This window comes from Lepisma saccharinum, chromosome 2 (genome assembly GCF_977018435.1).
Source record: "Lepisma saccharinum chromosome 2, izLepSacc3.1, whole genome shotgun sequence".
NCBI classification, from domain to species: domain Eukaryota; kingdom Metazoa; phylum Arthropoda; class Insecta; order Zygentoma; family Lepismatidae; genus Lepisma; species Lepisma saccharinum.
The window spans coordinates 5,839,661-6,069,147 of NC_139230.1; the positions used below are offsets into that span (position 1 = coordinate 5,839,661).

At 37.9% G+C, this 229,487-nt stretch overlaps 1 protein-coding gene across 7 annotated transcripts; it reads left to right on the forward strand.

Annotated features, from left to right (window-relative positions):
* Positions 1–45,669: 45,669 nt before the first annotated feature.
* Positions 45,670–204,979, forward strand: LOC145983893 (uncharacterized). Of its 7 annotated transcripts, none has more exons than XR_014441271.1 (20): positions 45,670–45,867; positions 61,798–62,375; positions 131,366–131,503; positions 134,084–134,231; positions 137,982–138,048; positions 141,297–141,372; positions 142,129–142,296; positions 142,781–142,923; positions 144,011–144,146; positions 144,464–144,716; positions 147,086–147,250; positions 153,188–153,351; positions 159,813–159,918; positions 163,898–164,034; positions 169,946–170,144; positions 171,053–171,275; positions 175,263–175,419; positions 176,005–176,139; positions 189,223–189,447; positions 202,212–204,979. XR_014441271.1 is itself a non-coding variant. In XM_083116993.1 (20 exons), the coding sequence occupies exons 2-19, from the start codon at positions 62,226–62,228 to the stop codon at positions 192,812–192,814; spliced, it is 2,658 nt and encodes an 885-aa protein (XP_082973119.1). In that variant the 5' UTR covers positions 45,670–45,867; positions 61,798–62,225; the 3' UTR covers positions 192,815–192,823; positions 202,212–202,297. The 7 variants fall into 7 exon arrangements, 5 of the variants coding, with proteins under 5 accessions (XP_082973119.1, XP_082973117.1, XP_082973120.1 ...); XR_014441272.1 differs by having other exon boundaries at positions 189,223–189,438; XM_083116993.1 differs by lacking the exon at positions 189,223–189,447 and adding an exon at positions 192,707–192,823 and having other exon boundaries at positions 163,898–164,040; positions 169,967–170,144; positions 202,212–202,297.
* Positions 204,980–229,487: the final 24,508 nt, after the last annotated feature.

The window sequence follows — 229,487 nt, forward strand, 5'->3', positions numbered from 1 at the left end:
AAAATGTTGGCAAAAATCAGACAGAGAAATAGACTGCATAGGCCTATTTTGAAGATAACTGTTTCTTGAGTACATAATCCAGGAAAATGATGAAAAAGCTGCCGATATTTACCAATTTTAGTACCATTTTATATTTTTCTGTGCTTTTTGTCTGCCTATTTTGAGAGTTTCTCACACTGCTTGCTTGATTGATTTTTGATTATTTTACTTCTCATTTCTGCCACTTTTGGCTAATCGTGAAGATTATATGATGAAATCGATGAAGGGGGCACACAAATAATGCCCAGGCTGAGATTCAATCCTCATCCTGGTCAGTAACTGTAATCGGGTTCCAAAACTGAGGGGCGGGTAGGACAGTTTATTTTCTTTTAGCATTAAAAGGGCCATACTGCAGGGGCAAAAGTGGGAGGCAATTGCCCCCCAATGACGATGTCACCACTGTTAGTGTGAATAAAATAGGATGCTGAGAAGTATTGGGGATGCAACAAATTAATATAAATGTTTTGATAAGTCAGTAATTAATTTGCGAGAAATCTTTACATGTATAATGATGAAATATTTTGTTTCTTTAAACGTGGGAACTTTATTAGTAAATTAAATATTTAAACAAGGCAAATTATATTTGGTCCCATGCAGCACAGAAATGTCCAAAATACATCCATTGGATATCTCTTTGGATATTCAGGTCGAGAGTTCTGGATATCCATTGGATGTCCCCTGGATATCAATTTGTCCGCTTATGTGATATCCAGGGGATATCCAGAAATGGATATGTTTTGAACATTTCCGGATCAATTGGACATTTTCTGGACATTGCATGCTTTGATTTAGACAGTGTTTGTATGTACTTTGGATATCGTATGGATATGAAAAGTACATTATTTTGACTTCATTTGGATATTATATGGATATAACAGGGAAGTTTATTATTATTATTATTTTATAACTTTATTAGGGCACCATTTACACATCAAATAGATGTCTCCTGGACTGAATTACATATAAATCCTTAAGAAATCGCATGTATACGAGAAAATACTCAGTCATTAGTAAAAAAACTTTTGTGAAGCCAAGGGGATTTCATAGATTTGTACACACATTTGTAACATGCACACACACACACACACCACTTGCAGACTCAGACAAACAAACTCTCCCAAATGCATGGATGCACAAAAAAACACACACACACATTTCCATGATGAGCAGAGTATAGAGAGCTTGTTCTTCACTGCCACATAACGCAACTTCTTGAATTCAAACTGGTGTCAACCAGCGAGAGACAATGCACTTTCACCTGCACTTGTGCCCGCATGCGTGACTCGCTGTGACAGAGACAATGGCCACATCGAGTTTCCTCTGAATATGCAGCTGTTATGGACATAAAATGGACATCGCTAATATACATGGCTCTTATATCCTATTAATATTCCTTTGAGAATTGTGATGCTACAAGCGAGCATTGACCCAATTTGTGTCTAACTAACTAACTAACTCTCTAGCCTTCTTAAACCCGAAGGCTCATGGCTGCAGCAACACAGGCCTTCCATCTTTCCCTATCTTGAGCAAGTTCTATATACTCTTTTCCATCCCTACCGATTTCCCTTAGGTCCATCTCAACGTTGTCCCTCCATCTTCGTCTTGGCCTTCCTACAGGTCTCTTACCATCAGGTTTCCCAACAAGAATCCTGTGAACTCCTCTTTCCTCTCCCATTCGTGCCACATGGCCTGCCCACCTAAGTCGTCTTGATTTAATTATTCTAATAATATCTGGACATGAATATAAATTATGTAACCTTCTCCACTCACCTGTCTCCTCATCCCTTTTAGGTCCAAATATTTTTCTAAGGATCTTATTTTCAAATACTCTCAATTTATGTTCCTCTTTCAATGTAAGGGACCAAGTTTCACATCCATATAATACTACAGGCAAAATTACTGTTTTGTATATTTTAACTTTTAGTTTCTTAGATATTAAACGAGAAGATAAAAGTTTATGAACAGAGAAGTAACATGCATTTCCTGAATTAAGCCTACTTTTTATTTCCTCTTTAATATCATTCTCATTTGTTAATATTACTCCTAAGTATTTGAATTTGGAAACTGGTTCAAACGAGTTGTTATCAATAATTAGATTTTGATTATTACCTAATATTTGGTTTCGGCCTGTAAGCATATATTTAGTTTTCTCTTTGTTAACTTCCAAACCTATCTCTTTAGCAGCTTTGAAAAATATTTTAGCATTATTCTTAATTGTATTCACATCATCCCCCAGTAAGTCTACATCATCTGCATATGCTAACAACTGAGTCACACCATTTAATTTTAGTCCTTCTTTAGTTTCTTTTACCTTCCTAACAGCATATTCTAAGGCAAAATTAAAGAGCAATGGAGATAATGCATCTCCTTGTTTTAACCCATCATGAATTATAAATTTGTCAGATATATTAATACCCACACGAATTTTACTTTCTGTTTCACTGGTGCATATTTTTATCATACTAACAAGCTTCTTAGGTATTCCAAACTCTACTAATATATTATATAATTTATCTCTTTTTACCGAATCATATGCTTTTTTGAAATCAATGAATAGCTGATGGACATTTTGATTATATTCCCACTTTTTTTCAAGTGTCTGTCTGATGTGAAAAATTTGATCTGTAGTTGATCTGTTACGTTTAAATCCACATTGATAATCACCTATAATTTCATTAGCATATGGGGTTAGTCTTGTTAAAATAATGTTAGATAATATTTTATATGTTGTTGAGAGTAGAGAAATTCCACGGTAATTATTGCAGTTCATTTTATCACCTTTTTTAAACACAGGAACAATTATGGATTCTTTCCACTGTTGAGGGATTTCTTCTTTATTCCATATTAAACAAATTAATTTATGAATTTGACATATTAATGAATTCCACCATATTTAATTAACTCAGCTGGTATTAAATCAATGCTAGGTGCTTTGTTATTCTTTAGCCTTTTAATAGCATCTTTAACTTCAGTCAAGTTAGGTTCTGGAACTAAAGGTTCTGCTGTGTGTACTTCATTCACTTCTGATTTATCTCCTACATGGACATTTAAAAGGTCATTAAAGTAGTTCTTCCATCTATTTAGAATATCACTTGGGTCAGCTAGAAAATCACCGTCTTTATCTTTTATCAAGTTTAATTTAGGTTGCCACCCCTTTCTAAACTCATTTACGCCTTTATATAAATCTCTGATATTTTTATTTTTGCTGTTTGTTTCAATTTCGTTAATTTTGCTTTTCAAGTAATCTCTTTGGTTAACTTCTCGCTTTATTCTATTATAATTGTTTAGATTTGTATCATCAGAATTATTTAACCACCTAAGTCTAGCCTGATTTCTTATTTCTATTAGATTATGACATTCATTATCAAACCATGGCTTACTTTTTCTCGGTTTATGGTATCCTATACTTTCTTTAGCTGCTGATTCTATTGCATTACGTATTTGCTCCCAATTCTTATTTACGTCTGTTTCATTTATATTTTCATCATCATTTAAATCCTGAAAAATATCAAATCTATTTGACAGTTTAATTTGGTAATCTTTCTTAATTCTTTCATCAGTAAACTTTCCTGTATCAAATTTTAGAACTTTTAGATTTTGTTGCTTATGATTTAACACTGAGAGTCTTTCTCTTAATTTAGCAATTACTAAATAATGATCACTGGCACAGTCAGCACCTCTATGTGTACGAACGTCAATTATACTAGTATGCCTTCTCTTATCAATGAGAATATGATGTATCTGATTATGAGTTTTACCATCTGGAGAAGACCAGGTATATTTATGGATATCTTTATGTTTAAAAGTGGTACTTTTCACAATTAAATTCTTTGAGGTTGCAAAAGTAATCAATCTTATACCATTATCATTACTTAATTCATGAAGACTTTCTTTACCAATCGTGGGTTTAAATGTCTCTTCTTTGCCAATCTGTGCATTACAGTCACCTAACAGAATTTTCATATCATACTGAGAAAATTTATCAAAGACCTGTTCTAACTCTGTATAAAAATCATCTTTAGTATTATCATCTTTATCTTCCGTTGGTGCATGTATGTTTATTAAAATAATTTTACACCACCTACCCTGTAAAACTGCATATGATATCCTATCATTAATAAATTCTACTGTTTTAAGAGCCGAGATAATTCTATTATTTATAAAAAAGCCTGTTCCAAAATTATGATTTTCAGTACCACCATAGAAAAAAGTATAATTTTTAGTTTTACAATTCCCTTCTCCTGGCCACCTAACTTCCTGGACAGCTACTACATCTAATTTATACTTAACTATCTCATTAACTGTACACTGAAATGCCCCAGGCCGGTAAAGGCTTGGAACATTCCAGGTGCCTAATTTAATATCCTTATTCCTAATGTAGATCTTATTCTTAGTCCAGGGACCTCCCAAAGTAGTCCCCACCCGGAGATCCGAACGGGGGACTATTTTACCTTGGGTACATCCATGGCCTTATATTGCTGATTCTTGACATGGCTTTTTACAGTGCAGAGTTGTCAGCTCTATGCCTAACCCCCAATATGAATGGAGGAACTACTACACAAGACAAACATAAACACAATTTGTGTCTGCATTGTATTATAGCGTTTCTGATTCTAAAATTTTAAGAAGTTATAATCGCTAATAATAGTAAATAACAAGACGCTCACTAACAGGGAAAACCGTCACAAGCTTCTGATTCACTCAGGTGTAAAAGACTCAAACTGAAAATGATGTGCATAGCTACTGTCTATGCTAAATATAAGGAACAGGTTTTCTTGCTTGATCTAAGCAGGATTGACTCGATTGTATTGTAGCGTTGACTAAGGCTAAATCGAAATTTTCTGATTCAAAGAAGAAAAAAATCACTAAATAACAGGTAAATAAGTTTATGAAAGCTAATGCTTCAATGCAATTATTGTTTCAATTCCACTATAAAAAAGAACACATTTATAGGTACGTGCTACATGATTTTGCAGTGTACTTATGCAGCTTTAACTTCAAATAATTATTCTAGCACTATGGTGATGTATCTAATCAGACTCCATTACATGCCTCGCAACTTTTTTTTTTTTTTAAAAAAAAAAACCTCTTCCACTTGGAACGTGAGGAGAAATTCATACTCTCCTATACTGTATGACATCCCCACGTATTTTGCCTCTATATAGGAAGCAAATTATGTGCGAACATCGTAGGATGCAGAGTTAGACTGCCCCCCCCCCCCCCCCCAATTTCCTAAAGCCATACAACTACTAGTGAGGATTAGACATATCAAATAATTGTAAATTACAAGCAACGGTATCTTTTCAATTTCATGTTTATTACAACCAAAGTATTGACAAGTAAATAGTAATTACTAATGACAAGAATTCTAATATTTAGATAAACAACCAATAAATAACCTCGACGTCTTGGCACCTAAATTGAGTGTTCACCCCCTGTATGCTAAATACTTAACTGCAGTATAACTTTCCCCCAGTGTGTGTGTGTGTGTGTGTGTAGCTTCGCTACCCGAGACCCTATGTACTTTGCCAGAGACCAAGTGGGCGAGCGATTCTGGCTCGTACACGAGGCCTCGATATTACGTACCGTGATGTCGGAACATGTAATATAGCATTGCCAAGTCTATCGTACAGCTATGAAATGACTTATTTTTAATTTTACTTCTATGCCAAATGCATCCAGTCTCGTCTCCTACACCTGAAACCAGGGCCGCTGTTAGGGGGGTGTGACGTGTGCCACCACACGGGGCCTAAATAAGTAATTCATCCATTTCTTGTGCAGGCGAGAGATTGCATTCGAGTAGAGGGAAGAAAAGTAAGAAAAACATGTGAAACTAAAAATTCCACCATAACAAAGTTGACAACTGTGTGTCCATTCCTGTCAAGCCATCTGTCAGAATTCGCCGACAAGGAACAGCGACGTATTTGTGAATCCAACTTTTCTTGATTTCCTGTCATATATTATTGCTCGACAGAGGACTGCACCATAAAATGGTTATTTGTCTACTCTTCAAGCTGAGGGACAACACATTTGAGGGTATGCCGCTCCACGCTCTTGGAATATACGGTCTAGCCAAATTGAGAAAAGATAAAGAGAGTCGGCATGAAGGTCCGCTGGGCTCTTTTCAAGCCCTCGTGTTTACAACCGCAGCAGGGTTTCTCTGACGGTATTATGAAACTGTCTTCAGAGTGTTTGGTACTCCAGTAGTGCAAAGCATGTAACGCTTTTGTTTTACAAAGTAATCAGTACGGGTGGGGATTTGTAGGCACTAAAAGCTCTCAAAACAAGTAAGCAAATGGGCACCACAATGATAGAAAGATGCACTTTTCTGTTCTTTTGGGCTGATCGTGACGATGATGGTAGATGAAATTAGAAGATAAAAGTTACTTTAGATTTAAAAAAAAATAATCACAATACCTATTACTGTAAAGAGGGCTCCCACGTAGCATAGTGGTTAGCGCTCTAGCTTTGGAGCAATCTGTTCCGGTCCCTGTAGGAACCCCCAAAATTTCGTGTTGACCCATCATCATGAGGACAATTGCAGAACTACTTGAAAAGATGATGTGCTGCTCTCCGGTCTCCGAAGTCTGAGAACAGCGGCGATGGGACTCTATGCGCAAACAACGGATCATCCAAAGAAAAGTTGCTTTGCACGCCCTGACCCTCAGAGGGCTGGAGTTGTTTCTGACTTCGAAATTATGGAAACGTTATGTGCTTTTGCATCATTAATATTCAAATATTGAGTTCTCAAAAAATTCTATGGCTTCTTTTTCTTCTTTCTGAGCAATCTGTCATCTGCATAACATTTATCCTTTAGAATTTAAGCAAACCGCAAATTACGTTTGCTCTATTACATAGTATTTCTCTGCGAAACTTTGTGAATGTAGTTTAACAACTTGTCGTAATTTGTAATAGTCGAGTAGAGGAAGAGAAAAGTCAATCTTCAGGATAAATTTGTTATTGGTTATAAATCCTACATGATTCTCTCTTTTTTAAAAAATGAAAATTCTCCTAGTTCAAATCCTGACCTGAGCTTCAGTGTTCTATTTCATTTCATTGTGAGTATCCATAAATTTCATATAATGGTGGGCATGGGTGTTTCTCTGTGAGTGTTCCTTCGTCAAATCCATGTCATCATTTGTGCTCATCGTTACGATTTGCAGAAAGTGACGCGAAATAAAAAAAATAAAAAGCATGAGTAAACACACGTTTGAGAACAGTCCTATTGCTGGCACAATCAATCATTTGCCTATTACTGTGTGACTACAGCACTTAATTTGCAAGGTTGTTTTCTTTGGGATGAACAATTCGCAACACAGGATTGGCGTTCATCTTTATTTCGCCCCCATAGGATGATATTCCAAGCACTTTAGATTTTAAATAGCACTCGTAGCAATCTCGTGAAAAAATAAAGGACTGGTTTACAATTTCCTACCTCAAATTTATCTTTTCAGTAACTTTCCACTACTTCTTGTCGCAAGGAAACATGGAAAAGAAATGTCAGGTTTTTGAAATTACATTTTAGTAGTTTCAACATAGGCCTATACTTGTGGACTGATTTATTTTTCAGAAGAAACAAACGAATATGATAAAAAATTACACAAGGATATTTCACTTTAGGCCCGTAGCCAGAATTGACCTCCGTGGGGTGGGGGTGTCACGGGTTATCAGCGGGAACTTTATAAATCAAGTCCATTTTAACAGTATTAGCCCCTATCACACGGAACTGGATTTCTAGTAGGAATGCCCTAGTTGGCGCTGAACTAACTTTTTATGTAGAAATCATGGACGTCGTTAGGGGGGGGGGGTCACTAGCCCCGGCAAACTGTTCTGTATTTGCTGGAAATTTTACTTTTATGACAAATATTGCAAAATAATTCTTCAGTAAATTTTGTTTGCAGTTTGAAACACTTCTTCAATTTTCAGTAGCACGAACCCAAGCAAGGCATTTCTTTCTTATTTTCCTCTTTCTTGCTTGTTGAACACAAACAGATGTATTGGCAGAGGATGCAGTTAATGGTTTTGTGGTCCGCCCCGGTCAGGGAAGTCTGAGACCTATTCGCGATTAACATTACCACCTGAGCGCTAGTGTCGCTTCCAATATGGCCGCTCTACGAAGGATAGATCTTTGTTTACATTCAATAGTAGTACGCATAGACATACTACTGGTAGTACGTGATAGCAGCGTGTTGTCATTGCTGGTATGGAAGAAACGTTTAAATTACGCGTTATATTTAAATATTGCGAATGCGATGTGAATTCCAGGAACTATAATGAAGGTGAAGCTGTGCTGAGAGCGAAGCATTTAATTATGATAATAAAAATAAGACTGGAAACGCACACGAATCTAATGTATACGCACTGGTTTTTCAAAGCAGTGCTGTTTCATCTGCACTGCACCTCGGTTGTAACTGCCTAACTGCGGCTCTCGGAAATGATTTGAAAATAAAGCAATTCACCTCTATTGCAAAGCATGGGAGGAAATAAATGAAAACATGCTGTTGCAGTTTTTTTTCCCCAAAGAGGTAGGCTGGTTTAATAACAACACCGGATAATGATAATAATAACAATAACAACAATTTCATTGAGGCTATTTTCAGTTTTCACTGAAAATTGACATACTGAATGAAAAAGCAACATTAGCATGTCAATTATATTTTTCTGACTTACCTTTATGATTACGGACATTAATTAATTCTCAAACTATTTTCATCTTTGCACTTAATCGACTTGCACCTGTTCCAAATTACATACATAATACATTGTTTTTAAAAAAATGTTATATTCATAAAGAACAGTTTAAAACTTACTTTCGTGGCAATAAAATGATCTTTTCGAAAGATTATTTCGGAAAATAGAGTCTACAGACTCGTACATTCTTCGTAATTTCCTTGCCGCATTTCAGTTATGCCAATCTTGTCAATCAGTTCTGTTTTCCCTGATTTATTTAAACATTTCATTTTGTTTATTCCACGGGGTGGAAAACAAATGTAAGCTTTCCACTTGTCCTGAACCACAAAACGATTTAGAGCAAAAACCTGAACAGTAAACGCTACTTTTTCGCATGTTCCCCATGCTTTGAATGGCTTCAACACGGCGAAGTGCAGCGAGGTGTCCTACGTGGAGTGGTTCCTGAAAATCTCACTAGATGGCATATCGGATAATTTTAATCGCGAATTGAAAATGCACTTTTCCTCCCTGCTGCACACCAGATCCAGGATACCCCCAAAACCCGCACTTTCTCTTCATCTGGCCCTGCACTGGCACCATGGGCGCCGAAAGGACGACACAAACAGGAAGATTTAGCTACGGGTGGCTAGAACTTTCTGGGTTAATTATTTTATGGTTCAGAAAAGATATCCTCATGCGTTTCAAATTCCAAGAACAGAATTCTATTGCTTGTCTCTTTTTCGGCGCGGGAATGAATGACATGGCGGTTTTTCTCACATGCACTCAACCCTCCTGCTAATGACTTGCCCTGTAAGGAGGGAAAGGCCATTTTCTGAAAATTCGGAGAAACATCGAAGCGGTCGTTTCATCTGTTGATTTGGTGGACAATTGATATCTGTCAGATAGTTTGAAGTAGGATTTGTGGTCCGAGCGGTGGTAAACTTCTGTAAACGCGAGAAGATAGCATCACGAAGTGTTTATGATCTCGTTTTCCTACATCGCGAGTAAAATGTCGAATGAGAAGCTGCCAGATTGTCTTCCTCTGGAAACAATGGATCAGGATCGACTGATCGACCAAATAAATATCCAACATATTGGCATTCTAAAAGAGAGTCTGACTACCACACAAGATCCTGGGTTCAATTCCCAGGGTGGTTGATCTCATGTATAATGAAGAATAAACCACGTTTCAATTAAGGATGAAACTAGGTATGTAGCAATTGTTTTCACAGCCGTTTGCATGCTCTAAAAGTATTATGTTACAAAATGTGTTTATGTTTCTGACTTTCTGTGATTTTTCTTCATTTAGCCTCCACCTGCAAATGCGGAAGCTGCTGCTGCTTAGGTGGCTAGGTTGGCTAGACATACAAATATAATTAATCCCTAGTCATACAGCGAATAATACTTATAATATGATCATGAGTTATGGAGAAGCAAATAACTTATCAAGCATTTTCTGTTTATATTTGTTGTGCAGTGGTTAACACAGTGCATTACGATGCCAGGGGTCCTGGGTTCGAATCCCGGACTGGGCGTTTGTGTTCTTTATGATGATCCTCTCATCAATTTCACATCACTCATTTTCATCTTCATCTTCACGATTAGCCAAAAAGTGTCAGAAAAGCGAAGTAAAATAAACTAAATCAATCATTTATATATTTCTATATTACGCCGCTTTTCTACCTCTTGGGTTAAATGCGACAATGAGGATGAATGATGAGCCGAAGGAATGGCAATGGGACAGACATGATACAACCATACCTGTCCAATGTCCGAACCTTGGACTTCTGGTTTCGTAGCGTGTTATACTCAGTGGAATTCTTAGGAAGAAAAACTGTAAAAGTAGGGTGAAAAGAAGCAAAGTTGTATGATGCATAAAAAGCTATGTTTAGTTCATCTAAAACCTTCCAATTATCGAGTTCGTGTTTTAAGTCCACTTTATGCACAGTAAGGCTAATCGGGGATCCAAACCACTATGTGCCTCCACCAGGTATCGAACCCTTGATTACAAGGCGGCGATGCTACCACTGCGTCATCGAGGAGGCCGAGAAAAACTTACAATTAGTCAGTAAAATTAATATTGAGGGACAAGGCCTGCGAAAAGTTCTTTCATTCGGTTGCGCTTAATCATCACATCGAGTACCATATAGTTTCGAGAGCAGAATTTGCTTCCATATCGCTTTCAAGTACTTCCCAAATTGTCCTCAAGATGTTGGAACAGCATATAAAATTTGGAACTAATACAAGCAGGCACATACCCAGGGAAGGGGCTGGAGGCTGCAGTCCTTTCCCGATATCCTACAAATATTTGATTTTAATTATGTGTAGTAGTAATTAAATTTACTTCATTAACAGGATTAAACATCTTGTATATGGTAAGTTGCAATATACCATATAGAAATTCATCTTCAGCGCATTTACTCCTCTCCCCAACCTTTTCGTCTTTAGATGGCGGCTGCCGATAAGGGAAAACCCCCTTCCGAAATCAAATTCTGGCTACTGGCCTGACCACCAGGGATCGAACCTTGAACCTTTCGATTGATTGATTAATTGAACTGGTGTTTTAAGTCCACTTTATGCACAGTAAGGCTAATCGGTACTGGACCTACAGTTTAAAGTGAGATCCGAACAACTATGTGCCTCCATCGGGAATCGAACCCGGCAGGTTGTTGAACCTGCCGAACCAAAGACGAGCGTGTGGGAACTTTGTTTTATCCAGTGCCATCATATATTCAATTTTCCACACACAAATAAGATTAATTTTAAGAAATTAGACGTGTGCATATAATTTCTTACAGCGGCGGCTCTAAGGGGAGAGCCGCCGTGCCATGGCTCTACCCTCAGAAAAAGAAATAGCACTTTCTTTGCCAAAATATAGTTAAATTAATACATTTACGAACGAGGAGATTCGAATCTCGTAAGCGTTCCAGCTTACGGCTACCTCAATTCCTTCGCCGTATCCCCCAGCTGTTCTCTCACTTGCTCTGGGCCAGCATAGTCTGGCCTGCGTGCAGAGGCATGAAAAAGTCTCGGCAGTCAACGAGCGAGGAGGTGGGGTGGTAGCCCAGTGGCAGCCATGAGACCATCAACCGAGCCAGGTCGCGAGCCAGCTTTCGCATTGTGTTGACATAGTTGCAAACTTCACAGAGAAGTGACTAATCCTGACCGATTTGTAATACTCGTTGGAGAAGTAATTCGCGAGAAAGATACTTTCCTGCATACTTGGCAAGAACGAACGTAATATCTTCCCCAAATATATATAACCATTTAGATAGATGCGTCTAAAGAGCCATCCAGACTTTTTTGATATCGATTTCTTCCTTAAGAAAAGATATATCCTTTGCTCTCACGCACACAGACACTCATGTGTTGCAACTGACGTTGACAACATTGAAGACATGTACTGTAAGTACAAAAGAATTGCAAAAAATCACACGGAAAATCTATCAGTATAAGAATTTTACTTGGAGATATAATTCAATTTCTTGCATTGAATTCTAAAAATTGTAGATCTACAGTTCATTTAGCAGATAATCATATTTCAGTTGTTAGTAACACCGATCGTTGATGTACCGTCTGCCGTGCTGGGGTTGCAAATTATAAACAAAGCAAGGCGAGAATACCGATCGACTCGGTGTCTCTAATTTTCCAGTGTTTTTCTCTTTAGTGAAGTGAAAGTGTCCGATGGTGTGTGAAAGGAAGGGTAGTTAGTAAAGATGAGTCAGATTAGAGCACTATTACATACACCGTTTTCCAAGGAACTATAAGATATTAAATTAAAAGTTAAACAACTTGGCTGTCCCACGCCAGATTTAAACATCAATTCTATTTAAAAATACCAAAAAAATGGTAAAGGTGACAGGCGTCGAAATTTTAATAGTCGCATTTATTGCTTAGAAACTCTGGGCGACCTCCGCACAGCATGCTTCGACGCCAGGGATTGCGGGTTCGAATCTCGGCCTGGGCATCGCTGTTCTATGTGAGTGTTCACTCATCCTTATCTTCGCGATTAGCCAAAAGTAGTACAAATGCGAAGTAAAATAAACCAATCTTAGGAACTCTGAATTTTTGTCTGCAATTTTAGTAAACAAAGTTCCATTAAAATTACCTCTTTCATTAGATTTCTATAACATATGCTAGCGAAAATTTTTCGATTTCTTGATCACGTTGGCACTACCCATCATACTAGCTGCCAGCCGCCACTGATTTCTTATCATCATTTCCCAAGTGAACAATCAGATGCAGGGACGTCGTTAGGGGGGGGCCTGGGGGGGCTTTGGCCCCGGCAGTTGTAACTCTGGCCCCCGCAAACAAAATTTTGATCGATTAAAAATTATGCTAAATTAATACTACATATTATTTTCTGGTAAATTTGTAGCAGAGTTGGAAACACTGTTCCGAAGAAAATCTTCGGAAGCAAATGTAGGACAGCAAAATTCCACCCTTTCGTTGCTTACCAGTTTATAACCAAAGGCATAAAATGCTTTGAGGTTATTACCCTTGCCCTACCCTAAGTTTGTGAAAACCTTTTGCCTTTTGTTGCAAATGACCCTTCCGTTACAGATGGAATCAAAGACTCCGCCGAGGCCGAGCGGTCAACAGTAGGGGGTCGAGCGACATATGGAGAGAGTTCTCCAGTACTGACATTGTTCTGAGATTTAATATTGCTCCTTGCTTCAGCTTCAGAGCCACAGATTAGCTTTGTGTTCTTGCTTGCGAGGAAGGTCTGCTATCGGGTTGCTACGGTCACTGTGTTTTTATTCGTGTGTGGGAAGAGTTCTAGCGTTGTTGTGCATTTCCATTTTGAATGGATACATTTATCAAAACTGGATATTTTAAAACTATCTCAAAACATGTGGAACATGACGACAATGAAGATGATGTTGATCCAAGTTCTGACGTTCCAAAGTTAGACAAAACAAGTGAATGTACTAATGTGAAAATAATTACTGATCTTGAGGTAGATAATCCTAGGCAACCACTTTTGCAAAACTATCCAAATACTACGTTCGGAAAGCGAAAGCGATTATTTCAAAAATACTGGTTTGCATCTGCGCCGTGGCTAGAATATAGTGTGGAACTTGACGCATGCTTTTGTTTTCCATGCCGTAAATTTGGCACAGATTCAGGATATGCAGAATCAAGTTTCAGGAAAATAGGGATTCGCAACTGGAAGAAACCATGTGAAAAAATTAAGGAAAACGGAGGAACGTCCTATCATCTAAAATGCATGGAACTGTGGGCGAATTACAAAGTGAGTACCAATCAGTTTTGTAAAACAATTATATGTGTGTGTGTGTGTGTGTGTGTTCTTAGTTTAACTTAAATAATGAAATATGTATATGTCTGTATATCGAGTGTTCAAATTGAAAAAATGCTGAGGAGAAAAGTCATATCAGCTTCCCTTTTCAAATTTTGAGATTTGTACCTAAAACATACGGACTGATGGTTCAAAGTAAATAACACAAATTTTCCAATTAATGTACAAGAGTTCAGTAATCGCTGATCTCGTCTCAGTGGACTTTTATTTCATATCAGAATTATTTTTCTTAGAGGAAGGCAAATTAATCAGGAAATATTTTCTCATCAAATACATATTGTAATTTGCAAACCAACAACAGTATTAATTTTAATGTAAAATTCAGTACAGAAACTGACAATTTATATGCTGATATTAATGTAATATTTACTTGAAGTTGAAATAAATGATTACGTCAAATTCTTAGCAATAGCAAAATATGATCGAGAATATTTAAGAGGAAAATTCTTTACCTGGTCAGGAGTTAAATTAAAAATTTCAATTTGAACACTGGATGTACTTTGATTTTCGTTTCCTGATTTTACGTTACTTTACTGACACTTCTGGCTAATGTCAAAGATATGCAACGGTGATACAAGAAATTAATGCATGGACAGTAACAAAAAAAGCGCCTGCCTCTCCAGGCGAGGACATTGCGTAGCGGTAATGTCGTCACCATATAATTAAGAGGTCCTGGCCTGGGTTCGATATCTAGTAGACGCACATAGTGGTTTGAATCCAACTTTAAACTGTACGTCCAGTCCCGATTGGCCTATCTGTGCATGAAGAGGACTTAATACAAAAACTCACGGACTCGAACTTAGATCAATTTGGGACAAAATCGTAATTCGATAGCTAACGTGTTCAGCCACTGAGGCGGCTAGAATTCAATAGGTTTTCATTTTGGCTATTTTACCTTTTTTCCTACCTCGTAGGTTAATTTTTACAAGTCGATGTGGATGGATGAATGATGGACGGATGGAAAGGTGATGAGTCACCAATGGCTAGTGGAGGTTTGAACATGGGATCTCTGATTCCGTAGCCCTTTACGCTTACCACTCCGCCACGAACACTGGAATAAATTAAATAAGTAATGCCATTGTTTAGAATGGATGTCGGGGAGAGTGGAAACCTATCTAATAACAATGTACACTAATGCATTGTTGGCATTGCCAGCAGATGTTAACGGTCTACAGATACCTCACACAACGGAGAAATAATCTTTACCTATATTTGCATTGTTTTAAAAAATATATATAGCAATGACGAACGAAGGAACAAAGCTAATCTCTATGGTCTAGAGCAGGAATTTCCAAACTTTTTCGTTTCGCCGCGCCATTAGTGTTTCAAGATTTTTCCACGGCGTCCATGTCAGAATGTAGGCATATCTAATACTTGCTTTGATTGATTGATTGATTGAATTGATGTTTTAAGTCCATTTCATGCACAATAAGGCTAATCGGAACTGGACCTACAGTTTAAAGTGGGATCCGAACCACTATGTGCCTGCACCGGGTAACGAACCCGTGACCCCTTTATTACAAGGTGGCAACTCTAACACTACGCCACCGGGGAGGCCCTATCTAACACTTGTAACGCTCTGTTAGTGTGTATAGGTTGCTTTCCTTAAGTTAAAAAATAAACATATATTTCAAATTCAGAAACATTTTTTATGTAAAATGTTCTAAATAAGAACATGTATTTGGAACAATCATATCAATGACTGAATTTTAGTGAAAATATTGGAACATCTCGCGGCGGCCCCGTATGCCTACCAGGGCGCCGCGACGCACACTTTGGGAACCACTGGTCTAGAGATTACAATTTCTGTAAAACTGAGTCCGAGGTTTGAAACCTGAAGGAGATATTATTTTCTTTCACTATTACAATAACTGATCCCATTGTCGTCGTAATCAAAAATAGTTTAAAGTCCATTTTATGCTCAAATATATTAATTGGAACTGGATTTATAATTTAAATTTGACTCCGACCCATTGTGCAATGTGTCTCCATCGGGACTTGAACCTGGCACTCTTTGGTTACAAGGCAACCTGGTAAACCACACCGAGGTTATAAAATATGCAATATAAAGCAAAAACATGAATTTATTCTTGAGAATGTTAAAAAACAACAACAACAAGAAACAGAACATTTGAGTCGCCAATAATATTCTGCATATTACATATCATAATTGTGATGGCGATTTGTGAGTTTTCCTTCATTAATTGCCATTCATGATCGTCAACATTGCGATTAACTAAAAGTAACAGAAAATCGGCACAACATTTAAAAAAATATAATATACGTAGAATAAAAAAATAGGTGTGAAACTGAAAAAGAAAGGTAATAACAAGTTGATATTTACTACCTATTTTTTGTGCTTTTTGAAGTTGTCAAATTTTGTCATTTTTGGCGCCAATTTACCTGTCTATTTAGCATGCTTTGTGGCTATTATAAACCCGCTCCCTACTGATAACAAGAACTCAAGACAGAAATAAACAAAGTGTGAAAACACCTACTTCAGTGTCTTTGTGCATGATACTTGCACAAACCATCAACGTCGTTTTGCGATAATGCAGGGTGCAAGTTAAGAGGTGCACAATTTTCGAAATTGCCGCAAAAATAGTGGCACTCATCTATTTTTCCTACTGCATCTCGAGGCACTGGTGTACACAAGGGGGAGCTGATGCGGCTATAACTCTCCCGAAATTTCTGTCTTTGAACAACTTTCAAAAGGAAGCTTAAAAGTGGTTAATTATGAAATATGTTATACTGTCTCTCCCCCTTCCCTCTGAAAAAAAACCTGCACACGTTAGTGTCTAGAGGAGAGTTACAAATCAATCGCATAATTTAAAGTGCTGTTTGTGCTGGAATACTACTAAATGTGCTAGAATTTAAATTTGACAATAATTTCAATGTTAAAAGCGTCATTATTATTATTATTATTGTTTTTATAACGTCCTATTATTGGTTATAATTACGTCCCTGCCTAAATTCACAGCCAGAAATAAGATTGATTGAGTTGTTTTAAGTCCACTTTGTGCACAGTAAGGTTAATCGGGACTGGACCTACAGTTTCAAGTGGGATCCGAACCACTATGTGCCTCCACCAGGTATCGAACCCGGGACCCCTTAATTACAAGGGAACGACGGTACCACTGCGCCATCGGGAAGGCCCAGAAATTAGAATAAAACGCGATCTTCTTTCTTCAGGAAAGCAACATCTTGACAGGCGGCCCTTAGACCAGCACAAAGCTTGAATGGAGACAATACAACAAGCTTGTTCAATAAATGTTGGCGAGATGGTTGCGGACAACCAAAGGCGGCACTGCGTCCCAAATACTCTGAACTGCCCGTCATAAAATGTTCCTGCGAGACCTATTTCTAATCTGTGGTCGTCACTGTATGACTAGACCCCTTTGTGTCGAACCTGACAATGCAGGGAGCGGTCTTTCTTGCTTTAAGGGATTAAGGGAAGGAAATGGCATTCAAATGGCAGGGAAGACTTATCCCTGGGTTGAGTTATTGTACCCCTGCTGTTTCAGTGCACCGTTTCTGTAAGGCAATACGCAAATACGGTTAAATTTTCTCTTCCCCAGTAAACCTTTGTTTTCGATTCATTCTGCTAGATTTTGCTTCTATCCAGGGTGCCAAGTACCAGAACAGTCCAATGACCTCGCTGCCTTCGAGCAAGCAATAACTTTAGTGAGGAGGTAGGAGGGCTTGGGGGGGGGGGAGGAGGGGCAGATGCAAGAGGACGAAGAAAATGTAGCAGTTTACTTACATGATGACTCGTGAAAGTATTTGTTATTGCCTGCTTGAAAGAATGAAAGGTATGAAATTAGTAATATTTTTCTTGTTCGCTTCGCTTTCAATATAAGCGTTTCTCATAAGTAACAAGTTATAATTGTCACCCCCAAAAAACTGTGTATATGTGTGCGTGTGTGTAATATGATTTGTTAATGATGAGGTACTGGATACCAAATAATGCAAAAAGTAAAGTAATGTGCTCCCCTGTGCTTTTCGCTATGCCATGAAAGAATATAGGGGTGTGTAGTTAGGGCTCCACACTTTCTTGATCATGGCCGAAGGTGGAGGTGATGTGATCAATCAGCACCACGTCCCTGGCCTCGTTTACCTGCCAGAGTTTCCTCCATGTACCCACTTTATACTACGTACGACGCTGGGTGGGCACCGGAGCCGCTCGAACAGGTGAAAAAAAAATCCCGGTATCCTCCAGAATGAATAGGAAAGATCCTACACAGAATAATTTATCAGTTTAGCACTTCCACAGAGGATATAGTTTCGATAAAAAAGAAGAGGTTGTCATTGAGACAAGCAGAAAGTAAAATACATTAAGGAAAACTGTAAAGTAATAGTTTAATAGTAATTACATAAATTGATTTGCTTCCTGAAAATTGTTGAACTCTAATTTTTAATTGACCTCCAGTGTTCACATATACGTATATTATATACACTTCTTAGTAGTTTAATATACCAATGCACTATATATGTAGCAATATTATAATGTAATATAATATATATATATATATATATATATATATATATATATGTATGTGTGTGTGTGTGTGTATGTGTGTGTGTGTGTACATTACACACACAGAGTTATTTACCTTTACTGTCTGGAAATATTTACATAGGAACAAATTTCAGATTTGGCCCCCCCGAACTGATCAACCTAGCTACGTCCCTGATCAGATGCCATAGAAGACTCGGGCCCGCCCTTTAGAATAGTGCTTAACGCGGTCGCTTTGAACTAAGAGATGCCGGATTCGATTCCGGTATGAACTGCATACATGAGATGCCTAATCGGGACTGGTTCTGCAGTGTAAAGTGGGATCCGAACCACTATGAGCATCCACCGGGTATCGAACCCGGAACCCCTTGATTAAAAGGCGACGATGCGCCACCGAGGAGGCCCTTGCTCCTTTTCTTTCCAAGACTATATATATATATATATATACACACACAGTGGCGTAGCAAGGGGTGGGCGACCGCCCGGGCCCTCGCGCCTAAAGGGCCCTTGCGTTCCAAACGGTTGATACGAATAAATATAGACCTAATAGCCTAAATGGAAGTGAGAAAAAGTATGGAAAAGGCTAATTTTTGTGCGTAATAAAATTAAAATATTCTGCTTTTCTCTGGTTATAAATTCTAGTTAAACGTTATAATTTGAATGAATATGTCAAATCATGGGCGTAACATGAATGGACTGTCCCGACTAAATGGGCATGTCTTTTAGCCTTGCATCAATGGTTATAAAACAAAAATTACGAAATGTTGCAGACTGCAAACCCTCTCTCCTCAGACAACCCATTCCTATATGCAAGGAAGAAATCGAAATTCTTGCACAATCTGAAAAATCGTCAATGTTATTTTCGTACGTTTTTATATCTCCACATTATAATATTTCATAGTTTGAGGGGGGTCATGGCCCCCATGACGCTTCCGTTGAGTACGGGCATGCCCTACAGCTTCAGATTTCATCTTCCTCAAATACACTTTCCGGGTGAGTGAAATTATTCAATATAATTTTCGTCAGCAATTTATTATTATTATTTAAATATGATAAATTGCTGACGTATCCATGAACATGTAGGTACTCATTGAGATTTCAAATTTAAATAACAGATGGGGCCTCGCGATCTGTTGCTACGCCACTGTATGTATGTGTCTATATATATATATATATATATATATATATATATATATATATACATAATGTATGTATACAGTATAGGCCTATATGGTGTATAAATAGTTTGTTAATTTATAATAGTTTGATAGAAAAAAATGAATGAATTCTGCGAATCTCATGTATGAATATTGATATGCTACCCGAGTTTTTTTCGAGCCAATCTCTAGTCCATACTTTTCTTTTTTAATTATTGATAAAAGCACAACATTCTTCAAATTGATCGTCCATCTTTAATGGCCGTGTGCACGAACGAAGATCAAATTTTAAACTCGGATCGGGAAAGGATCACTGGAAAATTCCATTGCACGAAGACGGTTCAACACTTGATCGCGATCTAGGAACATCAAAACGAGTTTATCTTCTGAACGGCCATTCGAGACCGTTTTAGTGGCCGATCCTGGTTCACGATACTGACGCTTCGACTGCAGGCAGTTGTTTTTGAATATAAACAAAGCGGAAAGTGATATCGAGGGCGTGCAAACGCTAGAGATGTTGGATGTACAATGCTGATAATTCGAGAGTTGTGTAAAGTAAACTAAAAACTGCCAAAATAATAATAATAATTTGTGGTTCTGTGGTGCAAAGTCGAAATTTTTCTAAATACTGTACTTTCTATCCCAGAACACAAAACATGTGCAAGTGCAAGGTAAATTAGAACAGAGCAATGTTACGATATTGCTACATGGTGTTGCTACACGACATGACAATATAAATATATAAGAATTAAGAAATGAAAAATTCAAATACTTACCACACTACAGTAATAATAATAATAAAATATCTTTATTGAGCGGGCGAGTTTCAGCGTACGCTGTTCTCTCGCGAATGCATTTCGTAAGGCATTGAAGTCCCGTAGAAGAAGGTTCCATGCTTTCTCCTTATTCTTTTGTCTTATACCGTCAGTTCTTTTTTAAGATTATTATTTCTTTACACCCTACTACATCCTTGTACTCGTCGACAAGGTTGATCAGTACATTTCTCAAATTCAGATAAGTTTGCAGCCCGAATTACTTTCTTCTCCTACACGTTGATACTTTAACACATCACACTATTCGGTGGGGTTTTTGATTGTCATTTGTTTTAGCCAACCAATCAGGTATAGCCTTACAAATTAATCTCGGATCATTTGAACGGAATCACTTGAACGTCGTTTTTCGTTGGTGCAATGCAAATCTTTAAACCAAGTTCATTTAGAGTGGATCAAAATTGATCCCGCTCATCTGAACTTCGAAATAATCGGCGTTGGTGCACTCGGCCATAAGTCGTCTTTAGACGAAAGCATTTCCTTTTAACATTTTTGCTATCATAAATGCTATGAATTACACCATCTATGCTGAGTGGACGGTATTTTCGTATTTGTTTACAATTGAAACAACTAAAATATTGTTCCATACGTGTACAGTAACCGTTATAAAGTATGTATTTTAGCAGTGCGATTATTTTATACCTAATAAAATAACGTTTTATACGAGACGTTATTCCTCTTAGTTCAATAGTTATCGGCTTTTAAAAATGTGAAGTGATACATTGTTTACATCTCACGCGGCCGCCATTACAATTTCACTCGTGTATCGACAAGTACGATAACAAGTATCGTGTGAGGCGAAAACTAGCAAATGGGTAGCTAGTCCAGCGCCAACTAGGGCATTCCTACTGGAAATCCAGTTCCGTGTGATTCAGGCTTTATGTGAAGGTAAATTATTTGTGTGTGTGTGGGGGGGGGGGTTCATTGTTCATGAAGTTACTATAGGACACAGAAAATGTAGAAGTAGTTCAAATACACACAGATTATTTTCAAAATCTTGCACACACCTCTTCTTCCCACTCGTAGCCGAAGCCGAGAGAATATTCTAATTACTTCCCGCTACTTTGACTTCGGCTCATAAATCAGTTGAACGAATGTGATATTTGTTCTTTTTATTCTGTAAATTTTACCTTTATCAAGTTCTGAGCAAAATAATATCTGCTGTCTACATTTTCACTCACCACTGCAAGCAAATGTTATAAAGTAGTTTTGACAAATTTCAGAGGGGTTAAGCCCTCCTGCCTGGCTACGGCCCTGTTTCACTTTCTAAACAGGCATTTTCTATGTTTTCTGCGGCGACCTTTTATCCCTCTGACGTCAAACTTTACAGCTCTCTCCATTTCCAAAAAGGGGATTTATAAACAGACCGACCAGGGACGGCGACAGGGGTGGGCACGGGTGGGCAAGGCCCCACCCAAAAATTCTTGTGCCCATCCGCTTGCCCACCCAATCAAATTCACTAAGTATTTACATATACTTGGGAAATGTGAATGTTTCAATAAATAAGTGTATTCTGGTATTCATTACATGTATATTTTACTCATGAATATTATCTATACTAGAAATGTTCACATATCATCATCTCATAAAAAGCTGTCTTAACTTTGTCATTAAAAAGCAAAAGGAATTACTAGAGATTTTGAAACAGAAAAGCTGTGATCAATTGAATACTCTATGATTAGAAGCAGCTACTAGGCTTAGGAGGTGCAAAATTATGCAGGGTATGATCAAAATGAGATCAGGATTTAGGGTGACTTTGAGGGCTGCAGCTCTGGGCCTTCACTGGGGAAAAACTGCTTTGAAAAGTACCACATAAAGAAAAAAAAATGAGGTACTTCGGATGTGATGAAAAAATGTAGAAATACGTATAACTAACCACCTTATGTAGCTTGGAGAAAAGTTATAACTGAAACTGTGGAGGGGATTGGGGTGAGGTCTTGGTGTTGTAAGGTCCGGGTCTTCACATATATAAATCCCGGCCTGGGTATGATTTAAAAAATCTCTAAATAAACAAATAAAAAAACATCTTAGCGTCATGTCATCTTCAAATATCTACATGGTTTACAAAATAACAACTTTGTATTCGTTCTACTAATAAATACTAATAAGAAGCAATCACAATAACCACTACAATACCGAGGTGTATAAATTTTGATGTAACAGTTATCTGGGTTTTCGATGCAGAATTATTGAATTAATAACGGTTGGCTACTTCTATTTAAAAATCTTCGTTCCTCGCATAAATTTAGCCTATCAGTTACGTAATCATGCGATTTTTCTTGTGATTAACTTACGTAGAATTGAAAGAAGAAGGAGTTGGTAGGAAAGCTTTGTTTTGAGGGCGTCAGAGAACTAACCAATCACGATGATAATTGTTTAAACTTTAGAAGCATCAGAGGTTCAGCCGAAAAGGTCAACAGAATCTGTAGATGCAGATGAAGTAAAACAAGAAAGTATTATCACGAAGTATGCAAAATAATTTTTGTGTTTGTTTGTTTTCAAATCGAGTTTTATGCTCAGATAGGCTAATCGGGACTGAACCTACAGTTTAAAGTGGAGTCCGATCCACCAGGGGAGGGGGCAGTAGAACTCAGAACCTCTTTGAATTGAATTTTATTTTCTTCCGTTGACCCTTGATTAAAAGATCATTATAAGGCGACAACATTATGCCATTGGAGAAAAAAGTATACAGAAAGAACGTGTCATCTTATCACCACAGAAGATGCGTTCATTTAAGAGAGTGTATTGCCAGAGGGAAGCATTTAAGACTTTCGGAAAACAACGTTATTGTACACGGAGTTAGCTGCCTTGATCCAACAATATAACACTGTGAAATTAAAACTACCACCTCAACTTTGGAAGGGGTATGAACTAATGCAACTCCACTTTTGGAAGAGTAAATAAATTGTTGCTGATTCGACTGATTTGTTCTATGTGAAGTAACTTTTCTGCTAATTTTGGCTAATGGCGAAGATGAGGTTCAATGGTGATTAGACGAAGGGTGTAAACAAATACACGCAGACATTGAAAATTCAACCCCCCCCCCCACAAATTATTATTTTGACTGTGGTTCCAGGCGCCAGAGACTAGTTCGCCTGCAAGATTAAAGTTTCCAGGATATACTGGGTAGGATAGAGCTGGTTGACATTTGAGTGTGTTCGATAGTCGTCTGTGAAAAAGAGATGAATTACCGGGTATGGTGATCAATTTCGATGAATTCCTTGTGTCCAAAATCACATTCTACAAAATGTAACTATTTGTTACCAGTGGCGAAGCGTGACATTTTTAGGTAGTCATCGCAAGATTTGCCAAACGTCATGGTCGATCTTTCAACGGAGGGGGGGGGGGGGTACAATATATCTGTGCGATAAACGCCAAGGTCATTGCCAATTCAATGTAAAACTCATACTACAGACCTTACGATTACAAATGACACATAATTCTATCCCATACGATGAGAATTATTAAATATGATGAAAACTGAAATGAAAACACCTCAATTGTCACGTTTAAAGGTCTTTAATGGTCCGCCGTCAATTGTTGTTTTGATAATGAAAAGCAGATTTCATATCGTTCAATGTGTGCTTTTCCTCTTAACAAGTGGAAATAGCAGACATTCGTATTGGTGTGCCCAGGATTTTCGAAGGGGGGAGGGGTTACATGTACTTTTTTGTAGTCATTCATGAATTCCTCATTTTGCCACCTTTTCCTGTCTGGACGTTCTTTTTTTTTTTTTTGTAAGATTATTGAGCCTAAGCAGGGATTATGACCCTCACCAACCCCTCCTTGAGCAATCCACTGTACACTCGGAAGAATCTTGATGACTCCAGAGAAACCTTGCCGCGGCTGTAAGCATGGGGATGCGGGCTGAAAAAAGGACCTGTTATGACCCAGACCTTCAAGAGTGGGAGTAGAGTTTGTTGGACCTTGTCGTAGGGTCTGCCTGTTCGGAAGCGTTCGGCTGTTCTCGGCACCGACAAAGACAACAGGGATTCGCACCACTTCTGCGATGAGCTGAGGCTACTAACACCATTGCCTTCAATGGAAAACTTGGCGGGAGGGTTCGGCGCGAGGGGTAGGACTGGGGCCTCATATCGATGCTCTAAGATTAGCAAATCTCTTGCGTATTTCCAGCAGTTTCATGCTGTCGCTTGGATTATTTCGCACAGTTATGCAAGTATGCTTACTTATTTTTTACTTCTTCTCTAAAATATTCAAAATGCAATATTTTCATTATTCTGCTTGGTCATCGCCGCATCTCCCGATGACCAGACGCCTCGCCTCTGACTTGTTACTTTAGTACATGCAGGTGTGCTCATCCCCCCAAAATTTGCGGAACAATATAATACAGACATATTTAAGCAATATATGTATACATTAGGTACTTTAGGCTTTCGTGTTTGCTAACATAAAGCCTGTCATTGTTAGTGTACTGAACCTTATTCTTAATAGTTTGTCTGCTTGACTAACCTTGTATTAATGCGAACAGCACGCCCCCTCCCATCCAAACCGATTCTAAAGGCATAAGAGCTGGTGTTTCATTTCAACCCTATCGCCACGATCACCCACAGGTAGGTAGAGAAACTGTACATAATAACCATAACTAGAAATCAATAACAAGTCAATCAAACGAAACGACCCCCCCTTTTTTTGGTTTGTGTGAAGATTTATAGAATTGATATAAAATCTTGTCCCCCCAAAATTTCCTATGACGCAGGTGCGTCAATTATCCCCCTCAGTGCATGTGTTCATCTAACCATACGTGCGTTACCTCTCCCGCATGAGTAACGAAGACTTACTTCAGAAAACGAATAGCAACTTAGGAAATGTATTCAATTCTTAACAGAGTTTTCAATGTTACTTGATTATTACTTTTGGGCGATAATTTTATCAAAATAGCCTTTCATGAGCCTATGGGTACTTTATGCAGAATGAACAAAGAATTGGTTTTTACATTTGTGTGTGTGTGTTTACATTCCCAATAAGATATTAATTTGAATCCAAATACTTAGTAGCGGCGATTAGAAGGAGCGAGGGGGAGTTTCCCCCGCCACATTTTGCAACTTGTTGCACCCGCACTATGACCTCTTAATGCTAAGACTCTTATACCAAAAATGTAGACTGTCCTTGCCCCCACGTTTTGACACCCGATCGCCGTTACTGCAAACATTCAGATACATTTGTCAGTTGCAATAACCTTGTAAGCCAAGAAAAGTGATCATTAACCCCCAACTTTCAGTCAAAACTCATAATTTTATGATGAAAAATCAGGAACATGTATTTATATATGACCTTACATTTATACCTACCTGCCCACCCTAATATATCAATATACAGCTTCTGCCCACCCGGTCGAAAATTTCTGGCGCCGCCCCTGAGACCGACCTATCGAGGCAGGCGGTAAGCAGATCACCGTCCCTTGGGTCCACATATTCCGCAGTAGATTAATAGAAATAAAGATATGGAGATAATTTATTTTTATTTCCTCACAAACCCTCACAGAGAAGCGTTTACAGATTTTGCCAGACTACAACTATGCCAAAATGCCAACACGTTTCAAGACAATGAATTCATTCTCTACCTTGTCATTCTTGTTTGAGACAGTAGTGTCTGCGTGTGTTTAGAATCGCGATTATGGGAAGCAATGAAATGTATAGGGAACAGGGACAAATTTCGTAAATTTTAATCAGTATTCCAAAAGGCTATAAAAAAGGAAAGAAGGGGACACGTTTTTAAAAAATCAGAAGGGTGCCTTCGAAAGATTGTTACTATATGGACGGGTTAAAGTTACAGTGGTGTAAGTCAATTTCTTAAAAAGAAAAAACAGTCTGACTCACAGCACTTTGCTGATCAACACAACAGCTGTTTCCTTTATCACTAGAACTTCAACTACCATCTGTTGCCAGTTGAATGAATCTCCGATTTACTTCACGATTTCTGTTCGCAGACTGACTTGTATAGATCTGGTTTCTGTGTATAAGTCATTTTTTTAAAATTGACTTACACCACTGTAACTTTAACCCGTCCATATCTAAATGCCGTTTGCTTCAAATTCCGCCACGATCTATGGGGTTTAGTGTGAGTGTTGTTGGTGATATAGTCGAAGCTGTGAGTGCCAGTGGCGGTGCTCTTACAGTATGTAACATTGTTATTCGTACACAAAGAATTTCCGAGGAAAAAAATGTCATATCTACTAGTAAGTATAAGCATTTTCATATGTACCTGAAAATTAATGTTAATGAAGGTTTCACCAACAGATGTCAATAAAAATGTATGTTCAAAATGTATAAACAGAGCATATAACTAGTGTGAAAAGAGAAAAACACGCTGTTTCATGCAACATTGTTATTCGTACAGGCAAGAGTTTCAATCTTCCTCGCATATAGCGCCACCGCTATTTGGGCGATTTCGTGCAATTTGCAACAAGTTTCAACATGCAGGCGCGCTCCCCGTCAAGCGGAATGCTGGCGTAGGTATTGTTGTAGGCCTATCGCCTACCTATCAGCGTGTTCGAAATGGACAAGGTGAAGGAACTTAGTTCCGATCTGAAGGGTGTTATCATAAATTTGACCCTTAGAGGTTATTCGTTAAGAAAAATTGGACAAACAGTCAATAATCACACTCCACGGTTCAGTACTTAATAAACAAATTTAGAGAGGGAGGTTCAACACAGAATGTGCCGAGAAAATCAAAATAGAGACGATTGAATAAACGTGATGAACGCTTTATTTTAAAAAGAGTGCGAGAAAACCCCCGACTAAGTGTTCCTCAGTTACGACCGTTAGTAGAAAATGTTGCTGGCAAGATGTCCGATCAAACTGTCCGACGTGCTTTGTGGAAGCATGGATATCATGGCAGAATACCACGAAAGAGGCCATATGTGAAACGCAGGAATAGATTTTCATTTGCGAAAGAGCACATCCACAAGGAACAGGAATTTTGGGATAGTGCCATATGGTCAGACGAATCCAAGATTAATATATACGGGTCAGATGGGATAAATAGGGTCTGAAGAAAATCAAATAAAGACAATGATCACATTAACACAGTTCCAACAGTTAAACACGTGGTGGGTCATTAATGATTTGGGGCTGTATGTCGTCCAAAGGTGTTGGTACCATCTAGTTTATTGATGGTATCATGGATGCATATGTCTATTTGTACATACTGAAGAACAATGTAAAGCAGAGTGCCCAAAAAATGGACATGCCGCCTATCTACAGATTCCAACAAGACAATGACGGTAAGCATAAGGCGCGAGTTAACATGAATTGGCTAATATGGAATGTGCCCAAACTACTACAAACACCAGCTCAAAGCCCAGACTTATATCCCATTGAACATTTATGGGCAATTTTGAAGAGGCGAGTCCATAAAGCAGGCGTCAAGTCCAAACAAGAGTTGAAAACAGTTGTGCAAGCCGAGTGGAATAAAATAAGCTGTGAAACATGTCGGAAACTGGTTAATTCTATGAAGAACAGGTGTCAAGCAGTAATTAAAGCCAAAGGATACATATCAAAGTATTAGAACTGTCAGTCAATTTGCTCTGAATATACTTTTTTATTTTATATTATTAAGTGTACGAATAGAAAAGTTGTACAAAAAATGGCATGTTTCTCTTTCAGTTTCATTTAATTTATTATTGTCATTGGTTATACAGAATTTGGGTAAAGATTTTATGTTTCTAATGATATTAGTTATTGAATTGTAAAGAAACAATTTCAAAAGAGTATATTTCCTTTCAGATATTAAAGCATTTTCTTTGAAAATCCGTGTGTACGAATAAGAATGGTTCATACTGTATGTGAGCCAGGTGGCAATGTAGTAACAAATTGCGATGAAGAGTATATTTCATCTACTGCACCAGATAGGTTAGTTCTGCTTCTAGATACAGGTGAGTGAGTAACCGTCTGTTTTAAACAATAAATTTGCAGTACATGGCTGCAAAGAAAAAGGATATTTTTTCTAGGGTTTATAGCGCAGAAACATGATCTTAATCAGCAAAATATCTTCCTTTGGGCTAACACAAGTTGTAACAAAACCAACACGCATAACTGAAACTAGCGAAACGCTGTTAGATATTATAGTAATAGACGATGTTACCAGAATGCATGCAACCGACGTCACAGTGCCTATCGGTAAATCGGATCATTGTGTCACGTACATCGACTTAGTTTATGAGAAACCCCGTAAGGGGAGAAAATATTTGAATAGACAATTTTGCCGAAGACATAACAAACATTCAGTGGGAAACACTGCAATCACTTGATACCGTTGATGAAAAAGTAGACTTTTTTTAGCTCCAATATCGTACGTTTATTTGATTGCCTTGCACCTATGAAAACCGCCCGAGTTAAGAGAAAGCGCGCCCCGTGGATAACTCCTAATGTCAAATTATTAATGCGTATTCGAGACAACGCTCTGAGGAAATTCAAACGTACGAACAACGTTGCCGATTGGAACCACTACAAAGAACTCCGAAATTTTACGACTACCGTTACCCGACAGAAAAAGAAGTCATATTTCTCTTTTAAATTTGGCGCTATTCAATTAAATAAGAAGGAAACTTGGCGTGAACTAAAACAGTGGGGCGTGCTGGATAATAAAAATGTCAATGCGAACTTATCCTCACTTGTGAACGCAGCACACGAGCTCGATGCTCTTAATAATCATTTTGGGCAAAATAGCAATCTATCTAGTATTCCCACTCAACTAAAAACACAACAAATTCAGTATTTGGAAAGCCGTAGCTTTACCGATGAAAATAAATTGTTTTGTTTTAACACAGTAACCGAAATTGATGTGCACACAGCAGTGCATAACATTAAATCTGTTGGAGCAGACGGCATAAACACTAAGATGTTAAAGATTGCACTACCATATGTATTGATTCAATTAACTCATATAATCAATTATTCTTTGTCTAATGGCGTATTTCCAGAAACATGGAAAGAAGCGCGAGTCTTGCCTCTTCAAAAGAAAAAAAAATCAGTTCTTTCGATGACTTAAGGCCCATAAGCCTATTGCCAGTACTCTCTAAAGTACTAGAAAAAATTGTATTTTCGCAAACTAATATGCTATGTTGACGCGAACAACTTGTTACCTACAGTTCAGTCTGGGTTCCGTGCACGGCATAGCACAGCAACAGCTTTAACAAAAGTTACAGATGATATTCTTTGCGAAATTGACAACCGTTGTTCTACACTTCTCGTATTACTGGATTTTAGTAAAGCTTTCAACACAGTCCAACACGATTTGTTAATATCTAAACTCAAATACTATAAATTTGACTCTGCAGCCGTAAGGTGGTTTGAATCCTATTTACTTAATAGGAAACGGAGAAAATTCCTTCAAAATTCACCCTCGCAGATCTCCGAAGCTGTAGTTTTAAAAGCAGGGGTTCCACAGGGATCAATTTTAGGGCCTCTCCTTTTTACCCTCTACACCGCAGACTTAAATAAAGTTATAAAATTTTTCACACCACATTTATATGGAGATGATACACAACTGTATTTTTCGACTAGACTTACAGCGCTAGAAAGTAGTATTTCCTCACTCAACACTGATTTAAATAATATTTAGACATGGTGTACATCAAACGGACTGAAAAAACCCTGAAAAATCAATTTATATGCTAATTGGAACGAAACAATCGCAAAAAAAATTCTATTGTTGAGCCAATTGATCTTAAAATTAATAATGAAACCATTCCATGTAAAAATTCAGCAAAAAATCTTGGCTTGATTGTTAACGATACGTTGGACTGGACGGACCACATCAATGCACAATGTAAAAAAAACATATTTTATTCTGAGAAACCTCTACCGTTTCCAAGAACAACAACGAGGATGGCCGTCAGCTGTAGAAAGCTGTCGGATCGCGCTCCGCATAAAATTGGATTTTCTGTGTTCTCAGTTAATTTCTCTATTGTGGTACTTTGCACGGGTGTTAAGCTATTGCTATTGAACAGTGCCGACGGTAAAAACATTAACCCGAGTAAGTGGAAATGTAGTGAGAGGTGTTTTATTGTTCCAGCGGCAGGCGTCCTCCCGACGCTTTTCTCTGCTTCACCGAGGGAGACACGTGCAACGGACAGCGGCCAAGGTAAGCCCCCGCCTCACCGGCTCTTCAACTTTCTTTTCCTTGTGCTGCTGTGTGGAGACATTAAGCTAAACCCAGGCCCCTGACCAATGGAAAACAAATTCAGTGCTTACTACCATAATGCCCAGAGCATAAAAAATAAAGTTTCTGACTGCACTTCGGAATTGGGAGAATTTATGGACCAGGACTGTATTGCAATAACCGAAACGTGGCTCAATGACAATGTACTGGATTCCGAACTGCCTTTTTCAAAACATTTCAATATGTACAGGAAAGACCGAGGCTCAAGAGGCGGGGGAGTGATGCTTTGCATAAATAACAAATGGAATAGTGTGTTGCGAAGTGACTTGGATCGTGACTGTGAAATTCTGTGGGTTGAGGTGCTTCTCGGCAAGAAAAACAAACTTTTCATTGATTGTTTTTACAGGCCACACAAATAGAGGCCAGCATAGTCTGCCTTTTACCTACCCACTGCCCGCTTGCCGCGAGGACAGGTATACCTGCTAGCCTGCCCACGGCAACGAGTCGACTTGCGTCTTTACCCGGGTTCTTCGTCTTCCAGGCGCTCTGCGCTTACAAGGTAACTGGGCATTCAACAAGACCCGGGCGCCTGCAAAACCTGCTGGAAGGAAACAGCCCTCCGGCAGCGTGTCGCTCCAGGTGTTTCATCACCACGTGGACAGCTTCAGCCAGTGTTGCCTACTTACGTAGCTCGTAAATCCTACGAGGTCCTAGGAGGAGCTCTCTCCTCCAAGGAGAATTTATATACTTAGCGATTTCAGTTCAGCGTAAGCAGTTTTTATCTTATTGCCAGGAAATGCACGCAGTATTACAGCTTCATTTATTTAAATGAATGATCGAGCAAACAAAAATCTCCTCACTGAAAACTAATTGCTTTTCATTGCATGGTGCCTTAACCAGGCACGCAGTGGCGCAACCAGAGGGGGTAGGGTGCATTGCTCACAAGCTTGGACGGAAATTAAGTCTAGCGGAAGGGTCAGGGTGGGGGTCAAACATTAAAGTACAAGAAAAAACAGACTAGCAGAATTTAAGAGTAGCAGGGCTAAAGGGTACTCAAGATGGAATTAATTTTCGTATTTTTCTTGCATTTTCCTTCCAGACGGCCAAGGGCACCTGCAGAGGGGGAATGGAGGGGTAATTGCAACCCCTTGATTTCAAATTTTATGAAAGTAGAAATATATTATAAAATATTATCCAGTCTCATCAAGTTCAATGCCGTAGCAAAGGGGTAGCGGGAGTCGGCCCTGAGCGCCGAACGATCTAAGTGAGAAAAGTTTTAAAACAGAGAATGCTATGGCGGCCCGTGATATTATTTGCTATTAATGTTGGTTTGTTACGAGTTGGATGAATTGATTATGTAATACGTCGCTCCATGTGAAAAGAAAATATTGTAGATGAAAATTTTACATGCCATATGTCTGTACATTCGGAATGCATTTATCATGCACTTTCTTTCTTTCAAAAACAGTTTGTGTGCTTGTTTTCCATTATTAGCTAATGTGAAATTGACGTGTTGAAAAAAAAAAATTCTAATCCTCTGTTTCAACACAAATGCGCGTGAGAACCGACTTCTACCCCCTTTTTGCGTGATTTATGAGGATTATAATGCCTTTCATGCTACTTTATTACTATTATTGTGATTGTTCTTGTTGGCACGTTTATCCAAGTACTTGGCCCTACCCCCCAAACGAGGGTAACGGCAATGGCCCTGGCTGGCTACGGCCCTGGTGTTCGCAGTAGAACAGTGTGTTGTTCGACTCGCGACCTCAGCGTCGAACGTGACATGTTCCAGTCCTGTCCTATATCACTATATATACGTATATTGGTTGTTTACGACATATACTTATGGATCCTGTGCCACGGAAAACCTATTTCAATGTGTGTGTGGGGGGGGGGGGGGTAGCAACATTCGTAAATCTCATTTCATTGGTGATGTGGCTTACGAAGCTTCGAGTTCCCTTTTTTAAGTAGTGAAAATCTATTGCAGTTGGCAACACTGCAGAACGGTGTGGGCCAGGTGCAGTTTCTACTCGAAGCAACTACGTCATGCAGAGGGAGGGGTCTGCAGTTGATGGAAAGAACGAACTGAGACCTACTAGGTATCGTAAGACTGCGGGTACCCGGCGGGTCTACAATGCCTGCCAGGAACGATCTGTGCAGGTGGGCATACAAGCTGCTCAAGCGAGGGTGTTGCGCAGGTTGCATGGCATTTCAGGAGCGATGTCTCGCGAACGGGTCTGCTGCAGGTCTTGTGCAGGCCTTTACACACAAAACTTGCCCCGTAGCAGTTCTGGAGGCTTCTTACGATTCTGTGCTGTCGGCATCCTCTATGGGCGACGTAATTCTTTTCGGAGACTTCAATCTCTCAATTTCATGGACAGACTCCACGCATGGCTTTACAAAAGACAAGAACGACACGTACTTCATGGATCACTTCATACATGGCCTCAGACTTCAACAGCACAATATGTTCAATACACGAAAAGACAATAACCTGGACTACATTCTCTCGTAACTCCCTTCGGCGCACATCACCCCTTCGGACCACGAATCGCTGGACGCTGTGTTCTGGCTCCCGGACCACCTGAAGAGTCAACGACCTTCCACCCCTCGACGCCAATGCCTTGTTTGGAGCAAAGCACCCTGGGGTGACATCCGTTCGGCTCCAGTACTCTCCCCACTTGTTTATACGCGGAGAGTAGCTCGCTTGACCCTACTCGCTCCAGCTACTCTCCCTGTACCAACGCACACAAGAAGACTCAACGAACGTATTACATGATAATTTGTCATGCAAATGCTGCCAGATTAGGAGTACACCGAAATTCAGTGGCAACAGTTCAGTCACCTTGAAAATAGAGCATGCGGTAACTTTCTCGTCGCCGCGATTTAGAAGTTGCCAGTGCGGGCAACGCTTACGTTCTGTTCCCGTGATAAATGTTTCTCAACCAGGGGAACTTTTACTCGCTAATACGCGCTAGGTCTTACAAACGTAATTTAACGTACCTAAAGATACTTGAACAACCGCTCCCCTTGAAAATTTTCTGCGTGAAACCATGGAGGCGAAATTGTTCATCTACTTGTTCATTTTCTCTATTTTCCACAATGGTCGGTTATTGAATCGAAATAAAAATACCAACAAGGGGAAGACACAATCTCCTGCAGCATATTATAATTCTAAAGTATGATCCCAAACATGGGATGTATAAATAGAAAAAAAAAGAAGGAGAATTGCCAAGCGCCTCACTTAGTACTCCGGAACTTTGTTTCTATATCTTCCTGTAATACAGTGGCGCAGCGGAGTTTCCATGTGAAGTTGCACGGGTGCCTGTGGCTGAACAGTACGACCCTGCTCATCGCGGACATCCGTCTTATGATATGTTACTGGGAACCCACTCCCACACATTTTTTTTTAAAAAAAGTAATACAAGAATAGTGAAGTTACGTGTGGTGACCATTCACTCGTACAGGGTCAACGAAGTTAGTAATAAGTTGTGTTTTATACAGCGTATATTGATACACCTGTAGATTGAATTGTATCTTCTGCAAGTATGCTGTATAAAGGAAGAAAGTGCCGGAGTACTAATTGAGGCGAGTGTACAATACACCCAACTCTGTTGGTGTTGATACGTATTCTAAGTTCAAGAAAACAGAAAGAACGGGTCTTTGAATTTAGTGCTCACCTCCAAGGTCGCCCGCAGGATTTTTCTCAAGGGAAACAGCAGTGCTTAAAGTTGGGGAAACATGGAGTGATGCTTTCTCCCAGTTAAGAGAAATCTCACAAATCATCCCAGCACTAGGATAATTTGCATTATAAAAAGTAAACTTCTCCCCTTTGCTTTGCACCACGTCGTGAAGTCGTATAGAGGGTGTGGAGTTAGGGCCCCACACTTTCTTGATCACGGCCGAAGGTGAGGGTGATGTGATCAGCACCACGCCTCTGGCCGCCTTTATCCCCCACAGTTTCCTCCAGTTACACACTTTATACGACGCTGGGTGGGTACCGAAACCGCTTGAACAGGTGGAAAAATCCCCTCTGGGGATCGAACCTGTGTCTCTGGCATGGTAGTCAGGAGAACAGAGAGAGAATATTGCTCGGCCCCTATACCTGCCCCCCCCCCCCACCCTGCGACCGCTGAGCCACTGCTGTAATATAATTTGCATTCTTACCATAGGCGCCGATTTCTTAAGGTAATTGGGGGGACACAAAAGCTAAGCAATGCTTAGACCTATTTCTTTCCGTTTGTGTGTGTGTGGGGGGGGGGCAAGTTTTTTTAAAAAAAGTAATGAATAGTAGAGACCTAAGAGTACATACATTTGAGTTAACCTTTGAAAAATTGTAATTACTATTACTAGCTCTGACAACAAAAATACAAACATATCAAGGTACATGGAGCTGGACAAAAAATCATTATATTGTGATTATATAATTATGTAACATAATACGTGTTAATAATAATCGTACTTTACGTGTAACTTTTGATTGAGAATTTAATTATCATATTCTGTTTACATACTGTACTTTTTCGCACAATCCTTTATGGGAGTTTAATACCTGCACACATGCTCACACATATACACATAAAGGTTTTTTTTTAACGTTGGTTACGCATTGTATAAAAATGCAACACTAGCCACAGTAATGCAGTACGAAGTAGCACATATATGTTTACAAATATAAGTAAAAAAAATACCAATCCTGAATAAATAAAACAGTGGTAAGTACCAGAATAAACGTGCCAATATTATTATTATTAATAGTAGTAGCAGTAGTAGAAAACAATGAAATTGCGAGCGAAGAGAGTAAAAAATTCTTATATCCAAATTATTGCAATGCAAACTAAAAACAATATTGAATTAATAGGGCGCCATGGCATTCTCTCGGCCTCCCCGATGGCGCAGTGGTAGCGTGGTCGCCTTGTAACCAAGGGGTCCCGGGTTCGATTCCCGGTGGAGGCACATAGTGGTTCGGATCCCACTTTAAACTGTAGGTCCAGTCCCGATTAGCCTTACTGTGCATAAAGTGGACTTAAAGCAACAAATCAATCCAATGGCATTCTCTCTTTTACAACTTTTTTTATAAAGATTGTTCGGCGCTCAGAGCTTTTGCTACGGCTCTGAACTTGATGAGACTAAGAAAATAACAAGGAAAGTTGGAATTGCGGGCGAAGCGAGCAAGAAAATTTTATGAAATGCATTTTTATTTGTACAAAATTTGACATCAAGGATAGCAATTGCACCTCTGTGCAGGGGTGCCCACAGGGGGGATTCATGACGCGCCTGCGTCATGGGAATTTTTTTGGGGGGACAGAATGTTTTAGTTTAGCTACCAATTCTATATATCTTTACAAAAAAATGGAGGGATCGTTTCATTTTATTGACTTGTTATTGAGTTTTAGTTATGGTTATTAGTTTTTCTTCCTACCTGTGGGTGTTCGCGGTAATTTGGTTGAAATGACACATCACGTTTATGCCTTTAGAATCTGTTTGAAATGGGGGGCGTGCTGTTCGCATTAATACGAGGTTAGTCAAGCAGACAAACTACTAAGAATAAAGTTGATTCAATACACTAACAATGGCAGTGAGCCTGAGCAGTTTTGCACGTTTTATGTTAGCAAACATGAAAGTGAGCCGTGCTTTTTCTTTTTTAGTCTTTTAATTTCAACTGCAATGAAAGGATTCGAATTCATGCGCCTTTCAATTGTTGGCGTCCCGGCCAGTGGTAAACTGTTTGGTGTTTCCCCCCTCCCAAATCGTTCATCAAAATCCCCCCGAAAAGAATTGTTCATCATAACCCCCCTCCTCCCCCCCCCCCCCACACACACAATTGTTCCGAGTCGGCTCGGAACTTCCGACATGCGGACTTCAGCTTTAGTGTTGGATGGTTTCAAGCACGATTTGTTTCTTGTAAGTGTTCCTGTGCTCAGTGGCGCAGGAACGTTTTCCATTTGGGGGGGTGCAAAATTCAGCCTCCCATATGTCCAATCAAGTATCGCAATAATAATAATTAGGATAATTATATTTAATTAAATAAATATATATTAATTAATTAAATATGTACATTAATTAATATTGTATTGTTATTACATGAATAGGTAAAAGATAGTAAAAGAATAGAAATATAACAGCAAGTATTCATTATCTAGCGTACGTGTAGTTAAGATCGCCAAGATTTGCACAAAACAACTGCCCTAGCAAGGAATTTAATGTCAGATAGAAAAAGAAATGAATATTTATTGAATATCAAAAAAAAGGAGTTAGATCCAATTAACGAAAAGTAAAGTTCCTGATTAATATTTTATGGATATTATCATTAGTAGTGTGCATAAATCTTTGGAATCCTTCAAAGCCGTATGAGCCAAATTCCTTGCCTTCCAATAAGTTCAGCGGAGAAAACCATCGAGTATACAGGGTGCAGCAGAAATAACTCCCGGATTTCATTCGTGAATAACAAAGCAACGATCGATGTTATGCAAAATTTTATTTCACAGTTGGAAAGAACAAGGATTACCATTTTGTTTCCAATATGTACCGAGACAACTCCATGAACTCCGAGGACTTTTTTGAGGAACACGGCACGCAGTTAATGTAACATCTGACCGTTATGTATGGATGTTACGCAACTTCCTGTAGCCGCAATCGAACGATCGTGGCAAATTGGCTGTGTGGTTCCAACAGGATGGTGCCACAGCACGCGTATCGATGAACGTGCTACGTGAAATGTTTCCAGGGCGTCTGATCTCACCTTCCATGGCCAACTCGTTTCCCCGAGCTCGTACCCTGCGACTTCTTTCTGTGGGAGTACCTGAAGGCTAAAGTTTACCAAGGAAGGCCGAGGACAGACAATGATCTGAAAGATGGTATCAGACAGGAAAGAGCGGCAATACCGACCAGACATGACTAGGAGGGTAATGCAGAACTTCAGGGCGGCATTTGGACGATATCATTTTAAAACAAAGTCAACTATGTCACACAAAATGGTGACTTGTGGCAATTTTGTCAAAAAATAATTGGAACATTTTGTTCTTTGCAAATGTGTAATAAAATGGTAAACCTTGTTCTTTGCAACTGTGCAATAAAGTTTTGCATAACATCCATCGTTGCTTTGTTATTCACAAATGAAATCCGGGAGATATTTCTGCCGCACCCTAACTTTTAATTGTTACGCTGTTCAAGCATGGTATCGGCATTGATGGAAATTAAGTATAACAAATGCTAAACAATTATATTTTGATAAATTACTTTTACTACTTGGTAAGTCTTTCGGGGGGAAGGGGTCCGGACCCCCTGGACCCCCACAAAAACGTCCTTGATACCTAGGTATAATGTGAAGCCATGAGAAATATTCTCTTTTAGAACAGCACACACGAATGTCCTGTTATTTAATGCAAAATATGCATAAATATTTTTCATTGTTTTTGTTAGAATTTAAGTTTTCAAAAAAAAAACAAAAAAAAAAAAAACAGATTTTAAAATCAGATAACAATTCTGAAACATATAAGGCTAAGCTCTGGACCTCATTCTGGGCTTATTTGGATTTAACGGAACGGAAAATCAGGAGTGAGGGGGATCTTGAGCCACCCCAACCAGGAATAATCATCTCCCACCTACTGGATATAGAAACTACATTATATAGAATTCCACTTCAGTTCCGTTCATTCTAATTTTAAAAGTCCCATAGCTACGCATAAGAATATCTTTAAACAATTTATGGCAGATGTGTACTACATCCAATGCCTTTTAGAAGCCATGTATTTGGTATTTTCTCAGACATCTATAGGGTGTTGTATTAAAAAAAGAAAAAAAATGAGTTCAGATCGTTCCCAATCAACTCGTAAGAAGTCTAACTTTGAAATATTTGTGAAAAATTTGACAAATCATTTATTTGTAATATAATTAACTGTACCTAATGACGCTCTTCAAGTACTGAAAGTAATATCATTCGGTACATTTACAAAACCGAAATCCTTCAGCTCTCAGAAGTAGCAAGGAAAGCCATAGGCTCAAAAGTTTAATCTTTCTTTTCAATTTTTGGTGGACAATGTGAAGACCCGGCCAAGATTTATATTCGTATGTAGTGGTATTAAATGCAGATATATGCACGTGTTTTAGGGTGACATGTCAATTTCTCGTTTATGTGAAAAGGTAAACTTTAATGTAAGCAGAAGCATGTGCGCGTTACAGTTAAAGATTTTCGCATCTACAAAGAAAATCCAAAACACATTCCCACCTCGCCGGACTCCGTGGCGGAGGGGTTAGCATAGCGCGCTATGACGCCTGAGGTCCCAGGTTCGAATCCTGGCCTGCCCATGGGTGTTATTTTTGAGTGTCCATCAATTTCATCATATCATCATCACTCATCCTCATCTTCGCGATTAGCCAAAACTGGCAGAAATGCGAAGTAAAATAAACCAAATCAATCAATCAAATATTCCCATCTTACTCCTAGAGACCTTGTAAATCCAATCCAAAATCTACCAATAGAACCTGCAGTGAGTCTCATTTATCTCGTGGATTCATCTGACTAATGTAATTTTCTTACAGTTTGACTTAAGAGTTTAACATAAAATGGCGTTGTGTTTGTGTTGCATTCGATATCACAATTAGATTTTAAGCAATTAATGTCCAATTATAAGTATACCTAATACATAGGTAAAAAATAGTCCCCCCTCTGATAAAATCGCAAATTGCACCCTGTTTAAATGTCTAGGAAAGATTTCATTTCACCTAGGAATGATATCGCGATGCGATGATTCGAGAATTGTCACAGCCTCATTTCGTCTCCTGTGTGGTGAGCTCCTTCTCGTTCTTGTTTGTGCTTATTTTTCTTTCGGTTTCCACTCTGAAGTTATGAAAACTTATTTCAAATTCACCTCATTCTCAGATAGGCTAATCGGCACTCTATTTTTTAAAAAAAATATATTTATGTATCTTAATATATAGGTTTAAGTATAGTTTTCCCAACACCCTCTTACAAATTTATGAAAAATATGGGTGAGTTACAGGAGTGCATTGTAACCCCCCCAAGTTGGTCTGTCGTGTCTCGTCTCGTTCGTGAAATTGTTCCGTTTCGGAAAATTCCATTATAAATATTCAAAAGAAAATGGGCTCAGTCATACACTCTTCTGATGAAGATTTGTATCTTATCTTCGAATCGACGCGACCACTGCTTTAGAAATGTGTATCCCCCCTTACGCAAAGCAGCAATCATCTGCAGCGTAATTGTCTGAGAGTCAATCTGATTCCATCGTTCCGCACACATTTTAAACAATTTTCATCTCCTTAAAGAGGTTTCCAAGAACTTAGGTCAATGAACTAACTAGTAGCAAGCACAATGTAGTACAATAAGTTTACAATTAAATGTTTTGAATTTCTGTGGTAAGGACTATAATGCTTAAAATGTATAAACAATAGTACATTTTTTTATTGGGCGAATTGATAATAGGTAATTTTAACAGTAGCACCTTCCGTCTGCTGTCAAATTACCAAAGGGGTGTAAAGGGGGTACAACTCGATTTACGGATTTAGGGGGTACAGTACCCCCTTCAAAAATTTTCGGGGGTACAATGTTCCCGACAGAATTAGAAACCGTCTCTAAATCCATCGTTTAATACCATAGAACTACCAATCAGAATTGAGGAGCACACTGGCAGCTGTAGTAGGAAGTAGAAGAAGAAGAAAGGCAATAGACCGTAGCATTTTTCGTAGCCAGAGACCTGCACAAGACCCGGAAAAAAACAGTCTGCAAGGAGGCGCGCCTACAATAATATGCAACATGCACGTCAAGCCCAGGTGTTCGACATCTTCACGCACAGTTGTGCACAGGCATCGATGCCTGCCAGGTTTTTCTATTACCCGGGTCTTAAGAAGACCCGTGAGACTCGATGTAGTTCTTGCTGGTAGACGCGAGCACTACTGTCAGTGTTGCCAATGGCCATTATATTTCACTACGCATGGAAATATTTGAATTTCTGTTAGACGCAGGTGCCTTGAGGTTGTATAACCATTGGCGTAGCAAGGAGCGACCACCCTGGGCCTCGCGAATGTAGGGGCCTCGCGTCCCATGAGGTTAATACGAAAAACGTAATAATAGGAAGTGAGAAAGATAGAAAAGGCTATATTTTGTGGGCAATAAAATTAAAACCTTTTTTATCTGGCTTTGTATTCTAGTTTAACGTTATAATTTTAATGAATACGTCAAATCAGAGGTGGGCGGGAGCTCTAAGCCTAAGGGGCCCCGAAAAATTCAAAACAATTCTCATTTCTCATGTGAAACATTAACGCAAAAAGTTCTTGGACATTTTTATCCAATTATTATTTTCTTGAATAAAAAGCGGTTTGTCTTGGCTTTTCTTCTGTCTCGTGACCTTGCATAGCCTACCCGATTTTAATATGATAATGATAAAGCACCTCAAACTACCACGGAGCAAAGTATGGGGCATTTAAATGCTTCCGGTATTTTATACTGAAGAAGGGTATGGATAATATTAGCAGTTCTTCCTTCCTTCCTACAACTTCAGATGCAGCTATTGACCTCTGTAACCGGCACGAAGATGATTTATCTTCCAAATTTCCTGATCAAGTTCTACGTTTCAGGAATGTGCTTAAATCTGAAATCAAGTGCTTTGGCAAAGTTTCTTCTCCTTCATAGCTCTACACTAGCTTCCATTGTTCTGTGTATCCTGTACCACCTTCTGCTTGTTTCCTACTCTTCAAGTAACAACCACGAAAAAAGAACTATCTTTCTCAAAATTGAAACTTAGGAAAAACTTCTGGAAGGTAGTGTCGAATGGTATGATTCAGCCCAAATTAGCGGACTCAGTAATCTCACTCTTGAACGAGAAAGAGCAAGATCTAATGTAAAAGTGTCATTCGCTGCCCAGAAGTCAGTAAGAAAAGTTCTGTTAAGCAAGGTGGTTTGATTTAAATCAGGTTGATTTAAATCAAGATTTAAATTGGGGAATTCTATTTTTAAAAATCACTATTGAAGTCATTTTAAATTAAATTACAGAATAATGTACAAAAGAAATTTGTAGATATCAGAATCACTTTTTGTAAAAGTATATTCATCTTGTAATAATTTAATGGTGTTTATTATGCTCTAAGAAAAGAAATAAAGGAAACAAAACATATGTACTGATGGAGTGAAGCTCATACAAAAGTAAATGTAATATGTCATCTGAAAAAACACTTAAATTTTTCTTGATTTAAAATTAAATAATTTTTATAAGCAAAAATAGCACACTTTTTAAATAGAATAATATACACAATACTAATCATGTTAAACCGTAAATAGTGTCATTTTCATTAAACTGTAAATAAATATGGCAGCTGATATTTGGCTATCATTAAAAACACTAAAATTCGGCTACAAAGACAGTAAAAATTATTTTAAGTTAAAAATATAAAGTACTTCCAGAATTTATTATTTTCACTGTTAAGAAAAGTTACTGAAATTATAATAGTTTCATTAACACACTCAACAAACATTTTCATATTAGGTTCATTATGTTCATTTCCAGAAACTGAGAAATGCATATTTACATGTAATTTCTTATTTGCTTTAATCAAACTGTTCAAATATTTTACAGGGGCGTTTATCAGAAAAAGCCTTTCTATATAAAAAATATGTCTATGTGTACGGTGCCATAAAAAGATCGATTTAAATAAAAAATATCAAATATTATAAATAAAAATAATTATTTTTATCCACCCAGCTGTTAAGGGGGCGGGGGAGGGGATAAGTAAATATTTGTATTTCCTTCTTTTGAATACATAAATGTCAAAGAAAGATATGTTGTAATATGTGAAAATTCAGATGTAGAGCATCGATTTGTATAATTATTAATGTAAATGTAGCCACAACCAGCCATTCTAAGTAATTACATAAATTTCCTGGAAGAATCTGACTGTACTTGAGGGACCCAAATTTGTTTCTTGCGGACGCGTACTTTACGATTTTGTTAAACCACTGCGTCAAATATTTAATATTACAAGAACATTAAGACGTAACAACAAAATGAGATTCACAATTATTATTATCATCTAAGTCCTAAAATTCAAAGTTAACTGGTACAATTAATGTGCAACAAAGTCAAAATTGCTAATTAAAAAAAGGTCAAATTAGCTGTATCAATTGATTACACCAAAGATTTCACACTTATGGGGCAAATTACTATCGTTTTAAGATTTGTTGATGTTGAAACCGATTGTGTCGAAGAGCTTGTGGGTAGATATTTTGGGCCCCTAGACAGGATTGTGGTTTAGCGCACCCCCTCCCCCTGCTCTATCAAGCACCAACGTTTTATGTGCGTCCTTCAATATATACCACTGCGCCATCGGGGAGGCCCCCTTCTTATTTAAGAAGACTAGAGAGTTATTTTGTTAGTTATTTGATTTCCGATATGCCACTGGTGCGACGTTCATTATATTTAATTACAAAACTCGATGTGTTCGATAGCAAACTATTATTTTTTCTATGAAAGTGGAAATTTTTAATCCAAAAACATATTCTGTCATAATTCTCTTTTGTTTACTTTTCATTGAATTTTGGCGCTGTAGTGAATTTACATTTTCCATGCAAAATAATATTACTCCATGACTTAATTCTGTAATCAAACAATTATGAACTACTCTTGATTGAAATATTTGAGCACGATTTTTATTACGACTTTGTTTAGAATATGATTTCAATACATTTGAGTATTTTTAATTATGAAAAACATACAAGAAGTCAGGAAAACTCAGACTAATTAGTTGCTTGATTGGAAGCACCAGTGCCATGTAAACTCGTAATAAACCATTGTTTCTTATCTGGCGGCGCAGGCCTAGGGCGAATGCCGAGTAAGGCCGGCTCTGCTTCGGAACAACAGAAGAATTCGATTCCTTTAAACAACTTAGGATATAGAATAAATAATAATAAATCGTCTCTATTAGAGCGGGCCTGTTTCGGCCTCTAGGGTCGTTCTTCCAACATAACCTTGTCTTGGAGATTAATTATCCGATATGCCATGTGGTGGGATACGGTGTTGTGTTGATGTCTCAAAGCATGGGAAATGTGTTCGAAAGAGTAACGTCTACTGTTCAGTTTTTCGCTCCACGTCGTTTTGTGGGTCAGGACAAGTGAAAAGTTTCCACCCCATGCAATCAACAAAATGAGATTTGTAAATAAATCAGGGAAAACTGAATTGTTTGACAGAAGATTGGCATGGACTGATAACATTGAAATGCGGTAAGGAAATTTCGAAGAATGCAAGAGTCCGGTCACTTTATTTTCGAAAGATGATTATATTACCATACAAGTAAAGTTCTAAATTGTTCTTTATGAATAAAACATTTTTTTTTTCGAAAACATGTTTTTCCCAGACCTTGTCGGTGGTATTATCTATTATCACCGCTATTATGTATGAAATTTGGAACAGGTGCAAGTCAATTAAGTGCGAGGATAAAAATTGCTTGTGAATTAATTAATGTCTGTAATCATAAAGGTAACCAGAAAAAGAAAATCGACATGCTAATGTCGCTGTTTCATGTAAGTCCTTTTTCAGTGAAGATAGCCTCGATGAAATTGTGAATTTATTATTATTATTGTATTTTTAAACCAATCTGCCTCTTTGGGGGAAGAACTGCAAGTCTGCAACGGTATGTTTAAATTTTTCTCCCGCCCAAGCTTTGCAAATACAGGTGAATTGCTTTATTTTCAAATCATTTCCGAATGCCCCAGTTACAACCAGTGATGTGCCGTAGACTATAAGTTTACGTCTACATGCGTTGTCTACACGTAATATACGCGTAGATTACATTGGGTTGTAGTTTACATAGACTACGTACACAATCTAAAGTGCATTAAAATGAATTTTCAAGGGTTTCATGAGAAGAAAGTGACATTTTCAATTATAATGGTTCCTAACGAACTGAAAAGAATCCTATTTATAACAAATTTTTTTTTCGCTTCTATCATCAACTATGGAAGAAGATAAATACTATGCAAAAAACAACAACAGATGGCAGTCGTGAGGCAAGAGTGGTATTTTCCCCATAAAACACTAGAATATTTCCTATATTAGGTTTTTTCCTAGGTGAGAAATTGTTCGAATTTGGAAGAAAGAGTATGAAAAGTTCTCCTCACACATCAGCAACTGATACGCAGTATAATTTTGTTTTAATTCTACGGCGCCCTTTGATAAGTTATCACCTTTCGCCATGTTGTTTACATAGATTACGCCATCTACGTGTATAAAATTGTCTACGTGTAGAATGTAGACTATTGTTGTTTACTCGTAGACGCACATCACTGGTTACAACCTGAGATGCAGATAAATCAGCACAGCACCAATGCTTATACATTACTTCCGTCTGCGTTTTCGTGTTATTTTTTGCCTATCATTATTAAATGATTCGTTCTCAGCACAGCTTCACATTCGTTAAAGTTCCTGGAAATCGCATCGCATTCGTAATATTTAAAAATATCACAAACGTTTCTTCCATACCAGCCATGACAACACGCTGCTATTACCATTACCGCTACTACTGAACAATTTGCCTACCATTATCTTTGCCGTTGGCTGTACGTAAAACGAAGTTAGTAATGAGGTGTGTTTTATACAGCTGATATTGATACACTTGTGGTATCTTCTGCAAATATGCTGTATAAAGAAACAAACTGCCAGAGTACTAAGTGAGGTGAGTGTATGTACAAAGAGTGAAATATAAGTGTATCAATGAATACTGTATAAAACACACCGTATTACTAAATTCGTTCACCCTGTACAATCAACATTATTTATAGGACAACGTAATTTATACATCGTATCGTTACATTCCTTCACTTTTTTCATGTTTCATGCATTTCATTGTTGTTTTTACTTAAACAATAGTTCCATGACATTATGAAGTTATTTACGTAGTGTAAATCGATACATTTAAATATTCTAACACTATGTTAATTCGATCTCTGCAGCCAAGTTTTACTCCATGTCTAGTTGTATCCGTCTGATTTCGTGTTATTCTGTGGCGGCAATATGGCTGTTCACTGGTTCATAGGATAGTGAGCCTCGTTAATGCTGTAATAAATATTGTAAAGTTGTTCCCATGAGTGTTAGTGACAGTGTTTTTTTATTTATGATGTAGTTTTCAAGTGGGGAAGCTGGCAAGAGTTTTAATTCTGTGCGGAAGACAAACGAGATGTAGACGAATTGGAACTTTTTTTTACTACTTGTAAGTATGTGATTTTTAGGATTTACATCATTGCAAAATAACATCATTACAGGATGTTGTTTGGTATATTAGTACGAAAGAAATACGTTAAAGACGTGAGAATTTTTAATTCAGATGGAACAAATAATGCAAAGTTGCAAGTAGATTATCCCTATTTATAAATGTAACATTAATTTGTGTACAAAATATATTCGCAAAAGTACAAATTTGTGTAGCTGTCTTTTCTTAGATCTCAATACTGTTATATTTTTGGTTAACTGTATTTAATAAATGGTTCATGCTTTAAAAAGACAAGTAATATGCGTTTTCACCAATATCGATGAAATATCCAAGTGACAAGTATTTCGTCCCAATAATAGTGAGGGACAGTTTTTGAAACTTAAAAAAGTCATAGAAACATTTGTGACCAAATTGCTGGACAAAACTGGGTAAAACTTCGATAGCGTCCCAACACCTCTCACTCGTTTATTTCGTCATTTTTAACATTCCTACCTACCTATTCTGCATTGCGAAAAATTCTTGAAGGTGCTATTTTGCTTTTTTCACGAAAAAGAAGTTCAATTTTTGACATAAAGAGTAATTATTAAACCATTGACGTTAGCCCCAAAAATTCATGAACCATCAGGGGTACGAGGTTAGGTTCCATTAGCACTCCTTTCGTTCTATTTAGCATATACGGACAACATCGGTTTTTCTCGATGAAAGAAAATACCAACAAGAACTTCTAAATGCTACAGAAACTCATTTCGGTAAGTAGTTTCTTGTGTAAAAATGAAGAAATCCGTTGGGATGCTATCGAAGTTTTACCCAAAACTGTATATAGGGCCATCCAATACCAGCCCTTTTTACCCATTTTTTTTCGTGCGGATTAGAAGTTGTTAGTTCAAAGATTTAACAAGTGAGTGACAGTCTGAGATGAAATGAAAGCGAGTTTTGTTGATATGGTACATCTACACAATTTCAAATTTAGCCTAAAAGTTAATAAACTGCATTAGTGGGTGACTGGGAGAATTTCCTATTTGTGTACTCCTTAACCATGACTATAGTTATCACCTTCTTCTGGCCCAGGGCAATGTTAGAGCAATATATACATGAAATATAAATGTGGAATCAAAATAAGTGCAGTTGAAACTTCAACTGGCCCAGGTTCCAATTGTGTATTTCCAATATATTTATTTACACATATTTGATGCATGATTCATTTATTCATGTCTATAAGCACATACTGAAATCATTTTATGCATTACTTATTGCATCTTTCATGAAGAATTATTTTTTCTATCCCACAATCATGTTTCCTATCAGTCAGCTGTTTGTTTTCTATTGTCATGCATTCGGACTGCTGGTACAATCTATGAGGTATTTTCCTTCATTACAAGTACATTATCCTGCTTCTGAATTGTTTCATAAGTGGGTTAGGTTGGCCAGCTGTGAAGCTGTTACCATTACCATCACACCCCAGAATGGCTATGTTACACTAAACATTGTAATCATAATCGGCACTTCGGTATTCTTGTTTAGGATAGGTGTGTTTGGTTTAGGGCTCTTGCCATTACAGTCTATATTTTTGTTATTTAGTTTAGTATTGCTTTTCCTGCCACTTTTGGCTAATTATGAGGATAAGTGATGATATGATGAAATTGATGAAGGGACATTCACAAGTAACGGTTATGCCCAAGTTGGGTTTGGAACCCAGAAGATTACAATTATGCAAGTAAACACACAACATTATTCAAAGTAAATTTGCATTTGCTAGTAATTTATACTTTTTGAGTAGTTAGGCTTGATAGCATTGGTATTACCACATTTTCCATGCAAAAATAGCATTTCAGAAGGCCACACTTCATGAGCATATTCACTTGCACAACACACTTTTCATGACATAATTTCACACAAAAAGATACTTTCTGTGACATTAATATGCAGTAATTACTTTCTCCAAACTTGAAATGTACATTCATACTAATTTCTAATATTCTAAATGGATTCCTAATTGTTCTAAAAAAGAACTTGTGTAAATCATTACAGTATCAGAACTCAGACTCATTAATATAACATTGCTTTTTAATTAGGTACAACTGCCTTTTGAGAAGAAAATGCAAGTTTTTCTTTCATGGATGTTTGTAATGGAAAGAAATTACAATAGCAATTGTCATTGGAGGATAATTTTTAATTGTGAAAAAAAAAATTCTGTCAATTTTAAAATTTTGTGGTAATTAGAAAGCTACACAACAAAGGAAAGTGTAGTTTCCTAAATTATATTTTGTTATTTAGTGGTATAGTTGGTAGGGCATCTGACTGCCATGCAGGAGACCCTGGCTGGTTGATCTAAAGTTGGAATTTTTCCAGCCTTGTCCCTACATAAAGTGGATCTGGGACTCGCCCAGCCTCAAATGAATGGGTTCCTGGGGCAACCTTAGGGGGTAAAAGTGGCCAGAGAGTGGTGCTGATCACATCACCTCCAAAATGGCTGAGATTGAGAATGTGTGGCCCTACCTCTACATCCCCTAAATGTGTCTTTATGGCATGGTTCTATGTGCACGTGGAACTTTACTTATTTAATTTAAATAAGTGTACAATGTACTATTGAGCCCGTGTGGTAGGAATTTTTGCAAAGCTGCCTCCCCGATGGTGTAGTGGTAACATTACTGCCTTATAATCAAGAGGTTCTGTATTTGATACCTGGTGGAGGTATGTAGTGGTTTGGATCCCACTTTAAACTGTAGGTCCAGTCCCGATTTGCCTCTGTGCATAAAATGGACTTGAAAACTTGAACTCAAAACACACAAGCTCGGGAGTTTTGTAATAAAGGGGGGTGTATATTACTTCTATTTTTATTAGTCAGCAATAGTGAAATGCAATACCTTGCAATCTTATAATAATATCAGTCTATTGATATTTATAAAAAAATATATAGGCTATATAATAAAAAGATATATTCAAAAATAATATTGAATTTTTAAAATCTCAAAAAAATCAATGTATATCCCCAACCATTAAGTTCTGCTGATCAGAAAGAGGGAAAGAGCACGGACTGGTGTGATTATCGTGGTGGCTGATCTATTTATGGATTTTTTTCTGGATTTGTTCCTGCATGAAAGGGACGTGAGGTTTACACAGCATGTATTTGGAGGGGACCCAGAGGGAGGGAGGGGCTGAAGTGTGGTGCTGATTGCATTACCTTCACAAATGGCAGAGATCGTGAGTGTGTGGCACCTCTATATTCCCCTATATTCCTTCATGGCATGGTACAGTGTTCACAGTGAACTTCACCTACATTACTCTAAGAAATAAATTTTAGAATTTAGAAATTCTTCATTCATGGGCAAAGTTAAAGTGCACTTTGTCTGTGAAATGGCATTTGGCAAATGTATAGGTTTTGCCCAACTTAAATCGTCATTTGCATTAACATCTGGATGGAACTATTTGCATTTTGAAGTAGCCCCATCATTCTTCTACAGGAAAGTAATGGTTTAAAGGTTCAAGTAGGAATTTCAATTTTTGTCTTCATTTTCTGAATTTTGGTCCACTGTGGATTGTGGCGATTCTGACTGAAATCCCAAACCATGGCAGCCTGCCATCATTTCTGTGCATTTAGTATCTTTGTTTTGTGCTCCTCTCTGGTTTGCATGCCTAATAGACCAGGGAACCTGTTTTGAATTTATGGCAAAATCGAGCTTCAAAGTTTAAACATTTGGAACTGCTACTTGAGATCAACTGCTATATCATTTCTCAACCTATGAGGGTGCGACCCAGTGCTGGGTCCCTAGGGCAGTGGCGTGCCCCTAGAGGGGATTGGTGGGGTTTATAACCCCCCCCCTTTGACCCAGTATTTCTAAAAAAAGAATGTCAAAGGTAGAAAAGATGGCAAAATGAGAGCTGACTACCAGAAAAGGTGTACGTAACCCCTCCCTTTCAAAAATCCTGGGCACGCCACTGCCCAGGGGTGCATTTGGTGGGTCATGAAGTCAGGCTCAATTTTTTTTTTACTCTGTCTTAAAAACCTACAGAGCATTCCATGACATTCGCTACGAGACTCGGCGGCAAGTGGCCCAGCATCAGCGATTGTCTTTCCCGGTGAAGAGGGTCTGCAACAGTCTCACGCTACAGTCTGTTTTTTTTATCTCCCTACCTTTGGTCTCTTTCTGTTCTGTTGACATTGCAGACTGACGCCAGTATAATCCTCCCTCGGAAGTTGTGTTGTGTCGTGTCCGTGTGTTGAAGATTGTGGCTTAATATGGCACCACAAAAGTTTACATTACAACAAAGCATTTATCTTGTCAAGTGTTACTTCGGAAAGAGGAATTGTGGAGAAGTGCGACGACGTTTTGCAACGAAATTTCCTGGTGTTCCCATTCCACATAGGACCACTATATTAAACCTCGTAAAAAGGTTTAGAGTAACAGGGTCAGTTCTGAATAAAAGTGGAAAGAACAACCTACGTGTACTTGCTGAGGAAAAACTCTATGAGATAGGACTAAGGTTAGAACAGTCTCCTCGGAAATCTATCCGCCACTTCTCACAAGAAACAGGGGTTTCAAAACCACAGCATTTAGAGCTGCTAAAATTCTTAAATTTAAGCCCTAAAAAATAAAGTATACAAAGACAATCCGCACACCATCAGTGAGTTAAAAGACAGTATTGTATGAGAAATCGGGAGAATTACAGTAGACGAACTTGCACGTGTAAATGCCAATTTCTTTCGGAGATGCCAGAAATGTGTTGCAGCAGAGGGACATCATTTTCAACACCTTCTGTAGTCAAGGTTAGAACACAATATGAAAACTGTAATTTTAATAGCCAACTCTAGCGACTGTCGTGGACCCCGTTCACTGGGAAAGACAAGCACCACTGTCGGGCCACTTGCCGCTGAGTCTCGTAGCGAATGTCACGGAATGCTCTCTATAATATAATTAAATTACTAAGACATATTGTTTTAACAATTTAAAATTCAACCTGTGTTGTACATTGTCTATAATCTACATTTCTGTTATTTGGACTCAACCATAGCTTAAATTACATATTTACTTTTATAGAATGAAGTATGTGTGATTTGCTAATACCAATGTTAACTGCAATTACCCTGACTTGTCACACGACAATATTCCATTATGAAGGACCTAATTTTCTCAACATTTTCTGTATTCTGGCTTGTTGATAGCGTCCCAGAATGCTGAACACTCTACACCGATGTGTGGCCATTTTTGTAGCCGTTGTACCAGTCCTTTATTTTGGTAACTCCCATGGCATCATCGCCAAACACCCGCTGAAACTTGCGAATTGTTTCCGATTTCATCTCCCCAAGCTTCTGGCAAAACTTAATGCAGTATCTCTGCTCCATGCGTCCCATCATCCTAGCAAACAATTAAATGCGACATTACACAGAAACACTACCTCACTAGCCAGCTGCCTCTCATCGACGTAGGGGTCCAACATGACCAGCAACATGTGTGCATGTGCATGAAGGATCCCTTCACCTCTGTGCAGAGTGGAGCCAACCTACCATAGCTATTTTCCGCTGGAGAAGAAAAGTTCGGATGTTTCTTAGACAGGCGACATATGTTATGATGTGACTTTTGATTTTATCAGTGATGTTCATAATCCCTCCTCCCTGTTCCCAGCAATGATACTCAAGGAACCACCACCCCCTCCTTTCTAATTTTGAGCAACTTTGTGAGAAAACCTGACATTTTTCAAAGTATACTGTGATAAAATGAAATACCATGCATTCGTTTTGACTCCTGGTCGCAATATCATGTGACTGCAGAATGGCGAGGCACTGCTCGAATTCCAGCATTTTTGACCCGTGACGTCTCACTTATTTCTATGCACATATCTTTAGTATGTAGAAAATTGTATTTATATTGAATATTGAGTACTAACCTGTGTTATAAAAGTTATTCAAAGTGATAGCCAACTGCATTCACACATTCCTGGCATATTTTAATGAAAAATTTTGATTGACAGCAAAAGTTCCTCTTCCGTAACTTTTGTATGTCCTGTTTTCATATTGTTTTTCGGTTCATCTATAGTGTCAGGATTGTTTCTATTGACAATATTTAGGGGTCCCTGCAAATAAAAAATTGCCTACAAACATCTCTACATGATTTGGTTATCAATTAAGTGTCATACATAAAAATTCTTTGTTTTAATACAAACTTTTCAGCTGACATTTCAGCGGTCTCACAATCTTATTAAACATTCAAACACATACTGAAATTACACAGAAAAAACTAACACTGATGTGATGTATGAGACTGGACAAACACACAGACATGCACTTAAATTAAACAGATAAATTACACCTCCACCCTAAAACGAACAGAACTGTAGTTGTACTCATAAGCGAGCAACAATTTTGCCTGAACACGAGCTTCAAACAGCCTGTGCGCCATCCCAGTGCCTAAACACTACTTTTGCCTGCCAATCTGATGGCATTTTCTTTCACAATGGATTGATTGATTGATTGATTTGGTGTACCTTATGCATAGTAATGCTAATAGGGACTGGACCTACAGTTTAAAGTGGAATCCGAACCACTATGTGCCTCCACGAGGGGTATTGAACCTAGGACCCCTTGGTTATAAGGTGGCGATGCTACCACTGCACCATCGGGGAGGCTTTTCATAGAATGGAAAAGAATAACAACACTGTAACTGCGCTGACAGTGTTTTTAATCAGTAAGGACACCTGCATGGTTAAAACTTTCTTTCTCATTTTTTCTCAACTTTATCTTTGCTTAATGAAAAAATAGTTCGAAGTTAATAAAATTAGGTTAATCATTGAAGATTTTTTTATTTACATGCTTTGAAACAATTAAAATTTGGACTTAAGAAGCAATTTTCTTTCGGTTATTTTTTTACCCAGCACCGTTTGAACAATGGCAAGAAAACAACTTGCAAACAGAACAAATATGTCACTCAAAATTTGATCAAAATATTTCGGGAGTCTGTGAATGCAGTTTTCCATCACTTTGAATTTTCACACAATTTTCTGCATGCTAAAGATATTTGCGTAAAAGTAGAGGTCAAAGATACCAGGCATCCGGGCCATGCCTTGCTGTCATGTGGTATCTTGATCAGGAGCCACTGTATAATGTTTTTCCAACCTGCATTCAACACAGTTTTAGTAAATGTTAGTGAGCTTTTCATTATGTATTTTATTTTTGAAACAAATTATTTTGTGTGAATGCATTGTTGGGCCTGTTTTGAAATGAATTCTACTACAACTCAAAATACAATCTTTGACTCATTTATTTCATTTCATTATAAGCAATCATAGGCCATTAAATAACCAAAAATACCACACAGCACAAGATAGCTGACACCTACATCTGCTTCAGTGCAGTTTGTTGACAGTTTTTCGGAGAGAAGGAACTGCTATGAAATTTTCAGGTCAAAGGATCAAATTTTATGACAGTTATGGTGGTCAAAACATGGTGACCTCCTACCTGCCCAACCCTCCTCAACCTTGCAGTATGTTTCAATTTTTTTTATTGCCAAGCTATAGCTTAAATAATGCCCTACAATTGCTAAGAGTCAGTTTTCTTAATGTTGTTTACGCTGATATTCGAATGAATATGAAAAATATGAAGTATGAAAAATGATTTTCTCTGCTTTGAGTGATTTCACTCAAATGCAAAATCAACTCATTCACCAGATGTATCTAGTTGCTACGTAAATTTCAGATTAAACCCTTTAAATTTACTTCAGTTGTTGTGGCCACAAAATTGTGATAAGCCAACTTCCATTGCAGAGTGGTTAGCACATCATGCTGGGTTCAAATCCTGGGTTGGGCCTGGGTGTTCTTTGTGAGTGTGTCGTCATCAATTCGATCATATCATCCTCATCTTTGCGATTAGCCAAAAAGTACCAGCAAAGCAAAGTAAAATAAACCAAATCAATCAATCAATAAATAAAAGTTAGTTATATCTCCACTCTTGCCAAAACATGCACTGTATTAAAACTTTTTAAAAACTTTAAAGCTCAAGTGATGCCTTGTGTTTTTTAATGTACAAAAATGTAGCCTAATCAAATATGAGCATAATTTTTAACTTGCAAGATAGATAAAATCAGTCTTTTTTTTCTGCCATCTTTAAACGTGGTATCTGGGGCCTCCCCGATGGTGCAGTGGTAGCATCGTAGCCTTGTAATCAAGGGGTTCTTGGTTCGATATTCGGTGGAGGCACATAGTGGTTTTAATCCCACTTAAAACTGTAGGCCCAGTCCTGATTAGCCTTACTGTGCATAAAGTGGACTGAAAACACCAATTCAATTAATCAATCATTAAATGTGGTGTCTGATTTTTCTCAAATCCAATGTGATACTATAGTAATCCTCCAAGGATTACAACTAAAAATTTCTACATGAAAGCTGTGACAGTTATCATAATTACATTGTGCCACCTCCCCTCTCCCCCTTCTCTTAAACTATTGAATATAATTTGAAAAGTTTTATTGCAAAATTGTAGACAAATAAATTCTGTAAAGTGACGGAGTTTAGTTTCTTCCACTCCGAAAATGTATTCTAGACAGTTTTGAAAACATTGTACAGCACAGTATGGCGCATGCGACATGGGGGGAAATAAGTTTTTCATCCACCAACTTGAAATATGTCTCCTGATTTCGTACACGTGCAGTCCATCAAGTTTTCTAGCTGAAGAAAGAATTTCATTTGAATGATTCTAAATTTAAAGGAGTTGTCATAATTATTAAATACGTGACCTGTCTCTCTTTGTCCCCATCCATGCCTATCCTAAATTTTAATAATTTTATTGTTAGATTGTAGTGCAATAATGCTGTAATGCTCCTGTAATTTTTGTGCACTAATATCAAAATTGTAGCCCACACATAATTTTGAAAATTTAAAAAATGGTCAAAATGTAAAGATATATGTATACACCATACTGGGTATTAAATAACATGCATTTCAATCTTATATATTTTGAATGTAGGTATGTTACTGTGATTACGTAATGAAATTATTTGGATTAGGTAGTCTAATTGATTCTACTTTCACAATTTCAAACTAAGTATATAGAAAAGAAATTTGGAATTTCAATAAAATCCCTAGTGAAAACAGTGTTTCAAGATAAGTAGCTATGCGAAACTGATGGAATATTTTTAATGAATTCAAATTATTTATGTGTATTAACTTTTGCAGTCTATTTTTTTCTATCACTGCATTATGGGATATCTGGCAACATATTTGTATTTATCTGGAAAACATTATGGCATGGTTTTGCTTCATGGGTGCAAAGGATTTTTTTTAACCAATCTGAAAATGCAGCAATCATAAGTACCAAAAAAGGGTTTGCATATTTGTAAACTATACATACTACAGGTCATTTGTTAAAATTGTCATGCGATCTGTGAAGCTATTAAGTAGTGTTTGACGTAAATTGGTGCAGATCCATATTTTGTTTGTTTTATTTACTTTATATTTTTTATTTGACATATTTAATCAAATGGAAACTTATTGTTCAAGTCTTTATAGGTAACCTTCCTGGTATTAGAATAATATTATCTTTCCAATCCTTAAGTGTCACATTGTGTGTATTAATGTTTAAGCCATTTGCAGCTATAAAGTGAAATATACCGAAAAATATAAAAATTAACACTATTTAAATGGTGCATATTTTTTGTCAACCAACTTGCACACTAGAAATTGTTGCCACACAAGAACCATTCAAGATAATTTGGTGTTTGTTTTTATTGATTCATCAGAATATACAGGGTGTTTCCATGACCTTGATTCAAACTGGCAGGGTGAATGGAGACTGGCCCAAGTACCAATATGAGAGAAGGAACCCCCGTCCGGAAATGCATCTTTAAAAAGTTATAAACCAAAGTAGTTGGGGCAGCCTATGTAATAAGATAACCGAAAGATTTGGCTTGTAAATTCAATATGGATGTTACTACAGTGTATCGTAGCACTGTATGACAAAAACGTTACAGTAGTTGTTCAAAATGCCGGTCCCCATCATCGCAAAAAACTCTGTCTCATCTGCTCTAACATCCCTGGAGCCATTCTGCTGACGATATCACAGGCAACAAGTATTCTTGCCAGCATGTCCTCCCCATTTTCTACTGGTGTCCCGTAGACAACACTTTTGAAATGACTCTAGTTTCCGCACTTTCCCCTCAATGGTGGATTGGAGGAGGAGATCCTGTTCCTTGGCCAACTCGTTCGCCTGATCTGTCACACTTGATTTTTTCTTTTGGGCTCATGTCAAAAGTGTTGTCTACGAGACACTGGTAGAGAGTGAGGAGAGCCTGCTGGCAAGAATCCTTGCTGCCTGTGATATTATCAGAATGGCTCCAGAGATGTTAGAGTGGATGCGACAGAGCATCTTGCGACTCTGTTGTGCCTGCATCGATGCTGCAGGGACTGCCATTTTTGGCATGGTACAGTTCCTTGGTTCCACAGTAATTCATAAAATTATGGTTTATTAAAGGTAGTCAATAAAATGTTAATCTACCATGCTCAAGGTCCCGGGTTCGATCCCCGGCCGATTCAAATCAGGGAACTTTTCTAACGTTGGAAGCGGCTCCGGCACCCACCCAGCGTCGAATGACATGGGTACCTGAGGGAAACCCTTGGCGGTAAAGGAGGTCAGGGGCATGATGCTGATCACATCAACCCCACTCATAACCGGATCAAGAAAGTGTGGGGCGTTACACCCACACCCCCTATACGCCTTCATGGCGTTGTGCTAAGCACAGGGGAGGTGCTAAGCACAGGGGAGCACTTTACCTTTTTTTTTACCTTTATCATGAAGATTGCCAGTTTGCTTTGAAATGTATTGCTTCTATATATTTTATTTATATTTGCGGGTAATGAGTAGGAACTCCTACTTCAGGGAGTAGCCCAGCCCATGTGAGCAGCAGGTCCTCCTGGTAAGGGTTTCATCCTCAGGATTACGAGGGGGAAGGGGGGGGGAGAGCAGATTCCAGAGCTGTATTGAAGGCAGCCGCTCTAAGGGAGCTAGCTAACTCTATACAAACTCCGGTCCTCCAGACTGGGGTGTGGCATATATAATATATCCTGGCTAAAAATGCTCAACAAAGGAATGCTGAATTGATGCACTCGACAACTAAGGCGATTGATTTGGTGTTTTCAAGTCCACTTTATGCACAGTAAGGCTAATCGAGACTGGACCTACAGTTTAAAGTGGGATCCAAACCACTCGTGCCTTCACCCGGGTATCGAACCCGGGACCCCGACAACTAAGGCGATTCAAGAATAACAGAAGAGACATGATTAAAATAGGAACATCCTTGTTATGCGTATGAAAGAACTGTCAAAAAGATTTACAAATGGAGACAATTTGCAAAGAGGCCGACTGTCAGACCCAAATCTAGATGGGAAGATGATGGAATAAATTGGGAAAAGCAAACACAGTACAGAAATAAATGGAAGTCGTGTGGAGAGCATGTCGATACTCATAGAGAGTTGTTGTACCTACAAAGAAGAAGAAATATGAGGCTATAATTTAATGATGATAAATGCTCGTATTTTTTGTCAAACCGTGGCGAAATGAAAAGCCCATTTGCAATTTATGCACGAAACATGTTATGTAAGTTTTATTTTATAGAATAAATAAACTGTAAAGTAATTTATACTATAGCTGAGTTACTTTTGGACAAAGTAACTGTTACTCCGTTTCTTCTAAAGTAACTTTCCAAATACTGAATTGGAATCATAAACTGAGATATATCTTGGAAAGAAATATAATGATAATCATTTACTGTTTTTAAATTTTTTTATAGACATCTGGTATCATAGAATTTCTCTTTAATTTATCCTAATAGAGGTATCCTACAGTGGTAAGTTATCCCCGTTTTCGGAAAACGCACTATTTCGTTTATATGGCTTTTCTACCATTAGGTTAATCATGCCATTGATACATGATCGATACATGTTGGCCCAACATGAGAAATAAACGCATAGACACCATGCGTTATCCAGTGTTAGAACCCACGACTCTTGGTTTCGACTTGGATTATCGTCTGCATGCATTTTCATTCTGCAATATCAGATAATATATTTGGATATGTTATTGAGCTTAATCTATTTCTTTCTTTCTACTGCGGTTATTTTACGTCGCTCATCTACCTCTTGGGTTAATTGCGACAATGAGGAGGAAATGGATGATGAAACAAAACAATCACACATCTATGCATCATCCTGGATCCTCTGACTTCGTAGCGCATTATGCAGACCACTCTGCCGCGGAGGCCGGCAAGCTTCATCCAGTTGGTGATTGGATGTTAGGTTGTGTTTTCCACTTTTATTTGTTTCGTATACCCCTCATTCGTCCTCATCATCACGATTAACCTAAACAGATAGAAAGCAACATTAAATAACCAAACAGCACACAGAAAAAACTGTGTTCTGGGTTGAAAAGTTCAACTGATACCCGTCTGGAGTGTCATCAGTGTTTGCATTTTTATCAGAGTCCACCAATGAGGTAGAGGTCTCTATAGTAGCTGATGTGGTTTCCCAACTGTAGCAAATTGAATGCGGAGTCGTGCTTAACTATTAGTGTAGAAAGAATCTCCCATTTGCTGCGAAGGAACCACGTGATCTGCTTCCACAGTGCAGGTTGGATGTTACCTTTCTCATGGGAGGACACTTGCTGCCAGCAGAAATAAGTTAAGTACGATTTGCCTTCAGTTTGCCTCAACCAAAGACTATCGATATCGGCCTTTCCGCCGCTCTATCCCTATTGCATTTCGTATCACGACATGTCATCCCAAAGTTTTAGAGAGTGGAGAATAAAAATCTGCCGACTTGTTACTATTTTCAAACAAAATATTATGGTTAACTACTGATTAATTATTTACTGATTATTAGGGGGCGGGTTTTTGCATATTTGCATGTTTTTTCCCTTAAGGAAAATTCGTATGCTCTTAACGGATTTATCAATTTCACTTGATGTGGATTACTCTGTCAAAGTTTTATAATGCATATTTGGGACGTTAGTGCATATTTTAGCTTAATGTGCATATAATTTGCATATATTTGGAGTAATTTTCATTTAATTATTCGTTTCGTGTTTGTCTGTTTCATTTTCCCCGTCAGCATTTAAAAACAGCCTACTTCGTCTGGTCATGGGCACTAATTGGGTCAAGAACATTCCAAAACTCATACCATTGCAGGTGGTCTGGTTGCGAAGATAGGGAACCAACAACCTTTCAGAGATGTGAGTCACATTTCCAAATTCCAGCGACAACACTGGGGTCGCATTATTTGAGGATTATGTGTTAATGTGACATTTTGATAAATCTGTGAGTGTGTCGGTGTGCACTGCAGAAGTGACAATAAATGCCGAACGAGAGAAGTAACAGCTCTAAACATGTAATACATTTCAGCTATTTAGAGTAGTTTTTGGCAGCTTAAATGGAAAATTGCCGAAATGCAAATTTACCGTGCTCAAACAGAGCTATCATTTATGGCAACAGAAAACATTTGTTGCCTGCGTAGGCCTGAACACTGATGTTTATAAAGTTATGTTAATATTTTCGGACAATGCTGCTGTACAACCTAGTGTAGGATCATTCTGTTATTTAGTACAAAATAAGAAGATGGTAGAAAGTAAGGGAATGATGGTCAGATGAAGATATGCACTATGAGCGCATTTTATTCTTAAATTAGACATAATAAAAATACAATAACTTTTTGTCATTATTTATGTCTGTCGATGGATGGCAGCTAAATATTCAAACGACATACTGGTTCGGATTAGACATGAGTTTTGGGTGATTTTCTCCACGAAAGTAGTAGTGATTTGAAGGAAGTGCTAATTTTAGTATTAAAGTAATTGGAAGGCGAAAGATGGCAGTCATATAGAAACTGAGATAGCGTCCGTGGGATTTGTGTACTTATTGATATATTTAATGCCGTTTTTATGCGCGTATAGTACAGTCCCTGGTTTTGATAAGGAAAATGGTCGCAATTATATCTCGAATGTAACCTGCAACACAATTTATGTACTAAAATATGTTTTTATTATTCTTTGGTCTATCGTTGTGCATTATTTTCCATTAAATCTCGCTGGACAAATAGAGTTTGTTCGACTCCCATGTTACAGTAGGTGCGAACCACGGATTCATAGTGCAGATGGTTTGCTGCATGAGTTCAATACCTGCCTATAATATATTTATCTCTGCAAACTCGATCGCCACCAGAACCGCACGTTAAATGTAGCAATTCAGCATTGCTTCATTTGAATTGACGGTTAAGGTGATGCATTCACATTCGGAGTGTTGAATCACTGCATTAGGCCAGCCAGACCATTGTTGTATGTCTGTAGCTGTAAAAAAAAGGTAAAGTGCTCTCCTGTGCTTAGCACAACGCCATGAAGGCGTTGTGTGGGTAACGCCCCATACTTCCTTGATCCGGTCGTGAGTGGGGTCGATGTGATCAGCATCACGCCCCTGACCGCCTTTACCCCCCAGGGTTTCCCCCAGGTACCCACGTGATTCGATGCTGGGTGGGCGCCGGGGCCGCTTCCAACGTTAGAAAAGTTCGCGGATTTGAAACGGCCGGGGATCGAAACCAGGACCTTTAGCATGGCAGTCAGACGCGTTACCGACTGAGCCACCGCGTTGTACCATGTGCAATTTATGATTATGTTGTTAATTTGAATAAAAATGCAGTTAATCTGAATTTTAAATGAAGTATTAAAAATATGGTAAAATTTCGTTGATAGTTTTGAACAGACAAAGATTAGATTTTTTTCTTTCTTTGTCCATCCAATCTCTTTTTACATCAGGATATCTATCAACACAAGAAATGAAACGAACAAATACTATCCAGTGGCATCTTGTGAACATTTTCAAAATGCAAAGATTTATTTTCTGACAATCACAATAGTCTGCTACCTGAAAACATTGATAAATAACGTCTAGTGTATTGAAATGCTAATGTAAAAGAATAAGATATTGATTAATGCAACGAAAAGAGCATAGTGTTTCCAATAATTTTTAGAGCATGCCCCCAGACAAAGGAATAATAATCATTTTGTTACATGAAACTAAAAAAAAAGTAAATTAGTATTTTTTTGGTGATACTAAATAGCACAATTTATCACTTTCATTTCTATAATTGCGTTCAGTGATTTACTGATACATTTACTTCCCATGTAAGGCGTACAGAACCTTAAAATGGGTTGTTTTGAAAATTTGAAGTGCATGTTTTTGCTTTTTTCGTTCATATAAATCCGCCCCCTACTGATATTAGAACAAGAGAGATGATTGTGAGAAGTGTATTTACGGTTTATGCATATTAGATTTATAATGGAAACTCAAATTGGGTTGTAAGGGGTGGATGACCTTTTAAGAAAGCACCCAAAAGTCAACCGGGCCTCCCCGATGGCGCAGTGGCAGCGTCGTCGCCTTGTAATCAAGGGGTCCCGGGTTCGATATCCGGTGGAGGCACATAGTGGTTCGGATCCCACTTTAAACTGTAGGTCCATTCCCGATTAGCCTTACTGTGCATAAAGTGGACTTAAAACACCAAATCATTCAATCAATCAACTAACAGTCAACCTCACTTCCATGTAGTACATCCCAGTAACTACAGTCTTTGATGCCAACGAGGCTCTGGTGTCTGGTCTTACAAGTATAATCCTCTGTAGAGTTGTGTGTTGTCCCGTGTTTTATCCATTTATGTGTTGAGTTCCCCTTTTACAGCCTCAGCTGTAAGGAGACTTTAGTCCTTACATTTTTGTTACGGCTGAGCCACGTATAATATGATGGATGCAATAACCTAAAAATTGTGTTTCAATCAATCAAATTAAAGTAATGTGTCTTTCACGTTCTGGCAGCTTGTGTTAAGTAATACAGTTTTACTGCAGGAAGGGGAAAGACAAACGGGAAGTGGGAGAGCTTGTGATTGATCTGTCAATTTCTCTCGTTCTTTTCAGGTGAATGGGATAAGTCGTGCGAGAGGTGTAGCATCACTGCGTCACCGTGGACGAGGACATTTGCCCGTTTTATCCTTAACCTTTCCCCGCAAGTCCTTTTTTCTTGGAAATTTGCCCACAGCTGCGTGCGTTACTTCGACGTGGCTATCGAGTATACTCTTCCTGGCAGAGCTGGCCAGACGATAGAGTATTTTGAGATCGGGCAAGTTCTGGTCGTGCGTATGGAATGAAGGACATGTTGCGAAGCCTTTCTTCCCCTTCGCGGAAGAAACCACATTGTTTTGCTTGAAAATAAAGTTAAAAAATAAATAGAGTAAATGCTGATAGTTTGAATACTATCCGGCCCGCTGTTTGCAAGAGGGCATTGTAGCCCAGACGGAATTATTCATTTTGTTTTACCTATCCTTAAGACTCCTTGTCCTGCGTTCATGGTGGTGGTGAGTGCCCCGTGGTTGAAGAATGCCAGTCCGGTATCTTACTCCAACGAGTTGGTGAGCGAACATTGCCGAGAGAAGACGGAGCCCAAGATGACTGCGCGGGCAGTTCTCATCTGCCGGCCCAACTCTCATCCGTTCCAGGTAAGTTCCATGTTTGGAGAGAATATTATTTGCCGTTGCGTTGTCTCGAATATATGATGATGATATTTAATGTCTGTGTTGTAGTGAGGAAATGAAAATGAAATTTTCGAAAATTTACTTCCGAGAACCTGTACTTGAGTTTGCATTTCCCCCAAACCACTATTACACGCGTATTATGACAGAAACATATTTTTCGGCTAACGACTTCACAATGCTACGCCGACTTCAGTGGAGGACGCAGCGCGCTAGGCAGCGACGGGTCCCAGGTTCGAATCCCTGCTTGGGCAGGGGTGTTCTTTGAGAGAGTCCTTAAGTTTCATAATATCATCACTCATCCTCATCTTTGCTATTAGCCAAAATTGACAGAAAACCAAAGTAAAATAAATAAATCAATCAATTAACTTCACGATGAAAAATTATGTACACTCTTGTTCACATAAAGTGACACATTTTATAATTGATTGATGATACTTGTTACTTCGCTTTTCTGCCAAATTTGGCTAACTGCGAGAGTGATTATTTGAAGTTGATGAAGGAATACTCACAAAGAACACCCATGCCCAGGCCGGGAGTCGAACCCGGGACTCCTGGCGTCGTAGCACGTACATTTATTAAGGTTGGACAGTTGAAGTATGTGCCACTTTATCTGAACAGGAGTGTACATATCATTGCACAGTGTTATCGGTTTCAATGCGTGACATCTTAAATTGTTACACTGTAACATACTTTTCAGGCACCTATTGTGAGACAATGGACATTGAAATCGCAATTCGTTCAGAGCGTTAACATTTTGAAAAACGAGTTTACAAAGTAATTGGAGCTGCGTTTAGGGTGCGTAATCGCATTATCCTCTGTCGGCAGTTCACAGACGGACCAATCGAAACAATTTCTGCTGCACTAATCAAATGTTTTGTAGATGCAAGTTCATCAGATTTTATGCTTAGTAGTTCCTGAGTCAAGTGATATGAATTGACACATCACGATGTACTGCAAAATATGTTCTTGTTACTAGTTTAACGGGCACACCGGGTGCACGATACAATGAATAAGGGGAGAAAATAACTAGAATGGGCAGTATGTAAGTCTTAATAGGAGTTTGTGTATATTTGGGTACAAAAAAATTCCGTGCGAAAAAAAAAAAACAAACGTTAAACTCATTCCTTTGATCGATGCTAATAATTGTCTTGTGGGTGCTTGAGACACTTCCCATTTAGTTGCTGAGCCAAATTTGCAAACTTTTTCGTATTCATCGGTTACGTTATTGCATTGTTTGAAAAAAAATACTGAGAGAATAAACCTCCTCGGTGACCGACTTAGATCTCGCCATCGCAGGTTCGGATTCGACTCTTGAGACCTGTGCATTTATTTGTGACTGAGTATCCCCTTTATCAATTTCATCTAATCGTTATCCTTATCGTCGCGATTAACTTAAAAGAACAGAATATTCACGTAAAATAGAAAAATACAAAATATTAAAAAACTAAGAATCTAATATCAGTATTTTTACATTTTTTAGTATTTTTTCGTTGATTCTTCATAGCACATCTCCTGTGTGCGCTAGATCTTAATGCAGTACTTTTACATGATATTGAGGTGACTGGCCCTGTAACGTTGCTCGTCGTGTATACTGCACTTCTATAGTGCATAAAGTGTGGACAGACTCGCATCGAGAGAAGTCACAGGTTCGTATACCACTCCCGGTCGACCTGCTTTTCTTCGGTGACTCCAGACGAACACTGGGATAGCACCTTTGAGGAAAGCTACCGTCCCATCCTCTCACCCCCCTTTAATAATTAACCTAATGGTAGAAACAAGTGTCGTTAATAAAATCAACGAAAGATAATGTGTAGAATGTAGTAAATTTCCGTATAGAGCTAGGGGAAAAAAACACGTTAATACGTATTAAAAGCAATAGCGCAATTTGTTCGAATCCCACTTTAAACTGTAGGCCCAGTCCCGATTAGCTGCCTTGTGCATAAATTGGACTTAAAACCAAAACTCAACTCAACCCACGTAGCTTTGTGTCGGAATATTGTTTGCAATGTCAAAAACACTACGAGCTAACGGTTATGCATGTTTCGATATTCAACTTCAAAACTAAGTGTTTACACAAAACATTGTATTGTTACTCGACTTCCTATTTAAATATGGTTTTATGTATATTAGTGGGACATAAAACAATGTAACAAATAAGGAAGTGAAAAATTCATGGCGAGTAAACAAAAAGACTCCATACGACTTCTCAGTAGCGGAGAGCTGGACTAAATTTCATCTCGCACGAACTGTGTAATGCCTAATGCGAAAAAAAAGAGGGAAAAAAAAGCTTCTGTTGCGTGATGGGGAACATACTGCGTGTCTTGCGAGCTGTACTTTGCCTTCCCTCGCGGTCGTATGTCATCTCTGATGTGAATGATAACAACGCGTAAGGTATTTTTGATCGACCCCAGTCTTGAAGGTAACGCACGTTGGCGTTTTTCCATTCGGAATCTTCCCGCATGGAATGCGCTTTCTCCTTTCTTCAACAGTGATTGGCTTGCAGATTATTCGAAATTCGAAACAGGCATGTTTTTATTCATATCCAGCCATAGGCGTGCGCCGGCTAATTTATTTGGGGGTGCCGTAAGGCGAGTTTCAATTGCCTATCTGGACAATGTTAGCCTAACTAAAATAACTTCGTGTTCTTTTTCACAGGAACTTTTAGGTATACGAAGATGAAGTCTCTGGGTATTCGTTATCACTTTAGCACAGGTTTTCCTATGATTGTGACGATATTTATATATTTTTTAAAAGTAAACAATTGAAAATAAATATTGGTACAGAAAGACCAACTCGAGCAAGTACTATATAATACAGGTAATATCAGCTGAATTCCTCATGAAATAAATCTACAGGTTCAGTTTTTCCACATGTTCTAATGTATATTACATCATAAAATATAATATTGTATCTGGCCACTTCATAGTTAATACTTTGTGCGATTTATACAGTAAAAAACCTCTTCACCATGCGATTACTGGTTATTATAGTAAACCAGATTGTTTTGGAGAGAGAGAGAGAGAGAGGAAAGCATCTCAAATGAAACGAAGTAGTTTAATTATTTGAAACACTGATATTATTGTCATTATTTTAATGGTAGTTTCTACATTTTATAATTTTGAGGACATATTAGGGCATCCCATTTTTCTTTCTTTCTATTTTGTTTATCGTATGTCGCCTCCTCGTCGTATCCCTTGGGTTACAAAGACGAGGGCGAATCATGAAGTGATGAAATGGATGATGGAGTAGTGGTAGTAGGGCAGTTTGGTTTCAAGTTCACTTTATGCACGAGAAGGTTAACCGGGACTGGGCCCACAGTGTAAAGTGGGATCCGACCGGGACCCCTTGATTAAAAGGCGACGACGTTACCACTACCCTATCGGGGAGACCCGGATGATGGGACAAACTCGGTGAAACATTGATACATCCCCCCGCGTTCGAATCACGGCCTGTTCTTTGTTAGTTTTTCTTCTCAACTTCATCACATCATCACTTACGTTCCTCGTCGCAGTTAGCCTAAAGGGAAGAAAAGCGACGCCAAATAAAATAAAATCAAAACAATGATACATTCATGCCTTGCCCAGGGTTCGAATCTTGTACCTTTGGCTTTGTGTAGAATTAACATAATCACAGTAATTTTTGATAAGAGTTAAGCTGATTGGTAGTTTGTGAATGTGTAAATCGTGTGTCTTTATTTAAAGCTTACACAATACATGTTACCGAGAACAAGCTTGAGCAAATTTTGTTCTGTTTTGCATTATTGATCTTGTATTCTGTCTGGCGTCGAATTCCAATCTCGTTGTCAGATGGTTTCGAAAAAAAAATATGCAAATTTTTGTTGATAAATTTCGTTAGGAACTAACGCTGCGCGGTGGTCAGCTAACGCGTTACGAAGCCAGGGGCCCCAGGTTCGAACGTTACTTAAGGCGTGGATGTATCATATATTTGACCTATCGCCCATTTCATGATTTATCTTCATCGTCACGATTGACCAAAGAAGGCGAAGATCGGCGTAAAAGAACTGGAACTAGAAAGAACGAGCGAAAGCCGTGTCCGTGTAGCAAAATCTCTTATCGTCAGTTTTGTTATAGGCGAACATTTCTTGTGTAGCGGGGAACGTCATTCCTGCTGCACACAAGGAAAGAAGTGCTGGTAATTTACATTTTCTTCCTGACTATAGCAGGAACTACCGATTGCGTAGTTAAATTCTGCGTTAGAAATATTATGAATGTAAAATATCACCTGCAATTCGCACGGTGCCATGAAGGCACACCTACTCGATCTCGGTGATGGTAGGGGTGATATGATCAGCACCATTAAACCAGTTGATAGGAGGCTCGATGATCTCCAGAGCTACTTATGCAGGAACATGATGGAAAAATACCAGCCTGAGATCAGGCGCTCTGGATCGAACCCGATCTTTCGCTCAGCAGTGAGTTGGATATTTATGTATTCGTCATCCGGTTTACTTGAAAATCCATAATTCCATACTAAATAATTTGAAATTCGAATATCCAACTTGCGTATTTGTTGCTACTTCGCTCCTTTAATGTCGAACTGTTTGCGAATTAATTGTAACACTTATTTGGGACAACAATAATAGGAACTAGACGGTTTGGTTTTTAAATCATCATGCCTTATTTTGGAGTTGTACTTCAATCTAGCCTATAGATGTGTCCCTTCCATTTCCTCGGACCGACGTCTGTGGCGCAGTGGTTATCACAGCGCGCTACAACGCCCGAAGTTCCAGATTCGAATCCCGATCTGAGCATGGTGTTCTTTGTGAATGCCCATTCATCAATTTCATCATATCATCAATGATCCTCATCGTCGCTATTAGCTAAAAGTGGCAGAAAAGCGACGATAAATAACAACATTTAATGAAAAAAAAAAAGCATTTCCTAGGAATGCTTTTATTATCAGTTTTGTTCGACCTTCGACACGGTTAACTTAACTGTAGAAGTTCAGAAAACTATAACCCGCGAGGCTCTTAGGGGGTGAATGAGGTGATCTCAAGCCACTCATTTGCCATCGTTGGGTGCCTCGAAGCTTAAGTGATTTTGCCGGTTGTGTGCCATAAACGTCATCTTGGATGTATTCTCATAAAATACAGTTCAGTGTTGCTTGAAACGCGAGGAGTTTTTAGTGCTACCTCTTCACACAATGTATCTGGCCAGCAGATTTCCATCAAGATAGTCCCTCACATCATGTGGAAGTGTTCCACTTTGCAGGAAATAATACAACTTTTTTCCTTCCCAAAACGTCTTTCTGGAATGAATGATAAATAAGACGTGTGTTGCTGATCACATCATCCTAACTATGGCCGAGATCAAAAATACGTGTATGTGGAGCTCTACCTCCGCATCACCCCATGTGCCTTCATGGTATGTGTGCACATGCATAGGGATACCGTTACCTGTTAATGAGGGTAATGTTCACTTTCCTCACGAGGGAAGTGAGCAAATCTTAGGGACGTTGGGGTCACACACGAGATGTGAGCAGAGTACAGAAACTTCCCATTTGAGTATCGGTTTTTGCTTACAGCTTTTGGACAGTTCGTTCACTTGCAGTGAAAAGAGCAATCCCAGCAACCTTCATTGCAGGTGATCTTGGAGCGATGTTTCAAAACATTATTTTATCCGCAGGTTTTGCTGTGCGTTTGGTGGACTGAAGCCAACATTTTGAGTATTTTGAGTTTTTGCCAAGTGACCAGACGGTCAGCTAAGACAACGTGTGCACTGCGTTTAAAAGTCAACGCTTCGTGAGGAATTGTCTCAACAGTTTAATTGCGAGAGTTTTCGTTACGTTCCAGAATGACGCTACAGCTCTCTAATGGGTAATTATGTACGTTTCATCCATGGCCGCCCGCAGATTTTTTCCAGGGAGAACAAGTAAGGCAGTTTCAACCCCAAATAGTGCTTGCTTCTCCTCAAAATACAGTGCTGCAGTATGAAGTTATCGCGTTCCTGTGACAACCTTTACCAGTCTTAATTGTATCGTTGTGAGTCCTTTATAATAATTAACGCAGATTACTTTGACTGAAATAAAACTAAGTGTAAGATATACAGTATTAAGCTAATATTAATTTTCTAGGGATATCTTTAAATATAATAATCTCTTGCTCGCAAGTACGAGAATTGATCAATATATTTTGATAAGCATAGCAGTCTGAAATATACCTTTGAAGAGTACAGGGAGAAAACCTGATAACTCCAATTCTATCGATTTGCTGTTGTCGATGGCATTATGTAGCTCCGTCAGTGCAGTTTTGTACAAACGATAAGATCGGTGTGTCCTGAGAAATGTGAAAGTTTAAAAATGATATACAGGGAAAAAGTAGTGAGTCTTTAATCTTTGAATTTGTTCTCTTGTAAAAACAGGAAAATGTGACTTATCAGGTTTTTCCCATTGGACTCTTCACATGTGGGTGTGTGTGGAAGGGGTGTATTAATTTGTGCTGAAATAATGTTCCAATGAAAATGTGTGCAAGGGGCGAAAGAATCATTACTGTGAAAATTGCGTAAAACCTCTTACTAGTTTTTTGCTGTGCCAAGTTGCATTTTTGCCATTTCACATGACCTTTTTTTTGTCGAAATTGAATCACTACAATAAAAATTAATCGTGGAAATGAGACATACACGAAATCTGGCCATTCAATGGCACGCCACCCACCTACACTGTTTCCAATAAGCAACCATTTCAGCTTTCAATAATAATTCCGAAAAGGATATTAGAAAATAGTACTTAACGTAAATAACATTTTATTAGTTTTTAACACTGAAATACTTTCTTCGCCATTCAGAATAAAATGAAAACTTGTTTCCATGAAATTCACGAGGAAATTATTATTTCTAACTTCAAACTGTAAAAAAATAATGAAAGCAGTGACACAAGAGGGTTTGAACGAATTTTGCTGCGCATCGATCTTGCGCTCATCTGAGCGCTGCCTGTGACGTGTGCCCGGCTACATTTACTTACTGGGTGAACATAATAATTCCCTTAAGTCCACGCATTTGTACTTGGTTCACATTAAGAATCATCACAATCTCTCTCTATAACAGTGGCGGCACCAGAATTAATCATCTAGGGGTGCTGAGGGCAGGGGTTTATCCAGGATTTTTCTCTTGGGGGGGTGTTGGAAACTTTTGGGGGGGTGTAAGTTTGGGGATGTTAAGTAAATATTTTGGACCGTTTCTACTTCAATTTGTTCATAGATGTTTCCAGAGATCAACCCCCCTTTCCCTTCACGTATCATTTCAGTAGAAAAGATATAGTGAGTGCAAAAAGTGTTTGGACACTGCAGTAGTTACGTTAATAATGGATTATCTTGCCGTTCTGGATGATGCTAGGTAAGCGGGATAAAAGTGCAATGGTTCTACCTCAAATTCTTTTTTTCTTGGCAAAACAACGAAATAAAAATATCAAAACAAACAATCCTTGAACAATTATAACAAAAATGCCACAAATTATGGGCACAGGAAGTCTTTGGACACTTAGTAAAAAAACATTAAAAAGGACATCTGTGAAACACGATCAATAAACCTGGACTACCATATACATACCACTAACCCCTTCAACCTTTGGGCTCGCAGTTGCCAGTTCGCAAGTCTCAGTACCGGCAGTAGCTCTGCGTCATTGAACACGATAGTGCAACATGGGTTCCGGAAGGAGAGAGTTCAGTTTTTTAACGTCGGCAAGTTATCCGGCTTCACAATCAGTTAGTGATGGGTTCAAGCCGTTCATTTGTGCGAGTCGACTCATGAGCGCTCGCTCACTGAGAAGAGTCGTTCAAATGAGTCGTTCAAAAGAGTCGCCAAGCTTCTTTTTCTCGAAACACATGCCTGAAGAGGGGGAAGGGGGTAGGAGGTGTTGAAGCAGATGATTGTATTTAAGTAAACGAACACAACGTACGTCCTTCAAGATTAATAAATTGTATTGCATTTTTGTGTATATGTGTGTGCGTGTAGCCGACTAGATGGCCAAGATTCTGAAGTAATCGACATTTGATCTTGCCACAGAAGTTCCCGGGTTCTAGTCCCGGTCTGGTCAAGGATATTCTTTACGAGTGTCCCTTCATCTGTATCATCACGCATCATCCTCATCGTCGCGATTACTTAAAATTTGAAGAAAAGCGGCATAAAATAAGAAAAATACAAATACGATTCTGTATGTGTATGGATATACATATATGTGTAAACAGTAAACACACACACACACAAACAAAATTTATTGCACATACTTGTTTTCATTACTCTGCCTCATGAGTGAGATTTTCTATATTTGTATCTTGTTTCAGTTTACATTTCATGCTGCGGATAATGCAAATTATGCAGTACGATAGCATACACAGAAATGCTATATAATTATATCAACCTTTTATTAGTAATAACGTGCATTTACATATTCTTCCTTTTTTTCATTCGATCACTGGTTTTAATATCGCAACAAATGTGAGAAAGCGAGTCAACAAAATGCACTCCAGATCTGCGCTGCGACACATCATCGCTCGTTCACGACTCTTGAAACAGCACGAAGAGTCACAGCACAGTCCCACGACTCTTTCCCCATCATTCGTTCACGACTCTCGAGACGGCACGAAGAGTCATTAAGCACCTTAACGACTCGCTCGCCTTAGCGACTCTTCTGCTCACTCATCGTTCACGACTCTCGAGACGGCACGAAGAGTCGTGGATCACCTTAACGACTCGCTCGCCTTAGCGACTCTTCTGCTCACTCATCGTTCGCTCGCGAGTCGCGAGCTCTCTTACACAAGGCGCGGCGGCGGCAGTCTCGCCAGCAGACTGGATCTACAGTTTAAAGTAGGATCCACCCGCTCGCTCTCCGCGAATGGCTAACAGCTGTGTTTAAGAAATATATATATCGCTCTTGAACATTATCCATGTCCATCCCATATCCATAGCTTTTTGTTGTTCTACAGTCATTCAATATAAGTTTCTGCCAATATCATAATGTATGATCGAATTTCTATAAAGCGGGCCAAATTATACGTATGTATTTTTTTAAATGTTGCTTTCTACTAGTAAAACACCTTAACACGTAGGCTCACCGCAGATGGCCAACAGCTGTTTATATCACTCGTGAACATGACCCATGTCCATCTTACGTAGTTGTTCCTAATTCTGCAGTCATTCAATAAAAGCATTTTTGCAGTATCATGTACGATGAGATTTATGATTAAACTTCTATATTTATTCTTTAATGCTGTTTTCATTAGTAAAATATTTACACGTTAATGTTAATGAAATATTTCACGTCATATGAAAACGATTTTGTCAGACAATGTGTAAAGTCCACTTTTATGCTCCAATAGGCTAATCGGGTCTCCCCGATGGCGTAGTGATAACGTCGCCGGTAATCAAGGGGTACCGTGTTCAATACAAAGTGGAGGTTCGGATCCTCCTTTAAACTGTAGGTCCAGTCCCGACTATCCTATCTGCACATAAAGGCTAATCGGAATATTGTAATCAAGAGGTCTGTGCCTAACACCTTCTCAAAATTTTTACAAGACTCCCCTAATATTTTTTACTAACATTTAATTTCTTGTAATTTTAGCGCTAATGGTTTGGCCGAACTTGAAACTACAGGACAAATTTGTTGGCTGTTCTTCGCTGCCTGTCATGGGCTGAGGTTGCGCGCTCTCTCTCTGCAAACAACACTCGCGAGTCGACTCTTTCCTTCGTTCAAAGAGTCGCTAAGGTGTGCCACGACTCTTTGAACGAAGGAAAGAGTCGACTCGCGAGCATGCTCCTTCCCCTCTCATCGTACACGGCACGTTTCAGCCAGCTTTACGGGAAAAGGAACAGAGAGGACCCTCCCTCTCCTCTCCAGTCCCCATTTGCTGCCCGCAGAATCGACTTGCTTTCTTTCAAAAATTCCGGCCGCCAGGCGAGTATACACTTGCGCATGCGCCTTCCTCGCAAAATTCGTGGAAAGGAGAGGGAATAATGGAATAATAGTTGCTTGGCGGGCGGAGGAGTCGTGGCACACATACGACTCTTTGAACGTGTCGTTCAATTCTGGTGAACGAGTCGTTCACCGCTCACAAGAGAGAGTCGTTACTTTTGAACGACTCGTTCACGAACGACCCATCACTACAATCAGTGCAAATCAGTAAGGGAAATGTCACGCTTGTCTGGAATTCCTAAATCAACAGTGCACGTGATCATAGATCGCTTTGGCGAAAGAAAAACAGTAGAAAATAAGCTGAGGACTGGACGACCAAGAGTGTTTTCTGTGCAAGACGAACGGTTTATTTTGCGAACTATAAAAAAAGACCCCAAAGCTAGTGCTTCGACGTTGGCTGCAAGCTTTCAAGACCGAGCTGAGCAAGTTTCTTCCAGTACAGTTCGTAATATATGCCGACGAAATGCCTACCATAGACGAGTGGCAAGGAAGAAATTTTGGGTTAGTGCAAAAAATAGAAAGAAACGCCTCGAATTTGCCCTATACCACCGCAATTACGATGCAGACTTCTGGAACAAAGTCATTTTTTCGGGCGAAAGCAAATTCAACTTATTTGGGTCGGATGGTAGGCATATGGTATGGCGGCAAAGAAATATAGAGTTGGAGTCGCGAAACTTAATCCCAACTGTCAAACATGGTGGCAGTTCACTCTTATTATGGGGTTGTATGAGTGCTGCTGGGGTCGGCAAGTTTGCATTTCATAGAGGGGACGATGGATCAGTACATGTACATTGATATATTGAAGAATAATTTGAGCGCTAGTGCGGCTAAAATGAACTTGGGTAATGGTTACTTGTTTCAACAGGACAACGATCCTAAGCATACCGCCCTTAATACAAAATTGTGGCTGTTATATAACACCCCAAAACAACTTCACACACCCCCTCAATCCCCAGATCTGAACCCCATAGAAAATTTATGGAGTGTATTAGAGAAAGAGATAAGAAGAAGAAACATATCCAACAAATCCGACCTAAAATTAGTATTGCAGGAAGAAAGGAATGCCATTTCACCTCAGATTAATGCAGATCTGGTTAAATCTGTACCAGACAGGCTCCGGGCAGTGATTCGTGCCAAAGGAAATCCAACAAAATATTAAATGCTTTTGTTTTTGCAGAAAATATGGATAAGAATGGCAAGTGTCCAAAGACTTTTTGTGTTCAAAATATGTGATATTTTCGTTATTATTGTTTATAGATGGTTTATTTTTATATTTTGTATTTTCCTGTTGTATCAGATAAACAAGTATATGAGGTAGAAAAATGTGGTTTTCATTCCATTCGCCTACCTGCACCCACAACCCTGAGCGGATCCCTTGTTTACGTACCATCAATGTGTCCAAACACTTTTTACACTCACTGTATGTCAAATGCAGGAAAAGATGGAAAATAGATTTTTGTGATAATGTTAACATTTCAGTCTAACGTTTCGAGTATTGCTCTCCATTAAAGTTCACTTGATTTAATCAATCGTTAGACAAGGGATGACATTGCAAAAGACAAGAGATGACATTGAAAAACACAAAATTTAAACATATTATTACCAGAAACCATTTCATGCAATTCTTAAGCTATTTTTAAAGAAATTAGGAACACTTGCGCAATATTCTCTAACTTTATTTGTATATTTCTTGTCGTAGGTGTAAGACGGAGTTCATCTTAGGGGGTGCCCAATTCATCGATGAAATATCAGTGAAAATGCATTGCATGGGTGTGTGCGCGCTTTCATGCCTGAATACAAATATAATATGACTCTTTAATAAATCAACACACTGCGAGCGAAGCGAGCAAGAAAATTTTTAGAACTATTTCTTTGCAAACTGATAATGGATATTATTAATTAATCATAGCGACAATACTTTCATTTCACAGTATCCCACGATGTTTACTCTTTACAATCTTGCTTTGCTCGTTCGGCGCCCTCTTTAGCTCAGCACATGCCCCCTGGCCCCTCCTGTTTTAGCTTCAGTTAGAAAATATGCATATATATAATTTTAATAGTTCTATGTTGCGAGTGAGTTACAAATTCTGCTGTTGTTTTCAAATCTCTATTTAAACAATGGTTCACAAACTGAAATAAAGTAATGAAACTACGTATATATTTAGAGCATGGTTATGAAGACTTTAAAATATAGTGGGAAGTTGGGATGCTTTATTGATTGATTGATTGATTTAGTTTATTTTACTTCGCGTTTTGTGCCTCATGGCTAATTTGCGAAGATGGGAATGAGTGATGAAATGATGAAATTGATGAATGGACATTCACAAACAACCAAGCCCGACCGGGATTCGAACCCGGGTCCCTTGGCGTCGCGGAAGTTAGAATGCAAGTTCATATATGCTTGGTATTGCTTTTGAACGAAATCGGTCAAGGAATTTCATATTGAAGTCCTATACCCTTACAAAACTTTGGAAAAATACTCTTCACGCTGTTCAGAGTTTATCTTTCAAATACTGGACGAGAGACTCTAGGGAATTAGGAGTCATGTGTATCTCTGCCTTAAAAGAAAACTAAAAAACATATGCAAATAAACGTATGGCATGTTAGCTGCAAAGGGAAGGCAAGGAATTTTCACTTCTAAATTGAAGTAATGTTTTATTTTCAATTATTTAAAAATTGAATAGCATTTATTTCACTTTCCAGCACAAAGAGCACAATGAACCAAACAAAATTTTTATCTCTACGTTTTCCAGCAGGTAGTGAGTGGCAAGCACCGTCGTGCCCCCACTGGTGCGCCTGTGGTCAGATATAAATTTGGGACTTAATGTAAATTAAATTTATTTTTATGTTTAATTCCTTATACTTCATTTGCTTCCTCTTAAAAGTTGCAAAAAATTAAATATGTCATTATGTCAGGGAACCGACTAGCCTACATATAAAGAGGAAGACAATTTTTACTAAATATATATCTTTGCAAACTGACAATAACTTTAATTTAATAGTAGGATGCCAGTCAATTCACAGGTCACCACGACCTTAACGCTTTTCTATTTTTATCTGTTTTGCTTGTTCGACAGCCCATTTGTACTTAGCTCCCAGGCAACCACCCCGTGCGAACCCCCCCTTTTTTTACAACTCTCTTTCTAATATATAGTTTTTTTACAGAGCTAAGAACTCTTAGAGCTACAAAAATGGTCAATACATCAACTATAGACGTGAATGAATCACTTCGGTTCTTCATGAAATATTTGCCGTTTTATATCGAATACTCTGTCAGTAAATTTTATATTGGTAAAAAAAGGTAAAGTGCTCCCCTGTGCTTAGCACCACGCCATGAAGGCGTATAGGGGGTGTGGGGGTAACGCCCCACACTTCCTTGATCCGGTCGTGAGTGGGGGTGATGTGATCAGCATCACGCCCTGACCGCCTTTACCCCCCAGGGTTTCCACCAGGTACCCATGTTATTCGACGCTGGGTGGGCGCCGGGGCCACTTCCAACGTTAGAAAAGTTCACGGATTTGAAGCGGCCGGGGATCGAACCCGGGACTTTATGAATATCCATTGGGAGAAATTATACCTCCATATAGTGTCACTGCTTCTCTACTCACCCCTTTCGGTTTCTTTCTGTCTGATTTCATTCTCTTTGTCAAAATCCCGTATCTTCTTCAACCACTTTTGCAATAAAGTTTCAGACAGTTACACTAAGCAGAACGACAACACACGAACTGAGATGCTACACTGAGATTCTGACCTAAGGCCTAAGGCATTTGACCATTCTTTTCTCTACCACTCCAAAATCATCCATCTCGCCCAAGTTACAAGAAAAAAGTGTTGCTAACCATAGTAACACAATTCACTACAAGAAGTCAAACCTGTATCTTTGAATATCTTCCCTTACTTTTATCGTACATTTTTCACATGAACGAATCGAAAGGAAAATGCAACAAAATGTAAATTTCATTGACTCAGGGGTTTCATTTACAAATCTGTAACATATTTAAGAAATATTTATTTAGGTATTCAAACGCTGAACTGTCAACACTGTGTGCGGTATGTCTCCCTGGAAGGAGGGTGAGAGGTCAGTTTTATATTTTCCAGATGGTAGTGTTCCTTCCAAAGCCTTGCCAAGGAAGCTGGTGTTTCCAGGAAATGACCATGCTGAACATTCCACCCTCCAGGTCCATTGGACTACACTTCTGGTAGAGCTACAAATGGTTCCTTTATGTTGGAGTATTGTAATTCTATTACAATTCTATTGTTGATATAAAAATCCATACTTACACCCCCCTACAGGGGGGGTGTTCCACTTTTTTGCTTGGGGGTGTGTTCGTCAAAATTTGGGAGGGTGTTGGGGGGGTGTTAGGGGTGTGTGGATAATTCACTGGCTGAGGGGAATGCAGAATCAAATTAAGGGGCATACTATATTATGTTTACACTTCAAGAAAGTGGTTATAAAATGAAAACAGAAAACTACAAATGGGCTGACTGAATAAACACAAGGAGAAACCATTCTTAACAACAATGCTGGCGAAAAAGAGACAGCAGCCGCTGATCTTTGTAGGAACCGCCGCTACTACATCAAAGCAAATGTTAAAATCGTCGAGTTCAGTGTTTATGTGTTCCCTTTTGTACGTAAGTTTCTCTTTGTGACTCGAAGACGATGTTCACACCTTGAGCATCTGCCGAAGTTAAAGTACTGCTGAAACGTTGTACAGATTTTCAGAAATCCCACAAGTTTCCGCAGTCAGTTTTTGTACTTGTGCAAAGTTGATGTTCTTCCTTGCTTCTTCGTTATATGCAAGATTTCTGAAAAACTTGTAAACGTTTCCAATGATTACCTTAGTTTGTTTTTTAATGTTCGTTCGCTAGGCACGTACACCACCATCACTTCCACCTGCTATTGTACCGCACGTTGGACGCTGTTCCTCAGTGTCATTCATAACGAATGCAAAACCAAATGATCTGTACATAATACACCAGCGAAGACGCAATCGACCGCGTTCGTACGTACAGTGTCTCTCAAAAGTTTTAGGACAACAACATTTTAAAACTAGGCAACCCAATTTACACAAGGAGTTGGTGGGTTGCGTGTAGAGTTAGGATCAATTTCAGGGTTGCCACATGCACAATAGATATTCATGAAATACGCGAAAGAAATAAATCTAGGTATTATTGTATAAAACTAGAAAACGAAATCAGTATTACATTTGTTGCAAATGAGAAATACTTTCTGAAAGAAAGATAATCGATTTTCTAGTACTTATTGCTGATGAGTCTACATAAAGAAAAGAGGAGAGAGGAAACGGAAGGGGACAAAAGAGAGGAGAAGAGAGAAAGGGGAAGAGGAACAGTAAAGGAGGGAAGAAAATAGAGAACAGAAGTGGATAGGAGAAGTAATGAGGAGATAGGAAAAAATATGCGAGAAAAGATGAGGAAAATAGAGCAAGAGGAGATAGGAGGAGGAAAACGAGATGAGAGAAGAGGAGTTTGGAGAGGAGAGGAGGAGACGAGAAGAGGGGAGTAGAGAGTAGAGTAAAATAGAGAAAAGGAGAAGAACGAAGAGAAGAGGAGAAGAGTGCAGTGGAGTCGTAAATCGAAGACAGGAGAGGAGAAGAGTGGGATGGAGACAAGATGCGAGAAAAGTAGGGAAGGCGATATGAGATAAAAGCAGAGGAGAAGGAGGGGAGAGAAGGAGAAGGAGAGGAGAAGAACAGAAGGGACTGGAGACCAGAGGAGAGAAGAGGTAGTTGCAGAAAATATCGTCTCAGCGTCAAGAATTGATGCATTGATCAAATTATCGACATGAAACATTCAATAACATTTTGAAATGTATTGGAGAATGTATTACATCTGTGCGAAATGCCTTTTGGCTGAGTACAGAGCAAGATAAATCTTCCACGTAAGATCTTTGATCTTACCTGCGATTATATCACTAAAATCATGAATGTAATTTTAATATTTATAAGAATTATCCAATTTTTATCCACTTCTCAGTTCGTTGAAATGGAGATTTTGTAATTTAATAGTTCCCCTCCCCCCATCGTTAATTCCCAACTGAATCATTCCGTTTTACACGGCGTGGACAATGAATACAATGGGATATGTCTAAAACTTACGAAAATTTTCTGCCACGGGAGGGGTTTAACCCACGACCATCAGGTTGACAATCATTAACGGTAACCACTACCCTACAAGCTTTCGCTACTGAAAGCAGGTAGAAGCAGCCGACCAATGTGAAATGTAGATCAAACTCTCCTCCTACATGTAATGTGCAAAGAATACTTGTTTGTAACAAAGAAAACGAAGGTTGTTCGAATCGGCGAAAACATTTAATGGAGAATTGCACATGATGAAAACTTCAGTCGATATTTGCGGAGGTATCTTTGCATTGAACTCGAGTGGGAAAATGGGTAAAATTAGTATGTCCTGAATTGCCACAAATATAAATAGTTATTTCATTGATATTTGTCAATGTCTTTGAAGCAGTACACAATTATCGTTAGAGTATCAGAAGTCATGATCTTATACATGTAAATATCCCTTTAAGCGTTTCGCACCGATGTAATACATTCTCCAATACATTTCAAAATGTTATTGAATGTTTCATGTCGATAATTTGATCAATGCATCAATTCTTGACGCTGAGACGATATTTTCTGCAACCACCTCTTCTCTCCTCTGGTCTCCAGTCCCTTCTGTTCTTCTCCTCTCCTTCTCCTTCTTCTCTCCCCTCCTTCTCCTCTGCTTTTATCTCATATCGCCTTCCCTACTTTTCTCGCATCTTGTCTCCATCCCACTCTTCTCCTCTCCTGTCTTCGATTTACGACTCCACTGCACTCTTCTCCTCTTCTCTTCGTTCTTCTCCTTTTCTCTATTTTACTCTACTCTCTACTCCCCTCTCCCCGTCTCCTCCTCTCCTCTCCAAACTCCTCTTCTCTCATCTCGTTTTCCTCCTCCTATCTCCTCTTGCTCTATTTTCCTCATCTTTTCTCGCATATTTTTTCCTATCTCCTCATTACTTCTCCTATCCACTTCTGTTCTCTATTTTCTTCCCTCCTTTACTGTTCCTCTTCCCCTTTCTCTCTTCTCCTCTCTTTTGTCCCCTTCCGTTTCCTCTCTCCTCTTTTCTTTATGTAGACTCATCAGCAATAAGTACTAGAAAATCGATTATCTTTCTTTCAGAAAGTATTTCTCATTTGCAACAAATGTAATACTGATTTTTTTTTAGTTTTATACAATAATACTTAGATTTATTTCTTTCGCGTATTTCATGAATATCTATTGTGCATGTGGCAACCCTGAAATTGATCCTAACTCTACATGCAACCCACCAACTCCTTGTGTAAATTGGGTTGCCTAGTTTAAAATGTTGTTGTCCTAAAACTTTTGAGAGACACTGTACAAAGCGCGAAGTGTTGACTGAGCAGCTTAGAAGAAGTGTGGCAACCTTGGAGGGCCAGGGATGTGGAGGAGCCAAGGGGGAGCTCGGACCTTGACTGGGCATTTTTCGTGCCGGGGACTCTAGCCTGACCCAACCTAACCTAAACTAGCCAACTCATCCTAACCTAACCCAACTGAACCCGGCCTCACCTCATTTAACCAAACCCAACGTAATCTAGGTTAGTAAGTGAGGACGTAAGTGAGCGAGGACGTGAAGAAATCAGGAAGAGAGGAAGTAAGGTAAAATGAGTGGAGAAGTGAGAAAAGATTTACTCATGTGGATGAATAGTGAGTGACACTTACTTTTTTGAAGAAATAGTGTCAGTGAAACTCTTTTGGAGAAAGAAAAGTAATCCGAGTTAATCTATTAAAAAACCAACCTAACCTAACGCAACCCAACTGGACCCAACCTAACCTAACCTAGCCCATGTTAAAAAAAGGGTCGCCTTAAGACTGTCGACGGAAGCTCAAAATGCGAAAAGACACAGCTGCCCCCGACCCCCAAAAGTCAGAAGACACGGTTGCCAAAGGACAGCGTTTCCGAAAGAAAGGGTCGCCAAAAGAAGGCGTCACCAAAATTCTAGAGCGTTGCAAAAACACAGGATTCCCGAGAGAGCGTCGTCAAATGGCATCGTCGCACACAGGGTGGCAAAGGGACAGGTCGCAAAAGAGTGCTACATAAGGACAGTTCGCAAATGGTCACAAAGGGATATGTTGCAATATATTGTCGCCAAAAGACAATCCGAAATAAAGCGTCTTCAAAACACAGAATCACCGAAAGATAGCGTCGCCAAAAGACAGCGTCTCCGAAAGAAAGGACCACCAAAAGACATGTGCCCATGTCCTTTCTGACCCTTGTGTTTTATGTTTCGTGCTAAATTATCACTTGAAATATCTGAGTTCTTTGCTCTGCATTAAGACAACACTGTGTGAATGTGTGTGGAGAGGGGCATATGCGATGCCTTTAAAACATCCCCAAATGCGGAGGTCATCACACGTCACTGCAAATAGTTTCATTTCACCTGCTGAAAAAAACTTTGTTTACTGTTATGGTTGAACCAAAGTCACCTAGGCGCTCAGTATTTTTATGAAGGGGAGTCGCCCCCCCCCCTTTTGTTGAACGACTGGTGTGTATTGTTTTCTTATTTTGTCGTGGTTCTCTGTCGCTCTTGGTAATCGCGACGATAAGGATGGTGAATGATGATTACATGAAATTTATGAATCAGTACTCAAGGCACGCTCATGCTCAGGTCGGACCTGACCAACGTATGTAAGCATCGATCATTGATGTAGCTGTCTGTGTCTTGTATTGCAGATACATAGTCTTTATAACAATCGAAATGTGTGCAATATATTGACCAATAATAGGTGAAATTGTGCACAAGATGTCTGAGTAAAATAGACGTAAAACAGTGTCAAATTCTGGTCGGATATTTTTTGTTTGTTTTTGTACCGTAGAACACTCGACAGATGAGTTGATTCCGAGATAAAAGAAAAAGTATATTCAATAAAGACGAAGAACAATATGCATGCATTCCGTTCTCTGAATGTCTCAAAATGTCAACCCGCGTTTTTTTTATACATTCACGATATTCATACTATTCTCTCTTAAATTCCACCCAGGCCATTTGAAATTTATGGCTTTCTGTGCAAGCTTAGTGTGATGAAAGCATTGTTCCTCGTCCCACGTGGAGCACTGAAATTTCATGAGTAATCAGCCACATCATTTCTGCAGTCTAAAACTGGAATTTTGTGTTCCAACAGAGCCAGATTGAAAATGTCCATTTTTAAAATTTCACACAAGTTTTGTATTATTATTAGTTTTCCTCTGTGATAATTGTCTGTTCCTAATTCTTGCTAATACACAGACCTGTACCGAAATTTGCAGAGCAAATAATCTAACCACAATTCAACTCTACTAGGTAGAAACTATATTCGAATCCTTGGTAAACATTTATGTTTCTTTGTTCTTGTTTTCTCTGTTTAATCATCCAATCTAACGTTGTTGCCTTGTGATCAAGGAGTGCGGGTTCGATACCCGGTGGAGGCACACACTGCTTCGGATCCCACTTTAAACTGTATGTCCAGTCCCGATTAGCCTTCCTGTGCATAAACTGGACTTAAAACAATAACTTAACTCGACTTGTGACGTCACAAAAATTGCAGTGTATTAATGCTAAACCTAACAACGAAAGCTGACGTCAGAAGACGAAGTGCCGACTTGACAAAGAAAGGTAGTTGAGAAGCGTGCTGTTAGTTTTCCTCTGGAAGAAAAGTGCGTTTCAGTGGCCCCGTCCCCGCAATGCAGGGGGGGGGGCGGCAATATTATCTTTTGTATAATCCCAGAAAATTAACATGTAGTGTCGCTTCTTAAAGAAAAATCAATTTGGCAAACAGATGTGACTCAACAGTGATACAATTCGAACTGTAAATGCTTTGAGACGAACACTGGATACAACGATTAGCTCTTTTTTTCTCTTTTCCTTTTCTATCAGTGAACTTATATACGTATCAACACAGTTTAATGTACAAGTTACTGGTCACCACAAATAACTTCACGACTCAGTGTTCATTATTATTTTCTAATATGTGGGACGTGGTCGAGTGAGTTTCCAGTAACAAAATACATTGTCTTGTATAATAAGATGTACTGACTCAGCCAGAGGGGCCTCGGTAACTTGACATGTGGGTCCCCGTCGAAATGAGAATTATTTTTTAATTGTCAGCAGACGGTCATCGATTGGAAAAAAACCCTAATCTCGTATCTTTATACGCCAGTTGTCGAAAACTTCTAGCGTGTACAGTTATGAATCCAGTATTAAGATCCAGTTGCTCAGTCAGGCAGTTTCTATTGCCACACAATAAACAATCAAACTTGGTAATTCATGAGATGTAATGCTCATTTTACATGTGGTATTTAAAATATAACTTCCACAAAATATTTTCAAGAGCCACCAATATTTTTCATATTCAATAAGACCTAAGGAAAATTTTACATTTTCCTCATTTGTTATATGTTACATGCTATTCTTGCTTTTTAGCTGTAGCGTGACAACGTAGTTAATTTTTCTTTAGAAGTTAAACACTTCAAAGGGGCCCAAAAACTCAGTAGGAGGTGGGGCCCGGGGCAATATCTTCTTCTCTTCTTGCCAGCACCATCTCTTCTGTCGCACATGGTACAGTATACCTGTATAAGTTAAATGTCGCATTATTTTGGTGGATTTTATGAAGTGCAGTTTTCTTCCATGTTGAAATTTTATGGGCATTTCTGTTCAGCCAGTTCTTTTCCAGAATGTGTTGCTAGTTTATTATGATCTACAGTGCTCGAAGTGAAAATTTCCAGCTGGAAGTATGCTTGGTCGAGTTTTGGGATGCTTCTATGGATCAACATGGAGACAATGCATTAGTCTTATGCAAATTATCCTAACTGGGGAATGCTTTTCTCTTAACTGGAGAAATAGACTCTGAATGTGTACACCCCCCCAAAAAAACACATTTCGATCTCTATGATCTATAAAATATAGGTCTCATTTCATGAAAAAGTCTAAGAAATGTATGCAGAGGGCTGCGCAGCGGCCAGAATCGCTTACTAGGCCCGCCTGGCTGGTCGGGCGGGCGAGTAAAACTATATACCTGGGTTTTGACCCGTCAAGCATCGAAAGCCCACGGGTAACTGGAAGGCTTTGCAAGACGAAGCTCGCTTATCTTCAGCGAACGCTCATTCCGGTTTTGCACCGTCTCCAGATACATGAGTCACGCAGTCACCGTTGCCAACTTTTAGATTCTAAACTGTTCTAGGAGCACTTAAACTGTTCATCACTTTTATCAATTTGAAATTGCAGACATTTATTCCTTGGTAGAAAACATTTGTATCACTCACACCCACTGGCGGCGATTGGGTTCTCAAACTAAGGGGCCAAGGTGCAAAAGTGGGGTGGCAAGGACAGTTTAATTTCCCTTGATACATGAGGTTAGCGTGGTGCAAAAGTGTCAAAACGTCGGGGGGAGGGTCAACTGCACTTTCTCTGCCCCGCCCCTAATTACCGTCACTGCTGACACCTGTAAAGGAGTACGAACCAAGTTTCGCAAAAAGTGCCATCGTAAATATTTTGGAACTTTGTGTGACTGGTGGTTGTTCTACATTATACTTTGGGGGGGGGGGGTGCTCCCCTATGGCACAGTGGTAGTAGTGTTGTCCACGGGACGAGACGGGACAGGCTTTTAAAAATTCGATTTTCTCTCTGGTGTAATTTTGCCAATTCAATATCCGAATTAGTTGCTCAAGATCCCCCCCCCTGAACACTAAGGCACGATGGTCCATAAAATAGAACATGAAATCAGAATTTGCATTGTAAAAGGTTTTTGAATATTGTCATCTCTTGCAACAAATCGTCGTTCGCTCATGTTGTTGTAACACCACTTAGCCATGTTTCCATGATATGAAAAACTCAATATGGTGACCAACGCAGAAATTTATTTTATTTTAAAACATAAACTAAACGTAACGTTTCAACCTTCTAGCAAGGTTTTCTTCAGACTGTACCCAGTACAAAAAAAAAAAAAATGTTGTTGCTAGTTATCTAGTTCTACAGACCGCATTGATAGTAATACGATGCAAAATATAATTATTGTTAGCTTGTATCTTCATAGGTGCAAATAGCAGGCAATGCTATTTACACATTCCAACGAACGAACAACGTAAAAATGAAAACGAGAGGAGATTTACGATTTCAAGACCAGAAAGTGACATAAAATGAACAAGACACACGAACCAATTTGAAGACCTTCGAAACAAATTTGGAAAATGTGTAGTAGTTGGTTTGACACTAATTTGAGAAGTTACAAAAATCTTAGGTACAGTGGCGTAGCAACATATCGCGAGGCCCTGGGCGAGATTAGAATGCAAGGCTCCATCCGTTCTTTAAGTTTGAAATATCAATGTGAATGGATATACAGTCATCAAGGAAACGTCAGCAAATTATTATATTTATATAATAGCCTATAATAATAATAAATTTCTGACGAAAATTATATTTAATAGTACGCGACAGAGAAATTTACACTTGGCAGAGCTACATTAACACGCTGCTGGATTTTTCATTAACCAAGGCAGTAATAATAGTACGTTTTTTAAGATGTTCCCAAGGATCCCGGGTTCGAATCCCGGTCGGGCTTGGTTGTTTGTGAATGTCCATTCTTCAATTTCATCTTTTCATCACTCATCACCATCTTCGCAAATTAGCCTAGAGGCACAAAACGTGAAGTAAAATAAACTAAATCAATCAATCAATCAATTTTAAGATGTTCTTTAGACAGTAAGACAACTGAAATATCCTTAAATGAAAACCTTTAAATATAACCTATGTATTATTTAATGAGTCGTTCTTTATTTCCGCATTTCAAAATTTGTAGGATGTAAATGTCACAAACCGTGGCTTAAGTATAAAATATCGAATGACACGCATAAAATGTCTGTGCTTGATAGAGCGGGGGAAGGGGGTGCGCTAAACCACAATTCTGTCTAGGGGACCAAAGTATCTACCTTCAAGGTCTTCGACACAATCGGTTTCAACATCAACAAATCTTAAAACGATAGTCATTTGCACCATAAGTGTGAAATCTTTGGTGTAATCAATTAATACAGCTAATTTGACTCTTTTAATTAGCAATTTTGCCTTTGTTGCACATTAATTGTACCAGTTTACATTGAATTTTAGGGCTTAGATGATAATAATAATTGTGAATCTCATTTTGTTGATACGTCTTAATATTCTTGTAATATTAAATATTTGACCCAGTGGCGTAACAAAATCGTAAAGTACGCGTCCGCAAGAAACAAATTTGGGTCCCTCAAGTACAGTCAGATTCTTCCAGGAAATGTATGTAATTACTTAGAATGGCTGGTTGTGGCTACACTTACATTAATAATTATACAAATCGATGCTCTACCTCTGAATTTTCAAATATTACAACATATCTTTCATTGACATTTATGTATTCAAAAGAAGAAAATACAAATACTTACTTATCCCCTTCCCCGCCCCTCTTAACAGCTGGGTGGATAAAAATAATGTTTTTTTTATTATTTTTAATTTTTTTATTTAAATCGATCTTTTCTTTGGCATCGTACACATAGACATATTTTTTAAATAGAAAGGCTTTTTTTGATAAACGTCCCTGTAAAATATTTGAACAGTTTGATTAAAGCAAATAACAAATTAGATGAAAATATGCATTTCTCTGTTTCTGGAACTGAACATAATGAACCTAATATGAAAATGTTTGTTAAGTGTGTTAATGAAACTATTATAATTTCAGTAACGCTTCTTACAGTGCAAATATAAATTCTAGATGTACTTTATAATTTTAACTTAAAATAATATTTACAGTCTTTGTAGCCGAATTTTGAGGTTTTAATGATAATTATTGAATTTTAAATCAAGGGAAATTTAAGTGTTTTTTTCAGATGACATATTACATTTATTTTCGTATGAGCTTCACCCCATCAGGACATGTATTTTGTTTCCTTTATTTCCTTTCTTAGAGCATAATAAACACCATTAAATGAATACGAGATTAATATACTTTCGCAAAAAGTGATTCTGATATCTACAAATTTCTTGTGTACATTATTCTGTAATTTTATTTAAAGTGATTTCAATAAGTGATTTTTAAAATAGAATTCCCCAATTTAAATTTTGATTTAAATCAAACCACCTTGCTTAACAGAAAGCTGGCTTCTGTGCAGCGAATGACACTTTTACATTAGATCTTGCCCTTTCTCGTTCAAGAGTGAGATTACTGAGTCCGGTAAATTTTGGCTGAATCATACCATTCGACACTACCTTCCAGAAGTTTTTCCTAAGTTTCAATTTTGAGAAAGATAGTTCTTTCTTCGTGGTTGTTACTTGAAGAGGAGGAAACAAACAGAAGGCGGTACAGGATACAGAGAACACTGGAAGCTAGTGAAGAGCTATCAAGGAGTAGAAACTTTGCCAAAGCACTTGATTTCAGATTTAAGCACATTCCTGAAACGTAAAACTTTATCAGGATATTCTGAAGATGAATCATCTTCGTGCCCGTTACAGAGGGCAATAGCTGCATCTGAAGTTGTAGGAACGAAGGAAGAACTGCTAATATTATCCATACCCTTCAGTTTAAAACACCGGAAGCATTTAAATGCCCCATACTTTGCTCCGTGGCAGTTTGTGGTGATTTATCATTAACATATTAAAATCGTGTAGGCTATGCAAGGTCACGAGACAGAAGAAAAGCCAAGACAAAGCGCTTTCTATTCAAGAAAATAATAATTCGATAATATTGTCCAAGCAACTTTTGCGTTAATGTTTCACATGAGAAATGAAAATTATTTTGACTTTTTCGGGGCCCCTTAGGCTTAGAGCTCCCGCCCGCCTCTGATTTCACGTATTCATTCTAATTATAACGTTAAACTAGAATATAAAGCCAGATAAAAAATGTTTTAATTTTATTGCCCACAAAAATTAGCCTTTTCTATCTTTCTCACTTCCATTTATTACGTTTTTCGTATCAACCTCATGGGAGGCAAGGCCCCTACATGCGCGAGGCCCAGGGTGGTCGCCCACTTCACCCACCCCTTGCTACGCCAATGGTTATACAACCTCAAGGCACCTGCGCCTAGCAGAAATTAAAATATTTCCACGCTTAGTGAAATATAATGGCCGTTGGCAACACTGACAGGAGTGCGTGAAGCTCGCTTGTGCGATGTCGAACACCTGGGCTTGAAGTGCGTGTTGCATATTATTGTAGGCGCGCCTCCTCGGAGACGGGTTTTTTCCGGGTCTTGTGCAGGTCTCTAAATGTATGCTCTGTGGTAGGCCTACATCGAAAAGAAATGGCATCGTTACAATTATGATTAATAATATCGAGGTTCACTCTCATTAGAATTATACACAGTGTCTATGTGGCAACAACTTTCTGAGGGTCAAGTTTTTTGGATCGGCATTTCATTAATTGACACATTCAGAGGCGCTAACTTCATTGGTAGGGCAAGATTGACAATATGTTATTTTTATGTATAATGTATATACTTCTTGAGGATTTTTTTGGGGGGGGGCATAAAGTAACTTGCCCCTCAGGTGAGATTTGAATTTGGGGAATAAAAAGTAGTCAGCTAATGCCAATTCTGGCGAATTAAGCAATCACTTGTTTCCGTGCCAAAAACTGTTAGACTATAATCGCCGTGCTGCAGGAACCAAGCACCAGATTCAAACAGCTCTGGTTTCACTCGTCGTATTCTCTCTAGAAAGCGCTCCAAAATGGATCTACATACAGCTGCAATAATCAATCATCATCAGAAATGATCATCAGTGACTGTGCCCGGTTTTCATTCGGTTTTTGACTGTGCCCGGTTTTCATTCGGTTTTTGTTGAACTTTTTCGACATTACCGCCAGTTCAACTGGTGGAGGGACGACCTCAGTGGGATCATCCGCTACACCTTCTTGACCATTACGATGCCAAATGAAAACATTGGATTGACAAAAGGTGATATTGCCGTAAGCAGTTTTCAGCATTTGAACGGTTTCTGAAGGGGTTTTACTGAGTTTTACACAAAACTTAATCGTCACTCGTTGTTCTGTTTTCAAATGCATGACGAGGGTACAAAACACTGCACTAGTATAAAAGCTGTAACTCACTCAATATTGCACCGAATTAGACACCAATTTCACTACACACTTACTACATGTGACACTGCGAAATACATGTACCAAATGGCACATACCAGCATTTATCTTGTTACAATGTTGCCAGTCTTAAAACTTTGTAGACACACTGTGTAGAGTCCCATTGCCCCTCTATTACCTATATCCAGACGAGTCTGTTACGCTTTCTTTCTAGATTATTTCAGTTCCTTAAAACAGCATTTTTTCAATATCTTGTGTATATATGTGTAATGTAGTTGTTCTTTTAATTATCAAGCAAAAAATACAATATTTGCCCCCCCCCCCCTCCTCCAAGAAAGAATCCTGGCTGCGCTACTGCTTTGAAGTAAAGATAATATTTGAAATGTCTTCTTCCAATTATACGTTCATAAGTTATATCATCCTGATTTAGTTTCCAGCCGCTACTACAATGATATATTAGACGATAACAAAAATTAGAAAGCAGGATATTTGGGGTAAAAGTTATTTTCTCTTAGAACTGTAGGTGTGTGTGTGTGGGGGGGGGACTAGCTAATTATTATACGTCCATCCTACCCGCTGGCATCATCAATGATATATATATGTTACAGGACTATCGATTTATTTCACTAAGGGGGCCCCAAATATTTTACTTGCGGGGGGGGGGGGGACACAGAGAAATACGCTACACCACTGGCTGCAACCTCTAGTTGCTTTCTGCACACCATTCACGGTCTTTCGGTCTCTCCCTCCCCCTCTCTCTCGTCACTCACTCGCTCTCTTCCACCCTTCTGCAGGCAAGTGTCAAGAGTAGGGTTCCATCATCATGGGCGAAACGCATGTCCATTGAGTGAAGTGTAAATTTCCGCTCAGCACAAATTGGTTCCAGGTATCATACAGAAACAGGCATCATTAAACACAGCAGTTCTGTTTTCAATTGCGGAATATAATAATCTGTAAATTCGACTAACGATTGGAAATAAAAGTAACAATTAAGGCTTGTTCTGATTAGCATAAGCGTATGGTATTGACCATAATTACAACTCACGAGACATGAGGAGGGGACATTTCATTTATTTTAAGTTTCTTTTCTAAGCAGGGCTAAGCATTATAGGTCGTTTTGAAAACTTTTCCGTATACTTACGAAAAAGTCTCGTATTGTCGTAATATATTGAATTTATAATTTGAGAAACCAATGCTGTTTATTCAAGAATGTTTGTATGTCTGGGCGCTGTCCTGCTAAAGTGGATAAAGGAAAAAAGTTGCAACAGGTTGTCAGCAATACAGTGTCTACGCAAACTATTTAGCTGAAGCATCTTCAATGGTTACGAGTTATCCTGTTGGTCAGAAGCTTGCAAAATAGTGATATCATCAAGTCTGTGTTCTCGTGTGTGTGAATGTTGTTTTAGTTTTCGTTGACGCAACTGAACGCAAGCTGTGTGTAACAGTGCTGGCAGACGATGAGAAACTTTGAGTGAACAAATTCCCAGCTAAATATGAGGTGCCAGTTTTTTTAGTTTTATTTTTTAAATCCGTATGGACAACATCGGGTTTTGCATAGCCGAATGGTTAACGTTCTCTCCTTCGGAGCAAGTTCATTTCAAGCATTTCATCCATTTTGAAGAAATCTATTTTCTGCTATTGATTAGTGTAAACATTTTATACAAATCAAACCATAGCATTCCTTTGTCATATTTTAAGGTGTTATGTAACATTGTGGTCGAAATAAACTGCGAGAAAACTGTAAAAAAAAGCAAAACAAGAGATGTACGAATACTTTTTTCACTCACTGTACATATACAGAACTCCTTCCCTCCTTTGATCTATAGTAGTAACTTGTTTTCAGTATAAGTTAGAAGCGGTGAGGTGTTAAATGTGGAAGTTCGTTTAAGTCCACATTATGCGCAGGTAGACTGATCAGGAGTGGACCTACAGTTTTAATTGGAATCCGAACCGCTGTGCACAGTGCCTCCATCAGGAATTGAACCTGGGACCCCATGCCCATTGTTGGCAACGTAAGTGGTGTTTAGGTACAAATCCTGCATGACACTAGCTTCTTTTTTGACGGGGAAGGGATGAATACCCACCAGCCTCGTTTTGGCTTTGGTGAAAGTACTTTGCACTTGTTTTAAGGCAACGAATCGGATGACGAAAACCTGCAGATACTGCAAGTACTGTACACTATAAAATTCAATTCTACGTTTGATGTTTTCATACCTATGAACAAGAGTCAAAGGTGATACAACGTATTTCCAGTTTCTAAAGCTTGTCGCACACTGAGACGCCGGAAGCGCGCAACAGAACTCAACAGACCCGTTTCCGGCATCTCAGTGTGCGACAAGCTTTCGAAACTGACTCTTGTTCATAGATATGAAAAAACATCAAACGTAGGATTGAATTTTATAGTGTACAGTACTTGCAGTATCTTAAGATAACCTGCAGACTTCTGGCACGGAAATTCTGGCTTCCGTTCCGTGCTTTTCCCTATAGCGGGCGTTACACCACTTTAATTCAATAGAAGCCGACGACAGAAGTTCTGTTGCCGGATTTTTCCATGTTTCCCCGCGTCTCAGTGTGCGGGGTCCTTTAAGGTGATGGGATAACTTAAACAAAAGGGGAAATTTGCACCTGCCGAAAGGTTGTGTCGACACTGGCGTGGAAGGAAGTTGCCCCTTTTGCAAGGCCAGAGAAGCCACAGTAAACTGCTACGTTTGTGTTACGTTTTCCGGTTCAGAATGCTTGCCTTTCTTTTTTTCTTATTGTGATCTCACAAGCGTTGCTCTGGGCTGGAAATTTTATTGACGGTCGTAAAATATTCAAACGGGATACGGTAGCTAAAATTATACCCCATGATGTTACCAGAGGGCTGCATATCGGTCAGAATCGCTTACTCGGCCCGCCTGGCTGGTCGGGCGGGCGAGTAAAACTATAAACCTGGGTTTTGACACATCAAGCATCGAAAGCCCACGGGTAACTGGAAGGCCTTGCAAGACGAAGCTCGCTTATCTTCAGCGAACGCTCATTCCGGTTTTGCACCGTCTCCAGATACATGAGTCACGCAGTCACCGTTGCCAACTTTTAGATTCTAAACTGTTCTAGGAGCACTTAAAAATGTTCATCACTTTTATTCCTTGGCAGAAAACATTTGTATCACTCACACCCAGTGGCGGCGATTGGGTTCCAAAACTAAGGGGCCAAGGTGCAAAAGTGTGTGTCGAAGGGGGGCAAGGACAGTTTAATTTCCCTTGACACATGAGGTTATCGTGGTGCAAAAGTGTCAAAAAGTCGGGGCGGGGGGGGGGCGGGGGGAGGCAACTGCACTCTCTCGGCCCCGCCCCTAATTGCCGCCACTGCTGACACCTGTGAAGGAGTACGAACTATACCAAATAAATGAATGAATCAATCAAACAGATTTTCTCTCTGGTGTAATTTTGCCAATTCAATATCCGAATTAGTTGCTCAAGTTCCCCCCCCCCCCACTAAGGCACGATGGTCCATGAAATGGAACATGAAATCAGAATTTGCATTATAAAAGGTTTTTGAATATTGTCATCTCTTTCAACAACTCGTCGTTCGCTCATGTTGTTGTAACACCATTAAGCCTTGTTTCCATGATATGAAAAACTCAATATGCTGACCAACGCAGAAATTTATTTTATTTTAAAACATAAACTAAACGTAACATTTTCAACCTTCTAGCAAGGTTTTCTTTAGACTCTGTACCCAGTACCAAAAAAAAATGTTGTTGCAAGTTCTACAGACCGCATTGATAGTAATACGATGCAAAATATAATTATTGTTAGCTTGTATCTTCATACGGGTGCAAATAGCAGGCAATGCTATTTACACATTTCAACAAACGAACAACGTAAAAATGAAACCGAGAGGAGATTTACGATTTCAAGACCAGAAAAGTGACATAAAATGTACAAGACACACAAACCTATTTCAAGACCTTCGAAACAAATTTGGAAAATATGTGGTAGTTGGTTTGACATAATAATGAAACTAATTTGAGAAGTTACAAAAATCTTAGGTACATTGGCGTTCATATCGTGAGACCCTGGGCGAGATTAGAATGCAAAGCTCCATCCGTTCTTTAAGTTTGAAATATCAATGTGAATCGATTTACAGTCATCAAGGAAACGTCTGCAAATTATTATATTTATATAATAGCCTATTATAATAATTAATTTCTGACGAAAATTATATTTAATTAACGTTTAACGTTTTTTAAGATGTTCTTTAGACACTAAGACAACTGAAATATCCTTAAATAAGAACCTTTAAATATAACCTATATATTATTTAATGAGTCGTTCTTTGTTTCCTCATTTCAAAATTTGTAGGATGTAAATGTCACAAACCATGGCTTAAGTAGAAAATATCGAAGGACGCACATAAAATGTCTGTGCTTGATAGAGCGGGTGGAAGGGGCTGCGCTAAACCACAATCCTGTCTAGGAGCCCAAAGTATCTACCTTCAAGGTCTTCAACACAATCGGTTTCAACATCAACAAATCTTAAAACGATAGTCATTTGCACCATAAGTGTGAAATCTTTGGTGTAATCAATTGATACAGCTAATTTGACTTTTTAATTAGCAATTTTGACTTTGTTGCACATCAATTGTACCAGTTTACTTTGAATTTTAGGGCTTAGATGATAATAATAATTGTGAATCTCATTTTGTTGTTACGTCTTAATATTCTTGTAATATTAAATATTTGACGCAGTGGCGTAACAAAATCGTAAAGTACGCGTCCGCAAGAAACAAATTTGGGTCAAGTACAGACAGATTCTTCCAGGAAATGTATGTAATTACTTAGAATGGCTGGTTGTGGCTACACTTATATTAATAATTATACAAATCGATGCTCTACCTCTGAATTTTCACATATTACAACATATCTTTCTTTGACATTTATGTATTCAAAAGAAGAAAATACAAAATACTTACTTATCCCCTTCACCACCCCTCTTAACAGCTGGGTGGATAAAAATAATGTTTTTTTAAATAATTTTTTATATATATTTTTTTTAAATCGATCTTTTCTTTGGCATCGTACACATAGACATATTAATTAAGAAAGGCTTTTTTCTGATAAACGGCCGTGTAAAATATTTGAACAGTTTGATTAAAGCAAATAACAAATTACATGTAAATATGTTTCTGGGACTGAACATAATGAACCTAATATGAAAATGTTTGTTAAGTGTGTTAATGAAACTATTAAAATTTCAGTAACTTTTCTTACAGTGAAAATATAAATTCTGGATGTACTTTATAATTTTAACTTAAAATAATATTTACAGTCCTTGTAGCCGAATTTGAGAGGTTTTAATGATAGTTAGCCAAATATCAGCTACCATATTTATTTACAGTTTAATGAAAATGACACTATTTACGGTTTAACATGATTAGTATTTTGTATATTATTCTATTTAAAAAATGTGATATTTTTGCTTATAAAAATTATTGAATTTTAAATCAAAGGAAATGTAAGTGTTTTTTTTCAGATGACATATTAAATTTATTTTCGTATGAGCTTCACTCCATCAGGACATATATTTTGTTTCCTTTATTTCCTTTCTTAGAGCATAATAAACACCATTAAATGAATACGAGATTAATATACTTTCACAAAAAGTGATTCTGATATCTACAAATTTCTTGTGTACATTATTCTGTAATTTTATTTAAAGTGATTTCAATAAGTGATTTTTTAAAATAGAATTCCCCAATTTAAATCTTGATTTAAATCAAACCATCTTGCTTAACAGTAAGCTGGTTTCTGGGCAGCGAATGACACTTTTACATTAGATCTTGCTCTTTCTCGTTCGAAAGTGAGATTACTGAGTCCGGTAAATTTTGGCTGAATCATACCATTCGACACTACCTTCCAGAAGTTTCTCCTAAGTTTCAATTTTAAGAAATATAGTTTTCTTTTCGTGGTTGTTACTTGAAGAGTAGGAAACAAACAGAAGGCGGTACAGGATACAGAGAACACAGGAAGCTAGTGTAGAGCTATCAAGGAGAAGAAACTTTGTCAAAGCACTTGATTTCAGATTTAAGCACATTCTTGAAACGTAAAACTTTATCAGGATATTCTGAAGATAAATCATCTTTGTGCCCATTACAGAGGGCAATAGCTGCATCTGAAGTTGTAGGAACGAAGGAAGAACTGCTAATATTATCGACACCCTTCTTCAGTTTAAAACACCGGAAGCATTTAAATGCCCCATGCTTTGTTCCGTGGCAGTTTGAGGTGCTTTATCATTAACATAGTAAAATCGTGTAGGCTATGCAAGGTCACGAGACAGAAGAAAAGCCAAGACAAAGCGTTTTCTATTCAAGAAAATAATAATTGGATAAAATTGTCCAAGCAATTTTGCGTTAATGTTTCACATGAAAAATGAGAATTATTTTGACTTTTTGGGGCCCCTTAGGCTTAGAGCTCCCGCCCGCCTCTGATTTGACGTATTCATTCAAATTATAACGTTAAACTATAACATAAGGCCAGATAAAAAAGTTTTAATTTTATTGCCCACAAAAATTAGCCTTTTCTATCTTTCTCACTTCCATTTATTACGTTTTTCGTATCAACCTCATGGGACGGAGGCCCCTACATGCGCAAGGGCCAGGGTGGTCGCCCACTTCACCCACCCCTTGCTACGCCAATGGTTATACAACATCAAGGCACCTGCGCTGCGCCAAGCAGAAATTCAAATATTTCCATACGTAGTGAAATATAATGGCCGTTGGCAACACTGACAGCAGTGCTCGCGTCTACTTGCAAGAACTACATCGAGTCTCACGGGTCTTCTTAAGACCCGGGTAATAGAAAAGCCTGGCAGGCATCGATGCCTGTGCAGAACTGTGACGTGAAGCTCGCTTGCGCGATGTCGAACACCTGGGCTTGACGTGCGTGTTGCATACTATTGTAGGCGCGCCTCCTCGCAGACGGGTTTTTTCCGGGTCTTGTGCAGGACTCTAGATGTTACACCCCTTTAAGAACCAAGTCCTGGCGTTAAGTGACTTCCGGTCAGGATATGCGTCCGTTGACTCCTGTTGCCGTTTTTCATCCGTTTTGTAGACCGAGTATCATTACTTTTTCATATTCTCTTGGTCCCCCATTGCCCTTACTGGGTCGTCAACAACGACAACCAGATACCCCCAAAATAAAATCTGATAGTCAGGCAAGTATCTATAGAACCATATTTCGGGCGGCGTTCGAACCAAGTGTGTCACATGTAATAATAATTAGCGTTTACAATCATAGGTTAAAAAGATTAAAATAATAATTATTGTTATTATTGAACGAACATATAAAGAGAAGGATGTATTCATTATCTGACTTATGTTTAGTTAAGATCACTAACATTTGTATAAAAACAGCTGCCTTACCAAAGAAATTTATGTCCAAAAAAATTTAATGTAGTATTTATTGAATAACAAAAAGGTTGTTAGGTCCAGCTGATGAAAAGTAAAGCCCTTGATAATTTTTTTAAGTGTATTATTATTAGTAGTGGTACATATAAATTTTCACAAGCACTGTAACAAAAAGCGGTATATTCACAATTATTCTTAGCTCTGTGTAAGTTTTTGCAGAAATAAATCACAAGCATCAAGTATTTTGCTTATTTAATATTGGTCTAAATTAGTCTTTCGGCGGTCCGGACCTCGTGGACCCTCCCCCCCCCCCCATAAATACATCCCTGCTGACAATATGAAATTTTTGACAGGTAAGACATTTCATCTTGCCACATGAGAACCGTTGAACATTGCTATTATGATATCTTTTGTCAGCCCTCGATACTCAGGCATAGGGAATGCGCAAAATAAGAGAAATGAAGAGACGAGTTCATGAAATATGCGTGGGAAAGATTACGTATGCACTTCGGAAGAACCCGTATAGCGAATAGAATACAGAGCTTTTAAACGACATAGCATAAGGAAATGAATAGGAAGGTATGCGTAAGAAGCTTATCGATATAAAAATCATATTTTACAAAATGTTCTAAATGTTTCAGAGTAGCCGCAGTCGGTGTGACCTGTTAGTATAATATACCAATATCTTACATATGCATAATACATGTATGTGAACTATTTGTATGACGCGTCTCCCTCTTCCGTTAACAGTGGTTAGCTGACAAAGAGTCCCATTGGCACTACATATATTACAGGACACTCTTCTAAAATAACACTTTAAGAAGTATTATGAATTTTTTAAAGGTAATAATCAAGTTGCGTTCAGAAAGGCTGTTCAAAATAAGATAGCGTAAGTGTAGCGATATTACTTGTAGTGATAAAGTCATTTAAATTAAGGCAATTGTGTTTTTTGTATGAACAAACGTGTGCGTACAACCTTCATGTGCAGGCCAATTTTTTCTAGTTTCATGTGTCCCCATATACATTCTGTGTTAAAAGAAACATATTTGTTAAAGTTTGTTTCAAGTCCACTTTAATCAGGATTGAACGTAAATTTTAAGTTGGGATCCGAATCACTGTTAAATGTGCCTTCACCGAGGATCTAACCCGGCACCCCTTGATTTACGCCATCGGGGAAGCCCTGAGAAACATTTGTTTGAGCTCGTACCAATCGTGCGCCATTTTGTGCGTGAATGTTTTTCAGAAATATTGATTTTGTATGAGGCACTAGCTTGCTTGTTTGTTTAAAATTGTTGTTTTTAAGTCCACTTTATGCACAGAAAGACTAATCGGGACCGGTCCTACAGTTTAAAGTGGGATCCGAAGCACTGTGCATCTGCCTCCAGTAGGTATGAGGCACCAGTTAGTGTCTGCGAAAATTTTGTGCGCGCAAACATGCTTGCTCAAGTATCAAAACATCTCTCAACAGATTCCCGAAACAAATGTCATTGTGGCAATGCCACTTGCCTCGTACAAATCATAGTTTCCGCAAAAGAAAATCCAGGCACAAAAGGTTTGAGTTTAGACACTCAGAATACAGCTCTACATGTGCACGTAAATTTGCTAACGTTAATCCGAAAACAGCCTAGAGGCGGAAATAAGCGTTTAGTGAAGTGTAGCGGAACTATTGCTCTCTCCACGAACACAGTCCAGTCAAGGTCTCCTCCACACCTGGCCCTCTAGGATTGCCACATTTCTTCTAAGCTGCTCAGACGACACTTCGCGCGTTGTACAGTCACGGGCACTTCTGGGTTGTAACAACATCATTGACTATCAATTAAATCATTACAATCCAGAAATGTCCGTGACCGTACGTATGCGGTTGATTCCGTCGGTTCAAATTGTTGCTTATTGGCAACAATGTAGCTGAGCGGCGTGACCCTGACTGAACTGTTTTCATGGCTTTAGCTTTAGTTCATGTAAACCTAGCTCTAGCTGGTAGCTCACTGATCACTACACATTACTTCAGGAAGGCTACTCGTTGCTGCATTGGTTCGCTAACATTCCTGTTGCCGGATGGACCTCCGGCTTCCTTCCTCCGGATGATGTCGATGCAAGGTATTACACAATGCCTTACTTCCTGCCATTGCTCGGGTTAGAATATTAAGATAACGTGGCTGATATGATTCGTTACCATATGCTTGCTGACAAATACGGGTATCAGAATTACCTGATTGATTGATTTGCTTTATTTAACTTATCTTTTTGTGCCACTTTTGGCTAATATGCGAAGATGGGGATGAGTGATGACATGATGAAATTGATGAATGAACACTCACAAACATCCATGCCCAGGCCGGGATTCGAACCCGAGACCCCTGGTCTCGTAGCGAAATGTCCTAACCACTCCGCCACAGAATAACCTGAGAAAGAGATAAATGCTACTACAAACGTCAAACATGAAATACTTCAGCGTGATATGAACTGTTGCGGGAATTAATCTATGCACTTCAGGATGATATAACGGTTAATTCCATTGAGAAATAAATAGCGGTAAATATATTTTCCATGCTGTCTATCTGGCACACATGCAGGATAGAAAATGTCGTTTTTCGAGGGCTCGTAGCGTCGAAACGACGCCTCGACGAGCAAAATGTTACAAAGAGAAGTTGTTCGTCTTTGGCGGTGTTGTACGTATTCTTTGTTAACAATTTTTACATCGAAGCTGAAACGGCACCTTTTGAAGTTTTCACAAACTATAGTTTGTATGTACAGTCACGGACACTGCCGGCTTGTGTTTTCACAGTTCGTGTGGCATTAGTTCATAAGCCTCCAATTATATAAATCTTCTGATATCTCACATGGTTTTTATGTTCATAACAATCAAGGCTTGTGTTACACGATTTTTGATTCACTTGTTATGAGAATGGCCATGTAGAACGATGCATGCCGCCTTCCGTGGCAAAGTGGTCAGCGTAACGTACCACGAATTGATTTGGTATTTTAAGTGCACTTTATGCAGACTAAGGCTAATCGGGACTGGACCTAGAGTTTAAAGTGGGATCCAAACCACTGTGTTCTTCCACCGGGTATCGAACCTGGGACTCCTTGATTACAAGGTGACGACGCTAGCACTGCGCCATCGGGGAGGCCCTATAACGGACCACGAAATCATAGTTCCTAGGTTCGAACTCTAGGTAAGCCTTGAATGTATCGTACCATTGTGTTTGCCCAATCATCCATTTTATCAGTTCGGGGTGTAAAGGGCGACATTCTCTGGAGGCACTCAAAAGTCAACCTCTCATCCACGTAGGACATACACCCCGGTGACTGCAAGGGTGCAGGCTAACGGCACTCTGGCGCCTGGACTCTCATCCAGTATAATCCTCTTTGGGCTGTGTTCTGTGTTCCATACATGTTTGTGATTGTCCCTTCACCCATTTCATGTTATCACCATTCATCTTCATCGTCACGATTAGGCAAAAGAGGCAGAAATGCGGCGTTAAATAACAATTTCATCAGTTCATGATTCATCCTCATCGTCGCAATTAATCCAAGAGATAGAAGTGACTTAAAATAACCTAAATAAAAAAAATAGAGTAGAACCAAGCATGTATAAGTTGTAAAATGTACTTTTATCGTACTCTTAAAAGCAAATAACAATGTCATTTCGAAAGTAAAGTGAACGTTCACCGTCCAGCCTGTCTTGAAAGCGGAATCGATGAAATTTACTTCAGTGCAGTTTTTACTACGAGCCAGATTGTCTAGAATCGATCTGGGGCTGGATGTAGAGCATTTGTACGTGTCTGCCATTTTCTTTCTTCACTGACCCCTTTTCGCTTCGTTATAATTATCACCTCAATGAAAATACGGACAGTCGTGTATTTCTGAGGCTGGCTTGCCGCTGGTCGTCGATGGGAATGAATATATGACGAAGATGAAGATGTATATGAACGAATTGAATGCACTTGTACTAGAAAGGAAAGTTGAGAGAATTTGTTTTATACTGGGATGAATAAATTACTATTATATAAATTTTCGTAGCAACTTCTTGATGTATTCCAAGGCATAAGATTACATTTTCAACCGTGACAAATTTATACTGCGCGAAATGTCGCGAGGCACTTTTGCGGACTTTTGCGGACTGCGGACCCGGTGGAGGCACATAGTGGTTCGGGTCCCACTTTAAACTGTAAGTCCAGTCCCGATTAGCCTTACTGTGCATAAAGTGGACTTAAGACACCAACACCTTGAAACTCAACTCTACTGATAACCCAGGACCTCTAAAGGAGATTTCACACCGAAACGACACGCGACACGTCGCTTAGGAACGAGTCAATCAACTGCTACGTTTCCTACTGTAATGGTATAACAGGTCGTAAAAGCCTGCGTTAGATTAGTGAAATCCTCAAGCGACACGTGTCGCCTGTCGCTTCCATGTGAATTCTCCCTAAGTTGAACTGTGCGTAAATAAACAACAAAGGGCTTTCACATATGTAATTTATTTTATTACAAGTTGCATGTTTTACATATTGTTACCACTTTAGCAAAAGTGTTCTCGTCGGCTTATAATCAAGGGGTCCCGGGTTCGGTTCCCACTTTAAACTGTAGGTCCAGTCTTGATTAGCCCATCTGTACATAAAGTGGACTTAAAAACTCAAATAAACAAAAGCATGTAAAACTTTCGAAGTTTTTTGCATCTTTACTCGAATCCAATTTTCAAATTATAAAAGATATAGAGATACGCCACGGTGTATAGTGTATTGGAATCTTAGCTTTTGCGTGTGTAATCAGATTCAACATGTATGTATTATTAACTTTAGATGTTGATAAAAAAAACATGGTCGATGCATTAGCATGCTTTAACATAGTGATATCCCATCAAGCAACACAGGAGACGTTAATGAGAACCACGGCTCCCCTTTTAACATTTTAGCCCTGAAATTTGAGTCAGTGACGAAATTGTCATTTTAAACTTCGCCCGAAGGCTTGCCGGTTTTTCGTCGAGTTATAAAGCTGCCTATCCACTTTCGGTTTCGAAATTCCTGTAATGAACGAGTGCATGAAACTTCTGTGTATGTGCACAGTGGCGACGTGGAAGGGTTAAATCTTGATTTAGAAATGTTATAGTCTGGTTTCCGTGACAGAATTGGTCATCGTTACGCGCTGCGAAGCCAGAGCTCACAAGTGTCATTGTGCTTGTCTATCATCCAATTTATCCTCATCGTCGCAATTAATTCAAGAGGTAGAAAAGTGACATAAAATAACCAAAAATAGAAAGGAAGAAAGAGAAAGGAATGTTAAGTTGGTTCGATGTTAATGTTAAGTGTGCAGTTGTGACGCAGTTTGAAATTGAAGGAAAGTAAGGAAAGCCATTGTTATTTTTGTTCAGAATCTTTAATTTTTCATCGCGGGAAGAGACAACTGAATTTTTGTAGTTTTCGTTGTTTTGTTAGAACCCATTGTTCAACAATAAAACAAAGTTGGGTAAGTTGTTTATATATACAAGATATATATATATATATATATATATATATATATATATATATATATATATATATATATATATATATATATATACCATAACTTTCCTTCCAAAAGTAACAAGCTAGGGGATGTGTGGGTAGGGCCCCGATGTTAACATTCTCGATATCGGCCATTTTTTTTGAAGTGATGTGATCAGCACCACTCTCCGGCCGCCTTGAGCCCCGAGGTACCCATTGATTTAAGGCTGGGTGAGCCCCAGGTCAGCTTTATGCAGAAACAAGGCCGGAAAATTCCGACCTTAGATCACCCACCCCTGGCAATCGAACCTGGGTCTTACGCGTGGCAGTCAGACACCCTACCGACTGGACCACCGCGGCTCTGTACTTTGTAGTGCATATTTTCTCAGTGAAACTTTATATGCGGAAGTATGAAAAATACAACAGTGCATGTTTCGTCGTGGCAAATAAATCCTCTAGTTCTGAATTTGTAAAGTAAACTCAAGTAACGCAAAGGTACCGTTATAATTCCAGTGAGGCGTTACTAACACTGTAACAGTAACGCGTTAGTAACAGTTCGTTACTCTCCAACTCTGACACCCGGTGGAGGCACATAGTGGTTCGGATCTCACTTTAAAACTGTAGGTCCAGTCCCAATTAGCCTTACTGTGCACAAAGTGGACTTAAAACACCAACTCAATCAACCAATCAATCAATCCAACTCTGACAATAAATTACGTTAAAACTGGATACATTTGGATAAAGATTGATTGACTGGTTTGGTTTATTTCTTTCGGTTATCTGCCATTTTTGGATAATCGCGAAGATGAGGATGGTTGATGATATGATGAAGTTGAGAAGGGAGATTCACAAAGAGCACACATGTCCAGGCCGGGATTCGAGCCAGGGACCCCTGGCGTCGTAACGTGCTGTGCTAACCACTACGTCACAGAGGTCGGCCGTTTGGACAAAAGATGTAGAGATGAGAATAAAATGGCCTTGCTGAGCGGAGAGCTATTTTGATGTGCAGTGGGAAAGTGTCCAATATGAAGTCGGATTTTCTTCTCCTCTCTGTTTATGTAATGAGCGCGATAAGAGAAGGTTCGGCTAACACGAGAGAGGTTTCTTCAGCGAGGAATGAACGGCCTTGTGTTCTGAACGGCAAAAGGAGCAGTTCTGTGACGTCATACGGAATGAAGACGTTTAGGCATGGTGCAGTTGGCTACTAGCAAATGACGAAAGCCGTTAAAATTGAAACAGGATGCTTGTGGCATATGTAAAGAGTTATTAACGCTTGCTTAAACTTGGACAAAGAATGTTTTGGGGCTCATGCGGATTTTTTTTTGATAAAAAGAAAATAGAATCTCCATCAGTGGCGTGCTCAAGGGGTGTTTGTTGGTGTCGTAGCCCCCTCCCTTACGCCCAAAATTTCTAAAAAGAGAACATCAAAGGCAGGAAAGATGGCAAAATGAGGGCTAGGTATTAAAAGATAAAGTATACGTAACAACCCCCTTTCGATTGATTGATTGAGTTGGTTTAAGTTCACTTTATGCACAGTAAGGCTAATCGGGACTGGACCTACAGTTTAAAGTGCCTCCACCGGGTATCGAACCCGGGACCAAGGGTGATCCAAGATAGCCGACACTACATGTCAGTTGTTGTGGATGCATCGCGGTTTCTTACTATTCAGGGACTTAATTTTCGAGATGATGAGTCTGAGGCAAGCCTTAACAAAGGGAATTTGTTCGATACTCTTAAAGTTAATTTCAAAATGAAGGGACATTATTTGGAAATGCATTGAACTTGGACCTTAAAATGCAAATTACACTCAAAATTCGATTCAAAACAAATTAATCTGCGTATCACTTATTCTCAGCAAAATAAGCCAGGAAGTGGAAGAGGCTAAAGTATTCGCACTGATGTCAGATGAAACAAGATACATTGCGAGATAGGAACAGGACAGATATTTGTATCGCGGGCAGGTAAAATAACGCTTTTGAGGATTTGCTACTCTTCAATCATTAGAAACAGGTTCGCTCTTTCTCCGAGAAAGTGGCGAAGCGTCCTATGAGGCCAGGAGGCTGGGCCTACCCACATCATTGCTCTTTTAAAAGTGTCTTTACTTATTTCGTCCAAACATATGTATGTAATGCCATGGAAAGGTTTGGGATTTTCATTTATGATAATTACAAAAAAAATCTAACCCTGTCCAGTATATGAACTTTCTACGGAATGAGACACATCTCTTCACATTCTTTCGTACGGTCGAAAATGCGGGAACCCTAAGCTTACGAGTACTGTGTATGCTTATAATGTGCTCATGAGGCCGGTCTCACGGTGTTACCACTAGGACGAATAGAATATCAGCAACACTGTATTTCCGCCAGGGTTGGAAATTTGTGGTGTACCAGCATTTTATATAAACATTAGCCTGTTTTCATGCAGAGAGATTTCCATTTCATTGTAATTTCAGCATATTTTGTACGAAACTTAGGTTTCCCTTCCTTTCATCGACAAGAGTAAGTGAAATTGAAAATTACGGAGTACTGAAGTTCTGACTTCGTTTTCTGGTCGGAGTGCTGATAGTCTTGTCGATTCACCCAACACTGTAGCGTAAACAGAAAGTTTAAAATACTTATATTTGTAAAGTAAGTGTTCATACCAAATTATTTAAATTAAAATGCTAGTTACGCCTCATATTTGCAAAGTACTTTTACTTTCACTGGAAATAGAATAATTTATTTTTATCGTGAACGGGGATTCCCTGGTTTGTTCGCTGTTTGTGAAAACTTGCCTTGCCCATGACGCTGGTGGCTAGCGAGCGCAATGTTCGCAGTGGTAGATCTTTGTTTGTGATTCGTGTCGTGTGCAGCGATCAGATTTATCCAAGTGCCTGATTCTTTCATGTTTCTTTCTTATAACACTTTAAGGATGTGATATTTCATTTCTATAATATTTTCAACTCTATTATTAAAATCTTCCTTTGCAAGTAACAGTTGTAAGTGGCAGCAAATTTTTTTAAAAATTAATAAGTTGGTGAAACGTTATTTAATGCATTAACACGTCGTCAAGTTGACATTTTTTTATGCAACCGACATAAGCGCAGAGGTAGGCAGTTCCTTTTACCTTGAAGATATAAGAGGAGAGGGCTTTGAGAGTACAATGGAAGGGAAGACTTTTTGGGTTTAGGACAAGAGTGCTATGGGGTTATTCGCTCGGGCCATGTCCGGTTCATTTCTGGCGGAACAGGCCAGTGTTGTCACATTGGATTGGCAGAAAAGAGCTAAATCGTGCCTAAAAATTGGGATTCTAATTCTCTCAAGCAACTACATTTATTATAACCTGTTTATGTGTTAGATCAGTGACAATCGATCAGATGTTTCAAATATGAGAGAAATATTACATTTATGAGAAGCTAAGAGCGAGATAATCGTGTCGTTGTCGTCCCCACCCTGAATGTTGAGAAATGAGATGATGCCTCTTCAACCTCCTCTAAAACTAAGGGATCAGTCTTCCCAAACTAACATTAAACCATTCTTGAACACAAGAATAATTGACGATTTACCAGCCCCGGCCGGACACGACGTCTAAAACTAACAGTAAAGCTGTAATGTGAAACCAATCTCGTCTCTTTTTTGTCCTTTAACAAAGAGAATAAAAATTTGTAAACGAAATGTAAGGAGAGAATGATAACTAACCAGTCTCTTGCTTCTATATCAGTCGATTGACTTCAGTACAGTGATATTCCGACGTGACTTTGCTTTCGACATATATATACTTTCGGCAAATGATTTCTAAAAATGTAATTGCATAGTTCTATCCATTGACGTGGAGATGTAAACAATAGGGCTAGCCGAAAAGTTATATGATATTATATTTATATATAGTGTTTTCGGGCGTTTTAATGTGACCGTCCCCCAACAATATTTGTTGCCCCCCTTCCGCCCCCCTCCAGTCATTTTTCCCTGGCGCCGTCACTGCCCGGGACCCCTTCATCATGCCATCACTCATCCCCATCTTCGCAAATTAGCCAAAAGTGGCAGAAAAGCAAAGTAAAATAAACCTAATAATAATAAAGGATAACAAACTTGTAATCAAGGAACTGTTCAAGCCAGGGACTTATCCAGAATTTTCCGTCTGAGTAGTAGTATTGATACTATTATTAGCACAAAATCATACAAATGAAGAGCTCATATGCCCGATTTGGCTACACTTAAAACTATGCCAAGATGCCCATATGCCCCAATCGGCCAAGTTTGCACATATTTAAATCTAAAGAATTTTGAGCCCTAGTGTACAAATGAAGAATCATACAGTGTACAAATGAAGAGCTCATATGATTAAACAGCCCGATTTGGCTATACTTAAAACAATGTCAAGAGGGGCATATGCCCCAATCGGCCATGTGTATACATACAGTGTGTCCGTAAAGTCATGGTGCACTTTTGACCGGTCACAGGAAAGCAACAAAACAAAATAGAAATGTGAAATCTTCACCAAATAAAAGGAAAACTCTCCAAGTTTCCGTACTATGATGCGCAAGCGTGTGCGCACACAAGTGATGACGCAACACCACGAACTGCGCAGCAGCGGATCAGCCCTCGCCCACGCCAGTCGAGATGTGGACGGTACAGAGGCAAGTCCAGTGTGTTCTGTGGCTTGCGAAGTTCGAATCCGTGAGCAAAGTGCAACGTAAATATCGTCGCATGTACAACGAAGCGCTTCTGTACAGTCCACATCTTGACTGGCGTGGGCGAGGGCAGATCCGCTGCTGCGCAGTTCGTAGTGTTGCGTCATGACCTGTGTGCGCACACGCTTGCGCATCATAGTACGGAAACTTGGAGAGTTTTTCTTTTATTTGGTGAAGATTTCACATTTCTATCTTGTTTTGTTGCTTTCCTGTGACCGCTCAAAAGTGCACCATGACTTTACGGACACACTGTATTTAAATCTAAAGAATTTTGAGCCCTAGTGTACAAATGAAGAACCCCCCTCAGACAGATTTGGCCAAGTGTGCAAAGCCTGAATCTCTCAGTTTGTTGTCCATAAACTTGTCAAAAATATGCCCCTCTTGATATTATTATAGCTACACTTAAAACTAAGCCAAAAAATGCTCATATTCTTATGCTCTACAACTTACAGATCAATACAATACGGGTTTATCTTGGACAAAGGCAGGTTGCAAATTAAATTGTTACCTGCTTTCTTTCTAATCTTTGATCAGTTTCATTGCCCGGGGTAAGCAATTATTTAGCTCAGCAATATATTAATCTATCAAAAAGTTTTGATCGGGAAGACTAATGTTTTGCTTGCATGCCTGGGGGCTTTCATATGCTGGCACGCAAGAGATATAATCTATACAGCTAAAAGAGGGCATTAATAATATTTCTGTGTAATTCACTGAAAGGCCATAAAACTTCTATTAATATTTCTGAGTAACAGGGGGAAAATTCTTAGTAAAAAAACATTGCCCTCTTGCATGCTGTCATGCAAGCCTGAGTACAATTCTAAAAGGCTCTGTTCTGTTAATATAAACACAAGTGAGACTTACAGAATATTCATTGCACAGTTCAAAATCCAATTTTGACTGTATTTAGTTGATATAGACCTCATAGCTCCTGGGTTCTGAGATCCAGTAGAGTGTGGTGCATAGCCCCATGGCTTTTATTGGCTTGTAATCATGAGGCTTCTGGGTTTGAGGCCTCCCCTGATTGCAAAGTGTTAATATTGTTGCCTTGTAAACAAGAGCTCTTGGTTTGAGTCCTGGTAAAATGTGAGGCCTCCCCCGATGGCAAAGTGTTAATATTGTTGCCTTGTAAACAATAACTCTGGGTTTGAGTCCTGGTAAAATGTGTAAGATTGAAATACATGTGGCAAAATAATATCTCCACACGTGAGATTTTGAGAATATTCAGTGCTAGCTGATATACAGCTGAGGTTTGAAACCTGGTAAAGTGTGTTATACAACAGCATAATAGAGCAAAATTATTTTATATTGGGGATCACCAGAGCCTAGTTATTGCTGTTGTTTGGGTATAAAAGCACCAGCTCAGCCACTAACTGCTGTTATAATTGTTTTGGCATATTATCCATAGTTCTGTTTTTTGGACCAAGAAATTTTATATAAACAAACAACAAAAATGCCAAATCAAAAATATTGCAATCAATGCAATAAAAATATATCTAGTTCTAATTGGTTTAGGCACCGGCATATTTGTGACCCTAAGAAATGCAGAAAGGCCACAAAAATGTGTCCAAGATGCCATAAAATATTAAGCAAGGCATATTACAAAAGGCATAAGTGTACTTGTTATGTACAGTCATCAATATTGCCCTCACAACCATCTACATCTGGTCTGAAAAGGAAGCATGAAGCACCTGTTAATGCTAGAGCAGCAAAGCAGCCACGCTATGCACCACCTATCCATAGCAGTTTTGCTGGCCAATTAAGGGATCACTGTTTTAAATCAGAGCCAAGATGTGACATTAAGAATTTTTTGAACAGTATAAATCCTGATGTGCAGGCAATTCTAAATGCACAAAATAGCTCTTATAAGCTCTCCCTCAAATTGTTTACACAATATAAGAAGCCAAATGGCATAAAATTTACACAGCCCCACATAACAGAAACTGTAGCTGTATATTCAAATGCAAATTCAGACAAAATAATAAGCAGTTTGATAGATCAATTGAATATTAAACACTCTGAATTTGCTGGAAAAGAGTCAGGATGGAGCCTATGCGGATCTCCACACAAGTTATATATTAATATTTCTGAATTCAGCCCATTAGAAGGATCTACATATCTGCCATTACCTGCCAATATTAAAAACAAAAGAGCTGTGGTTAACATAGAAAATAATGATGAGAAATGCTTTCTGTGGTGTATTTTAGCTGCTTTGTATCCAGTTTTAAGGAATCCTCAGAGAATAACTTATTATAAACAATATGAACACAATTTTGATGATGCAATGGAGGGCTTAGAATATCCAATGTCTGTTCAGAATATTGATAAATTTGAAAAAAAAAAAGGCCAGGGATATCAATGGTAAACAATTATCTATTAATGTATTTATTTGTTCTACTGGCCGTGGCAATTGCTTGATAGCACCTCTCAGAATCAGTACACTTGATGATGATTCTGCTGTTCCGATTGATCTGCTCTTAATTGAAAGGGATGACACATATCATTACACTCTGATACACAGTCTTGAAGCTTTAGTCAGAAAACAACAAGGCAAATCCAATACAATATTCAAGTTGTGCCGAAGATGTTTAACTGTATTTGATGGTCAAAAAATGGTGAATGGGGTTCGTGAAAAAAATGCAGAAATTGCTAAAAACAAGTTAATTGAACATTTAAAATACTGTGGCAACCATAAACCTGTTCATATGCTTATGCCTAACCCAAGTGAAAATGCCAAATTCAAAAAATTTGAAGCCTTGTTGGAACACCCAGCATATATAGTCTGTGATTTTGAATCAAACCTCAAACCCCTTGCATTCTGCAGCCCAGATCCTGATGAATCTTCAATTACATCATACCAGTTACATGAACCTTCTAGTTTTTATTATGTTGTTGTACAGGATGGTGTGGTTAGTAAAGAATATTTATACATGGGAGCAGATGCCATCAAAGAATTTGCACATAGAATAGAAAATGAGTGCCATAACATAGCATCTAATATCTTATTAAAATCAAAACCCATGGTGCTTTTAACAGAGGATCAGATTGAAGATTTCAATAATGCAGAAAAATGCCCGGTATGTGATTCTGAATTTTCAGATACAAATATCAAGGTGAAACACCATTCTCATACAGATGGTAAATTCTTAATGGCCCTGTGTATACCTGCCGCAAAATTAGTTTGGTATTGAGAGCTGAAGGAACACGCGTCACGGTGTTGCCATATCATGCGGTACGGTACGCACTGCAGCCGTCTGACGCTGTCTCGAGGAAAACGTGTTATGAAAAGGAACAACAATGATGAAATGTGTTATTGTTTTTCGAGGAAAATGGAATAACAATGATGACAACAATGATGAATGTGTTATTGTTTTTTCTATTCATTTCCATCTCCCTTACAACATGAACGAATTAATGAAACGAGCATTGTTTACAAGTTACCTTTTCAATCCATTCTGTATATACACTTTCAATAATCATTTCTTTCCGAAGTCGTCGTTAAAGTCTGCCCGTCTTTCAATTATACCGCAACTGAAGTGCACAAAGTCCAGTTGGTGGGGCGTCTGACTTTCACGCGTGAGACACGCGGTGGTTTGTGGAACTTTTTCAAATATCCCGAGCGGCTCCGGGGTCGACTCAGCCCAAGTGAGTACCTGGGGCAAACCTGTGGTAAAGGCGGTTGGTGAACCACATCACCGCATCACATCCATAATATGGCCTAGGTCGAGGTCGAGAATGTGTGGAGCTCTACCTTCACATCTCCATATGCCTCCATACTTTATTTTGGGTCCATTATTTTTTTTTTTGTATGAGAATCCCAGATATTTTATGACTGTCCTTAAAGATGTTTCCCCACCTTGAAAAAATGCCGAATCTATCAACGAAACGCGCAGTTTCCCAACAGTGGGATGATCATTCCTCCTATAATAAGAGTAAATATGGCGAGAATAGCATCTTGCTGAAAAGTATCTAAATTTGTGACGCGTTTACTGATATTCCTCTTATTTCCTGGGGTTTCCAATTTTGAAGCCTCGCATTTATTTATTTATTTATTTCTACCACATTATATTTTTCTTTCCCTATGGTAACAATAGTGTTCTTAGACACGCCGAAAGCAGCAGCAGTCCTGTCCAGAACTTCGTTTACAGAAATGATACGACCCCCCATTGTTTTTCTCTTGCTCAAATTATTTGCGCTCAGAACAAACCATCTCCCGCGTTTGTTCTTTGAGAAGAATTCCTTTTTCTTTTAGTGCATGGCCTCTTTGGTACATTGTCATCTCGAGTATTGCCTCCTGTGCTTGACATTCTTCACACAAGCACACGACACACTCAAGCAGAACACACAAAATTATGTACAAAAATAACACACTAAAGCAACACGCTATACACAACAAAGAATACTCTAAATTCAATAAACACTAAACAAACGGACTGGTTAAAATATCACAGTAACGCAACGCAACAAACAAACAACACGTCCTCTCCCAACAACATGAAATCTGATAGCAGGAAGAATCGCGCAATAAGCGGCAACACCGAGAAAAACGTTTTCTGTTGCTAGGTAACCAGGGGCTGGGTGAAGCACTCGGAACATTTTGATTGGCTCGCATGCCAGCAACCCACTCTCCCGCAGTGACGTAGACCCGATTTCAACACGTGGTTCACAAGTGTCAATACCAAACTAATTTTGCGGCAGGTATAATAGCTGTAATATTAAGATCCAGAGACCAAAATTTGTCCCCATATTTTGCCATGGTGCATCCAATTATGATTTTCATCATCTGATCAGGTACGAGGGGTTTGACAAGCAGAATTTAAATATTTTAGCAGAAAATGATGAGAAATATATTGCTATTAGCAAGAAAATTGAAGTTAAAGGTGTTTCTATTCACTTAAGATTTCTTGATTCCTACAGAATTCTGTCTGCTAGCCTGGCTACACTGGCCACTCAATTATCTGATGATCAATTCAAAATCACATGTGCTTTGTTTCCAAATCAGGACCTGAAATTAATTAGGCGGAAGGGTGTATACCCATATGATTATGTTACAGGTTTTTCTAAATTTAATGAGTGTGCTCTGCCACCACAACAAGAGTTTTACAGCAAACTCAGAGGATCTGGAATCACTGATGAAGATTATCACCATGCCCAGTTGATGTGGAACAATTTAAAATGCCAGACATTTGGTGATTATCACAAGGCATATTTAAAACTTGATGTCACTCTCTTAGCCGATATACTGCAGGCATTCAGAAAATCTTCCATGGAAAATTATAAGCTGGATCCAATGTATTTTTACAGTGCACCAGGCCTAGCATGGTCTGCAATGTTTTTGAACACTAAAATGCAATTGGATCTGATCCAAGATCAGGACATGTATCTGTTTATGGAACAATTTATAAGAGGGGGCATGGTGCAATGCTCTCAGAGATATGCCAGAGCTAACAACAAATATATTCCTGATTATGATCCAGCACTGCCATCAAATTATATACTTTATGTGGATGCCAATAGCCTCTATGGTTATGCTATGATGGATAAACTGCCATATGCAGGGCTTGAGTGGGTTGAAGATTTCAATATTGAAGATCTTAAGGATTTTGATGACAGTAACTATGGCCTGTTCTTAGAAGTTGATCTGACAATTCCAGATAATTTACACAACACATTTTCTGATCTGCCCCGAATTCCTGAGGTTAAGTGTTCACCTGGCTCTAAACAGAAGAAATTGATGATGACTCTAGAGCCAAAACAGGATTATGTCATATATTACAAAAACCTCCAGTTCCTAATGAATCATGGTGTTCAAGTGACCAAAGTTGGCAAAGTTTTGAGGTTCAGGCACTCAAGATGGTTGAAGCCATATATTGATACAAACACAGTGCTTCGAACATCTGCAATGAGCCAATTTGATAAATCTTTGTTTAAATTGATGGTAAATTCTGTGTATGGCAAAACCATAGAAAATGTCAGAAAACATACTGATGTTAAAATAATTACTGACCCCAGCCTGAGCAAAAAATTGATAGCAAAACCTAATTTCAATTATAGAAGAATTTATGATGAAGATATGGCACTTTTCAACATGAAAAAAACAAAAATTAAGTTTGATAAGCCTATTTATGTAGGGGCTGTGATATTGGAATTGGCCAAATTACACATGTTAAAGCTCTGTTATGATGTGTTGAAGCCTATTTATGGTGATTGTGTAAAACTGATGTACATGGACACAGATAGTTTTATTCTTGATATTCAGACAGAAGATGTTTATCAAGATATTGCACAGCCTGAATTGCTTAAATATTTTGATACCAGTGAACATACAAAGATTCAAGCCCACAACAAAAAGGTGCCTGGCAAGTTAAAAGATGAGACACTTGGTGATGTTATTGTGGCATTTGCTGGGTTAAGGGCCAAGATGTACAGTTTTGAAACATGTAGTGGTGCTGTTGCCAAAAAGGCCAAGGGCATTGGCAGAGTAACTGTGGACAAAGAGCTTGAATTTAAAGATTATGAAGATTGTCTCAAATCACAGAGTTCAATCAGAACATCAGAATGCAGAATCCAGAGTGTGGATCACTTATTGACTACAAATATTATAAGAAAAGTGGCTCTGGACCCACATGATGATAAGAGATGCATTTTATCATGTGGCATACATACTTTACCATGGGGTCATTGTGATTTGAAAAGTGGTAAACAATGCCCAATTACAGAGCATGATTTGAAATAAATAAACATGCCTATGAACTTATTTGGGTTCAAAAAACAGGCTATTATGGACCTGCCAACACCACAACCCTCTTCTGATATAATATCTAAACTAAGTGCTTTGTTAATTATTCATCTGAACAGCATACTTACAGATGTTGATGATGAAACAGGTAAAACATTGTACATATTTAACAATAATTTAAATCATTACCAATTACCTGTAGGTGGTCAATTACAATTTATTACAACTCCCGAGGGTAATGTCAAGGTTTCAATAGGCAAAAATATTTACAGGATAAAGCACTCAAACATGATTTCTAGCACTGTATATACTGTTTCTGCTGGTGACTGCTTATATATTGAGGTCCCGGGATCCTATGACAAGCTTATACCTTTTTTTATAGAATTAAGAATTAGATATTCGATAATAAATAACCACTAAAACAAAAATGCCTAATGATATATTTGGCCATACAAGGCATGAAGATCACAGTGATGAGATTCTTATGCTTGATGTCAGAGTCAAAAAATTAAGAAGTGATTTACAAGCTTTACAAACCACACTCAATGCCAGTCTTCAACTAGAAATTACAAATTTACAATCACAATGCATGGACCCTCTTCTTAAAATTGATTCTGAACTCAAATTGCTGCTTCAGAAATATACTGACTTGGCCACATTAGATAATTTTCAAAGTTTAGAAGAGGCTGTAGCAGCTCTTCAAGCCAAATTTAAGACCCAGGCCACCAACTCTGAGCAATTGAAACAACAATTGGAAGAGCAGATAAATAATGTCCAGACACAGCTCCAAACAATTGTCAAAAGCATAAAATCATGAAGATGTTGATCTAGTGATTTCCACTCTAAAGGAACAGATTCAATCACTACAGATACCTAATCTGGACCCCTTGAACAATGCCATAGCTGAGGTTAAAGAAAAAATTGAGACACTTGAAAATTTTATGAACAACTTGCCATCTTCTGATGCTTTGAGTGCAATAACTCGTAGTGTTGCCAACATTAAGCTGCAACTTGAAACATATGAAGATTTTGGAAAAATTCAAAGTACCATAATCCATCTTGAGGGTACAATAGCAGCAGTGCAAAGTGATTTGATAAATGTACAAGAATCTCTAGAATCCCGCCTGCCTGGTATTGTAGATACCCTTGCCAGTGTCCAGCAACAGATCACAAAACTTGAAAACCTCAACACTGAATCTGAGCTATCTCATTTTCATCACTTGATTGATGATATCCAAACAAAACTTGAAATTTTACAACAATCAACACCTACTCAGGCAGACATAGCCCTGCTCTAAGATGCTATGCAAAGTGTGGCTGATGCTTCTGAATTAAACAATGTAAAATTGGCACTTGAATCTTTGCAGAATACTGTATCAAATCTGCCTACATCACAGGAACTTAAAAATATTAAGAGAGCTGTGAATCGCATATTGAAATCAGAAGATATCAAGAATATCCAAACAGAGATCAAACACCTTACTCAGACAGTGGCCACTCTACCAACTAATCAACATATTAATGAACTGCATGCTTTATTTGAGGATATCAGAAGACAAGTCCATGATCTTACTGCTCAAAATTCAAAATTGGCAGTTGTTGAAAATTTACAGCAAATTGTAGCTAATATCAAGCAACAGCTAGGGACCATGGAATCCAATCAAGCAAATGCTTTGTCTGTTTTTGCCACCCAGCTACAAGAGATTGTGCAACAATACAAGAAACTTGTTGTGGACATAAAGATCAAGCCAGGCCATGATGATGTTGTTAGGACTATCAATGAGCATCTTGAATCTGTAACAAGTAGATTGCTTACAGCAGAAAAAGAAATAACTGGCATAATCGAGAACCCTAAACATACAGTAATTCTTGAATTGTACAGTATCCCCAACAAAGAATATGATTCACCATTTACTCCAGGTGGCAAAATATATATGCTGTCCCCTGCACAATTTTATTACCAGTTTTTTGTTGGGGGCACACTTAGACCAATCAAGATCAAATATTGGCTACAACCACAGGCACACCACTACCCTACCTTATCAATAACAAATGCTGACAACAAAACAAAAATCACCAGTGTAGAGTTAGAGGATTTTACAGATCCCAATACATTAGAAACATCTTATGCTGAAGATGATGGTTCTCTGGAATTTTATATACAAATAGGAGACAAACTGTATTTAGAAAATCCTGTAGTATCAGCTGCTGAACACCCTATAGTTGCAATATTCTTGTTTACATATTATGTCTAGACAAATTATTGTTGATGAATTACACAGACAAGCCAGACATAATTATAAGAGACTGCCAGTGGTTACAAAAGGCATAGATGATTTATGGCAGTGCGACTTGGTGGAAATGGCAAGTGGACAGCTGAAAAACTTAGACAAAATCAACAAGGGCTACAAGTATCTACTCACTGTCATAGATACATTTTCAAAATTTGCCTGGGCTGTGCCACTCAAATCCAAGACTGGAGCATGTGTTACAGAAGCCTTCAGGACAATCATCAATCAGAGTGGAAGATCACCGCGCTATTTGCAAACAGATAATGGCAAAGAATTCTATAATTCTGTGTTCCAACAATTTATTAAAAGCCAGTCAATACAACATTACTCGAGTTACAGTGATCTCAAGGCCTCAATTGTAGAGATATTCAACAAAACCCTAAAAAATCATATGTATAAACAATTTACCCTCCAAGGTAATTATAAATGGCTTAATATTCTTCCAGAACTTCTACATAAATATAACAACTCGGTCCATTCCACAATCAACATGAAACCCTCTGAGGTAACTTCATCTGATGAGCAAAAATTGATCAGCACTGTTTATTATCCTAGATACCAGCCAACAACAAGAAAAGCCAAATACAAGGTTGGTGATCAAGTAAGAATCAGCAAATATAAGCACTTATTCAAAAGAGGCTTTACAAGAAACTGGAGCACTGAATTATTTACAGTGGCTCAAGTTAAACCTGGGACCCTTAACACATATATAATAAAAGATCACCGAGGAGAAATTCTCAAAGGCAGGTTTTATGAAGAAGAACTCAGCAAAACTAAGCAGCCTGACACATATCTCATAGAAAAAAATCATCCGCAGAAAAGGCAAAAAGATACTGGTGAAATGGCTAGGTCTCCCAGAACACAGCTGGATCGAGGCAGACAAAGTGATACTATGAACACCTGGGATGTTATAAAGAGACTGCCAGAGCCTGAACAGCAGATTAAGAGAAATGGCAAGCTGTTGCCTGATAATATTAGATGTCTTATTGTTGGGCCATCGGCTTGTGGTAAAACTACACTAATGATTGATAATTTTTTATTGGCACCCAACTGGTTAGATTGGAAAAACAGGCACTTGTATGTCTTCTCTAAGAGCTTGGAACAATTAAAATATCAGCAGCTGATGAAGCTATATGATGGATTGGATATAGCCACTTTTGAACCAGATGTTAAGCCACTCCATGAATGTCTTGATAACTCTGTTGTTGTGTTTGATGATATTATACTGGATAATCAAAACAAGGTTAGAAATTTCTTTACACAGGGCCGACACAAAAACATTGATTGCTTCTACCTGGCACAGACTTTTTCAAAAATACCGAAGCAGCTGATCCGAGACAACAGCAATTTTATGTGTGTGTTTCATCAAGATCATACCAACCTCAAACACATACATGATGAATATGTAGGTGGGGACTTGAGCTACAATGATTTTTCCAAGTTTTGCAGTAGGTGCTGGAACCAGGATAGTTATGGGTTTGTCACAATTGATATGACAAGGAAACCCAATAGTGGCAAATACAGAAATAAAATCAACAATTTTCTAGACATTGAAGCATATATAAATAACCATGAAAAGGCCAATTATTGATGATCTTAAATTAAGAGATTATCTTGTAAAAAGGTTTAAGGGATGGAAATCAGAGAACCGAGGAATCTATGAACAACACAAGCAAACAGAACAGCCTATTATCGATGCTATTAGTGAATTAGGTAAAAATATCAAAACTGTTACAGAGCAAAATCAAAATTTGATCACAGAGCTTGTACCTGTAGCTGCTAGGAACATATTAGATTATCCAATCACCCCACTTTCTAGTATTCATACACCTAGTCCTGTTGCTCCTCGAAGAATTGAAGCTACTCAGGATCCTATTGAATTGGGTCTTCTTGCTCAAAAATATTTAAGCACACCTAAAGACAACAAAGATGAGGTTTTTGGCTTATATGCTGACACAGAGCGTGATGGTAGCATCATACATAGAATTGGCAATTTCAGAGTAACATTTATGGGAGATGATCTGATTGTATATTCAGAATCTCATCTTTGAGAAAGAGGTGCTTTTGTTAAGTACCCTGGCACACCTGGATTGTGGGAACTGATGACTAGGAAGAGACCTGGCAGCTATACAGATCAAGATTATGAGCATTACAAAGAAATATTAATAAAATCAGATGCTCTATACCAGAACAATGATCCCACACAAAAAAGAGTCAAGTCTAGCAGTGGAGCAAAATACAACTTAATCAAGCCCATATGGTCACAGATCAAGACAGGTAGTGGGATCAAACAATACAACACCCTTCCTAAAGAATTTGTGTGGGTTGATGATGTCAGGAAACTTGTAGATAGGTTGCTGGTGATAGCTGGGGAGGAAAATGCTGGCAACCACAATTTTTACAATGAAAAGGTTGGAATTATGGACATGATAAGCACCAAATTGTCTAATTTTATAGTGAATGACACTAAGGGCATTGGATATCTTATAAAAATTATTAATACTCTACCACCTAAATTTTGGAATATCTCTGAGGGTCGGGGGCTGGTTAATGACATCATAAACAAGCTGCCATTTGAACTACACATTCCAGGCTATCAGTATTGTGGTCCCGGTACAAAATTGGACCATAGATTAAACAGAGGTGATCCTGGTGTTAATCCCCTAGATGCTGCTTGCAGAGACCATGACATAGCATACAACACACATTCTGATCTTGACAAGAGACATGTTGCAGACAAGAAATTAGAAGAGGCTGCATTTGGTAGATTTGTAAGCAAAGATGCTTCTTTGAGTGAGAGAATAGCAGCATTGGGGACCACCATAGCTATGAACACCAAACAAAAACTGGGGTGGGGGTTGTGAATATATATATAATAAACCTAGGATGAAGGCCAAGGGTGTTATGTATCAGATACCTTATGCAGGTCTTAAATCTCTTAAAACTATTGATAGCCTTTTAACCAAAAAGCAGCGCAAGAAAAAAAGCTCTTGTCTTGCCAAGGGCCATGGTATGAAATTATTACTTAGCACCCCCCAATTAAAAAAATTACAGCAATCTAGAAAGAAATTGCATACAGGTGGCTTTATATTTACTATCCCGGCCATCTTAGCAGCACTTGGGGCTGTGGGGAGCTTGGCTGGGGTATCAGCTGCCATAGCAAAAACAGTAATAGATGCCAAGAAGAGTAAGGCAGAATTAGATGAATTGAAGCGCCATAATCTGGCCATGGAGAAACAAGGCAAAGGTGTTAAGAGAGCCATGAATAAGTTTAAAAAAAAACAAGAGCCGCTTACAAACCAAGATATTGAAGCTTTAATCAAGCCACTGGGCATCAAAAATTTTAGAGGTGTGTACATGTCTGATTCTTTACCAGAACAACCACTCAACAAAGAGTGTGGCATAGTTAATTTGGATAAGTACAAAAATCAGGGCACTCACTGGATCTGTTATCTTAAATATTTAAAAGATGAGGCATTTGTGTTTGATTCATTTGGAGGTGTTCCACCTGAAAATTTAATAAAATATCTAAAATCAACTAATCTTTATTACAATAATGCCCGTGTTCAAAATTTCAAAGATGTTAATTGTGGACATCTGTGTTTATCTGTTCTTAGATATTCATTCATTCATTGTTTTCTGCCTAATTGGCAGGTTTTTCACTGCAATCTCCAGCTTTCCCTGTTCTCTGCCTTATGCTTCGTAATAGCATACGACCCAGTTAATTTAATATCATCCATAAGCTGATATCTCTTTCTTCCACGGACTTTTCTTCCTTCAACCATTCCCTCTAAGGCATCTCTTAGCAGGCAGTTTCTTCTTAGACAGTGCCCTAACCAGTTTCTTTTCCTCTTCTTGATGGTCTCCAGTATAGATCTTTTTTCACCAACTCTTTTCAGTACGGCTTCGTTTCTTACTTTGTCCGTCCATTTTACACGCTCCATTTTTCGCCATGTCCACATTTCAAAACCTTCGAGTCGTTTCTCTTCATTTCTTCTCAACGTCCAGGTTTCTGCACCATATAGTGCTACACTCCACACAAAACATTTCACTAATCTCTTCCTTAGACCTATGTCCATGGGTCCACAAAAAACATTTTTTCTTCTATTGAAAGCTTCTTTTGCTATTGCGATTCTCATTTTCACTTCTTGGTTGCAGCTCATGTCACTGCTTATAGTGCATCCGAGGTACTTGAAGCTATCCACTTGCTGGATTCTTTCACTGTTTGCTCTCACATTAATATTCCTTGGTTTCCGTCCTATAACCATTGCCTTTGTCTTCTTTACATTAATCTTCATCCCATACTGCTCACAGCTGCTGTTTAACTCTTCTAACATACTATTTATGGTTATTTCATCCTCAGCGAATAATGCCATGTCATCAGCAAATCTTATGCAGTTTATTCTTCTTCCTCCTAATTTGACACCTCCTGTGCCCTGGAAACAAGTTTTCACTATATCTTCTAAATAAATATTAAACAAAGTAGGCGATAGGCAGCATCCTTGTCGTACTCCTCTTCCAATTTCACAGCCTTCTGTCATTTCGTCTCCTGTTCTCACTTTAACTCGTTGATTCATGTATAAGTTGCTTAGAAGTCTTCTCTCTTTCCAATCTACACCAATTTTCTTCAGAATTTCTAAAAGTTTAACCCAATTCACTCTATCAAAGGCTTTCTCCAGGTCTACAAATACTACAAACACCTCCTTTCCTTTCTCTAAATATCTTTCCCCAATGGTCCTCAGTAAACCAATTGCATATATATGTCTCAAATAAATAAACCATCAATTGAAAATTTTCAAAAAGCCCTGTGGTATCTGAAACATCATGGGGGTATTCCATCTCACCAGCCAAAATTCAATATTGAAACTCAGATTACATGATGATATAGTGTATCCCAAAACAATAGCTCTCAGAGCATTTTATGGCATGTACTTGATCCCTAATATTACACACCACAACAACACAATTGCAGTTGGTGATCAAAAAATTGTCATCACTCCAGGGCAGTATAATCTGTCTACTCTAAATGCTCAGTTACCCAGAGGTATAGTATTAACTCAAAATTCTGTCACTCACAGAGTAGAGATTGTATCTGCTACAGAAACAGTGGATCTGGGTACTATAGGAGAGCTGTTAGGCTTTGAGAACAATACAAAACTTGAACCAGGCATCAAACACACTGCTATTAAAATACCTAAATTCTTAGCCATAGAGAGACTGAATATTCACTGTAATGTGGCCGAGGGTATGATCACCAAATCAAATGGCATAGGCACTCACAAACAAACTGGCATCATTGCAACATTCAAACCTAACTCTGAATTTATGGAGCCCATCATCTACACTCCATCCCCAACATTATATTTTCCTGTGTGCCATAATAGAATAGATTACATTGAGTTGATGGTCACTAATGAAAAAGAAGAATTAGTTGATTTTGCTGGAGCCACAACAACTGCTATCATAGAGATTAATATTTAAATAAAAATACATACAAAAAAAAAATGGAAAATATTGAGAGTTATGAGCTACAATCATTCCCCCCAAACAGGAGGACCTTTGCAAATTTAAATCAACCCAACACAGAGATTGAGGTTGATCTTGATGTAGGGGATGGCTTTATACACCCCCACAGAGCAGATCTATACATCAAATTTGATGTTGTAAAGCTGGATGGTACAGATTATCCGGCAAATTCAAATATAAGATTGGTAGACAATTTTGTGCCACATCTGTTCTCTGAAATTGAGATCAGAAAACATGGTGTTGTTATAAACAGAGTGGATTACCCCGGCATTACCTTTACAGCTTTGGCCACACTAAAATTATCCAAAACCAAGGCTTCTTACTACAAAATAGGTGGATTTGAGGCAAAAAAGGTAAAAAAAGGTAAAGTGTTCCCCTGTGCATAGCACCACGCCATGAAGGCGTATAGGGGGTGTGGGGGTAACGCCACACACTTTCTTGATCCGGTCGTGAGTGGGGTGATGTGATCAGCATCACGCCCCCTGACCGCCTTTACCCCCCAGGGTTTCCCCCAGGTACCCATGTTATTCGACGCTGGGTGGGCGCCGGGGCCGCTTCCACCGTTAGAAAAGTTCCCGGATTTGAACCGGCTGGGGATCGAACCCGGGACCTTGAGCATGGTAGTCAGACGCGTTACCGACTGAGCCACCGCGGCCACTTGAGGCTGGTGATAAAATTATATCTAAAAGCCACACAGTGCTGTTTCCGATGCGCCTGTTGCCAGGATTCTTCTCAGATTACAAAGATATTATGTGGAAGGGTGGTTTAAGAATTACATTTAGAAGAGCTGCCAATGATAATAATGCTTTGATGAGGTACAGTACATTAAACTCTACAGGGGAAGCTCTGCCTAACACCCTACCTGATGAGGGCAAATGTCTTATTCAGACTATGGAGCTAAGAATCCCGGTTGTTGAATATGAAGCCAGTTATGCTCTTAAATACAAAGCAGATATCCTAAAAAATCCACAGGTACCTTTACAATTTTATACATATCAATGTGTACAGAAGCCTGCCACTGGTACCTATTATGAGTTTGATGCTACAAATTCATTCTCCAGTATACAATATGACATGCCAGATTTTGTGGTGGTACTGTTTCAGACTGGAAGAAACAATAATCAGGAAAAAAATTTAAGTAAATTTGATAGCTGCAACATCAAGAACATACCAGGTGTATAAGCTTAAATCTGCTGTTTGCTCATAGATGGCGTTAGTGAGCGTATGAAGCTACCATGAGCACGCCATACCTGGTGTTTTTATGAGTTGGACATCTGCCAACACAAATCAGTGCACATCGTTAGCAGGTGCAGACAACAACAGACAGTGTTCCTGTGGTAAGCATGTCTAGTTCTGTGCCAGAAAAAGAGCATATGCGGGAAGCTCTGCTTTTCTGCTTCCATTTGAAGAAATCGGCTGTCGAATCGCATCGAATGCTTGTGGAGGCCTATGGTGACAGTGCTGTATCGGAAACAACGTGCAGGGATTGGTTTCGTCGGTTCAAAGACGGCAATTTTGACCTGAGCGACAAGAAGCGTGAAAATCGGCCCAGGAAGGTTGAGGACCATCAATTGCAGGCTCTTTTGGACGAGGACGATACCCAAACGCAAAAGATGCTTGCCGAGCAATTGGGTGTTACTCAAGCAGCCATTTCCATGCGTCTACGTGCCATGGGAAAGGTTCAAAAGATCGGAAAATGGGTGCCGCATGAATTGACCGATCGGCAGCTGGAGAGACGGCAAAACACATGCGAAATCTTGCTTGCCAGACAAAAAAGAAAGTCTTTCCTGCATCGGATTGTGACTGGTGATGAAAAGTGGATATATTTCGAGAATCCTAAACGCAAGAAATCGTGGGTTGATCCCGGCCAACCATCAACATCTTCCTCGAGACCAAATCGCTTCGGCCGGAAGACGATGCTGTGTGTTTGGTGGGATCAACAGGGCATCGTCTACTTTGAGCTGTTGAAACCTGGTGAAACTGTCACTGCCCACCGCTACCACCAACAACTGATCAAATTGCACCGTGCTCTGTGTGACAAAAGACCGGATTATCAAGAAAGACATGACAAGCTGATTTTCCTCCACGACAACGCCCCATCACACACGTCAAGACTGGTCCAAAACTACTTGGAGACACGCAACTGGGAGGTGCTACCCCATCCCGCCTATTCACCAGACCTGGTCCCTTCCGACTACCATCTGTTTTCGTCGATGGGCCACGCCCTCGCTGAGCAGCACTTCGATTCGTATGCAGACGTCCGAAAATGGCTTGATGAGTGGTTTGCCTCGAAAGAGAAGGACTTTTTTTGGCGTGGTATCCACAAATTGCCCGAGAGATGGGCAAAATGTGTAGCTCGCGAGGGCAAGTACTTTGAATAAATTTCTTGTTGCTTTCTATGAACAAACCATGTGTTTTTCTGACTACAAAACAGCAGATTTAAGCTTATACACCTGGTATATCTTAAAAATGGCAGAAATTAGGTATTCCCTAGAGAAAATTATAATTTAGACATGTCCAAGGATGATTTTCTTAAATTATATGAGGCATTTACAGCATACAAAAGGGTCACTACTGGCAATACTGACATGTATTACTCACCAGATGAATTCAAAGCACAGAGACCCATGTTTGTCATCAACACCTCAAAAAGGAAACAAGTTGTGGTTAATGACAGGACAAACATTAAAATTATCTGTGAATTCCACGATACACTCCCTAATGACACTATATGTAGTGTTATTCTTATAGGTGAAAAATCATATGTTTATGATGTAAGAAATGAGAGAGTCGCAGAGCAATTCTAGAAGGCCTCTGCATATTACATTGTCTTAGTATTAGATATATGAGTTGAGGCTGGTGTCCAATTAAAATATTGAGCATATTCCAGGTAACAAGTATTTAAGCATATCGTATCAATCCCTAAGATTGTATGTTTATTTTATTAAGTCTCTCTGAACGCTTCATGTTGACCAGGGCATTCACTTGTTTTTCTCAGCTGTCTCAAGCCTCTTAGGCATGTTTACAATGCATTGTGTTGTGCCATGCAAACCTCCTGAGCATTCAGGAAACAGGTAACACTTCTGGGTTTGGTGTCAGCGGTTTGCATGGTAGCAATTATAATAAACACGATTCGGCATCGAGGAAGAGCTCGATGGCCAGGGAATATAGAGGTGAGACAAGCTGGGAAGGGACTGGACTTTGGGAATTGAGTTGGTAGAGAGAGGAGGTCAGCAAGACAGGAGGTCGATAGTGGAAGCACGCTGTGGTCAACACTTAGAGAGAAGCTTACAGAGGACTTCGCTATTTTCGATTCAGCTCAGAGACTTCAGTTAGACAGGTAATTATCCTACACCCAGCCATGATACAGGTTCAACGGTTCACAAAATCCAACGAGTTGCCATTGTCTTTTCAGTAGTTTAATTCCTTTGTGTAATTTGTACCTTTCGCATGCCAAGCAATAACTCGTCATGTCAATGACGAGTGGTCTCATCAAGAGGATGAATGATGAGTAGTTTACATCACCCCATCAATTAACTGGTTCAGATCCCTTCATTCTATAGAATGACACGATATATTATATTATATTATTGTGTAAGCAAAAGCTCATATGAGCATTTTTTGGCTTAGTTTTAAGTGTAGCTATAATAATATCAAGAGGGGCATATTTTTGACAAGTTTATGGACAACAAACTGAGAGATTCAGCCTTTGCACACTTGGCCAAATCTGTCTGAGGGGGGTTCTTCATTTGTACACTAGGGCTCAAAATTCTTTAGATTTAAATATGTACACACATGGCCGATTGGGGCATATGCCCCTCTTGACATTGTTTTAAGTATAGCCAAATCGGGCTGTTTAATCATATGAGCTCTTCATTTGTACACTGTATGATTCTTCATTTGTACACTAGGGCTCAAAATTCTTTAGATTTAAATATGTGCACACTTGGCCGATTGGGTCATATGGGCATCTTGGCATAGTTTTAAGTGTAGCCAAATCGGGCATATGAGCTCTTCATTTGTATGATTTTGTGCTAATAATAGTATCAATACTACTACTCGTCTGGGGTGTAAGTTTGTATTTCGGGGCTGTAAGTGTAAATTTAGAGCCAAAATGACCATAAATTGGGCCTTTGTTAAACATTTTAGGGAGGTTGTTAAGGAAATGAGGGGTGTTGTCAGGCTTGTGTTAAGAGAGTGTGGATAAATCGCTGATTCCAGTTATATATCTGTAAGATTGCCATAATTAGGATCCCACTTGAAAGTTTATCTAGTCCTGATTAGCCTCTGTGTATAAAGCAAACTGTAATAACCAGGGAACGGATTTATATAGTAAAAATCTGCTAAATATGTAAATAAATATGGAGTTAAAATATGAACTTAAATTTGGGACTTATCTTCCAACTTTGCCAAAATAACATTTTGTAACAACCAGGAGCCGATGCTTGAACCCTCATTCTCCATTGTTGACAATAATTGTAAATAAACAGGAATTTCAAGTGTGACAGAAAACTTGTAATTAATGCAATTCGAGGGTACAAAAATGGCCGTAAACTTTCGTTTGTTTAATCTCTCTTCGAATTTTGTCTATTATTTGCAAGAAATTCACCCAACTCTTTCGGTCTCAGGGGAACATGTAGTTATTGTGATGTGTGAGTGGGTGAGTTTCTGTTTCACCGGCAGCAAAAACCTTTCAGAAGTGACTCACTTGGTTTGTAATTCGACTAGTTAAATACGTTGACTCAGAGATAGGCATTTGAGATAGCTTGCTCATCATGCTGTTTAGTGATACAGACAGTGTAAATGTTTTTGTGCAAGTTAAAACACGAATGATCATGCCATTCCTGGAAGGGCACTGCTTTGCATCAAATCAATAAACAATTTTGTTTAAAAAACTGTTTCCTCAGCAGCGTCTGTCACACAGCAACAAATACAAAAAAAAAAATATATATATATATATAACCACCATGTAAGGTAATGTAATGGTTTGATTCACTCTTTGTTCCTTGATAGTAGAGTTGAAAAAAGCCGGCTTTTTTAATGGACGGTTTTTTCAATAAAAAGCAGGCTTTTTTGGGGGAAAAACAAATTTTTGCTTTTTACCCATTACAGTCAACCTATTTCATTTGAAGTTACTGTTATGAGTTGATGTTGAGTTGACGTTTGTGTTGATGTCATAAAATATGAAACAAATGTTAATATCAAAATAATTGATGTTTCGGGACAATGAAAAATCTTTACTGATTACAACACATGGCTTCCTCGATGGTGCAGTGGTAGCGTCCTCGTCTTGTAATCAAGGGGTCCTGGGTTCGATGCTCGGTGGAGGTACATAAACTGTAGGTCCCATCCCGATTAGCCTTACTGTGCATAAAGTGGACTTAAAACACCAAATCAATCCAATCCAATGTTCACAACAGATATGCAGAAGTATACGTATTATGTGAATGTGTATATATGTCCTGTTTAACGGAGCATTTAGACCAAAGCGACACATGACTTAGAAACCAAGCTTAGAAGTAAATGCATCATGTAGTCTCTTGTTTGTGCATGTGGGGTGGATGCTTGCTTAGACTGAAGGGGCTCGTAACTTCAACGTGACACCCTTCACTGTCATGTGCTGTTTCGGTCTGAATGATCTCTATACTTAATAAGATAGTTAGCTACTTCATCCATAGGCATAGCTAGAACTTTATATTTGGGTGTGCACAAAGAAAAAAAAATGAGGTCTTGTACCTTTTAAATAGCATATTTTGCAATAAAATCACTTGGCTATTTAACTGCACTGATGTTTGTAAAGGAATATAAATTCACTAAATGACAGTGTTGAAAATTTCTGTATGTAGTAGAAAAAAATCAAATTGCATAGAAATTACACCCACACAAAATGTTCATAAATGTTACAAACAAAGACATCAAAATACACGTCATCTATAACAAAAGACGTCTGTCAAAAGGTACAATGTTCTTAAACTCATCAATAACTTCATTTACATCAATAGGTGAAGCTTTTTCCTGTTCCACAAATAGCAAGAGCAGGGCTTCCAATCTATCCTGCTTCTGAGTTGCTCTTAATTTAGTTATAACTTGGGTAAGTTTGGAGAAAGCTCTCTCACACGTGCAGCTTGTGACAGAAATAGAAGAAAAGTGCTGTAGTACAGAGTAGAATGCAGTAAATATCTTCTTTCTCTATTCGTTCTCCAACCACTTAAACCACTCCTGTAGCGTAACAGAAGAACTTCCCTTAGGTACAGAGGATTTTCAGAAGTCTTACTTCTGCTGCCAACTCGTCGCCTGACAATTTGAATATTCTAGCTAAGACTGCTATTACTTCATCCTTTACATTCAAGTCAACCAGATTTCATGGCACTGATGACCCCAACAGTTTCTTGACGAAATCTCTCATCAATACCACAAACAACTGAGTCTAAAAGAGGATAGTAACAAGAAATTCTCATCTCCTCTTCCTTTGTTTCGTACAGATACTGCGAGCTGACTGATTCGTCAAGAGTCTTTGCAATTTTGCACCTCTTCAATGGAGGAATTGAAATCTCCATACTTTCACAGACCTTAATAGCTTCATTGAAGAGTTCCATGAATCGAGATGAATTTCTCATGGATTGCACAGAATTGCGAAGCGATCTGACACTAGATACAGCCGAAAGTAGATTTACATCTGGACTTTCGAGTAGCTTGCTAACCTTCACGATCATTTGTAGCACTGAGGGCCTCCCCCATGGCGCAGTGGTAGCGTCATTGCCTTGTAATCAAGGGGTCCCGGGTTCGATACCCGGTGGAGGCACAAGTGGTTCGGATTCCACTTTAAACTGTAGGTCCAGTCCCGATTAGCCTTACTGTGCATAAAGTGGACTTAAAACAGCAACTCATTTGTAGCACTGGATGCAGCATTGTGAGACAAAAGACGAACTCAAACGATCTGACTTGTTGTTTTAGTCCATTCCCTTCAGCTCTCACATCACCCTGATGACTGTTTTGAGCGATTTCTTCCAAAGCCAAAGTCATCGAAAATTGGGATCATTGAATTCACTCGTATGCACGAAGTCGAGGTGGACACTTAAATGAAATGTGTTATTCAAAACATAATGTAATAAACTATGCTTCAAAATAATATAAAAAGTTTGGTTGTATCCGAAATAGTTTTTATTTTATTTCATTGTAAAATCATATCATTCTTATTGGAAAACCCTATATTTTAAGAAGTGATCTTATTAATGAATATCGAGAATAACACTTAGGTCTTGTAATGCAGCTATAGTATAAAACTTCACATTCATCTCAGTAAAGCTCCAAACACACATTCTCAAAACACATCATTGTGAGCAAAGTGATCAAGAAAATGTTTACATCCATTTATTTGCAGACTTTCAAGAATATTAATTTAATGGAGTGTGAATACTTTGTTAGGAATCCTGAGATATTTAGTCTTTTCCAGCTTCTGTTTTGGCACGTTCTCGGTCGAAAACGTGTGGATATCATATCGCTAAATAGTCTCCAAAATTTCATGTCCGATCTCTCTCTCCACTTAAGAAATCCATTGACAATCTAAGATTTAACACTTTATGAAGAGCTTCCTATCTCCCCCTTTAAATTTCTCAGTCCTATCACCAAAACTTGCATGCCAATTTTAGACTTACTGTTGATATCAAAGAGTGGCTATTGCCTCCTCCAAAAAATTAATCTCAATCTCCACACCAGAATTTCCACAACAGTCTAAGACAATAGTAATACACAAGAATTGGATACCCCCCTCAATTTAATGCTAAATCCCCCTCTAACTATTTTACATATATTTTGGAAATTTATATAAATGTTGAATTTTATGTATTTGAAGGGAACTCCTACAAAAAAAATTCGATGACGCAGCCTGCACCATAGTCCCCCTGGATAGTTGTAGTTCACCTATTTTTTTTTCCTTCATCATTGCCCTAGTGGCACTGTGTCCACTGCTCTCTCTCCCTGGCGGCGACATTTCCACAGTGATTGCGCATGAAAAAAATTAGTTAAGAGGCAGAGGTTGCGGGAATATTTTTTATATTCTCTTTGAAGAGCCGGTCATCTCATGACTCCTTTGATCCACTTGTAATATTATAATAACCCTTCTCCTCAAGTTCATTTCCTGCTTATATTTTGTTGCCTCTTATCTTTCATCTCCCTCTAATCTATTGTCGGTTCCTATCTTTCATCACACACATCCTTATCTTCGTTCGCCCCTGTCTCTCGTCACTCCCATCCTTCGTCATTCCTATTTTTGTTCACCCCTATCTGTCATCGTTCCCTTATCATTCATCCCATCCTATCTTTCGTCATTCTCATCTTTGTTCGCCCCCTGTCTCATGTCAGCTCTTATCTTTTGTCGCCCCCATACTTCGTCATTCTTATTTTTGTTCGCCCCTATCTGTCGTCGCTCCCTTATCATTCGTTGCATTCTTATCATTCGTCGCATCCTATCTTTTGTTATTTTTATCTTTGTTTGCCCCTTATCATTCGTCTTTCCTCATATATTTCGTCACCCCCATTCTTTGTCATTCTTAACTTTGTTCGCCCCCCTGTCTCTCGTCACCCCCTTATCATTCGTCGCATCCCATTTTCGTGTAATCCTATCGTTCCTAATTTTTATCTTTGTTCACCCCCTGTCCCTCCTCGCCCACTTTATCATTTGTCATCTCATATCTTTCTTCGCCCCCATTCTTTGTCGTTCTTATCTTTGTTTGTCCCCTGTTTCTCATCACACCCTTATCATTCATCGTGTCTGTCTTCCGTTGCCCCTATCTTTCATCAATCTATCTTTTTCAGCCCTGTCTCTCATCGTCCCCTTATCATTTGTTGCCTCATCTCTTTTGTTGCCCCCATTCTTCATCATTCATACCTTTGTTCGCCCCCTTATCACTAGTTGTGTCCTATCTTTCATTGCCCCTATCTTTCCTAATTCTTACCTTTGTTTGCTCCCTTTCTTGTCGCCCCCTTATCATTCGTCGCTCCTATCTTTCATCAATCTTATCTTTTTCGTGCCCTGTCTCTCATCCCCTCATATCTTTCACCACCCCCTATGTTCACCCCTCTCCTTCCCTTTTATTCCGCTCTTGTATGTTTCTTGATTGACACTATGTGTGTTATATTTCATTCCAACTGTGTAAATTATTTATCAATACATGGGAAAATAAAAATGGTCTTCGATGGAAGTCACTCACAATTTCCCTTCAAGGGCCTCAGAGCCCCTCCGTCCTTCCCTTAATCTGCCCTTGCATCCCCAACATCCCATAACACTGACACATTTCCTCAAAGGCCGAAATTTTGGTCATTTTGCCGTTAAATGTACCCTTACACCCCTCCCACCAGATAGAAAATTCAGGATAAGTCCCGAGATCTCATCAATAAAAATTACTTGTTTTTAGAAGCATAGGAGGGCAATTACCAGTGCTTCAATACATTACATTAACTAGTATTCTGCAGATATTCATACTAAAGAGTAGAGCAGCACCTGTCATCTCTGGGTGGCAGGTGGCCCTATACAGAAGGTGATTTATGTGATTCTTACCTCACTACCCTTGTCAAGTTTCCTTATACTAGGGACTCCAGACCATGACCTTCGATCTGAAACTTTGTACTAATGGCGTAATGACAGTCCATTTTATGTTTTTTTGAAGCATTTACAACCATACAGATAAAAGGTATAGACATTTCACTGCTCTTTTTTTATACGGAGTCTTGCACCATGGCTGTACGGTTTAAGGCATCAGACTTTTTGCTCCAGCTATAGGACACGCACAGATTCAAGTCTCCTGGGGGAAGCGTAACAACTTTTCTCCTGAGATTTCGACCTGTGTATGGGACCACCCACCACCATGAGGAAATTTGGGAGCTACGAATGAGTAGCATAACTTTGTTAATGGAACTTCACTATATGAAAACTTTGTACAAGCAAGGACAATTGTATATCACATCATACTTTGAATGCCATACTGATCACCAATGCCCATGGAATATGTTGGTGTCGTCTGTGCCATTTGCCAACTGCAAAGGAGCGCGTCAGATGACAGGAGAAGAAATATTAACCTCAAGCTGTTATGAAGCATCTTGGCAGAAAAAGTTTTCATTCAAAAGAAATGGCAAATCTGTAAAATGTTCTGTGCAACTTGGTTAGTCTCAATCACAGGAGATGACAGGATTATGCATCTCTACTGTTAACAGTTACTCAGGGGGCTCCCCGATGGCCTAGTGGTAACGTTGTCACTTTGTAATCAAGGGATCCCGGTTTGAGACCACGTGGATGCACATAATGGTTTGGATCCCACTTCAAGCTTTTATTCCCAGTACCAATTAGTCTATCTGTGCATAAAGTGGACTTAAAACAAGAACTCAGACTCGGACAGTTCTCCAGATGAAATAAAAATATAAACATATTTTGGTCTGAAACTTTTGAAGAAAACTGGACTTGGTGTTGTAAATATAATGGTTGGGCACAAATAGAAAAGCTGAAGTATAGTTAGTTGACAGTTGATTTTCTTGTGATTTGTGTTTTGGCAGTGTAAGGTGCTCAAGGTTACCTGCCCTATACTGAAGTACTAACTGAAGTTCACATTATTTTTACATGCATATTTTTACAAGACAGTTCTTCTGTAGCCATATATGCATTCTGAGGAAGGTTAGTTCAGTACATTATGTTAATGTTATGTGCAGAAATAACCATTTTTGCATAAGTGCACTGCTACCCACCTCTCCCCTATTTCAGATTTCACAATGCAAATATACACTAAGTAATATGTTAAGTTCTTTAGTCACAATACTAAAATACTTTAATACTTGATTAACAGGAGCGGACTCTAACTTTGGACCAGCCGGTGAAGATTGGCCGCTCAGTAGCACGTGCCCGGCCAGCTCCCAACAATGCCATATTTGACTGCAAAGTACTGTCCCGCAACCATGCTTTACTGTGGTATGAAAATGGAAAGGTATGCAAATGGTTGTCTATTGAATATTTACTTTGTATTTTTCATTAGATTAGAGATTGGATCTGGATGACACTCCATACCTCAGTGAGTAAGTGCCAACCTTTGCTTGGTTTATGGAGATTACGTTTGATACGATTATTTTCTGTTGCTTTTAGCCTGCAGGGAAGGGTTAAAGTCAAGTGACACTGGGACAAGAAATGGCCCAGCTGACCTGAATTGGTACAATGACCAGGCCAACATTTTTCCTGGTCATTCGCTAGCGAACTTTTGCATGTATGCAACCCTGATTAACCTGAGCACTAAGTGAATTTAGACTGTGTCACGTTCTATGCCAGTCCCTGGCATTGAAACTAGTGCAAGTGAATTATACTTTTATATCCACAAAAATAATGTGGTTATGTTATGGTCAGAGATTTGTTCATCTCCTGATGCAGTTTTTTTTCTGGTCTACAAATGCCTATATTACTTCTACCATAATATTTGTACATTTCTACTTCCACTGATTACTTTGTTGTCATTTTCTTTATTACTGACTAGCCTAACTAAGAATAAAGTTGGCTTAAAACAAACAAGCCATCTTTTTTTTTTACATTTTAATAATTTGTTAAAATAATAACATGTATTGTTGAACAGATACTGATTTCATTACTAATACTTGGCATTTGTAGCAATTTAAAGATGTTCAGAATAGTTTTAAATTTTATAATTTAAGTATTAAAATCTTCATCTCCATCATATCATTTTGAGTTTTTTTAACTTTTAACCACTGTGTTAAATCTTTAATTACCTACGTTTCAGAGACTGATTCTGCTTTCGTCTTCAGCGAAGTGTGTTATCTAATAAATCATAGTTCAATCCATGGACACATGATGTGTTTGGGGATAGTGTCTATTATGGGGAATAAAAATTTGTTGCCTTGGAGGATTATTCTAAGTGGCCAGGGCTCCACCTCGTCTGCTGGTGGATACACTCCAACCCTGCTTTGGCCAGTCAGGATGCAAACTAGGATCAGTGTAGCAGATGCACTGGGAGAACTGTATGCCCACAACATTCAGGGTCTGACAGTTACACGTAAATGACACTGAAGGGGAATATTACATTTTTTTGGTTGATTGTCAGCACTATCAAACTTCTGACAAGGTGGAATAATCCTCCCTGGCAATTTACATATAAAAACAGGTATTGATGTGACCATCAAACGAGATGGAGCTTGGGCCACTGACAGTCCCCCTCTGCACTTTCATTTACAACAGGTCTTCATAACCAGCAGACATGGTGGAACATTGGCCACTGAGAATAATCCTCCAAGGCAACAAATTTTTATTCCCCATAATAGACACCATCCCCAAACACATCATGTGTCCATGGACTGAAGTATGATTTATTAGATAACACACTACCCTGAAGACAGAGGCAGAATCAGGCTCTGAAATGTAGGGAATTAAAGATGCAACATGGTTAAAAGTACATAAAACTCATATCATTGTATCAAGAGCTTTGTTTAAGAAATATTCAAAGATTCACATATCAGATGATCAGATCGTTAAAATACCAATTTTATTTATTCACACACAATCTACTTTTGCCACAAAATTTTGGTGCAGAACTCATAAAAAATGCACATATTCCCAGGATATTTTTACTTGATGAAAGTGTTGATTGGCTGATTGTGAACCAACCCTCTTGGGGTACCCAGATTCCATAAAAAAATGTGGGTTCCAAACCACTGTGAAGGTGCTGGAAATTGAACTTGGCATTCTTTGATTACAAGACTGTAACACTTCCAGTATGCTATCAGGAAGGCCCTTGTAGACCTTTGCCTCAAGAGATGAAATTTGTAGAACTTGCATAGCTTTAAACTACGCTCATATAAGGTGATTGTAAGGCAGAATTTTTGGGCCTCCCTGATGATGCAGTGGTAGCATCATCACCTTGTAATCAAGGGGTCCCAGGTTCAATACCTGGTGGAGGCATATAGTAGTTCGGATCCCACTTTAATCTGTAGGTCCAGTCCCAATTAGCCTTTCTGTGCATAAATTGGACTTAAAAGACAACAATTCAATTCAAGTAAGGCAGACTTGAACAGTGAAACTGTTATCCCCCTCATTTGAAATTAATTTGTGGACACACACACACACACACACACATACATACATACATACATACATACATACATACATACATACACACACACACACACACCCTTCCTAATTTTTGGGGAGATTCTCAGTTTCGTCCACTTGTCCAGATTTCCTTCAAAGGTCACTTGAAATGTCATTTTTGGTGGATTCAGCCATTGTAACACAATTTTTTATGATAGAGAATTTTAAAAGGTTCAAAAATTGTTATATTCAGTTTCTTGGACATCAACAATGCCACACACAGTGCTCGGGCAATGTATTGCATTATATGTGTATATAAACTAAACCTTTCAAATTTTTTCCATCTTGCCTTCACAAACTCAGTGAAGGGAAATCTGATTCTTAATGGAAATCCTTAAAGCCATTCTAATATTGCCCATTACTGTATTTTTACATATATCCTTCGATGTGTAACATTTATTATTACCATTTCTTTCAGTTCTATCTGCAAGACACAAAGAGCAGTAATGGTACATTTGTTAATAATCAGAGGCTTAGTAAAGGTTCAGAGGAATCACCTCCTAGAGAAGTGTGCTCAGGGGATATTGTACAATTTGGTGTTGATGTTATGGAAAATTCTCGAAAGGGTAAGTTGTATTTTCAAAAATGCTTTGTTTTCCTCTGTTTCAAAGAGATTAGGGTAGAATTTCTGTGGAGGAAAGGGGTTATTTTAACAATGTAGATTTCAGTAGTGTAATAGAAATAGTTGTAGGGAAATTGTAAATTATGTCATAACTAAAATATTTTGCATTAGTGTGTAACTTTAATACCCCATAATATTAACTAGAACACATCTTTTTCATTGTGCAGATCTAGAGACAAAATTTCACTACAGTTTACTGTGCTAAGACAACAAGCATTTTAGATTATAAGTACATGGTAACATTTGTGAGAAAAGCATTGTTACTTACAAGAGTAAGGAAATAATTATCTTAAATGTGATTATTTTTGATGTGAGTAACATCTATTTGTGAGGGTACATTAGAATTTGAGAGTGTGTCATGAAAAATGTTAAAAGTTTCTGAATACTAAAAACTTGGGATCTATGAATAGTACAGTACACAAACCAAGCTGTGAATCCACTGTTTATACATAGTTTTCAGCTTGACATTCCTAAATTATAAAAGATAGATGTAGATATGTTGCAGATAAAATATGTAAACTGACACAATCTTGCAAAATCTGCAGTCAGATTTTAGCCAACGTTAACAGTTTTCATGTTGTGACCCATAGCTTGGTAATAAACCAATTTCACATGCTGTATGACAAGTTTGAATAACCCACAGTAATGCCAAAAGTACTATTTATTATTCCCCATTCTTGAATTGGTTTTCAGTGGGTAATTGTTATTATTAGTTGTATTGAACTAATTCACTTTTAAGCATCCCCCAAATCAAAATTTATTGCTGCAGCAAAATACATATTCCTCCTGTCTCTATCCTGGCCAAGGCCGATCCATTTTTGACCATTCTTATTGTTTCCTTCAGGTCCATCTTAATATTTTTATTCCATCTTCATCATGGCCTTCCTACAGGTATTAAAAGTTGTATTGGATGTTGTAGACTGAAGAAGAATTGGCTTAATTTCATATATATCTGATAGTAAACATTATATATGACAGTCTGTTCCTTTTATTTTATCATCCTTTGCTACGACAATCAAAAACACAAACTACTTCCAATTATTTATGAATGTCCTAATACATCACAATTCCACAGATAGACTGACATTTGTAAAGTAATTGGCCCAGGATGTGATCATTATATGAGGGCGTACCCAAAAGAAACAGGAATTTGCAAAAAAAAAAAAAAAAAAAAAAAAAAATTGCCGGAATATGCCAAAAAAGATGAGTTTTATTAACTTTGAGTTACAAATACCTTAGTCTCATTTAAAGTATTGTCTATTTGATGCGATGCACTTATCCAAACGGCGTTCCCATTGCTTGAAACATTTTTGGAAGTCCTCAACTGGGATATTGTTCAAGGCCTGGAGTGCATGTTCCTGAACTTCAGCCACATAAGCAAAGCATTTGCCTTTGAGCTTGTTCTTCATGCGTGGGAATAAAAAAAATCACAAGGCGCAACGTCCAGTGAATACAGAGGGTGAGGAACAATGGGCATTTGGTTTTTCGCCAAAAACTGTTGGACACTCACAACAGTGTGGGCTGGGGCATTGTCATGGTGGAGCAACCAGTCACCACGCTTCCACATTTCTGGACGTTTTCGCCATGCATTTTCATGCAATCGCCTCAACACACCCATCTAGAAGACAAAGACATCACCTCAGCAATCTCTTCAATAGTACAATGACAATCTTCGTAAACAGCATTTCGCACTTTTTAAATGTTTTCGTCATTTCTTGCTGTGGCAGGTCGTCCAGATCGCGGTTGGTCTTCCACTGACATTTCCCCCTTTTTGAAACATGCAAACCACTCGTACACTTACGTTTTACCTAGGGTGTCTTCTTCAAATGCTTCTTGAAGCATCACTGCAGTCTCAGCTGCAGTTTTCCCTAATAGGAAACAAAATTTCACACACACTCTCTGTTCATTCTGATCCGCCATAGCAAAATTCGCAGCAAATGTTTGTCAACACAAAGAACATGCGGCACAGCACAGCTCCACGTCTACACAGGGCAATGGCGTTCAGCACACTGGTGCATCATAGTGTCTCGTCACTACATCTAGCGGCGGAAGCACTACCAGATATTTCCCGCCAGATATGCTTTCTGGTTTCTTTTGGGTATGCCCTTGTACACATGCTTTTTCTACATGATTCAATTTCCATTTATGTCTGTAAGCACATACTGAACAGTCTTAGGGTAAAAACACAGTGAAGCACATCACACATCGCCAGAAACTCATGGGGACAAGTTTCCGGTAATTCAAAACCATGGAGTTAAATGGGGAAAAACATAGTGGAGCCCCGCTCATCGCGAAAGGTTCCCAGCAACAAACATGGTTTGATCTTGGGTCCCTTGTTTCAAGCGGAAGGCTCTGTGATTGGTCCACTCAAGGTCACTTCTCCCTTTCCTGGAAGACACCCTCCTGTTTCCCCACCTTTTTTTTGACAGAGTTGTCGTTTGCAAGCTTGTGTGATGGTGTTCAAGGTGCCTGTCCGACAGCCAGTTCATTCATTATACCCTGACATTTTCATGGCTTGACCGGGCTCCGTGCGATGTGCAAGGGTCCTTGTGCCTCACTGTGTTTTTACCCTTAGTCATTACTTACTGTGTGTTTCATGGAAAATTATTTTCCATTTCATGTACTCCCATATAGCCTGTGTGGCAGAGTAGCACAGCATGCAATAACACCAGTTTTCCCGGGTTCGAATCCCAGCCTAGACATGGGTGTTCTTTGTGAGCACCCTGTGACTGTTCTATTTTACAGCACAAGTTTATTTTACTTATGTTCATTTGTAAACGTACAATTATAATTATTATCTATTTTTAACTTCAAACGTTAATGTTCAAGTTGATGTTTAATAACGTTGTTTTTGCTTTATGATAAGTTGTATTATGTAATGTGCTTGGCAACATTGTCATTGCCATGGTAACAGAAGTAACAGTTGTAAAGGAGTGTGATAAAAGTTTGTATTGAAAAGTGATTTGCTGCGTTTACATTCATGCAAATATTCAGGTAATCTAGGTATGTAATCAGCCTATAGAAATTTGGCTTCGCCTTTCCGAATTCTGAAAAATTTTATTCAGTTAATAACAGTACAGCACAATTAATCAACAAGGGCAACAGCACAGCCCCTTCATCAATTTTCCTCATATCATCACTCATCTTCATCTTTGCTATTAGCCAAAAGTGTCAGAAAAATAAATTAAATATCCAAATCATTCATATATGTGTTTCCCAATGAGCAGCCATTTGTTCATCATTGTCTTGGATGCAAATTTGCTGCCATCTATGGAGCTCTACACATGTGGCAAGCCATTTTGTGATCAGAACCTGTTTCCACATGATCAGCTGTTGTGTGTTTTGATTACATTGTCAAAATGTTTGAAGGTTTTGGAGGGATGTGGAATAGGTATCATTACAGTGATGTTCCTAAATGCTTTTGTAACTAGGTAGATCAGGTTTATGATTCTTTAACATTCTAATAATGTCTTTAAATACTTTCGTAATTAGGTTTGTTTAGCCATAGCATTTAAATTACATCCCTGAATGTTTTCATAATTAAGTTGGACAGGTTTAGGGCTCTGAACATTGCAATAACATCCCAAAATGATTTCTTATTTAGATTAGGCTGTTTTTCAGGTCTGGATGAAATGAATTGAGATTTATATTTGATAGTTAACAGTTTGTGATAATATGTACTCTTCTGTTTCAGTTACTCATGGATGTATTGTGGCAACGTTGAAACTTTATTTACCTGATGGGAAAGAAGCAAAAGCCAGGTAAGAGATACAGAGACTATGGTATATTTTATTAATTTTCTAAAATTGGGTATATAATTCTGCTCAGGAAGGGTGGCAACATTGCTTTTCTGGTATTGCAGAATACATTTTTTAAAATTTTTTTATGATGAACTATTGAATGATTTTTGATTAGGCTTTGCATGATTGTGGCTACATGGTAGTGCTTCATTTTGAAATTTCTCTATTTGGTTATATGTGCTGGTCACAGGGTGCTTGATGAATTTTTTTTTTTGGGGGGATGCAAAATTTCACTCCCTCCAAAAGAAAGTAAACTTCAAAACTTTACAACCTCATACCTCCACATTTGAAATTCACATTTTAAAATTGAAATCTGTGTTTTGAAAATAAATGAAAAAGGAGACACGAGTGACATATCAACAACTGCTTCAGAGAATTGATGTGAATACCAGTGGCGTAGCATGAGCATTTCGGATGGGAACGCCAAGTCCGAAGGAAGGGTAGGCCTTTTTTTTTTTTTTTTTTTGCTTAAGAGTTTACTTATGGAATTAGCTGACATATGTATTGTCTATTTAATATCACAATCTCATTGTGTTTATTACATGAAGTCAGCCAGGTTCCGATAAAACATGATCCATGCTTGTTTTATCTAGAAAATAAGATGCCTCAGTGTGCAACAAATGCTTGTAGCACTGGTGTTTTATGCCATTTTTAATTAGATTGCTCAAGTCAGAAACACCGTACACCATTCGGAGTATTTTTCTCCACACGTAACACATGTGTAGCAAAACAGTATTTTATAATCAAGGAAACCTTTCGGCATGACGCAAGTAATTAAAAAAAAACTACCTGAATCACAAGCACCTCTAGAACAACAGTAGACTTCATTGTTGTGGATGATACAACTACTGATTGATTTGGTTTATTTTACTTCGCTTTGTACCACTTTTGGATAATCGCAAATATGAATATGAGTGATGATATTGATGAAGTTGATGAAGAGACACAAAGAACAAACATGCGTAGGCCGGGATTCGAACCGGAAACCAACAATCGTACACTCTACTGACGTAACAGTGTCTATTAGTAATTAGTTTCAGACCACTGTTTATTGTATCTTGAGAATGCTGATAAACATTTTAAAATAATTTTGTCAAGAGATCATACGATATTAAGAGTTTTGAAACGAATGCTAAACATTTCCACTGGTACAATATTAGGCAGTTAGATACTAACGAAAAAATATTTTTTTAAAGAAATAGTTTTGCGGGTTAGGTGGTAGAGCAGCCACAGGCTGAACTTCTACCACGAGGACTTTGTCAACTTGTTTGACAAAAACTGTTTTGTTCTTTTAGTTTTTAATGCACTTCACTGTTATTGTGATAAATTACACAATGCAGTGGTCATTAAAGATACGCCAGTCAATATTGCGTATTGTAGCATCACACAGCATGAGCAGAGGCACGAGGTTTGTGTATGGGCATGAGCGCGAAAAACCGGGTAGGAATTCTACTTCTGTCATCTGCATCGGAAGTACAGCACCTTGAATCGGAAGGCAGGAAAGGTCACATGGCCCCTAGAACCAATCAGGTGCTCCATACGCCAGCGTATGGAGAGAGCATTTCGCCCGTGCTGTAGAGATCTAAGCCACAAGCTTTTCCTCCTCCTCTCTGCCTCCAGGCAGGCATGGTCCTGTACGCCAAACCTAGCTGGCATCCAGCAAGCAAAGACATTAGAGAAATGCTACAACGAGAACTGTTAGTGGAGCGTTGTAGACGTATCTAGAAAATAGCTTTTATAATGCCATAATGCTCAAACATGTATATAATAAGTCACGTTTTACTTTATATTTACAGCATTTATGCATTTTTAAAATTTTAAATCTGGGAATGCCGTTTGTATGGGCATACTAGGATGCTACGCTACTGGTGAATACTGTAATCATGTGACATCACATCTCAGTTGTTCCTAAGTGCTTTGTAGTGCTAAATCTTCCCTTTGCTTCTCAATGTTGTCATCTTTAAATCACTTTTTATGTCCACTTTCATATTTTTACACAGTTTGAATTCCACCAATTAATTTGTTGTCATTATATTTGTTTACCCTTTGTTAAAATCAAAACAACATGTAAGTACATGTACATTTTGGCACACAGGGGATGTGTTATGTATAAATTTCAGTGCAAGATGTAGGCTCGAGCAGGACTTGAACTCTGGCATACTGTGCCATTTGTTTACCAACTGAAGCACTGAGTAGTAGTACATTTACGATAACCCAGCTGATTGTGAATCAGCATAGGCACACTCGTGGACGTCCGCAGGATTTTTTCCAGGGAGGGGCAAGGAAGGTATTTTTTTCCAGGGGGGCAAACGAAGGCAAATTTTCCCCAAAAATAGTGTTGTTCCCTAAAAAACATTGCTTAAATTTGAATTTATGGTGTTCATGCAATAATTAACACATATTATTGTGGCTAAAATGAAATTATATGTGTGAAATACATATTTTTTGGTTGACTTTAATTTTCCAGGGGGGACCACGGCCCCCCCTTGCCCCCCCTTCCGGACGCCCATGGGCACACTACCATAGGATATATGTTCAGTTCACTTGCAATCTCTTTAATTTGCATGTGGTGGTTGGCAAGAATGATTGCATTCACATGCTCCATATTGTCGATAGTGTTCACAGTTGCAGATGGCATGACACACGGTTCATCATTCACGTTCTTAGATCTTCAAACATCTGGCGCACCATTTCATGATCATGGGGCATGATATCTCATTCTCACCATACACCTCGACAATTTGGTGATGGATTTCACACCAATTATCCCTTTGTGTCCACAAAAGCTGGATAATGGTGTGCACCTCAATATGATGTGTCATACTCACATGATGACTACTCACATACTAAACCAGCTGCAACATGGTTGCTTCGGGTATGGGGAGAAAACATTCCAGACAGTGTTTCCACCAAGTGTGATTATTTTATCTCTTTTAGTACAGGAACATGGGTCAGATGTAACTTATTTTTTGATTTTTCCATTGTTGTAACTAGTTTTTAAATTTGAAATGATACATTGACTAACACATCGATGTCACCTCAGCTCTAAATGTAATGATTTTAACCAAATTACTGCAGGTATGAAGCGTACTCTTCAGGTGTGTTAGTTTGATGTTGGTGTTTGTCAGTTTGTCTTCCAAGGTTGTCATCATTGTTGCTGCTATTATTATTATTTTTATGATTATACTCATGGATTGATTTCCCTGCAGCCCTTCAACATCTGTAGTCAGCTCTGTTGGTATGGTGCCATTGGAAGATCTGTATCAATTAAATCAATATTTGCAGGTTAGTACACAAATAAAGAATAAACATAATGTTACATTATTTGTTAATCTTTTCAATCATTTTGACATAGACTATTCAGAATGTGCAAGCATGATAGAGCATAAAAGTTATTTTGAAAATTTTGTTGGGTTATATAAACTTGTGTAATGTTCTGTGGCTGAAGGTTAGAGGTTTTTATGCACAGAGGCTAATTGGGACTGGATGTACACTTTTAAGTGAAATGCAAACCACTGACAATCATACCTGTGGGGAATATGCCTCAACCATAGTCTGTCTTAGAGGCTTGTGCAACTTAGACAAATAGATTAACAAGGTAAGATGTAATGGTTTCCAAGGTAAGCAGTACAAACATTCTTTTTAAATTTGAACTATTGAACCTTGAGCAGCCTGCTGGGACAAATGTTATTTAAGCACCTGTAACCTGTAAATGGTTGAAGGATCATGCATGACCATTGACATATTAGACATATTAGCCCAGGTTTATGACTGCAATCAATACCACAAAGTGGCTTGCAGGCATCGAGTGAAGCACGTTGGAAACCACTTTGGCCCTCTAGTCACTAAAAGTGGGGACTTGAAATATTGATGTGGGTGCAAAAACAAGAATTCTAGTCACATTTTGGGACTTTCAAACGCCAACCTGAGAGAATGTGACTATCAATATTTTATGCTAACTAAGTACTGTACATATTTTTAGTACTGTCATGTGTATTAGGTTTCGTGTGTTACTTAAAATATTTATGTCTTTATTAATAGGAAGCACTTCAGCGAGAACAACTTCTAGAAAACAAATTGGCAACATTACAGCGCCTGGTTGAAAGTACAAGGGAGGCTTCAGAGGTTGGATGGAAGGCTTTAATTGATGAAGATCGTTTGTTAACTAGGGTTGAAATCCTGGAAAATCAGCTTCAGACATATTCCAAGGTACAATTCAGATATCTCTTTATTTTTGTCTTTCAAAAACCTTTCCCTCAGGTGAAAGAATTACTTGAATGTTGTGGTAAGAAAGTTTTGTTTTACATCATCCATTGATATCTGAAATAACAATTGGCACTCATTGGCAACTTTTGATAGTAAAACAAATAAGCTTTCAGTTTTGTCAGCTTCAACAATGTCCTTAAATTTCTTTATTATAATGCATTATAGCTTCTGGGTGTTTTGTTAATGAAATAAATCTTCTCAATAGATGTTAAATATGATGTCAATATTAACAGTAGCCTTATTTCTTATAAGTATTATGCAAAGTACTGTAGTAAGTGGTTCGTGAAGGACATTTAAATTCAACTTAGATGTCAGTGGTGAAAATCTGTACACAACTGGGTTAATTTGTAATTGCACATAACTACTATATTCACTGTATTGCTACTGCCCTTTGATTATAAGTGTATCTGGCAATTTTTTCATGTAGAATTTTGCTGAAGACAAAGTACGCGAAGAACTGAGGAAGCTTCAAGATGACAAAGGACATTACCAGGGTACTGCAAAAGAATCTCTTAAAAAGGTGCTTCAGGAGAAACTAGAAGCTATTCAAAAGTTACAAGATCTGGAAAGGTAAGAAATAGTAGCTACATACAAATTGTAATATGTATTAAATTCTGTTGCATTAACCCACAAAAAAGAGAAAGAATTGGAAAGGGGAATATATGAAAATGTATAAACATTAAAATAGGATTTTCCATCTTCAATGATACTGTAAATATATACATTTGATCTTGGTGTGTGTGTGTGTGAGTGTGTGTTTTCTATCTTACAGATTCTTTAATGTTGGTGTGGAGATTATTATGGGGTGGAACCTCGATTTTTACGTTTTTCAGGGAACCAAGCAGAAGAAACTGAAAATGTAGGAAAATGTAAAATCGAGGAAAATTTTATAAGATTTTGCTATGTTGGGACAATCAAGATTGAATGTATAATGCAGAAAATGTAAAATTGGGGTTCCACTCGTCTTTGTAGCTTAGTTTTGGACTTTTAACCACTGTGTTATTTTTAAAATTACCAACATTTCAGAGGCTGATTCTGCCTCCGTCTTCAGGGTAGTGTGTGATCTACTAAATCACATTGCAATCCCTGGACACATGGCATGTTTGGATATGGTGTCTATATAGAGAATAAATTGTTGCCTTGTAGGATTATTAGGATTATTCTCGGTGGCCAAGGCTCCACCTCGTCTGTCGTTTACAAGGACCTCTTATACATGAAGTTGCCAGGGATGAGTGGGTTCCACTGTATTTAGTTCATGAGGATTATGATTTCTTCTTGTAAGAATATTGTGTCAGTTTTATGTATATTTGAGAATAAGAAAACAAGAAAGCATGCAAGCAGAAAGTGTGTCATTTTGTTAGGGAGTTTGTTACTATTTTTCAATCAGCCTATAATGATGGAGACAATATTAGTCACATTTTATGCGGATGACTTAAAATAATATGTAAAGGTAAATAATTTAAAACATGCAAAAAAATATATATGTATATACAAGGAGAGCTTTTGTATGTGGCTCTAGTTTTTGCTGAATAGAAGTCTTTTTTGGCTTTTTGTTGTCTTTGCATATTGTGCACCTGTGCTTGTATTTTGATCCCAGAAATTTTATCTTTAAAGGGAAAAATATATGAACTATTATTGTTTTCTTTTGAATTTTCAGGACATTAAGTAACACAGAAGATGAATGTGCAAATTTAAAGGAGTTGTGCGATAGAAGTCAGCAGGATTTACAAGATTTAGCACAGAAATACAGTAATCAGCTTCAAAAGGTGGAAGAATTGTCATCAAAGTTGCAGGTAATTCTTATCAAATATTTTTGTGTCCAAAACAAATGTTTTAATTATTGTTGTAGAAACATATATAAACAAAGGTAAGAAACCAAAACAAGAAGGAAAGTGCAAAAGGAACTTAAAAACTAGAAATTGGGACATTAGAAAAATTATGAAATTGTTATTTATTAGTCATTTCTCTCCACTTATTTATTTCTCTGCTGCTTCCTTTCAAAACCTTGCAGATTTAATGTGTGTCAGAAGTGCAGTGTAGTTATAGGGTTCACTATGGATACTTTAATACTTTGTGTATTTCATGAATACTTTGTTGTTTGATTTTGCAGGAGACAGAAGAGCAAAATCGCGAAGTATGTGAGAGACTTGATCAGGAGAAGCAGGAGTTGCAAGCTCGCCTAGAGGAACATCTTCAGGCAGAAAGAGCTTTGCAAACAAGAATAGAAGCTTTGCAGGAAGACAGTGATATTACCCAAAGAAAACTGGCTACTCTACAGGCACACCTCCAGGAACTGCAGGGTGCTGACATAGATATAAAATATAATTACGACCCCTGTAAAATAAAAGAGACTGACTCCACAGGTTATTAATTTCATAACTAACAAAAATGCTGCATGATTTTGGATTTGTGTGTGTGTGTTAAATACTAAACGTTTTCAGATGTCGGTTTTTTTTATAGTTGATATGGCCTGGTGTATGTATCGTACTGAGGTCAAGAGTCATCCAGTGTGTTCTGTGTACATGCACATGAAAGGAAACATTGAAAAAAATTCATTCAAGTGTTAATGGTTCCGAAGCAAAATAAAGAGGTATTGCCCATAAAGCATACATATTTCTACTATCCAATAGGCACACTTCACTATTTGCTCCTTGACTTTCTCAAAATATTCTGAGGCAAGAAGTTGTTAATATGGCAACATATCACTTGAGCGCTAACTTACTTCTGCATGGTCATTGCAGAAATTCCCAAGTAGCTTCGTGATTGCCCTCAAAATGCTCACTCAACAGTGACATTTTTGAAGTTCTCATCAGAAATCAACCCAAAGGTGAGAGCTCTACCTATTCTGGTATGTGGGAACTCCTGTCACACATTCGTTAGTTTGTTGTTTCTTATCAACTATCACTCTGTATGCTATCAAATTATCAACTATCAGTCTGTATGTTATCAAATTTTTATTATAATCATCCAGTTTCAACTTTATTTTGTGCTCACTCTGTAGAATTGTTTGTCACATAAGAAATACATGTGAATTGTAGTTGTGGTTTCCAATTATTAATACCTTGTAGGCACTGGCATACGTAGGATTTTTGTTTGGGATGGGCTGGAATTGTAAAGGTTGATAGTGCATAGCTGTGTTCTAGGAGGCTGCAAACACAATAAGATATTTTAGAACTTTCCACTCTCAAAAATGGTAATTGGGGGTTATTTTGAGAAGGGGTTGCATTTACCACTGGGTTTTTCAGAGTTCTTGACTGTTTTTATTTGAACTTGCTTATTTTCTCAAAATTTTGGAGGGGGCTGTAGCCCCATAACCCCCCTTTTTCTGTGTATGCCAGTGCTTATAGGGTCCAATATTGTGGCATCTAGTATTTTAAATATATTCTGTTGAACATTTCATCATTTCTTCTGACCTGATGTAGATGCACATTTTGAAATTTAACCCCTTTTTCCTCTTTCTTTCTTTCTTCTGTGATCTTTATGGTCATTATTTTTGGAGTCCCAAGCATCTGGTCTTATACAAGCTCAGTCAAAGCATGAACTGCTGTTTATTTTCCTTCTTTCCTAAAATTAATAATATAACAAATTAAGTTATCCCAGATATTAACCTACTTTGCAGCCTAACTTGTGCCATATTGTCTTAACTATTTGTTTCTTCAGCCTTTTAATCACATGTGCCAAAATAACTGTAGAGTTCAATAAGGTATAATTTTCCAAATTTCTCTTAACCTTGTTTACGAATGATGCAAACAAAAAAAATATGCAGTTAGTTAGGAACATTTAAAAGTGATAGTGACTTTTATGGGAAGTTCGAGGTCATGGTGGACAACTCTGCAATCATCATCATCATCATTGTTGTGGTTGTAGGAATGGGCAGTTGAATTACCTTGCATGGACGACGACGACGACGACGAGGAGGAGGACGAGGAGGAGGATGAGGACGAGGACGACGACGACGACGACGAGGACGACGACGAGGACGATGAGGACGACGACGACGACGACGAGGACAACGACGACGACGACGACGAGGACGACGACGACGACGACGACGACGTGGACGACGAGGACGACGACGAGGATGACGAGGACGACAACGACGACGAGGACGAGGACGAGGACGACGACGACGACGACTACGACTACGACTACGACGACTACTACTACTACGACTACGACGACTACTACTACGACTACGACGACTACTACTACGACTACGATGACTACTACTACGACTACTACTACGACTACGACGACTACTACTACGACTACTACTACGACTACTACTACGACTACTACTACTATTATTATTATTATTATTATTATTATTATTATTATTATTATTATTACATTGGAAGAATTATCAATTGTTTCTTTCCCCAACAACCTTGTTGGCAGTGGAATAAGCAAAACATGTTTTAGTTTGGGAATGACTTCACTAAATTAAAATAATTCTGCACATGGAGTTCTCCAGTGATCCTTCCATGATATCTACAAATATGTAATTGGATGGCTGGAGGATGCCTTTGTAATTCTGAAGAAGAATCAGATTTCTAAAAGCTTAATGTGTATAAAAATCTGTTGTGTGTTTTACCTTGAAATAGCATTAAATCTAAGAAAAGTTTAAAATAAAGTATTGAAACTGAATTTCTCTCTATTCAGTAAATGAGGATCTAATTTTGTATATGATGATTATGTATGTACTTTTATTTAGTTGTTATTTTTTGTTTAGGTACGCAAGTAGATATCATCCTAGAAAGAATTGATCCTGACCTGCAGGATAATGTTAAAGAGGCATTACAACATACTCAGGAGGAAATTGAAAATCTTAGAGTTCAACTGAAAAAGTCTGAAGAAGAATTGAAAGAAAGCTATGCACGTGTAGATGAACTGCATGGTAAGTAACATTATAAAGTAAGCTATTCCTGAATATTTAAACATTACTGTGTAGAACTGTGATTGCCAAACTATGCAACTAAAGACTGACATTTGCTCAAATAGTAAAAAAAGTCAAGTAAAGTGCTCCACTGTGCTTTGCACCACTCCATGAAGGCGTATAGGGGGTGTGGAGTTATGGCACCACACACTCATGATCATGACCGAAGGTGGGAGTGATGTGATCAGCACCATGCTCCTGCCTGCCCTTACACTCCCGAGTTTCCTGCAGGTACCCACTTTATATGATGCTGGGTGGATGCCGGAGCCACTTGAACAGGTGGAAAAACTCACAGTTCTCTCCTGCCATAGATCAAACCCTGGTCTCTCTCATGGTAGTCAGATGCCCTAACGACTGAGTTACCGCAGCTCTCCAAAATTATATAATTGTTACTCTCAGAATAATACACAATGTAGAAAGTAGAGGGATTGGATTCCTTCAAAATAGTACTTGGTACGAGGCCTATTATTTTTATTAATTTAAGCACAATGGAAAACCTATTTTGACGATGTTTTTATCGATTTTATAGTATTGCAACTCTGTGATTTTTCATCTCGTACTTGGTACGAGTGTCATAATTTCTTTCAAGTTAAATTACATAACACCCACCCACACCCACACCCACACATATTTACTTCTGGTCCACTTCCGGTCTACTTCCGGTCTACTTCCAGTCCACTTCTGGTTTACTTCCGGTCCACTTCCGGTTCACTTCGGTTTACTTGACAGACACCTGTGGGTTTTTCCAGTTTTTTTTAAGTATATAGTTTTATTAAGTATATCGTTTTTGATTTGAGCCCCAAAAAATTATATATAAATACCAAAACAAAAAATAGTAACAGACTAAGTATACACACTAATCGATCAGATTGAGTTTTGATGTGATCAGATGTTACTTGTTGTCTCCGGAAATTCTGTATAAATAACATAGATGAAAATTTTATCGTAATAGCTACAATTATTTTATTTTGAAGGTGGTTTTTCACACAGATTGAATTTTGACTTGATTGTGCATTTTGTATTTTTCCCCGAGAAAGTTAGTAGTCATAGAGATAGTACAACCGATCACCCCCCCCCCCCAAAATCTAACAATTTCATAGTGAGCTCTCTTAGTGTAATTTAACTGAAAATCATGATTTTAGCTGATTTTCCAAGTGTAAAAAACTGAAAATGTGTTTTACGCAAGAGCTTAAATTCCAATTTTATTGTATAAAAATTCTAAGATTTAGAAAATTTCCCCCTATGACATCCAATTTTTAAAATTTCACTTTTTTTAAAAATAACTAAAGCGAAATCCATTACTTTTTTAAATGTAAAAAATAATTGACTCTCATGAGTCAATTTAAGAAAATTTTGCATAATACCCCAGTATACATTCGGTCCATTTATAATTTTTTCCTTAACCAGTAACTTTAACCAAATTGAATACTAACAGAAATGTTGGCAAGAATTATCATGTAACCTAGTTGTTTTACTCAGACAAATCAATAGTTTTGCATTCCAAACATTCCCCGAGTGTGTGTGCGTGTGTGTGTGTAGAGATTGACGTGACGTCAACCTGTTAAGAATGTCACATCAATAATACTAGCTTGGGAATGTCATGACCTTCTTTTCTCTATAAAAGAAGAGAGAGAGGGGCATGTAACTTGCTTGGCTAAGGGGAATTTCCTGAGAATTCTTTCCATTCCAAACATTTCTGTGTGTATGTGTGTGTGTGTGTGTGTAGAGATTGATGTGCTTATGTATGTGAGTAAACATGATGGCATTGACCTGTTAAGAATGTTACATCGATAATACTGTCGATAATAATTTTCTCTATAAAAAAGAGAGAGAGGGTTATGTGATTTGAGCCGATTGGTTGGCTAAAGGGAATTTCCCGATTACTTGTTTTGTCAGGAGAGTTCTTTTGCATTCCAAACATTCCTAAGTGTGTGCGTAGAGATTGATGCACTTACAGCTATGTGTGGGCATTAACCTGTTAAGAATGTTACATCAATAATACTAGCTCAGGAATATCATGCCCCCCTTCCCTGTGGCGAAGTCATGTGAATGTGCTGTTTGTTTGGTTAAGGGGAATTTCCCGATTAGTAAATTATAAATATAAAGGTTTTGCTAATGTGGAATGCAAAAGCTCAGTTCTTGGCTCCTTCAGGGATTCAAATCCTGTTAGGTTAAACAGCATAAAAATTTCACAGCAAGAATTCTCATATGGACTGACGATTTTTTTTAACAGACCTAATAATGAGTTATAACCTGTGTTGTCTTGTAAGTTTCTCGAGTTTGATATCTGATGAAGGAATAGGATGCCACTATAAACTGTATACAAAATATTTAGTCCCTGGAATGAGATGGACAAGGCTTATGAACCTCGACCTATACAGTTATACAATCTGGCAATGAATGGATGTTTCTTTTTATTAAGCATAGCAGTGTGTTTCGCTTATTTTAATATCAGGCAACAATGTTAGAAAGTGTGTGTATGGCCCCAAGAATACAATTTAAAATCACTAATGTGATATGAACCCCCTTCACTTGTGTGTATTTGAATATGAAAGTGAGGTACTTTGAATAATTGAGGAGAACAATCACAAATAAGCTTGCAACAGTATTGGGGGGGGGGGGTCACGAGTTCAAACTTCAGACGATTTCTGTTAATCTGCTAAGGCCCAGGGTGTACGGATATCAGTACGAAAATTTGTAAAAAGAAGAGGCAATTTTGGCTAATGGCAAAGATGAGGATGAATAATGATAATTATGATGAAATTGATGTGTGACACTTAGAAAACAAAACTTCAAAGTGTATTGCTCCAACAGCTACAATTGTCCCCCCTCCCCCCACACAAGGCAGTTAACAGAGGTGTACTTTTGTTGGTTTACGACTCTGAGGGCTTAAGTTATTATGTTACTAAGCAATAAAATATAACAATACCGATTCTGGCCTTTTGTCGGATGACGTAGTGGTAACGTTGTTGCAATCACACCTCTGATGGTGTATAAACTTAAATGTTTTGCATAACATGAAATACTGTTAATGGAAATGTGTTGTTTCTAATATTTTATATAGAAAGCAGGTAACAAGAAAAAGAAGAAAATAAATGTTGCAGGCAGATACGAAGCTTCAACCCAAACACATATATAATCTGACAGAATATCAACGATGCGTTTATAACTAACATGTGATGATTCAAAATTCAAATAGTGCAGAGGGAAACAACTAACTAACTAACTAACTCTCTAGACTTCTTAAACCCGAAGAGAGCAAATACAAGCACAAGTGTAAATAATTAAATAAGTCATAATAGGCTGAGACATGGTTCGAATTTTTTGATCTAGGTATGGATGAAGACAGGCGCTAAGTTTTGTGTGTGGACACAATTGATAATGGAAAAATCCCCTTCAACACAATAACATAGTGGTAATGTTGGTCTTGCCTTGTTCCCATCGATAACATAGTGGTTACACGAAAGAAAGAAATAAAAAAATAAAAAAAACACTGTCCCCTATTAAGAAATACTTCTCGAAATTATTCAACTACTCTTTTTTTATCTTTTTATCTCCGTAACTAAAAAATGTTTTGTCAAACGTTTGGATGACTATGAAAATATTGAAACATATGATGTAATAATAAAATGTTGTTGCATTGTAATCAAATGAATTTGTTGAATATGTAGAATATGGTAGGATATATTTTAAAATTTTAGAAGATATTTGTTATGGTATTCTCTCTTTTTTTTTCTCTCTCTCTCTCTCTCTACTCTTTCTTCATAGTTAAAATTAATCCAAGAAAAAAATATATATTTTGTGTTAACATGGGAAACATTCAATAAAAATGCATGATCAATAGTTAAGGTCAAAAGCTGGATAAACAGTGAGGGTGATACACGCAAGCTTCCAGGCATGTGATTTGCACAGAATTAAATACAAAAGTGAGAGATGGAAGACTTTTGTTGCTAAACCTTCGGGTTTAAGAAGGCAAGAGAATTAGTTTGGTTAATATGGAGCTAATTTGGAACTGGCATCCTCGAAGCTTCATGCTGCAAGCCTCGCTCTTTACAAGTTTATTTCAGACATGATCCTCGCTCTTGTTATGCTTTTTACAGATAACATGAAAAGCCGTGACATGCGATTTTCTAGCTCTTCTACTTACAACACAGACACTCATGTTTCATTTTACATCGCAACGATGAGGATAGTCAGTACTATATGGGTTTTGGTGAGTCTCAGACCTCCAGGAAAAATTAACTCCTATAGGATTTTTTGTGTAGCAGTGAGACATGCTAGCACTGTAAATTGAACTTCACATAACTTAGATTTTATTGAAAAGCAAGCAGGAGCCGTGTTGGAAGCAGTTTGAAGACTGAAATGGCTATGCAAGGACACTTATTATAATGTTAATATTTTAGTATAATGTTTTTGAGAATTGCTTCTTGATAATGTTTGGTATTTAATTTAATCCATTGTTAGATAAAACACACATTAGAATTTAAGGACGGAAAATATGAACAGCGAATGAATGCTACGTTTGACTAATCGTGAAGATGAGGATGACAGTACGTTCCATCATTCCTATATAAATGTTTCAACGTTCCGGTAAACGATATTGAACCACTGCGGCATCAGGATATCCGTTGTGTGTTTGTTAACATTACCTCAAGGTTGATCATCTAAATCACCCCCTGCTAAATACCACTTCCCCCTTGAAAGTAGTTCCAGCCTTCCAAGACTCATTAGAAAGGAGGCAACCTAATACCTAAACTGCTCATGGGATATCCAGACAAAACTGGCATTTATGACTCCTGAAAAGTGAAAATAACTCCTGCTTCTGACAGTGAAATTACATGAAATTCAACAAAATTGAGCCCAGTAATCAGCAAAGCTTGAAACAACAACAACAACCTTATGCATCAGTTTTCTCTGTTGGTCTTTGCCTCAGGTCATGTTACAGATTGATACAAATTGACTTCCCCAAGGTGTTGCAATGGGAAGCAAGGGGAGAATCGAGATTAGCAAAGCAAGAGGACAATGGAGATTAGTGTATGGGAGCCAGCAAGAAGCATGGATTAATAATTGGAAGGTGCTGGAGGACCAGCAAATTTTTCTGTATGTTAATACAGAAACCACCAAATTAAGTTCATCCAGGTTATACTCTGTTCTTAAATTTTGTGATGGTGAAACTGGTCTGCCTATGTAGTCAAGTGGGTTGTGTTCGAGTTACTATCCCATTGCTAAAATTTCAAAACTCTAGTCTTGGCCTGGGTATTGGTTTTTCATTTTGTTTGTTGTTTCATGTATTTTGTGTGATGATCCTTCATCCCTCTATCATGATTAACCCAAAATTGTTAGAAAATCTACATTATATAGCCAAAATAGCAAGGAAATGCAAGTTGGTATAACTGGTTATGTTGTAGCAGCAGACAAATCAAGTGAAAATTTCAACACTAAAGGGACGAATATCTCAGGAACACTTATTCCTGCTCTTAAAGGTACATGTCAGTTTTCCGTGTCTCAAGTTCAATACTCAGTTGAGGCACATTGCACAGTGGTTCAGATCCCACATTAAATTGTAGGTCTAGTCCCGATTAGCCTATCTGTGCATAAAGTGGACTTAAAAACAACAATTCAAATTTTGTAAGTTTTCCAGTGAAAGAGCTTTTCAAGTGTTTCTTATTTATATTACATTGTTTGAAATTTTATTAACATGTAATGTTATGCAAGATCTCATTAGGGAAGAAAGTTTGATTTCCAGGGAAGATTGAAAACATTTGGCAGCTCATTAGATACTATCATGCAAATATTATATATAATATGAAACTTCAGTCATTTATGATATGATAGAGTACTACATATAGCTTATGAGCAAGCTAAAAAATGTATTCTACATGTCATTTTTCTTTTTAGTACAATTGGAGGAATCAAGGTCACAAGAAGACAGTAGTTCTGAGTTGACTCGGCAGCTTCAAGAACGAATAGAGGGATTAGAAAATGAACTTCACAAAGTACAAAATGAGTCTGAAGATTGGAATACAAATATAAAAAATAATATGGAGTATAACCATGAACAAGTAAGTATTAACACAGGATAAGACATGAATGTATGAGGCATCAATGAACAGGAAACCTTAAAAATTTCTTCATGCAACATATGTTCACACCATAATCGAGTTCTTGCCACACACAGGACAATATTCCATATCTATAATTTCAGTTATATTAGCAATATGCAATTGTTAGAACAAGTACAGCTGTCAGCTCATGAGAAGTTCCCCAAGTGAGGGGAGATGGCATGCAGGGGGACAGGGGAAGACTGGTCTATTTGCAGATTTTAGGAGTAGCAGGAAGTCTTCTGCTGCCTTCTATGTCCTTGGGGAAGTTCATGTGCGTGGGTCTTAAATGTTTTTTTTTTTTTTAATTTTTTCATGGTGGTCTAAAAAATTTCAATGATCATAAGTACTAGTTGTTATGACTTTTTTCCAAGCTGTTGCATCAATTTAAATCCTTAACCTCTACTCGGAATATGTTGCATATATGCAACAACAAACATAAGGGTGTTGACGTAATTTGTCACATATATGTAACATGCAGCTTAAAATAAAATTCACATACTTTTAGCAGGTTGATACTTTCATGTTAGGGTGGAAACCCTGACAAAACCATCTGTAAAGGTTTTATAATCCTCCTGTGAATGCAAACTTCCCTCTTACGACACATCAAGGTCACGTTTTTGAAGCGTGCTTTGACAGGGAAACTATAAACATGTGCAGTTTATGACCTTGTTTTTCTCGCGGTGCAGGACGTGAAATGTGACTTGTCGGTGATAAGTAGGGCTCGGATTTTTAGGTTCTAAAAATCAGAAAAATATTTATTTTTTATATGCTCAAAATATAGAAAATATTTACACTTTATGTACTTAAACATGGAAAATATGCATTTTTATGTGCTAAAAATGTTGAAAATTTCTGCTTAAAACAGCTCTACTCACCAGATGAAATTAGCATGTTTTGCTAAAAAATGGTGAATTACAATACACCACAACTGTCATCTTCAAATTGTCCATTACAAAGGACTGAAGATTGTCTCGAAACAATGTCTTATACTGCGAAAATGTTCGTTCTACATCACATGAAGTCAACCTCACATACTTAAGGCATGATATTTCACTCACACTTAAATATCCAATATTGTCTTCCTGTTCACCGTCCAATACATTCGAGCTTGCTCTCCACTTCACGAACTTCTTTAACTGCTTCTGACAAAGGAATGTCCGTTGCTTCTAGTTTCTTGATCATATTACATAGGAAACTCAAATTTGCAGAAATATAAGCCAGGTCATTTCTTAATGTAGAGTCACTCAACATACCTTGAAGAATTTCAATTGAAGAAGCATCATCTTTATTCAGTCCATTAACAACAGATGAAAATTCTTCAAAATTTTCTGCATAGTATGCAACAGCATTAAGCCATGTTCCCCACCGCATAACTACAGGTGTGGGTGGCAACGGTGTTTGGGGATTTTCCTTTTTGAAGATTTCAACTCTTGTTGGCAATTTCACAAACACCTTTTTTCCATTCGAAACCAATTTATGTACATTAGGATATACATTTCTGATTTCTTCACATACCCTATGCAATCCATGAACAATGCACGTAACATGAGTCATTTTAGGATAACTGACTGCAAAACCTTCTGCTGCTTTCTTCATATATGCTGCAGCATCTGTGAGCAAAAGTAAAACATTGTCGAACTTCACCCCACTTGGCCACAATATCTGCATGGCTTCATTGAACAATCTAGCAATTGTAACATGATTTGTGGCACACAGTTCTTGGCACGTTAAAAGAAAAGATTTACTTGAAATTGTTTCATCATTTTTCAATAACCCAACAACTACATTTCCCACTTTCCTACCACTTGAGTCCGTACTTTCATCTATGCTGACCCAGATTTTTTCATTCTCACAGATATCACGAATTTTCTGCATCGTTTCTTCGTAACACTTTGGGAGGTAACATTTCCTTAAAGTAGACTCATCTGGGGTGTCGATGTTTGTGTATCTGCCTAAAAAATTTCGCAGCTGAGGATGATTCACCTTATAAAGCGGTATGTCAGCAGAAACAAAAGCCATACACAAATCCGCACAATAACGAGAAAACTTGGATGGTTCTTGAGACGAACTTGGGATGGGGTCACCAATAAGGGATTGTTTGCTTTTCACACGCACAGCTGCAGCAATATGTTTACTGCCATTCACATGTTGGGTTACTTGAGATCGCTGTTCTGCTGTTATGGCTTTTCCACAGGGCTGACAAAAGAGTAGCTTTCCATCAGTGGTAAATGTGTTCTTGAATTCTGCAACATATTGCTGCAAACGATAGCTTGGTGCAGATTTCACTTTCGGCATTTTCAAACACGCACACACTTACAGAAAACTTGCACCTTTCGAACGAAACACACTAGTGCTTCTCCCACGCAATACCACGCCAAGCAAATACTGTGGAACAATCTGTCCACTACTGAACGTTGAGCTTACGTTTTACCTCTCAGTATGGACAATTCGTTACATCCAGACTGGATACTGTTGCCAGGTCTTGCAGAAATTTTTCCCTCTATAAGATGAGAAAATAAATACAGCGACTATATAAAAAAAAAAACCTTTCGATTTTTTTCTGGGAAATCTTAAAAAGATAAGAAAATTTAAGTAGATACGAAATTTTATGTGAAATTTTTGAGACAAAACATTCATTTTATGCATTTATGAGCGAATATTGAGAAATATTATTTACATAAAAAAAATGGAAAATATGTTTTTTTATGTGAAATAAAATTTGATATATAGGCTCCAGTTACTATGATCAGAATTTGTAACTCACTTACGAGGTCATATCTACTCGCAGAAAAAATATTTATTTACCTAAAAATTGGAGCCCTAGTGATAAGAGTGATCCTAGCTTTTGTCTGAAGCTTCCAAGCGACCAAGGAGGTGTGTCGAAAAGACTGGAATGCATCTTTTGGCTCGAAGAGAGGCTAAAAATAGACAAAGCTAAAATTCAAGTGGTCCGTCACACGTGACGCCACAACCAAACAAGGCAGATTTCTGGGACACGCCGTAAGGCAAGAAAATCACCCCAGCTTTCTCACTTGGGCATTCTGAATTGTACATGGGTTGAATGCCTTGATGTTTTAGCTTCCAAACAAAAGTTGTTGTCTGAGGTACGTAGGTCGAATAGTCTAGGAGTTATAATAATTTCATGTGCACTATGCAAATTAGCATTTTTTTTGTAAAAAAGCAGAGTTCCACATATTGCCTCATATTTCATCTTGTATGACAGCCAGGAACATGAAACAAGTTTCATTTCGTTGCCAAAGGTCCATTCTATGAAAAGAAGGCTAACATCCACGTCCTTTCCCATAAGAGTGGGGAAAGAGGGGGCAAACTCCATATTTTTATTTTTTCCCCCCCACACCCCATCTTTCTCACTTGGGCATTCTGAATTAGCATGGGCACATGCACGTACGATGTGCATAACAATTGGGTCCTTGAAACCTTACAACCTGTAGTATATTTGTCACATCTTGTGTCTGAAACTTTCAAATAAAAGAAATGATCAACAATGTCGATATGAAACAATGAGCCCTAATATTTTCATACCAAACATAGACCAATGAAGTAGTGTTTACCATTGTTATCATTTGCAGTTTTGCACATTGTAAGTGCAAATAAACGTTCTCCACTTTCACATTTATTTTTATTTTTTATTTTCTTCTAACGCCAGTGCTGTAACAGCCAATTCCATCATTGAAAATCTCTTAAACATTGTAGTTAGTACAATCAGCAGACTCATCATTGTGGTAACTGGCAAATCTTTTGGTAGGGTTGGCACATACAAAGCATTCTTGAGATATACCCAGAATTTATCTTCTTCTGATTGCATGTCATGAGTTACTGTTATCCTGTGGATCCAATTCATTAAAAAATGAAAACAAACTTAAAAAAAAAAAAAAAAAAAAGTTTCATGTGAAAGTATAGAAATGTAAACCGAATGAGAGCCAAACACAGAGATCATCCTTATTATCATACAGTATTTATATTGTGTCCAACTTCACTGGTACCAGCACAGAGCAGGATCAAAAATTGAGATTGTGTAAATCTATGGCTGTGTCAGGGATGTGTTCAGTGTCTGTTTCAAAGTGATTGGCACACCAATGATAGCAATCTGTTGAGCCTCTCTGTAATGATAATCACTACAGGGGGTGCATAGGGTTAAGGATGGGATAGATTAATTGGTACTGTTCCAGTATTAGCTGGAATATCTCTGTATTGGTTTCTTAGTAAAATTACTGATAATTTTACCATAAATATCCTGTAACTTGTTAGCATTTTAAATAATTATATTCATATTCTGGTTTTGTAAAGTAAATATCTAAATACACAGTTCCTTTTTCAAAGTGAAAACCATTAGTCACCATGTTATTTAGAGCAATGAAAGTGGTGAATTGCCCATTCAAGGAACATTTTCAGTTTTATATTGGATCAGTAGAATATTGGATATTGTATCGGTAAATTTTATATTGATACTTTCCTACCATTTCAGTCCCTATATATTCATACACACACCTTTCTGCACGCCTAACATATATACACTCTACATACACTGTATTCATATTATGAATGTTGAAATGTTTTGGATTCTCTCTTATTTATCTTTCCTGCACAACTTGAAATCGATTGAAGCATTTGTCTGGTATTCCGAGTTTTGTGGAGTGATATTCTTTTGTTTGCCTAGTGATTGGAATTTACGCTAGAGTGCTTTGTAATCAATTAACGCAGTCCTATTGACAGTAGTTCAAAATTTGCTTGTTACTATTGGAGCTTGTAATGTGTTCTAATTTGCAAACTGTGTTTATTATTGACAATTTGGTTAAGTTATTATTATTTGGGAGTGTTTTGGTGGTGAGGAGTGCATTTAGAACAGGTTTTCTAGAAAAACATCAGTAGAAAATCTGTCATTTCCCCACATAAGCCAGGAATGTTCCTTGCTTTACATAGGGATGGTCATTCTCATTCTCATTCTCTTGATTGGGTGACAACTTCATATGAATAAATTTATACAGCTGGAAAGCAAGAACAACATGGAATATCATCACCGAGAAGACACTGTGGCATAAAGAAAAAGGCAACTCAAATGGATTGTAAGATAAAGGACATGGCACTAAAGAACAGAGGAATGAGTTTACGCCAAATAAAATTGCAATTAGATTTCAAAACGAGGTAGGAGTTATCCTTAGCCATACTTGTGTAATGTCCTGACTAAAGGAACGGCGTGTTTCTTAAAAGTTTCTTGTAAAAATCCCCGACTTACTGAAGCACATAAGAAATCTAGGCATGAATTTGTCAGACGTTTTGGTTTATGGAATGGTACAGACTCGGAACATGTGATATTTTCAGACTAGAAGCGATTTAAAATGCTGGGAAATGAGAGCTCAATGAAATTGTGGATGTGGACAGAAGATCTTCAAAATTCTTGCATTTCTGAGAGACAAAAATGTTGTGGCAGTGTTATGATATGGGTGAGTTTTTCTGTGAAAGGCATTGGCAGGATGCATATCTGTACAAGAACTGTTAACACTGATGAATATCTGCAAATCCTGAACCGGAAAGTTCTAAAAACTGTACAATACAATTCAGGCAGAATTTGTATTACTTTATTTTTTTGGATGATAATGCGACCTGTCACCGTGCACAGCTGGTGAATAATGGTTTCGAGATATGAATACATTCAAAGACATTGGTAGCCACCCAACTCTCCAGACATAAACCCCACAGAGAGCTTGTCGGCTATTGTGCAATAGACTAGGTAACCAGAACTACAAGCCAAAACACTAACTCATGGAAGCAATTGTAGGCTATATGCTTAGTTTCATGAAATTGATGCCACATATTGTCAACATCTCATTCGTAGCATGCGTCGAAGGTTGGAACCACTTAGGAAGACCAGGGATGGCCACACTTGGTATTAGTCTATGTATTCATATACTATCATTACAAATTGGTATGCCATGATACATGTAGAATCTTTGATCAGTCTATATACTTGCAGAATTGTTTTTCTGCGCCTATGTTCAACAAGCATTATATACTTTAATTTTGTTATTAGTTTTGCCAAGTGCTATATTCACTTAACCATGGCTTAAAATAAATATATTTTATTTAACAGTTAAGAAATTAAATCATCAAGTTGAATGTAATCAATAAAACAACTGAAAATGCAAGAGTGAAATGCCGAAAACTAAAAATAATGAAGTGTTGCTATTTTTTCTTTACAAAGTGTATATACACACACACACACACACACACACACATATGCATACACAGATATACACATGCATGTATGTTGTTATGATGTTTTGACAATTTTGATTTGAATCAAATGTTGCATTAGTTTTCTGTTGTTGCCAATTGTAAATGACAGTTTACAATCTTATTACAATGATTTTCAAGTTAAAATTCTATATTTTTTTTAACAGGTTGATGTTCAGTCTAGTGCTGTTTCAACTGGAGTCTATAACAGTGTTGGGCAACAAGGAGCAAATCATGCAAATAAATTAAAAGCAGAAATTAAGAAATTGAAAGGTAGGTATTGGTAATGATCAAATGGTACATGTCCTATTAAAATGTCCAATTCATTTGAATGTATGAAACTGTTTAGTTTTGATGAATTGCAACAAGACCTACAGTTTGTATCATTGTTGATTCTCTGTAGTATTTTTTTTGATTTTGTAGTATTTAGATAGTTGTTGCCAGCTTCTTTCAAGAATTTGCATGTGAAACACTCATTTTCTTTCTCTACAAATGAAATTTTAACATCACATGTAAATCAAAAGAAGTAAGCATCATAATAGATACAACCAAAGAATAGAAGAGAATGATACAAATGATTTGTCCTCAATTAATTAGTCATCAAACAGGAAAATTGCACTATCTGCCTAAAAGCACTTTCAGGAGTTCATTGACATGGTTTTGAAGTGACAGATTTAGGTTATAAGGTGGATGGTGAACTGGAATTGGGATGGACATTGTCATGAATGAACACACATTTGTTCAGCTTCTTAGTTCTTTTATCTATGAAGCTAGTGTTCACTTTTGTCGTTTATAAATTGCAGTAGTATTCTGTCTTTACTGTGACAATGTGTGGAAGAAATGTGCATAAATAAGTTGCTGGCAATCTCAGAAGATGTTAGATAACATCTTGCTGCTGATTCTTTGGTCTTTATTTTTCTAGTTTTCAGCAAGTCCTTGTCGAACTGGAACATTTCCCCTCTGGAGTGTAGTGATAGATAAGCTTTTTGACACAAACCATTACCTGATTTATAATTAATTGCTGTATCTCGCAGAATCATCCAATTTACACAACCCATTTCACAGATAGAAACCCACTCATTGCAAATAATTCTTTCAATGTATTGAACATTTGCCTTAGTGACTGCCATTGATGAATGGGACACTTTGAAGTGCTCCTCTGTTGAAGATGTGTATGTCTGTCTTTACTACTCTTGTTTGCAAAGCCATCTGTGAATTCTAGCCAGTGTCAGGCCCTCTTTCATATGAAATTCGATCACACATCACCATTCCTCTGCATACTCACAAACGAATGACTCTGTGTTGGATTGCGAAGTGATGCAAGGCTGTCTGATGCTGTCAGTGACCCATTTAATAGGACTTCAAATGGAGTATTGCAAATATTCGCCATATCAGTAATTTCTGATATTTGTAATTTTTGCCATTAAAGATTTCATTTTGGAAAAGGAAATATTGCACTACACATCACCCATTTGATTATATATTTGTATTATTTTGTATTTTTGATCTTCTGATGAAAGTTGTAAACAGTCTGAAAAGTAAAGGTAATGTTCTTTTCATATTAAGAGGTACATATTCTGTCTATGATGCATGACAAAATTTGGTGAATTTCTAGTTTTAAGTTTTCAATGTGTACCTAATGTTAGTTTCTCTACTACAATCTTGCAGCATCTGTTAACAAATACTACATTGGTTACATGAATTAAATGTAACAAGAGATAATTTTTCTTTTAAGTATCTTGTAGTCTGCGCATGTGATTAACTTGCATGATTAATGTTTGTGCATATGTGTAGTATACTAGTTGTGCTGTAGTTTCTTGTGTAATGTTGAATGTCTGGTAGCTTGTGTGTATTAATGTCTGTTGTATTTGTTGTTTTTTTAGAAGATCGTCGTATGATGGAATTATATGTTGAGCAATACATTTGCATGGTGATAATTTTGAAAGGTTTGACTTTTGGTTTTGGTTTACTGCTTCATCAGCTTTCCCTTCTAAAAATACATGTATATGATGTTTGTTTTTAATTTTGCCTAATACATGGCCTTTGCAAGGAATCTCTTAATTTTGTTTCATTGTTTTGTTCGTTTGCATGCTCTATTGTGCTTACTTTGCCTAGTTTATAGTTTTAACGATATGATGTGCTTTTTGGGGACTATACTTACTCTGCCATGGAAGATTTTTCTGTTAATTTTAAAAATAAGGATGAAATACAGTGGACACTTTTTAATTCAAACTTGGATAATTCGAACAGAAGTTTATTCCCATTGAAATGATTTTTAATGATGTGATGTTTTTGTTAATTTGAATTTTGGATATTTTTTTTTTTTCTGTCCACTTGGAGTTTGAATTAAATAGAGTCTACTGTATGTGCTTGCATATGGATTAGTTGCACGGCTCATGCTTAACTATCTCTAATTAATGTGACATAATAGTTAAGTTAAATTATTCAAAATTTAGCTTACGCAATGCTCCATTAGGTCTGTTTCATAGTGTTGTCAGATATTTTTCCATTACAACATGAGACAAACTGTAATAAGTGATGAAGAAAAGTGGTAGGTTGTGTACTACATTTAAGTAAAACAATAATTAAAATGCAGAAACAATTCATTTTTATTTTTATATAAATACAACTTTGTATCAAATACATTTTAGAATTTTGTAAAACAGTCAAAATTGTATACCTATTTACTTGAGTACCTATGCACTTTTTTTTTTTTTTTTTTGCTAACATGTGGTGGAAAATGAGGGTATAGAACCCTTAACCAAGCTTTAAACTCATATATCCTTATACATATGCAACCTGTTATGCTCAATCATGGAGGGCAAGATATACTGTCATGGTGTTTTGTTCAGTTTTGTGAAGTCCACTTTGTGCTTATACAAGCTAACTAAGACTGGATCTACAGTTTAAATTGGGATCTGAACCACTGTGCAGTGGATCTTGACTGGAGATTGAACCTGGGATCCCTTGAGGTGTGTGTAATTGGAAGAGCAAAGAAACTGGCAGAGTAATGTTTATATCTGCTCAGTTGAGCCACGTCAAGTTTCTCTGCCAGATGCAAATCATTGTACTAGTTTCTTTCTCATCTTGCTGTGCAGGTGCACTGTATGCAGCATAAGAATTTATGAGAGATAATATGAGTTCATAAAGTAAACATTTTGTTTTAGCAACCTCCATTTGTTTGAAGATAAAATTCTACATTGTGAACTGCATGATACATTTGGGGAAAATACACTTGTTATTTCCTGTCACAAATAACCAAGACAGATCAACCTTCCTTTAATTTGAAATACCTTCTGATACTAGTTGATGAAAAGAACAAACAAAGTGTTATTTAATGAACCAGTAGGTGTGAAACTGATTTTTCACAACTTACCAACAGAAAACTTCCACCCCAAAAATAAAAGACCAGTAGTGGCATTGACTAATGCTAATTAACTAACTCTCTCTCTGGTATTCCTGGACCTGAATTGTTATTACAACAGCAGAAGCCTTCCATCTGTTCCTATGCTTGCTAAGATGAATCCAATCCTCTCCAGATTCATTCATCTTAATCTTGTCATTCCATCTCCGTCTTGGCTCTTACCAATAATTTCCCAACAAGGATCCTGTAAACTTTATTTTCCTCTTCTATGTGTGCTTATTCTAATAGTATCAGGTAATACATTTAAATATGCAGTGCAGTATTATGTAAGCTTCTCCACTGACCTGTTTTTCAATATGGTACATTAATGGCATTGACTAAAAAAAACTACCCCCAATTTTGTTTTTTAAAATCCGTGTGTGTGGCTTATTCAAGGGTGTAATGTACTCTAGTAAATATGGTATTTTGCATTTGCCAGTGAATAATGATAGAATACATGGCAGGTACAAAATTCTGAAATGCTGGTTAAGTTTATCATCACACTGACAGGCATAGAAACGTGGTTGTCAATTCTTACACGTACATATAAATATATCAGAACCTTGATTATGCTCCCCTTGATTTCACATTTTCCTGTCTTATACATTTGACTATCCTAATCCCAATAAAGCAACACTGGGTATGTATGTATGTAGTGGCTTGTCTACCAAGAGAATGTAAACTGCTCGTGCCCTCGCCAGTTTTGGCACTCACTGTATGTATGCAATAGTTCTTTGTTTATTTGCAAAGAAATGCAATTAGATAATGTTGAGACATTGAACTGATAAATCAAGGTTTTATGTGTATGGTGAAATGCTATTCTAATTAGTATTTTTTTTTCATGTATAGAATTGTTAGAAGAAGCACGAGGTAAGAAAAAGACAGCAGAGGCACAGGTTTCACAATATCAGCTAGAGCTTGATTTTGCCAAAGCCAATGCTAAGAAGACAGCAGAAGAATCAAACCTTTTAAAACAACAGCTACAGGTACAGGTAATATTTTTTTCTTAGTGTGACATGGTCTCTTTTTTTTTTTGTTTGTTATAGAAAATGATCGGTGATATTGAATTAGCATAATTTTCTTATAGAAAATTATCCCCCTTATAAACATTATCCCCTTCAAAGTAATCCCCTGCACTATCGATACACCGTTCCATACGAATCTTCCATTGCTGGTAGCAGTGCTGGAAATCATTTTCTGAAACCATGTTCATGGCCTCCATCGCTTTTGTTTTCACAGATTCAACGGTCATAAATCTGGTTCCTTTCACTGCTGATTTGACCTTTGGGAATAAAAAAAAAAGGTCACGCGGAGCGAGATCTGGTGAATACGCTGGATGTTCTAACACTGGGATCCCATTCTTGGCCAAAAAAGCCTTGACTTACAATGCCGTGTGGCAGGAACATTGTCCTGATGAAGAATCCATGACTTACTTTTGCACAAATCAGGTCATCGTCTTCTTACTCGCTCATGAACGGTTGTCATCACCGTAATGTAATAACGTTGGTTGACTGTTTGACGTTCGGGTATCCAATTAACGTACACAATCCCACGGATGTTGAATCAATTCACCGACATTTGTAATGTTTGATTCCATTTTCGACGTGCAAGGCCGTCCAGGATGCGAGTCCTCCGCGATCGCTTCTCGTCCCTCTCTAAACCTTTGAAACCACTCAAACACTTGCATGCATGACAAACACTCGTCTCCGTACATTTCCTTCAACAAACCATAAGTTTCTGTGGTGGATTTTCCGAGTTTCATAAGAAACTTTACATTGATATGCTGTTCCACTTTCATATTTAACATTTTTCCGACGGAGCACAGACGTACTGTTCACTTCGTGCACAAGCTACAGTGGAACTGAGCACCGCACACTCTGGGCAATCACACAGTCGATTATCACATTATCTGCTCATGCACTGCTTGACCTTGACGTGCTTGCCGTTTATCGACAGCAACGTCAATCCGTTTTTTTTTTCTATCCACACCTCGTATGTGGGAAATTCGTCATCACCTTGTAATCAAGGGGTTCCAGGTTTGATACCTGGTGGAGGCACATAGTGGTTCGGATCCCACTTTAAACTGTAGGTCCAGTCCCGATTAGCCTTACTGTGCATAAAGTGGACTTAAAACACCAAATCAATCAATAATGTGTGTGAAATTGTATCTTATTTTGACAATTTATGAATAAAATATAATGAGTTGAAATTGTTCACATTATTTTGAAACACTGTATATATTCATTACACTGTATCTGCACCAGAATTCAGTAGCAGAACTGGATCCAGCTAATATAAAGGTAACCAAGAAAGTTTGTCAGTTTATGACATTGTTGATGTTATGTGCTCTACACACTGAGAGTATCAAGGTTAGGCACATAAGTCAGTAGTCGGTTGTTGTTGGGCATGTAAGTTACACATTCAACCAGCAGGTTATGGTTCTTGCAGTTGAACGTAACGTCAGCGAGGACAGGTGAAGTATAGGTACTCCAGAGAATGCCATAAGGGCCTCTGTACTGTGTGAGTTTAAACTTGGAACAAACTCAACTCCAGTGGAAATAAAATATTCCAGGCTTTCAGCAATGATGTGGAGAATGAGGGAACAGTGCAGTGGTGGTTTGAAAGATTGAAGGACTGTGATGAATCCCTCAGAGATGCACCATGTGCTGGAAGACCAATGGACACAAATGCTCTGCAGGTGGCTGTTGGAGCAAACAATGATTGAACATGTGATGACTTGGGAGAATAATTCCACATCAGTGCAGAAACCATTCAACACCTACATCTGCTTGACTGTAGCACAGAAAGTGACACGAGCAGATACATGTGATTCCTTGCTGTCATGTCTGGAGAAAGATTCCTTTCTGGACAGAGTGGTGACATGTGATGAGAAGTGGATTCTTTACGATGCTCCAGCCGGCCCCTGTGATGGAGTGGTTAGCACATCACAATGCCAGGGCTCCCAGGTTCAAATCCCATCCTGGGCATGGATGTGGGTCAGTGTCATTTTATCATGTCATCGCTCATCCCCATCCTCGCAAATTAGCCAAAAGTGGCACAGAAAGCAAAGTAAAATAAAGCTAATTAATTAATTTACAATACTCCACAGTGTTGTCATCATTGGGTGCCTCCAGCAATGCTCAACATTGGAGCAAAGCGCAGTTTCTAAGTTGAATGTGTTTTATGGCATTTCCTGGATGCAGAGTTGAGTCGCAGGGAGCTTCAGCTGATAACAGTTGACAATCATCTTATGATCCATGCTTTACACACTGAACGTAAGATTTTACTGAAGGGCCAGAAAAGTTAACAAAGATATATATTTGCATTCATTTATATCAATAACTATGAACTATGTTATGTAGCATATTTACAACTATGTAAACATTAATTACTTTGATCAGAAACCATCTCTTTGTGCATTATACCCTTGAAGCTATTCTACTCGTGACCCCTGTCCTCCATCTTGCCACTAGCAGATGACTATGTTGACAGTAGGTAGTGCGTGAAATCCTTACGGCCTGAAGTAGCAATTGTTACCTTGCAACACCAGGTAGCAAGTGCCTGCAGGGCCCTTGCTGACTCTGTTTGCTCCAATTTCGAGGGTTCCTGGAGGTGCCCATTGGCTAGCATCACATGAACCTGTTCCAAAATAACTGAAACCACCGCTACATCTAAAGAAGTTTATGCTCTGTATTTGGTGGACTGCTCAGAGTATCATGCATTGTGAACTGCTGCCACCTTGCCAGACAATCAATGCAACTGTGTACTCTCAGCAGGGTGGGAAACTGAAAAACATGGCGCTAGCACTCTCGAATCACTAAAGTGTCCTCCACTTAGTGGATAATGTGAGGCCACAGCTAAGGTCACCTGTGACACCATTCTCTGCTTTGGTTGGGAAACGCTGATGCATCCACCTTGTTTCCCAGACATTGCCCCATCCAATTACCATCTGTTCCATTCACTGGACAACTACCTTAGAGGATGACAGTTCTGAGACCTAAATGAGGTGCCAACCACACTTGACTTCTTTGATTTATGTTCTGCAGAGTTCTACCACACTGGGATCCATGGTCTTGAAGACTGTTGGAGACAAGTCATTGTTGTTGATGGGGACTATGTTCCACATGCCAGGTCCATTTCACGATGCTTTTTGGAATTTTAATGTGTCAGGTGAAAATCAAACAGAACTTTCTGGGCTATCTTTATAAATTTTAAATTATTATTGTGATGTTTTGTGTAACTCGCAAGTAGGAAAAGTGAGTACATAAGTTTATCTTTTTTATCTAATTTATTACATGTTGTTATGGGTTCAAGAAGAAATTTCATAGTTAGGTTTCTTGTATCTGTAATTTTAGCTAGGGCTGAGTCAATACCACTATTTGCCAATACCGATACCTTAACCGATTCCAACCGATACCTGTTTAATTTTGGTAAAATAACAGAGGCTAGTTACTGAGTCACAAAACTCATCACATCACATTAGTATTAATGATATCAAATACTCCTAAATTATTCTCATATAGCATTATATCACTTAAAATATCCTGTGACATTTTATGTGAACTTCTTTCTACCACCAGACGATGCAAAAATTTGGAAATGTCGCAAGCATTGCTAAAGTGTTGCAGATACACCGAAAAAAATTGGTGTATTATTATAAGTGTCCCTGCCAGAGAAAGTTATAGTGTGTAAAATAAAATGTATGTGGTGCGTATAGCATACAGCTTGCACAAGGAATGCAAAATAGATACAAATGTAAACAATATTCTTATCGTTTGGATTAACCTGGGGAGGGTAGGCAAGTGACTTTAAAATATACACAAATACAGATATATATTTAATGCTCATTTGGCAGCTCTGTACATGTCCTGCTGTTCATTATTCTCTGTCATTTGCAATAAAAAGTCACTTCAGTGTCGGCATCAGGCAGCAGTGACACAGAAGGGTAAGACCACAAGAAGAAAATCCACAGCAACATTCATCCCTTTCCCAGAAACTCAGGAATTAGCCTATCATTATCATAATGCTGGTTTTGACAACGTCATGTTCTTAACCATGAGTTTGCGAGCAGGAATTGGCAATGAATGGTTTCTATTATTTCCACATAGCTAGGGAGACAAATTTATGGTAAATAAAAACTGAGGAGAGCGGTAAATAAAATGTTAGATCAGCGGTATATACCAGCGGTGGAAAAAAAAATTGGCACACACTTTTTCATTATGAGAGGAAACAACATACAAAAGAGCTAGAAATTGATAAACTACTTACCTTTATATACTGTACACATACACAAGTACTTAGCTGTCCAACCAAAAAGAGAACATCAACACAAAATTACTTCATTTCTAAATTGCATATCTCAAGTGATTTATTCATTGTATGTATTTAAAGGATATCCTTGCTGTCCAACAAATAAAATAATCACTACTGCATTTGTGTACAAACACATGTTGAAAATCACATGATGATAAACAAAATTCATTCATCACTGAACACAAATGACACCATTGTTTTCCTTGATGTGCGGGAACAGACTAATCTTATCGCTGCTACAGCTAGCAAGTTCAATTATACTGGAAGTTGAGTTTGGGGGAAGAAAGGAATGCAGCTTGACAGGGAGCAAAGTTTTCGAACCGAGATTATGTGCATGGGAAATCCCAATTTGCAGCATCTTCCTGATGTGATCAAAGATAAAACGTTCTTCAGATGCAAGTGGTAGGAAACTTTAGGCAAACGTTTCATTACAAATCGACAGTTTGTGCCGGTTTTTGCATGTTTTCTACTTAATTTGATTATATTTCAGGGTTATTTTGCAAAAAAGCATCCATTTCGTGGAAAAGCACACATTTCGCATTACTTCGCGAATAAAACTCATGCATATTTCATCATTGGGGGTGTAGTTACGTGCAGATTGTTCAAAATTGCATCTTTTTTTCACATTTTGCGATTTCGCGCATCGCGAAAATTGAATGTCCCTACACATAGTGTTGACCACCAGGCAGTTACATGCCTTCAATGCCACGTTTGGGTGCAGCGCTTTCACTTTAGCCCTGCCTTTGATCTTGTCATCTGCTTCCCAGGAGGGTGCATCATTTTCGGAAATGTACATGGAATTCTTGTGCGGACCACAACCTGTCACAAGGAAGGGTGAACAAATCTTTGAAAAGGACAAATATTGACAAATGAGTTGTTTCTCATGGTTGCTCTAGCCACTCAAAACCTTTGGTATCATCACCGGCCTCAGTGGCAGAGTGGTTAGAACATCCCACTACAATGCCAGGGGTCTTGGGTTTGAATCCCGGCCTGGGCATGGATGATTGTGAGTGTGCATTCATCAATTTTATCATATCATCACTCATTCCTATCTTCGCAAATTAGCCAAAAGTGGCACAAAAAGCGAAGTAAAATAAAGCAATCAATCAAAGTTTGGCATCATCGAAAAAAATTGAACTGCTTCTTACTGATACCGATACCCCTGGTATCTGCTGATACTGATACATCACTATTGGTATCGGCTCAGCCCTAATTTTAGCTAGTTGTAGCAGTTGGAGTGTAAGCTCTGATGTGTGAACCTCCAGAAAATTTGCTAAAGGTGCAAATCTATTTGTTGTACAGTCACGGACACTGCCAGCTTGTAATGAATACATTGACTTTCAATGGAATCGTTACAAGCCGGCAGTGTCCGTGACTGTACACTCCCATTCAGAAAATTTAACACATTTGATAGAGGAAGATTGTGGCACTTGAACTGGATAGGAGTCTACTACAAAGTAGTAGTGTGTGACATTTTCTTCTACACCCATGTAATGCATAGAGTGAATAATATTTACACTGAAATAGTATGAAAATTAGTTGTAATATTGTTTTGTATTAATATTTACTGTCTGAATGTAGTAGATGTTTGTTTATTTTATACAGATTGCACAGAATCAAATGAGAGAGAAATCTGATTCTGTTAGTAAACTTCAGGAACAGATGCATTGGTTAGAAACATCTGCAGATGAAGTCAAGCTGCAAGTTTTGCAGTTACAGGAAAGGCTCCAAGAGGAACAACAGAAAAGTAGGAGCAATGCAGAGGAAGGAGAAAACTTGCGAAGTATGTAATTTTTGCAATGATACTTTTCTTCCTACATTTTAATTTAACTAGAAATTCCTAATAACTCAGACAAAGAATATGATTTGATGTGATTTAGTTATTTTACTTGTCTGCCACTTTTTGGCTAATCACGAAGATGATGAAGTTGATGAAGGGACTCTCACAAAAGAACACCCATGCCGGGATTCAAACCCAGGACACAAAGCATGTGCAACAATGACATTAAAGTCAACAGGGAAGAGCAATTTGTTCACCTATGTAATTAACTCTAACAGTTTTTGTGCCTATCAAAATGAAGAAGCTAACCAACATTTAAAGATCCATTAACTTTGCAGATATGTGGTTCTGAGGGCTTGTAATATGAGATATTCCAGTAGGAACTTATATCCTATAAGTTACTGGAACTTATATCCTATAAGTTACTAAAGGTAAAGGTAAAGTGTTCCCCTGTGCATAGCACCACGCCATGAAGGCATATAGGGGGTGTGGGGGTAACGCCCCACACTTTCTTGATCCGGTCGTGAGTGGGGGTGATGTGATCAGCATCACGCCCCTGACCGCCTTTACCCCCCAGGGTTTCCCCCAGGTACCCATGTTATTCGACGCTGGGTGGGCGCCGGGGCCGCTTCAACTGTTAGAAAAGTTACCGGATATAAGTTACTGGAACTTATATCTCAGTATTTGAACATGATTGGAAGCTGCTTACATTTTGCATCCCAACTTTTTCAGGCATGGCACAAGAAATTTTTGTTGAGTTAAAATTTATGGCTAAATGTAACTAGTGTGTTAATATTGTTTGCCTTGGATTTTAAGCAATGCTGTTTATATGAACATTTCTTTACATCGCATAAAAGTATTAGTGTATGGCTGCCCCAGCTGTTTCATTAAGCTTGTTTTGAAATTTACAGAACAGTTAATGGAAGCTCAACAACAGGCGAAGCAGTGCAAAAATGAAGCTGAACAAATGAAGGACAAAGTGAAATTTCTTCAAAATGAAATTGAATCCAAGAAATGGCCAAGTACAGCAACTCAGCAGGATGATAATAAGAACCAGGAAGAAATTGAAAGGTTAAGAATGGAATGTGATTCACTACAATCATGGATAACTGTGATGGAAGGGGAAATGAGGAAGTAAGTATAATAACTTGGACAAACACGCTAGTTGTATGCTAATGGATTCAAATATACACTAAAATATTTGAAATCACTTCAAAAATTTCAGCCTGGATCTCAAACCCCATATATTAGAATTCCATTTATGTAAATATGACAGGAATCAATTATTGTACTGTTTATATTGAACTTAAATATATTTTTTTGATACTTTCTCTGACAACACATGCCACCTTTATTCTTATTTTTGTATTACCATAAACAGGTAACTTAAATTAAAAATACTTTTAAAGCTATAACTAAATTCACATTAAAATATGATGGTAAATGTGCATGTTTGTTAGGAGACCTTCTTACGTCTGAAACACCTGCTTAGACTGAAAAGTGTGAATTGGCCAGTCAAAGTTGGAAATACAAAATATAAATGGTCAGCAAAGAAGGTCTGGATCATATGCAGGTTGCAGTTATGGAGTTGGTATCAACCTAGCATTTCCAGTTTCAAATTTTATTTGTATTTTTGTTATTTATTGTTGCTTTTCTGCCACTTTTGGTTAATTGCAATGATGATGATGAGTAATGATGTGATGAAATTGAAGGAACATTCACAAAGAACAGACTGGGATTTGAATCTGGGTGCTTTGGTGGTGAGATTGAAGTTGACTGCTTAATGTGCTCGACCACCAAGTTTGCTAGTTTCAAATTATATTAAAATGCATGATTCTTTCATTTTATAAATCATTATAAATTTTATGAATTGCCATAATACATGTAGAATTATTCATATTTCTGTGTTGAATAAGATATATGTGCGGAGTGAAATAGAAAGGGTGGATATTGGTTGAAATTTAGTTTTACTGAACTAAATGCATATTACTCCTAGGTAGATGGATATTTTTTATTTGCTAGATTCTGTTACAAACTAGAACTAGGAAAATAGATTAGAAGAATGTTCATGCAAAATAATTTAATTTATGTAAATGAGATACCTGTAAAGTGGTTGCATCATGTAAGAAGGCTGTCACTGGAAGTGAAATAGTTGTACTGGTTTTGTAGACTAGTGACAAGGTGGCGAAGGAGTTTTTGTAACAGATAAAAACAAAAAGGATAACATATCTTTAGATGACTTTTGTCATATCATTTGATAAGGTAAGTAGACAAATGTCGATATAACAGGTAGGTCCTGTCCTTTTAAAAGAACTGGCAATTCAGATTGATTTCTTACTTTGCTGGCACAGAATCAACTTCTAAAGTAAAAATGCAAGCTTACATTTCAATGTGAAAAGAGGGGATCAGGAAGACTGTACTTGAATTCAGGTAATGGGAAGTGTATATGTGATTTTTGTGAGTTTTCACAAATAGTTAGCCAGAGATTCTTGTTCAGGAAATTTGTATACTTGGGGATGTAGGAGTACTTTCACTGGTTTGACCCATCTTTCAGTTTCTATTAGATGATTTACATGTAAAAAGATGTAACTTACAATGTGGTTCTTGGTTATAATTTGAATAAAGATTAAATTAATATGTATGTTTTCCAGTAATTTGCATAATACAGTGATACCTCAATTCAAGTCGTACACTTCTGTAGCTAAAATGACTTATACTGCAGGAAATGTAATGTGCGGGGAGGGGGGAAAGATTGTAACATGTTTTTGTAGTTCCTCCCTGATAGTGTAGTGCCTACGCTGTCATCTTGTATCAAAGGGGTCTAAGTTTGATCTTCGATGGAGGATTGCACAGTGGTTTGGATTCCACTGTAAACTGTAGGTTCAGTTCTGATTAAGCAATCTGAGCATAAAGTGGACAGATAAAACAACAAACATATTGTTTTACCTTTGCTAAGAAAAGTCTAGTATATAATGGGAAAACAAAGTGAAGAATTTATTCCTGCTAATAACTGTATTGCACATACACATTTTGTATGCAGAAGACATCATCAGATTGCATCTCGAAAGTAAGATTTGTTTGATATTTTCAGATAGATCTTGTAATAGGACTGTGGGCTTTCTTCTGTCATATTGTTGTACTACACAAGTACCACTCAGTTGTGTCATTTACGGAAGACTCCATTTAAATTGCTGCTCAGAAAGCTGTGCAGCAAAATTGTGTGTGTAATAGGGTTCCTGGGCAGGGATCATCTTTCCACGGAGCATCTGATAGGCTTTTTTCATAGATAGCGTTCATATTTCATATGATCATGACTAATTCATAGTTCCATACTAGCAGTTTCTTCACGACTGGATGGCAAAATTGATCATTCATTAAAGGAACGTGTGGAACTATGAATAAGTTAGTGAGACTAGATTATCAGATTATCAACAAGGTAATTTCTTCAGATATAATGAAAATCTAGAATGTAATATGGGTGTTACACTGTTTTTATAGAGTTATTGTACATTATTCTATTTCAGATTTAATGTACAGGATGTACCAGAAGTGACAGCACAAACTGAAACTGTGAAGAGAACACAATAGTAGAAGCAAAAAAAGTCTCAAGTCAACATGGGGTCGCAAACCAACTGTTATGCAAAATAATTGCGATCCACCACTGACTTGATTGTTTGTATACATCGTATGCTTGTCTCCTTGTGATCTCCAAGGTTTCTTTGTTTAAAACTGAACACTACCGAACATGTAACACACTGTACAGTACAATAGACCTTGGTAATAAAAGCAACAGTAATGTCTAGTGAGGTGAACCTTTTAATTCTGTTATTTGTTACTGAGGACTATGGCACCTGACACGTGAAAAGCATACGATGTGTACAAACAATCAAGTCAGTGGTGTATCATGACCATACATTTACAATTATCTCGCATGCAGTTCGTTTGCAACCCCATGTGTGCTGAGAGTTATTTTGCTTCTACTATCATGTACTTTTCATCATTTCAATTTGCACTATCACTTCTGGTACATCCTGTATATGCTGTCACCATATACATAGAATTATTTCTACAAAGTAATATTTACAGGTCTATTATGAATATTTTGGTTTCTTTTTGTTTTAGGATATAAATTTTGTGTATTTTTTACGCAAGAAAAGCAACTAAGTGAAAACAATCCAACCGAAAGTGAGATATTTGTTTTAACTTCAGCATTCATAGTTTCTGATACATATTAAATTTTAGTTAGAGCAGTACATAATATAATTCTACTTTCACACTGAAAGCTGCCCTGACATTGAGGCTAGTACTACAGAAAACATGGACGATGCTGTTTAGCAAGTAAGAGGGAGAGTGAGGGGGGGGGGGTTGCACAATATGAAGATTGATTGATTGATTTAGTTTATTTTACTTCGCATTTTGTGTGTCTTGGCTAATTTGCGAAGATGGGGGATGAGTGATGAAATGATGAAATTGATGAATGGACATTCACAAACAACCAAGCCCAAGCGGGATTCGAACCCTGGACCCTTGGCATCGTAGCGCCACAATATGAAGAGTTATGGAAGGTATGATGATATGAAGTAGGTGGATGTAGTTTACACTAGTTTACTAAGGGAAACTGTAGTGTAAAGCTTCTCTAATAATAGATTGTCTTCACCTTAATTGTGATTCACGTACGGTATTTTCTTTCTCATCATGACTTAGTCTTTTTACATTAAGTGTACAACCTACCCATGATCTGTCTGCATTTAAACTGATGCTTGCTTACCTGATTATATATTCTTTCCTCCTTTGACTCCCACTCACTCACTCACTCACTATCTCTCTCTCTCTCACTCTCTATCTCACTCTCCTTTTTTTTTCTTTTACATTTGTTGTGCTGGGAACTTTCAATCCAATATTAGTTTAGCATATTTTATGTAATTCTTGAAGATTTTTCTGTTTTCAAAGAAACAAAAACGTGCAAAGTAAAATGTACAATCAGAATTGATAATTTTTTATTGTGTATTCAATTTCAAATTTAAAAAGAGGATAATGTATTTTTTGTGTAACTTTTTAATAATTCACACAAGCATTCTGTATGTAGTGGAAAGTTCTAATGAATAATCTTGCATTTTTTAGACTGAAGAATGAGTATTGTAAACTCCAAGAGGACAACAGACATCTACAAGAATGTGAAAAGGAACTGAAATCACTGAAGTCAAGAATATCACCAGGGAAAACATGGCCTTCTGAAATGCAGGTTTGCCAGGAAGAGCAAAGAGAAACACTGAAAAGGGTGAGAATGTTGACATATTTCTTGTGTGCATAGGTACAGACTTTTAATCTCATGAGGATGTCTCTTAATCTTCATTGTAGTGAGAAACTTTGTGTTTCAATTTTTATTTTATGTGTGTGTCTTCCTCTTGGGCTAATCACAACAATGAGGATGGATGATGAATTGGTGCAATGGTGATAGAACTTAATGAATGAATGGGAGAAGAAATTCACTGTGTATGAATAGAAGTTTTGTATGTACAAATCAGTAGTTTCAATTCATTCATAGTTTTTGTTAGTGAATGAATGATTTGCACTGGGAAATCATCACAGGTAACCCAGAACAATTAAATTATATTACGTAACAGTAGGGAAAAATGGTCAATGCATGACTTAGTACTGATGAAAATTTCATTTCTTGAGAGACTGAGCAAAGATTGTATTTTTTCTGTAGTGAAATTGAACACATACTGCTTTAACTTGCTAGTAAAATTGTAAGTGTATTAAATATAAATAAATCTCATATGATACCGTTCTCTAGTGTATATTACAAGGAAATTGTTCCTTGTGAATGTTTAATAATGCACATCTTGAAATCTTTTTGCAGCTAGCTGAGCTTCAAGAAGAACTGGTTGTAGTAAAGGAAAAGTATGTTGCATGTAATGAAGAGAAAACTCAGATTTCTCAAGATCTTCAGGTATTGAAGCAAGACTTCAAAGTCATCAGAGACCAAACTTACGCAGTATGTATTACACTATCTTCCCTAGACTTTTTTGCTAAGGAGTTTAAGTTTTATGTAATTTTAACTCACCTTGTACTATATTAGAGTGTTGAACTTGACTCCAGTACCTAGTATGTTGCGTGGTTTCATAATATTGCAGCATGTAATGTTAAAGCGTGCTTTTCTTCACTTTTAGGCTTGTCTGGATAGAGATGCCTTTACCAGTTTCCTACTAAACTTCATTTATAAAGATTGCTTTTGTATATTCTAGTGCGTGCGTATGGTCTTACCATTAATTACTACAACACTTTATTTCTTTACCTAAGCAAGGGACGTGATGATTTGGCTGTGCATTTTTGCTGATACTTCCGAAAAGTCACTTGTAAATGCAAAACTTGTAAATTTACTGTTATGGTCTTGGTCACGCTATATTGATTGTTTCAATGGTATAATTTTTAAGGATAAAACTATCATAAGCTAATTAGTAATGAGAATTTTAAACATCAGATAATGGTATGTGCTGTGAATAAAGTTTTAAGTCCATAAGTTTTCAGAAATACCATGAGAGAAAAGATATATATGGGCTTGATGAAGGTTGTCCAGGCTGAAAAGCTATGTCACTACCATGTGAGTGACCTAGTCTTGATCTCATTGCAGTACTGGAAAATTTTGTCCAGTTACCTTTACACACCACATTTACATGGAATGAAAAAAACCAAAGGCCCATAAGAATGCTGTGGCTCTTCTACCATTTCTACAATTTCATCTGTAAATGCCTATGCCACCATAATTTGTAGGGCCTCCCCTATGGTGCAGTGGTAGTGTTGTAGCCTTGTAACCAAGGGGTCCATGTTCTATTGCCAGTGGAGGCACATAGTGGTTCGGATCCCATTTTAAACTGTAGGTCCAGTCCTAATTAGCCTTAATGTGCATGAAGTGGACCTACATGTGAGGTTGTGAAAAACTGGGTAGAAGTGTTCCAAGCTGGTGGAATCACTGGTCAAGTGATTGTATCTAAATGAAGGCTTTACATAAATTTCATATTCCTACTTGCACACATATGTGTATTGGTGTGCCCTGGCAAGGGTGATGGTACATATTTTAAATAAACAAAAAGCAGAAGGTTGGATACATGTGAAAGATAGTAACTTATTTTATGGACAGGTTATTTATGCAATACCTCTTCCTTACAAAATTCTGCACAGATTTTTGCATTTGTAATATAATTAAGCCTTGTTTCCATATTAAAAACACTAAGTTGCTGACCAAGGCAGTTTATTAAGAAAAGAAAAAAAAAACACTTTAACAGGTAATGTTTCAACCCTGTTGTTAAGTGGGTTTTAACAGTTGGGCTGAAAAGTTCGTAGGCTAACATAGTAAAAAATATTTTTTTGACAAAATTCGATTTTATTATTCAATATAGTTGCCTTCGAGGGCGATACAATGATTATAGCGGTCATACAATTTTTCAATGCCATTTTTATAGTACGATTTCTCTTTAGCCTCAAAATAGGCCTCAGTTTCGGCGATTACCTCTTCATCAGTGCTAAATTTCTCTCCAGCGAGTATTCTTTTAAGGTCTGCAAACAGGAAAAAGTCACTGGGGGCCAGATCTGGAGAATATGGTGGATGGGGAAGCAATTTTATTACGGTTGAATATCGCTAAACATTGCTCCGAATCATCAAAACGTTGTTGCTTTTGATCGATTGTGAGCACGCGCGGCACCCATTTTGCACACAGCTTTCGCATGTTCAAATATTCATGCACAATATGTCCAACACGTTCCTTTGATATTTTTGAAGTCTCAGCTATCTCGATCAACTTCACTTTACGATCATTTAAAATTATTTTGTGGACTTTTTTGGTGTTTTCGTCGGTAACAGCCTCTTTGGGGCGTCCACTGCGTGCATCGTCTTCGATGCTCATTTTGCCTCGTTTAAATTTAGCAAACCACTTCTTAATGGTTGATTTTCCTGGTGCAGAGTCCGAATAATGTTTATCAAGCCAAGCCTTGGCTTCAACAGTATTTTTTTTCACCAAAAAGCAATGCTTTATTAACACACGAAATTCTTTTTATCCATTTTTTCACAATAACAAAAGCTGCTTCACTCACAATGCTATATCTCACGAACTAATTATCCGGCAGCTGTGAAATTTATACACGTATCTTTTGAAGGTTAGTACTAAGTAAAAATCACATGGATTTAATTCTAGTAACGACATCTATGAGTCAGCCTACGAAATTTTCAGCCCAACTGTTATATATATATATCTCTTAATAAACTGCCTTGGTCAGCAACTTAGTAGTTTTGCATGTACCAAAATCTCAGGTTCATTTTCCATTGGGAACACATTTTAGTGGTTTGGATCACACCCCACTTTCAACTGGATGGGGGGAGGATCTTTTATGAGAGGATAATATTTATATCTAAGTAATATCACACACTGATTTTCTCAACTGTTTGGGTTGGCCTATTCTGGTATGTGTGTATAATTTAAGGAATCTGAACCCGAGACACTGTAATCACATGCATCATTGCATGTCCATGTATTTCACATCGAAGTGATTGTTACTTGAGTATGTGACTTCGTGATAAATCAGTTCAATATTTCAACTATGTTTTCACACATCCAGGGATTCTGAGTTATTTTCCCTGAACATGCCAGTTTATTCAAGTGTATGTATGAAATTTGCATTAAGTGCACATTTAGGCCAATACCTGACCACCAAGCATTGTAATGAAATGAGAGAGTTTGGAAATGTTTACAACTTGCTAAAGTTTAATATGGATATGTGTCTGTTAAATGATACAAGTAAAAAGATAGAAGGAAAAAATATACAGGAACAAGGGAAAAGATGGCACGCAGGTTGAAAGTTTTACCAGATGAAAATCATTTAACCTCTTACTAATGCATTACTAACATGTTTGTGAGGGGTGGATAAGTGCATGTGGGAGAGAAACCATGGGAAAATCAGTGCAAATATAATAATGCATTCATGGTGGTAATACAGTTGCTTTTCCTTTGTTTTTGAATGGAAGTGTTAGTGGAGAGGGGTAATAAACAGATAAGACAGAATAATTAATGAACAAGCAGATAAAATCCAACATTTCAATCCTACAAATGCCAATCTTCATCAGGTAAAAGTAGAAGGAAGCTATTGAAAGCTGGGAAGGAAGGGAGGCATTTAGTGGTATGCAAGGAACTAGCAAAGTACATTACATGTGGTGCCATCTATTGCAACAGTTCAGAAGCTTGTGTGTGTGAAGTGCAGCGCAGGTGCAGGAATCTTCCCAGCTTTTAGTATATTTCTCTTATTTTTACCTGATTAAGATTCTTGTTTGTAGGATTGAAATTCTGTCTTATTTGATTCCATCTTTTATTTTGTTTTATTAATGCAAGTGCAATAACACAGACATTTGGTAAGAATGGATATTCACCACCTGTGAACTGCTAATCAAATCTTTATTATGATTATTTGTGTGTGGTAACGGTGGTGATGGAGTGGTGAGGATAATTAATTCTGGGGTTCAAGGCTGTTTGATGTGTCATCTAAGTCAAGATAGTTCAAGTGAGAAAGTAAGTTAAGCTAGAGAAGTGACAAGCCAAAGTGGAGGCCATCAGAAAAACAAGTGTAGGTTTGTAGAGGAAAACTTGTCTGAATCAGAATTGCCATGAAGAAAGGAGAACAAAGAATGTGCAGACAAGTCTGATTTTTGTTTGGATGAGATGACATGGATAACAAGAACTTGACGTTGGTGTCTGATGGGCTGCTCAGTGTGTGAGAAGTGGTTTATACCAGCGTGCATCATAACTACAGTTTACCAGGGCTTAATGGATGTGTGGGTTTTTGGAATGATCAGAACTATGCCTGCACTCTTCACTTATTACTGGTATTTTAACAAGACAATCTTCATATACACAAAGATTTCATGTTCTGTGTGGTAAGTTTGGCAAATTGTATGAACTGCTCAAGTCTACTTCCACTTCTGAGATCAGGTATTCCTATTCATTGCTAGATTTCCCTTTCCTTCTTTTTTTTGTTTTCGTTTTATATTTCTCCTGTGCCTGTTGTTTGCATGCATACATGCATGTTTTCTAGTGTTTCTATTGCCTGCAGAAATAAGAGTTTTTCCTGACATTGCTTCAGATTCAATTTTATCTCCTTTCTTTTAGTTTTTTCTTCTGTCTGCTAAGAATGTAGATTATACATTGTTCTTTCTATGACAGTAAAAAACTTCTTATGTCCATGCCAGCAACACATTTGTTAAAAACAATAAAAAACACTCAAACATCACAATGAAAAATACTTTAGAAGTTCTACCAAGCTTTCGATTCCATCTCGGAATCATCATCAGGGCTGGGCGAGAGATGGCGAAAGTGACACGGTTGAAGTTCCACTGGTGCTATTCCCTTATGATGATTCCAAGATGGAATTGAAAGCTTGGTAGAACTCCTAAAGTGTTTTTTATCATGATGTTTGTGTTTTTTTTATTGTTTTTAACAAATGTTTTTTTTTTCTGTTGAGATGTGCAGCAGTTATGCTTATATTTTGTATTGGATATATTTTTAAGTTGTTTCAATGTACTCTTTGCAACATCGTATTTGACCACCCAGAAAGAATTCTAAGTCCTGAATTCGTAAACTTAGCAACATTGCACTTCAGCTCAAGCTGAGAGTAACCAACTTTGAGTTGGTCCCTCACCTAGACGAAAAACTCTGTGGTGAAAGGCTTTAAATTTCACACTTTAAAGGAACTTAGAAACTATAAACAGCTAATATAATACACAATAAAACAGATATAGTGAATTGGATACAGAACGTTTAGAATTTTTTAGGATTGTGCCTGCTCGACTTGAAATCAGAGAGGTTTGAAACAATGAATACAGTTTTTCTCCACCTGGAGGATATCGCCATGAAGTTTGAGCAGAAAGATGCAAAATCTGAGAATTTTTTGCGACATTTCATTTACAATACCCTGCATAATATCGAACACTTCTAAAAAAATAATATTTTTCATGACCTGTCCGGAAAATGTGCTTGTAACACAATAAGGTGGATGTTTTCATAAACTTCAAATCCCACCCTCATTTTTTCCCTTAGAAAGTGTTGATTTTCCAGGATTTAAGATTAAAACTTTCTTTTTTGCCATTTTTCATAAGTTCTGTTATTAACACACATGTTATGACTAATTCGCATATCACATACATGTATTCCGATTGCTGTATGTAATGTTATTCAAGATATGTTTATGATCTTCACTGAAACCTAAACTATTCATTATTTCGATATACTAACGCACACACTCAATTATATTAAGCAGTGACTAACAAAGGGGAGAGTTAATGAGTTCAAATTGTTAAGATTGGTAATTTTATGTCCGTTCCTTCATAATGACTGTTGTTAATCCCCTCACCTCTATCTTTCGATGCATCTAAAAGTAATAGTAAATCACCAATTAACGTAAGTAAGTGGCTATTGTGACGGAGTAAATGCGATAAAAAACTACTAACAACTATTTATGTAGTGAATGACAAAAAAAAATGCAAGACCTGAGAATGATCGTTAATTCGCTACTGCTTTGTATCCAAAATACTAGACAGAAAATATTAGATCTAACAAACTTTCTACTAAATTAGCAATATTCAAAACAACCACCACATTAGCTCTACGTAACTTGATTCTGCGCATCCCACGTGGCACATGATTTCCTCCTCCCATCGAAATGGCTTCCGGAAATGCTGCACCTTCTTACTCTTTCCTTTCACCAACGTTAATTTACCAGCAAGGTGGATAAACTTTACGCCCAACTTTATACTCCTGAAAAAAAATTTCTTCCCGGCTGGAGAACCGAACCCACGACCACTCCCGTCAGAATCAAGCACGCTACCTCTTCTCCAAATAGCTCATGTTAGTTAACAGTTTGAAGAAGCCAATGCACATGTGATGCTATGTCTCTAATCACCTCATTACAATTTGTAATACAAAACTCGAGAAACGCTGAATGGGAAGAATGGTGAATATTTATATTGGTGTTTTGTCATATTTTGTAAATGGTGTGTAAATGCCATGTTTTGAACAAACAATTGTTTAGTTACAAAATATTTTCTTGTTTCTTGAAAGTAGGATTTCGAAAACTAAAAGGATACACACCCCGGACATTAAGGAACTTCAGCCTTCCCAAAGACTGTAGAAAAAGAGAGAGGAAAGGGATATTCAACTTCTCAAATGTAAAATATGTGTGAAATTAAAACAATGGAAAATCTTACAAGTGCATATTAATGAACTACAAAGTATGAAAAACCTATTTTCGTGGTAGGAAACTGATCTGTCATTTTCGAAATATGAACCTGCTTTTTCTGTATTATAAAGTGGGAATGTGGCAATATATTTCCCTCGGCAAGGAAAATTTACGTAAACCGCCAGCTTCCCTTCAACTTATTTAATGGCCCCAATGTTTAATCCAACAACCTATCCCCAGCTATTCTACAGGCTCGAGCAATGTGTGTGTCTTTACCCCTCGAATGGAGTGCTTAAAATTACGTGAGCAGTATGGTGTAGGGAGATCGTATTCGCTTGCTGAATGGAAGGTCGTGGGTTCAAAACTCCTTAATTTACAGAATCTTTTACAGGAAAATAAACAGCCTTGGACGAGAAGGCCTGTCTACATATCTGTGAAATTGCCGTTGATTGGTATTGTATGCAATTTACAACTAGTACTTCTGAAAGACCTTTATATCATAGTAAGCAAGATGCAACGTGGATTGCACAGAAACAAGTGAAGTAAATTCTGAGATGGGAAGTTTCAAATGTTGAATAGCATAATATTTGTGGTTGCATCATGGAGAATCAGACCTACATTTTAGGTCCGCAGTGAAGATCACAAAGAACACAGAACATACTGCTTGTATATATATTTGTATTGTTGTTTTAAGTCTTCTTTATGCACAGATAGGCTAATTGGAACTGGACCTACAGTTTCAACTGGAATCCGAACCATTTTACAATGTGCCTCGACCGGGTACCTTGGTAACAACATACTGTTCAAGAACAGTTATTTATGACATAAATTCTTAATGTGGTTAACATAACTTGTCTTAATGAAATAAAAAAGTGTTGCCTAAAATCCTACCAATAATTGAGTTTCGCTGAACTTTAATGAGTACTGCGCAAGAGACAAATCAAGCAAGCTGAGCAGAAGCATTCCTCGAGGAATGCATAATTACTTAATAATAATCCATGTCTCGACAGCCCTCGAAGGGCCTTGGCCTATCTCCCCACTGCCAGTCTCCCTCCCATAATCCTACCTAGAGGTGTGGAGATCTTCAACCGGTAATGGGGTGACGTGGGGTCAGCACATCGGACCCTCAGGCGTTATAGGAGAATTTCGAGACCGGGTTACGCTACTCGCTTGTAGCTCCCCAATTTCCTCATGATGGTGGGTTGCTACCAGCCTAAATAAAGGCTGAGAGTATTGTAATCTTATATTACATTATTTCAACACTTCGTACTGGGTAAATAACAAGAAAAAAGTAACAGGAGAGTGTGGGATTTGAACCTGCGATGTTTCGTTCTTGACGAAAAAGTGTAACAGGGTGGACGTCTAACCAACTGCTCTACGAGATTACTATCATTAAGCTTTGTAAAACACACTGATCTCAGTGAAAACAAACATGCGCCGGAGTTCCTAACCATTTTTCGCCACAGATCAAGGAAAAGACACACTTTGCAGAATCGTCCGGTACTGTGCAAGGTATCTTTACTGAAATTTCACCTAGAATCATGAGAAATTTGCTTGTTTGCATTCAATGGTGACAACAATTCTCTCCAGGTGGTAGAGAACCTGTTTAGTGTTTCAAACTGCATACACATTTTCCCATTTTCAATTTCAGGACGAAGACTCCTATTTTCTATTCAGCATTCGCATTTCTACTTGCGATTTTTGTTTAATTCCGTATAGTATTACTGATTTAGGATTTCAAACTTCATGGAATGTGAAAGAATTTTTAAAAATCACAACAGCGTTTCTTTTAAAAAAGAAGAACTGTTTTAATGTTGGCAACTACATGTTGGCTCTGAAGTGCCATGTTGTCAAATTTACAAATTCAGGACTTCGAAGTTTTTCAGGGCGGACAAATAAGATGTTGCAAAGAGTACATACAGAAATTCAATACTGACTTTAGAATATATTTTTTTTTTCTGTGGTAGGTGTTATGTATTTTATTGACAGTACATATTAATGTTATTACATGGGATGGAATAGTAACCATGCACTATAAATATTTTATTGAAAGTATTTAAGTCAGCAAAAGATTTTCTTAACATGAAAACTCATTTTTTGAACCAAATGCAATTGGTGGTGGGTCAATTCACCAAAAAAGTAAATTTTGTTAATGCTTTATGAAATTTAACAGATATAGTACAGGAAAACCTCATTAATACAATATTTGTTAAAACAAAGTACCTTTAATGCGAAGTTCTTCCCATTCCCCAGCCAGTAAGATAGGATTTCAGTGCTTTTCAGTATGGATAAATCTAAATACGGATAATTTTTAATACAAAGTTGTTTTCAAGACCCTTCAGAAACTGGTTTCGCTTAATTTGAAGTAGACACCTGCGTAAGTCGACAAGAGAAGATCGAATGCGGATAGAGCTTGGATGTTATTTTAACTTGACCTTGACATATTTCCTTGTCCTAAGAGCTGCTGACAACTCAGGGGAAGCAGCCCAAAATGCCCACTGGACTTGCATTCTTTGTCAATGTGCATGACAGGTCAAGCTCATTCACCTCTGAATGCACCACCTTGGAAATATTCACCAATGCAAGATGAGAAATGCGAGATAAGATCGCAGGAATGTTCTAAAATAAAGATGTGTGGTGCCTGGAAGTCTCACCCATCTGTCTAGCTCTGAGCTCGAGATGAGCAGTTTTCCCTTGAGGAGCAACTCCTGTCCTGGTAGCAGACAACTTCAGGAAACCACTTACATTCAAAATGTGTTCCTTCTGCCCTGTAGCACTTCATACAAAAGGGAACCGTTAATGATAATCAAAGCCACATAGGCCAACTAAAGATCATCAACCTGCTTAACGTGTTATCATCTATTTTTACACAAAATTCATCCTCGATCTTACGTATGTCATAACTCCAGTTTCCCCGCTTCATACATTTCCCAACTGTGCCAATGTCATAAAATTTGCCAAAAAAGTGTTCTGTTAGCTGAGTGCCTTCTCCCTCTTTTCCTATCAGCAAACGGGAGGAGGGGGGGAGTCAATGCTAATTGTTTCGGCCACAATTTTCTTGCTTGTGTGTGCACACAGGCTGATTCCGGTCGAGGGTGGATCCCTCCTCCTTTCCTTTGGCATCTAAAAGAAAGCAACCTCTTCAAAACAAACAAAAACTGTATGATAAGAAAAAAAGTGCCCCCCTCCCTTCTCCTACAACAGCTCATTCTCCGCCACTGGTGTGCACGGCAATGCAATAATTGCAGAATTCAGGTCCCCTCTTTCTTGTTTGAATGCAGCTGTTTGCATTGGAATATTGCCCATATAATTGTCTGTTGCATCGTAAAATGTAAAGCAAGGATCATTTCTCTCTTCTTCACACTGCTGATAAAAGTTTGGTCTTCAAGAATTGCATTATCTTTGAAATGCGGAGGATTTTCTCTTGGGTCACCTGTTGCTCGAACTTCCAGCTGGTCTCATTGTGTTTACACTGCAGCTGGCACCAGTGTTTCATCTACCATCTGCAAAGCTGTCACTTGCTGATAACAGCAATGACTCATCCAGCACGAAGGAAAAAGCGTCATTGTTTTGCATCTCTCAAAGCTGTTTTGATTTGACGATAATGTAATTAGATCTCCACAAAGAAAACAAGAGTTAAAACAACTTCACGATGCACACAAATTTGGGTATAATATAATTGCTGCTTTTCTTCAGAACCATTCGCATGCTATAAAAAGATAAATCCCACAATGTTCAATGTAGGAATGGATTTCTGAAACGGATTAAAAAAAGTTATTCAAGAGGTAAAGTTTTGGCGGAGCTAGTGTTGATATCTGAAAATGCGCAAGTTTCATAATGCTTGTCATGAGTTTAATTTATGGTGATGGACTAATTGGGACTAAATATACAGTTTAAAGTGGAATCCAAACCCGAGTGATTATAGAGTGCAGCTTTGTTATAAATGTCCTCAAATCCACATTTGGTGCAAACAGATTGCAAGTTGTGTGTTTCCTTTTTGAGGGCGGATTACGATGCAAGTCGAGGAAGAGTTTGGACTGCTCCCTGGAATTGGGGAGGAGAGATGAATATGATTTTTTTTTTGTCTGGTGCTGAGAAAGGTTGTGTTGTGTTTCCCCAAGAGAACTTATCTTACCAGTGAATCTTGTAACGGACGATGCTAGTAAACCCATATATAAAATACAACATTCATTCTGTATGATTATCTCCTGACTTTTGCTGGTGCTAGTGCAGGCGCGGCTCGTGCATTACTTACCCGGGGGTTCACTGAAGTCATGTGACATATATTCAGTTTCCGCAAAATAAACTTCCTTCGCCTAACAAAAGGATGGGGGGCGGGCTTAAAAGATTTGTCCAGAATTTTTTTTATATGGGAGTATAAGGTTTTGTATTAGGGGTGTGCGAATAAATTTAGGGCTGAAACTACAATAAATTGTGCCTTTATGAAAAAAGTTGAGTTTTGTTGGAATGGACGTCCTCAAGTAGGGGCAAGTAATATATTTTTTCCTCAGGAGGAGCAAAAAACACTCCTTCAGTCTGAAGTTACTGCAACGCTTTTATAATAATTACCAAAAATTACTGTGACTGAAATTAAATTATATGCGTGTAATATATAATTTTTGGTTTACATTCAATTTCCATGAGGGGCTGCCCCCTTTTCCCCTTCCGGACGTCCATGCCGACTAATCAAAACTGGTCCTACATTTATTAAAGGGAAATGGCAACTAATGGCATGTGCATACTAGAAATCGAACCTGAGACCCTTTCATTGATACAAGATAGCTTTGTTCAAATTTGGGGCTGGTCGACCAGCACACGCTTTTTTTCAGTGGACAAGGAAGTTCGTTTACGTTAATTACGTGCATTTCTATCGGTCATTTCTTACCTGCGCGGACAGCAACGCCTACACTGCATCATGTGACATAACCTAGGTAAAGTCCATCCCTCGCTTCACTCGCAGCATCACTTAATACTTTCCAACAAGTATCCAAGCACTTCAAAAACTAACAAACTTGAGACGATTGACACCGAGCGACAGCGAGTCACGTCTTCGCGCCATTCTTTCTCTTTCGCGAACCCGAAGTGTTTCCACCTTTAAGGAAAAACCTCTGAATGCATGCACGAGCTATTTTGGTAATGTATCTCCTTTATTTTAATTCATCGCATCTAATTACAGCTTTTATTTGTTTCCACTCATTCATCTCTGCCACAATTTTGCATTTATTCCAAGAAGTTCAGTACAAAAATGATACAAAGAGAATATTGAATATGTAATGTGTGCGCTTCAAACTTGAACTGCACACAGCAACACTGGAAGGGAGGAAGCAGCGAGATCGGAGCCTTGTCCCGCGCCTTCTGCGAGAGAACGAACTGCGCATGACCGTTGGGTTGAACATAGGTTCTGCAAATCTCACCTCCCATGTATTTTGTCCTATACCCTCCTCGCGCTTCTGCTCCCGCACGAAGCTTTCACAATGGCAAGAGCTGTCCTGTGGGGGTTCAACTGAGGGTCTGTATCAGGGCGGCCGAATCGCGGTTTCTTCTTCTCAGCAAAAGAGTTCACCGTATTACGGGCACAAATACATGACTTATTGTGTAGAATTTTTAGCGAAATAATGTGAAAATGTAAAGACATTGTTTATTGTTCATTCTCGAGGTGATTATCGTATATTACTGGGGGTTCACTGATCCTGTGCGCTATAGGGCCAACCGCGCCTGTGCTAGTGTGACTGCTGTCAATATTTTTCAAGTTTCCCTTTTAATAAACACTAAATTGTTTTCCATTCTGTAGGTCTCAGTACAAACGGGTTTCTCATGAACTAGAATTGTAAGAATTTTGTGGAAGAGCAACGACTGTGCATAAATGAAAAAAAAAATTAGTTTTTTTAGACTTTTTTTTTGGTGAAAACGTTTTCATGTTGTATTTTCCTTCCCACAATGCATCCTGTGCAAAACAGGTTGTATAACTATACAGGATGAATGGTGTTACCGTCTCCTAGGAATCTTTGTGTCCGCATTAGCTCCGTGTCCTCATTTTATGTAACATTTTTTTATAGTTTCTTTAAAACTTAAAATATGTATATGGGGGTAATTTATACTGTATTTATATATACCTGCAAAACAGGCGCCATCTTGAAAAGTTTGGATAACTTGAAATCGTTAAATTTGAATTTTACATTTTTTGGTTCCTTGAACTTCGTATTAATGAGGTTTTCCTGTATACACAGTTTATTATATGCAGTTATGTCTTAACATATATAGAAGAGAGTTCTTTAAAATGTAAATATAATGTGTGATGAGCTTGATCTAATTTCAAGACAATTAATTTGTTTCTAACTTCTTGTTTCACCATTTATTATGAAAATATGTAATGCAGTTCTTTCTGGTGAAGGGTTATATGAATGGAGATGTAATTATTTTCAGAGTTTATTAGAAGCTAAATTCAGTGGTAGCTGTTAAACTTCAGAGAGGTTTTAAACACAGTTGTTTACAATCTAACTAGTAAAAAAAGTAAAATGAAAATTTGTTAGAAGTTATTTAAAAATGTCAGTACTTATTGTTTACAAAGAAGCATATATTAGTGCTGCATATATATTATTATTTTCTGTGTTGCTTGAAAAACAAAGCTGGCTGTAATGTTAATTGTTTTTCCTTTCTTTCCTTGAACATAGACAATCTTTGCATATTTGTGCTCCGTATATTGCCTGTTATATAATTCAGCTATTCATACAAGCTGGCTACTTTATTTTCTTTTCTCCTCTTAAGTTAGTTATTTTGTTACTTGTCTGTTTTGTTTAGTTTATGTATTTTAGATTTCTTTAATTTTGCTCTGCTCTTTTTATCTATCTGTAACTTTTTTCAGGTGCCTCTTCGCTTTCTTGTTCCACTTGCCTTAGCCCTCGTAGCAGTCTTGGTTATTCTCAACCCATTTTCTTGAACTGTTATCCGATCTCAACAATTCAACGACTACCTGTGGCATCATCAATTTTTTTTGGGGCAGCTCACTACATTAGAGACTCAATATTAACTATTTGCAAGTGATGTGTAGAGGTTTTCTACGGTATTTGAGAAAATACAGGTGCTCATTGTAAGTTATTTTGTATGTGTGAGATATTACTAAATACTAATAGTTCGCAAATAACTGCCTGTATTATACATTTAGAAGTTGTATCATTAGGTATGCAAAATTTGGAGAAGATGGACTGTTAAAGAATATATTACTATGTAATGTATGGCTGTGTAATATTCGGGATTCTAATATTAAGCAAGAAGTCCAAGAAATAAATTTTGAGTTTTTTTAGATTTATGAAACAAGCCTTGCTCAATCATTCAGGTGGTCCTAAAACATTCCATTTGATTTCATTTATTTCACTTCACTTTGCTGCCACTTTTGACTAATCACAAAGATGGGGATGAGTGATGATATGATGAAATTGATGAATGAACAATTACAAACATCCATACCCAGACTGGGATTCACACCCAGCACCCCTGGCATTTAGCACTCTGCCACAGAGGCCCGCTATTACTGGCATTTCTGTCACAATTTTATAATGTATCAAAGATAAAAACATCCGACTGCCTATTAGCACCTACCCAATATTTTACTTTGCAGAATGCAAAGAGGAAACAACTCCCTGAGTTTTATGTATTGTTACTAGTAATTTATTCCATGGCTGTAGTTTAAGTTGTGACTAAATAATGACATAAATCCCCCCCCCCCACACACACATACATACAATATGGTCCCAAGGTTGTACATGTATATTGTCCCAATCTGGAGTTAGCGTAAATACCAGATTGTCCTTATCCGCCGTTTAAGGATTAATCTGTGTGTCTACTCACAGTTAGCCTATGTGGGAAGAAAGTGGACTTCAAACAAACTTTCCATTTTTTTTAAAAATTGTATTTTTTCCCATCTGTCCATTTACTCAACATTATTTTTTCTAGGACATCTTTGCTAATTGGTGGTGGGAGCGATATTCCTCCCCCCCCCCTTTTCATATCTATCTGACCATACCAATTGTTGATGTTGTAAGTTAAGAGAAATGTGGTTCTACTGGTTGCATTACCAACAATTTACCCTTGTTTCACATTTAGCACAATGAAATATGTTAGAACAAACAATTGTATTTAAAATTATTTGGTATTCTTTTATGAAAGTAGAGTTTTTTTATGTTGGTTAAGTTGTACATATGAGATATGATTTTTCTATATTTTCAATTCTGTTATTCCAATTAAAATTTATTACCTTATTACTGTGTTTCAGCTGATCTACTTATGTATTGGAGTATCATAATTACTGTGCTTGATTTAAATCACTATTAAAGTGGATTTTTAGGTACAGTATTTGACTGTACTCCTGTAGAATGCAAGTTATGAGAAGATATTATTGTCCACAACACACCAACCAAAGTAGTTTCTTTGGATATAAAATAAGACTCTTGTTTTCCTGTTGTCATTGTGTTTTTGATTATTGGTCTTTGTATGGCTGTAGGTAGAAAAGCATAGAACTTTTGCCCATTGGTTGTGAGTGTTCATTGGTCCTGTGTTTGAATTGATAATTTGGTTTTCTCTTTTGGATGAGATTTTTGTTGAATGGATTTTGGGTTTGTTTTGTTTTATTTGGAATTGATGATGGATGTGCATTCAGTGAATTCTCAATCATACATAGTTGGTTTAAACTTTTACCTTCTGTGTCCGGTTCTTTACCAACCCATACGATCTGACATCAATGTCGTCATTGATGGAAAACTTATTGCTCTAGATGGGGTAGGAGAGGGTTACATACAAAGTTCCCCAACTTTTAAAAGTGAAGCTGAATTGCAAACATTGATAAAGAGTACTAGAGAACTAAAGAGTAAAACTTGCCTACTGTTGTAGAAGAGCACTATCACAATATAACAAAAGCTCAGAGATAAAAATGTTTCTTTCTTCCTTTCACACCTATATGCCCCAGATGCATTGTTACATCAATCTAATTTTGATGCAATCACTTTTGCATTTTAATACAGTACTAGTTATTGATCGATATTGTTATCTTTCACACAATAGATAAAACACAAAATGAGATTTTTAATTTTTAAGACACCCAGACACCATTTGGAAAATTGTACCACATCATTTTTTGCTGCGAAACCACAGAAGATATGTAAAAATTTCAGTGAAAAATGCAGGCTCGACTAGCACTCAAACCTGGGTCTGTGGCATACAGTGCCATTGCTCTACCAACTGAGATACCAAGCTGGCCTGCTTCACCTGAGTTTTTGCTGCCTTTGTTTTACCTGTGTATAATCATCTCTGTCTAATAAGAATTTGGTAGAGCAATGGCACGGTATGCCAGAGATCCAGGTTTGAGTCCTGGTCTAGCCTGTATTTTTCACTGAAATTTCTATGTAGTACATCTGTGTGTGCCAAATCTTAACACAGAAGACATGCTCTAAAGTCATGTGCAAATAATACATAAAAGTGAATATGAAATTGGATTTGATTTTTTAACATACTTCGTTGACATGATCTGGATATCATATGCTGCTTTAGTGGCTGAATACATTAAATGGCAGACTTGTGATCTCGCCACCAATGATTCCAGGTTCAAGCACTAGCCTGGTCATTGGATGTTCCTTTGTGAGTGTCATTTCATTGATTTCTTTAAACAGTATCATCCTCATTATCTTAAGTAGCCTAAATAGGGAGAAAGTGATGTAAAATAAGAAAAACTTAAATTGGCATACAATTTGAGGACATTGTGCAAAAATTTCATCAGAATAAGTAATGCTTGGTACTATTGCTAATATTTTGCACAGTATTCAATAAAATAATCTCATCTTGGCTTATGGTTGAAGTAAGCTCCTTGTTATTACACATAAATTGTCATTTTGCTAAAATCAGGAATTAATCTAGAAGTACTTCCCAGAGTGGTTGGAGATGCATGGGACTGTGTTGCAATTCTAATATGAAATTTAGTTTCCTCATTTTGAATTTACCAGAGAAAACGTGCCTTATTTTCCTTTGCTGAAGTTTGATTCTTTTCTTCCCAATTGATTTAATAAATTAGTTTCATTCCGGATGTGTTTTTTGTGTAAACTTTATTTCTTTTAATCATCTTTGGGTAGATGTTACCCAACTTGGTCTAATTTATATATTTTCTATCATCTGGTCATTTTCATAGGAGTAGTATCATCCAGACTAGAAGCTAGAGTCACAAGATCTGGAATAGTTTTATATTGCATGTTTAGTCAGAGCATATATGTATTAGTTGACTTATATATGGTACAATCCTATGTGCCAACATTACATTCTGCTAAAGCAGATGTGCATTTGCACATGTGATTGAATTTTTTCAGGACAGGGAGGGAATGGCAACAGAAGGTAACATTGATTCATTCAACAGATTTGGCTCCTTACATCATGTGTGTTGTAAACATTGTGGGCTTATCCAACAGGATCCTTAGTCTGGATTGGTAATGACATGACTTTATTTCTCATTGACAGCCTTAGCCACCTGCTGCATGCAGTTTTTGCAATACAAACATAGCCTCTTCCTGCACTGTACAATGCTTTTTATTGCATTCATTTTCTTTTACAGTACATATACTTATTATTGATTATTTCTCTCTTGGGAAAGACCTCTTGATTTAAAAAGAAGTAATAATAGTTACCATCTGTACACTATTATGCCAAATTCTTCTCATGGTGAACTAACATTGGGAATGCATGTTTGTGCATACACAAAATTTTCCCCGTAAGACCTAAAATATAAAAGAATTATGCAACTAAAATGAAGAGTTGTGGTGGTCTAAGTCAGTAGGGCATCTGCTGCCGTGCAGGAGACCCGGTTTTGATTCCCAGGGTGCGTGATCTGTCTGAATTTTTTCGGCCTTGTCCCCACAAAGTGGTGCTGGGGCTCATCCAGCCTCAAATCAATGGGTACCTGGGAGCAACCGTGGGGACTAAAGGTTTCCAGAGCATGGTGCTCATCACATCCTCTAAATGTGCCTTCATGACACGGTGCTATATGCACTGGGAACTTTACCTTATACATCTAAGATCAGAAGTGCAACAGCCCTTTGAGGAACAAGGCTCAAAGCAGCATTTTATGTACCTAGTGCACCAACTTCCATGACTCCTTTATCATGGCTCTTGTGACTGTACTTCACTACTTGTTCTTCAAGTTCCTCTCCAGCTGTGATCACAAGGAATTAGACCAGGGACTGCAGACACCAAAGGCAACAATTCTAAAGACCACCATTGTGGAATTCATTTATTATTTCATAAATAATGGATACACTATATTACACTTGCAATCAAAGGGTTCTGGGTTTGATTCATGATGGAGGCACAGTGCAGTCGTTTGGAATCCACTTTAACCTGCAAGTCCTGTCCTGATTATCCTATCTGAGTATAAAGGTGGACTTGAAACCAACTTGTGCACTATGTACCCAGTATATTTTCTTAATTGACTATATGATGAACTTCAAACTTGCTCAACAACCTTGACTCCATTGATAGTACTTTTGTTACCATATTTTCTTGAATTAACTTCAGAATGCAACATGTTTAGGCATTGTAAGATAACACAAGTCTATGTGTGTCTTACGTGACTCGTGAGACCCAAGTCTGTCACCCTCTGTGGTACAGTAGTCAGCATAATGTGCTATGAAACCAGAGGTCCCAGGTTCAAACCCTAGTTAAGGCATGGATGTGTCAGTGTGATTGTCTGTTCATGCATTTTGTATTCATCCTCATCATGATAGAAAGAAAAGAAAGAAAGAGGTCCAAATCTACCTTTGTTTGGAAACCTTGGTGCAGCCACTATATTCCTTAGATATTGCACCATCAGACAATCACTTGTTCCATTTCTTGGAAACCACTTTCAAGGACAACAATTCCGACCTAATGGCAATGTGCAAAACCACACTAGATGGATTCTTTGCTTCATATTCTAAAGATTTATAACACGGTGTGGAGTTCATAGTTCTTCTGTCACATTGGTAGAAGATGCTTTATGGTGACAGATTATTTTTGATGCTGCAGATATGAATTTCATCTGTGTATGGCATTTTGAATTGTTAAGTAATTTTGACGGAATTGGTATCTTCATTGACATTATATTTTGATCGCTATTTCTACATCAAATTTTTTCATTCATCTGTTTCTTATGGATGTCTTTTCTTCATTCTAATTTCATATTTGAAAGAGGCTTCAACTTATGTGACTTCAGGCTTATTAATTTATGATTTGTGTTTGTATTTCAAACATCAGACAGACACTTGAAAAAAAGTGGGAATATAATCAAAATGTCCATCAGCTATTCATTGATTTCAAAAAAGCATATGATTCGGTCAAAAGAGATAAATTATATAATATATTAGTAGAGTTTGGAATACCTAAGAAGCTTGTTAGTATGATAAAAATATGCACCAGTGAAACAGAAAGTAAAATTCGTGTGGGTAATAATATGTCTGACAAATTTATAATTCATGATGGGTTAAAACAAGGAGATGCATTATCTCCATTGCTCTTTAATTTTGCCTTAGAATATGCTGTAAGGAAGGTAAAAGAAACTAAAGAAGGACTAAAATTAAATAGTGTGACTCAGTTGTTAGCATATGCAGATGATGTTGACTTACTGGGGGATGATATAAATATGATTAAGAATAATGCTAAAATATTTTTCAAAACTGCTAAAGAGATAGGTTTGGAAGTTAACAAAGAGAAAACTAAATATATGCTTACAGGCCGAAAGCAAGTGTTAGGTAATAATCAAAATCTAATTATTGATAACAACTCGTTTGAACCAGTTTCCAAATTCAAATACTTAGGAGTAATATTAACAAATGAAAATAATATTAAAGAGGAAATAAAAAGTAGGCTTAATTCAGGAAATGCATGTTACTTCTCTCTTCATAAACTTTTATCTTCTCATTTAATATCTAAGAAACTAAAGGTTAAAATATACAAAACAGTAATTTTGCCTGTAGTATTATATGGGTGTGAAACTTGGTCCCTTACATTAAAAGAGGAACATAAATTGAGAGTATTTGAAAATAAGATCCTTAGGAAATTCTTTGGACCTAAAAGGGATGAGGAGACAGGTGAGTGAAGAAGGTTACATAATTTAGAACTACATAATTTGTATTCATGTCCAGATATTATTAGAATAATTAAATCAAGAAGGCTTAGGTGGGCAGGCCATGTGGCACGAATGGGAGAGGAAAGAGGAGTTTACAAGGTTCTTGTTGGGAAACCTGATGGTAAGAGACCTGTAGGAAGGCCAAGACGAAGATGGAGGGACAACGTTGAGATGGACCTAAAGGAAATCGGTAGGGATGGAAAAGAGTATATAGATCTTGCTCAAGATAGGGAAAGATGGAAGGCCTGTGTTGCTGCAGCCATGAACCTTCGGGTTTAAGAAGGCTAGAGAGTTAGTTAGTTAGTTAGTTAGTTAGTGTTTGTATTTCTTCTTTGTCATAGATAGATATTTGGAACTAGCATTGGAATAATATATTCCTCCTGTAGGTTTGCAATGAATTTGGTGTGGAGTCTATATTATCTTTCTGGTAGATTAATAAATCAAGGAAGAAACAATTAACCCATTATTTTTTATGTTACATTGTAACGAATGGATAATATTAGAATACTTACTTACAAGAATTTTTTTTTTCCACATTGCACAATTGGATAGTTATTTCCAATTAATTTTGCAGGCTCCCTGCCTTCATTCACAAAGGGTATGGCATCTGGAGCAAGGCCTTCAAAAGCCTTAAAAATTGATCGGAAATAACTATCCAATTGTGCAACGCGGAAAAACGAAATTTCTCATAAGTAATACATAAACCACATTTACTGCATCCATCATGAATTAGAATACTTATTCCTCTAAGGAACAAAATGAGGGTTGACCAGACACCAGTTTACTTATGAATAGATTGATTTTCCTGTGAATATCCTTTTGTGCAACTAATTGTATTTCTTCACTAGTGGAGTTGAGAATAGCTTATAGCTTTCATAGCAAATATCGTGGCAGATAGAGGTGTTCCAAATTTTGTAGACACTGGTTTTACTGTGGGAACAAAATAAATCTTCAGTGCTTGATTAATTCATTTTACATAGAGTATTTTGTACTTCAGCAGCTAATTATGTAAAGTCCTCATAAATTGTGCAATGTGTGTATTTTTGATAGTGGCTTGTTTTCAAGATCATGAAAAAGGGACAACTTTTAATTACTACAGAGCCCCATTTATACCCTCAATTTTTTGTTGGATAGCAAAGAAGCTTTCTACTTTTTATAATGTAAAACTATTTTGATGAATGTGAAAAAGTAGTAACTAAAACATGGGTTATTACTAACAGTATTTTAGAACTTGCAATAAAAAAGTGACTAAAATGCAATTCCAAATAATGAAAAGGAAAATTTCTGAATTTGACACACAAAAATATTATACATCTACTGATAAGTCTTCCTATCCCTTATTTTAATTGTTTATTAGCCCTTCCATATTTTCTTCCTTGTTTTGTCTATAATACAAAAAGTCAGTGTGTTAAGATAACTAGTATTAGCAATTCTGACATTTTTTCGGAAGAAAATTTTAGATTAACTGTGAATTTCTTAATTTTCTATTCTTCTTGTAATCATTGCAAGATGAGCATCCAATCCACTCTCTTAACAGGAGGAAATAAATAAGAAAACTTACATGTGATCTTTTTCATGCATTTCCAATTTCCAGCTACCTTTATTCATACAAATGTTGCTTTTAGTTGACACTCCACATTTAAACAGAAAGTGAAATATGGAAATCTGCAAAATGTATGATTCCCAGATATTACTGTTGTATGCGTAAGATGCAAATAAAACTTAGTGCTGAATTCATATCTCTGGTAAGGGTTCTTTATATGGCTGTTTGATTGTGATCATTCTCTATGTGTTTCATCTAATCATCATTCATCACCATTGTCACTATTAATGTAACGAGGCAAGAAAGTGATGTAAAATAAACAAATAAGAACAAGCAGAGATGTAAATAAAATTGCAAAATGCTAAATATTCTCGTACATTATGAAAGTTTACTCAAGGGATATAAAATGGTGATGTTGATTTCATCGTAATACGCCATTAGTGACAGTTAAGCAGTTATGTATTTTTCATTTCTTTTCCACCCAAATACTTGAATAGAGTCTATGAGGATGAGTGATTAGATGCAATAGATGAAAAGATTAGCACAAAGTAATGCTCATATCCAGTCAGGACTCAAAGCCTTCAGTGGAGAACTTGTGAATCAAGCACTAAAATTGCCGAGCCACCATGGCTGCATTTTTTTAAATGAAAACTTTGAAGCTGTGTCTTAGAAATATGTTTGTGTTTAGGATGGTAGCACGTACACAGTTAGGATAATAAAAACTATATTACATGGGTCGTTCAATATATAAGTTTCCGTATGCTGTAAAAAAAATTATTTTTAAGATACATTAGAAAACTATACATACATGTGTAGGAGGATCCTTCCTCACTTCTCCACGTGATCCCCATAGAGATTCAGGCATTTGTCCCACCGTTGCACCAATTTGTCCATACCCTTTGCAAGAAAATCAGGGCTCTGGCTATTGAGCACTATTCTCACATTACGCTTCACTTCTTCATCTGTTTTGAAACGATAACCTTGCAATTCAGACTTTAACACCGGAAAAAGATTGAAATCACTTTGCGCTAAATCGGGGCTGTATGGAGGGTGGGGCATCCGTTCCCACCCCAATTCTTCAATTTTGTGTTGTGTTTGCACTGCTGAGTGGGGGCGAGCGTTATCGTCAAGAAGAATGACACCAGCTGACAGGAGACCTGGTCGCTTATGTTGAATTGCGTTTTTCAGTTTATCCAGTGTTTGACAATAACGGTCAGCATTAATTGTTCTTCCTCGTTCCAAAAGTTCATAAGCAGAATGCCCTTATCATCCATGCTTCTGAACTCCTTATGACGCGAGCCCACGTTTTCCTAACAAGCATTTACTTTTCGCCCTTGAGCGCATGCACCTTCATGTCTGATAATGAATCGATTGTTGTTCCTTGTCAACCATGTGCTTCTTTTTAATAGCATTGCTTTATACAATATTTTATAGCACAGGGAAACTTATATATTGAACGTCCCTAGTAATTTGTTAAGTGTTTGTTTTCTATCTTAGTGCACACATGTAAGGTAAAGCTTCCATAGTGTTATTTTCAATTAACAGATAATTGATAAACTCAAACAGCGTAGAGCAATATCAGCCAGGTTAAGTTGCTTGTTTACAATACTTTACTCCTCAGTAGATTTTTTTTTGTGGAGGGATACATTTTTAAGGGAAAAATGTAAAATATTTAAAGTCTATTTTTATCATTGCCTTATTTTTGCTTAATCCTAATATTGCTTACTTTAATCAAAGTCAATGAATCTGGCCTCCATCATTATTGCACTGCTGCTTGAATAATTTGTGCTCGAGGTATAGGTTGAATTTCTTGTTCAGGAAGGACATGCATTTACAGATGAGAGAACCAACCTGTGCTTAATTGCTTATATCATAAATTAGAATTATTTTATGATTTTCACAACTGCTTAGAAAAAGTGATACATGCTTATAGTGTATATTGGTAGAATTATTTCTTCTTATGCACATTTTAACTTTTTTTGTCAAACAGGATGATACTTTTATCTGTATTATATTTGCTTGATGCTGTCATCATAGAGATCAAGCACTAAAATAGTTTTCCGTAGTTTACATAGTTTTAATGTGATTAATTACTGTCACTAGAGTATGTGAACATTAATGATATAAAGTAATAGGTTAGTATTGTGCATCACCCAACATTTGAGTACTAAAATGTGAGCAGAACAACATTACATGCAAACAAACTCCTGTGTTTTGAAGTAAAATCAAATGTTGGGCAGAGGGTAGAAATACATCCTCACACATTGTAAGAAGAGATCTCTCACAACAATGGTCCTGAAATGGTCACCCTGTATTAGATTTACTGTTTCTCATATACTTGTGATTTAAAAAGGGTCTATGGTAGATTATGTAACTCATAATATAGAGTATGATCATAAGTAATATCATTCCATGGAATAAGAAGGTTACAAAAATGCAGATTTCTTCCACATATTTCATTAAAGTACATCAAAACATTAATTTTGTGATATATTGACAAAAGTCCTCTTGCATTAAATTAAGGAGAGGGAGGAATATATAATATCCAAAATTATGGATGAAAGCACAATAACCACCACTAATGCTGACAACACAGCTTCTCCCATTACCAGTGGGAAGCGGTGGTCTGGACAGACAGGTATGATGTGCATGACAGCTGAAAACCCACTCAACAGAAGTGGCATCGATTGGGTCCTAGCTCTCCATGTGCCAGTGCATGGTGGATGAAATGGAGCTGGCTGCATCCCTTAGTGGTTAATAGCCATGTGGGATTCATGTGCTGGGAATAGTGAGTCACATCCATGCAGGAGAGGGTATTTCAGGATTCATCAGGGAACGTTCAGCCTGTCTGAGAAAGCTCAAACTATGAGACAGATGATACAGCACTACACAGATCATGTGGTGTGTGGTTTACTGAAATGTGTTTTTTTTTTGTGTGTGTGTGTGTGTGTGTGTGTAAAACTGCTCGGTGACCAGGTGGGCATAGTAAGCGAAACTGGTCTGGTGTGCAGGCTCTGCCCACAGCCAGTGTAATAAATACTCTGTGGGGCCCGTGTTGTGTACCATCCCTTTGTGTTTGTAATTACAGCCCTTCATCCATCTAATTGTATCACTAATGATCCTTCTCTTTGCAATTAGCCAAAAGTAGGAGAAAAGTGAAGTAAATAATCAATCAATCAAACCAATGACTAAAGTAGTTTCTGCTACTACTCCCTTTACCATTTAAAATGTTGAAGACATCCCCTGTATAGCCCCTTAGCAGGGGACATTAAAGTTCAAAACATATCTTTTGCTCTGCTCCCATCCATTTTTATACAATGGCATTGAAATATTTGAGCATTTTATCAGTTTCAAGAGTATTAGCTGTTACAGACTCACCCTGCATGTAATAAATGTTACTCGATGTCCTTTCCACTTTCTGTTAAACCACACTGGTGGAAAGTTGTCCATTCAGCCCAACCATCCTCTCTGAAGGGAGATCTTTTCTGCTGTCCATCAGTAGCCAGCCTTTGTTCAATCGCTGATTAGGGCAGGGTTGGGTGGGCATTTCTCTCCATTATGGCAGGTGGACAATGGATCATTTAGAAGCCTTTAATGGAAATAATTTCATCATACTCTTGCTGGTAATTCTGACTCCTTTTCCAAGTCAGTTTTTCCCACTAATTTGTCCTGCTTATTCTAGAACTAAATACATTTCTAAGTCAAACTTTGCATTCAGTAACATCTTATATGCGTAGTTATTTGCATCTTTGCTTACAAATAGTGTGGGGCTATTGATTAACACAGGCTGCCACATATTTTAAAAAGGTTTACAGTAAATAAGACATATTGTTGCTGCTCTTGGAATTTTATGTGTGTGTATCTGTGAGGATTTATATTACTTGTTAGATAGGTATTACCAGACACCAGCCTTTGTTTCCAAATGATTCTTCCTCTCTTTTCTTATATATTGTATATTATGCTAACGTAAGCATTATAAGGTACTTTATCATGTGGAGCTTGTGAGCATGTGCACTCACACACTGTCCTTGGTATAATATTTATCTTCTCACAAGATGAATATTGTTTATATGTATGAGTGTGTAGACTGTGAATTGTAAATTACTTAGTTGCGACTTTGAAGCAATAACATGGTGTACCATTCTATCACCTTATCTCACCGTAAAGTGGATACCTAAAACACTACAACACTTTAAATACTGATGTTTCATCCGCTTCTCATGTGATAAAGTGACATAACACTGTACTTAATTATGGTTGATTCAAGGAAGAAATTTTCGTTGCATATTTTCTACATTGTTTTCAAAGTACGGGGTTATCATCAATGATGTTCCCAATTTGAAACATATATTACCAATGTTTAATGTTTTCCAGGTACACAAAAATGGTACAGATGGAAAGGTAAATTCAGAATTATAGCCATGCATTATGCACTGTTCACCACCAGGAGTGGCATTAGAGAAAATGGCTTCCATCAAAGACAGGAGAGCTTTTCCCATGTTCACAAGTCTGTTATTCGTTTCCATACCAAGTGATTTGAGCTTCAGCTAGAGGGCTCTGCGGTTTACCCATCTTGTGTGTAAAATCACCTTTACCACAGACCATGTTTGATATGTGAGTGCATATCAGAGTAGCCATCGCAACAATTGATTACGATATGTTGCAACATGTATGGCAAGAGTTTGACTAAAGGCTGGATGTGTGCCATGTTACCAAGCTGTCCAGTCTTTGATGGAAGACATTTTTTCTAATGGCTGCAAGGTAGATGAAGAAAAAAACTTTTTGAGTTATATTTCCATCAGTACAAATTTTATGCACCAGAATTAGCTTCAAGCTGGGAACATCATTTATGCTAATCCTGTACTATGATATACATAATTTTTATTTTTTATTTTTCTAATAGTACTATGATACAATGCATATTTTCATTATGTAGTCCATTTCTCCTCTGCTTTAAGTTAAAAATAACATCCTTGCTATGTTAGTAATTCCTTTGCACTATTGTGTTGCATACTGCTATATTCTAAAATCCTCATTGTGATAGAATATCTTTGGTTGCAGCTGTTACCAAATTAAGATTTTGTTCTAATATTTGGATGATACTGAACACTGACTGACTTCAGATGAATTTGACCCAGAATAAAAAAATAATCTTATTTCTTTTTCTTTGCAGGCTGTGTTGTGCAGTGCCATACCCTTAATGATAGTACTAGTGGGGGTGATTACAGTTTTATATCCCACACTTTCATTTGTGACAGGAACATCTGAATCTTAGTCTCCTTGGGGTTGAAAACTATGTTGAGATTGCTGGGAGTGTGTGGTAACAGGATTTGGAATTTCACTACAAACTCTCATTCAGGAAGTGGGGTGTAATTATTTTAACTGATTTGTGATGCTGCCAATACTTTTGTTATCCAGTTACCAGATGGATATGGATTACAGTTATGTATATTATATATATATTTTGTGTGCGTGTGTGTGTTTGTGTGTATGCGTCTGTCTTTCAACTACACCAGAGTCTTTATTTACCTCCTTATATCTTGAAATAGGTGACTCTTAGTTTTATTCACTTGCGGTTTTAATCCAAACAGGTGGGTATTTTAAACCTGCATTTTTTTGTTAGCCCACAGAAAAGCAGATTTATCTTCTTGTTAAGTGCAGTGAATGCCATATGGGTTTAGGAAGCACATAGCTGTACTTTAACACCTAGATATGTGCAAAATATAATCAACTTTAAAATAAAATAGAATATGTGGTAGTAAATAGTTAGCTAACATCTCTGCAATCTTGACTCTGCTGTGTATATCTTCAAAAAATATTTGAATGCAGACAAGATGTATGACTATATTACTGATCAGTATCTGGTCATGTATATTCTTTATAAGTTGTTGCATGAGAGTGCTGTTTGAGTGTGTATTATTGAGTATGCCAATGTACAATATGCTCAAAATTAATTTTGCCATATTATATGAATGAGTTATTTTTATGATGTTATTTTCTCGCATTCATGTTACTGTTATTCTGGCATTCTTGCTTTTAGCATCTTCTATTGACATTATTTTGTTCATTTAATTTGTTTCCTGGAATGTAATGTGGACTGTTGAGTCTGAAATCAGTTTGTATATGTATGTGTATACACATATATATACACACACAATTTTAAAATACACCAGGACAGCAGAATGCTCAACTGTTTTAAGTATGTAAATGAGATGAATGTTAGGCTTCCTTTACAGAATGGTACTGTAAATGTGGCAGTTTTTATTATTATTATTATTTTTTTTTTGTAATTTTCTGTATGTGCTAGAATTGGGATGATCAGAGTCCAGCTTCTAAGTAAAGTTGTGGATGTGGAGTAATTGTATTTTGATGTTAAAGTAAAAATTGCAAATTGCAGTGTACTTGAGGAAAAATATATGAAGAATTTTCTCGGGGTTTTGGTAGGCATGCAATAGCTGTTGTTCAAAACATTAAGCAATGCTGTTAGGTAGTGTTGTAATTAAATGTACAAGAATTGTTTTGAAAGTGCATATCATATGTAAATCTTCCAGTTTTAAGAAAATAATTTGTTAAAAGAAAACCAAGTTACTTACATGATTATAGGCTTTGCAAAGTTGTCAACAACTTGTTAGCTTTAAACTAGCATTTTGACTTCACACAATTAGTTTCGATTCGGTACTCAATAGAAGTGCATTTTGTCCTGAGTTTTATGCAGTTATTATGCATGTGAAATAATTGGGCTTCATGTACAGTCAAAAGATTTTTGCTGCATAATTTATATTTTGCTTAAGATGAACTGGTTCGCTTAAAGCTTAAATATGCTTTTTTTATGACTATGTATGAATATAAATATTTCTTTTTAACTAAATTTACTTTCATACTATGGGAATGAGAGATGCGGTAATAGATAATTAAGGTACTCACGTTTTCCGCGAAGCTGTTTTACATTATTTTCTATTAATTTTGGTAGCCACTGCCACCTTCCTCGTTGGAATACCATTTTTGCTTTATGAAAAAACATTTATTGCTTACATAATATTGAATATTATTTACATATGGTAGACCTATACATTGCATAGGACCTTCACAAATCAAACTGGTGTAAATTTATAATGTTTCCGTGCATATAAAGTGAAAACAATGTACAAAAAAAAATGTCCCAAAGATTTGCAATCACCAACCGACAGAATCTTCGAGGACATGTGATAACAACAATGCAAGCAAAATATATTCATACGGAACAGGTACACACACACTAAACACTTGATAAATATGGGGTTTGTCCTCTTTGAAAGTTGAAGTGCAAGGCAGGATTTTCAGTCAAAGTGATTGAAAATGTAATTTACGTATGCCATCACCTGATGCTAGTCAGGCCTGTCTGGCTGAATTAGTTCAGTTACGATCAGCGTTGTTGGAATGCCAACAGATTCAGAAGCTGAGAAAGCCAATGAGAAGTTTCTCCTCTTCTCGTTGGGCGCAAGAGAATCGTAAGTATGGTCAGTGGCTACCGAAATTAATAGAAAATAGTGTAAAACGGACGTGAGTACCTTAATTAAATTTACTTGGAAAGTGGATAACATGTTTAGATTGGCATCAGAATGTTAAGCTGTATTTATGGGTGGTATTTTCCTTCAGCATTAAAATGTACAGTGCCACAGGAACCATTACTTGAGGATGGTGGCAAGTAGCTGAATGTTTCAGCAGCCATGCTCTGCTGTCTTTGGTGCCAGTTACCTAAACAGAAACCATGGTTGGTCATTCTGTAGGTTAGCATATTCTAGTCGTGGGGAGGTAAGTGTTATTATATACTATGAGTTTATTTAAGTTAGTAAATAGGACTATAACTAACTAGAATCACGTAAACCCCCAACAAGTTTTGCAGGGGCTTGAATTTTGTACATTATTATGTAAATTAATTAAATGATTACAGGTGTTGTTGAAGATGGTGTTCTTTATTTCACCCACAGAACATTCTTTGCTCCTATAAGAAATATATTTTCCTAGGAAAAAGGTATCATTACTTCACTTTGATACAGTCAAATCTCAGTTATATATTTTGTAAGAATTTGGTAAGAAAAATGCATAACTGAGAAAAACAAATTATTTGTAGCTATGTTCCACATCCTATGGAATTGGAGGATTAGCTGGAAGAAGGTGTACCTCCACACACAGCCAATAGCAGGGAAATTGAATGCAATAGCTGTGGAAGTAAAAAGAGAGAATACCATTGCCCACACATTTGGAATAATTTTACAGCGTACAGAAATTCATTGACTGCATTGTTACCACTATCTATTGTCATTTTGTCATATGCAGCTTCTCCCACTATTGTGAAAGAAAATTATTATTCAAGCACTGTGTAATATAGGGAACTTCATTAAGCAATATTTTTATGCCAAATTTTGACTGAAGAGCCACGGTAGCTCAGTTGGTAGAGCATCTGTCTACCACGCGGAAGACCTGGGTTCAAATCCCGAGGCAGGTGATCTGAACCAGGATTTTTTTCCAGTCATATCCTTGCTTCTATGTGGCTCAGAGTCCATCCAGCCTTGTAAATGGGTACCTGGGGGTAAAGGTGGCCGAGCATGATGCTGATCACATCATCATAACTATGGCTGAGATCAAGAATATGTGAAGCTCTATACTTCCACATCACCCCATATGCCTCCATGTCATGTGTGCACATGCACAGGGGTACCTTTACCAAAGTTGGACTGAATCCATGTAACCTATCTTCCAAAAAAATGGTGACATATTGGAGAGACAGAATAAAGTCCTCAGTTTACAAAATTCATTGCCAGTAATACAGCCCCTGGCCAAATTATTAGACGCACCTCCAAATTTTATGCAAAATTTTAAAGATGTTGTTATCTCGTCTAATTTTTTTTGTTATTCTCTATTTCTTTTATTTATATTTTATTACATGAAATATTACATTGATTACATGTGAACCTTAACAAAAAACAACAATTACTTGATACATTAATAGTTACAAATATAATTTCTTAGTGTTTCTTGAATATTAGATATATAATATGTACATATGACTGGAAGTCAATTTTAATATTTGGTTGAGCCACCTTTGGCCTTTATCAGTACTTGGATTCGTCTTGGCATACTATCAATGCATGCTTGTACTGTCTCTGTCATATGAGGATGGTGATTCCACACTTGAATTATTTTTTCAATTAAGCCAATTCTCGTTGTATTTGTTTGCTTTGCCACTTCTTTTTCCCTAGGTACCAAACATTTTCAATTGGGTTCATATCTGGAGAGTTTCCCGGCCAGGGCAAGAGAGGGACATTGTCACTCTGTAGAAACTGTTTTTATTGATTTTGCGGTATGTGGAAATTTTTCAGATAACTAATGGTGAATTTTAATTTTCCCCTTCAAAACTATTATTTAAAAAAAAAAATTGTGGTGCGTATAATAATATGGCCAGGGGCTGTATACTACCTAATGTCAATGCTCTCATTTTTGCACAAATAGAATAGGTATTGTTTCTAATCTATCACCAAACAAAAAAAAAAGAAAAAGAAAAAGAAAACAGTATGTAAATTTTTTTCATGTCTATGTTTGTATAGATATATTGTAGTGGGAAATGCATTTTAAGGTATTCTGATGCATGTCAGCTGCAGGAAAAAAAATTGAGATGAGATTTTTGGTGCTTTTTCCCCAGACCTTCCAAATACTTCATCTCTGTGTGAAACTCATTTTTCAGAAAATGTCTCTTAGAGTGATACCAATCAGTTTCAAAAATAATTTTTTGATGACAATATTTTTTTGTGTTCTCCCACTGAGAAATTCTTTAAAACCTGGTAAAGCCAAAGCCCCTTTTGTAGAACCTGGGGTGGCAAAGGATGACAATGGTTGTGTCAGAGTTTTAGGTGATTGTCAAGAATTTATGTGATAGTAATGTCAAAGGAGTAGCTTTCTATGAAAAATTGTCGATTCAAGATGACAGTCAATGAATTGAATGTGATAATTTCCCTTGATTAAAGATAGAAGTGATTTTTTTTTCAAAATGTTCGCAATTAAACAAGGGCTATTTATTTTAAAGAATGTAAGTATTCCCCCTGTTATTAATAATTTAATGTGGAACAAAGGAGTCTTCGCTCAGGCGCGGCAACAGGGGTGGGCAAACACCCACCCAAAAGTTCCTGTGCCCACCCAATCAAATTCAATAAGTAAATATACTTGGAGTTATTTGAATAATTCAATAAATAAGTGTATTCTGGTGTTCACAACATGTATATTTTACTTGTGAATATTATCTATGCTAGAAATGTTCAAATATTATCAACCCATAAAAAGCCAATTTTGTCATTAGAAAGTGAAAGTAATTACTAGAGCTATTGAAACAAAAAAACTGTGATCAAATGAATACTTCCATGATTAAAAGCAGTTAGTAGGCTTAGGAGGTATGATCAAGATTTGATCAGAATTTAGGTTGAACTTGAGGACTGCAGCTCCGGGCCTCCACATACTTATATATATCCTGGCCTGGGTATGGGTAAAATAATCTCCAAATAAAAACATCATCTAAGCGTTACTTCCTCCGGCAACACAATACATTATTTCGACTTTTTAATTATTATTAGAATAATTTAAACAAGAAGACTTAGATGGGCAGGCCATGTGACACGAAAGGCAGAGGAAAGAATAGTTTACAGAATTCTTGTTGGGAAACCTGATGGTAAGAGACCAGTAGGAAGACCAAGACGAGGATGGAGGGATAACGTTGAGATGGACCTAAAAGAAATCTGCAAGATACTAAAGATTGGATTGATCTTCCCCGAATAGGGACAGATGAAGGGCTTGTATTGCTGCAGCCATAAACCTTCAGGTTTAAGTATGCTAGAGAGCAGTGCTTGAAAAAAAATCTTCAAAGCTAGGTGTCCGCCAGCTCTGGAAATCAATCACCAGGAAACTACCTACTAGCAACTGTGCATACTACAGAGTGTTTCAAAAGTCGCACAACCCAAACTTTGAAAATGTATATCATGAAAACCGTAAGAGGTATTTACACCAGGCTTTCTGCACTAAACTAATCATGTAATCACTGGGTTAATAAATTTATGTTAGCATGTATCCAAATAAACTCAATTACATTATTTTAAAAAATATTGTTAATTTGCTGAAAACATCTGAGAATTGATTTTCAACAATATATACCAACGTAGAAATTTTCAGCGAAAAATGCAGGTTCGACCAGGACTCGAACACGGGGGTCTGATATACCGTGCTATTGCTCTAACCACTGAGCTACTGAGCCGGCCTGGCCTCGCCTGATTTTTCGCTGTCGCTGTTTTACCTGCATGGAATCTTCTCTGCCAGTGCTACCGCAACGGGATATGTTGCCTTTGAAATACAGTAGACTTCGACGTTGTCTGGTTCCTCCCAGCATAGAGATGTTAATTATTGAAGATCAGGCACACACAGGAAATGTACTACCTAGAAATTGTAATCAAAAAATGCATTAACATCTCTATGCTGGAAGGAACCAGGCAATGTCGAAGTCTACTGTGTTTCGAAGGCAAAAGATCCCGTTGCGGTAGCACTGGCAGAGTCGATTCCACAGAGGTAAAACAGTGACAGTGAGAAATCAGGCGAGGCCAGGCCGGCTCAGTAGCTCAGTGGTTAGAGCAATAGCATGGTATATCAAACCCCCGTGTTCAATTCCTGGTCGAACCTGCATTTTTCGCTGAAAATTTCTATGTTGGTATATATTGTTGAAAATCAATTCTCAGATGTTTTCAGCAAATTAACAATATTTTTTAAAATAATGTAATTGTGTTTATTTGGATACATCAGTCATCAGACATCTAATTATGACCCTTCGATAATTTTTCTTGGAAAACCTCTTTCACATGAGTGAAAGAACGAGTAGTAAAATACTCTTCAGCAATGCACGCACGCTGCTCCAAAGAATATGCCATGCTGAATCAATTAAAAGAACAGTCATAGTAGCGTCGAAAGTGAGCGAAGAGAATTCAGTGTAACAGAGGCAGACTAGGATTCTCTCAAGAGTCCAATTTCAGCACAAAATCTTGGTTTATGATTTTTCACGTAAATGTATAGCCAATAATTAGGCACATGTGGCTTGCGTCTGTTGACAATATTTTGATCTGCTGGCATTGCCATATATGTCCCAAAAATGGTACTTTTTCACTCAACCCATAAAATCGCCAATAAAAATCCATCAAATGTTGCACATGACCAATATTGGTTGCAAATGACAGATTGACATAGCATCAGTCATCTAATTATGACCCTTCGATAATTTCTTACGTATTTATCTCATTCAAAAGTGTATTTCTGGAAAACTTTTAACGCTGCTTTCCGCCAATTATTAATTTATCTAAATTTTCTGTATGGAGAAAACTGATAATTTTAAGCATTGAAAAATATCTCAATGGATGAGACTTTATAATGCAGAAAACTCGGTGTAAATATCTCTTACGGTTTTCATGATATACATTTTCAAAGTTTGGGTTGTGCAACTTTTGAAACACTCTGTATAAAAAGCTGAGCATCACGGTATTCAAAATATCGCTACATCATTCGAGAAAACAGGAAATGGGGTATTGGGGGTCAAAGAGTAAGAAATTATTACTGACACACTGGAATGTTCACAACATTGATTAAAATAATAATAATTTGCTAACTTACGCTGTACTGCAATTTGAACTTAGAATCATCAAAATTTCATACATATTACAGCAGAAGATCACAGTCGCCAGGCTGAAAATTTTAGTCGCCATGGCGACCTGGCGACCGGGATTTTTCAAGCCCTGCTAGAGAGTATAATATAGTTTTAATCAGCTCTGCATTGAAATTCCAGAAGTGTCCCTTTTTTTATTTCATTAGAATTTTTATATACATGTTATCTTCAAATATCAATATGGTATGCGAAATATCAACTTTATATTCATTCTACTAATAAGAAGAAATCACAATTATCACTACAATACTGAAGTGAATAAATTTTAATAAACCAGTTATGTATGGAAAAAGCTACAGAATTATTCAATTGCTAATGAGTGACTTATCATATTTAGAAATCCTTTTTCAACACACAAATTTTGCCACATGAATCAGCCAAAAATGTCGACAGAATCTGTAGATGCAGCTGAAGTAAAGAAAAAAGTTATGTCACGAAGTATCCAGAAGACGTTTTTGTGAGTTTGTTTTTAAGCCCACTTTTATGCTCAGATAGGCTAATCGGGACTAAACCTACAGTTTAACTTGTAGTGTGAATCAGTGTACATTGTGCTTCCACCAGAGGAGGGGGCGAGTCGAACACAGCGTTATGCCATTGGGGGGAAAATATACAGAAAGAACTCGCACCAAACGTGGCATTTTATCACCACAGAAGATGCGTCCATTTTAAGAGGGTGATTGCCTGAGACAAATATTTGAGACTTTCGGAAAACAACGTCATTGTTCACGGAATTAGCTGCCTTGATCCACTAATGAAACGCTGTGCAATTGGAACTACCACCTCAACTTTCTAAGAGCTATGGACTAATGAAATTCCATTTTTGGAAGAGTAAGTTGTGGTTGATTTGTTTTATTTAAAGTCATTTTTCTGATAATTTTGATAATGACGACGATAAGGTTCAATGGTGATTAGATGAAAGTAACGAAGGGGCGAAAACAAACGCATGCTGACACTCAAAATACAAACCCTCATAAATTATTACTTTGATAGTGGTTCCAAGCACCAAGGACTCGTTGCCCTAAAAGAGTAAAGTTTCCAGGGTATGCTGCACAGGATAGAGGTTCACATTCTAGTGTGTTCGAAATGGTCACGCCATACAACTCAAGTCATCTATGAAAAATAGTTGAATTAAAGATATTACTGGCACGGTGATCAACTTCAAGGAATTCCTTGTGTCCTAAATAATTTTGTTACCTCAAAAAATATGTTCATGTAACCATACGTGTATTGCTTCTCCCGCATTAGTAACATGACAGTTCAGAAAACGAATAGCGACTTAGCTAATAATCTCTTCAATTCTGAACAGATTTTTCAATCTTACTTGTTTATTACTTATGAGTAGGGCTCGGAAGTTGAGGAAAAATCCTTTTCTTTCCTAGTGTCCGAAGACGAGACCCAACATAATATATGTTCATTTTGGGTCATTGTAGGCCAGAAAAAGGTGGGTTTTATTTGTCCTTTTTTGCCTTTTCGGCGTTTTATGGCTTATTGGTCCTTTTTTAGCTTTTTTTTTAGGTCTTATCGGCTTTTTTTTGCAACTTCACCTTCTTTCGACTACGTTTTTACTGCCCATTCTCAATTCGAATCATCATGAGTTCATCACCTCTTAAACATCCTTTCTGTAGTAAAGAAATAAAAAAAAAGAGAGAGATAAATATATATATTTAAAACCGATCCCTGAAAAGAGAGAAAAACATTTTTGGATGACTGAAGCAGGTACGGTACAAGATCCTTTAACCGTAACTTGTCTGGAAGGTCGAGCTGTAAGTGGCAACTTTCTCTTGTTTTGAAGCTTTCAGCACGATGTATACGACCAGACAGCACACGCCTGCAAAGATCTCAAGGTACCGTGCAGAGGGAGGGGGTGGGAAGGTTAAAACTGAAGTTATTAATTAATTTGGATCACACATTTATACGTCCTTTTTCCATTTTTAGGTCCTTTTTTTTATATTTTTAGGTCTTTTTATAGGTCTTCAACTTCCGAGCCCTGCTTAGCCCTATTTATGAGTGATATTTTGTCCAAATTAACCTAGGAATACTTCATGGACAATGAACAAAGAATTTGTTTTCCGTGTGAATTTTAAATCATTCCTAATAAGACGTTCATTTTAATCCAAACATTCAGTGGCAGCGATTAGGAGGACCGGGAAGTGGGGGATGCAGTTCCCCCACCACTTTTTGCCCCTGCACTATGGCCTCTCTATGCTAAGCATTTCCTACCAAGAAAAAGTATATTGTCCTTGCCGCTCAAATGTTGGCACCCAATCGTTGCTACTACAAACATTCAGATAGATTTGTCAGTTGTACAAACCTTGTAAGCTAAGAAAAGTGACCCCCAAGGAGTAAGAAAACTCTTTCAGTCAAAAACTCATACGATGAATATACTATGCTCAGCAACATGCATTTAAATTACCAGAAACTTCACAATTGTCTACCATCGCACTTTCAATCATTGTCGCCGAATACAAAAAATCAAGTATGTGCATTGTATTTGCAACACAAGCTTAAACCTAATTCACATTTATTTCACTGTATTAACATGCATGAAAGAATGTGATTTAGAATGTATGGCTGCACATGGGTAAACACTTCCTTGAAATAATTGTGTCCATCAGAGAGAAAGCGAAAGGAAATGGAATAAGATGCAACAATAGATTAGAAACATACACATACATACATACACATATATACTATTTATGGTCTTACATTTATACTGCCCACCCTAATCTATCAATAAGGAGCTTCTGCCCACCCGGTCGAAAATTTCTGGTGCCGCCTCTGTCTTCGCTCTCCCCAATGCTTACCATTGACAGAGCTTATGTTGCATGTTGACAAAAAATCATGTAAGAGTTTGTATAAGGCATTTACAAAATATAGTATGTATGTATGTATGTGTGTGTGATTTTTTGAACTAAATTATGTGGATAACAGCGAGCTGTAACACTTGCTGTACCTATGTAATATATATACTATATATATCCATACCCCCCGGACTCAACCTAGTCACCCAATAAGTATTTTCCCATTCCCCCCTAATCACAACCCACCAACCATCCCACAGTAAAAACTGGTGAAAGGATTTTTCGCAAAACCCATGTTCTATCACTTGTTTCTGGCACCACTGTGCTGATGGACGCTGGCGTCAGTATTCTGTGCCTCTATGCTTCTGTACTCCATACTTTCTACCTACTGTGAAAATGAGGTCATGACCTCGAAATATCGAACTTTTCTTCAATTCTGGTAAGTGTTTACTGTCTCCTACGCCATTTTTGTTTATCTGCCCTTCCGGCACTCTTTCTCATTCTATCCCTTATATATAATATATATAAAAGCAAGGAGGGCCAAAAGGGCTAAATAAAAATCAAAGGAGGAGAAAGGAAACATTCACCGGACAGTGGAAAAATTCGGAATTTTCGCTAACTTTGTCGTAGCATCCTCAGTGTGAGAAGAAGAGACTGAACCGGAAGTTGGGGCCCTGCAGAGTTACCAGGTCTCCATCGAAGAAGATGCGGTGCGTAGAATGATAAAAACACTGTTTCGTCACCAGGCTCGTCGAAAACTGAGTGGGTGGGATGAGTTGGGTTGGGGGGGAGGGAGGGTGAGATGGGGTGAGGATGTTACTAGTTGGCCTTGTTCAGGCCAGGTGGAGTGGTTGCAGTCATGGCCGATATATAGGCCCTCTCCCATCTTTTGCGAACAGAGGTGTTGGCTGGTTGGGGTAGGAGATGGATGAGCGCTACCCGGAAGCAGTCGTTGAAATGGATGTTGTGGTGGTTGGTGTGGATGGTGACAGTGAAGTCCAGGTTGTGGGTGGAGGAGCAATGGTTATTGATGCGGAGGTTGAGGGCAGTTGTTTCCCCCAGGTAAAAATCACCACAGATGTTGCAGGTGACGATGTAGATCAGGTTTGAGGCGTGGCAGTTCCCTTTGGGATGGAGGGTAAATTTGCCAGTGGAAGCGGCCCCGGCGCCCACCCAGCGTCGAATGACATGGGTACCTTGGGGAAACCCTGGGGGGTAAAGGCAGTCAGTGGTGTGATGCTGATTACATCAGCCCCACTCACGACCGGATCAAGAAAGTGTGGGGCGTTACCCCCACACCCCCTATACGCCTTCATGGCGTGGTGCTAAGCACAGGGTAGCACTTAATTTTTTTAATTTTTTTTTTTTTTTTTTTTTTTTTTTACCTTGTGCACCTGGAGGGTGAGAGAAGTGATGAGGATGGGGCAGGTTTTGCACCTAGGGCGGTTGCATTTATGGGCAGGGGGTATTGGTTGTGTGGTGAAGGAGTGTTGTGGACCAGGATGTTTTGGAGGTTGGGGGAGGGGGGGGGGTTGAAAACCACACTGGGCTTTTCGGGAAATATGTTTTTGGTTTCAGGATCACTGTGTAGAATGGGGAGAAGAGAGAGTAGTGTGTGCCTGATTTTGTTGAGGTGAGGATGATATTGGGTGATGAGTGCAGGTGGGTTGGTGGCAGCAGGTTTCTTGGTGGAAGTGGTGTGTGAGGCAGCTCGCGATACTTGTTTGGTGACCAGGATGGAGGGATATCCATGGTTGACCAGGGCTTGGTGTAGGTGGAGATTATAATTCTGGCAGGAGGTGGGTGAAGTGTTCAGGTGCTGTCCCCTGAGGGCCAGAGAGAATGGAATGGCTTTTTTTTAGTGTGGGCTGGGTGGGAGCTGGAGAAGTGTAGGTATTGCATGTGGTTGGTGGGTTATATGTGGATAGAGGTAGTCAGGTGTCCTCCCTTGATGTGCAAGTCCACATCCAGCAAGGTGATCTGGTTGGGGAAGTGCATCCAGGTGAATTTTATGGAACGGAAGTGATTAAGTTGGTCCAGGAAAGCTGATAAGGATGGTTTTCCATGTGTCGAGAGCATGAAGATGTCGTCGATGAAGCAGAGCCAGAGGAGGGGTTGGGTATCCAAGTACTCTTGCTCAAGTTTGCCCATGAAGAGGTTTGCGTTCTGGTACCCATGGCTGTACCTTGGATCTGTAGGAAATGTTGGTTTTCAAAGGTGAAATTGTTACATGTGAGGACAAGGTGGGCTAGGTGGGTCAGGAAGTTAGTGCTGGGGTTGTGAGGTTTGGGTCTACTATTGAGGTAGAATTCTATGGGGCGGAGGCCATGGGAGTGGGGTATGTTGATGTAGAGGGAAGTGACGTCGATGGTGGCAAGGATGGTGTTTGGGGGCAATGGTGGAAGGGTGCTGATTTTCTGGAGGAAGTGGTTGGTGTCACGGAGGTAGGAGGGCAGAGCTTTCACAAGAGGCTGGAGATGGAAGTCAACAAAGGCTGAGATTCTTTCTGTGGGTGAGTTATAGCTGGACACAATGGGTCTACCAGGGTTACCAGGTTTGTGAATTTTGGGCACAAAGGTGAAGGTGGGGGTGCAGGGATTGTCAAGAATTAATATGGCTGTGGTAGGAGCTGTCAGGCCTTCAGAGGGGCCGCGGGTGTGGATGAAGTCCTGGATTTTGTTGAGGTGTTCGGAGGATGGGTCAGCTGTGGTGGGTTTGTAGGTGGAGGGGTCAGCCAGCTGGCGGGTGGCTTCTGCCAGGTAATCTTGAGAGTTCAAGACCACCGTGGTGGACCCCTTGTCAGCTGGGAGGATTTTGATGTTATGGTTGTTGCGGAGACCTTGGCGAGCTTTCTGTTGGGAGGGGTTGAGGTTAGGTTGGTTCGGAAGGTCATTTAAGATTGAGCTGTCCGAGGTGGTGCAAATGATGGCAGTAATGTACCTTTCCAAGGGGTGGTTGTTGGGAAGGGGGGATCTTGGGAGGAGGGGGGGGGGCTAAATTGAAGGAGGCTTGGGTGGGTTTCATTGGTAGTGGTTTGGAGTGAGGGTTTTTTGGCCAAGAAATGTCAAAAAGCAGGCAGAATTGGTTGGGGGGAGAGGTGGATAAAACAGCTATTTCATCAGTGCTAACTTTATGGCTGGATAAATTGAGTACAGTCTGGCTGTTTTGGAGTGGGTTAGGATCATTGGTGGTCGTAGATCTGGTGGGGGTGGGTTTGTCCGTGGACTGGTTGTTTCCAAGGTGCGATGTGTGGGGGTGCAGATTTGGTTTTCAGGGGGGTCTGTGGTGGTGTGGGAGGGGTGTGCAATGGTAAAGGGGGGTCGGGTAATAGTGGGCATGTTGGTTTGGGACTGGAATTGGGTGGAAGTGGAAGGGGAGAGTGCAGCCTGTCTGAAAAGCTTGACGGCAGAGATTGGAGAGTTTTTGGAGGTGTTTAGTGTTAAGGTCACTGGCGATGGAATTGGCGGTGTACCAGAAGGAGTCTATTTTGTGATGGTGGTTACCTGGGGTCAGCAACAGGATTTTTGTAAGGGATTGAATAGAAATGGACAGTTCTCGGGCACGATTTAGCTGGGGAAAATCATGGGTTTTATGCTTGGGGGCATGGCGGAAAAAGGCAGTTTGGGTGTGAGGCCTAATATCAAACAGGAGTGCAGGAATGCATGGGATGTAACTTTGGAGTAGGAAACAATAAGAGATCGCAGGGGGTTCAGTTGATGGGAGTTATACACAAAAGGATTCATACCAAAATGGAAAAAAAATGGATAACAGCAAGGAGGGCCAAAAGGGCTAAATAAAAATCAAAGAAGGAGAAAGGAAACACTCGCCGGACACTCACTGTTAGGATCACCGTGCAGGATGGGAAGGAGGTGGAGGTGGTATTGGGTGATCTGAGCTGGAGGGTTGGTTTTGGGTTGTTGGGTGCAGTTGTGGAAGGTGGCTCTTGTGATTTGTTTGTTGATGAGGGTGGAGGGGTAGCCACGGTTGGTTAGGGCTTGGTGCTGGCATAGGTTGTAGTTTTGGTGGGTGAGGGGGATGAGTTGAGGCATTGGCCTCTGAGAGCAAGGGAAAATGGGATGGCTTTTTTGGTGTGGTAGGGGTGTGAGCTGGAGTAGTGGAGATACTGAAGGAGGTTGGTCATTTTGATATGTATGGAAGTTTCCAAGTGGTCTCCCGCAATGTGGATGTCCACATCTAGGAAGGTCACTTGGTCTTTGGATTGGGACCAGGTGACTTTGAGGGTGGTGAAATCATTGAGTTGGTTTAGGAATGTGGTGAGGGAAGGTTCGCCATGTGTCCAGAGAAGGAAAATGTCATCTATGAATCTAAGCCAGAGGAGTGGTTTCAGTTGTTGGGAGTCAAGGAATTTCTGTTCCAGCATGCCCATGAACAGGTTGGCATAAGAGGTGGCCATTCGGGTGCTCATAGCTGTGCCACGTATCAGCAGGTAATTCTGGTCTCCGAAGCAGAAGTTGTTGCAGGTAAGTACACTTCGCAACATCCTATTTGACCGCCCCGAAAGAATTCTAAGTCCCGAAATCGTAAACTTAGCAACATTGCACTTCAGCTCCAGGTGAGAGTAGCCATCTTTGAGTAAGTCCTTCCACTTAACGAAAAACGCTGCGGTGATAGGTTTTCAATTTAACAATTTCCATGAACTTAGAAACTATAAACTGCTATTACAATACGCAATCAAACAGAAATAATAAATTGGAAAAAGAACCTTGAAGGATATTTACAATTCTGCTTGCTCGACTTGAAATTTGGGGGGTTTGAAACACTGAATAGAGTTTTTCTCCACCTGGAGGAAATTGCCATCACGTTTGTGCAGAAAGAAGCAAATTTGTGATGAGTTTATGCGACATTTTATTTAGTACAATACCTTGCATAATATCGAACACTTCTCAAAAACATATATTGTGCACGACTTGTCGAGAAAATGTGCTTGAAACACAAGAAGGTGGGAGTCTTCATAAACGTCAACATGTTTTTAAGGGTATAACGTCATTAAGTTAAGGTAGAGCAGTTGGTTAGGTGCTGCTATCCTTATTTTTCATCAAGCGTGAAAGGTCGCCGGTTCAAATCCACCCTCTCCTCTTTCTTTTTTTTTCTTTTTTGTTTGCTGAACAGATACCATTATTATTAGAATATTTAAAAAATTAATCCGATTCACACTTGAGGGACGTCCCTTGTGCGCATATTTCCCCTTAGATGTTGGAGATTTCCAGGATTTAAAGTTAAAACTTTTCTTTTTTAGTTATTGTTCATATCTTGTGTTAACACACACATCATGATTAATTCACAAATCACATACATGTATTCAGGATGCAAAATGTAATGTTATTTAAGTTATGTATTGTTTGTTCTTCACTGACACCTAAAATTTTGATTATTTGATTTCGATATACTAAAAAAAGATATACCATTATGTTAAGTAGTGATGTAGTGCAGTACTGTAACGAAGGAGAGCGATTAATGAGTTCAAATTGCTAAGATTGGTAATTTTATGTCCGTTCCTTCGTAATGACTGTTGTCAATATTAATTAATATAAATAAATTGTTATTGCGACGAAGGCCGATTCGATAAGAAACTACTAATAAGTATTTATATAGTGAGTGACAAACAAAAAATTCAAAACCTCATAATGATCGTTAATTCCTCATTGCTTTGTATCTAAAATGTTTGTCTTCTTTGAACAGAAAGTACGAATATCAGATATAACAAACTTTTTCCACTAACTTTGCAATATTCGAAACCACCATTACAGACTTAGCTCTACGTAACTTGATTCTGCGCATTCCACATTGCATGTGACTTCCTCCTATCATCGAAATAACTTTCTCTTACTATTTCCTTTCCTCTCGTGAAATACAGAGACCAATGTTAACAGTGGATAAACTTTACACCCAACGATATACTCCTGAAAAAAATCCTGCCTAGGTGGAGAATCGAACCTACGACCTCCCTCGTAAGAATCAAGCACGTTACCTCTTCTCCAGGTAGCTCATGTTAAAATTTGCTACCAGTTTGAAGAACCAAATTCACACATAATGTCATATCTATAATTTCCTCATGGCAAGTTTCATGAGGAAACGAATTCAGATAAAATCGAGAAACGCTGAAAGGGAAAAATGATGAACATATCTATTTTCGTTTTGTCAAATTTTGTAAATTGTGTAAAAATTCCGTGTTTTGAGAAGTATTTTGTTGTTTGTTTAAAGTAGGAACAGGAGAGCGAAAATGAGTCATTTGAACCAAACCCCGCTTGACAAGAAACTTCAGCTTTTTTCCAAAGACTGTATGAAAAGAGAGAGGAACGTATGAAATATAAAATATGTGTGAAATTAAAACAATGGAAACCTTGAAAGATAATACTAACGAACTTCAAACTATGAAAAACATATTTTCATGGTGGAAAACTCCAAGTCATTTTCGAAACATGAACTTGATGTTTTTTCTATATTATGAAGTAGTGATATGGGACAATACGATCCCTCAGCAAGAAAATTTTAAGTAAGCTACCTCCAACATTTTCAATGGTCATAATTACTAATTAGGGTCCGGAAGTTGATGAAAAATCAGCTTTTTTTCTGGCCCTTAAAAACAATGCTAAACCTGATATCATGTCAGTTTCCCTTCAGTTATAGCCGGAAAACACTTTCTATTTTACATTTTTCGGCCTTTTTTGGCTTTTAGTTTATTTGTCAGTATTTTTAACAGTTTTTGTTGCATTTTTTACTTATTTTTTGAGGTTTATTTTTCTCCTCCCCTGTTGTTTTGTGCACATTTTAAATGCATTCACTAGTAAAATTTACATATTTAGATTTCTTGACATGGTCCTTTTAGCAAATTCACCATGAATCGAAAATACGGTAAATGGAAAAGCATAATATTATTCTTAACTGAAATGTTTGGCAATGGATTAAAATACTTTGTGTGAAGATCTACTTTGAGCTTCTTTTTTTGGACATTATTATCGCTTTAATCTGTAGTTTTAAAGTAAAATTAGTCACAATATTAAATGCAATTACACTCTGGTATACGCGAAGCAGAACTGTATTTTCGGATGCTGGCCGACTACAGTATCATAGAAGGAGATGAATTGGTTGATTTGGTGTTTTAAGTCAACTTTATGCATAGTAGGGATAATCGGGACTGGACCTACAGTTTAAAGTGGGATCCGAACCGAGTGCATAAAATAACGTGAACCGTGTGGTGTAGGGGGATCGTTTGCTTATGGAATGTAAGGTCATGGGTTCAAACCTACTTCTTTGAAAAATCTTTTTCGGGAAGTAAACGGCTTTGGACGAGAATGCTTATCTACGTTTCTTAGATATTTCCGTTGATATTTATGCGATTTATATGCAGCATTTCCGGATGAAGAAATTTGACATGTAAGTTCTTAATATGTGTTAACTTATAAAAGCTGAATGAAAGGAAAAGTATTTCCTAAAATCCTGCCAATCACTGAAAGATTAAAAACATTAGTAGAAGCATTACTTGAGGCATGCCCAGTGGCGACGATTATGGAGTGTGAAGGGGCAGATGACCCAGCACTATGCTAAACATTATCTACCAAGGGAAAGAAACTGTCCTTGCCTCCCCCCTCCCCCACCTTGCCCCATCAGTTTTGAAACCCAATCGCCGCCACTGAGTAAATATTTACCGTAATATCATATAATATTATATTACGTTATTAGAACACTTCGTACTCGGTAAATAAAAAGGAAAAAATAATAAGGAAAGGGTGGGATTTGAACCTACGATGTTTCGATCTTGATGAAAACAGTAAAAAAACGAAAGTGCTGTCATCTAACCAACTACTCCAGAAGATTGCTAACAGAAATCTCAGTAAAATATGTTAATCTCAGTTGAAGCAACATTGTGCCGGAGTTTCGAACCATTTTTCGCCAAGAACCAAGGAAAAGACACACTCTGCAGAATCGTTTGGTGTTGTGCAAGGTATCTTTACTAAACATTTCACATAAAATCATCATAAATTTGCCTTCTTGCATTCAAATGTGACCGCAATTCTTTCCAGGTGGATGAGAACCTGTTCAGTGTTTCACAATGCACATACATTTTCCTATTTTCAAATTCAGAACGAAGAATCTTTAAATATTTTCAACATTTGTATTTCTACTTTACATTTTTTCTCTACTCATATATTTTATTACTGCTTTATGGTATCTTTACTTTATGGAATGTGAAAGAATGAAAAAAAAATCACGAACGTTTTCATTCAGGAAGAAGAAATTTTGCAAAGTTGGCTACTCTTAGTTGGCTCTGAAGCGCTATGCTGCCAAATTTATGAATTCCGGACTTTGAAATTTTTCAGGGCGGTCAAATAAGATGCTGCGAAGTGTACAAGATTGGCTTGTTGTATCAGAATGATTCCGTGGCACAGAGGCCGTGGGCATGGGGATGTTGGTGTAGAGGGAGGAGACATCAACTGTGGTGAGGATGGTGTTTGGTGGTAGAGATGGTAAGTTGTGGATGATGTCAAGGAATTGGTTGGTGTCACGGAGTAGGAGGGCAGGGCTTGGACGAGGGGTTGGAGGTGAGAGTCTAGAAAGGCTGCTATGCTTTCAGTGGGTGAATTGTAGCTCTGCCATGAATTATGTGATCCAGCAACTGGTCGATATAGAAAACATTATTTTTTATTCTTAGCCGAACTGGACAAGAGCAAGGGTGGAGCCATGGTCGCATACAGGGTGGATAAAAAATCTGATTTTTATTAAATCACGCTAAACATGCAATTTTTAAGAGTGGTGCTATTTTTTTGTGACTGTATACAGTAGAACCCCACTTTTACGTTCCCAGATCTTACATTTTCCCCCATTATACATTCAATATTGATGATCCCAACATCGCAAAATGCTGTAAAATTTCCCTCGATTTTACATTTTCCGGCATTTTAAGTTTTTCAGCTTGTTCCCCTGAGAAACAAAATCGAGGTTCAACTGTATTTGCCCGAATGTTAGTGACAACTGTTCTATGCTAGTTGTAATGTTAATTTGTTAATTGGACATTATTTATTGTATAGTGCTTTATTTTTTTCGTATTAACACTGTGTTTCGAGAGAGTGCCTCTTCCCTGGTCTTCAGGCAAACAGATTTCTTTTTGCCAGTGCTAGAGAATGGATCTATGATTTACTACAAATCCAGTGTACCAAACAACTAATCCCAGTGTAAATTTCAATCGAACATAGTCCCTCTTCCTTCTCAGGGAATAGAGTTATCGTATTTAAATGTAGCAAAATGAGTAGATTTCTGGGGACATTGTGAAGTACTTTTTTGGTGCACTGGATATGTAGTAAATCACAGGTCCATTGTGGGTTTGATCCCCACCACTGGTAAAAAATTGTACTTGAAAACAAAATAAATGTAATGTTAGAATAAGTGAAATAAAACATTTAGACAATGGACAATGTCTAATTAACATTGCATGTTAATATATATGTGTAACAGAAAGTACTGTTACTTATTTTTAATAATACTTTCTGTGTAAATTGTTGCTGTTATTTACTCTCATAAAAGCAAAAATTACATAGCAAGAATTACACAAGAATGTATGCACACTTTAAATTAGAACAAGAAGTACATGAATACATTTTTCTTTCCCTTACTTCATGGTTTTCATGCCTTTGCTGAAATGCTTCCTCATGTAAATATTCTATTCCTTCCATGTATGACTAGATAATATCATCTCTCTCCAACCAGGAACCTGAAATTGTAAAACAACCATTAAATTTGTTACTCAGCATGCACAAGTGCTTTTATCTAAGTTACTCATAAAAATGTCTTTCCCATTACTAGAGGCACATATTTTTGGTAAATAAAAAGGCAAAATTTCGGTACAAAAACTGAGTCAATTTCGGGTTCAAAAGCGGTAAATAGAATAAAATATCGGTGTTATAGCGGTGAAAAAATGGATGAATAGTGGTATATAAAAAGACACATTGGTTTTAAAATTGTGAAAATAATCCTAAATTTGATTTAAAAACTACACTTATTCCACATAATTAACATTTCACTTCTAATAGCACATTTATGTAGTAATCAGAGTATTAAGTTTATTTCTGTGTAAAGGAGTCCATTTTTGCTTCTCCAATATTAACAGCAGAATTAATCAATTTTCCGGGAATTGCATAACTCTCAGGATAATTCAGACCTCGGAAGGTGTCACGGCGGTGAATAAACCCTTAAATTCGTGTTTAAGAGTTAATTTCGCTTTTTGCAGTTCATTTCGCATTATTTCGTGACAAAATATGGTCACAAAATGCACCTCACACCTTTCAAAAACATGAAAAATTAACACTACAATGTGTTTTTCAAATTTCGTTTTTTCGTCAAAAACGAAATATGCATGCCCCTACCCATTACCAATATCACACAAAAAACTGTCAATTTGTGGGATTCAGAAACTATGATTAGATGTTAATCATTTAGTACTTTGGAGACTTGAGACATGAATCATGTTGAACTGTGTGCTAATTTACATGGATGCAATGGTGAATAGAACTAATGAGGGAATCTATTTGCAGCTTGAAAATATTGCAATGTTCACTATGCAAAGTTTTACTATGATGAACTTGAGCACTGTATTTTTTTTAGTTCAAACTTGGAAACAAAATATGCCACATTACATCAAGTACTCAACTCTCTCCTACCAAAATCCTGGCTGTATCTTTACCAACAATGTAGAAGTTTTAACAAATATATTCTCTGCCACAACTGTTAAGTAATGCTATTTAGCGATAGAGAAGTTCCAACTGGTAGAATAGTCGGCACTTCCTGGTGGTAGTACAAATATTTCAATGTTGATCCAGTACCATGGAGAAAATTGAATTTCTTGAAAGAATGGTATTGGACTCTGTCCTGTAAAGCTAGATTACAAGGATGGAACTCAATGCTCTGCCAAGTGTCACCCAATGAAATGCTGCTTGGCAGGCTTTGGCATCTCAGTTGATGTGCTCCATAGATTTTGATTGATTGATTGTGATTCAGCATATAGGCTATATTTGCCCATCATGCAATACATAACCTTTAAAAAAAAAATTAAAAAAACAATTGAGGTCAGACTTCTAGTAAGAAAATAAAATATATCTAGTTAATGAAGAGGTTTTCTCGGGATATCAACCAGGTGATTTCCAGAGCAGCTTTCGAGAGCTAACGTCACTCTCATCTTCAGGGATTGAAGACTTCAGTCCTTAAAGATGAGAGTGACGTTAGCTCTTGGAAGCTCGGAAATCACCTGGTTGATATTCCGAGAAAACCTCTTCATCATTTGCTGGCAGGAAAGCTTCAAGAATTATTTCCTCTCTAGTTAAGGTTTAAAACTTATTCAATCAGTCATTGCTTAACATGAGCTAAAACTATACTATCTCTAACGACTAAAATATCCTTACCTATCAAAAGCTGAGGCTGTAAAGGGGCACTCAGCACACAGAAGCACAAATACAGCTGTAAAAAAAAAAAAGAACCCCTGTGCTTTGCACCATGCCATGAAGGTGTATAGGGGTGTGGGGTTAGGGCCCCGCACTTTCTTCATCTTGGCCAAGCTGGGACTGATGTGACCAGCACCATGCCCCTGGTTGCCCCGTGGCAGAGTGGTTAGCACATCGCGCTGTGATGCCAGGGGTCCCAGGTTCAAATCCTGGCTTGGGCATGGACGTTCGTGATGTCTATTCATCAATTTCATCATATCATCACTCATCCCCATCTTCGCAAATTAGCCAAAAGTGGCACAAGAAGCAAAGTAAAGTGAATCAAATCAAAATTCAAAATGCCCCTGGCCGCCTTTACCCCCCCCCCCCCCAGAGTTTCCTCCAGGTACCCACTTTATAGGATGCTGGGTGGGCGCCGGAGCTGCTTGAACAGGTTGAAAAAGTCCCAGGTATCTAACCTGGGTGTCTCGCATGGTAGTCAGATGCCCTAACGACTGACAGAGCTGTACAGAGGATTATACTGGCTGTAGGTCCAGACGTCAGAGCCTCGTTAGCCTGCAAGACTGCAGTTGGATTTAGTGTAATTTTAAGGATGGTAGAAAGGCCTGCCATGAAGAATGCGGCTACACTACAATTTTATTTGAAATGTTAAAATTCAATTTAGATGAAAATGTTGAAATTCTTTCAAATCTGTCAAACACATGCACTGAACTGTAGATATTTCTTTCACATCAAAATCATGTTGAAACAAAACAAATACCCATTCTACTATGAAGCTGAAGGTTCAGCTTATTCACTATAGTCAGTGGCGGCGATTGGGTTCCAAATCTGGGGGGGGGGGGGGCAAGGACAGTTTACTTTCCCTTTATACATAAGGCATAGCATAGTGCGAGGGCAAAGTAGCAAATAGTTGGAGGGGGGCAACTGCCCCCTAATCGCCACCACTGACTATAGTTGTTCCACTTCTGACACACTAGGTTACAGCACACATTAACCCAGTAAGCTAGTGAAATGCTAACAATAGAATGAATAGATTATTTATTTACATGTGACACTACAGTAACTATATACCTTACCTTAATTCCTAGATGGTGGCTTATTGTGTTCCAGAATACCTGTATCTTCCTTGCTTGGATTGGAATGCAGAATCAGAAGATGTACTTGATTCTTTTCTCCATCTTACTGGAATAGTAAGAGCAAAAATTGGCTTCGGTAATATAACAATATAATACTGTTTAACATTATCCTCTGTTCTTGGGATATGGGCATCCTATCTATCCACCAATTTATGCCCAAGGATCAACCCACTTCTTGTGCTATTTTCTTAATTGTAACCCCATAGTCCTTTTCTTTTGATGAACCAATTATTGCTAAATTCAGTGACTTACCTCATATTATGGCACGACTTGTACTCATGGTTCATTCACACCTGTGCAACTTTTTGTGTGTATTGCACTAACATTGTAGGAGGAGAGGGAAGGCATGTGCAAAATCTGCCTGCAGGCAGTAGTGCAGGCACACATGCAAATGCACCTGTCTTCCCATTCCAGATAGAGACTCGTGCAACCATTGTGCACATTTCATCGTTTCTGGTAATGGTGTTTAGCAGATGTTCGGTGGTGTTCATTGGCAGCTCAATATAAAATTTTCACCCAGGCAAGGTGGATTTTCAGCACATTTTATTGTTTTGTGATGAATACTACGGAAATCAAAAGGTAGAAATTTATGGAACTTCACTACAACATGGATCTTTGGGGTCTACCTTGGATACTACTTGTTATAAAGTAAAACCCTCCAACACAATAGACATACTGCTAACAAAGTTTATGTTGCAAGCTATCGTGGGTATTGCTAGAATTGTATTACTTTATTGTATTGGTCAAAAACATTTGTTCGATATTTGATAAACAAATAGAAATCCCTTGATTAATTAATGATTTCTTTCAATTAGAGTGCCATTAATATTAGTTTTAATTTTCTTATTACATTTCATAGAGGGGAATTTTGTATTCTCAGTAAATTATGGAATAAAGGTTTGTTAATGATGCAGCCAACCCCTTAAGGGGCACCATTTGCCTCTTGCCCTGTAGGGCCTTTTATACCACCACTGAGCAGAGCCCACAAAATCTGATTTTCTTTTCAGACATCAGTGTTTTTCTGCAACTTATGTTGAATTCTGCCAGTTACAGAATCCACTTCACAGCAGAAAAATTGCTAAAAATTATTGTCAAGAAAGTTGAAGATTGTGTCCTGCTGCAGATGTCTTTTTTCATCAGAGTGTGAGCCTCCCTGATCGCATAGTGGGAATATCATGGACTTGTAATCAAGGGGTCCCAGGTTCAATACCCAGTAGAGGCATGTAGTAGTTCGGATTCCACTTTTTACCTGTGTATAGGGTGGACTTAAAACGCACTTCAAACTTTATATGTGTGAGTTACACAGTGGAACATGGATGTAAGGAAGATTCTGTCAATCAATTTATTATGCTCCAACTTCCTACTACTTGTAATTTTCTTGAACATAAATACACAGGGTGTTGCTGCATAACACTGACAATTTTCATATTGTGTAGAGGACATTTTAGAAGTGGTTCACTTGTAGAGGGCATGTTTCGATGTTATGAGAGATTAAAAAGAAATTGTATTTTGCCATATAAATCTTCTTGGATGCAAATGGCATTTATTTGTTTTATCAGATAAGATTCTAAAAATGGTATTGTGCTATGGAAACAATACCACGTGAGATCAGTATTTGAAATGGAAAATATTAGCAGGGAGAATGTTTGGTTAAGTCAGCTGGGGGATGCTGTGCGTAAATTTTGCTAGGAGTGATGCATCCCCCTTCACTTGAGCATTGCTTCAGATAATGCAATTATCACACTACACATGCATGTTTCCAATATACCCAATCTGTGTTTCTTATCGTATTTGATGGCATTTGTATAAAGAAAGAATTCGTGAATTTTGTAAGAGATTTACACTTCGTGGATGCCTAGCCTATTTGTATCATGCTACAAGTTTTGTTGCTTTTTGACAGAAATAATATTGGTGGCAACAGTGAATTGCTGTTACACATTTGCATACATATACGTAGCATTCAAAATGCCTTTTTTTTTTTTCAAGGATTCATAGCATCAAAATAAGCAAAATGTCATGAAGAAAAGTTGTTGGTCTGCGTGTTCCCTACATCCTGTGAAAAATTATCAATGTACAGGCACGTAGCCAGGAGGAGGGCTTAAGCCCCCACCAAATCCCACAAATATCAACTTTATATGTTATTATCATTATTGTTAATAACAGAAATAGAGTTATAACTACAGTAAAAACTGTGTTACATCAAAGAAAGTTTAGTAGGCTATATAATAGAGGAACCAGGTTATATATGTTTGTATTCTACCAAGGAATAAATTAATCAAAACTTATAGTTTTCTTTGTGATAGGTCACAGAATATAAACTTTGTGAGTAAAATTTACCACTAACTGTTAAAGCCTTTTTTTGAAAGATTGTGTAAAAGTTAAGAAAGAAATACAATAACTATGATTTTCAGCACACTAACTGTACAAAATATAAGATAAATAATGGACAACAATTGTTAGATATTCACTGATACGGTGGATCAAGTAGCAAAGTCACTCCATTTATGTAATAATAACAATATATTTGGAATGAAATTTGTATATTTTTAATAACTTATAATAATTGTTATCCTAAAATAACAATAATTATTATTGTTATTATTTTGTACTAATAAAGTTTTATCTACTTCTGGCGACACCCGTGCTGATAAGAGATGACCCCCCCCCCAAATAAAATTCTGGCTACAGCTTGTTGATGTATGTATGGCAAAATCCTTTCTGCACCCTTCCCCCCAGCAAGCATGCAACATGCATGTACTCCCTCCTCGTAGAAATTTAATTATCTATATATAAAACTTACTTTCCAATTCCTTCTTTCTTTTTGTTGCTGATTTAAGGTGATCTGAGCTTGCTTGTTCCATTGCACCTTTGGATGGTCCATCTACAGGAATTCCAGATGTAGTAGGCAAAGATCCCATTTTTCCAACGTGTCCCTTATCCCCTCGATCTTCCACTTCTTTTGGCAGAATTTGGATTTTTCCTGGGGAATCATGTACAGAGGCTGCAGATGTAGCATTCAGTTCAATATCTCCTCTTTCTTGAATTTCCGTGACATTTTCTGACTGTACTACCTGCAACCCATTTACTGCACCTGATACATTGTGGAGAGGCTGTTCATTTGCTGAACTTGATGCATTGGAGAAACGCTCTTCATTTGTTGACCCTGGTGCATTGGGTAAAGACTCCTCATTTTTTGAAGTTGATGCATCAGGCAAAGGTTCATCGTTTGTTGAACCTAATGCATCTGAGAAAGGCTCTTCATCTGTTGTTATCTCAAAGAGAAGCTCCTCATCTGATACTATCTCACCTTCTTCTAATTCTGAAGAGTCTGTGTTCTGCTCTGATTCTTCTGTGTGCACCTGAAAATTAAATAATTCACTCAAGAAACCAGTAACAACATATGCATTCATGAGTGGATTAAGGGAGCAACCACTTCAGAGATGTCAAAAAAAATTAAGAATCAGTGGCGGAGATTGGGTTCTAAAACTTGGTGGGGGGAGGGGGCAAGGTGCCAAAACTAGTGGGGGGGTAAAGACAGTATATTTCCCTTTGTAGATATATATGGTTTAGCATAGTGCGGGGGCAAAAGTGGCCAAAAGTAGGGGGGAGGCAACAGCCCCCCTTTCCTCGCCACTGTTAAGAATCAATGAAATTAGAGATCCTCCTCCCTTGACATCTATAATTAACGCCACAGTGCATGCTTTCCTTTAATATCACCATAATATGTTCAGGTGGAACCATCCTCACTGTCATATTTTTCATGAATATTTTATTAATAATCAGCAGCATTTGAGGGTTACTATTTTGTTTCTCTTAATTTCCATAATCTGTCTGTCTTCACTTCCATAATATTTTTTTCCCACAACAAAATAATAGATATTCTTGACATTATTAAGTCCAAAAACACAATTAAGTATGCAATGGTGGCATAGGCATAGCACTATATGAATGGAAACAATGATGTAGGAACATTATTGTGCCAACTGCGCATTGTGATGAATTGTAGATGGAGTAGGAATGTAGCTTTACTGGTGATGTGATTCAAACAATTGTTTTCGGGTTACGAGCCAGGTTAATCAGCTTAGATGGAGTATGCATATGAGAGTTCCTATGGTGCCACACCCATTTATAAAACATGTGTGCACAATATTTCTAATGGAACAGTATTGCACTACTAATATGTGTACTCAGACATGTAGCCACAATTTGATTTTGGGGGGGGGGGCTCATCCCTTATCAGCAGCTGTCATCTAAAGGTGAAAAACTGACAGGTCTATAAACCAAAGAAACATAGGTAGGGTTTTGGGGATGGGGGATTTCAACCTTCCGAGCCCACCC

Coding starts and splice junctions, on each gene's coding strand:
- LOC145983893 (XM_083116991.1), top strand. CDS start 62,226: ATGGTGGTGGTGAGTGCCCCGTGGTTGAAGAATGCCAGTCCGGTATCT. Junction 142,924..144,010: donor AAGTTACAAGATCTGGAAAG/GTAAGAAATAGT, acceptor TTGAATTTTCAG/GACATTAAGTAACACAGAAG. Junction 170,145..171,052: donor GGAAGGAGAAAACTTGCGAA/GTATGTAATTTT, acceptor TGAAATTTACAG/AACAGTTAATGGAAGCTCAA.